The sequence below is a fragment of the Myodes glareolus genome, chromosome 2, assembly GCF_982192425.1.
Source record: "Myodes glareolus chromosome 2, mMyoGla1.1, whole genome shotgun sequence".
NCBI lineage: Eukaryota > Metazoa > Chordata > Mammalia > Rodentia > Cricetidae > Myodes > Myodes glareolus.
The window spans coordinates 98,234,025-98,522,382 of NC_142027.1; the positions used below are offsets into that span (position 1 = coordinate 98,234,025).

General features: G+C 43.1%; 7 protein-coding genes and 1 long non-coding RNA gene across 13 annotated transcripts; 6 read left to right on the plus strand and 2 right to left on the minus strand.

Moving 5' to 3' along the window:
• Window positions 1-28,004: 28,004 nt before the first annotated feature.
• Window positions 28,005-30,112, plus strand: Cldn5 (claudin 5). Its single transcript, XM_048452285.3, has one exon. The coding sequence runs from the start codon at window positions 28,842-28,844 to the stop codon at window positions 29,496-29,498; it is 657 nt and encodes a 218-aa protein (XP_048308242.2). The 5' UTR covers window positions 28,005-28,841; the 3' UTR covers window positions 29,499-30,112.
• A 2,457-nt stretch (window positions 30,113-32,569) lies between these two features.
• On the minus strand, window positions 32,570-67,996 carry Cdc45 (cell division cycle 45). 2 transcript variants are annotated; one of them, XM_048452279.3, is made up of 20 exons: window positions 67,808-67,995; window positions 67,518-67,713; window positions 67,307-67,366; window positions 66,115-66,207; window positions 64,636-64,773; window positions 63,317-63,460; window positions 61,115-61,170; window positions 53,689-53,737; window positions 50,703-50,764; window positions 49,242-49,292; window positions 47,759-47,878; window positions 46,800-46,931; window positions 46,477-46,575; window positions 45,228-45,389; window positions 38,603-38,741; window positions 38,442-38,525; window positions 36,717-36,835; window positions 36,461-36,537; window positions 34,024-34,090; window positions 32,570-32,692 (listed from the first exon to the last, which is right to left on the minus strand). In XM_048452279.3, the coding sequence occupies exons 2-19, from the start codon at window positions 67,566-67,568 to the stop codon at window positions 34,026-34,028; spliced, it is 1,701 nt and encodes a 566-aa protein (XP_048308236.3). In that variant the 5' UTR covers window positions 67,569-67,713; window positions 67,808-67,995; the 3' UTR covers window positions 32,570-32,692; window positions 34,024-34,025. The 2 variants fall into 2 exon arrangements, with proteins under 2 accessions (XP_048308236.3, XP_048308237.3); XM_048452280.3 differs by lacking the exon at window positions 66,115-66,207 and having other exon boundaries at window positions 67,808-67,996.
• Window positions 67,997-68,249: 253 nt separating this feature from the next.
• Window positions 68,250-88,513, plus strand: Ufd1 (ubiquitin recognition factor in ER associated degradation 1). 2 transcript variants are annotated; one of them, XM_048452283.2, is made up of 12 exons: window positions 68,250-68,406; window positions 70,949-71,081; window positions 71,453-71,485; window positions 72,946-73,067; window positions 75,144-75,274; window positions 77,849-77,921; window positions 81,859-81,927; window positions 82,748-82,813; window positions 83,249-83,296; window positions 83,999-84,087; window positions 84,616-84,697; window positions 88,395-88,513. In XM_048452283.2, exons 1-12 carry the CDS (start codon window positions 68,404-68,406, stop codon window positions 88,467-88,469), a joined length of 924 nt encoding a protein of 307 aa, XP_048308240.1. In that variant the 5' UTR covers window positions 68,250-68,403; the 3' UTR covers window positions 88,470-88,513. The 2 variants fall into 2 exon arrangements, with proteins under 2 accessions (XP_048308240.1, XP_048308241.1); XM_048452284.3 differs by having other exon boundaries at window positions 68,284-68,406; window positions 70,949-71,055.
• Window positions 88,514-90,711: 2,198 nt separating this feature from the next.
• Window positions 90,712-94,939, plus strand: C2H22orf39 (chromosome 2 C22orf39 homolog). The gene is made up of 3 exons (XM_048452278.3): window positions 90,712-91,219; window positions 91,297-91,464; window positions 94,077-94,939. Exons 1-3 carry the CDS (start codon window positions 91,196-91,198, stop codon window positions 94,200-94,202), a joined length of 318 nt encoding a protein of 105 aa, XP_048308235.2. The 5' UTR covers window positions 90,712-91,195; the 3' UTR covers window positions 94,203-94,939.
• A 15,703-nt stretch (window positions 94,940-110,642) lies between these two features.
• Mrpl40 (mitochondrial ribosomal protein L40) lies at window positions 110,643-115,115 on the minus strand. 3 transcript variants are annotated; one of them, XM_048452273.3, is made up of 4 exons: window positions 115,073-115,115; window positions 113,736-113,819; window positions 111,969-112,127; window positions 110,643-111,082 (listed from the first exon to the last, which is right to left on the minus strand). In XM_048452273.3, exons 2-4 carry the CDS (start codon window positions 113,738-113,740, stop codon window positions 110,758-110,760), a joined length of 489 nt encoding a protein of 162 aa, XP_048308230.3. In that variant the 5' UTR covers window positions 113,741-113,819; window positions 115,073-115,115; the 3' UTR covers window positions 110,643-110,757. The 3 variants fall into 3 exon arrangements, with proteins under 3 accessions (XP_048308230.3, XP_048308231.3, XP_048308233.3); XM_048452274.3 differs by lacking the exon at window positions 115,073-115,115 and adding an exon at window positions 114,404-114,615; XM_048452276.3 differs by lacking the exon at window positions 115,073-115,115 and adding an exon at window positions 114,181-114,314.
• Window positions 115,116-115,341: 226 nt separating this feature from the next.
• Hira (histone cell cycle regulator) lies at window positions 115,342-208,040 on the plus strand. Of its 2 annotated transcripts, XM_048452270.3 has the most exons (25): window positions 115,342-115,496; window positions 134,884-134,946; window positions 136,705-136,815; window positions 137,954-138,044; window positions 139,793-139,887; window positions 146,487-146,582; window positions 147,806-147,966; window positions 150,930-151,097; window positions 153,698-153,811; window positions 156,722-156,792; window positions 157,295-157,400; window positions 159,877-160,092; window positions 161,404-161,489; window positions 167,635-167,829; window positions 169,603-169,764; window positions 180,191-180,395; window positions 181,266-181,370; window positions 182,351-182,499; window positions 184,438-184,599; window positions 184,913-184,971; window positions 185,336-185,441; window positions 187,025-187,147; window positions 187,662-187,825; window positions 190,174-190,262; window positions 207,170-208,040. In XM_048452270.3, exons 1-25 carry the CDS (start codon window positions 115,460-115,462, stop codon window positions 207,284-207,286), a joined length of 3,051 nt encoding a protein of 1,016 aa, XP_048308227.3. In that variant the 5' UTR covers window positions 115,342-115,459; the 3' UTR covers window positions 207,287-208,040. The 2 variants fall into 2 exon arrangements, with proteins under 2 accessions (XP_048308227.3, XP_048308228.3); XM_048452271.3 differs by lacking the exons at window positions 115,342-115,496; window positions 134,884-134,946; window positions 136,705-136,815 and adding an exon at window positions 136,846-137,024.
• Window positions 208,041-211,139: 3,099 nt separating this feature from the next.
• Window positions 211,140-228,017, plus strand: LOC146895513 (uncharacterized). The gene is made up of 2 exons (XR_015000086.2): window positions 211,140-211,398; window positions 226,819-228,017. It is a non-coding gene; the product is annotated as an uncharacterized LOC146895513 (long non-coding RNA).
• A 28,353-nt stretch (window positions 228,018-256,370) lies between these two features.
• On the plus strand, window positions 256,371-257,315 carry LOC148123077 (putative vomeronasal receptor-like protein 4). The gene has a single exon (XM_087898053.1). The coding sequence runs from the start codon at window positions 256,371-256,373 to the stop codon at window positions 257,313-257,315; it is 945 nt and encodes a 314-aa protein (XP_087754179.1).
• The last annotated feature ends 31,043 nt before the right edge of the window (window positions 257,316-288,358 follow it).

Genomic DNA, 288,358 nt, shown 5'->3' on the forward strand with positions numbered 1-288,358 from the left:
CACATGCTTCCCATGTCTGCAGGTGGGGGAACACCCGTGGCCTTTGACACTGCTTCCCACTTCTGGCCTTCTTACAGCTCCCAAACTGTTCCAGCAGCTGTTCCCAGGCTGTTCAGGCACACACAAGCCCTGTGCAGACTTTTCAGACACCCCCTTTGCAAGGGGCACCCCACTCCCATCTTGTTCTTCAACTTCAAATTAGTGTCAGTAAGATAGTTTGGTGGACAAAACCACATGTCTGGCAAGTTTGTAACCCAAGTTCAAGCCCCAGAACCCACCGGGGAGGAAGAAAACAGACTCTAAAAGTCTCCTGACCTCCACATCCACCTTGACATGCTAATGCCCACATTCACTCACACATCTCATGGTGTGGGAGGTCCTTCTGTGTATGAGTTGCTCTTATTGATTAATGAATAAAGAATCTGCCTTGGCCTGTGATAGAGTAGAGTAGAGTTAGGCGGGGAAAACTAAACTGAATGCTGGGAGAAAGAAGGCAGAGTCAAGGTGAAGCCATGTAGCCCTGCCAGAGACAGATAATGGATCAAACCTTGCCAGTAAGCCACAGTCATGTGGCGATACACAGATTACTAGAAATGGGTTAAATTAAGATGTAAGAGCTAGTTGATAAGAAGCTAGAGCTAATAGGCCAAGTAGTGATTTAATTAATACAGTTTCTGTGTGGTTATTTTGGGGCTGAGCAGCTGGGAACAAATAAGCAGCCTCCTACTACAATGTCATACACACACACACACATTACATACACATCACACAAATTACACTAACACTACATACACATTGCACATATTACACATACAAACACACATTGTATGCATATCACACATATTATACATACTACATGTATCATATACATTATATATAATTCACAATATTAGGCACACATCTTAAACATTACACATATATACTACACACCACACATATTACACAAACACATATATTACATATACTTCACAGTATTACACACATCTCACACATATACACATACTACATACACATCACACACATTATACACACACATTACACACATATCACACACATTACATATATATCACATTACACACATACCATACACACACAACACATACATTACAAGCATTACACATATGCCATATACACCACACACACACAGCACACAGTACATATCAAGCTGAGGAATCTCTTGAGGAAGCATGAGTCACAGCTCCTCCGCCCACGTAGATCTACTCCTTACCTCCATGCTCACCCCAAGCCTCTTTAAGAACTGTTATCCACTGAACTTTTACCCCAGCCCTCCTGGCACTTCACTGCAGCACCCAAAGCAAGTGCATGCAACGAGTCACTCAAGTGGCCATCCGTTTCCTTCAATTTAATAATCTGCAGAGTTCAACGCGCTCGCTGTGCGCCCTCCTCATCTTAACAATGGGAATAAAGAGCTCCAGGGATATGCCGTGCCTGGCCCCGTGCCACTCTGGATCTAGACCTGCCCATTAGAAATCTCATTTCTCCGTGGCACTTAGCATTTGGCAGGGGAAAGTGGGACTTGAAGACAGGGAGTGGTTTCCAAGTGGACCTCGGGCCAGCCAGCTCCAGAGCCCTTGGGGCCCTCGTATTTGGTGGACTGCAACTATTCTCTTTCCACAGCTGAGGCAAGCTGGGCTGCTGTCTTGATGGCAGCTGTATGCCTGGGTGCCTGGATTGACCAACCCGAGTAGCAGCAGGCACCAGCTTACCCACAGGCCTCTGCTCTAGCGCGTGGCCTGACTCGCTGGCACTCTTGCCACAACCTTAGGTTATGGCTTAGCCATGTGGGCCTCAGGTCCCATACAGGATCTCAGGTGAGAGATGCGTGGGCTGAGCCCCCCTCCACCGTCTGTGCAACCCTAAGTCAAGGGGAGGTAGTGCTAGGTAGCAGGGAAACATTTCTGCACCCTGGTAAGCCTCTCCACCGACGCAATAATCCGAACCAGACCAAATCAAATCAAGTTAGAAAAAGCTTAGATTTAAGGAATACCACTGCTCCTGGATGGCTTTCCAGCCCCCCAGAGAGCAGTCGGGGAAGGAAGACTGGAAAAGCACGTGCTTGCTCTCTGGGGCACAGTTTAAATACCCCGTGGGAGTGGTCTTAAGTATCTCTGGGGAGGGGTCATCATTTGGCGGGCTTTCTTGGGGGTGGAGTCTGGACTGAGGCAACTCCCAGGAGAGGGGGCTTGGGGTGGAACTTCACCCGAACATTCCAGACTCTTTGGCTATATGGATGCCAAGGGCTGGGGTGAAGCCTGAACTCAAACATTACAGATTCTTTGGGTATTTGGATGCCAGAGGCTGGGGTGAGGCTTCCACCCAAACAGGCAGGATATTGGGCCAGCTATAGGAGGGTGTCCATTGAGTGCTGAGGGTAAGTGTGTGTGTGTGTGTGTGTCAGTATGCTGACTGTCATGCTGTGGGACAGAGAGGATGGGCTGACATTTGTACCTTTTTACCCCCCTTTTGCTTTTCAAGACAGGGGTTCACTGTGTAGCCCTGGCTTTTCTGGAACTTTGTGGAAGCCCAAAAATGTGAGCCTATTTCCACCTTGTCTGAAGGTCAGAGAGTTTTAGCTTATTCAAAGTTGTTGACAACAAGTGTGGCTACACACCCTGACCTAGGGTGTGGATACTTGGTCTTTTTGACGTAAGATGGCCCATATAGGTAGACCCTCTCCACCCTGACCAAAGGTTGGGATATTCAGGCATTCTTCTGCTCCTTCTTTTGAAATAGGAGGTCTGACCTTGGAGTGGCTACCTTCAGGAAACTTGTTCTAGGGTGGGTTCAACACCCTAGGAAAACAACATAATGCTAATGATTTGATATCTCAAATTATTGAAGCAAGTAACTGTTCTAATTATCCTTTGTATCATGATAAAGGAGTCTTTTGCTTTCTTCCCCTTCTGGCATTGAGGTATAAAAGTGTATGGAAAATTAAACGCAGGCGATTTCAGTATCCACTGGAACGCCCACCCAGTGCTATTCTGTTTCTGTTTTATTGTTTTTATTTGTGTCTTCATATTCTTTACTAACTCTTCTAATTCCCTACCCGGGTAAGTGGTATTTTTATCGAAGCTGATCTCCAACGGAACTTGCTCTAGACCAGGCTGGCCTCAAAGTAAAAGATCCTCATGCCTCTGCCTCACGAGTGCTGGGATTAAAGGTGTGCACAGCCACTGCACCTTGCACCTTTGCACCTTATTGCTCCTCATGATTGGCTTGTTCCCAATTTAGCTTCTTTCAAGTATGCAGCAAAACCATAGCTACTGTGGTAGCTGTTGGGTCCACAGGGGTGGCACAAAGATGGGGACGGACCACTGAGTCTAGTAAACCAGCAGCAAACTTTATTCCAGAAAAAAGAGAAAAGAAAAAAGAAAAACACCACGCGGCACCAAAGCTTGTCAGCTATCTGAGACCAGAACCAGAGATCGAGCTTCTGCAACTGTGGATAACATTTGTAAATGTGTGTAACATTTCCAAACTACCCCCCTTTAACAGCAAGAAGCAGCAAGCATTAGGTATGAACATTTTTTTTTTTGGTATGGTTTTGATGCTTGTTTGGCTTTCTTCTATTTTGTCTTTTTAAAATGTTTATTTATTAAAGTTTGTGTGTGAGCCTGAACACATATGTATGTTCCATGTGCATGCAGTGCCCTCTGAGGTCAGAAGAGACATCACATCTCCTGGAACTGGAGTTCCAGACAGTTGTGAGCCACCATGTGGGTGCTGGGAATTAAATCCAGGTCCTCTGCAAGAGCAGCCAGTGCTCTTAACTGATGAGCCATCTCTCCAGCCTATTTTCCCTTTCTCTCTATCTGGACTGCAGTCCATGGCATGGTACCACCTGTAAGCGTGGTGAGTCTTCTCTTCTCAGTTCAGCCTCTCTGGAAACCCCCTCAGAGACAAGCTCAGAGGTGTGTGTCCCAGGTGACGCTAAACACAGTCAAGCCGACCATGAAGACAAACCATCGCAATAACTAAATAAATCTACCACCAGCTGAAATACTCTCCTACTAAGGACAAGTTTCCACTGCATTTATATTCAGAAAACTTAGAAGTGCACATTTAACCCAGCATGGTTCTTTGGCCTTTGCCTCATCCAGCCTGGGAATGAGAACCGCAGATTCTAGCCCCAGGACATTGCTTCCCTAGTGACAGCTGAGCTCATCATTTCTGGCGTGGCCCTGATGACTTCCACCTGCTTACTCAGAGCACTTTCATTTTCTGAGTCAATCCGTGTGTGGGCAGCGAAGCTGCATGTCTTCCTGTGGACCAGCTACCCAGCCTGCCTTCCCCTTGGTGATGTAATAGGGACCCCTTTCTTGTGACTCGCAGCAAATAGCGGGGCTACCAGCTGAGCCTTCTTGTACTTCTCCTAGGTGGTGAAGGATTGACCCTGGCTTCAAGAACGGGGTCTCTTAGAGGGGACATCCCCTCTGCCAGGAGCCTTCTCCCATGCACGGGCTAAGGGCCTCTGCTTCATCTCTGTCTCTGGCCTGTAGCCGTGGCAAAGCTAAGCAGGTGGGTGCTGTGTGACAGTCCAGGGCATGGGGGACTGGTAAGGGCAGGAGGAGCCCTCAACCTTTGTCCCTGCAGCTGGTTTTCTGGTAGGGCAGGGTGAGATGTCTTTTGAGATGAATAACCTGTTCGGTGCCAAGATCTCAGCTTCTTCTCAGAGCACTCTCTGCTGTGTTGAGTTGGCACTGCTTCACAGCGTCAGGGCAGAGCCCCCTTCTTCCCTCGGCCCTCTTTCCTTTTGACGTCTTACTTGGCTCAGCTGGGACTGTCTTGTCTGCTTCACCGCAAACAGTGGAGAACTCTAAACTCCAGCTTTCATAAAAGCAATGAAGACATTAACAAAAATCCTCAGAATCAACTTTTTGTTACAACTATGGAAATGAATTAAGGTCTTGAGAAAAAGGAGGGAAAAGGTTCAAGAAAGATGGCTGATCCTCAGTAAGTAATAATGAACTCATTTTCTATGTTTCATAAGTTTTGAGGTGCTAGCAGAATAAGTTCTAGAAAGGCTGGAGAGATGGCTCAGCAGCTGAGAGTGCTCACGGCTCTTCAGGGGACCAGGTTCAGGTCCCAGGACCCATGTCAGGTGCCGCATGAACTCCAACTCTGGAGATTCTAGAGTCTCTGGTCTCTGGAGGAACCTGCACTCACATGTGCAATTCTGTACACATGAACCAAAATTCTCAGAGAGCAAAGGTGCTTGCTGTCAAGCCTGATGACCAAAATTTGATTCCTGGGACCCACATGGTGAAGGACAGAACCGACTCTTGCAAAGTGTCCGGACTTCCACATGAACTTAATGGCATGTGTGTGCCCACACAAGTAAACAAATACGTGTGAAGACAAAAGGTAACACAATGTCGAGTACAGTTTGAGTGGAAAGTTCCCCCCTCAAGCTCCCTCCCCTGGGAGTTGTCTCAGTCCAGACACCACCTCCGAGAGAAGACCAGCCAAATGGTGACCCCTCCCCCAGAGAGGTTCAAGACCCCTCCCACAGGGTATTTAAACTGCCCCACAGAGAACAAATACATGGTTTTCAGGTCTTCCTTCCCATCTCCTCTCTGGGAGCTGGAAGGCCACTCAGCAGCACTAGCATCCATTAAAACCTGGGCTTTTTCTAATTTGGTTTAATTTGGTCTGATTTGGATTATTGCATCAGTGAAGAAATTTATCAGGGCATAAAAACCTTTCACAGTTGGGTGTTGTGGTACAAGTGCCTTTGCTTCCAGCACTCTGGAAACAGAGGCAGACAAATCTTTTTGAGTTCAAGGCCAGCCTGATCTTCACAGCAAGTTCCAGGACAGCCAGAACCACACACACACACACACACACACACACACACTTTGTTTTAAAAACAAAACAAACCCCAATATTTTCTAGCACAAACCCCTTAAGACCACAGATGGCTTAGCAAACTCTGCCAGATCCTTAAAGATTTACCATGTAACTTCTCAAATATTTTCAATATAGAGTGAACATTTGCAACCATGTTATGTGAATCCAATGTAAAGTTATGTGAAAGACAAAAACATAAGAAAAATACAGGCCAATATTCCCCTTATGCATAGAAACAAAAGCCTCAACAACTGACCAACAAATCAAACCTACATGAGAGATTTGTCCCAGGAATGAAGAGTTTGTTTAATTTAATTAAGCAATCAACACATTGCATTATTAAAATAAAGAAAAGGGGGGTCTGGAGGGCTGGCGCCGCAGCTAAGAGCACTTGCTGCTCTTGCAGACGACCCAAGTTCAGTTACACCACTGCTTGCAATTCCAGTTTCAGAGGCTGGTCTTTGAGGGCATATGCAACCTAGCACACACACACTCACAAACACACAGAGAGAAAGAGAGATGGGGGGGAGAGAGACAGAGAGAGAGAGAGAGAGATGCTCACGGGTGAGTATAATTAAAAATAAAAACAAGGCTGGATTAGCCAGGCAGTGATGGCACAAACCTTTAATCCCAGCGTTCCGGAGGCAAAGACAGGTCAACCTCTGTGAGTCTAAGGACAACCTGGTCTACAGAGTGAGTTCCTGTCTGAAAAAAAGACAAACAAACAAGCAAAAAAAAAAAAATCCCAAAAAACTCAAGGCTGGGTGCAGTAGTGTATGACTTTAATCCTAGCATTTGAGAGACAGACAATGCAGGTGGATTTCTGTAAATTCAAGGCCAGCCTGGTTTATATAGGCAGTTCTAGGCCAGCTGAAGCTACACAGTAAGATCCTAGCTCAGGTAAATAAATAAATCTTACAATTTTTTTTAAAGACAAGGAACCGTAAAATCATCTATACAAATTTGGAAAAAGTTGACACAGAAACATTTGACAAAATAAAGTTCCCCTTCATGATAAAACATGCAACCAACTAGGAACAGAAGAGAGTGTTCTCAGTCTGGTAAGGGTGCCTAGAAAAGCCCACAGCGAACAGACAGCTGTTCGGGAGCCCCAAGAAAGCTGGAACACCTTCGGAGCTATGTCTACTCTCGGCTAGCCTCCTATTGCGATGAAGAATTCAAACCTGGTTTTTCCCGAATTGCCAAACCCCACATGGCAACCTGTTTAAAGTTGTTTGTTTTGTCTCACTTATGACTGATAATCAAGCACCTCTCCCATTCGTGGTCTTCACTACCCACTCCGTCTCTGGAGAAGGGAGGGACAAATGCCAGGCACCTAAGATCCTGGAAGTCACTGGCTCAGAGTGACTTGGATGGTTTCCGAGGTCCTAGGTCTCTGGGTTAAGCCTACAGGGGTCGAGAAATGGAATCGACCACACTCATAGACTCCACAAAACTGGTATCAAACCAGAACTTTGTAAACACCTAGAAATAAATGGTGCTAAAGCGCAAAGGGAAAGATGTCCTGTGTCCGAGGACTAGATGATTTACTATCAAGATCTTCAGATTAGCTGGGCAGCCGTGGCGCAGGCCTTTAATTCCAGCCCTCAGGAGACAGAGACAGGTGGATCTCTGTGAGTTTAAGGCCAGCCTGATCTAAAAAGTGAGTTCCAGGACAGCCAGGGCTGTTACACAGAGAAACCCTGTCATGAAAGACCAAAAAAACCAACAAAAAACAAAAACAAAAAACAAACAAACAAACAAAAACCCAACATTAAAAAAAAACCCTTCATATTAAACGTAATCCTTATTTACGTTGCATTTGAAAGATTGAAAAGGGTAAGGTTATTCTAAGTTTCATATGGAATTGGGCAGGGCCTTTACTCCCAGATACTCAAGTCAAGGCAGGGGAATCATAAACCTGAGAAGTTACAGAATGAGTTTGAGGTCAGCCTGGGCATGTTAATGAGGCCTTATATCAACATAAAAAGGGCTGTAGATACTGACCTTTCATTCAGCACTTGCCCTTCATGTCCAACCCCAGCACCACATGCACACACACATACACACACACAAAGAACCAACAGAGAAAAACCAAAACAGTTATGCAAACAACCATGTTGAAAGGTTCACTGCTGATCTGATAACTTACTAAAACAGTAACAACAATCAAGATTACTCAATTCTTGTGTGAGCATTAACACAGACTCAAGGCGCAGAACTGAAAACCTAAGATAGGGAACTTTTTGGTTGATTTTGACAAAGCTGATTGGAACATTTAGTGGGGAAATAATAGGTTTTTTTTATTGATGATATTGTGTGCCAAGAAAAAGAGAACATGGATCTTACCCCAGAACATATATAAAAATTAATTCTGCTGTGTGACTCAGCTGTAGAACCCTGTCCTGGCATGCCTTTGATCTTCAGCAAAACAAACAGAACCAAAAGTGGCCTAACTATCTAAATGCAAAAGTTAAACTGCAAAACTCACATTAGAGCAGAGGCGATGTTTCCTCCACGCTGAAGCACCCTCTCCTGGAGCGAGGGAGGAAGGAGAGACTCAGAAACCTCAGAATCCTGGGGAGCGGAGTAGGGTGAAGGCAGAAATTACCTCCAAAATTCACAGTCCCTCCCTTCCCGGGGCTTGGAAGCTGCAAACCCCTGCTGGGGGGCTCTGAGGGACAGCCTGCTGCAGAGCAGGGAGCTGCAGAGATGCAGCTTTCCTGAGTCATCACCTGTACTGGGGTGGGCTTTTGTGTGATGCCACTGCCTTCCAGTCGCTGTGATTCTGTAAGTGACCCGGTAACCTCGCCAAGCCAGATGTGGGAGCGGTGTGCTTCCTGTCTGTAGTTAATTGCCTGTCTGCGGTGAGGAGGGGTTTGTTTGTGTCTCCCTAGGAAAATCACACAGCGGGTGAAAAGTCTTCCCCCCAAACACAAACACAAACTATAAGCTACCAGAGTGGTGTAAGCCTTACAATCCCAGCATTTGGGACGCAGAGGCCAGCATGATCTACACAGTGAGTTCCAGGACAGCCAGGACCCTGTCCTGTCTCAAACAAACAAACCACCCTCAACTAAAACAAAAACTGGAAAACCAGGCATGTAACTCAGACCTGTAATTTGAGTACTTTGGAGACTGAGGCAGGAGAATCACAGCAAGTTCCAAAGCAGCCTGAACTACCAACAAGATCCTGTGCTAGTCACCTTTCCCTACCACAACCCCACCCAAACAGAAACACACACACAGACACACAAACACACACGCAGACAGATGCACACACACACACACACAGAGAGACACACAGACGCACACACAGAGACACACAGACACACACACAGAGACACAGAGACACAGAGACATACACACATGACTAAATTGGACCCCATCAGAGTTTAAAACCTTTCTACATCACAGGACACTGCTGATTAGTGTAGACATCAGTCTTTCCTAGGGAACTCAACGGGGAAGCTTGCAGAAGGCTCTAGGACCCTGATCTGAAGCTAGATTATCTGTATACTCAGAATTGATGTTTGACCCCTCTTCAAACTCCTTCAAAGTGTCTATCCATTATTCTTTAAAGTTATTTTCTGACTGCTCGGTGCTTACCAGCTCTCCATATCTTCACTCAGGTTAAATGGGACTTGGGAAGACAGGGAAGTAAATACATGGGTTCTGTCTGCTCTCGGACTTGGATCCCAGCCCTGGATGGTCTGAACCCTGCCCCACTCCTATCTCTTTGTATTTTGTTTTGTTTGTTTGTTTGCTTGGTTGGCTTTTAGTCGTTTTTCTTTATTTGAGACAGGCTCTCAGTCCATGTTGGCCTCAAATTCCCTCAGAAGCTGAGGCTGGTCTTGAACTTCTGCTTCCACCTCCCAAACTCTGGGATTACAGATTCCTGCATCTGTGTGGGTTCTGTTGTTTTGTTTTTGGTGGAGAGGATCAAACTCAGACCTTGACTGTTCGACTGTTCGCTGCTGAGCGCTGGACAGAATGCAAAAGGGCATATTCTCTTCCTACACAGAGGCAGAAGCCTCTAGGGTTGGTTTGTTTTTTGCTGTTGTTGAGACAGGGTCTCTCTATTATTCAGTCCTGGCTGTCTTGGAACTCAACACTACATAGACCAGATTTACCTTGAACTCAGAGACTTGCCTGCCTTTGCCTCCTGAGTGCTGAGACTAAAAGCATGCACCACCAAGCCTTGTACACATATATACATACATATATCTATACATACATATCTGTATCTATATCTTCCCAACTCTGTTCTATGTTAGTCTATTTCCTATTGTTATAACAACATACCTAGGATAGGGCACTTCAAAATGAAAGGATTCTTTATTTCACAGTTTATAAAGGTGAGAATTCCAACAATTCCAAGGTCAGGTGGCCCCCCCAGACTGAGCCTCTGGTAGGGGCGCCTTTGAAATCACGTGATTGTAGAGAGCACTGGGTTGAGAGCTTGAGCACAAGGTCCTGGAGTGAAGGTGAAATGAGAAGCCATAGAGCGGTTTAGGCTTTAAAGCCTCTCTCTGCCTTGTTCTCAGGTTTCCATGGCAACCGCTTTAAGCCTTTCAAAGGCAAGACCGCCCACTGTTCTGACCACCTTCCCCCTCCCAGGCCCAGCTTTTTAAAGGCCCTATTACATTTTAACACTGCCCACTGCCACTGGGCAGAGTCAGACCATCTCACAGTGCACAGCCTCCAGTGACTTGGTTTCCACTTTCCTCACAGCTCGGAGAGGCCACATCGTTGCAGCAGTCTCTGTAGGGCTTTGGCCCTGTGAGCTCCCTTCCCAGCCTCCACTGCATTGACTCCCGTGCTGTTCATGATGCTGCGCATGCCCAGATGCTCCCCCGCCTGTCTCCACCTCCTTGCCTAGGTGGTTGAGAACTGCTGATTTCTCTTGCTGGTTCCGCAGCTTCCTATGTGGGTGGCCTTGTTCCCTGTCATTTTAGGCTCTAGGGCCTCCTTCACCCCAGGTTTGGCCCAGTTGAGACTGGAATGAGAACAAGTCAGCAAAGCGCGGAGCAGTGGCAGCCTCCTGGGCACCTTGAGGCTTGCTCCACAGAACGTGCTGCGGGTGAGCCTGGCCAGGGTCGCTCGTGCTCTAGAGGCTCCATCTTGGGTGTCTTCGTGTAATGTGGATAGGTGGGTGTGTGCGCCCGGGCCCTGCTGGTCTCCCCACAGCTGAAGGGAGAGAAGGTAGAAGGGAGGCGCACCCCATCCCAGGGTGCCCTCGTTTCCAAGATCAGAACCTGGTGAGGGTTGCAAGCCTGAGAGAGCGGCCTTATGTTCCTGGCACAGTATGGCCTGGTCCTGGATGCCCAGCTCTGGTTTCTGCCTTGTTTGGGCAATGCTGACCCAGGCCAGATCTGGGTGCCAAGTCCTGAGGGCTGGACAAAGGCAGGGAGAGCAGATAGGATCTGAGGTCCAGCTCCTGGGAACTTGAGGGTGCCCGCCCTGTGCTTATACTGACTTCCTGCTTCAGGGATCTCTGTCTGGCAAGTTGGGCGCGGCCACAGACTGAGGGTAGGGAGGTGGGGGGGGGCATCCTCTCTCAACCCTTCTCATGGACTCTGCACACCAGGCACAGAGCAGTGGGAAGCAACAGTGTGTAATGGGGTTAAAAAATAAAAATAAAAAACCTAGATTTCTGGTGTTTGGTGGGAAGGGGCCAAGGATACCAAGTTGATATTTATTTACATAAAGAGTGACAGCTATGACAGACACAGGACGTGGAACAGACAGGACAATAGGAAATACAACACTACACACACTCTCTCACTCTCTCACACACACACACCAATTAATTTAAAAGAAGATGGAGTTGGCCTACCTTTAATCCCAACACTTGGGAAGCAGCAGGTAGGCAGATTTCAGGCGTTTGAGGCTAGCCTGGTCTACATAGGGAGCTCTAGGCCAGTCAGGGCCACATAGTAAGATCCTGTTTAAGAAAAGGAGATGGAAAGGGACATGTGGGGATGAAACACAGGCTATTACAAATGAATTCAAACGCAGCTGTAATTATAAGACGTGAAAGATCACAAAAGGTCAAGTACTCTGGGTCAGAAAAAAAAGACTGCACACTGTAATGACTTTATGCAATGTCTTATTTTATTTTATGTTGCTTAAACAAAATGCCTGAGCACTTTTAATTTATACAGATTTTTTTTTCACTCAAGTTTGAGAAGACCAAGAGTGTAACCTTAGAATGTGCTTGGCCTCTATTGAAGACTTCATGTGGCTTCAGCTTATGATAGGAAGAGACAGGACATGTGGGCACGCGAACTGAAAAAAAAAAGTACAGGGGCAGCCTTGTTTCATGGTGGTAACTAACCCAGTCCCAGGGACCAAAACTTGCTTCTCTGAAGCAACATTGAGCCTTCACAAAGGCCCTGGGTTGGTGCCCTAAAGACTTCTGGCTAGGAGTCACCTCTCAGCCCTGCCATGCAAAACCATGAAGACTCAACAGGTGCACCACTGTGGACAGCTGTGTTCAAACCACAGTATACAGAGGCCCTTCTAAGGCATTGACTACGGCCAAAGGACAGAAAGACACATTATGATGACTTATAAAACAGTGGGAGAGAGAAAGAGAGATGCCATCATGTGACAGGGCTCAGTGGGGATTATTTTACTGGAGAAAGCGGGGAGGGAAGGAGGAAGACCAGCCTCAGAGAACAGGCAGAGAGGCAGAGAGGGGAGAAGGGGCGCCTCATTTGAGGGGATGTAGTTGTGGCCTCATAGCTGATGCTGTCAGGACCCTGAGCAGGTCAGAGTACTTCCTGAGTGCTGGCAAGTGCACCTGGCAGGTGACAGGGAGCAGACCAGCATAATGCCTGAATGATAACGCATACCACAACAAACAAACAACAACACCCTGAGCAGGTCAGAGTACTTCCTGAGTGCTGGCAAGTGTACCTGGCAGGTGACAGGGAGCAGACCAGCATAATGCCTGAATGATAACGCATACCACAACAAACAACAGCATCAAAACCACCAGCTGTGTCAGCTCAAGCAGCAGGCAGCAAGGCCATGGATGTGCAGAGATGCTAACAGCAAATCAAGTTCCTGGAAATTCTAGAGGAGACACAAATGAGAACACACAGAAAGAAAGGGGCTTTCTGTCTGTGGTGTCTGAGTTGTGCTTTCCCTGTTGTTGCTCAGGTTGACTTTGAACTCTTGGGATAAAGTGATTCTCTTGCCTCTACCTGAGAAATTGCTGATACTGTAGGTGTTTGGCCCAAGTCCAGAACCCAGAAATACAACCATGAGCCCGAATCTGATGCAAAAGCATAGAGCCTTTATTGAGAGTTAACTCGGGTCCCTCCTTTCTTCAGCTACGGGAGCAGAGCAGGAAAGACCCCAGTGGTGAGTGGGAGGGGGGTTATAGAGAGGAAGACTTGGGGAATTCCAAGTCTACAGGCTTGTGATTGGCGGCCCCCCATGGGGTGAGAGGAATTTCCAAGTCTACAGGCTTGGGATTGGCTGCCCACTCTGGGCAAAGGCCCAGAAAAGGTTATGGTGCATCTGTAGGTTACTACTTCCCTAGGCTTAAGGTCTATGGGGTCTCTAGACTAGAGGTTACTAATTCCCTACTCAAGGATTGGTCAGTTTTTCCTGCTCAGGGATTGGTTTGTTTTGTGTCAGGGGCAGAGATGGCTCTGATTTCAAGGTCAGACTGTGTTTCTTTCTCTGGTCCATTTTAGCTTTTAGGCTCCAGTTTTCGAGCCAGGGTGAATTTCTTTACCATGGTCTGATTCTAGGGGCAAGGTATGTGTTCTTTTGTCTCTGGCTTCGGACACAGGGTGTTTTTCTCTGGCTTTGGGTTCAGAGATAACGTGTTTCTTTTGTTGGCTCGGGTCCCAAATCCAGGGTGTGTTTCTTTCACTGGCCAGAGTGTTCATGGATTGTGCTAGGGCTACGAATGGATCACAGACCTGCTGGGGCCTGGGTCTCCCAGTAGGCACCTGCCATTGGTCTATGTTAATTTAGGAGTCAGTGGGTATTTTTTACATTAATTTATTCGTTTTATTTTATGGATAAGTGTTTTGTCCACGCGTGTGTATGTACACTATGTATGTACTCAGTGACCGCCAAGGCCGGAAGACGACGGTCTGGGATCCTCTGGAACTGGAGGAATGAACGGTTGTGTCAAGCCTGTGGTGCTGAAAACCTCAGTCTTCTACCAAAGAAACAAACACTTTTAACTGCTTAGCCATCTCTACCTACTTACCCCTATTGCTGTAAATATGCTTTGTTAGGATTTGAATGGGATTGTTGTTCTTGAAACTGTGTGCCTATGTTTATCACCTTTTAGATTTGTAAAGACAGGATGTGCCTACTCGATGTTTGGCCAGACTAGCAGAATGATAAGTGTTGTTCTTGGTTTAAAAGATGTTTTGATGTTAAAGTTGGGAGAAAAAACATATTTGACATAATTGTTTTTGCCAAAGGTTAATGTTGGAGGGTAGGAAAAACATATCTGTTAGTATGGAAAACATGCTTGTTTTGATATGTAAATTAAAGACGCCTGGAGCTCTTTGAGGGGTCACTTGTGTGAAACTCATCTGGTGGTTGAACAGTTCATTTCTTCACACTGACACCCCTTCCTCGTCTCAGGACCTGAACCCAGGCTGCGGCAGGACTGCAGCATGACCCCAACTTTTGTGTCAACTTTGCCAGCAAATGTGAAGACACACAGCCTGGCTTTCTTGGGAAAACACAGTTTTCCAGAACAGAATGAAACTCAAAGAAGAATTTCAAATTGTGATGGTTTTGCAAAATGATACAAATGTGGCCAGTGATTGAAAATCTTTATGCACAGTCTTCCATGCTGCTGAAACAGCTTCGCAAGGAAATTCCGACTTTCAAGAAACCAGTAATTCCAGTCACGTACCGATGGGTTTCAGAAGCCAGAAAAGTAAAGAACACTCTTGCTCCATTTTGAAAAGCTAAAACGAGCTTGGTATGCAAGCCAGGAAGAAAGGGACGAAAGACAAAATGATGCTAAATTTAGCTCACAAATAAAAATGCAAGCTGAATCTAATATGTGCAAGAAAGACAATTCTTCACGGTCAATGTGAGACTGGGCAAGGCATGGTGGCACACCTTTTAATCCCAGCACTCAGGAGGCAGAAGTAGGCAGATCTCTGTGAGTTTGAGGTCCGCCTGATCTACATAGTGAGTACCAGGACAGCCAGAGCTACACAGAGAGACCCTGTCTCAGAAAAGGGTGTGGGGAGCTGTAGAAATGGTTCGGGGTTAAGAACACTTCCTGCTCTTGCAAAGGGCTAGGGCTTGATCCCAGAACCCACACATTTGTTCACACCTGTACCTCTAGTTCTAGAGGGTCTGACTTCCTCTTCTCACTTCTAAGGGCACCAAGTACATGCGTAGTACATACATGCAGGCAAAACACCCACACACATGCATGTTTGAATATCTGCATCAACAAAACAAAAGAGAAAACTACATAAACACTTCAGAGATGCTGGAAATCACCCAGGGAATTCAATAGCCGTTCACATACTGAATAAATTAGCAATGAAAAGAGGAATCTACTAAGAAAGAATGAGGAGCACTTGGGCGATGGGGAATCCAGTGTAGATGCCATCACCCAAGACTATTCCTGACAAGCACACCCAGAAGCACCTTAAAGAAGGGTGGGTTTATTCTGACTGTGGGTTTAGAGGTGTCAATCAATATTCTAGAAATAGAACTGCAAAGCAGCAAACAGAGGGGAGCGGGGCTTCTCTCGATGTAAGATCCTTGGGATCTATCCAAGTTGGATAAACCAGATTGGTCAGTTTTTTGTTTGTTTTTGAGACAAAGTCTCCCTACTGGCCTGAAACTCACAGAGATCTGCCTGCCTCTGCCTCAGGAGGGCTGGGACTAAGGTGCGCACGCCAACTGGCCAGTTTCGGTAGAGCTGTATTTTGTGCTGTGACTGTAGCACGGCACTTAATCACTGACCTCCTTGGGGACATTTATGGTGTTTCCACCTTTGGTCTGTTATAAACATCGCTACTCTGAGGGCTTTGGGGAAGACTCAGTGTTGCTGTCTAAGCATGAGGACCTACTCAGAGCCCAAGAACCCACATAAAAGCTGAGTGTGGTAGTACGTGTCCGTAACCCCAGCACTGAGTGGAAGCGGGGAATCTCTGTGGCCACCAGCTAGCCAGTCTAGCTAAAATGATGAGATTCAGTGAAGGACCCTATCTAAAAAAATAAGGTAGAGGGGCTGGAGAGATGGCTCAGCAACTAAGAGCATTGACTGCTCTTCTAGAGGTCCTGAGTTTGATTCCCAGCAAACACATGGTGGCTCACAACCATCTATAGTGGGATCTGGTGCCCACTTCTGGCCTAAAGTCAATAGAGCACTCATACATAAAATAAATAAGTCTTTAAAAAAAACATGGTAGAGAATGAGAGAGAAAGAAAACCAGTATTAACCTTCATTCTCCATCTGCACATGCGTGCATGCATCTGAGAGAGGATATTTAAAAACTCAAAACCAAAGCTCTCATGAACAATCATGTATATTTTTTGTGGTGACATGGTTTTTATTTTTTTTCTGAGATAAATTTCTAAATGTCCAGTTGCTAGATTATGTGGTAGTTTACACTTAGCTTAAATATTTTAGATTATTATTTTATTTTATGTATTATGAGTGTTTTGCCTTCATGTATGTTTGTGTGCCACATGTGTGCCTGATGCTCAAAGAGATCAGAAGAGGATATTGGATACCCTAGGATTGGCGTTAGGGATGTTTATGAGCTGCTATGTGGGTGCTGGGAACCAAACCCAGGTCCTATGCACAAGCAGTCAGTGCTCTTAACCGCTGAGCCATCTCCACCTTTAGCTTTAGAGGAAACTGATGAACTGCTTCCACAGGTGCTCAGTGCGTTTCACTCTCCCATCACGGTGTGCCTTCTGCTTTCTCTGTATCCTCACAGAACTTGGTGGTGATGTTTTATGTCTTGCTGCATCTTTTCTGTCCCATAAGGACCCTATTTTTCACATGCCTGATGGACAGCGGTGTGGAACCTCCTTTGCCTGTTCATGGCCATTTTCTCTGCAGAGAAGTCCTTCATGTCCTTTGTTGAAGTTCTACTTGGGTTGATTTGGTTTTAAAATGTTGAACTTGAGGCATGGGGCATGTTTGTGCATTCTGAATGAGAGTCCCTCGTTGTGTGTGGTAATGGAACTGTTTCTGTCTGTGTTCCTTTTTTACCTGTTTCTTTCACAAACCAAAGGCTTGTAAATATGTAAATGATATTGTGTATAAATATGTGTGTGTGTGCGTGTGTATATATTCATGTGTGTGTGTGTGTGTATGTATGTATGTATGTAATTGGTTTTTCGAGACAGGGTTTCTCTGTGTAGCTTTAGAGCCTGTTCTGGAACTTGCTCTGTAGACTAGACTGGCCCCCAAGTCACAGAGATCCGCCTGCCTCTGCCTACCTAGTGCTCGGATTAAAGGCGTGCGCTGCCACCGCCTGGCACAAAGGCTAGTTTTTAAGAGCATCAGTTTTGTCATTTTCCCTTTTTATTGAGCAGGCCTTTGATGGTCTTTAACGCCTCCCCCAATTCTCTCTCGTTCTCGTCTAAAAGACACTGGGGTTGCTCCCCATCTCAGCTGTGAGCTGTGGTGAACTCTTGTCAGTGACAGCCATTGAGTTCAGCTCTCGCGTTGCTGAGTTGCTTTGAATGCTTGTTAAAAATGTCAGTTGGCTAAACTCGGGTGGGCCTAGTTCTGGGGTCGCTGTTGTTTCACTGAGCACATGCATCCATCACCCCACAATATTATACCGTCTCTCTGTAAGCCTGAAAATATGGTATTGTGGGTTGAGGGATGACTCAGCGGTAAAGGCACTTTCTGTGCACGTGTGAGGACTTGAGTTAGAATCCCGAACACCAATGTTTTTAAAAAACAAGGCATGTTAGGCATGGTGGCACACACCTTTAGTCCCAGTACTCTGAAGGGAGAAGAAGGAAGATCTCTGAGTTCGAGGCCAGCCTGGTCTGCAGCGTGAATTCCAGGACAGCCAGGGCTACACAGAGAAACCCTGTCTCCGAAAACCAAAACCAAACAAACCGACACACAACGGGAACAACTGTAATCCCAGTGCTACTATGGGCTAATGAGAGAGGGAGGTAGAGACTGAAGAGCTCCTGGGAGCTCATAGACCAGCTAGCCTGGCACAGACAGCAGAACACAGCGAAGACCCGATTTCAAAACAAGGTAGAGGTGTTGCCTCCACCACTCCACTCCGTTTACAGATGTTCCGTGTCCTCCTCCACGGTCTAGCCTAGTCTAACCTTCCCTACCTTCAGTACAGAGGCGCTCCAGGTTTGGGCCAGGATCCTCCCTACCTATCTGCCGTTCTCTAGAACTCCCCCACCTCTATCTACCCACACACTCCCAGCCTGGAACAGGAAGCTCTGCCCAATTGCCTGCATACCACCCAAACTACTTCTAACTTCTAGACCCCACCTCCATCCATGCCTCTCTTCTCTACCACCCTGCCAAACTTAAAACTAACAGAGGAGGACCACATGCCCAGATCTCATTGCAAGGTGACAACAATTTAAAAATCAAGTCCATATTTTCTCTTCAAAAGCAGTAGAAATGGCGGCCAATGAGAATGACCTGGAGGAACTCTAGGACACCGAAGTGAAAAATCAGAACCATCACAAATAAATGGCTTAATGGCGTAACTCAAAATTTGAAAAGAAGAACAGAAACAAGAACAAGGGAACTGGAGAGATGGCTTAGTGGTTAAGAACACTGGCTGCTTTTCCAGGGGACCCAGGATCAATTCCCATCACCCACATGGCAGCTCACAACTGTCTGTAACTCCAGGATCCAACGCCTTCACACTGACATACATGTAGGCAAAGCACCAATAAAATAAACATAACAACAGGCCAGCCTGGTCTACAGAGCAAGTTCCAGGACAGGTTCCATAGCTACAGAGAAACCCTATCTCAAAAAACAAACAAACAAAACAAAACAACAACAACAAAAACCAAAAACCAACAACCAAAAACCAAATCCAAACTCAGCCAAGAGCAAAAATAATAAAATCATGATCGTGATGTCTTCTTGATTCACTGCCCTCGATTAGATGAAGTGTCTCTCTTCATCTCTTCTGATTAATTTTAGCTTGAATTTTATTTTGTCACGTATGAAGATAGCAATACCTGCTTGCTTCCTGATTCCTTTTGATTAGAGTTCTTTGTCCAACCTTTCCTCTAAAGCAGTGCCTGTCTTTACAACTAAAGATGTGCTTCTTGTAAGCAGCAGACAGATGCATTTTGTTTTTACAGGTTTTTCTGCTGCCAGTTTTAAGTTTTAATTCACTGTGGTCAGATATGATACGGGGAATGAAGACCTATCTGTTGGAGAATTTGAGGTTTTAGATGGATTTACAGTTCACAGCAGACTCCTACCAGATGTTCAAAGAGCTACAGTCAATTCTTCTTTAGCCATCAAGAAAAAAAAAACAGAAATAGAAGGAGCATTTCACTTCTATGAAGCCACTATAACACTAATACCTAGCCAGAACCTGGAAACAACCTAAATGCCCCTCGATCGGAGAATGGATAAGAAAAATGTGGTACATTTACACAATGGAGTACTACACAGCAGAAAAAAATGATAGCTTGAATTTTACAGGAAAGTGTATGGAACTAGAAAACATTATTTTGAGTGAGGTAACCCAGAGACAGAAAGACAATTATCACATGTACTCACCCAAAGGTGGTTTTTAAAGAATACTTTTTTTTTTAAATAGGGCAGTAGACCCTAGTCTTCGTACTGAGGTAGACGAGGTTGTTGGGAAGAAATCTGTACAAAATCTTCCAGACTCCTGTGTAGGAAGAGTGAAGAATGAGACATTGGGATGGGTTCTCCTTTTTCAACTTCCTGCGGGCTCCTGACTTCAGCACTGTTCTCAAACACCAGAGCTTGAACCTATGAATCTGGCACTTAGGAGGCAGAAGCAGGCAGATCTCTGCAAGTTTGAGGCCAGCTGGTCTGCATAGTTCCAGGCCAGCCAAAACCCCATAACGAGGCCTTGTTTCCAAAAAAGGAGAGGACAAAGAAATTCTTACTCCAGAATTTGATTATAAACCCTGCTGGCCAAGAGCCAGAAATTTCAGCAAAACTGAAGATAGCTTCCAAAGACAATGCTGATTTTTCTGTAAACATCCATCTTGTTTTCCTCAAACAAGAATCTTTGCATTTGTTTGTTTTGTTTTGTTTTTGATACAAGATTTCTCTGTGTAACAGAGTGTTTTAATAAATACACTACTTATGTGGAGCTGGAAAAAAAAACAACACCAATACCAAAGCAGGTAAAAACACAATAACAAGAAAAGAAAACTACAGGCCAATATCCCTGATGAATCCAGCCTCAAAAACACTGAATAAAACACTTGCAAACAGCTGGGCGGTGGTGGTACACACCTTTAATCCCAGCACTTGGGAGACAGGCAGGCAGATCTCTGTGAGTTCGAGGTCAGAGTGAGTTCCAGGACAGGCTCCAAAGCTACAGAGAAACCCTGTCTCGAAAAACAAAACAAAACAAAACAAAACAAAACAAAAAAACCAAACAAACCAAAAGAAGAAACACTTGCAAACAATGTAGACATACATTTAAAATATTATACAACATGACCAAGTTGGCTTTATCCCTGAAATGCAGGGATGATTCAACATACTCAAGTGAATAAATGCAGTAAACTATATAAATGAACTTAAAGACAAAAATTACATGGTCATCTCAAAAGACGCAGGACAAAATCCAACATGTCTTCATTATAGCAGTCTTGGATAATGTAGGGCTAGAGAGAACATATCTCAAGACAATAAAAGCAACATAGGAGAAACCCACAGTCAATATCATCATAAACAGAGAAAAGATTAAAGCAATCCCACAAAAGTCGGGAATGAGACAGGAATGCCCATGGTTTCTACTTCTTTTCAACACTATGTAGTTGGAGCAATAAGGACAGAGAAAGAAATTAAAGGGATACAAATAGGGAATGAAGAAGTTACACTATCCTTGTTTGCAGATATGTTCCTCTCTATTGGAGATCCCAAAAATTCCACCAGAAAACTTCTAGAAGTGATCCTCAAATGCAGTGTGGCAGGATACAAAATCAACTTGCAGAAATCAATAGCTTCTCTGTTCACCAACATCAAACATCCAGAGAAGGAGATCATGGGCACACTCCTATTCACAACAACCTCAAGAAAATAAGATGCTCAGGAATAAACCTAACCAAGGAAGTGAAGGACCTCTGCAATGAAAACTTTACAACTCTGAAGAAAGGGATAGGGAAAGACACTAGAGAATGGGAAGACATCCCCTGTTCATGGATAGATAGGATTAACGCTGTGAAAATGACCACTCTACCAAAAGCTATTTACAGCTTCAATGAAATCTCAATCAAAATCTTATCTCATTCTTCTCAGAAGTAGAAAAAAACTATTCTAAAATTCATATGAAACAACAAAAGACCAAAGAAAGCCAAAAACAATCCTGAGTCTCCCTGCCCACCCCCACAAATGCAGCAGGGATTAACATTGCAGATCTTAAAAGATATTGTAACAAAAATTAATATGGTTCTGGCACCAAAACAGACATATAGATCAATGGAACAAAAATCAAAGACCCAACTTTGGTCACTTAATGTTTGACGATGAGGCCAAATACATCTCATTGGAAGAAAGAAAGCATCTTCAACAAATGGTTCTGGAAAAACTGGATGTCCCCATAAAGAATGCAATCAGACCCATCTCTATCACCTTGCACAAAAACTAACTCCAAATGGATTAAGGACCTAAACCTGAAGCACTGAAATTGCTAGAAGAAAACGTGGGCAGTAGCCTACATGATACAGGTGCAGGAAATGACTTCCCGGATAGTATTCCGCTTGCCTGAGCAATAAGGCCAAAAACTGAGTAGTGGGATCTCATGAAACTTAAAAGTTTCTGCACAGCTGAAGAAACAGTCAATTAGGCCAGTTCCTGGGATCCCAGAGTGAGCCTGATCAGAGTCCATCCTGGTCAGTATTTAATTAAAGCTTGCTTCAAATTTGGCTCAAAGAAAAAAGAAGAAAGAAAAGAAAAAGAAAGAAACAATCAACCAAGTGAGGACCCAGCAATCATGATAAACTGGGCAGGGAAAAGGCCAGGAGGCCTCAGCCCTCCACAAAGAACTACAGCAACTGAGTGAGCTGGGAGGAGCTGGGCCTCCCTAGGGAAGGGCACTCCAATTTGATGTCCGGTGCCAAAGCACCAGGCCTAAAAACATACATACAAGTATCATTATACGGACTTAAAAGGTTATATTTAGAAACATATATGTATATACAAGTACATATATGCATACAATAACAATTAATAAAAAAAGAAGTTGTGACTTTGAATGAGAGTGGGGAGGAGTATATTGGAGAGTGGAAAGGGAAGGGAGAAATGTAAAACTACTCACTCAAGAACAAACAAACAAAAAAACCAAAGTAAAGTTAGGGTGAGAGTGCCCTCTGATCTCCACGTGTCTGCCAAGACACATTCCTGTGCCCTTTTTGAGTTTTCTATAGGTTTTGGTCGTATCCCTTTCTTTGGTTTCTAAGGGGTTGCTTTAGAATTGTACTGTGTGCTTAACGCAGCAAAGCCTCTTGGAGACAACACTTTGCAGGTGGAATGAGAAAGATTTCATCTCCCCTTTTCCTCATTCCTGACATAACTATGTTCAGGTGTCTCCATCTCTCCGCTTCCTGATGTCTTCATCATGTTCAGGTGTCTTCTACTCCCCCTTCCTGATGTTACTTTGGGTGTCTTCTTCCCTCTTCCTGATGTCACTATGTTCAGGTGTCTTCCACCCCCCTTCCTGATGTCACTGTGTTTGGGTGTCTCCTACTCCCATTCCTAATGTCACTGTGTTTAGCTGTTGTCTCCTCCTTGTAATTGAGACCCACAACAGGCACTGTAATACTTTTGCTTCACTTAGAAAACAAAGTTTAGAAAACAGAAGGGGAGGAAAGTCTATTTGTTCTTTCTTCCTAATAGCTATTTAAGACACAATTGCTGAGGCTGGAGAGATGGTTCGGTGATTAAGAGCACTTAATGTTCTTGTAGAGACATCTGACAACCTTTTGTAGCTCCAGTTCCAAGAGATCCAACACTCTCTCCTGGTCTCCTCAGGTACCAAGCATTCACATGGTGCACAGACATACATGCATGCAAACACCTATACACATAAAACAAAAATAAATAAATATAAAATTAAAAAACCCACAAATGTCCATTTTTTGTATTCAGGGATTATTAGCAGTAAGATGTTTTTATAATTAATTTTCTAGGTTAGCATACAAACAATTGAGTTTCACATTTTTCACCTCTTTTACACTAGTTTTAAACAGACTGTAATGATGTCCTTTAGTGATGCTTCATGCTTCTTGTACTTGCTACTTCTCCAAGTCCTTGGCTGCTTGGCTCTTATGATGTTAAATGAACCTATAAGTTCATCTATTACACTTGGCTCCTAGTTGGTGGCACTATTTGGAGCAATTTAGAACCTTTCAGAGGTGGGGTCACCTAACTGGAGGAAGTGGGGACCCTGGGGACAGGCCTGAGCGTCACAGCCTAGAAGCAGCTTCCATGCACCCTGCAGTCATGCTTTTGCCATCATGATGGGCTGTACGCCCTGAACGTATGAGCCAAATGCACCTCTCCTCCCCCAAGTCAGGTAGCTGGTCATACTGATTAGGAAAATCACGAATACAGTGGGTTTACAGAGTTGAACAAATCTGCAAATTTTCAGCTAGTGTTTCTTCAAGCACATATGATTCATCTCCCTTGACTGTTTTAGAGACTCTAATTACATGTCCACTAATCTGTCCACGGTGCCTGGAGCTCAGCTTCCTCCCCACGCTGACAGCTGGTCCTTGTGTTTTGCACTGGATTCAGCTCCTACTTTTAGGTCTGTATGTTCACTAACTCTATCTTTTGCAAGCTATGCCAGACTTTTGGGGTTTTTTGTTTGTTTGTTTTTGTTTGATACAGGGTCTCACTATATAGTCCAGGCTAGCCTCTAATTTACAATCCTCCTGCCTCAGTCTCTTGAGTGCTGGGATTACAAGTGTGTACTACCACATCCAGTGATTTAATAAACTTTTGAAACGGAGGTTTCCTAATGCTGATTACAGGCAATGAAAAGGTGGCATCAGATAACAACATCGGTAATATGACCTCCTAAATCCAATGAGTAAGGACACTGATAATAGTATTGCTTATAATAGAAATGTGTCACTTGCAGGGACTTGGTATGTAGATTGCTTGTCAAAGGCAAAACGATGATCATGTATCAAAAGATGTCTGGAGGGATGGCTAAGTAATTGGCTGAATGCAGTCAGCTCTCTGGATCTACAATCACAGACTCAACCAACTGTAGATGAAAAAATATGAAGTCAGGTATGGTAGCATATACCTTTTATCCCAGCATTTGGGAAGCAGAGGCAGGTGGATCTCCAGGCCAGCCTGGTCTACATACCAAGTTACTGGACAGCCAGGTTTATAGAGTGAGACTTTGTCTCGACCAAGAAAAAAATTGGCATGTGAAATATATACTTATAATATATGTGTATATTAACATATATAACATATATAACATGTTATAACATATATAACATGAAATAATATGTATTCATGTTATGTATACAAAGAAAATTGTATCGGTACTGAACACTTCTGTACGGTTATGATTCTCTGAGCAAAAGAGTGTACCAATTATTCATACATCATCTGCAATGTTCTAGGTATCTACAGTAACCTAGATATGATTTAAAGTACACAGGGGAATGTCCGCAGACTGAAAGATCACACATTTATACACCAGCTCTGAGCATCTGTGGATCTGGGGAATGAGTCCCTAGGTGGCATCCTAGCATTAGTTCAGTGTCCCTTTGAACCATGACTCGAGCTCCACTAATCCCTTTGGGGTGCTGGTCATTATCATTTGTGACTCTCAGAGCTTCCGAAGAGTTGGCCACATTCACACTCCACCTGCAAGTGTTGGAGACAGATACCACACTGGGCACCAGAAGCATCCCTAATCATGTGGGCGCTTTTTAACAAAGTGGAAGGTGTTTCTAATCTAGTGACAAAGGAGACTCCAGAATGACTTTGTGATTTCAAATAGACACGGATATAAAGTTGTGCGGTGGTGTGTGTGACAAAGGACAGAGGTCACTGCAGTGCTAGACGCTAGAGAGTGGAGGGGAAGGGAGTGGAGGGAGTAGAAGTTGGCTCTGGGTCCTGAGCATCACTGCTACGTCTCTGGGGCTTGGGGAGAGACCAGGCTGGACAGTGTGGAGACTTCATCCAGTGTGGGCTTTGAAGTCTACAGGACTCCAGGACTCTGTCACATAGAGTTCCCTACCCACCCTCACAAAATTCTGCTGCTTATTGAAGATGCTAGAACCACAGCGACCTCTGATGTTGTTGGTAGTTGGCACCTAGCTGGGCTTGAGGTTCAGTGACCTGCGAAGGTCAGCTGAGCCAGTGAGTGACTTCATGCCTGTCTCAGTCTCCCAGAAATAGCACTAGGGGCCTCCAAATTATAAGTCTCTTCTTCAAGTTTGTAAAACTGAGGCAGGGGGCTGCCCTTGTACCCAGGCCACCTTGGGTTTCCAGCCCAATGGTTAGTGACATGGGAGGTCTCAAGTTGCTGCCTTTGGGCCAGTGAGAGTCCAGGCTCTTGGCTTCTGCCAGAAATGGCTCTGAGAAGAATTTAGCAGTTCTGTAAACATCTGCTGGACTAGGGGGAAGCATCCTGGACCAGAAACTGAAAGATAGAAGGAAGCCTGGCTTTTCACTCCCTTTGAAATAAAACCTGTTTGCTAAGAGCTTCCCAAATCCAAGCCTCAGGAACCTGGGGCCTAAATTTAGATTGTCCATGGAAGGTCAACGGATCCCCTCAGGGCAGGGTCAGCCAGCAGCTGCTGGAGATAAACTTTGCTTTTCTGCAGACTCAGGCCTTTCTCTCACACAATTAATGGGATCCTGTGCCACTTCCCCTGGGAAGGCAGAACAATAGCTATCAGGAGCAGGTGGCCTGCCTGGCAATCCCCCTGCGAAAGACTGGGATTCATGTCCCCATATTGTCCCAGACTCCCTGGTCCTGGCTCCCTGCTGCGCTCTAGCCGTACTGACCTTCCCCGACTCCAGGATCAGATCCCTTCGGAGCCTTGTCCTACCTTGAGGGCAATTTATTTAGCTTTATTTTATTGACAAGTGATGGGACTTGCTAAGCAAGTGCTTTTCTCCTGAGCTGCCTTGCCCAGACCCAAGTGCACATGTACACCAGGACGCGGCTGCTCCCTGGAAGCTTCTTCCTGGAATTCTGCTGAGACGTTCTTCTTTGTGGAGCCCTTTGCGGCTTTCCTCCCTACCTGCATGTGCTGTGTGTTCTGGTGGAGACGGTGCCCAGGGCACAACAAATTACCAAGGAAGAAAAGCACTTTTCTTGGGTCTGGGATGGGTCACTTGGACCACCTTCAGCCTCAGAGGAGGCTTGAGGAAGCAAGGTGAGCCCTAACTGCCCCTTTATGGAGTGGTTCTGGTCCCACTGCATGCTGGGGGATATGAAGGATGAGGTTCCACCGCCAACTCCTAGAAATACTGTGAGGCTGTTACCAAAGGTATGTGAACTTGCTGGGACCACGCTGGGTGCCAGGCTGGGGACATTACCAAAATGGTGGAGAGGAGGGCAGGCAAGAAGGGGGGCAGCATATCTTGCTGTTTGCAACCCCAACTAGGTGAAAGCAGCAAGCTGCCTCTTGTCTGGAACAAATGGATGGCCATGATCACTGTGTTGAGACTCGCTACACTGTTAGGAAAGCCAACAGGCTTGGACCTTTAGGACTTGGATATAGGGAGGTGTCCATCAGGTGTATCCATCAGTGCAACCTTGCAGAACAGCAAGGCAGACAGATCGACAGATTGATGGACAGACAGACAGAGAAGTCGTGAGCAAAAGGTAGACCTACAGGAAGATGGATCTGATCAATGTGTGGAGTGTGTGCTCCTAGCCACATGGTCAGTCCAAAGCACTCACAGCCACCTAAGTCTAGGCTGCTCCCAGAATCCAGTTCTTTGTCAATGGGCAATGAGAGCCATAGAGGATTGTAGATGAGGGCCTGCAGGAGTTGCCTTGTTGGGCGGTCTGAATTGTCTTCAGTAGTTGCTCCAGGAAGATGACATGGAGCTCAAAGGGAGGGGACTGGCAAAACGCATTTTCCTGGCCTGGAGCCAGGAAGTAGGATTGAGAAGGGGAGCCTTGGGGTTCACACTCACTGGGCAGTGGAGAGGGTCTGCAAAAAGGCAGGGAAGGGTTTGCAGAAGGTGGAAGGCAGAAAACTGTGTATGGTGGCTGGAGGGAGCCATCCTATCCATCTGGAGAGTTGGCTGGGGACAGGAAGGGTGTGTATGTGAGGTTCTCCCTGCACCAAGGCCTGGCACCTTGTCCTAAGCATCTTTCCATGTGGGGTGAAGCAGGCACTGGGCTGGCTCCATTGACCTCTCACTCAGGGGCATCTCTGGAAGGAAGTTGGGGCCCAGAAGGGAGAGATTTACCAAAATTCCCACATCTGTGACTGTTCTCAACAATGCCATCGTTTCTCTATAGAGGCCCTGAGTTCTTTTGCGCAGAGGAAAATAACAAAACAAAACCCCAAACACAACAACGACAAAAAGCCCATCCGGAGTCTGGGGCTCGTTGGAAACAAAGAGAATGGGGAGGCGAATGCTGGAAAGCGGCTGGTGCCCTAGTTGGGCTGTTGGCTGTGGGGCCGAGTGCCCCCACCTGAGCCTCAGGGACCCAGAGAGTCCAACCCAGTGTACCTTTCAAGAAATGGCTGGGCCATTGTGCAGAAGAATGCCCGGAAATCCCGCGACTCCCTCCTCCAGCGAGGATGGGGCTCTTCCTCCTGGCCAGGAAACTCCAAGTTGGCTTCCGGAGGGTGGCCTGGGGGCTGGGGTGGCAAAGTACCACAGAGGCTTGAAGGACAACAAGGCATAGCCTCTTTATGCCCCTGTGTGTCTCTGCTATGCTGGGATCACAGTCTATGTGCTGGAGGAGACTGGGGACTGAGTGGTGCTGCCTGACGCACTGGACCTCGGAGGACGGAGGCAGGCAGCATCACAGAAGAGAAAGCACAGGCCCTTGCACTTTGTATCAGACCCGAGGCTCCAGGGAAGGAGTGAGTGTAGACAGTGGTTGGGCAGGATCTTGGAAGAAGTTATATATAATATAATTAAGGGAGTGACCTTAATTACACAGGCTTGCCTAGCATCTCTGCTTGGTGTGCAGGGACAAAGAGTCTAGAAGTTTGTTTCACCTGTGCAGAGGAGCTCCGGGAACCTCCATGACAAGCCTTTGCTAGAAGGGGTCGGAATGATCTGGGGTGTAGCGCGTGGAAATGGTTGGTGTAGGCTAGAGGTCATGCAATTAAAGTGGAGAGACGGGGCACGCAGATCACCTGTGAACCAGCCAAGGAGAGCCCCGATTTGGACAGAAACCGGTAGGGTTTCAAACAGCTGCCCTACTGGAAGTGCTGGGGGTCGAATGGGACTTGTCCTGCGCTCTGTGGTTTCAATTGTAACTGCCAAGGGGTCCGCGATTGGCTGTAGGCCGAAGGTCTGCTCATGGATTGGCTGGTCTGGCTCGGGGGCTGCGCCCTGGGGGCAGAGACCGCCCTCCCCAACCCCCAGACTTCAAATAAGAAATCCCCAACAACAGGCACTGAAGAACAGAGCTGGTGTTGGGGATACTCCCTTCTGGTCCATTTCAGGAGACTCCGAAACAGGCATCACAGAACCAGCTAGTTGAGCGCACAGCCCAAGAGTCAAGCGCACCCAGACGCCCCAGACGATCGTTCAATCTTTAGCCATGGGGTCCGCAGCGTTGGAAATTCTGGGTCTGGTGCTGTGCCTGGTAGGTTGGGTGGGCTTGATCCTGGCGTGTGGGCTGCCCATGTGGCAGGTGACTGCCTTCCTGGACCACAACATCGTGACGGCGCAGACGACTTGGAAGGGGCTGTGGATGTCGTGCGTGGTGCAGAGTACAGGACACATGCAGTGCAAGGTGTATGAGTCTGTGCTGGCGCTGAGTGCCGAGGTACAGGCAGCTCGGGCACTCACCGTGGGCGCTGTACTGCTGGCTCTGGTGGCCCTCTTTGTTACCTTGACCGGCGCGCAATGCACCACCTGCGTAGCCCCGGGCCCAGTGAAGGCACGCGTGGCACTCACGGGCGGAGCGCTTTACGCGCTGTGCGGGCTGTTGGCGCTGGTGCCGCTCTGCTGGTTCGCCAACATTGTGGTCCGCGAGTTCTACGATCCGGCAGTGCCGGTGTCTCAGAAGTACGAGTTGGGCGCGGCGCTGTACATCGGATGGGCGGCCTCCGCTCTGCTCATGTGCGGCGGCGGCCTCGTGTGCTGCGGGGCTTGGGTCTGCTCCGGCCGCCCGGAGTTCAGCTTCCCGGTCAAGTACTCGGCACCGCGGCGGCCCGCAGCCAATGGCGAATACGACAAGAAGAACTACGTCTAAGAGCGGGAGGCACGGCGGGGCCCTTCCCGCAGCCAAGCCCGTGATCGGAGGGACCGACGCGGGAAGCCGCACGTGGATGGCAACCACCACTGGTTTGCGCATCGCAGACTCCGAGACAAGTCAGGCTGGGTTCCGGCCAGGCTTTTCCGCGCCCAGAGAGTCCACTGACCGTCACCATCTAGACTCTCTTCAGAACAGACACTTGTGAGGACTTGACCGACCTCATTTTCTTTGCGCAGTTGGCCGCGGCATGGATGCGGCTCTCGGATTTCATCGGTGAAGCAGACACTAAACTGCAGCTGACAGTTTCTATTGAGCAGTTCTGGATGCTGCCTTAATGTCCAGTAGCTCCTACTGACCTGAAAGGGCAGCTGGAGAACCCCAGGCCCGCAGACTGGGCTGCCAGAGGCATGTGCTATAAAGGGCATTTTCCTTGTTAGTGAAGAGGAGCCCATTGAACCAAAGGACTTGGTCTGAACCTCGTCTCACTCCAGTACTCCCCCAACGGGAGCGCCTGTAGGTACCAGAGCCTTAGAGGGGCTGCCCTCCTCGCAGCTTGGGGGTGAGGCGGGGCGGGCAAGAATTTGCTTAGTAAATGGTTTGAACACTGTCAACCGTGTCCTGTCCTCTGTCCAGCTAGCCACTCCCTGTGCCCAGCACCGCTATTCACCCAATCACCCATCAACCTCCTCAAAGTCTCCCACGGAGATTTCTCCAGTCTTCAACTAGGAGATGCAGTTAGACTTGCAAGAAGCTAAGAATGTGGACAGAAAATCCCAGGGCAAGAGCTGGATTCAGGCTGGGATAGATGGGGGAAAGCTGACTCCAGGAGAGGATCCAGCTGGAACCTCACATCATGGAAATGGACTGGATGGTAGGAAATGCTGACGGTAGGAAGCTAGCTAACCAGCAAGACTGGTCCAAAGCGCATTTCCTCCTAGTGCTTGCTCAGTTCCAAGCACCACGAAGTGGCCACAGGCAACTTTACACAGCCGGCACTTCCCTCGTGTGTGTGTGTGTGTGTGTGTGTGTGTGTGTGTGTGTGTGTGTGTGAGCTAGGGTGAATCAAAGATGTCACTGGTCCTCAGTTGACTGCAGTGCTTAACTGTTAAATGGGAGGAGAGGCACTTGCTCAGAGAATCTGGGCCTGACTCCAGCTCTTTGTTCCAGCCACTCTGGTTAGTGCGGCTCTACACAGGGTCTAGTTATGCTGTTGGCAATGCAACTGTGTTGGCAACCACAGGGGATCTGGGGTGTGACTATCCTGGGAGAAAGAGGGTGAGGGGCCAGAATTTGGAAAAAGATCCCAGAAGGGAAAGGCAAGTAAAGCCACCAGAGAGACAGAGAGAAAGACAGAGGAAGGGAGGGAGGGGGAGAGAAAGGAAGTGTGTGTGTGTGTGTGTGCGTGCGCGCGCGCACTCCTGCACAAGCGAACAAACTTATTGTTTCTCCCTATTCGGGTAGTTTTACCTTTTGCTAAAGGATCAGGAACAGGAGTAGATGGAGGAGGAGGAGGCTGCAATGAAGCCCAGCCGTACTAAGCCCTGAGAGCAGGAAGACTTGGCATCTGCCTCCACCCTGGCCTCCACATTCATTACCAAGTCTTTCAGGCCTGGCTGGGTTCAACACTGAGAGGATGGGGATTAATCCTAAGGATATGAGCCTAGAGAGGCTCAGGAGAAATTCTGGAGCTGGGGACAGAGAAGGCAAGGATGGAACTTACGAGGAGGCTGACTTCCCAGTGGCCTGAGCCCCAGTGAGACAGCGTCTGTGGAAACCTCACTGGACCAATTTGAACTTAGCCTAACAGACACATGTGCAGGAGGGAACAAGCACAGTCCCAAGCTTGGGGACACATGATCCTAGAGCTGGCCCTGTGCCTTAGCTGGCCCACTTGGCTGGTGGTGTACTCTTCCCACAGTGGTGTTTACTCAGCACAGAGTATGGGAACAGAGCTGCTCCACCTGAGTTTTCCGGATGGCCAGGGTGGCCGTATGAAAGTAGTCAGCCGGGGGGGGGGGCACTGCTAGCCACCAGCAGTTGGTTGGGAGAGAGGAGCCCGTCCTCACTCAGCTCCCGTTGTAGTCCCTCATTTCCCCAAAGTAGCCTGGCCATTCGGGGCCCCTCTTCTAGACCACTTTGTGGGCTTCTCACCACTGACTTAAAATTACCATCAGTACTTGGAGTAAGAGGGAGATGGCTTAGGCTACATAGTGAGATCCTGTTTCAAAACCAAAACTGAAAAAAAAAATGAGAAGCCTACCCAAACAACTCCTTCTAGGACTGTGTGCTATGCTGCCTTCCTCAGGAGCTCAGATGCCCACAAATGGGTATCTCCTCCTACCATGTTTGCTTCTGTAGTACCTATGTGCCCAGGCAGTAACTAGCCCCTCTTCCCCTTTCCACCTCTCCAGGGACAATGACAGTTGGCTCTACCATTCTAGCTCCACCTTAGCTGAAATGTTCTGTGAGTGGGTGTGAGCAAGGTTGACAGGAGCCTGGGGCAGTGTTTCCCTTCAGGCACTGCTCGGCAGTCAGCCCTCCCTGATCTGAGGCCTTCCCCTATACTTTCCCATTAGCAAAGCAGTGTGTCCCTGCCTACCGGCAGGGTCAAAGCATATGAGCAGGCCCTGCATGCAGGCAGGGAGGGCCAAGGCATATGAGCAGGCCCTGCATGCTGGCAGGATCAAGGCTTGTGGGCATGCCCTGCACGCTGCAGGGTCAAGGCATGTGAGCAGGCCCTGCTTGCCGGCAGGGTCAAGGCATGTGAACAGGCCCTGTATGGTAAGCAGAAGGCCACGGTGGAGGGATGGCTAAGAGTGATAGGACTACAGTCTGGTAGGCAGTGTCCATTCCTTCCTGGCTTTGCTGGGCAGCAGCCGTCGCAGGTACTGAAGGGCCGGCCCAGCCTTTGTCCACTGACTTAGGAAGCCAGGAGAGCAGGTGGGAGAGACCTGGTCCTAGGGCTGAGTAGAGAAGTCTCTGTACTTCCTGCCGGCACAGAGAATGGCAGCATACAGAAACAAGGTTGCCCTGAATCCCAAGAAGGTTCGGAGTAGGCACAAAGGGAATGGAGCAAACATTTTATTTTATTAAAAACCACATAGTCCCACACATCAAATGTATCTTGCAATCTATTAGAGGCCAGGTGATATAAATAAGGAAAAGGAGGTCACTTCTGGAGAAATCAAATTCTGGAAGGTAAAAAAAAAAAAGATTTCACACAATTCATCCTTCCTCCCCATGCATCAAACAGACTGAACCGAGGCCTTCCCATGTGTGCTGGGCTGCTGCTTTCAAGTCACTCCCCGTGGCAGGGTGAAGGGGAGTGGGCAGGTCTACTGAGGTATGTGCTGTCCTCTTACCCCCTATAGAGTCTCAACTGTCCCCATCAGAGTACCCAGACCCTCCTCAGCTGGTAGACCTTGCCTGGAAAGGTCTTGACTTATCCTGCCAGGGCAGCTTCGTGGCTTGAGTACAAGGGCCTCCCTTGCCTGGTCAGTCTCTACTGCTTTTCCCATCACCTAGCAGCCTCTACCCCTTCCCCTGCCAGTTAGAGGCCTGCCGGATGGCCACATACACAGCAGGGCTGCTGGCACAGTGCAGGAGGGAGGTCTGCCTCCACCCAGTCCTGGCATGCATGGGCTGCTCCCCACAGCCCAGCACACATTTGCTACCTGTGGGCTAAGGGTGCTGTTGGCTCCTTTTTGGAGTCAGACTAATTACTTACACAGCCCAAGGTCACTGCTGACTACCTGAAAGTTTGACCAAGGATTTCCTGGTCCAGTCTAGACACCTTCCTTAATATGGTCTTGAATGCTCAGGCTATTCTGATTGAACGAAGTTCCTGAGACTCACGAGGCCACCGTAGTCCCCTACAGCTCAGGCTTTAACAAGGATAGGGCAGCTCCAGACTGAGCTGTTTCTCGTGTCAGAGCCTTGGAAAGGCTGCCTGGTCAAACAGGCTGAGATGGCCACACAGGCACAGGAATCACATAGTTCCTCAAAAAGAAGGGTTATGTGGAAAAATAGTGAGGGCTTCACAAGGAAGCCGTCTTGGGCCACATGCAGTAGGCCTCTCAGGATAGCTGTCCACAGCTGAAGGCTCAAGCAGAGCCAGCATTTCATGGTCTGTGGCCAGGTAGTTGCCAACAGCTTCCTTTCTTACTAAAGACTGAGTGCAGAAAGGCTCAGAGTGCCACTTTTGTAGGCTCCATCCTGGGGCTTGTGGCTGTAAGAAACTGGGTGACCACTGGGGCTTGCACTGGGGCTTGCACTGATGCGCAGCCCCATGGTGTGGGCATTAGAGAGAAAATTTGAGGTTGTTCTGAGGGGTCAAAAGTACTTAATGAAATTAAGCTTTCTCAGAAGTGCTCCATTGTGGCCCTGCTAGAATTCTTAGGACAGACATTCCTGGGAAAAAACTCCAGACCCTGCTCTGATCTGAAACACAAGTAAAAGTCTCTGTTGAAGGAGACAAAGCAGGAGCCGGCTTGAGGCCCAAGGACCGCCCACCCTGGCTTACCCTCAGGACAGCAGAGACACGAGAGCATCCAGGAACTTGCTCCGGTCCTCGGCTTTCAGCTCAATTACTTAAGTAATGAAAGGAAAACATCTTGTGAGCGGGGAGGAGTGAGAAACAAGGCCTCGTACATGAACTCCTCCTCCTCCCTCAGGCAGACAACTCTCCATCGCATTCCACAGCCAGGCCTGGAAGGCTCTGCAGTATTTGAGTTCATCTCTTTCCCACTATACTCCCACTTCAGACCTGCTGGCTGCTCTGGGGAAAGGCCAGAGCCTTGTCCTGCAAGGACTCCCAGGGTATGCAAGGGTCAACAGTGTCAACCAGCAGAGGGGACACAAGGCATGTGACAGCTTTGATACAGACTCGGACAGGGATTGGCATAAATGCCTGTCCCCACAGCAGTGCAGGCCACATCAGACCTGTTTTGTCCTGTGCCTCAGCTTCAGCGTTGTCTTCTGCAGAGGACATAATATCAACTACTTCTGCTCTGAAGGGCAGACAGATTCAGGCAGGCACGATGAAGCGATGCCAGAGCCTGGTTAGGGCTGGTTTGGGACATTGCAGGATGTTCCATGCTGTTGGCCAACTCCTCAGGAGTGCAAAGCCTTGCCTACCAGGCAAGAACTGACCGCACTCCCTACCTAGGCTCTCCAATCTCCAGGAAAAGCCAGGGATCTTTTAACCCAAACCCTCCCTGTGTATAAAGGTGGGCTGTGGTCAACCTGCCCATATCTCAAGCAGAAAGCAGGAGCTAGTGCTCAAGATGGACCAACCCCACAGTGCCACAGCTACAGCTGCCTGGCATAAAGAAGCCTGCCTGAGACAGTGCAGGCAACCTGAATACAGATCAGTATTAGGGAATCAGAGAGTGCTAACGTAATGTCCTTTCTGAAAGACCTGGATAAAATGCTGAGGTAGCTAGGTGGTGGTGGCACAGGCCTTTAATCCCAGCACATGGGAGGCAGAGACCAAGCTCTGTTAGTGTAAGGACAGCCTGGTCTACATACTGAGTTCTAGGGTAGCCAGAGCTACATTAGAGAGACCCTGTCTCAAAACAAACAAACAAACAAAAACCAAACAACTAACCAACCAGACAACGAAACAACAAAACCCCAGAACAAACTGAGAGGTGGGATTGAGTGGGTTGTGTTCTCTAAATTCCTTTGTTGAAACCCCAACTTCCAGTGTCTCAGAATATGACACCTGGAGACAGGACCTTCAAAGAAGTAAATAAGGTGTCCTTCTAAGAGATCAAGGCACAGACACACAGAGGGGTTTCAGAAAGGACAGCTCTGCAGTCAAGAACAGAGGCTACCAGCCACACTGACACCTTGACTTCAGGTACCAGGCACGGCACTGAGAGGAATTAGGCCATGCAAGCCACCCAGGCTACAGTATTTGCAGCCTAGTAAAGCAGTGGCAGTAGTGGGTTGGTAAGCCAAGTCTGTTTGATTTAAAATGTGCCAACAAGGGGCTAGAGGCGGTTCAGCAGTTAAAAACTCTAGTTGTTCTTGCAGAGGATCCAGGCATGCAGGCAAAACACTCATACACATAAAGTAACATAAATAAATCAAAAAATTATCAACAGCACTTGGCAGGCAGAGTCAGGAAGGTCTTTATGAGTTTGAGGCAGCCTCATCTACACAATGAGACCCCCGTCTCAAAAATAAGATAACAAGCTAAGGACAATGGTGCTGTCTTTAGCTCCAGCACTCAGGAGACAGAGGCAGATACAGGTGGATCTCTGAGTCCAAGGCTAGCCCTGTCTACATAGGGAGCTCCAAGATAGCCAGAGCTATATAGAGAACCTGCCTCACAAAACAAAACAAAAACAAACAACAACAAAAACAAAGAATCAATACCCAAACAAACAAAGCAAAGCCAAGGCAACAAAAGCATTCAAGTGAACCGACAAACAGGACAGAGCACTTTGATGGCCCCATACTTGTAATCTCAGCACTTGGAAGGCTGACGCAGGAAAGTATGAGAACAGGGGCAGCTTAGACGATATAGCAGAAATGAAAAAACAAAACTGTGTCTTGTGCTGCTATGTGGTGAAGCCATTCTCTGACTAAACAACACATGAAGTGTGACAAATGTTAAACTGCCCCACAGGCATAGTGCTACGGCCCCAGGTAGGGCTCTTCACGCTGCTGGTCTTGGGTCACACAGGGTGTGCTGTCTCCTTGTCCACATGAGGGAGACTGACGAGTGGCCTCTAGGGTCATCACAGCCTGCCCTTCCGGGGTGGGAAATGATTTGCAGGGCAGGGCAGTAAGGCTGCATTCAGGCTTGTAGCTCCCAAGCTGAGAGCAGCTCACCGAGGACTGTTTTGGTAGGCCGAGAGGGCTGCTGGCTCGGTACCGTCACTACCAGCTTGCCTAAGTCCAGGGCCAGTGCTGAAGGCAAAGTGTGGCCATGGGGCAGAGATACTCACCTGAGAGGTCAAAGTGGTTATGTAGAGTCCGAGAGCTGGTACTTTCTGCTGCCTTCTCAAATGCCCGACCAAAAAAGCTATAGATGGGACAGACACATTAGGAGACAGACCACAGACAACACCCTTCCCAAACCTGTCCCTATGAGTGCCAACAAAGGGCGAATGGCACTCAGGCTCAGCAGAGCTGGTGGGCCAATGCGCTGACACACCCAGGGCCTTCAGCCTTGCTGTCCCAGGGCAAGGAGAAGCTACTCACTTCTTTCTATCTGAGCTGTCAGTCTCTGGGGGGATGCCCACCACGGTCACCGTGCCCTGCTCTATGCTCAGGGGGGCAGCCATGACCAAGGGCAGCAGCTTGCAGCGGCGATTCTTTGTCTATGGAGACAGGGGCACTCTCAGTCACAGCACAGTCATTCTCAGCACTGCAGCGTGGGCCACATCGCTCAGGACCTAAAAACTGATACCATCAGGCTACCCCCTAATGCCTACAGGGTGCAGTCACCAGGGGATGTGCTACAATTCCAACTTGACATTTGGGCTCTTAGCCTCCCAGTTATCTACGGGCCCAACCCTCTCAGCACCCTCGCTAGGCCTTCAGGGACTCAGCCCTGGCTTTCCTTCCATCACCTCTTCCAGGTCTCCAGGAGCCCCTCCCAACACCCCTGTCTTCTGTTCTTCTTCCTCTCAGGGCTTCCTGTTTGAAACTCATTCATTGAACTCACATCTCGTGGGTCCCTCCTGCACACAGTTAGGGTGGAGGTGGTGAGGTCTCTCTCAGTGACACACCGGCAGCTCTAAGGTGACCATCTAGCTGCTTGGCTTATGTAGGACTAAGATATGACCCAGGATGTGAACTAGGCCAGCTGGGGGCTGTTGAGGCAATGTCTGATAACTGACTAGGCCCTGTGAAGTGGCCGCCTTCTACAGACGAGGAAACAGAGGTGCGGGGGTCAGAGTTCTTTCTCACAACTCATGAGGCCGAGATGTGAACAAAGCCAGCAGGACTGCAAACCTCTTGTTTGGTCTAGTTCATCTTGACATTTTAGTCATTCCTAGCAGGTGAAGGGACTGGTTCTAGGACTTCTACGGATACCCAAATCCAAGACTGTCCTATCTCTCATGAAAACACTGTACCGCTGAAATCTATGTGTGCTCTTGCATACACTGCAATCACCTCGAGGCCACTTACACTACTTGTACAATGCCTCCACATCACTTCACTTGCACCAAGTCAGGGCACAATAAACACAAGTTTTGTTTCTTAAAAATTTCTCAAAAGAATTCTTCCCAGGGCTGGGGATGAGCTATCCCGACAGGGCCTCACATACACTAGGAAGGCTCCATCACTGAGCTATAGCCCCAGACTTCATAAGGTAGCTGTGACCACAGACTGGCGAGACTGAGGAGCTGAGGCCAGGAAGACAGCACTAGGTTACTTCAGCACGTCAGCTCCGCTGTCTTACTGGCTGACTCGGCGTTAAGTCTCCTAACCCTCATCCTGAAGCAGAGGAAGACTGACAGCTGAAGTTACCAGGAGCCATCTTCTCTGCTTCCCTACCTAGAAGTCCTCTACTAGCTGGCTTAGCACCTGTCTAAATACCAACTGAGTTAGAATGCGTTCTAAGAAAGGTATAGTGCCACAACTCTACAGAGACATTACTCAAACCTTTGTTGGGAAGCAAATCTATGTGACTGATTCGATCCTTTCCTGATTTGCCACTGATGAACCTAAGTCCCAGTTGCACAGCTTTCTGGGTGTCCCTCCCTATTCATCTGAATGACATGAATAACGAGCGATCATGGCAAAGCTTGTAGGAAGCTGGAAGGTTCCTGGAACTTAGCTGAGTTAAAATATGGCCCCAAATAAGGAGTTTGCCCAGTTCCCACAACTCCAGGCCATCATCTAACATATTAACACATGTACCTGCCCTCTTATACCCACGCTGCTGCCACCTCATCCCCACCCCATCCAACTCCTCACCGAATGCACAAAGGACTTGAGCAGATGTCTGCTGAGCAGACTCAAGGATGCTGGCTTGGAGAACAGTGTAACATCTGGAGTGCCCTGGAGGGGGACGAGAGACGGTCAGAGGAGGTCTCTAGGAGGTGTGGCGTGGCATTGCATGTGTGTGGGAGCCTAACCTCCATGAGTGAGCAGTAGAGAAAAGGGCCCTGGGAGGTGACAAGGTTGGTACAGAGGCAGCTGGCAATGGTCTGCTGGGTAGCTTGCAGATGCTTCTTGGCGAGCTCCAGACCAAGGTACAGCTTGTCCAGATTACTCCTGAAACAGGACAGATAACGGGCTTACATGATGCTTGTTGAGTACCATTGCTAAAATACCAATGTTATATAAACTTTGATTTCTGGTTCAAGAAGGGGTTTACAGATAAGAATTTATCTTCTCAGCCAGGTGGTGGTGGTGACACACACCTTTAATCCCAGCACTCAGAGGGAGAGGCAGGCAAATCTCTGAGTTCAAGACCAGCCTGGTCTGCAGAATGAGTTCCAGGAAAGCCAGGGCTACACAGAGAAACCCTGTTTTAAAAAAACAAAACAACAAACAAACAAACAAACAAACAACAAAAACTATCTTCTTTCTCTCTTGCCATGAAAGGAAGGAACAAAAGTATGTATAGACAGTGCTGAAGTAAGAGATTCAAGATTCTGGGATCAAAGGACAGAAGACTAATGGGTATGGTGGTGCACATTGTGAACTCGCACTCAGGAAAACTAACTCCGAGGCCAGCCTACAAAGCAATATGGAATCTAAGGTTCCCATAGGGAGGACCCAAGAGTGTACCTGGAGGTTCCAATAGTGCTGGCTCAGGCAAGCAGTGAAGGAAGTGTAAAAATTCCCACACGCACCCAACAGAGGGACTTTTATTCTTCTTTCCTAAAAGAGAATGTTCCCCTCTGAATATTTTAAATGAGCCCTTTGGAAAAGTAAGGCTGCCCTTCAAGCAAAACCTCTATGCCAACAAGCTATGTCCAAACACAGGGCTCAGCCAAGATTCCATAGCTTCCTTCCTAAATACAAAACATATCAGATTATTTGAGAAAAACTTATGGTCTTAAAAAGAAAATGATCCCGAAGGAAACAGATGGTCAGAGAATAAATGAAACTAAAACGACTCCATCATGTTCTGAGAGATCTGGGTGACCATAACCTTCCTATAACAAGAACAGGATGCTATGAAAAAAGGCCAGAAACCAGGAGGTGTTGGCAGAAATGAACACTTTGGGAAGAGATAAAACATTTAGTCAAATGCCAAATAACAAAGATAAGAAAAGTTACCTCAAGATTCATAATGAAATAAACCCATGGAAACTATAAAGCAAAAGCATACAACAGGACATCTTTCTGGGAAGACAGAACACGACGAAGAAGCACTGATGCTGGAGGGTCCAGAAACTAAAGAGGCAACTGTGGAGCTGCAGAGCAGGGTTCACGAACTGAAGTGACTTGTCTGCAAACTGAGCACAGTGGGGGAAACAAGCTAGAACAGATCGTGAGAGTATCTGTCAGTGGGGCCGGACTGGTCATTGCAAAGAAACAATAATCGAAATGGGTGTGATGGCACAGACAGCAGCCTCAGCACTTGGGAGGCCAAGAAAGGAGGATCATAAATTTGAGAACAGCCTGAGATATACAAAAAAATAAATAAACAAATAAAAGTTAAAAAACAAGAACAACCAAGAATCAAAAGGACTCCCACTTTTGTTAGCAATGTTAGCTGCTGGAGGACAGGGCACAATGGAGTCTATAGTCAACAGAAAACTACCTTCAATGAAACCAAAGATCATTTGAGGGTACAAAAGGGCATTGCGTGACAAAGGATGCAGGATGCCTACTACTACGTGTGCTCCCTTTCTCTGAAGGTTATCTGAAATTGTGCTCTAGTCATACACAACTGTGGGGAGAGCAGGCAGCAGGCTTCAGCAGCTGCAGGTCCTCCTGGAAAAAGGGAGTAAGAGATGATGTGGGTCTCAGTCAGAAGTACTTACCACACGAGTGTGAAGACTTGAATTTCATCCCCAGCACCCATGTAAAAAGCCAGGTACAGTGGGCATATGCCTATAACTCTAGCACTGGGGAGGCAGAAACAATAAGTCGCTGGGGCTTGTGTGGCTAGCCAGTTGACTGAACTGGTAAGTTGCAGGTTCAGCGAGAGACCCTGTCTCAAAACTAAGGTCAAGTTAATGAAGAAGACACCATGCACACATATACACATACATACACAAAGAGACTACTTATTGGGAGAACTGGGAATAGGAAGGGGCAGAAAATGGACATGAAGAAAGGAAGCAATCAAATTAAATATTCAAACAGGAGCTGGAGAGTTGGCTCATTGGTTATGAGTCCCATCTGATTTTGCAGAGAACCGGAGTTTGACTCCCAGTATCTACGTGGTGGTCCACAGCTGTTTACAAGTCAGTTGTAGGGGATCTTATGCTCTCTTCTGACATTCATAGGCACCAAGCATGCATGTAGTGCGCATATAGATATGTAGACAAAACACTCATACATGTAAAATAAAATTTTAAAAAATTCTAGAAAAAATATACCAAACCAAACAACAAAACAGAGCAACTAGATTATAAAAGCTAACACTTAGGTTCTAAACTTGCAGGAAAACAAAAGAACAAGGGACCACCATAAACTCCAAGATACAAGAAAATGCAAGATGACAGAAAAGCAATCTGTCACCAGCCAGCATCATTGTGGGTGCTTGGTGTCAAGCAATGAAAACTCCAGGCAACTGGATGTTAAATAACAAAACTGAGGGAGTTCTGCCCTATTCAACAGCACGTAAGTGTAACAGGACACAGTAAACTACACAGAGCCATGTGACAAAGCAGGAGAACTTGGTAGAGATTGAAGAGTCAGAGCAGTGTAGATCCAAGAGTCCACCCAGAGCTTCTGACCACACTGCCCTTTGAGAGGACAGTGGACAAGAGAGCAGGAGAGGAATGGTGAGAAAATGAAAGGATAGGGCTGAGTATGTGCTCAGGCAGCACATGCTTAGCATGTGCAAGACCATAGGTGTAACCCCAGCATAAAAAAACAAGAGGAAAGGCACAGACAGATGGCATGCATCAGGATTACTCTGCTGATAGAGGACTGACCTGTACAATCAAGCATGGAAATTCACAAAAAGAAGTCCAGACTGCAAAGGAAGCACAGCTACTGCCATTTGCAGACTATGTGATCTTTCCCATCCAAAAGCTTAAAGAGTCCACAAAAATGTCAGAGTAATGAGTTCAGCAAGGCTACAGACACAGGGTACATGATAAATACACAAAAATTGCTTGTCTCTCTATGTGGCAGCAATTAGAAAACAAAAATGAAATTGAGAAAACATCCAAACATTTATGTCAAAATTACCAAGAGATGAGGCTGATGAAATGACTCAGGAGGTAAGAGGTGCTTGCTGCACCCGTATGGCAACTTGAGCTCGACCCCCAGAACTGGAAGAAGAGAACAGACTCCACAAAGCTATCTTCCACACACATCTCTACCCACCATGCTCATATACACACAATAATAATACTTCAAATTTTTAACAAAGTGAGTATAAAGTTAATCAGGCAGCATTCAGCCAAGTGAAGCAGTGCATGCCTGTAATCCCAGTGGCTGGGAGGCAGAGTCAGGAGGACTAGAAATTTAAGGTCATCCTTAAATCTATCAAGTTCAAGACCTGGGCTTGAAACCGAGGGATCTACAGATTGAAAACAGTAGATCTTGAAATGGAAGCAATGAAAGACTTCTTCAGGGACTGCTGGCTGCTGATCCCAAGGTTAAATTCAAGTTACCTAGAATAGCAAAGATAAACCTTTAAAGAAAAAAAATGGAAGTCATGCTTTCTAGTTTCAAACTCGCTACAAAGTTACAGTAATCGAAACAACGTGGTGTTGGCATAAGGTTAACATTTAGATGATGGAAGAGAACCAACAGTCTAAAATGCATCTTTATGCTTATGGCCAACTTATTTATTTATTTATTTATTTTATTATTATGTATACAACATTCTGTCTGTCTGTATGTCTGCAGGCCAGAAGAGGGCACCAGACCTCATTACAGATGGTTGTGAGCCACCATGTGGTTGCTGGGAATTGAACTCAGGACCTTTGGAAGAGCAGGCAATGCTCTTAACCACTGAGCCATCTCTCCAGCCCCATGGCCAACTAATTTTTAACACAAGTGTTAAAATAATTCAGTGGTAGAAGAAAAAAATTTAAAAAACAAATATTTCTAGGAAAGGTAGGTATCCATATTAACAAAATAAAATAAAGTTGAAGTCATTGAGACGACTTAGTGAGTATAAAGCCCAATGACCTGAGATCAATCCTGGAACCCATACGGTGGAAGGAAAGAACCAAATCCTGCACGTTGTCCTCTGACCTCTGGCACACATACTGTGGCATCCATGTGCACAGATAATAAATAAATGTAGGAATAAAGTTTTAAAAAGAATAAAGTTGTTGTATGCCTTTTTGTGCTAACCACAAAAATTAACCTCCAAAGAGTCATATACCCGGTATAAGAGCTAAAATTATAATACACTGAACAGAAAAAAAAAAGTGAAATTTTTGTGATTTGGATTTAGAAATGGATCCTTAACAACACCCAAAGCACAAGAAGCAAAAGGGAAATCGGATGATCTGGACACCATCAAAATTAATACCTAATTTACAACTGGGAGATTTGAATGGACCGTGGCACTTCAAACAAGCTGCACAAATGGCCCCATCCCCATCAACACATGGAAGGATGCGCTACATCGTTAGCCTCACCCAGACACAAACCACTTCAAAACACAGAACACAAGTGTTGGTAAAGACACAGAGAAACTGCATCCTTCCTACACTGCTGCTGGGACTGAAGCAGGCTGTCATGGAAAACAACCTGGCAGTTCCTCAGGTTAAACCAAGAGCACACACAACCCCACAATTCCACTCCAGCAAAAGACGTGAAAGCACAACTACACACAAACCTGTACAAGATTACAGAAGATCGTCAGAAGGAAGAAAACCCACGTCTATCAGCTAATGAAATGGCACATAAAATGTGGCATATTCATCCAGTGGAATATGATTTACAACAGAGATAAGTCCTTATATAAGCTATAGCATAGACACTATAGCCACTACACTAAGCAAAAGAAGCCAGATGCAAAGAACTACCCATTGCACATCATACAAAAGCTCAGGAGAGCAATTTGCAGAAGCAATTGCTCAGGGCTAGGAGGGCTGGGTATAATGGCTAAGGGGTGCAGAGCTTCTGGGACAATGAAGAAGCTCGAAAACTGCACAGTGTTGGCTGTTGTGCATGCTTTTCTTTGGGGTGTGCTGTAAGTGTGTTTTGCTTTTTTAGGATAGGATCTCACTATATTGCCCAAACTGGCTATTTTTCAACTTTTGAGGTTCCTGCCTCCACCTCCTGAGTTCTGGGATTACAAGTAGGCACCACTACTTATGGTTGCACCATATACTTTTAACAAGAAAAGGTCTAACATCATAAGAACTATATCTTAATAAAACTACTTATTTAGAGAGAAAGAAGAGAAGAGGAGAGGAGAGGAGAGGAGAGGAGAGGAGAGGAGAGGAGAGGAGAGGAGAGGAGAGGAGAGGAGAGGAGAAGAGAAGAGAAGAGAAGAGAAGAGAAGAGAAGAGAAGAGAAGAGAAGAGAAGAGAAGAGAAGAGAAGAGAAGAGAAGAGAAGAGAAGGAGCTGAGGAAACCCAGAAGGCAGGGTCCCATATATTTTTGTCCTTGCACAAAACCAACAGAAACAGCAATTCTATTAAGTTAGAAAAGCAATCTGATTTAGCCTTTTTGTAAAACCTATGGAATTAAATTTATAATATTTACATATACATAAATAGAGTATTATGGTTCAGTCCCCATGAAGTCATTATTAAAAACAGAGAAACATCAAGCTGAATATGGTGGTACACACTTTTAAGCCCAGAACTTGGGAGGCTGAAACAAGCAAATATCTGTGACTTTGAGGCCAGTCTGGTCTATAAAGCTAGTTCTAGGGCTGGAGAGATGGCTCAGAGGTTGAGAGCACTGACTGAACTTCCAGAGGTCCTGAGTTCAATTCCCAGCAACCACATGGTGGCTCACAGCACTCTATAATGAGATCTGGTGCCCTCTTCTGGCCTGCAAGCATTCATGAAAGGAATGTTGTATACATAATAAATAAATCTTTTAAAAAAAAATAAATAACAAAATGAGGAGCGGAATAAGATCACCTTTGACATACAAGTGTACCAGAAAGTCACAACTCCAAAACACCAAAACTATAATGTCCTACTTCAAGATACATTAACAAGCCACAGGAGAATTAGAAGTAAAAGAATGGAAAAACGAAGAATTAGAAGAAAAACAAGAGCGAATAACAATGTCTTTTAACAGAGTCAGAAGGCATACAATCACAAAGGGAATGAAAAGACTCATGGATGCTGGGATTGGTATATACCTTACCAATTCCAGCTCTTGGGAGGGTGGGGCAAAAGGACCATGAATTTGAGGCCAGCCTGGGCTATGCATTAAATGTGATGCTAGCCTGAGCTACAGAGACTTTATTTCAAAAAGGGACCCAAGAAGTGATGAACCTGGAGCAGGGTCGGCAGCTTAGGAACAGTTTGCTCTCCGTGGTTGTAGTAGGAGAGCCATTCTCATGCCCAGGGCATCCTTGTGATTGATCTTCCATGCACTGTGGGACTAGGGCCAAAGGATGGCTGCCCGGATCATGCACATTACCTGGAGAGGCTATCGAGAGCCTGGATGAAGTGGTCTGTCCCTGAGCCATCCTTCTCAGGACTCTCCATCAGAGACATGGTGGCAAAGACTACATCGCTGGCCAGGAATTTATGTTTGAACCCAAAATGAATGCTGAAAGTCTGCACACGCATGTCCTTCATCCTGTCAAGGGAGGAAGCAATGTGACTGTCACTCTCAACTTGTCCAGATCAACAAATCACCCTAAAGCTCCTCACAGGTCCCCAAGAATGTGACCAATGCTTAGAGGATGAGGTAGTCTAAAACACCCAGCCCCTGCAGCCAACTGTCCTGACCTCAGTTCTTGGCTGGCCTAGGGATGAGTAGTACATACCCATCAGGCCTGAGGTATGCGCAGGATTCTTGTCTGTGTCCTAATGTTAGCTGGCCAGGCAGGAGCCCCCAGGCACAGGGCCTCAGTGGTGCCTGACTTCTGATTCCAGTAGTCTGTCTACATCACAGTCCAAGGATTTAAAGACCTTACACATGCCAGGCATGGTGGCGCATTCAGGAGGCAGAGGCAGGTGGATCTCTGTGAGTTTGAGTCTACAAATGAATTCTAAATTCATAGGACTATATGAAGACCCTATCTCAAAAAAAAAAAAAAAAAGAAAAGAAAAGAAAAACTCTAAACATTAAGGGCAGTTTAAAAAAGTGCATGTTAGTTTATTTTTTAAAATAATTTTTGTAAAGTTATTATGTGAATGTGTGTGTCTATGTGTACATATGTCCAAAGAAGCCAGAAGAGGATATAGAATCCCCTGGAGCTGAAGTTACAAATAAATTATGAGCCACTGGTCACGATGCCAGGAACTGGAACTCAGGTCCTCTGAAAGGGCAGTGTGTACTTTAAAAAAAAAAAATATTTACTTTCATTTTATATGCATTTGTGTTTTGCCTGCCTGTATTTTTTTTTTTTTTAATGAGAATGTTGGAAATCCAGGAACTGGAGTAACACACAGTTATGAGCTGCCATGTAGGTGCTGGGAATTGAACCCAGGTCCTCTGAAAGAGTAGTCAGTGTTCTTAACCACTGAGCCATCTCTCCATCTTTTCAGTCCAAGAAGAACTGAATCCAAGAACTCAAAACTTCAGAAACAGTCAAGTTTGAGTTAGTCATAATAGTCTGTACATTCTTGGGGTTAGTTCTTTTTTTTTTTTTTATCAGTATAGGTGTATGGCTAAAGCAGAAGCCCTATGTTTAAGAGGCATAATCCAGAAAAGCATTTACCCAAATTTATTTGCAGATTCTTCAATCATTTCTCGCAAATTCTCCTTCAAGGAGACGTCCATGGACTGAAACTTCTGCTTCACTTGTTTCAGTGGAAGCCTGGAGAGAGCAAGCTGTGTGAATGAGACTCAGACACCAACTCAGACACCAACAGCAGGGAAGAGAGGCTTGCATGGGGTCACGGTGCATGCCCACCAGGGGTGCCCTGACACTGCATTCAGACCACATACTAGGACACGGAGGAGAAACTGTACTTTACATCTAAGTAAGTCACAACAGGGTAGGGACAGGGTAAGAGGCTACAGGTCAGAGAAGTCACTCACCCCATGTCTGCAAGGAATTCCTGGAGTCGCTTCTGCCCATGCACTGACCAGAGCTTGAACCTGGCTGCAGTGTAGTTGGTGTTGTACAGACTTTCGTGGAGGGACCAGTGCTGGTACAGCGCCAGGCGGAGGCTGGGTCCAAAGTCAAGGAGCACATGTGGCACCCACTGCCCACTACCTGCTTGGAGCCATCAGTGGCTTATATCCTTTGGTACGGACCCACCCAGAATTCTTAATGGACAGCCCTGTTTGTGGGAACCTTTTGCTGGGGCCTTTCTGCATATCTATGTTGGGGGCTGCTTGAGAGCAGCAGATATCAGAGCTGCTTGATTCATGTAGGGAGCATCTGAAGTTGAATCATTTCCTCCTTTTGCACCACACACCATTTTCTCTCTTTGACAGACAAGATGCAGAGCTCGACAGCCAGCTACTGTGGTCACAGCCCCATATACCATGAGAAGCAGAGTAAGCAGCCCAGGTTACTATTTTGTTCTGTTGCCACGGTCTGCCTAGCCCAGCCCAGTCCAACTCTCCCAATTCTTTAAAGCCCTTTCCATCCCTTCCTGAACTGGCCCTTCACCAACTACAGCCCCTTGAGTACACACGGACCCTATCACAGGCCTCTCCTCTACAGGAATCAGGCTAACTCTGCAGTCTTGCTGGTGCCTTGCTACTGCTCCACTGGATATTTGGTGTTTCTTGTCCTCATCAGTGCCCCTCCTTCCCAACTCCTGGGGCCCAGGGACTGGGCAAAGCTGTCCACTTTGCTGCAGCTCTCAGTAGCCTCCCAAATGACCCAGACACGGTCTGTGGCCAGCAAATATACCATAAACACACTGCTTATGGGAGGACAGGAGCAGCTCTATCACCATAGTGATGGAGCAGAAAGCACCTACTGAGCAACATGCTAATGGCAGCGAGTGCTGCCTCAGACCCAAGGTGCCCAGCTGCAAAGATACTCATACTCAAAGGAGATCCGGGTGCAGTCTACAGAGAGTGTGTTCTCCTCCGCTTCATTCCGGTGGTTATGCCGGGACACATGGCGTTGCAGGATGCCAACGTCAGTCACATACTTCATTCTGAAAGAAAGTATGGCAGACTGAGCAGCTCTTTCCCAACTCAGGGGCCTCCCCACCAAACAGCTGTTCCTGAATGAGGACTGAGGAAGCTTGTTTAGGTATAAACCAGCCAGCCAGGGATTGACAAGAGAGACAGAAGGGCAGGGTAGCCTCTGGCCAGGCTATCTCCCATCTTTAGGTATTAAGACACCTTTTGTGAGCATCATGGAGGGGGCTGCCATACAAGCAATTAGACCCCCCATAACAATGATCCACACAGAAAGTAGACCAGCACATGTATCACCAGCAAGTGCATACGGGGTAGGCAGACCCCATTGGGATGGGCCACAAATCACGATGGTGACAAGAAGGTCTCATCCTAGGCCACCAGCAGGGGAAGTTCCTAATGATGTATGCACTATCATTTCTAAATGTCACTCACATGCTTTCCCTATGCCATCCTTTTTAAACAAAAAACATTATTTACTTTTAATGTGTCTGTAGGGGTGCCTGCAGCCTCCCAACATGGCTGCCGTGCTGAGAACTGAACTCAAGTCCTCCATAAGAGCAGCAGGCGCTTTTACTGCTGAACCATCTTCCTAACGCCTCCACGCCATCCTTAACAGAGAAGGACTGAGGTATAGCAAGGCCGAAGGCCACCCAAGCAACAGAACTGTGACTCAAGCTTGAGACCTTTAAACTTCCTGGGCTACCTAGAAGGCCTAATACACAGCGGGGGATTCCGAAAATTACACAAGGAAGAAGGTGAGCAGTTGAAGGCAATGCTTAGGGACATTCGTGGGGGTCTCCTGAAGAGGGTTAGAACCGCAGGCCTGGTCTGTTCATTCATGGCCTACTTGGTATCTAGGAGGCTGAACTGCCTACGGGAGGCAGAGAGATATTACTTCCCCAGTTCATAGAGTCCAGCAGAAAGGGAGCCCACCACGCTCACAGAGGACCAGCCCTTCTTAACCCTGCTTACCTTTTGAGAGCAAACCCATACTCCCTGCCAGGACCCCTAGGCCTTCACTTTCTCTTTCCTTACTTCTTCCATGCATCCACGTCTCCCCCGAAACCTCTAGCATGCATGGGCTACTTTTTATTGCCTGCCTCTAGGACATAGCATAATGAAGTCAAACAAGTCCTTCCTCCCATTGTTGGCTCCACCCAGTGGACTTCACAGGGTGATAAAGAGGCCAAGATAGGCCAGAAGTAAAGACAGAGAACTGGTACTGCGTCCAGGAGCCCAGGCAAGGAGAAGAGCCACCCTTCTCCTCCTTCTCCATAAGCTTTTCAATGACTTTGCCTCCCATCTCCTCATGACAAACTCAGGGGCTGCCACATAGCACAGAGCTGTCCCCCAAACTGAGGGCATCCTCCTTACTGAGTGATCTTGTCATGCACCCACTGGTCTGTCAGTCCAACAATGGCCCACCTAGAAGGAAAGCAGAAGATGACGGTCAGCTATAAGCTGCCTGTGCTCGGTAGGCTATGTGCCATGGAGCCAGCTGACCCAAGGGACAACCCAGGCTCAGCATTCCCAGCAGTGTCTTGTTAGCATGGCCTCCCAACTCACTGTGCCCACCCCAGGATTTTTAAACTATCAATCTTCGGGCTTCTTTTCTACTGAAATATTTGACTTTGAAATACTGACATTTTGAAATTGTGCCTTACATCTTAATAAACAGGACATCTTAGACAAGGTTTTTCCTGAGATACTAAATAAAGCATATGGTTAGGCTTCCAGTTCTAGGGCAAAGCTTAGGTGGACATAAAGTATAAATGGGTCAGACAGCAGCCACCAGTGTAAACAAGTGACCTAAAGGACCCATCACGGGTCAGACAAGAAGGCATTAGGCCATCCATCCAGTAAAAGAAGTATCCTCTGTAAGGTACACTGCATAGTCCCAGGCCAAGCCCTCTCCAGTTCTTGTCAAGACTGGTTGCTACTAGCTTAGCAGGAAACTAATTTAGCTTGAATACCAAAGCAGTGTGGCCAACAGGTACCTGTAACTGGTACAGGAGCCCCGCCTCACCTAACCGTAGATCTTTTCATGTTAGACTCAGTACTCAGCACTAGACAACCTGACTGGGGCAGCGGGTGGGCAAGTGGCCAAGAAATGGCACAGAGCGTAAGAATGAGAGTTGAGACCTGGTGAGGCAACAAAGCAGCATCCCTACACCTGAAGAATGGTGGAGCACCCTTGGGCTTAGAGGTGGCCCTGCAAAGTCCTAGGCTGTCCTGGTTCTTTGTAGACCAGTGTAACTATCACAGTGGTGATCAGAGCCGAGGGGCCTTGGTGGACTGCACAGAAAACAAGGACCACAAACAAAGGGCCAAGGAAGTGGAGCCAGGTCAGATTTACATGCTTCTTCTCAGTTATAAAGACCAGATTTTATTTCTAGATGAATGAAGTTGGCAGTGACTGGCAGGCCCATTGGTCTGTGTGTTCAGGCCCTGGTTGCAGTCTCCACAGAGAAATAGCAGGCAGGGACAATTCTGCACTGGATTGTACCAGCGCCAGGGCTGCAAGGATGTCTAATAAGGGCTATCTTACTCAAACCTCAAATTAAAGTACTTCTAGGACAGAAGACTAAGCATTAGGGTGGAGACAAGAGCTGCACTGGAGCCCCACTGCCCCCTGTAAAGTTGTATGAGTTCCCTAGCTTCACACTCAACCCCAAGAAATCTAGGGTTATAAATCACTCCGGGGAGGGGCTGCATCTAACATTCCTGGTGGAAGCAAGGGGCTATCACGTGACACTGACGTTTGCTGGTGACACCACTCCCAACATGGATGTGTATACAGGAATGTGTGTGTGTGTGTGTGTGTGTGCTACATACCACAGCATGTCATTCAGGTCCTTGGACATCATCCATGCCAGATCAAACATCACCATGGCTGACTGCAAGGAAGCAGAAAAGTCTGAAGACAAAAGTCACTGAGTTCACAGAAGGGGCAATACAATGGGGACAGGTCTAAGACAAGGAGCCCAGCCAAGGCCTGCAGATCAGGGTGTTCAGGCTTCTTTCCAGTATGTGAGAAAAAGTCCCCATCAGAGCGAAGGAAGGAAGACCGAGTGATTCCACTGAACATTAGTCTCTGCCATCTACAGTCACTTGTATCTGTGCTTTCATCATGTAGCAAATGAAGAATGGAAAGAAAGTGCCACCCAGCGGGAAGCCCAGGCACAGCACTGTGCAGAGACCTCTGTACACTTATAGGTCATCTCAAGGCTAGAATGAGAACATAGGTCCAGAGGCCCTGTTGCCTGACTGTCCACACTGACTGCACCTGCATCCTTCCTGCTTGGAGGCAGCCTCCAATTCATCCCCAGAGAGGCCAGATGAGGCAGGGCTCTGGTTCTGGTCACCAGGATATTCAAGCAGGGCTTCTGGACTCTCCCTTAAAGTCTTTCAGGGACAGAAGAGGTAAGCAGGCTGAGTGGTGAGAGACTGAAGGTAACGGATGTCTGACCAGCGCACTTAGTGTGAACATATCCTCCAGAGAGAACATTTTCAAGGGAATTGTCCACTTATCTGGAGAAAGGCAGACCTCGTTTCTAAGCTTATCAGTTCCCTCCCTAACCCACGGCAAGGGCTGAGCAGATAGTCAAAGGATGGCAAACCTTGACTACAAATGAGACAAGGGAAATATAATATCAAGAGTCCAAGGTCTAAGAGCCAAATTTGAAAACTGAATACAGAATTTTTAGTGAAAACAAATTTGATTTGTACTGAGCATATATCTCTTTTGTACTATCAAAAAGTAAACAGAAAAATCTTAAGTCAAATTAACATATGCTAAGAACCATATACCTTCTAGAGCTACTGAAGGCCCTAAATTCTGGACAACACTAACAGCCTAGCCACAGGCTTTCCACACTAAATTCTATTTAAAAATCAGATGTGCCACTATAACTCTACAGTTTAATCTTCTTGCACAGATATTAATACAGATTACTTATTTATTTTGAGGTAAGTCTTATTATGTAGCTCTGGATTGCCTGGAACTTGCTAGGTAGATCAGTCAGGCTTTGAACTCAAAGATGTGCCTGCTTCAGACTCCTAAACGCTGGGATTAAAGGCGTGTGCTACTGTGCCATTGTTAAGGCAGTTTAGCATAAACTGAAGTCCCCTAAAATGAGGGAAGCCTCAATTGAGAAAATGCCTCAGTAGGATCCACAAGCCTATAGCGTGTTTTCTTACTTAGGGATTGATGAGAGCCCAGCCCATTGTGGATGGGGCTATCCCTGGTCTGTGTATTCTAAAGCAGGTTGAGCTAACCATGAGGAGCAAACACTCTTCCATGGCCTCTGCAACAGCTCCAGCTTCCAAATTCCTGTTTTGAGTCTTTGCCCTGACTTCCCTCAGCGATGCCCATTCCTCTCCAAGTTTCTTTGGTCATGGTGTTTCATCATAGCAATAGTAACCCTAACTAAAACAGCCACCATACCCAACTTAATCTGTATTTTTAATGATCTGTTTTGCCTGCATGTGTCTGTGCAGCACATGTGTGCCTGGTACCCGCAGAGGACAGGGGAGGGAGGCAGCTATCTGCACCTGGATCCATGGACAGCTGTGAGCTGCCATGAGGTACTGGGAACCAAACCTGGGTCCTCTGTAAGAGTACTTGCTGCTCTTAATTGTTGAGCCGTCTCCCTAGCTCCATTACTTTGTATTTTTGATGATGAACATAAAGAACAGCTGCCGGCAGCTACATGGCAGGAGGGTAGACTACCCGAACAACTGTCTCTGAGAGGAGTGGAGGTGCTCTCTACTTGTAGTGGGCACACCCAGCACTACAAAAACAAGACAAAATAAGCAGCATTTAATGCGTCCAGCTTGCCCAACATTCCAGCTTAGCTGCATCACCCTGTGGAGCATGCTTAGTTCCTCTGGACCTTCTGGTTGACTATGGCTGTGAGGCACAATCTGAGAGCAGCCCAGAAAAGTTCAAAATTCAGAATGTAAACCACTGAGAAAACACTCTTTCTCTCTGAGACAGGGTTTCTCTTTGTAGTCCCAGTTGCCCAGGAATTCACTCTGTAGACCAGGCTGGCCTCAAACTCAGAGATCCGCCTGCCTCCTGAATGCTGGGACTAACGGAATGCATCACCATGCCTGGCTTTACTTTATGAAATAAAATTTTGCTTGATTCAAGAATTAAAAACTAATTGGTAAAGTGTTGGGGGTAGCTCATTGGTGAGTACCTTCCTAGCACAATTGAGTGCTAGGTTTGATCCCTAGCACTACAAAAGTTGAGAGGAAAACCAGCAATTACTATTATTATTTACAAAGGAGGAAGGATTTATCTTGAATTGCAGTTTCAGTCACGACAGTGGGAAGGGCACAGCAAAGCAGAACAGCTCATGTCAAGGCTCCCAGGAAGCAGAAAGAATCCCACTATGGTCTTTGATTGTGGTAGGTACAGTAGTGTATAACTACATTCCCAGGGAGGCAGGAGGATCACTTGAAGCCAGGAGCTCGTGACTACCAGAGCTGTATAAGAGGTCCTTGTCTCAAAAAATTTGATTTCTACTGAGCATGTATCACTTTTGTCCCACCACCAAGTTAGTAAATAAATAGAAACATAAGGTGAACCATCAGACTACACTGGGAAGCTCCCGATCTATTCAGTTTCCAGAGGAGGAGGAGTGGACAGTTCAGAGATGCAGTACCACCAGCCAAAGGTACAAGTTGGGGAGATGCAACTCAAGCCAGGTTCTTCTGGCTGTAAAACCTTTGCAAAACCTTTGCTCTCTTACATTCTAGAACACTGCCCCCTAGAGTCAGAACTCTGCAGTGCGTCAGGTCTATTCCTACTTACCGATGTCCCATAATATTCATACTGCTCGTAATCAAAGAGGATGTCTCTCCTGTAAAACACAAAATGATGTCTGACTAGAGGTGGCAAGACAGGAAGGCAAACATTTTTAAAAGGCTAAAACTTTAGTTAGAAAAAATTTAAATCATAGTACCATTTGTTTCCACTTACTGATTCTTTAGCAGGATATACACACATATATTTTAGGCAGGTCTGGTCTCAGAATCTTGTTTCTGAGAAATTATCTCAAAGCAATTCAAAAGAACAAGAAAGACACACTATTGTGTGAATGAAAAAAGAAATAAAAAAGGAAGGATGGCTGCTCCTAGACAGCCGGAGCAACACGGCACCACCAGAACCCGGCTATTCAGTAACAGCAAGCCCTGGATATTCCAACACAGCTGAAGCACAAGACAACTTTAAAACCAACTTTATAAAGACGATGAAAGTTGTCTGTAAAGAGGAAATTAATAAATCCCTTTTAAAAGACCAAGAAAAAAACAGTTGAAGGAAACAAATAAAACTGTTCAAGACTTGATAACGGAAATAGAAGCAACAAAGAAAATACAAACTGAAGGAATTCTGGAAGAGGAAAACCGGGGTAAGTGAACAAGAACTACAGAATGCAGGACATGGAAGAAGTGAGTCTCAGGCTTTGAAGATACAATAGGAGAAACAGATACATAGGTCAAAGAAAATGTCAAATCTAAAAAATTCCTGAAAGAAAACATCTGAAAATCTGGAACATCATGAAAAGATCAAATCTAAGGATAATAATAATAGAAGTATCCCAGCTCAAAGGACTAGAAATTTTGTTTTTGCTTTTTTTGAGACAGGGTTTCTCTGTGTAACAGCTCTGGCTGTCCTGGAACTTTCTTTGGAGACCAGACTCACAGAGATCTGCCTGCCTTGGCCTTCGGAGTGCTGGGATTAAAGGTATGCACCACCATCAACCTGCTCAGAAAATTTATTTATTTATTTTTAGTTTTTCAAGACAGGGTTTCTCTGTGTAGCCTTGGCTATCCTCGAACTCACAGAGATCTGCCTGCTTCTGCCTCCTGAGCACTGGGATTAAAGGCGTGTGCCAGCACTGCCCAGCCAGAAAATATTTTAAACAAAATAATAGAAGAAAAACTCACTAACTTAAAAATGGAGATGCCTATAAAGATATAAGAAGCATACTGAACACAAAATAGATTGGAAGTCCCCTCACCATATAATAATCAAAACACTAAAAAAGAATATTAAAAACTGTAAGGGAAAAAGACCAAACAACATATAAAGGAAGACAACTTAAAATGACACCTGACTTTTCAATGGCGATCTGAAAGCCAGAAGGGCCTGGACAGATGTCCTGCAGACTCTAAAGTCAAATTTAAACAAATATCAAGCCCCTACAGAAAGTACTAAAAGGAAAACTTCAACCCATGGAGGGTAGCTACACCCATGAGAACACAGGAAATAAATAATCTCACACCAGATAAACCAAAAGGGTGTACACACACACACACACACACACACACTCTATTACCACTACCAACAACAAAATAACAGTAATTAACAATCATTGGCCATTAATATCTCTCAATATCAATAGACTCAATTCCTCAATAAAAAGACAGAGACTAAGAGAACAGATGTGAAAACAGGCTCCATTCCTTCTGCTACATACAAGAAACACACTTCAATGTCAAAGATAGAAATTACCAGAGCAAAAGGTTGAAAAAGATTTTCCAAGCAAATGGACCTAAGAAATAAGGTGGTGAAGCTATCCTAATATCTAACAAAATAGACTTTGAACCAAAATTAATCAACGGAGATGGGGAAGGAGATTTCATACTCATCAAAGGAAAAATCCACCAAGATGATCTTTCTATTCTTAACATCATGCCCTAAATGAAAAGGTACCCGTATCCGTAAAGGAAACACTACTAAAGTTTAAATCACACATCAACCCTCACACATTGACAGTTGGGAGACTTCAATACCCCACTCTCACCAATGGGCAGATCATCCAGACAAAAACTAAACAGAGAAATACTGGAGCTAACAGACGTTATGAACCAAATAGACCTAACAGATATTTAACAAAACATTCCACCCAAACACACACACACACACACACACACACACACACACACACACACACACACACAAATACAGCTTCTTCTCAGCACCTCACAGAACATTCTCCAAAACCGAGCATATACTCAATCACAAAGTCTCAACACATATAAAGAAATTGAACTAATTCCTTGCATATTTCATAGTACCAAATGTCTATATAAAGAAACTGAAGAGATCTCATACTAGTAATTTAAAAGCAAATCTAAAAGATCTAGAACAAAAAGAAGCAAGTCCACCCAAGAGAAGTAGATGGCAGGAAAAAATTAAACTGAGGGCTGAAATCAATAATGTAGAAACAGAGAATGCAAAGAATCAATGAAACAAAGAGTTGAGAAAAATCAACAAGATAATCAAACCCTTATCCAAACTAACTAAAAGATGGAGAGAGAATATTCAAATTAATAAAATCAGAAACAAAAAGAGGGACATAACACCAGATAGAAAGGAAATCCAAAGAATACTCCACAAAGTTGGAAAAATCTAAAGAAATAGATAATTTTTTGATAGATACTACTTACGAAAGTTAAATCAAGATTAGATAAACAATTTAAATAGGCCTACAACCCCTAAGGAAAGACAAGAAATAGAAGCAGCCTTGATAGTCTCCCTATAAAATCCAAGGTCAGACGGTTTTAGCCCAGATCCTACCAGAATCTTTCAAAGATGAGCTAATGCCAATACTCCTCAAATTATTACATGAACAAGAAACAGAAGGAAAATTGCCAAATTCATTTCATGAGGCCACCCTGATGCCCAAACCAGACACAGATTCAACAAAGAAAGAGAATTACAGACCAATTTCCCTCATGAACATAGATGCAAATATACTAAAATACCCAAAAACCAAATCCAAGAAAACATCAAAAAGATCATCCAGCATAAGCAGGTCTTCATCCCAAAGAGGGCTGATTTCAACAAATGAAAATCAGCCAATGCAATCCACCATATAAGCAAAGACATGATCATCTCATTAGATGCTGAAAAAGTCTTTGACAAAACCCAATACCCCTTCATGATAAAAGTCTTGGAGAGATCAGGGACACAACAAACATACCTAAACAAGGCAATTTACAGCCAACATTAAATTAATAGAGACTCAAAGCAATTCCACTAAAATCAGAAACAGAATAAACCTGTCGACTCTTTCCATACGTATTCAATATAATAGATGAAGTTCTAGCTGCAGCAATAAGGCAACTGAAGGAGATCAAGGGAATAGAAATTGGAAAAGAAGAAGTCAAAGTATCTTATTTGCCGATGATATGATAGTATACATAAGATGACCCTAAAAATTCTACCAACAAACTCCTATAGCTGATAAAGACCTTCAGAAGTGGCTGGATACAAGAGTAACTAAATAATCAGCAGCCCTCCTATATACAAATGACAAACGGGCTGAGAAAGAAATCAAGGAAGCAACACCCTGCACAATAGCTATAAATAATATAAAACATCTTGGGGTAACTCTAACCAAGCAAGTAAAAGACTTGTATGACAAGAACTTCAAGACTTTTAAGAAAGAAATTGGAGAGGATATCAGAAGATGGAAACATTTGCCATGCTCATGGGTTGGAGGATTAATATAGTAAATGGCCATCTTACCAGAAGCAAACTACAGATAAAACACAATGCCCATCAAAATTCTTTACAGACCTTAAAAGGACAATACTCAATTTCATATTGAAAACCAAAACCCCAGGATATCTAAAACAATCCTGTACAATCAAAGAACTTCCAGCAGTATCACCATCCATGATTTTAAGCTTTACTACAGAACTATAGTAATTTAAAAAAAAAAAGCATAGTACTGGCATAAAAACAGTCAGGTTGATCAATGGAATCAAATCAAAGACCCAGACATAAATCCACGCATCTATGGACACCCACGAATAATAAAAGTCAGAAATATACAATGCAAAAAAGAAAGCATCTTCAACAAATTGTATTGGTCAAACTGAATGTCTGCCTATAGAAGAATCCAAACAGATAACACCCTGCATAATCTCCAAATGGATCAAAGACCTTAACGTAAAACCAGATACACTGAACCTGATAGAAGAGAAAGTGGGGAACAGTCTTAAATGCATTGGCACGGGAGACAGTTTCCTGAACAGAACACTGACAGTACAGGCACTAAGAATGACAACTAATAAATGGGACCTCATGAAACTGAAAGACAAAGGACACTGTCAATAAGACAAAACCACAGCCTACAGAATGGGAAAAGATTTTCTCCAACTCTACATCCAACAGAGAGCGAATATCCAAAATATATAAAGAACTCAAGAAACTAGACATCAACAAACCAAATAACCTAATTAAAAAATGGGGTACAGATCTAAACAGAGAATTCTCAAGAGGAATCTAAAATTTCTAAGAAACACTAAAAGGAATGTTCAACATCCTTAGCCATCAGGGAAATGGCTATTCAACTTACAATTTGTCGTGCCTGCAAGATGTGCAGAACTTGTGTGAGTACCAACTAATGACTGGCCCAACTCGAGGCCCATAGAGGGAGCCCCCATATGACACTGCCTGGTTAGCCAGGAAACAGAGGTTGGACAGCCCAGAGACCCAGGATAGAACTGCACACAACTGGCCAAAATAACCCCCCAAAACAAAATCAAACAAATGAAATGAAATGATTTCTAGTGATATTTTGCTGTATGCATAGATTGCTGCCTAGCCCAGTTGTCAGAGAGGTTTCATCCAGCACTAAAAGGAGCAGATGCAGAGACCTACAGTCAAACTTGAGGCAGTCATGGGAACCCCGCAGAGGAGGGGGAGGAGTAATTGTAGAAGGCAGAGTGGTAGAGAACACATGAACAGAGTGGTAGAGAACACATGAACAGAGTGGTAGAGAACACATGAACAGGTATCATAGGAGCCACAGAATCCACTAAGTACGGCTCACAGGGACTCAGACTGAAGGGACAATCACGAACCCTATGTGGGACTGGGCGAGGTCCTTTGCATATATGTCATGGCTGTGAAGCTTAGTGTTCTTGTAAGACTCCTCACAGTGAGTGTGGTGGTGGGGGTGGTGGCGTCTGACTCTTCTGCCTGCACTTGGGACCATTTTCTTCCTGTGGGATTGCCTTGTCCAACCTTGATATGAGGATTTGTCTAGTCTTGTAATTTTTTTCTTTCCTTTTTTGGGGGGGCGGGGGGAGTATTGAGACAGGGTTTTTCTGTATAGCCCGGGCTGTCCTGGAACTCGTCTGTAAACCAGGCTGGCCTCCAGTTCACAGAGATCCACCTGCCTCCCAAGTGCTGGGACTAAAGGTGTGTGCCATCCTCACCCTACTTAGTCTTATTGTAATTTGCTATGCCAGGTTCAGTTGATATCTCTGGAAGGCTGGATTTTTTTTTTGAAGGAAAATGAAGGAGTGGATTTGGGGGAGAGGGAAGGTGGGGTGGGACTGGGAGGAGTTAGGGGGGACTGTGCTGGTGATGTAATAAATGAGCGAAGAATTTTAAAAAAGAAAATGAAAAGAAAAGAAAAACACCCAAATGTGAACCTCTGGCCTGTTGCGGGATATTTGTACAGTGTGAAGATGTACTGCTGTGACTGGTGTAACAAAAGCTACATATGCATATATATGTAATAAAAAGATCAGTAGCTAGGCAGGAGATATAGGCGGAACTTCTGAGCACTGAGAGAACTCTTGAAAGAAGAAAGGTGAAGCAAAAAAACAAAAAACAACAAAAAAAGAGCATTCAGGTGCTGAGGGTTCTTCACCACAGAGCCCAGACCCCAGCTTTTCTGTATGTGTGTCTGTCCTTCCTTCATTCCCTTGTCAGCAAAAAAGGGATTACAGCCAGGAATAGTGGCACACGCCCATACTCTCAGCACCTGGGAAGCTGCAGGTAAACTGTAAGCCAAAGCCAGCTTGGGCTATACAGTGAGATCTTGTCCCAACTATTTTAAGGAGAAAGTGCAAAATTAGTTGTGTAGTTTGATAACAAAAAATGCACAAATATAGATAATTCAGAGAAATTCAAAGTGTGTCAGAGAATAATTCAGCAAAGAAAATCCAAACAGCTTAAACTGCAGTCAGCTCATGAACGGTTTTCCACGTTCTATCCTTACACTTCCAGAAATGGCCTGACATTGTCTTCTATAGGAGGGCAGTCTTCTTTCCCATGCTGGTAGGCAGAACCTTCAGCTGGACCAAGAGGATGACAGCTAAGACCTTTAGCAAGCAATTCCTCCTGTACTCAGTTCAAACAGACAGCCACATGTTTACTTCGAGCTAGGATGACCATTCTAGCATTTTCATCTCAAAGCACCTCAGCTTTTTCACACATATAGTAAGAGCAATTATGGTAACTTAGTTTCTGCGCTGTCCTGGAACTTACTCTGTAGACCACTCTGGCCTCAAACTCACAGAGTTCTGCCTGCCTCTGCCTCCTGAGTGCTGGGATTAAAGGTATACACCACCATACCCAGCTCTGTTCATATTTTTTCCATGAAAAGTTTTATACACTTGGCAGGTATGTGCTCTTTTATAAAAATATTTTTATAAATGAAAGAATCTACATCTAAAAAAACATCTTGTGAAAGCATCATTCTTAACAGAAGGGCCTGGATTTAGGAGACTATCCTGTCATTCTAGAAACCCAAGGACAGTACACAGGGTGATTCAAGGTGGTTTTCAGGCAATGGTCACATACTCCAATGTGGCTGCCCCAAGATTCCTATTCTCTCTCTCTCTCTCTCTCTCTCTCTCTCTCTCTCTCTCTCTCTCTCTCTCTCTTTCATTTTCAGACAGGGTTTGTTTGCGTAGCTGGTATAGGAGGTCCTTCTATTTGTTTGTTGCTTTCATTGGTTAACGAATAAAGAAACTGCCTTTATTCGTAGTTTATTTATCTAGTAGTTTATTTATCAAACTACTTGATAGGGCATAACTTAGGTAGGCGGGGGAAGACAGAACTGAATGCTGGGAGGAAAAAATGCAGAGTAGGAGAGAGACACCATGGAGTCATCAGAATCAGACATGCCGAATCTTTCCTGGTAAGCCACTGCCATGTGGTGATACATAGATTAATAGAAGGCCAAGCAGTGATTTAATGAACACGGTTTCTGTGTGGTTATTTCGGGACTAAGCTAGCCAGGTGGCCGGGGACGAACAAGCAGCCCGCATAGCCCTGGCTGTCCTGGGATTAAAGGTGTGCACCACCACCACTCTACGGCCCCAAGATTCCTAACTAAGAGAATGTGGCATTCAGGAAGCGCTAAAGGTACTGAGGCCCATGGACTCTAGGATCCTGAACCACAGAGCTGCTTCATGGGACTCACCTTCTGGCCTCCCACTCTCTTCGTTGCCTCCTCTTTGTGGTTCGTGCCAGAATCTCCTGAAAGAGTGACAAACAAAAGAAAAATGTGGCAGTTTGAATGAGAATGGTTCCCATAGGCTTATAATAGGTCTGGTTTCCAGTTGGAACTGTTTGGGAAGGATTAGAAGGAGGTGTAGCTTTGTATAAGGAGGTGTGCCACCGGGGGTGGGCTAAGGTTTCAAAAGCCTACTCCAATTCCAGTGTGCTCGTCCTGCCTCCTACTTGCAGTTAAGAATGGCAGTTCTCAGCTACTGCTCCAGTGCAATGCCTGCCTGCTGTCATGCTCCTTGTTGTGGTGATGACAGACTAAACCCCCTGCAACCATGAGCTCTAAATTAAATGTTTTCTTTTATAACTTGCCTTGGTCATGGTGCTTTGTCACAGCAATAGAAAAGAATCTAAGACAAAAAGGTTAAGCTTGACAAGGCACATTGAAAGAAGCCCCTTGGCATAGACTCCCTGAGGGAGAACGCAGATTTTGTCCATGATCTGAGTCCGGCCAATACCTGGAAACGTGAAGAGCTGAGGAAGAAGACGGCTGGGTCACTTGGGCTCCAGCACTTGGCAGAAGCCATACAAATACTGAAGAGCATAGGCTATCCTCGCACTATACTTAGCATCTGGCCACTCTGCCTATCTGGCATCCAAAATACCTACCTATTATAGCCAGGAAGATGGAGCTGTGATAGCCCCAGTGCCTGCTAGACGTACCTAAAACCCTCAGACATTATAGAAACTAAGTACGATTCCAAAGGTGGGAGCGCAGGCACGGCAGTGAGGGACCTCTATGTGCCATGGTTTCCATTTTTGGCTCACCCAGACTTGAAGCCCAAGAAGCTGCCAATTTGGGCACACCAACAGGAAGGAGGAGAATAAAGCGCCCAACAAAAGCTGTCTTATTGGGGGTGGGCAGGGCTACATAGTGAGACCATGTCTCAAAAAAAAACAAACCACCCCAAAACCAAAAATCCCCATAAAAAGTAAAAGGAAGCTCACACAGAATAAACTCAAACTTCTGATACACACACATATATACATACACACACACACACACACACACACACACACACACACACCAAACAGCAGACAAAAAAAATTCCTTATGTGTATGGGAAAGCAGAACAAATGACTGGATGTCTTATCAGAAGCCATGAAGGCACAGACATACAGGCTCAGCATTCAGAAGGACAGGAATCAAAGTCTGAGGCTAACCTGGATTATACTGCAAGACCCTGCCTTAAAAATAAACTTAAGTCAGGGGAAGATTATGCTTTCATGAGAAAAAAAACAGCAAGTCTGCCAGAAAGTGAAGGATAGTTAGAAGAAAAACATGAAAGCAGGTCCAAGAGGGCCTCCCGAGACGACCCAAAGCTCTTGGGAAAGGAAGACAGGAGTAAGGAGGTCTGGAGACAGCAGGCCACGTTCGTTTTGAAGGACTCTGACCTGGCTCAGACTGACCATGCCTTGAATGTCACAAATATGGCCAGAAAGGGTTCCATTCATTAAAGCACATTCTTGGAAACACCAGGCCAAGTCTGAAAGGGAAACCCTAAGGTATTCCAGAGGCAAATTCCAATTGTGCCATAAAGATCAGGACGCACACGCTTCTTCAACAGTAATGCTGAACAGAAGAACAAAATGTAGCTGTCCACACTAGAGGGACAGTCACCACCTATCTGCTGTCCTTCAGCTAGTGGAAGCCCGTGTTGGGCAGAGTCCTTCCACTGCACAATTAAATCACAAAAATGCCTTTCCTGGAGTGTTTACACAGAGCTGGCCAAGGAATCACAGACACACTATGCCTTTCTAAAAACCACAATGAGCAATACTGTGGGGGAAGCAGATATTTAGTGTTTCTCCATGGCGATTTTTTTTCCTTGAATATTTGCTACCTTTTTTCTACATAGGTCTAAACTGACCTAAATTTCATTTTCTCTGCCAGTATCCTCCTGTAAGATAAGACACAGCTCAAATAACTCCAGAAATCTGCCTGAGGCCACAGACACGGGGAACAGAAGTCAGAGTTTGTACCCACACCTAGTAACTCCTCCACTCCCCACTGCCTGGTACCCCTAGCTGTGCCCAGGCCCAGAATGCCATACCTGGCTCACACATACCTCTCCTACTGTGCTTCCACCAGAATGCCCATCCAGCCCAGACGTACCTCTTCTAACCGTGAACGCTTCTCAGAAGGCTCTGACCCATCACTGTCACTTCCTGAAAGATCTTCATCCTCTGCTTCATCCCTAAAGATGTCATCATAGGCAGGAACTTCAAGGTCATCCTCTTGTTTAATGAGCAATTTGATCTAGGGCATAAAACAAAAAGCAATCAAATTTTTCTCTCCCTGCCAGAAAATAATTTCTCATGATGCTCATGCAGAATCTCACTCTGGCTTCTAAGCTTTCTGCACATTCAGACAGCACCTGTCTAAGATGAGCTCCAAGCTTCTCTGTGCCACTCAGCAAGGCACTACTGCCGTCCCGCATGGCATGCAGAAATTATGAAACTAAGTTTTGAAAAGCATTTAAAGTCTATTTTAAATCTGGGCAACATTTCTTTCTTATGCTACACATTTAAAAAAAATGTTCCTTTTGATAGAGGGTGTGAAAATATTGCTACGGTTAGCTAACTGGATATGGTTTATCTCCCAAAGGATCCACCAAGCCAGAAGCTTGCTGCCTGTGTAGCATGTTGAGTAGAGCCTGGAAAGTGTTAGGTCAGTCAGAGCTCCTCCTTTACTGACACAGTAACACCATCTCTCGGAAGTGTGTCAGGTCTCGTAGAGGCCTAGTCTCCATGTGCAGGGTGGTTATAAAACTTCCTCAGCTTGCTCTGTTGTTTCCTGTCTAACCATGGAATCTTTCTCACTCTCCCCACACTCCCTCTATTGGGAAACCATTCCCCATAGGGGTCTAACAAGAGCTCAGCGGATGTTTGCACCATGCTCCTGAACACCGAGGACAATAAGCTAAACGTAACTTTTACCTAAGAAGAAGTGCCCAGTCTCAGACATTTTCTTATACAGAAACAAATGGGTCAAGACAGATGTGAACCCCTAAGCCAACACGATTCTCTAACAGCAATTCTAAACTGATTTCTCTTGAAGAGGTTGAACTTCTATGAGGATTTCAGAGTTGAAAGCCACGCGGAAGAAGATCAAGTCACAGAATGCTTAGACAGGTGGTCTGTGCTAGGCTGCATATTTAACAAGGAGAAGTTCAGAATAAGTATAGTAGAGCCATTTTGGGCTAAAATGCTCTGACCCCCCCCCCCCACTTCCAGATGATGTAAGCTCCACGGATGTGCTGTGTACATACCCAAGAGCAGATTAAGATGAGGTTCTTGCATTGAAGATACCCCATAACCGGAGAAATAGGAAGCATACTTTGCAAATAAGATCCTTGCAATGCTGCCACAGCATAAAAAGACCCAGACTGATTAAAGGGGAAACACATACATATAAGGGAAGGCTCTGGGTACCTGAGTGTCATTGTACACATTCACAACGTTGACTGGCCTGTGGGTATCACACACAAAAAATACACTGTCTTCATCAGGTTGAAGGATTTCCAACAGGTCGACATTGGCTCCACAGTTTATGAGGATGAAATAGGAGAACTGAAAGGAGATGGAGACACTGTAAAGGAACTACGCCAAGGAGGCCCCTCCTCCTTCAGCCCTGTCAGTCTCTGCGCTCCTCTGCCAGCACAGACAGCAAGGGCAAGGCCCAGGAGGAGTGGTGCGGCTTGAAAACTGCCCACAGCAGGCTTGGTTATTGTCTTTCCGAGGTCACACTGTAAAATAGGCTCTGGGGCGCTTCTTGCTTCCTGAAGATCATACTGAGGCTTAGCAAACTCAAGACTTGTGTAAAGATTCAAACAGCTAGTGAAGAACAGAGCAAGACTTTCACATATACTGAAGGCTCTCTGAATATTGCCGAACTATACCCTCCTCTGCTGCCTTACCACATTAATAAGATTGTGTGGGTAAGTTTTGCAGGAAATCTTGGGCAGCCCATACTTCATGGCCTCCTAAATATTAAGTCCTTTATCAAATTATCCACTACAGCAAAACCTTCCCTTAGTAACACCCAATTGCCCAATTGCCTCACATCTGAACTAAAACCCTTAAAAGGCCAAGGAAGGGGGACTGCCTAAGAGTTAAGGTCAGCCTGGGCTATCAAGAAAGATCTCGTCTCACAGCACTGAGGGAGAAAACTCAATTGGTGTAGGTACTTCAAATTATAAATAAATCTCTTCCAAGTCATCCTAGAAGTGGCCAGGGACTCCAGAGACCCTCTGACGTGCCCGACCCACTCCCTACCGGTCCCACAATGTCCCATATTTTTGTCTGACCCCAGGTACAGGCAAGGAGTCTTGGTTCTGCCATTTAATTCCAAAGGGAAAAGATGTATTAGGAAACTGGAATGGATTTTCTTGGAGATAACAGAGAGAAGCAGTGTATCCTAGGAGAATAAGTGAGGTCACAGCAGGTGCTGTCCATATCCATACCGTTTTTATTTTTGAGACAGGATCTTGTTATGTAGCGGAGGCTGGCCTCAAATTTTTTTGTTGTTGTTGGTTTTTTTTTGTTTTTTTTGTTTTTTTTTGCAAATGTTGATTCTGGGGCTGGAGAGATGGCTCAGAGGTTAAGAGCACTGGCTGTTCTTCCAGAGGTCCTGAGTTCAATTCCCAGCAACCACATGGTGGCTCACAACCATCTGTAATGAGATCTGGCGGTCTCTTCTAGAAAGTGTATATATAAGTAAATGAAAGAAAAAGGACAGAATCAAGTTTTTTAAAAAAAATGTTGATTCTGTCATCATAATTTGAAGTGTAAAGAAATTGATACTTCAAAACATACTTATCCTACTTTAGAACTAGAAAGAACGACGCTAAGTATTAAGAAACATCAGTCAGGTAGAGAAGCCTAATTATTCTAAAATTCATTATTTCATACCTGCTCTTTATGTTCAAGAAATGCAGTTTCAAGTTCTTGCCACCCAGAAACTGGAACCAGCGTATACTGCACGTGGTCACACTGAAACAGGGCCTGGAGGGCGAGCACGCCGTTAGAACTCTGTCATTCAAATTAACTTAACTTGAGTCACCAGAAGCAAACAAATTAGCTGGGCTGAAATAAAGATCTACATGACATGCTATTGGGTAAAATGTCAGGAGCTTGGCAGTGGTGGCATAAACCTTTAATCTGGCACTCAGGAGGCAGAGGCAGGCAGATCTCTGAGTTCAAGACCAGCCTGGTCTACAGAGCTAGTCCCAAGACAGCCAAGGCTACATGAAGAAACCCTGTCTCAAAAAAGAAAAAAAAAAAAGAAAAAAGAAAGATGGATAGATTTGAGGTTTATGTATGTTTTAAGGGACTGAGAAAATCATTTTTAAAAATAATAAAACTTACAGGCTGCCAGAAGATGGTGAAACACACCTTAAATCCCAGCTCTCAGGAGGCTGAGGCAGGCAGATCTCTGAGTCCAAGGCCAGCCTGGTCTACAGAGTGAGTTCCAGGACAGTCAGGGCTACATAGAGAAACTGTCTTGAAAAAAAAAAAAACAAAAACCAAAAAACCACCACCAACAAAAAAATCATCAGTAGGAAAGGCTGGGGGTCAGGGTGTGAGTGTTCAATATACAGTTCTGTCACATCTGTCGAATTTTGCTAAAGAAAAACACTGAGGGAAAAGGTAATTTTAATTACTGGTGTTCTGAAAAGTTCCTGACCCCCACTCATTGGAAAAGCCACAGTATAGTCAAAGCCCAAACTAATGATCTTCTCTAATAGACTAGGGACTCCAGTTTTTCCAGCACTCATTGTGACGCCACGCCCAGCTATTACAGCCCTCTCTCAAATTCCTTCCATCTTTGAGAGGTCATTTACAGGTTCAAAGACTTCAAAAGTGAAACCCTTTTCATTTTAGTTGATGTAAAACAAAACAAGATACACTACTTGTCTCACCACTTACACTACACTCTCCTAGTCCCAGCATATTTCAGGGGGGCGATTGGGCCCCTCTTTGGGTCACCAGCTCCTCAGCTCCCTCTGGTCCCTCCCCTTCTGTGTCCCACCTCCTGCTGGGGCCAACCCCGTAGCCTCACCTCTCAACCCTGCGCTACCTTCCTAAGGTATTCAAAGCTCACCTGAAGAATCTTGCAAGCACACAAGGCATCCACATCCGAGGCCACAAAGAGAAGGACCCTCTGTTGAAGGAAACGCGGACAGGTAGGTTGAGCACAAGGACCTCAAACTCTGTGGTAACACCCCATCCTCCTGGCCCATTCACGGACACTCGCCCTTATTATCCCTTCCCCTCAGATAGACTTTGGACCAGGATCGTGAAATGGGAGTCACCTGATTGTGGACCAGCTCGTAGAACTCCTTGCGGAAATCGGACACGAACATAGCCACAACAGCCGGATACCCAGGGCTGACGCTGAGACACCGATAGCCCCTGATGTGGTCAAGACTCCCGCCAAATCACGGCTCTCCCGATTGGCCCACGCCAGCAGCCAATAGGTCCTAGCCTTTCCTCCTTTCTGATTGGGTCCTTTTGGGGACAGCCAATGAAGCTCTTTTATTCGCAGTTAGAGAAGTCCCGCCCGCCCCCCCAAAGAAGCATCATCTTGAGTCAGGTTACGAACCTTGTTACTCCCTTTGACGCTAACTTCCAGTTACCCAAAGCTCCCTACGCTAGGCAGACATCTTTACTTCGGGAAGGAATGCCTACCATCTCACCCTGGGGAAAAAATATACTCGTAGGTATAAATAAATTCAGTTACATATCGTTTGAGGACGGCAATTACGTTTTCAATGAACTGGTCGTGTTGGACTGTCGCTATATAGCGTACTTCCGCCCGAATCCATAATGGCTGAAGCCAAAGCCGGAAGCTCTAGCTGCATTCTGGGTATTGTAGTCAACAACAAGACTGGGTCGTACCAAATCTATTCGGAAAGGACTACTATCTAGACATAAATAATTGTTATTCTGTGAAATAAGTTATTAAGTGTTTTAGTGTTTTCTCTGAATACTTTTCAAACTTCAGGCCTCTGTGAATTCCTGATTTTCGCTGCCGACGCCAAGCCGCGGTACCCTCCCTGAGGTCTCCCTTCCGTCACTTCCGGAGAACCTCTCGCGGGCTCTGGGTTTCAGAGCAGCGGCCGCGGCTGTGTAGAGGGAGCTCTGTGTTTCTATTGTAAGGTTCACGAAGAGAAGCGGTGTCACCAAGTGCTGTCAGCCATGGTAAGCTGGTTGGGGATCGGGAGCCGGGTGGGGCCAGTGCTGCCTGCGGCGCTCGGAGGGGAGGGCCTGGACCTGGCAGCGGAGGTGCCGAGTCACCCCGGCCTGCGTCCGGCTCGTTCCGCTGTCCTCCCGAACGAGCGCTTCTGTCCCAAGTGGGAGCCATCGTTACGAGCCGCCTCTTTTCCTCTTAGCTTGTCGGAGTTATGACAAGCTTCTCGGCCGTACTGCAGCCCTTGAGAGTAGAAAGAAACCTGCTACTTTGTGTCCATAGTTCTCCTAAGAGCTCGATAAGCAACAGGTTTCTATGAACTCAAAGTTAACTGGAGAGAGTTACCAGGAGAGGGTGTCGCCAGGGAGGAAAATCCGAAGGACATTAAGCTTTGCCTAAGTTCTGCGGCCTTTATGCAGCGGAGTTGTCTTAGGATATATGTCACATTGTGTTCCTCACGTTGTGATAACAACAGTAGATAATATTTTGGGCGCTTTTTTCTGTCAGTGCACCCTTGTTTAACTCCTGCAGCCCTCTGGGAACGTAGGTAGTTATTATACGAACCGAGAGATCTAAAAGATGCGGAGGTAGTAATCACGAAAGCGAGGCACTGAGATTTGAAGCCACACCCATCTGGCTGCAGTGATGTTTCATTACTACTGTATGTAGTGTTGACTCCATGCCTCTTGTTTGTTCAAAACCAGGAAGTGCTTATTAGATTTTACCCTGAGTGTCACTGCTCTCCAATTTCTAAGTTCACTTATGGAACCAGCACTGAGTACTTGATGTGTTAGGTATCAAAGCTTTAAACATGGACCATAGAAGCAATAAGGAGGAGCAGGTGGTCATGTAACTCTTAAGTGTGTTATTTATGTTTCAGAGAAGCAAGTAGCGTAGATGGGTGGCTTAGGGAAGGAGTTTTGATGAGCGTACCTCGCCCCCCCTTCATTCAGAAGGGGTTTTGTGGATTATGCACCTAAGACTGAGTCACACAGTTCTGATGCTTAAAGAAAAAAAATAAAAGACTGAAAACGTCTGTGCTAGTAGCTGAAGAACCATCTTTTAAGATTTATTGGTGGGGATGTGTGTGCACATGTGGTTGTGCAGTAGAGGTAGGGGGTTATTTGTGTTTGTGTGCTTGGGTGCACGTGGGTGTGGTTCCTCACGTCTTGACTTTGCTTGCTGGTGTGGGAAAATACTTGAGACAGCACAGGATGCATGTGTTCTGTGCTGGGAACATTCTGGAGAAGCACTAACCCTGACTCATGCCCAAGCAAAGGAGGCTTGCTGGAGAAAGAAAGGGGTTGTAGTAAAAAGCTGAATGAGGGCAGGCACACATGGGTGGGCATACATGCAACTGCTTTCCCACCACCCGGAATGCCTTTTTGTTCTCCTGCCCAGTTGACTCTCGTGGCCTGGGGGTCTCTAGTGAGGATCTCCTCCAGAACACTTGTTTAACAACCGTCCATTCTCGGGTGCTCTCTGCCGCCATATCTGCTTCTTGTCTTTAAAACTCCCGGGCATTCATGTTTTTTATTGTTACATTCCTTGTCTTTAACATGAGATTCACCAGGGCAGAGGTGGTATTTGTCTTGTCAGTACCATATATTATGAAAGTGATGTTCTTTAAAACTCAGATCAGAGCCGCACAAATAATAGGCACTCAGTAAAAGAGGTGGTTATTCTGAGTTAAGGGTGTAGGGGAAAGGGCTCCAGACAGAGTTACAAGCCCAGACAGAAACGTGCCAGGTTAGGAGATGGTGGGTGGTCGGTAATGAGTCTCTGTGAGGTGTGTGTAAGGTCTGGCCTTGAACTGAGACTAGGGAGTAGTGGCAGAAAGATGGAAAGGCCTGGTATGACTGAGTCTCACATTTTAGTAAAGTTGCGAGTGTCTACAGATAGTGGAAACTGGATCTGAGGGAAGAGACTGGGGGAGCAAAAAAGGATGAGGTTCGTTGTGCTACCTAGGAAGTCAGGACATTCTGGTTAATGGGAATTTAGTTTATTGTAGTCTTTGGCCACGTTTATCAGCACTGATGACATGACATGTCCAGTATTTGGCCTGAAGAAATGTACCTTTGAGCTAGATACAAGGGCTGCACTTGTAGTTCCGGTTGTGTGGTGTAGCACGGATAATAACCCAAAGATGGAAATTGTGGTTCGACCCCAAAACCAGAAAAGCAAGGCAGCGAAACCACTGGTCTTCAGGCAAGATTTATTTATCAGTATACAAATAATAAACCAGGCTGTGGTGGTGCACACCTTTAATCCCAGGACTCAGGAGGCAGAGGCAGGTGATCTCTGTGAGTTCAAGGCCAACCTGGTCTACAAAAGCTAGTTCCAGGACAGGCCTCAAAGCTATAGAGAAACCCTGTCTTGAAAAACAAAAAACCGAATAGTATACCACTACAATGTGGGAGGCTGAGTCCAGGTCACTGGAGCTCAGGACTTCACAACTAGCCTGGAGAGCATAGGGAGGCCGCACTTTATGATTTTTTTAAGTGCCTTTGTTTGTTTTGATAATAATACCGTTTCTTTCTTTCTTCCTTCTAGTTTTCATTCAACATGTTTGATCACCCGATTCCCCGGGTCTTCCAGAACCGCTTCTCTACGCAGTACCGCTGCTTCTCCGTGTCTATGCTAGCAGGGCCTAATGACAGGTCAGATGTGGAGAAAGGAGGGAAGAGTATGTGCTTGTTTTTATTTTGAATAGTTACCTTTCCTGCCCCAAAGTCTGTGAATGAGCCTTGTACCCTTCCATAACACTTATTTTGCATGTGGGCATCAGATACTCGCATTATAGTAAAAATGTCACTCGTCCTAGGGCATGGGTGGTGGGAGCAGGGTGCTAATTATGTTTGAGTGCCTTTCAGAGCACAAAAGTTATTAACATCAAGTAAGATTGTTTATGAGAAGTCATTATGAAATTCTGATTACCCTAAAACCACTGTTTAAAACTTTTAAAAGATACATCAGAAAATATACATCTTGCCTTGACTTTGTTATATCCCTTTTATTTTTATTTACTTAACATGCCTGAACTATTCTTTTTCACAGTAATTATGCCGCCCTCGGCCCTCGATCAGCTCAGTAAGTATGTTTTAAGTGACTCGACATTTGGGCAGTAGAAGGTGCAGGCATGAGCATAGGCTTTCGTTGTGCACAGGTCGAGATGTGCTGGTAGAGGGACCAAGGCCACAGCACCTTAGACGAGGCAAGGTGTGGTTGAGCTTTTCCATTGCCTGGGCACTATAAGCACCCCTCCGAGAAGGGTATTCCTCTCTTTCTCTCTCTCTTTCCTCCCATCCAGCCTCTCACCCCATTGCCTGACTTGTCTCAAGCACTTGTCTCAATACAAAGGTGCAATGTATAGTGTTTGAGCAGTTCCTATGGTGGTGTAGGCTCCCTCGGTTGTCCCCTAGAAACGGTTGATTTACAAGAGGACCACGAGAAGTAGGTCTTCATCTCTATTCCCAGTAGCTCTCCAAAGCTCCAGACCGCCAGTGTGGCATTGCATCCCAAAGAAACTGGAAGCTGAACTGTCCCTTTCTTCCTATGCAGATAAGGCCTCTTGTGAGAAGAGTCTCAGGCTTCCTTTCTTGGTTATGAATAGTCTTAATTATGGATGCGCTCTTGGCTTTTGGAGCTTGATGGTCCCACTGGAATTCACCCTGTGAAGACTGGTTGTGGGTTGAAGGGATGACTTGCAGAGAATAGGTGACACTTGGCTATGTTTGGGCTTTGTGCTTTGCCCTGCCCAATTATTGACTACGAGCCTTTGGAGTCAGTGTTCCACCTGTCCTGTTTGCTGTCTCCTACCCTCTGTGCAGCCCTAACGGAACTCTTGGGCCACTGCCATATGGAGACATACCGTGTTGTGAATTTGCTGAGCTGGGGCTGCCCAATGGACCTTGATACGTGCTTTGTTCCATGTGTTCTCATCGTAGGCTCTCCCTTCCTGATTCACACTCACACCTGACCCCAGCCATCTTGTGTCATTACTGACCATTCTTTGAACTGGCTGAGTTCTTCTCCATTTCTTTGCTCAGCTGCCCCCTTTCTGGATTGTGTGTTCACTGGCTGACCTGGAAAGCTGGCTCTTCAGGGGCTAGGAAGCCTGTTCCCTGGGCTTTCTCGCTTCCCACTCTTTTGCTTCCCGGGTTCCTGCAGTATCTGCTGGTGCATATCAGTTCCCAGTATCAGCTCTCTAAAAGTCCTTTAAAGGAGCAGATTTTTGTGTAACACATGGTTGGCACTTAAACTGTTAATGGATAGATAAATGAACATGCTACTTTTGTGAACCATGAATTTAGAAAATCATATCTGTGCTGGTGCTGCATGAATTAAGTCACCAAGTTCCTCTAAGGCCACATGGTGTGTTCTTGCAGACAGTGATACCCTTATGACTTAGCAGTAAGAAGATATGGGGACAAGCTCTGAAGTTTAGGATACAAGGCCACAGCACAGGCATTGAGTGAATAAGGTTTCCTTCACAGGAATTGATGGTGGGTGGGATACTTGACTGTATCTTATAACCTCTTTGTTCTTAGGCCGGCTCAACATTACATATCCCATGCTGTTTAAATTGACTAATAAGAATTCAGACCGAATGACACACTGTGGTGTACTGGAGTTCGTTGCTGATGAAGGCATCTGTTACCTCCCCCACTGGGTGAGTTGTGCTGCGAGGGTCTGTAGAGAGTCTTTCCCATGGGAAATTTGTGAGTAGAGACAACTCTTCTGCATATATGTGCATGCCTGAGAGTCCTTCCTTCAAGTAAAAAGGCCCAGAGAGAGGAGAACATGTTCAGCGGTGTGCTATACCATATTGAAAACATCCTGCTTAACTGTGTCGACACAGGTCATTGCAGACCTGGCTGCCTCACCAAGGACATGAGCTGCTCCAGAGCTTTCCCTGGAGCAGGGCCCCTCCGAGAGGCTAGCAGATCTACCTGCATTGAAGGAGGATCCCGAGGTAGCAATCATTCTGTAGGGTGGTGGTGGTGATTTCACACCTCTTTCCTTTCTTTCCCTCGCTTCTGTCCTTTGCCCACTTGACAAGGTCAGCTTTGGGGTCTTCCCAGGGAAGCCTGTATCCTGTTGTAGCAATTGGCCTGATCTATGAAGCTGCACTGGATGGATGAAGAGCAGGGTAGCCACTCTTTCAGTCCTCCTGCAGAGGCCCCTGCGGCTCACCTATTGAAGTGGGAGGTGGAACAACACTGCTCCCTTTAAGTCTCAGACTTGCAGTTGTTGTGGCTGCTTGCCCAAATTCTTTGACAACTTTGGCTCAGGAAACTATCTGAATTCCTTTCTCTGAGATGCCACATGACACCTAGAAAACCTGTGCGGTATAGAGCTGTTCTCCCTTTGTGGGCTGTTCTTCTAGTTCAGGGCATGGGCAGGCATTTGCTTGCTGTCTCCCAGCTTCTACCTCAGATGACAAGGGGGTATGTGCGTGGGTTACCTGGAGCTGCCAAATTTCAGGGAGAACGGGGCTACAGCAAATGCTAGCCTGTCTCCTAGCTGCTGGACCCTCATCTGTTAACTATTTGCCTGCCAGCATTGGGGTACCAAAGCCAGGGCCTGCTGTGCTATCTGCATCAAAGTGCCCACTAATGGACCAGGCAGAGAGTGACGTCTCAGGTCCTTTTGCTTCCTTGTCCTCAAGTCATTTCAGAAGTCTATTTGTTCCCCAGGGCTTGGTCTGACACTTTTTCCTGCTTTGTGCTACATTCCATTTCTGTCATTACCAGCCCTTTAGTACAGTGTGCTGGAGTCTCTGGAGTCTCAGCCTGGGGTGCTGCTCAGCACACCCTGTTCTTCGGTCCTAGGGCTGCAGCTCAGCACAGACTAGTGCCTTCCTATTTGCACCATGGCCCTCTGTCCCTGTTTCTTCCTTTGGAATATTCTCTAAGAGATTTGCATCCCTAAAGACTTAACTTCAGTTAGACTCTCATGGGAGGAACCAGCATTGGGGCCCCTAAAGATAAAAGGAGGTGGCTGTGTCTTAATTACTGTTGAAGTGTTAGGGAAGGCCGGCAGAAATTCACTTTGCAGTTCTTTCAACTCATCTATCTATGTATCCAACTTCTATCCAAAAACAATTTAAAATTAGCAAAAATCCATTCTGGGACCTGCAACCGATCCCTCTTCCCTGACCATGTCTCTCTGCCTCTGACTGAAGACTTGGTGGTACTACAGTGTCCTAGTTTCTTACATGCCAGATTCTCCCATCCTTTGTTCATGTCTGTCTGTCCCCATCCTCAGGTATTATCTGCCTTACTAGGTAGTTCATCAATGCCTGTCTATTAGTGTTTCTATGACCCTCTGTAGAAGCATCTCTGGGACCTTCCGTGACTTTTCATCGTGTGGTCATTATTACTTGGGGCCTTGAATGCTGCTTATGGGATAGCTTTAGAGCTGGGAGGTCAGCATCCCAGGGAATATTGTGTACATGGGTCTGGAAACTGATGACCAAGGTCTAGGTGGCCTTGGCAGAGACAGGTCACAGTGGCTGATGATGCAGCCTCAGTTGAATCCCTTTCTTGGTCTGCTTTCCGTGTGTGTCCCTCACTTATTTTTTCTTGCGTGGCATCATATTACAATTAAATTGCTTGTTTCAAGTCTTCAACCTGGGCTCTTCTCTGCAAGGAAAACTTTGACCTGCTCAGTGTACTGACTGGCAGATGTTAGCTATAGAGGCTTCTTAATTGTTAGGAGTTTCATGCAGATCATTTCTTTTTAGATGATGCAGAATTTGCTGTTGGAAGAAGGGGGCCTGGTTCAGGTGGAGAGTGTCAACCTTCAAGTGGCTACCTACTCTAAGTTCCAGCCTCAGAGCCCGGACTTCCTGGATATTACCAACCCTAAAGCAGTGTATCCTTTTGACATAAGAGTTTCTCTGTCAAGGAGAGAACAACCAAGCAACATGGGAACCACAGGTGTTTCTGATTGAAATTGTGATTGATGGTACCAGCATTGACCACTAGCTAATCCTCTTGATCCTGACCAAACACATCAAGTGCTCTCTGGCCCTTTTTAATCACTTTATAGGCACCTTTTAGTTTTGTGGCTACTTAGACAAAGACCAAGACACACAGTATATCCAGTGGATCGGCAGAGTGGCTTATGAAATGGTTCACAATCACCTATAACCCAAGGAACCTAATGCCCTTCCTTTCCTGGCCTCCTTGAGTCGCTGCATGCACATGTATCCACACAGACATGCCCCAAAGAAATGTTTTTAATCTTTAAAAAATTCCGAAAGCAGTCTCATAAGTCTGCATTATAACATGGGAAAACTCAAAGATCCTAGAAGGTTATAGTGAAGACAAGACCCCTCCTGCACTGACAGAAAAACTTGATAGACTCCAAAGTCTGTCTTAACCACAAACCCTCTGTGGAATCCTTGGCCCAGGTTCAACATGAACTAAGTAATCAAGACCAGTTTGTGCTTAGAGTTAGGACCCATTCACTTGAAGACGATAAAGGTTGGCTGAGTACGTTTTTCTGTGTTTTAACAAAGAAGAGGCCAACATTTATGGTTTTTATTATTTTTTTTTTATGTTCACCTCAGCTTAAACTAGGTATGTGTATTTATAAATGTGACCTGTGTGAGTTAGGGACAACTTTGTGTCAGATGTGCATAGCAAGATTTTGTCTAAAAGAAAAAAATTTCAAACAGCAGTATGGACATGTAGAACATTTACAAACAAGACACCAGAAACTGCTCTTCCTTCCCTCCCCACCAGTTAGCTCTCCACTGTAGAAACAGGCTGTTGTGCCCAGGGTTCATTCCTGGATGCCAATGGGCCTTGGCAGAGACACATTTGTTGAACAGGTCCTGGGCTGGGTGGCCATAGTGAGCCCCTGCTGGCTGAGTCCTAGACAAACGGGCATATTTAATGCTTGTCTCCACGGTGTAGACAGTGGTAGAAGTGACCTGTCCTGCAGGCAGGGACATCTGTGGGAAGAGCTGCTTAATTTGTCCTTCAGAATGACCTACAAATGTTTTGCTGTAAATGCAGGAGGGGGTCTTGTCTTCACTATAACCTTTTAGGATCTTTGAATTTTCCCACTTTATAGTGCAGACTTGTAAGATTGCTTTCAGGGGCTTTTTTTTTTTTCCTGAGTATCCTACTTTATTATGTCTCTACCAGATAAATCAAAATAATGGTTTGAATACACACAGGAGGTATTTAATGTTTCTTATATTCTCTTCTGTTAAGCATTTTGACATTAACGTTATTAAATGGTGTGGACAAACCATCACACATTTGGAGTGCATCATCTACCTGTGGAACTGTACTTGAGAGGCTGACATGAGGATTATGAGTTCAAATGTATACCTAAATAATTACTGACATCCAAGCCAGGCCAAATAACAAACAACAAAATCTAAAGGGAATCTGTGAAAATACAAAAACAAAAATTAGGAACAACAGTCCACCATCCTTTTAAGACAGCCTTACACACTTTCCAATATTTAAAGAAACTCTGGACCACTTAGATGATGAGCATCCCATTCTATATACTACGGCAGAAAAATACCTATCACTAAGTTAAAAAAAAAAGAGGATGGACAGCACCACAGAAGGAATAGGGCCACAAATTAAACTTCACTAAATAGATTGGTCACACATATAGCACACTTTAGTATCTACCTCAAATGGTTCAAAATAGAAACCTCAGTGCGGTGATCTCTACTGTCATTCCTGAATGAACATGGTCGTTTACTTTCTTCAAGGCACGATGAAAAGAAGTGAAACAAAACAATTGTCTTGAACCTGAAAACAACTATGACGTTTAAAGTCTTTACCAAATTGTTTTCATGAGTAGGGTTTTTCTCTTGTATGAGTTCTGCCCTATTTACTACCTTCAAAATGATATAAATAGGCTATAAAATATTTGCAGGGCTAGAGACATGGCTGAGCAGTTAAGAAAAGTTCATTTCTAGAGCTAGGGTCTGGTTTTTGACAACTTTTGTGATTCCTACTATAAGAATCTAACAGTCTAACCTCTCAGGAGTGAGCATACACATTCACATACCCACACAAACACCCATGACATCACATAATTAAAATTAAAACAAAGCTTCAAACAGTTTTTCACTCAAGAAAGATTTTCTCTTGCAAGGTTTCATTCCTGTAACCCCAGTGTTGAGGCATTTGAAGGCTTACTTTCAGAGTTGTTTTGTTTTTCCATCATGAACTGGTTCATGTAGCAGCATGTAGGACTGAAGTCAGAGAGATCAATCCTCAGTTGGTATCATTTGGGAAACTTCAGGAAATGCTGCTCTGCTAGAGGAAATATACCACTTGGGGTAGGCTTTGAGAAATTCCATCCACACACCGTCTGAGATGAATGAACAGCCACAACAACTTCCCACAGACACTTGTGTCCTATTGAAGGTATGCGCTCTGTCATGTTGCCTTGACAGCATGTATGCAGATTAGAAAATGCATTGAGAAACTTTGCCTGTCTGACCACTGGGGATGTGATCGCTATCAACTACAATGAGAAGGTAGGTGAGCCTGGCTACTTTACTCCTAAAAGAATGTTATGTTACTGTGCCTTTTTACCCCAGAGAAAGGGCAATGACAGACCAAAGAGATGATTCCATCTAAGTCTGTTTTGGTGATCCAAAGAGTTTATTGGGGTGAGTTACAGGAACATGAGTGAACTGGGGTGTGGCATGGAAGCTGCATCAGTGGAGTTCTGTAGGTGCTCAGCTGCTAGCTTAGACTTGTTACTATCTCTTACAACTTAAACTAACCCATTTCTATTAATCTATGTATTGCCACATGACTCGTGGCTTTACCTGTCCTCCAACATGTCTTGTTCCCTCTGTGTCTCCTGACAACTCTTCTGACTCTGCCCTTCTTCCCAGAATTCTAGTCTGGCTCTCCTGCCCTGCTGATAGGCCAGTCAGCTCTTTATTAACTGGTGAGAGTAGTACTTATTTACAGTGTACAAAGATTGTTCCCCAGCAGAGTTCCTTGTACAGTTTACAGGCAGCTACTCGCAGGGAGGGGCCTCTTGAGTCTGGGAACTTTCTTCTGGTCTTGGTGGGCGCCAGGAATGCCTGTGGTGCACATACATATATGCAGGCAAAACATTCAGAAACTTAAAATAGAAACAAATGTTTCTTTCCTTTTTTTTTTTTTAATTTGTTTTAAAAAGCCTTTGCTGGCTAAGCCTGGTGGTGCATGCTCGTAATTGTGCCATCTAGGAGGTAGAGTAGGGTTGTGGGTCCAAGGTTTCACAAGACTCCCCACTCTCTCCACAAGAGAATGTTTGAGTCCATCACCATTGAGGCTTCTTTCTAAAAGTGGGGTTTATTGCCTAATTGCTGCCTATTTGATTTTTTTTAGTTTCCTGGGTTCATATTTAGAGTCCTTATTTACTTAGTGTGATGGAAAGACGTGTGTGTCTGTGTGTGTGTGTGTGTGTGTGTGTGTGTGTGTGTTTATAGCCATATATAAAGTAAATCACTGGGCCATCTCTATATGGTAGTTAATTTTGATTGCTATTTAATAGGATTTAGACACACTGTGGAATCAAATCTTCGAGCATGTCCATGAAGGAAGGATTTTAGATAAGGTTGAGATGGGAAAACCCACTCTGTCCCATGGTTTGGGGTCCTAGACTGAGTGGAGATACTGCAGGCTGAGTGCTAGTATCCATTTCTGACTGCGGAAGCAGTGTGACCTTGAGCTGCTTCAGCTGGGAGCCAAAACAGACCTGTTTCCTTTGTTCTTGTCAGCTATTTGTCAGAGCAGTGAGAAAAGTCACGGCTGTGCAGAACCTGTTAAGGACTTATTACATATTAATAAGCTTAATATTTTTATATTTACTCATTATACCTCTGCTTTTAAAATCATCTGTTAATGAGCTGGAGAGGTGGCTCAGTGATTAAGAGCACTTGTTGCTTTTGCAGAGTACCCAGCACCCACAGAGAGGTTCACTACTGCCTATACCCCTGGTTCCGGTGGATCTGACACCCTCTTCTGGCCTTTGGGCACAGGCATGCATCCAGTGCAAATACATACATATATGCAGGCAAAACATTCACAAATAAAATAATCTGTTTTTAAAGCCTTTGCTGGCTCAGCATAGTGGCCAAGCTAGTAATCTAACCATCTAAGAGACTGAGGCAGCAGGGTTCTGGGTTCAAGGTTGATCTAGACTACAAAGTAAGTTACTTCCCTCTCCCTCCACCAAAGGTCTTTTCTATCCTTTTATCGAAGTCAAGCATTTTGCCATGCTGAAAGTAACCAAAGACATGCTAACTGTGTCTGTGTCCTGGTTACACCCTCTGTTGAAAGCAGGCAACACTTTGAGGAGCAGAGCCTGCTGTGGGACAGACTGCGATTGGTGACTTTGGAAGTAGAATTTAGCTGCTTGAGGATAGTGCCTCTTGGGCTTTCTTCTCGTGGAAGCATACATTTTCCTATATGGACCTTCCATTAGCCGCTTCCTGATTTAGGTCTGTTGACTCTGAATACTGCTTATGTTCATCCATGGTTCTCTGCTTCTTAGGTCTCTTAGTCAAGACAACTTAGTAGACGAAATGACAAGCGAGTTCCCACAAAGCTCACGAAGGCATCACTTCCCCACTATCCACAGAGTATGTTGATGGAAGGGTAATACAAGTCTTGCCATCAGGGCTGTCATGGCCGACTGTAGCGATGAGCATGATACTGTGGGTACAGACGGATAGCTGTGGAGCTGTACTAGGACCCGCCTGCAGGGTTCAGTAGTGAACCTCGCCTGGCATAGCTTGGCCTTCCCTGAGACCTGTGCTGAATTCCTTCAAAACACTCTGGTCCCCTCAAACTAGGTCCCCACAACTGTGTCACAGGAACCTGCTCAGCCAGTCCCTCACATGGTGTAACTGTGGGGATTCAGCCGCGTCTTTGATGGTTCCCTTTTATCTTGAGTGTTCAAGTCAGCTAATATTGAGAATTCTTACTTTCTCTTTTCATTCATTTCAGATCATAATATTTTGAGGGTATAAACTTAATAAATGTTATCTTGTGCTTTGTCATTTTTTTTTTTTTTTTTTTTGTTTTTTGTTTTTTGTTTTTCAAGACAGGGTTTCTCTGTGGCTTTGGAGCCTGTCCTGGAACTAGCTCTTGTAGACCAGGCTGGCCTCGAACTCACAAAGATCCGCCTGCCTCTGCCTCCCAAGTGCTGGGATTAAAGGCATGCGCCACCACCGCCCGGCTTCAAATTTTTTTTTAGTAATACTTTTTAAAATAAGCTTCTGTAATTTATAAGCAGCTTCACAGTATTGTTTATAATAAGTGTTAATTACTTTTAATGATGATATTCAAATTATTGATGAAGTTTTTGCACAATAAGGAAGAGTAGGCTAAATAGCATGTAGATTTGAAATGAGATTTAAATGCTCACTTTTAAAAAATCTGTTTTCTTGCCTTTTCTTCCTATTTTAATAATTACTTTGAGTGTGTGGGGGGGGGGTCAGAGGACAATCTCGTGTGTTAGTAGGTCTTGCTGGTACAGGTAGGGTCTCCGTGTCCACGGCTGCCTAGGCCACGCTAGCTAGCCTGTGAACCTCTAGCCATCTTCCTGATAGGGGCATGCTGAGATTACAGATTTCTATGTCACTGTATCCAGCCTATTTGTGTGTTCTGTGGATCCCAACTTAGATCATCAGCCACTGTTTTACCCAGTGAGCCAGCTCTTCAGCCCCTGTCATTTAATTTTATTCATTTGCTTTTGCAGTGCTGGGGATTGAACCTAGGGACTTGCACATACTATTCAAATGCTCTACAGCTAAACTGCAGGGCTGGGGAGATGTAGGTAAAGATGCTGATCCCATGAGCCTGGTGATCTGAGTTTGATCCCTTGAGCCCACATGGTAGGAGGAGAGAACCAACCCCTGTGGGGTGTACTCTGGCCGCCACCTGTTCACTGCGGCCAATGCACGTCCATCTACACTCTAGGTGTCTGTGTAAAACAGCTGAGCTCCATCCACCCTCAGCCCAGATTCTTTCCTTCCCTTTCTTCCTTCCCTCCCTCCCTCCCTCCTTCCCTCCCTCCCTTCTTCCTTCCTTCCTTCCTTCCTTCCTTCCTTCCTTCCTTCCTTCCTTCCTTCCTTCTTTCCTTTCTATGTAAGCAATACAATTCATTTATCTACTGATAGACATTTTCGAAGGATAGACTTAGCATTACTGGAATGGGCATTCTTACACTTTTCTCCTTAAACACTTAGCTAATTCTTCTCTTAGAATAAGTTCCCAGATGTGAATTTCTGGGTCACCCACATCTGGTGATCCCTTTTGATCCAACCGCGTAGCAGCATAATCAGTGCCGGAAGGGATGATGTGGTGTGAAGCTCGTGTCTGGGGAGGCCAGGCAGTGAGCCACAGTAGCGGAGATGTTGCTAGTCCCTGTTACTACCTCAAAACTTCAACTTTCTGTTCTTTCTTCAGATCTATGAGCTGCGGGTTATGGAGACCAAACCTGACAAGGCAGTATCCATTATTGAATGTGACATGAACGTGAGTGACTTTTCCAGATTTTTAAGGTCAGGCCAGGTGGTGGTGGCACATGCCTTTAATCCCAGCACTTGGGAGGCAGAAGCAGGCGGATCTCTGTGAGTTCGAAGCCAGCCTGGTCTACAAGAGCTAGTTCCAGGATAGGCAAGCTACAAAGAAACCCTGTCTCGAAAAACCAAAAAAAAAAAAAAAAAAAAAAAAAAAAAGAGGTCAGGACCCGGGAAGGTATGCAGAAGAGGGGGAGGAGGAAGATGCTGTCATGAGTGTTAGGAGGAGGCCATTCACCTAGTGGTTCCTAGGGAATGGGAGTGACAGTCAGTTAACTACTTAGGTGGCCGGATCCGTGGTCCCCTCAGGCCTGCCAAGAAGTGAATGTTTGATTATTAAGAGCTAAGTGGAAACACATTTTTGACAAGACTCCTGGTTGTCAGGGAAAAAAAGGGGGGTAACACCATCTCCTTTCATTTATGTGATACCCTACGGTGTCAGACTTTAGAAATGGAAGACAGATTAATGATTGCTGTTAACCTGGATCGTTGTAGTACTATTTAGTGTCTTCCCTGTGGTAGTGAATCCACGGACCTCCATGCTGATAGTTCTGGTTAACTAATCATGCATACACAGCTCCCAGTAGCAGCGGTGTCTGTAGTGCTGATGCTCCTGTAGTGATGCTGACCTGTCTAAAGTGCTGCCCTTGGGAAGGCTGGGCAGAATGCACCGGCAGGGCTGTTTCCTAGAACTCTCGAGCTACTGTTGTCTGGTTAGTGAGGGAGACTGAATGTGGCCACTTCTCAGAATTTCACCTTTTGTTTTCAAAGCACAGGTGGATTTTGATGCTCCCTTGGGCTACAAAGAACCAGAAAGGCCAGTGCAGCATGAGGAGTCAATAGTAAGTGGTTTTCTTGAGTTCCTCCTGATTAACCATGTGTGTGATATTTATACCCATGCTTCTTTGTGTTTGTTTTCATTACATTTAAATATGTTGTGTGGGGATTAGGGGCACATGTGTGTGATGCCCCTAAAAGTAGGAGACAACTTTTGGGAGTTGGTTCTCCTTCCACCGTGTGGATATCAAGGATTGAACTTGGGTCTTCAGGCTTGGTGGCAAGTGTTTTACCTGGTGAGCCAACTTGCCTGGCCCTTCCTGTGTTTGTCTGTGAGTGGACTCTACAGGTTACGGCACCTGCTCTTTTCAGGCTTGCGCCTAGGAGTACGGTGTGTTCCGGTTGATGAAGACTGGGGCAGCAGTGGAAACAGGAAGCTCTGGGGAAATTGACCATCCAGTCTGAGAAACTCACTTCCTGTTTTTCTGTCTTCCTGTCAGGAGGGAGAAGCTGACCACAGTGGCTATGCTGGAGAAGTGGGCTTTCGTGTGAGTACCAGGCAATGTGTCTCTGCATCCTGATACCAGGAACTGTTCTCATTGATGCTTTGTGAACATTAGCAGGACGTGAGCTCTGGGTACCCATATGAGCAAACAAATTAGGAACTTGTTCAATCACCAAACCTTTCAGTAGTTGCTTTCTGCTGGAACCTTGACAACTCAATAAGGCTTCCAACTCTTGGTTCTTTCCAAACTTACACCTAATATAGGACTTGGGTATGGTCCCTAGATAGGTGTGGGGGCAGCGTGTCTACCAAAAGTTCAGTTAGTATAATAGATACACACAGTCCTTCCTTTAGGCTCACCAATTGTTAGCATGTCCTGCTTTTAATTAACTGTACCATTTGAAAATTAGCTCAATGTTTGCCAGCCAGTCTCCCTGGTAAACAGGTAGAAGTGGCGCATGTGCAGGCACTGAGGTGCTGGATAGAGTGGGGGAGGTAAGACTAGACATGTGGGGGAAGGGGCCTGGCAGGTGTTTGCCTCAGAGATCTGCCATCACTGCTGCTGCTTCTTTTAGATGGGTTTCCTGCATTTCTTGGAGGGGTTGATAGAGATATCTTAGCTGGCAGCACTTAAGGGGATCTGGACAATGCCGCCAGCTCACACCTACTCTGGGGTCTCTGAGTAGAAGACTCATATTGTTCACTATTGAACTTGAGCATATATCCTCTGGACTTCTTTGTCTAGGCCTTCTCTGGTTCTGGGAATAGACTGGATGGAAAGAAGAAAGGGGTTGAGCCCAGTCCCTCCCCCATCAAGCCTGGAGATATTAAAAGGTAGGTCTGTCCTAGTGTGTCCCTGCTGAATGTTTGCCCTTTTGCAAGAAAGGTCTGACTCAGACCTTTGTGCCAAAGCTCCCAACACAGGAGAGCCCTTTGAGAACGATCCAGTGCTAGAAACAGACCAGCAAGCTACTGGGTAGGCTTAAATTCTTGCTTGCCCTCTGACAGTGGTAGAGCGCGATGGTGTTGGTCTAGGGATTCAAGGTAAACCCTCTTCTGGTAGCTACCAGGTCAGGGATAGGGATGTGTTAGCTGTCTACTATTTGTGTGACCAGAAAGAGAACACTGGGGATGGGTTCCAGTGAAGTCTGAGGCTGGGCCCAGAGCCCACAGTCCTCTGTTTCACACCCAGTGTTTTTACTTTTGGTTCCCTCCTAGAAGGTGCAGAGAGGGTGGAGCAGTGTATACCAGAGAGCTACAAAGAAGGCACTTGCCATCTCTCCCTACCTTCCTTTTGGTTGTCGGAAGCAGATCTTAGTCGTCCTTGGAACTAACCTTTCTCCTTGTTTATTATCTTCACAGAGGGATTCCTAATTACGAATTTAAGCTTGGTAAGATTACTTTCATCAGAAATTCACGTCCATTGGTCAAAAAGGTTGAAGAGGTGAGTTTATTTCATTGGTCATCAGTTTTACTTACTTGTAAAGTGTTTTTGTCATGCAAAATAGGGTGCTTCTGTCATATTTAATCACATTCTTGTGGTCCTGCTGTTCTTAATGGCCTCATAGCTCTGTAGAGCCATTGCAGGTTTACTGGCTGAGGCTTGGCAACCCAAAGGTCAAGAGCTGACTCTAGGTTTGGCCACGACAGATCTAGGGCTCCAGGTGGGTCTCATCTTCTGTTTGCTTGCTGTTTGTTTCAGGATGGTAAGTTGAACCCAGGGTCATACACATGCTGAACTATACCCTTGTTAACTCTGGTTCTTTCCAACCTAGAACTAGAGCTTGCCACTTGAGTAAGTGGCATGACTGTAAGGTAGGGACAGTAGGGCTAAGAGTTCTGCAGAAATGAGCACAGTGAACAGGCCCAGCTGACTTTTTGGCTGGACATGATACCTGGGCGTAGGTGCATGTGCTTGCATGAAATCAAATTGATCAAAATCATCAAGACATCGAAAGTTAACATGAATACAGTCATGGATGTTCAGGCCTCTGCTACAGGCCTAGCACTACCTAACAATGGTGACTAACATGATAGTAGCTCACAGAGTCCTGGTCAGGTGCTGGGTACCTTCTGTGTACATCATGAATAACATCTCATTGCTGGGATATACTTGTGAGCCTGATGTTGTGATTGTGTTTGTACAGATGTATGTGTGCAGAGCCAGATCCCCTGACCACCACACATGGTGTCAGTGTCACTCCATTGAGAAAATGGCCTTCGCAGAGATATCAGGACAGCAGGCCTCTATGACCAGCATGTTCCTGTCACGGGTTGTGGTATGGGGGAGGCTGCCTTAGAAGCAGGAGGCATTACTACACAGAAACTTACTCTAAGGCATTGGGCATCAGTTATAAGTGGCTTGTTCTGCTGCACATTGTATTCTACACAGCAGTTGTATCTGGACTACAGCTACCCAAGGTGTTTCCCAGTGGCAAAGGGTTACCTTGTCTGTCCCCTGTTGATCTATATTCTCTAGTCCATTGTCAGCCTTTGCCACACTTTTTGCATACTCCATATAGGAGGGGCATTCTGCTTGGATTATTCTTGGAAAAAACTTTGTTTCCAGGAATGCCCTGCCTACAGTTCCTTTTTAGGTGACCTTGTTAACCCGTAATTAAAACATCTGGCATTTTGGGTTTTCTTCAAGCCTCTGGAAATCACCTCTCTTATCTAAGCATCATCATGGTTATGAGATTCAGTATTGACTGTATCTTGGATCCATTCCTCTAGGGGTGCTAATCTTACCTTTAAAAGCCTAATTACTGTTTTGCAAATTAGCATTTTCAAAAGTAGAAATTCAATTATTTTTTGTCTAGCTTCTGAATTTGGTATCATCCTATTTATTGCTGAAGTCAGTCTTTGAAAAAAATCAATGAAGGTTTCTCTGGGGCACTGTATAACTTTAGTAAATGACTCAGTTCTCTTTCTGACGTCTTTAGTTCTGTCCCAAGCATTCAAAGCTGCTGCATGGCATAGAGCTAGGGTATGATCATCACATGTAGATTGTCTTTGTACATCAGCATAATTGCCCTCTCCAGGAATTTGGTCTTGGGAAATTTTAATACCTGTAACGCTGCTTCATTGTTCAGTGGTCCAAGACTCATCTTTCCACCAGGTTCTCTACTGTAATTGAGGACCAGGCTTCAGTACTGCTATAACCAAGTCTCTCCAGTTTTGTGTGATAGCTAGTTGACCATAAATTTAGCATGTGCCTCAAAAAAGTGAATACATACCAAATGAGATCATTGCTTCCTTAAACCTCCTCAAATCTAAAACTTGCATGGTTGTCATCATATAAACATCAGATTAACTTAGAAATGTGGTGAGTCACACACAGTAGGTGTGAAGATATGTTTTGAAAATTGCAGATTCCTCTACCATAGGAAACCAAGAGATATTCCTCAACTCTCCAGCAGTTAAAAGCCTGTTGGGGGGAGGGGCACCCTGCTGTTTTTACAATGTTGAAGACAAATCTTGCTGTTTGTAAAAGAATTGATTGGTAGTGGTTTTTTATGGTTGCTTGGTCTGTATATAAAAAGCTTTTTGAAATATGTGCACCTACCTTTTAGTTCAGAATTCCCTGCTAGAAAATAAAAGAGAACAGAGCTGTGGGCAGAGAGTAAGCTTCTTATCTCAATAGTTTAGCGAATCGCCACCCTGGAAGTAAGGAATTTAGATTAGGAAACACGTGCAGAAAAGTGACTGGAAATAACATTTGGGTTGGTGAAATAGTGGACGGTGATTTTTCTCTTGTGGGGTGTTACACTTTTTACATTGAAAATGATTTTGTAAGGCTGGAGAAAGGGCAGTGACACAGAGGACCAGAATTCAGTTCCCAACACCTACATTGTAGCTCAAAACCATCTGTAACTCTAGTCCTAAGGGGAATCTGGTGCCCTCTCTTGGCCTCTATGGGCACTGCATGCATGTTTTACACAGATATGTGTAGGCAAAACACTCATATACATAAAAATTTTAAAATACGGTCCGGACGGTGGTGGCACATGCCTTTAATCCCATCACTAGGGAGGCAGAGGCAGGTGGATCTCTGAGTTCAAGACCAGCCTGGTCTACAGAGTGAGTTCCAAGACAGTCAGGACTGCTAAACAGAGAAACTGTGTTTCAAGAAACCAGAAAAAAAAATTTTTTTTAAATACAAAATGATTATTGTGTAAAAAAAGCTCCCAAACTGGGGCTGGAGAGATGGCTCAGAGGTTAAGAGCATTGCCTGCTCTTCCAAAGGTCCTGAGTTCAATTCCCGGCAACCACATGGTGGCTCACAACCACCTGTAATGAGGTCTGGTGCCCTCTTCTGGCCTGCAGACATACACACAGACAGAATATTGTATACATAATAAATAAATAAATATTAAAAAAAAAAAAGCTCCCAAACTATCATGGTTCATTTTAGAATTTTTCAGAATTTCTATTGCTGTGAAAGTGATAAATGTTGAATGGAAACTATATTTAGAGTTTTAGATTTTGATAATTTCCTGGGCTAATAAATGGTGTGATCCTTCTGAGTGCTGAATATAACAAGGAGCCATAGGTTCCTTTCCCTCTCCATGGCCCAAGGGAAGCCACCAGAACACTGGTGTGGAGTAGTTGAGCTGGGTGTTTGGAAGAGAGATGTAGGAAATGCCTTTTCACCTTAATAACTTCACCTGAAAATGACTTATCAAGACAGCCCCTCCATAAGTTGAGGAGTGGTTGTGCAGCGAATCTAAAAACAAGGTGATAGAGACTCACAGCTGTGATCTGTGGGTTTCTCACTGCCATAAAATCCAGAGAGAGAGAGAGAGAGAGACAGATGATTATGTGAATATGTGCTGTGTATATATGCTCTCTGTGCATGTGCCCTAGGATCCTAGAAGAAAGAATCAAGTCTTTCTTTCTTGATTCTTGAGTTGGAGTTACAGGCAGCCCAACATGGATGCTGGGTATTGAAACTGAATCCTCTGAAAGAGCAATACTCTCTTTTAACCACTGAGCCATCTCTCTAGCCCCTCAAGAAGCATTTCTTATTATGAATAATGAAGCTGGGAAAGTAGATAGAGAACACATGAGTTCATAGAGTAAAGCAAATTGCTTTAAACTTTGAGGAGTTTATAAAAGTGCTATCCTGTTTTTACACCTAGGATGAAGCTGGGGGCAGATTTGTTGCTTTCTCTGGAGAAGGACAGTCACTGCGGAAGAAGGGAAGAAAGCCCTAAGTCCAAAACTGTCAGCTGGAAAATAAAAGATTGTTTGCAACACACTGGCTGATAGTTACTGGCTGTGACAAGTTCAGAGAATGCGCTCTTATTTATGGTTTGTTTAGAGTCCCCTAAGAACTATTAAGCTTGTTCTGGGTACAAAACAGCAGAACTGGAGGGTGTGTGCTTAACCTGGGGAAGAGAAATCGCTCTCAGGTCCCCTAGGACCTTCTCCTCCTCCATGCATTCTGCTCCAGGGCTCTCCCAGGCCGTGCAGAGCAGTTCCCCTTCCTACCTTCATCTTCCTTCCCAGGTCTGTATAGGGCGGTGTCTTCAACAGAGTATGGCTTCTCAGACCAGGAGCTGAGTACCTGACAAAGATGGCCTCTGCCCTATTTACAGTGACTCTTCAGAAGGAATCTCATCCAGACGAATTTACTCTCATTTTGATCTACTGGCTGTCAGGAATTCCATGGTGAAACCAAATGTGAAAATTAGAATGAATAAATGCTGAAGTTATGCCCTCATTGCAATTTTATTTATTACCCAAAGTTCTGATAGTTTATCTGTTTTTCAGGTACTAGGATTGAACAAAAACCTCATGAATATTAAGCATGCCACACACTCTACCACTGAGGTTCACTTATGCCCCATTTTCTTATGTTTTATTGTCTCAGATCTGCACTTTGTATGATGTAAGATCTTTTGACATGCTTATCCAATTATTTAAATTTTTTTCCTTGAGAATAATTCTTATTCGAAAATTAAATAAACTGATTAAAACTTGCCTCTAGCTGTTTGATAAGGTATGTCGTGGATTGGTAGTTTGGACCACTAGTCAGAAGTCACAGGAATGCCCACTTATAACAGCCCCGCACTTCATACTGTCATTAGAAGTGTCAGGGTCCAGCCTCAATGGGTTTGTATGCTGCAGGGTAAGGGCGTGTGGCTTAGAAATATTAGGCAGAAAACAACAAATATAGAAGAAATATACAGAAGCACAGAGCAGAGTCAGAAGGGCAAGCCAGTGAATACTGAATTTGCCTGTGTTTATTTTTCATAGGCTTTATATACCCCAGTCCAAAAGGGAAAGAAGGCAAGACTTCTTTACTGTGATATAAACAAGGAACAAAGTAATTACCTCTTCAATACTGGAAACATCAAGTATCTATATTCTGAGTTAAATATTCTGTTGTTTAGATGGGATGTGCAGTGACCACATCCTGTAGGCAGCCACACCAAGTCAAACTTGTCATAACCTTGAAGGTCAAGGTGGAGTGAAATTACTTCTGTGAGCCTTGACAACACCTCTGATGTTTGTGGAGATGGTAGGGGTGAATAACAGTCCCTGACGCTTGCAGTGGGAATGGTCGGACTAACAAGTCCCCATGGAGGATGCACTTTCCCTGTAATTTGATGGCTCTACAGTGTATCCATTCTCTTAGTGAGAAATAGCCATAAGCACAATTGGCTCCTATCTCTATGGCATATACTTGTCACTGGCCAATGTGGCTTGGGAAGGTAGAAATGCTGTGGTAACCTGCCAGATCTGTCATGGGAACATCTCAGTTTCACTAGCAGTAAGGCAGCCTTCATTTGTGGAATTCTGTTGGCTTACATAAATTTTGTCGGGCTGGAAAGATGGTGCAGTAGTTAAAAAACACTTGTTCTTGCAGAGGATCCAGGTTTGGTTTCCAGCACCCACATGGTTCACAGTCATCTATAATTCCAATTCCAGAGGTCTGTGTACACGTGGTGCACAGTTTATTACACTTAAAGTGAATATATAGTAAAAATGTATGTGACTGCATGTATAGGTGTGTATATGTGGAGGTTAGAGTACATTTCTCAGAGGTCAAACTTAGTTCCTTGGTTCCGTTCACAAGTGAGCCATCTTACCTTATGACTGATGTTAACCTCCAATTAGCTAGCTTTCTCTGCCTGCTCCCCCTCCCCTCCCCTCCCCTCCCCTCCCCTCCCCTCGTCTCGTCTCGTCTCGTCTCGTCTCGTCTCGTCTCGTCTCGTCTCGTCTCGTCTCGTCTCGTCTCGTCTCTTCTCTTCTCTTCTCTTCTCTTCTCTTCTCTTCTCTTCTCTTCTCTTCTCTTCTCTCCCAGAGAAGAATGTTTGTCTGCATGCATGTTTGTCAAGGAGAGGGCATTGGATCCCCTGGAACTGGAGTTTCAGATGCTTGAGAGCTGCCATGCGGGTGCTGGGAATCAAGGGCAGCCAGTGTTAACTGTGAGCCATCTCTCAAGTCCCATAAGTTGACTCTTGTTTTGAGACAGGGTCTCACGATATAACCCTGACTGACCTAGAACTCACAGAGGTACCCGGTTTTGTCTCCAGAGCGCTGGGATTAAAGGTGTGCACCTCTGAGCCTGTGGCCTCTAGAGCTTCTTTCGCCCTTATCCACTCCTCGCCGGCTCCCTCCTCCTTTCCATACACCGAATCAAGCTCATCTATACGCTTCCTGTATGCTCAGGCCAAAATCCGTAGTCTCAGAGTTCAAGTAGTCTCAGAGTTCAAGACTCTGCACTTGCAAAGATAAACTACTTCGAGATTTGAAAACTAAAAACCGGGAGGGTTTCAGACAGTCAGTTACGTGGCTTTGAAGCCAGTCACCCGCTCGACACCAGGTGGTGAGGCCTCTGACAATCGGCCACTCAGAGAAGACGTCCTGTTAGCTGCGAATTTACTTGGAGCTCATTGGTTCATGTCTCTGTCAGTCACACGGAGGCCTGGACATGGCGGTCGCCGGCAGCTGGCAGGTTAGTATGCTGGGCTCCTGGGTTGGGTGGTGTTAGGCTACCGGTTGTGCCCGCGTTCATGCTGTCCCTTCCCACAGCCTCCCCGGCCTTGCGAGGTCTACCGCGCCGAGTGGGAGCTCTGCCGCAGCGCTGGCCACATCCTACATCACTACTACGTCCACGGCGAGCGGCCCGACTGCAGGCAGTGGCTGCGCGACCTGGCCAGCTGCCTCGAGTGGGAGGAGAGTCACAGCCCCCAGGCCCAGGTGCGCTCAGGATGTGGGTGTGTGCACAGATCCTTCGGGGACATCCCTCTTGTGCTTTGCTCCTGAGAAGAACCCCAAACTGCGGCATCGAAGGGACTTTAGACCGTGTCAAGTACAAGGAGGGAGGCAGAAAGAAGGGAGGTATAGAGAGGCTAGGGGAGAGGAAGGACAACTGCCCTGCGTTAGGGTTAGGACAGGACAGAGAAAAAGAGCCAAGGTGCCCGGAGCATGAGGGTGGGCTGGCTGTAAGGGCGTAAGAGTGAACCTGAGAGTACCTAAAAATGTTCAGGCACGTGTGTTTGCAGTTACCTTTGGAGGCCAGCCTGGCTCTGAGAGCGTGGAGAGTACTGTAGAGGACAGAGACCAGTACTGAGGCTGGCCCTTCGCTAGGGAGGTGTGAAGAAACCTCTACTTGTTCCAAATGGCATGCGGAAAAATGGACCAAAGAAAGGCTTCCACTTAATCTAGCTAAGTGAGCCAATGCCTTTTTTTTGGGTCACGACACAAAGGCAGCAGCACTCTGATCGCTGAACCTCCCCGACACCTTCCCTTCGGAGTAGCTCTGGAGTCTCCTCTCCCAGTCATTGTTACTGCTTTTATAGTTTGGGGTAGGGAGCTGGTGAATTTTTTTAAAAAATACTTATTTATTTATTATGTATACAATATTCTGTCTGTAGGTCAGAAGAGGGCACCAGACCTCATTACAGATGGTTGTGAGCCACCATATGATTGCTAGGAATTGAACTCAGGACCTTTGGAAGAGCAGGCAATGCTCTTATCCTCTGAGCCATCTCTCCAGCCCTGAGCTGGTGAATTTTTAACCCTGAGCTTCTTGCTTCGAAATTTCATGAGCTTCCTGCGTCAGTGAGCCTCTCTCTTAACTCCAAACGGGAGTGATTGAAAGCCTAGGAAATAGCTAAGACACGTTAATTAAATCCATTCCTTACATGAATAGTTTAGGGAGCCATTCATTAAACAAGTAGTGGTCTCCTTGAGTGATCTCTGATACAGGGTGGACAAGTGAGCCCTGCCTTCCTGGGACACACTCCCGTCCGGAGTGTGGTATTGCTTTCATGGTCACTGTGATGGGGAAAAAGGGAACGGAAACTCCAGTACACGGCTGGCATAGGAATATCCAGAAACAAGAGGTCCAATGTTGAAGACATTCGTAAACATTTTGAAACAGACAAACCAATGAGGAAAACAAGTGGCTAAAACATTTTTTTGTGTGTGTGCAGAAAACAGAAACCCCCTAGTGAAAGTAAAAAACATGGCAGAAAGCTTGTTTGTAGGGCAAGAAATTGGATACTTACTGTCTGCAGCTATAGATGAGCTTTCATAAATTGGGGTAAAAAGCAAAAATGTTTCTGAATAGAGAAATGGGCAAAGGTCACGGAGAAGCAATTCACCATGACACTCAGCGCACAGAGCAATTATTTATTTACAATTTTAAAGTGCTTTTACTCTTATTTTATGTGTGTTTTGCCTGTATATGTCAGTATTAAGTACATATGCTGCCTGAGGATCCCTGGAACTGGGCTTCAGATGGTTGTGAGCTGCCACATGGGTGCTGGAAATCAAACCCCAGTCCTCTGGAAAACCAACTGGTGATCTTAACTGCTGAGTCATCTTACCAGCCCCTATAAACAAAAATAAGTCTTTGTATATGTTTGTGTATGTCACATGTATGTGTTTGCATGTGCACATGTGCACATATGGCATGCAGAGGCACTCTTGGCATCAGGCATTTTCCCTAGTCACTCTCCACCTTATAAATTGAAGCAGGATCTCTCACTGAGCCTGAACTTCCCTGTCTCCGCCTGCTGAGTGCTGGAATTACAGGCATGCGCCAACGCACTGAGCTTCTGTTTGCTTCTTAAACAATAATGATCTTTGTAGAGACAGGATCTGGTTGTATAGCTCAAGCTGGTTTGAAACTTCAAATCCTTTTGACTATGCCTGCTAACTTCTGTGAATACAAATAGTCACTACCACGCCCAGCTTAAGAGGCCTGCATAGCACCTAAGACCTCACCGGGGTCACCCCTGCCATAATAAGGGGGACCTTTTACTCACACCCTGTGCAGAGTCCAGGAGTAACTTCAGACTGCTGTCTCTTCCTCACTCAGTGTCCGCACTCTACAGACTCACTCCAGACTCTCCAGGTCAGCTGTAGCTGAGGCCTAGGAAATGTTTGTTATCAAGTGGCTGACGTCAGAGTCTGGACATGGTTGTGCGTGCTTATTTGCTTAGGAAATGGAGGCAGCAGTATCAGAAATAGAAGGTCAGACAGAGTGATCATGAGGCCAGCCTGAGCCACTTAAGACCCTGTCTAAAAATCCAAAGGACACAATAAAACTGCTGAATAAGATGATACATTAAGATGACCTGTGCTGCAGAGAAAGAATGGCCTAGAAGTGTGTGTGCTAAAGTGGAACAGTGGTCAAGGTCCGGTTTGTAGAGTCAGCTGAGCTGCAGAGCTGTGTGTGCTCCCATCTGTTCCTCTCTTCAGCAAAGTGCCAAGGAAGAGAGTGGTGTAGGTGCCATGTGATGGTACTAGGGGGTTGGGATCCAGTGGTAAAGCAGGAAGTGACCAGAATCTCATTTGTACAGCGATCCCTCTGTGAGAGTGAGCAGGCCCGGGTCCAGGCTGCTCGGAAGCACACCCTGGTATGGGCCCTGAGGCAGAAGCCCCCTGCAGACTGGAACATCCCTCTACCACTGGAGAAGGACAAGTGATGAGGGACGAGCAACTGTTGCCCTGGACTTGGACTAGCTTCCACCTGACCTGGAACACAGAGGAAGGCATTTCCAGGCCTGACTGCCATTGTCCATCTGTCCCCGGGCGTCTCACCACTGGAACACTCTGAAAGACACCTGTGTCCACAATGGCAGGAAGCCAAGCCCTGTGGCAAGTACCTGTGAGCAGCCTGGCTGGTCCATCTTGTCCATGCCACCACCCCTGAGAACAGCCACGCCAGAGGTGGCAGTCCTAATGTGTGAGACTCTCAGGTATACAGTGGCAGCCCTGCCCTGTGTGGGCACGTGGCACAGTAGTCAGAACAAGGTTGCTAAATGGCTCTGCTGCACATGGCTCTCTTTGACCATGAGAAATGGACCTCGACGGCTTGGGTTTGCTGATTACCGTATTATCCAAGCATGGAGCTCTTACTTGCTCGGCTGCCCTGGAGATACAGTAGAACATGCTTAGTGGCAGGGCAACTTGCCCCTCTGCACCAGCACCTTTTACTGGTTTTTGCAGACTTTTAAAAAGAAATACACATGGTCTTGCAGGAACCACAGAATCTGGGGTCAAGAAATCCAAGTCACTAAAAAAAAAGAAAGAAGTTCAAGTCCAAGGAATATGGGATTTAGGTCTTCTGATTTCTCCTCATCGTTCATGTATTAAAAAGTGTTTCACATGTTCGATTCCAAAAGCAACCTGAAAATTAAAGACACGTTTGTTACACTTTGTACCTGTCCTAGTTAGAGTATCTATTGTTTCGATGAAACACCAAGTTGGGGAGGAAAGGGTTTATTTGGTTTGCACTTTCAGATTGTAGTCCGTCATTGGAGGGACAGGAACTCAAACAGGGCAGGAACCTAGAGGCAGGAGCTGATCCAGAAGCCATGGAGGGGTGCTACTTACTGGTGTGCTCCTCATGGCTTGTTCAACCTGATTTCTTATAGAACTTAGGACTACCAGCCTAGGAATGGCACCATCCACAGTGGACTAGGCCCTCGCCTATAGATCACCAAGAAAATGCCCACTGGGTAGTAGAGGCACATGCCTTTAATCCCAGCACTCAAGAGGCAGAGGCAGCAAATAGATCTCTGTGAGTCTGAGGCCAGCCTGGTCTACATAGTGAGCTTCTGGACAGCCAAGGCTACACAGAGAAACTCTTTCTCAAAAAACAAAACATACAAATGCCCTACAGCTGGAACTTATGGAGGCGTTTTCTCTATTGAAAGAAAGATTTCCACCGGGCGGTGGTGGCTCACGCCTTTAATCCCAACACTTGGGAGGCAGAGGTAGGCAGATCTCTGTGAGTTCGAGGCCGGCCTGGGCTGTTCGAGGACAGACTCCAAAGCTACAGAGAAACCCTGTCTTGAAAAATCAAAAGGAAAAGAAAGATTTCTTTCTTTTTTTAATATTTATTTATTTATTATGTATACAATATTCTGTCTGTGTGTATGCCTGCAGGCCAGAAGAGGGCACCAAACCTCATTACAGATGGTTGTGAGCCACCATGTGGTTGCTGGGAACTGAACTCAGGACCTTTGAAAGAGCAGGCAATGCTCTTAACCTCTGAGTCATCTCTCCAGCCCAAAAGATTTCCTTCTTTCATATAATTCTAGCTCAGTGATTCTCAACCTTCCTAATGCTGTGACCCTTTAATACAGTTCCTCATGTTGTAGTGACCCCCAACCATAAAATTATTTTTGTTACTACTTCATAACTGTAATTTTGCTAGTGTTATCAACCATGACGTAAATGTCTGATATGCAATCCCTGTGAAAGCATGATTTGACCTCCAAAGAAATCTCAAACCACATATGTAAACACATACAAACATGCCATTTTCAGGGGCAGTCACTGTGAGGTGGGGAGTCTTCAGCTTAGCTGCTGCTGTTTCAAAATGAGCATTTCCTGGCAGTGAGGGCCGAGAAGGTGCTAGAAAGTGGCATTCTGCATGTTCTCTCTAGAAGGGCAGTAGTTACCTTGAGCCAGCTCCTATACCAGTTCATAAGGGAGTTCTCGTGCAGGGACACTTCCTGTCACCTGCTCTTTTGTTCCAAGCTGTAAATACCACACCAGCATAGAACTTGCATAGACTTTTCCTGCATTTATGCTGTGTTCATTCATTTTTGTTCTTTTTTCAGTCTTGAGAAACAAAAATAGGACATTATGTAAGGGGGTCTCGGAGTCAGTACAGAATATATCTCAGCACCAAGGAGATTTATTACCCTGGAGGGACAAGTGTGTGTGTGGGAGAGGGGGAGGGGGCTGCCTCTGGATTGAACAAAGACAGACAGTAGGTGTTTCTGCAAGAGTGGTTTGGTTTGGTGGTTTTTTTTTTGTTTTGTTTTTTGAGACAGGGTTTCTCTGTAGCTTTGGAGCCTGTCCTGGAACTAGCTCTTGTAGACCAGGTTGGTCGCAAGAATGGTATTTAAGGAGAAAGGGGGAGTCTGTGCTAGGGTGGGTTGGTATGTCCTGATTGGACAGGTTAGCCAGTGTAGCCGAATAATGAATTTTAATTGCTGGATCTTTGAGTTTTAGTGAGGCATAAGGAAGTGGCCAGATGAGGGAATAGACCTTGTGGCTAGCTTTCGGAATGTAATCTAATGGTTTAGCAAGGGACAGGGAAGGGGAAAAGACAAGACCTCCTGGCCCCATGTCTGTAACGACTGGGCTTGTTAGAAAGCCCTTCACATTGTACATGCTAGATGCATACTCTACCACTGAGCTATGCCAAACAAGATCACAGCTTTGAAACTGATAAAAGTTCCTATGGTACTTTACGGGAAAGACATACACATTAAACATCAGTAGTCTCTGGCTCAGAGGTACGTAACTTGCTTGCAGGCACAAGGACCCAAGTTTGATCTCCAAGCACTGAAGTAAATAAAAAGAGTTCAAACCAGTGTGATGGTGTGCCGTGCTGTGATCCAAGTACGTGGAGGAGGCAGAGGCAGAAGGATCAGGAGTTCAAGACCATCTTTGGCTATATGAGACCTTCTCTGAAAAACAAACAACAATAAAACCAAACAAACAAAAAGCCCCTAAAACAATGGTAAATAATACAACAGAAGTGCACACGATGAAAGTGGAGCCGTGCCTCAAACTCTTTGGACAGATCTCCATAGTTAAAGTGTATTACACAAGCTTCATATAGGGTTTTGTTTTGTTTTGTTTTTGAGACAGGGTCTCACTACATAGCTTTGGTTGTTGTCATGGACCTCACTCTGTAGACCAGGCTGGTCTTGATCTCACAGAGATCTGCCTGCATTTGCCTCCCAAGTGCTGGGCTAAATGTGTGTGGTACTCTGCTTGGCTAGCATAAGTTTTCTTTCTTTTCTTCTTTTTTTTTAGATTTATTTATTTGTATACAATAATCTGCCTCCCTGTATGCCTGCAGGCCAGAAGAGGGTGCCAGATCTCATTACAGATGGTTGTGAGCCCCCATGTAGTTGCTGGGAATTGAACTCCGGACCTCTGGAAGAGCAGCCAATGCTCTTAACCACTGAGCCATCTCTCCAGCCTCTATCACAAGGGTTCTTATCTAAACTGTGGAGAACAAATTGCTATTTTCATGAAGTTGATATACACATAACAGCAACTTGGATAAAAGCCAAAGAAAATACACTAATTTTGAAAAAAAAAACAAAACAAAAAAAACTTGGGGGACTGGAAAGATGACTTAGCCATTAAGAGCACTTGCTGTTCTTCCAGAGGATGCGGGTTCATAACCATTTTAATTCCAGTTTCAGGGAATCCAATACCCTCTTCTGACCTCTGATGCATCAGACATGTAGTAGTACACACACATGCATGCAGGAGAAACACTCACACATAATAAAAACGCTGTATAAGTCTAATAAAAAGTTAAAATATATTCTAGTATTTAATAAAAAATCTTAAAAAGGATACACGTAGAAGTCATGGGACAGGGATATGGGGAGCGGGAGATCCGCTAAGGCGGACCATGGTGAAAACCCCACACAGCTGGGTTGTGATTCTCCAGGGCTACATAGTGAAATGTGTACAATCAGATGCACATATAGGTGAACGCAGATTTCAACTGAGTTGAAATGCTCTGTGGAGTAACAAGGTGAGTTTCTGGATCCTGACACTGTTCTTTAATGTGTTGTTTAAACACATTAGTGACAAACTGAATCACAATAATGTGTCGGTGTTCCATTAAGGAAAAAAAATAAAGACTTACCCTTAGCATTATTAAACCAAGAGCAAGTTCATATTTGAATTGTCTACTTTTTGTTCCTTGTGCCTCTGTCTGTTGTGTGAGTCTGTCCCTGTGTCTGTCTGTTGTTTCTATGTGTCTGTCCCTAACAAAGGGTTTTGCTGTTACTGAACCACACAGAAAGCATCACATGGGGAAGGAATGAGGGATACTTTACAGAAATATTTAAGAGTTTTACAAGGGATTAAGTGACTGACTCCACCTGAACAAGATAACCAACAGAATTACAAAAGTCACCAATACCCGGATATTCATTTTGTAAGATTGTTCTCAACTTCTATTTTCTGGTTTCAGCAAAGGACACACAAGCACTACTCTGGCCAAGGGCATGGAAGGAAGAGTAGATAATTTAAGATAACATCTGGGACAGGTGGAGCACGCCTTTAATCCAAGCACTTGGGAGGCAGAGGCAGACAGCTCTCGGTGAGTTCAAGGCCAGCCTGGTCTACAAGGCCAGTTTCAGGACAGCCAGGACAAACCCTGTCTCAACCGGGTGGGTGCTGCACGCCTTTAATCCCAGCATTCAGGAGGCAGAGGCAAGTGGATCTCTGTGAGTTCAAGGCCAGCCTGATATACAAAGTAAGTTCTAGGACAGGCTCCAAAACCACAGAGAAACCCTGTCTCAAAAAGCCAAAAGAAAGAAAGAAAGAAAGAAAGAAAGGAAGGAAGGAAGGAAGGAAGGAAGGAAGGAAGGAAGGAAGGAAGGAAGGAAAAAGAAAGAACCCTATCTCAGAAAACAAAACAAAACAAACAAACCAACAAAGGTTACAGCTGGGCATTAGTTTAGGTTGTAAAAGTTGATTACATGGGAAATGTAAGGCAAGTAAAGTTGTGACGTTGTTCTCTTAAAGGCAGGTTACCCAATCAGGTTGAGCATACAGTAGGACCGCAGTCTTAAGTCTTAGTAACCTCGGGGTGAATTAACTCTGGATGCGAAGTCCAGAAAAAGTTCCAGTCTCTGAGGGAGTAAGAAGTCTTCGCATCACGGCCGTCTCTCTTTCTCGTTTTACTGAAGAAGCATGACCGTGGGAGGCAGTCACTGATGAAGATGAAGTCGCACACACGGAGCTGTGGTGTCCTGTGGGGGCAGCCTGCTGACAAAGGCGCGGTAGAATTCTGAGGAGTCCTTAAAAGTCCTGTAAAAGAGCACATGTGAAGATTTAATCCTGAAAACCAACTCCCAGTGTTTAGCCATCAGTTATCAAACATGACTTTATGTTTATTTGAAGATAGGAATTACAGTTGCTATGGTTTGCGAAGGCTCCTGCTGCCATAGCAGTGATAACTGTGGCAGCTGTCATAGCTGCCAGAACCATCCAATTAATCCCTTTTAAGAATATGCGTTCCAAGGCATAACTAAGTTATAAAAGCAGAGATTGCCCGTGCCATGGATGAGTCAGGATAACAGGAGTCCAGGCAGGAATCAGTTCAAGAATTAAGGCCAGGAGACAAAATTGCAGTGTAGTGAGAGGAAGCGCAGTACATGGAGAAGAATTGGCAGTGACAGGCAACTTGCATGGGGTTGGAATTCTGGACAGTGCCCCTCTTTTGTTAAAGGACTGTTTTCTTCTGGTACCAGTTTATGGGATGGCTTTGCCAATCCTTCTGGAATCCAGAGGAAGCCTGTGTGAGGAAGCATAGTGTAGAGCCTCAGCTCCAAGTCAGGAAGGACCTTGAGGGAGTTTAGATAAAACTTTAGTTTGGATAAAATTTGTTTTTTTTTCTTTGTTTTGCTTTTTGGGCTTTTTGTTTGTTTCTTGGTTTTTTGTTTGTTTTTGTTGTTTTGGTTTTTTGAGGCAGTTTTTTTTCCCTTTCTTTCTTTCTTTCTTCCTTTCTTTCTTTCTTTCTTTCTTTCTTTTTTTTATAAACCTGACTGTCCTAGAACTCACTATGTACACCAGGCTGCCCCTGTCTCCTGAATACTGGGATTAAAAGCATGTGCCACCACCTCCTGGCTATTTTTATCTAAAGTATAGCTGAGTCTGATGGCACACACCTTTAATACCCACACTGGAGAGGCAGAGGCAGGTGGATCTCTGAGTTCGAAGCCAGTCTGGTCTACAGAGTGAGTTCCACAACAGCCTGGGCTATATAGAGAAACCCTATCTCAAAACAATGACAGCAAAATTGAAATGTAACCTGCTCCTGGGAAGTTACTCCCTAATCCCTCTTTTTTGTTTATGTATTTAAGTAATAAATGAATTTTTTCAATTGTGATTTGTCCTTGGCGGTTAAAGGATAGTCAAGATGTGAATCATGTGTGCTGAAATCCTTGTTACAGAGAAAGCAGTCAGTGTCTCCAAACATCCCAGGACACTCGTGTGTGAGTTGTTGCAAACATAAAGCCTAGAACAGCATCAATATAAGCATAAAGAAGTTTCACATGCTCAAGGGAGATTTGAGATTTTGAGGCTGTGTCTGATTGTTTTAACTGTTTTTGTAAAGCTTTAGTGGCTGGTCAGTTCTTACAATGGTTCCTAAGCACAAGTTGATTTCTGAGAACTCTACTAATTCAAGTAGAGGTTTAACACTGATATGTGAGATTTTGAATTTAATATTGTGTGTCTTCTTTCACATACCTACAACCACTACTAACCTTCACAACCTATAAAACCCTTCTTTTCCTTTCCATTTTGGAAACATCCAGCCAGCTTACCTGGTTTCACAAAGTGCATAATTTTTTTACCTTTCTTTTATCTGGACATATCCATTCATACCTAAATCCCTCTTTACTAGAATTGTTCCATCTTTCTATCCACTTAAACTTTGAAATATTTACTGTTTTCTCCTCTTAATACCATGAGGCATAGGTGCTTGATTTTGAGATTAGTCACTGAAAGACAAGTCCTCCTCCCCTTTAAAAATCATTAGAGCATAAAAAATAATAAATAAGTCATTTTTAAAAGTCAGCAGCCGCCTATAATCTCACCTTTAATTTCAGCACCCAACAGGGAGAGACAAGTGAATCCCTGAGTTCGAGGTCAGCCTGATCTGCAAAGCCAGTTCCAGTTCAGCCAGTACTATAAAGAGAAACCTTGTCTCAAAAAACAAAACAGTAACAACAAAAAAGAAAGGAAAGAAGGAAGAAAAAAAAGAAAGTCAGTAGCAACTGTATGGTAGTTGAGTTTATTTGTCCCCACCAAAGCTTCTTCATGAGCTTTCCAGTCTCAGGATGAAGACTTTTAGGAGGAAAGGCAAGGCCTGATTGTTACATAAACATGAGATGCCTAGTCAGGATCTGTCTTTTTAAAAGTCAGTAAAAGAAACAGGATGGAAGCAATCTCTTTACTATCGGCTGTTTTGTAGCCTGTGACAGAACATTTAAGAAGTTTGTTTGTAAAGGGGGCTGGAGAGATGGCTCAGAGGTTAAGAACACTGACTACTCTTCCAGAGGTCCTGAGTTCAATTCCCAGCAACCACAGGGTGGCTCACAACTATCTGCAATGAGAGAGATCTGGTACCCTCTTCTGGTGTGTGCGCATACACCCAGGCAAAACACTGTATACATAATATATATACAAAAAAAAATTTAAAAAAAAAAGAAGTTTGTAAAGGTCTTGACAAGTGTTTGTTAATGGAAGAATATTCTGAGTATGTCTTAAGATCGGGGATATTTATTTGTTTGCTTATTTATTTACTTTAAGCCTTTGTGGCAGAGTCTGAGCCTGCTGGGAGACTCCATTGATTGTCTATTAACCAACTGAGGTATGGCAGGTAATTGAGCCTCAAGTTTGAAATTTTCTTGTTTAAGAGACCCAGGTAATTAAACTTTCCTTGACAGCTCTCAGATTTGTATCATCAAGTATGTGTCCCTACTTTGCATCCAAAGCCAGAATGTTTTTAAGGTGAAAGGAGACTTTTTGCTGAGGATGGAATGGCCAGGCATCCTCAGTTGAGAAGTATCTGCTGTAGCAGCGGGTGGCAGGGCTGCTGAAGTGTTTGATGAAGATGTGGCCTGGGACAAGGACTTATGCATTCATGGTGTGCCCAGAGATGAAAGTCTTTTAAGTCTTTTCTTTCTTTCTTTCTTTCTTTCTTTCTTTCTTTCTTTCTTTCTTCCTTCCTTCCTTCCTTCCTTCCTTCCTTCCTTCCTTCCTTCCTTCTTTTGGTTTTCGAGACAGGGTTTCTCTGTGTAGCTTGGAGCCTGTCCTGGAACTAACTCTTAGACCAGGCTGTCCTCGAACTCACAGCGATCTGACTGCCTTTGCCTCCTGAGTGCTGGAATTAAAGGCGTGCGCCACCACCACCCAGCATACAAAGCTTATTTCAATGATGTCTTATTTCCAACTGGTTTAGGTAAGGCGCTTAATAGTCCTGCATTCTGATGAGATGTAGGAAACAAAGAATTCTGCATGGTGATAGAGAAGGCAAATGGAAAATTGTACCCTTTCCTTGTGACAGAAGTTGAAGTAAAAATCAAACTGGACTTGATGAAGAGATTCTCACTCACCTTTCTGCGATGGTTTGAATAAGAATGGACCCACAGGCTCATATTTGAATGCTTAGTCATCAGAAGGTGGTACTGCTTGGAAGAGATTTGGAGGTGTGACCTTGTTGGAGGAAATGCATCACTGAGGGTGAGCTTTGAGGTTTCAAAAGGTCAAGCCAGGCCCAGGATCTTTCTCTGCTGCTACCTTCGGATTCATATGTAGAACTCTCAGCTGCTCACCAGCATCATGTCTATCTGTGTGTGCTACTATGCTCCCACCATGACAGTAATGGACTAAACTTCTGAAACTGTAAGTCAGTCCTAAATAAACATTTTCTTTTATAAGAGTTGCATTCGTCATAGTGCCTCCTTAGAACAGTAGAGCACTGACAAGACTGGGGTGTAGACTTCTCTGTTTCCGAGCTGGCAGAAGATAATGTACAAGGGGCAGCGGTGAGTCTGTAGAGGAGGGTCCGTATGTAGCATGAGGGGGCCTGCTGGTTGGGGTTTCTGTCCCATCCGGTACCCCACAACCGGCAAGCCCCAAAGAAAATCACATACAGGGCTCCATAAAGTTATAAACTGATTGGCCCATTAGGTCAGGCTACTTACTAGCTCTTATAACTTATGTTACCCCATTATCCTTATCTACGTTAGCCACATGGCCCAGTACCTTTTCCAGTGGGGCAGCTTACATCTTTCCTCTCCGGTGGTCTGGGTAGAACTGGCCTTTGGGTAAAGAAATGCTCATACCTCAACTACTGACAGAGTTACAGAATATCCGTAAATGGATAAAACAGGACTGTCATATCCTGCCAAGACAGGGTAAGATAGTTTTGAAGTTTCTTGCCTTTGAAAATGGTATGTCAGTTACATCAGGCCTTAGCCAAAGTTGGTTGCTTCAACGCTGCAAACGTGACTTTGGGTGTTTGCCCAGGTAGCCAGTTGTCTCTGTGATTTGTTACATGTTCTGGAAGTTGTTTGATTGCACTTCCTAATTACTCAGGTAACATTATTTCCCTTCTCAGATCTTCGATGGGATTGAAGATTATATAAATGTAGTTACTTTCCTTTCATGACTTGGCCAAGTTATTTGTTATACAAGACTTAAGCTAGTTAGAATAGGATATTTGTATTTATTGTATATAATTTCGTAGGTTTGTACTTATTGTATATAATTTCATAGTAGGCTTAGAACTCTCTTACTTAAACAAAAGGGGGAGATGCTGCGGGAGCTCCTTCCGCTCCTTCAGCCAATTGCTGCTGAGTTACCAGCCCATTGGGGCGTGGTCTCTCTCTCTTTAAAAAAAGCAGCGGGGGGGGGGGGGGCTGGAGAGACGGCTCAGCGGTTAAGAGCACTGCCTGCTCTTCCAAAGGTCCTGAGTTCAATTCCCAGCAACCACATGGTGGCTCACAACCATCTGAAATAAGATCTGATGCCCTCTTCTGGCCTGCAGGTAGACACACAGACAGAATACTGTATACATAATAAATAAATAAATATTTTTTTTTTTTTAAAAAAGCAGCGGTTGTCCTCCTCTCCCTCTCTGGCTTCCAGCTCCGCTTCCGACTCCTAGACTCCTTTCCTGTTCGCGCGGAGGGGCTATTGTCTGGGATGGTAATCTGTAAGTTTTTTCCCCTTTGAATAAATAACCATTCTATTAATCATAATTCCAAACTGGTATGGGATTGTCTGTGACTTACGCCTTCATCCGTGTAACAGACCATGGTAAAAAACGGATGGCAAAGGTCCAGAATGTGAGACGCCGTATGATGACAGCACCCGTGGAGTGTGTTATGCGAGGTAGCATCTGTGACAGCCAAAAAGACTTTTAGCGCTGTTACAATTCTTACTGAGGTTGCAGTTCAGAAAACAGTTTGGGAAAGTTTGCCCTTATTAGAAGAAGAGAATAGGCAAGAGAATCATTTTAAAAATAGCAGGTTTTGTCATAGGTGATGATTTTACCATCATCCATCACCATAAAGCCATTGGTTTGGTGAAGGAGAATTTGGCATTTCTCTTTGACCAGCATAAATTCAGAGTTGGTCATTGGACCTCATCCATTACAACTTTGTGGGAAATGCTGAGACAAAGTTAATGAGGAAAATCTTTTAACATCACGGTTAACGTCAGTTTTGTTTAGTAAGGTGAAATGTAATAGAACAGCTGGCTGGACCATGTACTGTAGTTCTGTAGAACGATAAGGTAACTGTGTAGCCAGCTGTTTGTTGCATCAGAAGGAAAAAGGTGTGTACTTCTAAGTCCTTCTGCTGAAGAGCAGCTCCTCTGGTCACTTAGCCGAAGGAGAGGCCTTCCTTGATTGGACCAAGCTATTGACACATGAATTCCTAGAGAGACTTTTGAAACATAGAGGGCTGTAAGCAGATTGTCTTGGTTGCCATTGCTGTGATAAAGCACTAGGCCAAAAGCAAGTTGGATAGGAAAGGGTTTATTTGGCTTCACTTCTGTATCACTGTTCATCATTGAAGGAAGTCAGGACAGGAACTCAAGCAAGGCTGGAACCTGGAGGCAGGAGCTGATGTAGAGCCACAAAGGAAAACTCCTTATTGACTTACTTCCATGGCTTGTTCAGCCTGCTTTCTTATAGAGCCCAGTACTGGTCCAGGGATGCACCTCCCACAGTGGGCTGGACCCTCCCCCACCAATCACTAGTTAAGAAAATGCACTGGAGGCTTGCCTACGTTCCAGTCTTACACAGGCATTTTTTAAATTGAGGGTCCTGCCCGTCTAATGATTTTAGTTGGTGTCAAGCGATGGAAAGCCATCCAGCACACTGACGATCTGGTCAGAGAAAACCAGAGGTTGCTGAGGCAGGTGGAGGTAAGGGGAGGAGAAGAGAGAAGAAGTGAGTATAGAGTTGACTGGGGTGATGGTGACTAGTCCCACTGCCAGGAGTGCTGCGCCAAAGAGAGCCAGCAGAAGCTGCAGGGAACTACAAAGCATCGAAGGAAGGGAGCAGGAGAAAATATAGGACTCGTGTAAAGAATCGTGTCTAGCCTGGGTGAAAGGAATGCTGGTCCCTTGCTGCTGTAGTTTCTCCCCAGCATATAAAAGACCTTTTTGCAGGTATATCAGGAACAAATGGAGTTGTGGGGTGGGAACTATTGGGAGAACTTACGTGAAACATTTTGTTTGAGTATAGGGGAAGGTCAGGAAGTAAACGTAAGTAAGTATGGGGATAATAAGGAAGAAAGAAGTGATGAAGGGGAGGAGCCAGAGCATGAGGGAACCAGAAGCCCGGAAGTAGGAGATTTGTGGCTGAGTATTTTCTTGTCCCTGTGTTTTTGGTCTGTCTCAAACCAGTCAGTTTATTGGTGTGGAAGTAGCATTGTTCCTGGAGGAGCACACAGGTCCAGTTATTAGCAGGTTAGAGCTAGTCTCAGAGTAGCAGGAAGCAGTCGATAGCAGGTTAGAGCTAGTCTCAGAGTAGCAGGAGGCAGTCGATGAGCACTAGTGAGACAGAGAGGTTAACTGATGCAAAGAAGGCTCCAGTCCAGCTGTTTTGAGTCCTGAAAACAATGCAAGAGAAGGGATGAGTTCAATGGCCCATGGCCTGTTAGTCCCCCTTCCAGAGGTCAGCCAAACTGCTTCAGCCAAACTGCTTTCAGGGATTTGAGGGGGCACCAGTTTCTCCTTAATGGCTTTAAGCTGACAAAATGTAGAAGGGGCAACAGTGTGCCTCAGGGGAGGGTCCATCTAATGGGATACAATGAAACTTAACAGATGGCAAAATTCCAGAATGTAAGTCAGGAAGTAATAACTGTACAACCTTGTGGGGAACATTAAGTGACAAAATTAATGAGGTAAATTCTACACCAAGATTTACATGAGTTAATAAAGTCTGTTGATAAAGTTAACATAAGGTTAAATGTTATTGTACAACTGGCTGGACCATGTACCAGAGTTCTGTAGAAGGATAAGGTAACTGTAATTAGATGTTTGTTACATCAGACTCCTGCATAAGGAACAAGTACCTGGAAGTTCTGTAATAGAAGTCAATTAGAGTCAGCATCTAATTGACAATTTAAAGGAAAAATAGACTCATAGTAAGTCATTTTTACAGGATTGTCTAGCAAAGTTTCAAAATACATCTTGTAGATACTCTGAGTAACTTTCCAAAGTTGTGAGGTTGATGACAGTGTCTGGCTGCCTTCTCTAATCAGGAACATTGGTGGTTGGGGCACAGGATGATATTCTTACAAAACTGTGAGAAGTGCTTTTCTAGAACAAAATATTGTTACGAGGAAGAGAATTATCTGTGAGAGATAGTTGTCCAAATAATGCCTTATATGGTTGAGTAATGTCTGGGTTTTATGTCCTGTCTGGTTCCCACAGTCAAGTCCCAAAGAAATTACACAGAGGTCACATTAGTTATAAATTGATTGACCCATTAGCTCAGACTTCTTATTAACTCTTATAATTTATATAGCCCATTATTCTAGTCTATGGTAACCACATGGCTCGGTACCTTTTTCAGCAGGGCAGTCATATGTTGCTTCTTCTGTGGTGGGCTCACAGATGCAGAAAGAGCTTCCTCCTTCCCGGAATTCTCCTGTTCTCATTGACCCGCCTCTACTTCCTGTCTGGTTGTCCCACCTATAGTTCCTGCCTGGCTACTGGCCAATCAGCGTTTATTTAAAATATAATTGACAGAATACAGACCATTCTTCCACACCAGTTGAGTAATGTCTGAGGACTCTTAAAGAAACATATATTGATCATCTTAATCCTGGTCATACTTTCGTTCTGCATGTTTAGGTGGACAAATCAATCACTTTCTTTTCTGTCAGGGCCAGTTGAAGATTGGTCCTCAGGGGTCACTTGGACTTGGGAGGAGTCTCTGGGTCCTCTAGTCTCTTCTTTTGCTAGTTAGTCCACCTGTGTGAGGATAAGTTGGGCCTCACTTGGTCATGTTTCATTTGTAAGTGTGGAGGAATTTTCTTCTTTGTTAACTCTCCTCTTTACAGACTGGATACTGGCTAGAGTCCACTCAGTGATGTCTTTGAGAGAAAATGTGGCTTTCCATAGTGACAGACTTCTGAGAGTGCCTCACAACTAAGGGAGGACTTAGTTGACCTTGGGAGACAAGGAAAATATTCTCTTTTAATTCCTCTGACCATATCAGGGTACGTATGTGAGTATGTGAGTTGTAAGTATGTATATATGTAAGTATGGTTGCTGAATACCCAGTGGGTCACTTGCACCAGTTTGGTATACAGTGTTTAAGTAAAGCTTGAGTAGAAGCTAACCATTTAAAATAAACCTTGATTAGCCACACTTAGGTCTACTACAGCTCAACTCTGTGGAGCACTCATGGTGATTTTCTTTCTATTAAAAAGAGAGTACTATCTAAATTATGATGCCCTTTATATGACCATGTTTAAATTGGGTTTAAGTCCCTGTAATCTAGAGGGTAGTAAACTTAGAAAACAAAACAGGGGGCTGGAGAGATGACTCAGAGGTTAAGAGCACTGACTGCTTCTCCAGAGGTCCTGAGTAATGGGGTGTATATGGGGTTCTGCAAAGAAGTTATCAAGGCCGTGATGGTATACCACTTAGGAGCTTGGGAGGTGGAAGGAAGAGGAATAGGAACTCAAGGTCTATTTTGGCTACACAGTGTGCTCTTTTTAAAAAGTAAAATGAATAGAATTAACATACAAACAGCAATTCCCTTTCTGTGGATAAACCCAAAAGAATTAGAGCAAGAGAGCTGGAGGCATAGTTAAGTGGTAGAACACTTTCCTGGCATGTTCAAAGCCATTATTTCCTTTTCTCCTTCCTTCCTTCCTTCCTTCCTTCCTTCCTTCCTTCCTTCCTTCCTTCCTTCCTTCCTTCCCCGAGACAGGGTTTTTTGTGTTGTCCTGTCCTGGAACTTGCTTTGTAGGCCAGGCTGGTCTCGAACTCAATGAGATCTGTCTGCCTGTGCTTCCCAAATGCTGGGACTAAAGACATACACCACCACAGCTCCACCAAAGCCATTATTTTCATCTCCAGTACTTTTTCCTCAGAAAGGAATTTAAAGCAAGGTCTTGAAGAGATCTGTACACCTGTGGTGGGAGCAGCTGCGTTCCTGACAGCTAAACCACGGAAGGGACAAGATGAATGGATGAACAGAATCACCCTACAGAAAAACGAAACAAGTGGGGATCAAGGCCAGCCTGAGTTACAACAGTGAGACCTGGTCTCAATCACACATTACCCTGAAAAAATCTAGCAGTGTGTTTGTGTGGTGGCATACATAAAGAGGCAGTTAGTTACTTGGGAGGCTGAGGCAGGAGGATTAGTTGAACCCACTTTGGGAAGTCTTTAAAAAAAAAACAACTGAAAAAATAGAGGCAATATGCTTACAGAAGTGAGGCCAGGCAGAGAGCAACGAGGATTTTATTTAAGTGAAGCACATGAGTTTGAGGAGTCAGCATCATATGACAGAAAGAATGGCAGGGGTTGGGCTGGGAGAATAGAGGAATGGCTAAGTTTCATGATATAGCCCAGGTTAGCCCAAATTTTGAGAACCTCTTGCCTCAGTCTCCCGAGGAACTGGAACTACTGTCATGTGCCATAGTTGGTGGGAGTTCTTTAATAAGTCATTTCCCATTTCATAATGCAAAGTCCTGGAAGTACACAGATAGCATTATACATATACTCTCAATAGGTTGTAAACTATAAATACACAAATATACACTAAATTAGCTAGAACCAGTCAAGAAAGTACATTTTGGAAAAAAAACTTTTTTCTTTGTATGTGATGCTGGGAGTGGAAGCCAGAGCCTCGCATATACTCGACAAACTACTGCTAAATTATCATCAGCCCTCAATAATCTAAGCTCACACTCAAAACAAAAATTTCCCCTTGCTTATTTGCAATACAGCACTTAAGCCAAAGCCTTTCTGCAGTTGCACTGAGTCACTAGGAAAAAATGGCACTATACTGTCACAGGGCTTGTACAAGGCCAAAACCTTCTCATTAAAATTCACATGTTGAAGCCCTAGTTCCTGGTACCTCGGGGTGTCGCGACCATTGTTTGCTGTATAGCCACATGAATAGTGCCTTAATAAGATCATAAAACGAGGATTGAAAGACACCCGTGAAGACAAGGAGGCCGCCCACAAACCAAACGGGCGGCCTCAGGAGAGACTGCAGTGTGGGGAGTTCCAGAAAACGTTTCCACTGTGGAAGCTGCCCACGCCCTGATATTTTGTTGCGGCAGCTGGAACAGAAGACTACATTCACTAGCTCTGCGCTTTGGTTTTGTTTAGCAGACAGGGTCTCAGACTATACCTTAGGCTAGCCTTAATCTCCTGCAGTCTTCCCGTGTCAGTCTTCCCAGTGCTGGATCCCAGGAATAATCCAGATGAATTACAGTAACTGCAACAGTCTCGGCCAAGCCTCCTTCCTTCTGGAGGCCAGAGCAGCTGTCTCTAACATGTTCCTGGTGTGTTCCACTCTCAAAGTCCACCTCCTGACATTAAAACTTAGAGGAACTCTGTAGCTATCCCACAGCAAGGACCAGCTTCTGGCACACCTGCCCAACAGGCACAACCCTGCATAATTTTTACCTCTGGTCCTTTGGGTTATTTTGTGCCTTCTGCAAATAGTTCAGAATACAACTGAAGTTTTTATTTATTTTTAAGGCATGTTTTCCCCACTGGAGGGCCAATGTTGTCTTTCTGTCATTGTTTTACCAGCATCTGAAAACCCCACCAAACTTAGGCAAATCCATTTAGACTGAAACAAAAGACAGAGGTGCTTTTGATTACATTTTATTTAGTATCAGGATGTATCATCTGTGGAAAATAGACTTCAGCTCGGTCAGTCTGACTCCCGGGGCCAGCATCTTCTGAAGATAGCAGTTTTCAGTTTTATTTTTTAAATTCTACTTGTGTGTATACCTTGGTGATGTCATTGTACCTGCCTTCAGGGGCCTGGTAGTTAGAGATTGGTGGCGTGTGATGTGGCCCTTCTTTCTCAAAGGGGAATAGGCTGCAGTCCCGCTTCATGGCCTCGGTGTAGAGCTCTGGAGACTCAAGCTTCAGTTCCTGAAGGGCTTCCTGCTGGGCTTCCAGCAAGGCTGTGATGGTGTCCCTCTCTGCCTCATGCTCCTGCTTCTTGTACAGTGCCCACCTCTTCAGCAGAAGAGCTCTCTGCTCACTCTCCTCGGAAGAATGCTCCTCCTGAAGTCGCTGTCTGTGAAAACACAAGTCCAAACACAAGTCGTGAGGCTGAGCAGTACTGACTCTGCAGCAGAAGGACCCTTGTGACCGCACACGACTTACTGACCCTGCGGCAGAGGGACCCTTGTGACTGCATATGACTTCACTGCCTTACTAGCAGGTACTGTCTCGGCAGAACCACGGCTCAGGAAAATAATAAATTTGGGGGTAAATTAAGAATGTAATGTTAAGGCTGGAGAGATGACTCAGAGGTTAAGAGCATTTTCTGTTCTTAGAGACCAGAATTTCTTTCGCAGCACCAGAATTAAGTAGCTTACAGCTGCTTGTAACTCCAGTTCTAGAGGATCTGCTGCCCTTTTCTGGCCACTAAAGCACCTGCAGTCATATGAACATACAACACACATAAGTACACATGAATAAAAATATATCTTAAAAAAAAAAAAGAACACAGCGTAGGACGTGAAAGCAGCTGTTGTCCACCAGCAGAAAGAGCACACTCTGCGAGAACTATGATGCCACTGTTTCTGCCCCAGGCAAAGCCTCCTTTTGGTGAAACAAAAACCAAAATTCCAGAGACAAGCGTCCATTTGGTCCTAGAAGCCCACAAAGCACCAGCGCTTCCCAACTTTTTCAGGAAAACGTGAGCTAGCTGCTAAACTAGTCACAGTCAACATTCATGGACATAAACAACAGGACCATTGGAGCAAAGTTGATTCAAACTCCCTTGAGTGTCTGTCTCCAAATCCCCCCCCCCCAAAAAACACAATCAAGACGAAAAAGACTCCAACCTGGGCCAAGTCAGCCCTACTCACCTGTTCCCACCAGATCAGAACTTCAGTCAGAACTACTCGAGGGAATTCCTTTGCATTAAGGATGTCAACCCAGATGAGAACCTTTACCTTGATTTATCCAAGAATCTCACAGGGGTGATAAAATCTTCAATGGGAATTAGTTCTTGGGTGGCTTTTTCCAGTTTTCGAATCCTCCTTTTCAAGCGATCCTTTGCTGCTTGGTCCTTTTTAGGGTCTACCTTCTTCTTCTTTCGTAGTGGTTCTGCTCTAGGGGATAGGAAACAAACATTCAATGCTTCCACTTCAACCTCAGGATGGTCATGATGCTGAAGACAGTGCCTCCCATGTGCACCAGATGCTACGAGAAGGAGTTGTCCACAGTCCTGACTCCATGAGCCTAGTGACAGTTTTTAGCCCATTATTTTTGTGAGGACTGTGGGGATCCTACCAACGCTAGGAAGCAGCACAAAACTACAGGTATTTATTAAGGGGAAGTGTTAATTTTTCTTTTAAAGACACATTCCCACATAGCCCTGACTTGCCTTGAACTAGCTATGTCCTCGAACTCTGATCCCACTGGCTCTACTTCCTGACTGCCAGGCTTGTCATTTTCCACCACTCCTGATATTACGGTGCTCAAGATTAAACTGAACAAGAAACTGGGCTACATTCTTAGCTTGGAAGTGTCAGTCCGTGATTCAGGGATACCTTGAAACCGCACGAGAAGTGAACTTACTGAACTAAAATCTACTTACTGAAATTGATTAAAAGCTCATTCACATTTTAAATGAATTTGTGTTTTAAAATATGCTCTAAGAATTAAAGAGAGCTGGAAGGTAGTGGCGCACGCCTTTAATCCCAGCGCTCAGGCAGAGGCAGGTGGATCTCTGTGAGTTCAAGGCCAGTCTGGTCTACTGTTACATAGAGAAACCCTGTCTCTATGTAACCAAAAGAAAAAAAAAAGAATAAAAGAGGATTATGTCTTTATTCACTTCTCAGAATTTGTTACCAATTTCTGGGGTGTTAAGATGACTTAATCACTTAAGTAATTAAGAATACTTGCTGCTCGCTTTTGGTTCCCAACACTCACAAGGTGGCTTATAACCACCATTAATTCCAGCTCCAAGGGGTCTGGTACCTTCTTCCAGCCTTTGTGGGCAACAGACATGCAATGTACACACATACATGCAGACATGACACATTAAAAAAATTCCATGCCCTAAAGCTTTGGCAATTATCTGGTTTGCTTTTAGGAACTCATCTCTAAGACATAATTTGCCACTAGGAATAAACAAATCTGGGGTTGGAGAGATGGCTCAGCAGTTAAGAGTGCTTGCTGCTTTTGAAGACTGGAGCGTGGTTCCCAGCACCCACATCAGGGGCTCACAGATGCCTGTAACTCTAGGGTATCTGTAACCCTGTCTGGCCTCTGAGGGCACCTGAAAACATGTGGGCATACATAGGACTAGTATATACACATAAATAAAAGGAAACTTAAAAAAAACCAGCAAACCTTTTAGCATTAAAATCAACTAAATCAAGTCCCAAGAAAGCATCTAAAGTACCCAGAGGAACTATTTTTATTCTTTGAAACTTCCGCCCATTCAGAATCAGAATGAGCAGGAAAGAGATACAGAAGTTAAGATGTGTCCTTTAACACAAACAAGACTCCTGCTATTATTTAAACTACTTTACTATATGCAGCAATACATATATGCTATTATAGTACAGCGTGTTGAAAGGACACAGGCATCCACCTATATTTAACTATAGACGGATCTGCTAACCAAAGATTGGGCAGTCTTACTTTGTTTTGGTCATATGCACACATGTGTTTCTCACATCCCAAGAGTTAAGGGTCATGTTGAATTTTACCTCATGGGGATGAGTTCCCAAAAGGACAGCAAGGAAGTTCTTTGGTGGGTGTGTCTGGTCTGTGTCTGGCAGATTCCAGGGATCCTGAAGGAAAGAAGGCTATCTGTAAAGATCTGACCGAGGAAAGAGAAGGCACATACACATAACCACAGGGCTCTCCAAAACCTGAAAGGCAATTGTAAGTATTTTTTTTCCCCCAGACAAAAGTCTCCGTAATTCTGGCTATTCTGGAACTTGGGGCAATTCTTTTGCCTAGGCTAATTCACCATATCTAGCTCACTTGTATTAGGCCAGCAAGATCAAAGTGAGGACTTTTCAAAAACTCCGTTTCGCCCCTACTTGCTCCAGCAGGATTTTTTTTTTTTTTAAATAGGGTGCAATATAGCCTGGGTTTTACACGTGCTACGCAGCTGTTGATGACCTTGAATTTCTGAACAAGCTCTACCTTCACAGTCCTGGAATTGCAGGCGTGTGCCGCCACGCCCAAGTTTTTTGTGACGCTCGGTAGGCAAGTAGTCTGTCTACTGAGCTACATTCCCAGCTCGGATTTTCATTCGCAACCAGGAGCGATCAGCTCAGCTCTGAAATAATCTGCGAGCGCCAGAGCAGCGCTAGTGCAGAGTCCGCGCACGCGCCCTGGGCACTTCGCCACCCGTGTCGGCACTCACCAGCTCCGCGGCCGCAGAGCTCGTGCAGCACACAGCATCCCAGCGGTAGCCATAGCTTTTTCACACCACCCGCCGGCGGGCAGCTTCCGGCAGCGCGCTCCTGGGCGGTCCGAACTGTTGTACCGAGTAGGGTCAGACAGGCCGCGGCCCGGAACTCGGCGGTCCGCGATTCGGAGAGGCGGGCCCACCTTGGCCCCGCCCCCGACGCAGCCCCGCCTCTGGCAAGCGCGCCTCTCTTCGCAGCGCCCTGCGGCTGCTGTTCCGCCTTCGGCTGCGGGCTGCTGCTGCTCTACAGGCCTGCAGTGTTGCCCAAGTGTCTCTTGTGCCTATGTGGCTGCTTTCTGCTCCGCCTGCCCTATGTGTTCACGTCTATGCAAACGCCCCAATAAACGCGCCCGTCTCGTCCCTTGTATCTCTCCACCAGGCTAGCTCTTTTCTGCATCCATTCGAGCCCAGGACCGCTGCTGTCTGCCGCTAGCTGCATGCTGGCGCCGGCCCGGATGCAGCTCATGAGAAGCCCAATAGCGCGTGTTGAGGGATGACGGAAGCTAGTTACTAAAGTGGACTCGGAGCCGCGGAGGTAGAGTTAGAGACCTGGACACTACCCTGGCCCCGCATCGTCGGGCGGCATCTCGAACCTCTGCCCAACTCGTCCACACCGAGCCTTACCAGCGACCGCGCCCGTGCCAGACCCAAAGCGGTGTAGCCCAGCGCTCCCCCTGCCTGCCAAAGAGCCGAGGCGGGCCCGTCCGCATAGGGAGCGGTTTCCCGCCGGGGCGATTTGGCAGGTGCGCGCCGTGACTTCCGGCGTTGCCCCGGAGCCGCCGGAGGAGGAGCGGCGCAGGGGATGCGGCTGTGGCGGCGGCGGCGGCGGCCGAGCGCAGGAGGCGGCTGTGGCGGCGGCTGGGGGCGCGGGCCGGCGATGGCGCGGCGGCGCTGAGGGGAAGGGTGGGCGGCGGCCGGAGGGCGGGCGGCGCGGGAGGAAGCGGCGGCGGCTCCATGGCCCAGGCGCGCTGAGGGACACGGTTCTGGCCTCAGCCCGGCGGCGGCCGAACAATGAAGCTCTTGAAGCCAACCTGGGTCAACCACAATGGTGAGTGCGCGCAGGAGTCGTGGGCTGCCGAGCCTGCATCGGGGTGGGGTCTGGAGTTGGCTTGCGGCGTGCGCAAGCCCTGCTCGCCTTGCCCGGACTCCGGTGCCGGGTGCTGGAGCTGCAGAGCGGGCGGGAGCAGACTTTGTCCTCGGCCCCGGGATACCGGCGAGCCCGGGCACGTGCTTTGGGCTGGTTGCGGCCAAGTCCGCCTTCGCCCCAGGCATGGCGCTGAGTCCTGCGCCGCCCACCCCTAGTCTGGAGTGCCAGGCGCCTGGCTTCTGTGAGCCAGCCTGGGTACCGGCCTGGTGCTGCCACCCGGCTTCTCCGTCCAATATGTGCTCAGATGGTTGTAGTGAGTATGAAACTGGGGCGACATCCCCCTTGTGGCCTTTCGGTGGCTTTTTGGAGATATAGACTCTGCATGAGAGACTGACTGCACTACCGCTTCTGAGGCCTGGAGCTGGTGACAGTGCCCCCACTCGGGCTCTTGAGGTCCTGGGAAGGGCCTGGGCGCAGGGTTCTTTGGAGGGCCACGAAGGAACCACATTTAATGCAGGGTCAGGGCTTCAGCGTGACTAAGATCGGGGCCAGTAGTGCACAGGTTGTTCTAGGAGACGAGCGACTTTGGATGTGTGGTAGTGACTTTAAAGAACGGGCTCACACATCCTGGTCAAGGTGGCTGATGCAAAGCAGCCGGTGGCATCGAGCTTTGTGGAGAACTACTTGCCCTGCCTAGCGAAGAAGAGCTAGAGCCCTCCGCCAGCTGTTAGTACTTAGTCTCTGGAAGCATCCGAAGGACGCAGTGGGAAGCGGCCACTCTCTACCTAAAGCGGGAAGAGTCTCCCCGATACTGTCTTGTTCCTCGTTTCTACTTTGTAGTACATCTAGAGGGAGCTACAGTTTTCTTTTTTCTTTTTGTAAAGCAAGAGGAATAGATGCATATTTCTTTTTTAAAAATCCACGTGGTCTTTTCATTTTGCATTTGGTTCGGGAAGCTTTTCACTCCTACAGCCAAACATCTGTTTTGTTTTTTTTTTTTTGGATCACAAGCAAGGAGAGTGGTGCTCTCTGCACTTCACAGTATCATTGTGAAGTTCAACTAAGAACAGAGACATTAAAGTTCTCAGCCTAGAAAGCGCATTAGAGATCTAAGGGATGGGGAGTGGAAAGAATATTACCAAAATACATTGTATGATTTTTTAATTAAAAATATTTATTTATTAATGATAAAAATGTTGAGACTTAAGCAAATTTCTGTTCTTTTAAAATCTAAAAGCACCCTCCCTCTTTCAGTCGCCTCTGTCTTGGAGAGGATGCTGTTGTGAGTCACTACTAAGCCAACCTTTAAAGATGGCAGTAGTAATGAAAGCTGCTTGCTAGCCAGACCCTGAATGGTAGTAGATAGTAAAATCAGTTTCCTTAGAACGAAGGGCCCCACTGCATTGGAGGCGATGCGTGCTTATATTTCCTGTCTTTCTTATTCAGCAGTCTAGTTTCCTGCCTCTCTATACAGCATGAACATACTTTTCTCTGGGACCTGAGAGTTCAGAGAGGGGAGGAAAAGAGAGCTGAAGAGAGCAAAAGATGACAGGGTATCCATTTAGACAAGGTAACTTGAAGAGGTTAAAGACAGAGAGATAAGTGTTGGTCTTCATTTTTGTGGTCCAGTACTAGAGAAACCTCTCACATAGTATCTCACATAATGATTGATGTTTTTGTCACACAACTGTTTTAAGGGCTATCCTATGTATTGTGTGATCCTTACTTACATGTTAGCATCGTCCACCACCATAACTGCCCTTAACCAAAAATATCTGACATTTCTGATGTCTACTTGTTAGCCCAGATCACCTCCACTTGAGATGTTTTGGCCTATGGTTATTAGCATGTTAGTAAATTTTGACATTGTCATTTTTGCAGTGAATTTTGCTTTGCATGTGGATTTAGACACAATTCAAGATAACATCGTTTACTAGTTAAAAGATTCTTTAAATTTACTAATTCTAGGCCTTGGTAAAATCATGTAAAAAAGACATATTTCTTCAGTTTGTACTCAATATAAATGATTGCCCCTAAAGTATGATGTACAATAACAGTATCTGTTGTTTATATTGATGTTATATGCAGTACACTTTCCACGAATACAGTTTTGAGATGTAATCCTATTGACTAGATTTTATTTATTTTGAGACAAGGTAGCCCTGACTATCCTAGAACTCACAGAGATCCTCCTGCCTCTGTTTTTCAAGTGCTGAGATTAAAGGCATGCACTATCATATTTGGCCATATAGTTTACTTTAATCACTGCCAAAATAAGTTTCATTTCTGAGTAAGGTTAAGATTATGTATTGGACTGGGTGGTGGTGGCACACGCCTTTAATCTGGGAGACAGAGGCAGGTAGATCTCCGAGTTTGAGGCCAGCCTTGTCTACAAGAACTAGTTCCAGGACAGGCTCCAAAGCTACAGTGAAACCCTGTCTTGAAAAATCCCCCCCTCTCCCCCCGTTGTGGCACACACCTATAATTATAGTTTTTTGGGGAGGCTGAGGCAGAAAGAGTGAGTTAAAGAAGGGATTATGTCCACATGTGTTTACACTATGTAGATGAGTTGTTCTTGGACAGTCAGGATCAAAGTCCCAAACATCTAGGAGACACAGAGACTACTGAAGAAGGTAAACTGAGGAGGGAAAGAAGATGTGCCTGGGGGATGGGTGGAACTGTGACTTTGTTTTTTGAGAGAGGGATGAAAGATCAGGGGTGACGAGTTGAGAAAGATGTTGAGGCACTGTAGATACCTCAGTGTAGGAAGAATTAATGGTATTTAGCCATTACATGCATGTAATGTAGATTCATATCATTTTTTGAGCTCATTTCTTAAGTGTTCTGGAGAAAGACTCTAGATAAGAGATGGGCAGTGGTGTCTTTTGTGTGTTTGTGTAGGTGCACAGGTATGTGCCAGTGCATATGCTGGCACACATTTGGAGGCTGGGAGAGGATGTCAAGCATGCTGCTTTATCACCACTCTGTTGCTTATATCCCTGAGCAACTCTGAGTTGCTCTGAGTCTAGAGCTACTCTGTCAGCCAGGAAGTCACAGTGATTACCCTTCTTGCCCATCACTCCCAAGCTGGAGTTACAGGTGGATGAGTGGACCTTTTGGGTTTTTAGATGGGTGCTAGGGATTTGAACTTAGGTCCTCATGTTTGTGTAGCAAACTCTTTTTACTCACTGAGCCATTTCCTGAGACCCCCCCCCCCCCGTGGAATTCTCTCGAACATTTACATATTTGTTTGTTTGCTTATTATTTGTATGTTTGTGAGCATGTGCATGCACATGTATGTCGGAGGTCAATGTTGAGTTTCTTCTGCTGCGCTCTCCCTTTTTGAGACAGTGTTTCTTACTGAACTGGAGCTCATCCTTTAGTCTTTAGACTGACTAGCCAGTGCCCCCCCCCATCCCCCCAAGACATTCCTGTCTTTGCCTCCCAAGTGCTGGGATTACTGGTATGGTGTGACACCTGACCTTTTATGTAGGTACCAGTGACAGAAGGTATCAGGTATTTAATGTAGGTATCAGGCCCTTGTGCTGGCATGGCAAGCACCTTACCAACTGAGCCCCTGCTTTCAGCCTCTTAAACATTTATTGAAATAACTGTATATGTGGCTTTTGACTGTAAATCCAGCACCAAGGAGGCAGGATTGCAATGAGTTTGAGACCAGCCTTGGTTTAAGATTGAGATCCTTTCTCGTGTGTGTGTGTGTGTGTAGTGTGTGTGTGTAGTGTTTATTTTTCATTTTAGAATTCTAACCTAATAAGTGGTTGAAAATATACTTTAAACTTTATAAGGAGATTCATAGTTATACAGCTGGGAGGCACACCTGGGTAGTCAGTGGAGGACCTGGTGTTATTGTCCCAATCTTGGGTCTTGTGGGTGTCCATGGAAAAGGTGCATACTGTGTCTGCTTTGACCCCACAAGTTACCCAGATGCTGCTAGTGTAACCTAATTACTTTCAGTATTTGCTTATAGACTTGGAGAGGCCTAGCAAATGACACAGAGCTGGACTAAGCCCTGGGGACCTAAAATGGATGCAAGCACATTTTATGTTTTCAATAAGATCAGCAACATCACCCAGAGGACTGGGTGGGGCTATTAAATAGTGGGAAGGGGGTACTGCTGATCCTCTGGCCTGTTCTCTTCTTTGCTAACAGAACCCCAGGATTCCCTTGTTTTCTGCCCGACTTTTTCTGCAGGACAATCTCTAGGTCAGGGCATGTGTGCTAATGCTCCTAACCTGGTATACCCGTGAGTGCCAAGGACTTTTAAAATTACTACCATGTAATACTTCTAGCTAGCAAGATATTTGCTGGGGGCTTTTGGATCCAACTTCTGCATGACTTCACTGGGTCTGAATGTGGCAGCTAGTTTGTAACCAAAAGGACATGCTCAAACTGAGGATGACGAGGGGAAGATGGAGGTACTTAATTCTTTAAGTTGATAAATTTACATTAATAAACTCAGAGAAGTAGACCTATTCTAGGACTTGTCATGTGAGCTAGTGAAACAGTCTTAAGATTTGGAGTAACTTGCATCAGACAGAAAACATGTAGCAGTACAAACTGACTGAGTTCTGCAGCCTTCTCCAAGATGATAGAAGAGATGAAGGAAATGAGTTGGTAATCCTACCTAGACCAGATCAGGATTCTTCTTTCTACCTTGCCAAGTAATGGTCTTGTGCTGATTCTGACCACCTCTGTCTTCCTGGAGAGCTTGGAAACCATTTTCTTCTTCAGAAGGACAGCTTTCAGACACTAAGTGGCACTTGGAACAAGGAATATTATGCTTGGAGGTCATTGTTCTGTGGCTATTTTTGTAGTCTCTTGGTACCTTGGTACTTCCGACCTAGATTTCATTTGAGTTGCTTGGAGAAACTTCTCTAGCATTTGGTTTTTGAGAATTCTCTAGTCATGGAGGAATCAAAGCTGTTTTCTGGGAGGAGGAGGAGGGAGGACTGTAATGATATTTCACTTGTATTTTAGTAAATAAAGCTTGCCTGAAGATCAGAGAGTAAAACAGCACTGATCAGCCTTACAGACCAGGCAGTGGTGATACACACCTTGAATTTAATCCCAGGAACCACACTAGTTTGCCATAGAAACTGGATGGTAGTGGTACACGCCTTTAATCCCAGCACTAGAGAGGAGTATAAAATGGGCAGAGACAGCTCTCACACACAGTCTCATTCTGAGATTCCTGGAGACAGAATAGCCATTTCAAACTGAGATAGGGGTAAGAGCCAGTGGCTGGCTGCTTTGCTTTTCTGACCTTCAGGTTGAACCCCAGTTTTTGTTTCTGGGTTTTTATTAATCATGCTACAGAGAACCTGCGCTCCAGCTTTGGCCCTGAGTCTTCCCTGTTAACCTGATTGGACCTTCTAGGTTATATGACTTCTTTTGCCCCAGTTACTATTGACTACTGATTTATATGGGTAGAGATAGATACTTTGAGTAAAATAAAATTGAAACCCATTGGAGACTGCCTACAGAGAGTTAGCTCCTGGAAGGCATACACTTTGTCTTGGCTCGTGTTTTATTGCCAAAGCTGCAAGCGGTTCCTGGCATACACTACAGTATTCATCTATTAGTAAACACTTATGTGTGCTGGATCCTGAAAGAAGGGGATGAAAGGTACCTGGTGGGTGGGTGGCCACTACCCTTGACTTACCTCTTGTTTGTCCTAGCTGTGTCTTTTTTTTTTTTTGTTTTGTTTTGTTTTATTTTTGTTTTTGTTTCTCGAGACAGGGTTTCTCTGTGTATCTCTGGCTGTCCTGGAACTCACTTTGTCAACCAGTCTGGCCTCAAATTCACAGAGATCCGCCTGCCTCTGCTTCCCTGAGTGCTGGGATTAAAGGCATGTACCATCACTGCCCGGACTAGCTGTGTTCCTATAGATCAGATTTTATAGATCTTATAGATCTATAGATCAGATGGAGTCTGCTGGGGCTTCCAGTGATAAGGAAACGTTTGTCTAAGCTTCTACCTAAGGAATTGATTTTTGTCAGGGCTTCTTAAATTTTATTTGTTTCTGTATCTGTTTTCGTGTGGGGGAAAGAGAGAGAGAAAGCAAGAGCTCACAGGCACATTGTGGGTGTGGAAGTCAAGGAGAACTCTTCAGAGTCAATTCTCTCCTGCCACCTTGTGGGAGTGAAAGATCAAACTCAGGCCTGTGTCTTTGCCCTCTGAGCCATGGGCCCTGTTAGGATTTATACTATTCCACTTTTTTGGTTTGATTTGATTTTGTTTTTCAAGACAGGGTTTCATAATGTTTTGGAACTTGTTTTGTAGACCAGACTGGACCTGAACTCAGATTTGCCTGTCTCTGCCTCCCAAGTGCTGGAGTTAAACGTATGTGCCATCACACTTGTCAGCTTTTCCACTCTCGACCACTTTTCACCCAAAATTTTTTGTCTGTGTAAGTATATAAAAGAGGCATACAAGTCAATCATATACTGATTAAAAATAAATTTTACTTTAAAACAATTTTTTGATATATAATTTTATCATTTATTGAAGATAAGCAAATCTACATACTGTTGAGATATATGTTTGCCTATTTTTAAATGAAGAATTGAATCAGCTCAGCAGTTGATCCTGTGTGATGTAAAGAATCTTTGACCTTTTTCAGAATTGATAGTTTGATTTTATAATTTTCAGTGCTGAAAACCACTTCCTATATACACATAATGCAAAGTGGCAGAAGTTTCTTTAGGGACATTTTAGGAATTGTTCTAATTCTAAGCCCAAACTAATTAAATGGTTTCTTGTGAAATTGAAATCAGTAATTCAAATAGCAACTTTAAAGTCAAGCATTCTAATACAATTGTCCAAACTAGTATTTTTCTATAAGCCAAAAACATTGTCTGCATAGTAAAAGAATGGTTCCTAACAGAATAATCTTGAATCTGAGCTGTTTCAAGGGTACTGCTTTGTGATCGCATGAATAGTGAGAAGTGTGCATATTGTATGTTTAGAACCGAGACTGCAGTGATGTTGTGCAGGGGAACATAGGCAAGAACTGCCGGAAATACTCAGAACCCTACAGGTTTGATCTTTAGTTTTTGATCATTGTGCTATTGGAAACCTTTTGTTGTTGCTAAATTTTTTTGTGACCCTCACATATAGGGTTCTTATCTATAGTATAAGAACCCTAAAGCTGGGTTATGTTTTATTTTAAGAAGGGAAATGAGTAAATAGAGCAGATAGCAAATGACTGACAGTCACCTCTCCCCTGGCAAAAAGAAGACCCATTTAGGTCAAAACTTGTTCCTAAAATTAACAGCTGCTTGATGTATTAACCAATATAAGACAGACTAAGTTTATAGGGAGACTTCTCTGGGAATCAGCACACTTAGTGAGGAATAGACAAAAGGGACAGTAAGTCTCCTTTAAGGACCAAACATAGACTTTGTTGGAGCAGACGCCAGGTCTATGGCACTTTCCAAAGATCATCCTACAGAGAATATAATAAATCTACCCTTTTGACAAATACCAAGGGCTAACTGTGTGTCAGGGAGTGGGCAAAGAGGTAGAAACAGTAGGAAACTAAACAGCATCCCAGACTGAAGTCATCCATCCAGAGAGCCTGGGATGGGTATCTTGTTCACAGGAAAGAGATGGTATAGGGAGAGGACTTCCAGAGTAGTCGCTTAGCAAGTGATGACTACTGTGTACTAAAAGAAGGGTGGAAAACCATCAGTGTCTGCCTGGCAAGTTTGATGATAACAAGTATGTTGTGTGAAAAATGACAAGGACAACAGCATTGCAGGAAAAGCCAGAGAGCAGAGACATCCTGAGCAAGAGCCATCAACAGGGAGCAGGTAGGTCAGTGTGGAGAGGAACAACAGATAAAGGGACAAAAGCAACACTAAGGAGAGATGTGCATAGGAGAATTCTAGCTTTAAATTCAAGAGATCCTCCTCCTGCCTCCCACATTTCTGGGACTACATATATGTGCTACTGTTACCACCTCGAGTAGGAAGATTATAAATAAAACATGCTTTGAGAAAAGCCTGAGTAAGAGGCTAATATTTGGGCAAATACTTTGCTACAAAAGTTGCCTGCCTGAGAGTTTTGTACATGGGAGGATTATTGGGGAGCACTCTTGGGAATCACACAAGTGTGAATTTGAAAGGTGTTACGAACAGATGGTTACTTGAAATGGAGGCAGAGCGAGAGCCACGGGTGGCTTTGTGAGGAGGAAGTAGCTATACCACAACAGGAGGAAGTGGGAGCTGAGAGACTCTTAGGAAGCTCTTCTGGTGATCCAGGCAAGAGATGTTTATGTTTGATTGAGTTGGTAATGATTCTCATAGTTACAGATGGTTTTTTGCGGGTACGTATGAAGCTGAATTCTCCTAAGTTAGACTATGAGGGATTGGTCTTTGTACTCTTATGTGCATAGTCGCTGAATGGAGTGGACCTTGCTGAGGACAGCACCTATTCAAATAAGTATTGCTGGAAGCTGTCTTGGTGCTAGCACCATACTTTATCTTGTACCCAGTCCTGTAGACAGGAGGCTGCCTCCACAACATGCTTGAGAGAGATGTGGCAAGTGCCCTATGAGGGAAGCACAGTTTAGTTTAGATATACCAGCACTGCCTGGTGTTTTAAAAAGAGTTGATGGCATTGTGGTGTGAGCAGTGTCAAGGCTAAGAACCCCAGAGGTGAGGCCAGAAAATGAATAGTGGGTGCATAGGGGGTGATTTGACTAGGCTCTTGGAAGGGAGGTACTGAGGGTAAACTGGAAGTGTGTGGATTTCTAGGAAGACACTAAGACACCCATCCATCTGTTTACCACAGATAGGGGCACTGATAGACCAGAGAAACAATTTCATACAAGTCCAGGTTGATGAAACAATGCATTTATTGAGGTCGGTTATAGGAGCACAGGGACGAACATGAGAACTGCACCGTTGTTCCATCCTCACTCAGCTTGCTACTTCCTGTATGCTCAAGTGCCTTCCACACAGCTGTGAGACAGGACGGAATTCAAGGGGAATCTCAGGGTAGGATCTGCGACTCTACCCTTCTTTTTTGTGAGAGAATTGTAATAGCTCCATTGCTGCTAACTATAGACCTCATCGCTGACCTTGCCATCACTGACCTGGTCATCACTGCATATTTTTGCTTATTACTTTGCTGTGACTTTAGGGGCAAGGTGTTCTCTCTAGGTTACCACTGAACTCTCTGCTTCCTGATGGTCATGGTCATGCTATGCCCAGAGGGAATAGCTATACCACAACAGGAGGAGGAGGGAGCTGGAAACTCTTAGAAAGATGTATGGTGATTTAGGCAACAGATAATATCTGACTGAGTTGATAATCTTGTAGTCACAGAGTAGTTCATGTGGGCATGTGTACATATATAGAGGTTGAGTGTCCCTAATCCTAAATCCAGGATGCTTCAAATTCAAAGTTTTTTTCAGTGCCACTGTGATGCCACAATGTAGAAATTCCATACCATGGGATGTGATTTAAGATACTGTCTATATGAAATAGAAATGAATCTCCTATTGTGACTTGGATCCAATTCCCAAAAGAACTTATTTTACATATAAAGTTAGACTCTTAGTGGGGCACACCTCTAATACCAGCACCCAGGAGGCAGTCTGATAACTATGAGTTTGTAGCCAGCCTGGTCTGAATAGTGAGTTCTTAGAATCTGAAACAGTTGCAAGTGTTTCAGATAAGGAATACCGCATCTGTATTATATATCATTCATTTTATATAATGTGTTTGCATCTGAATAGTATATAGAGTATTATATAATTGAGAGTCAGTATAACAAATCATATACAGTATGTCTTACTTTAAGGCAAAACCACAGCTTTCAAGAGACTAAGAGAGTTTATTCTGGAGCCACATGAATACCACAGCCTGGGAAGTGGATTGAGGTTATCCCAAATACCATGTTCCAATGTGGCAAAAGTTTGATTAAGTTCTCATAGTAACAGAATAAAGAAAGTTATAAATCAAGACATTTTTCAAATACATTGGTAGAAACATTAAGGAGGTAGTTTTAGCAAAGCATGGGAAGTCCCTGTAAGCCTCAGATGTTTGAGTTGGTGGAAACTGGGAGACTGTATAGTTTAAAATTCTTTACCTAGTCACAAGGATATTAGGTCACTCAGAGATGGGAAATACATGGCTATTAAGGGTAAATATAACACAAGATAACTTTGACTCCCAACTTGTTATACTCTAGCTCTTTAACAGTCAGTTGGCCTTGTAGAATGCTTAACACAGGTGACTTTTCCCCAAGAATTCTAATTCTCAATACATACGTACATACATACATACTTACATACTTACATAAATACATGCATACACCTTCCCTCCAATCCTGGCTGTTGAACCAGGACTTCATGCATGCTAGGCAAGTACTTTACCACAGATAATATTCTTTTTGTTTGTCTTTTTAAGAATGTGCATAGTTATATTTTTTGTTTTAAATAAAGTTTTAAAATCATTATATTTTATATGTATGGGCATTTTTGCCTGATTGTATGTCTACACCATCTTATGTGCCTGATAGTCTCGGAAGCTAGAGGAGGGCATTGGATCCCTTAGGAAGTAATTATACATGGCTGTGAGCCTCCATGTGGGTGATGGGAACTGAAACCCAGGAAAACTGGAAGAGCAGCCAGTCCTTGCAACTGTTGAGCCATCTCTCCAGCACTCCCTTTTGTTTGTATTTTGAGCCAGTCTTGCTTTATAATGTAACTCACGCTGACTTTTTCTTAAGACTCAGCTTTTAGCTTATTTTGGTAAGTATTTAAAAGTAGAATTGCTGGATCATCATAGTTATTCTGTTTCTAATCAGTTCTCATACTTTCATGTGGTGTTGCCATGTTTAACATTTTTGAAATCCCAACAAAGTTTCCATTTCCTCCATATCCTTGCCAATATTTGTCATTTTATAGCTTGCTCAGTAGTAACCTTTGTTATGACTGAAGTGACGTGGTAGGTGCCTTGTTGTGATTGGATTTCAGGATTGCTGAGAATGAGCATCTTTTTGTTCACTGCTTCCTGGCAGTTCATATTTTCATGGGAATAATGTGTATTTAAGTCCCATGTTTATTATTTATTTTTTAAAAGTCGCTTTTAATATTTTTAAATTATGTGTAGGTATGTGTCTGTGCATGAGTGCAGCTATGTATGAATGAAGATCTCCTGCAGTGGATGATTAGGAGCTGCCTGACAGCTGCTGGGAACTGAATTTAGGTTCTCACAAAGAACAGCAAGTGCTCTTAGCCACCAAACCATCTCTTTAGGCCTCTGCTCGGGTTTTGTTTTAAATGTTTTAATTTTTTATTTTTATGTGTATAGGTGTTTTGCCTGCTTGTATGTCTGTGCACCACATGTGTGCCCACAGGAATCAGAAAGTGTCCACCCACAGAAACTAGAAAGTGTCAGATACCTAAAACTAGAGTTGTAGATGGATGTGAGCTGCCATGTGAATGCTGAGAATTGAACCTGGGTCCTCTGGAAGAGCAGCAAATGCTCTTAACTGCTGAGTTACCTTTCCAGCCTTCCTATGTCCATTTTTTTGAGGTTGTTTTTTGTTTGTTTTCAATCTCGTACTAGATGTCATTTACAAATGCTTTCTCCCATGCCTTTTCATGCTATTGGTAATAAGTATCCCTTGATATACATACACTAATTTTTAATGAGGCCCAATTTGTTGTTTTTGTGTATTATTTTATTTTTGTTAAATTTTTGTGTTTAGAGTGTGTATGTATGTTTACCGCAGAGTGCATTGAAGGTCAGAGAACAGCTTACAACATTCATTTCTCTTCTACCATGTGCTCTGTGTGGCTATATCCCTGGGGAGATGTGAAGAAATATCTGTCCAACTCAGATAAGGGATCAACAACAGACCAAAGTGGAGATGCCATCAAAGTTCATCTTGGTAAAGAAGTGAGTTTATTGGTGCTTTTTAAAAGCCCATGATGAAGGTTTCCTTCCAGAAGCAGAAGTGACTGAAAGATAGCAAATTTCCAAAAGCCTGTGCTAGTGAGAGCGACAGCTCCTGAAAGCTGGAACCCAGGGTTAACTCACTGCAGAACTGTAGATAGCTCAGTGTAGCTCACTGCAGTCAATGGTCTGAGAGAGTCTTGTGTTTAATCATCAGTTCTTACTTAGCTGGTCAGTTTCTGGACTTGCTGAAACTTACAAGTTTTTTACTTCCTGAGTTTCAAGGACATACAGTACTCTCACCATTAAATGGTCTACTTGTCAGGACTACAGGTTCACGACATCACACCTAGCTCTCTTGGCTTTTATGGTCTAACAGCTCACTGGGAAGATTAGCCTGAAACATGCTGTGAATGTCCTGGGAATTGGAGTTTGGGTAAGTTTAAGGCTATCCTTTCACTCATTGCATTCTGCCTTAGCAAGTGCCCAATAAAGCTTGGCTCAAAAAAAGTACTGATAAATTCAGAACTACGATAAGCCAGGAGTGGTGGTGAACACCTGTAATTCTAGCACTTAGGATGCGGAAGCAGACCTTCTCTGAGTTCAAGATCATCCAGAGCTACTTAGGGAAACACTTCCCAAAAAACCAACTAACCAACCAAACAAAAAAACTCATAGCAAGTTTAATATCATTTCTTATCAAAACTCTGATAGTGTTTTCTGCTAGGAGAAAAGCCATTTCTAAAAATTCTTTAAAAAGTTTAAGGATTCCCCCTCCCCCCAAGATAGGGTTTCTCTCTCTGTGAAGCCCTGCCTGTCCTGGAACTCACTCTCTGACCAAGGTCACCAGGCTGACCTTGAACTCAGAGCCTGCCTCTGCCTCGGTGTTGGGATTCAAGGCATGTGCCACCATTGCCTGGCTCTAAGGATTTCTTAATAAGCAAAATAACCTTAAAAGGGTGAAGTTGGAGATCTTATACTTTGTGATGGAAATAAAGTGAAGCTATAGCAATGAACACCATATGAGACTGGCGTAAGGACAGACACCAAGAACAATGGAATAAACTAGGGAGCCTAGGAGGATATGGTTAATTGATTTATTAAAATTTATTTTGTTGTTGACACTAGAGTCTGAACCCAGAGTATCACAACCCTGAGCTACTGACTGCTGACCAGCTGGCCTCAAACTCACTCCATCTTCCTCTGCCTCCCAAGTTCAGGCATTAAAGGCATGTGACTCTATGCCTGGCTATTCAGTAGGGTCTTGTGTGGGCTGAAGAGGGGTGATCTGGAAGCAAATCCTTGGAGAAGAAATGGCTTGTGATGGGTATGCAGGTGTGTTCTAGTTCAGGTTGATTTGAGAAAAGATAGTGTTGTCTTGGGGTTTCTATTGCAGTGAAGAGATCATGACTATGGCAACTCTTTTTGTTAAGGTTTATTTTTTTATGTATACAGTGTTCTGCCGGCATATGCCTGCTGGCTAGAAGAGGGCACCAGATTTCATTATACATGGTTGTGAGCCACCATGTGGGTGCTGAGAATGGAATTTGAATTCAGGACCTCTGGGAAGAGCAGCCAGTGCTTTTAACCTCTGAGCCATCTCTCCAGCCTCTCCCCCCTCCCAACATGGCAACTCTTATAAAGGAAAAATATTTAATTGGAGTGACTTACATCTTCAGAGGTTTAGTCTGTTATCATCATGGTGCGACATGGTGGTGTGAAGGCAGACATAGTACCAGAGAAGTAGCTGAGAATTGTACATCTTGATTTGTAGGCAACAGGAGTGAACTGACACTGGGTGTGGCTTGAGTTTATGAGATCTGAAAGGCCACCTCCACAGTGACATACTCCAACAAGGCCACACCTCCTAACAGTGCAACTCCCTATGAGTTTATGGGGCCAGTTACATTCAAACTACCTCACTGCCCAACATTGCTACAGTTAAGGGTTTATGCTAATTTATTTGTTGTCTCTGCCTTTAGGCAAAGACAGACCTGAAGTTGGAGGTAGTTGACAATTTATCTTTATCTTGATGTGCCAGTGCCAAAGGAAAAGTTCTTTAGCCAGCCAAACTGATAAGATCCATTCCCATAGCCCAAAGAGCCCTTCATTAAGGTCCTTCCCATTGAGAAGGTGTAGTGGCTGCTTTCCCAGGCCTGAGAGGTCTAGGCTCTGTGGAGTTGGGAGCCAGCACTTCAGGCAGTGCTGTGTGGGTCCACCTCTATACTTCCTTTAACCTACAGTGCATCATCTATCACTAAGGAAGAAAGACTGGGGTCAGGAAACCAGTCATACTTTTCACTAAAGTGTATCCTGGTCTGGCAAATGTTAAATTATGAAGTGGATGCATCTTAGAAGCATTGTGATAAAGTATCTTGATTTGTCTGTCCACAAAGAGCAGGTGTGTGTAAGCTGAGCATGTCCTCACCACTTGTACAGATTAGAAAGCTGGTGTTTGGGAAAATTAAACAATAAATCAAAGTTGTATAACAGATAGGAGGCAGAACTAAAGAGTCAGTCCAGAGAGGGCCAACATTAAAGTCTAAACCTGTTCCTAGTCTTTATTTCCGTCTTTCTCTGGAGCGCCTTGAAACCCCCCTGTTTTTCCACATAGCATTTGTTGAGCCATGATGTGACCTTGGCATTGCTTCTTTGAAATGTAACTTTTGAATAATGTCTAAGCTCCTGGATGTGTCCTCATCCAGCTGTGCTTACCTCATGAACTCTGGGGCAGTATATCAGGCTGCTTCTTGATTCGATATGTCCTCTGGCAGATCCCACCCTTCTGGTTGACTTGCCTTTAACTGTTGGGATATAATTGTTACTTCTGAAGGAAGTCCCAGGCTAAGTTAAGTGGTGGTTTTTTTTTTTCTTATTCTTTTTTTTAGGACTGTAGCTTTCTATCACTTTCTTTCCCCTGAGGTTTCTAAGATTATCTTTAATTCTGGGAGCTTCCATAGGTAAGAACTATCATACTATGTGTGTTTTTCTGTTAGGCACACTGTGGATATTTTTGGTTTTTTGAGACAGGGTTTCTCTGTGTCTTTGGAGCCTGTCCTGGAACTAGCTCTTGTAGACCAGGCTGGTCTCGAACTCACGGAGATCTGCCTGCCTCTGCCTCTGCCTCCGCCTCCCGAGTGCTGGGATTAAAGGTGTGCACCACCACCGCTCGGCACACACTGTGGATTTTTATTAATGGATTAGGTGAGAAAGCATCTAGGTGATGCTTTAATGTATGCGTTCTGAAGGACATAGGCTATAACTGGTATCTGTGCTGTTGACTTCTTGGGTAGTAAGAATGGTTTGTAGAATGTAAGTAAGTGTTCTGACAAGTTTCCTAAGAGGGCCAACTTGTAATATGATGTTTCACAGACTTACAGGACAGAAAACCATTCTTCCCTGGTGCCTGTCACAAGATATAGAGGGTTTTTTTTCCTACCTTAAGTTGTCTGAAGTCGAAAGGTAGATTGGCATTTTGGATTTATCCCTTGTGTGACATACTACTCTCTAGTCTTACTGACTTAAAACAGCCACTCTAAAAAAATATATTTATTTATTTATTTATTATGTATACAATAATCTGTCTGTGTGTATGTCTGCAGGCCAGAAGAGGGCACCAGACCTCATTACAGATGGTGGTGAGCCACCATGTGGTTGCTGGGAATTGAACTCAGGACGTTAAGGCAATGCTCTTAACCGCCGAGCCATCTCTCCAGCCCCCTAAAACAGCCACTTTTATGATTTGCTTAGGATTCTACAAGTTGACAAGGCTCCTTAGGTTGACATTCCCTCACATTTACTGTGTCTGCTGGAATGAATGGCTTCAGCAACTTGTGACTAGACTGCCTCAGCTTGTTTGTGCTCAGGGTCTTGATGCTCACTATTGTGTGTCCTCATCAATCCACTCTCTTTGGACAACTGAGGCCTCTTTGAAGCATGGTAGTTGAACTAGGAACTGAATTTCTCCAGACAGCAAAAGTTGAGATACTAGACCTTTCTAAGGTTCAGCTTAGCACCAGGCCAGTCCCAACCCTAGGTGAAGGAGGCACAGAGGAGCAGGAGTCCCACGGAGTTGTGTTTTACCAGGACCTGCTGGAGGAGTCCAAGGCCTGAAGGGGTATGTCCAGCACAGCACGTCTAAAGCTCACATTGTGTCATGAGGACACTTTCATGCTCTGGCCCACTCTCGCACCCTTCTTTGCTTCCTTCCTGGCACAACAGTGGTAGATTATGTTGCTTAGCTAGCTACTATATCACAGTATTCGAAGTCTCAGGCTTTAGAGCTGGATGCTGTATTCATTTGTAGTGTAAAATAATAGTGTTAGAGTATTTATCCCAGGAAGTGGTATAAAATTTAGGAAATGCCTGGACTGAGTCCCCTCTAGAATTTTAGGGGCAGATCAGATGTGCCAAAGCATGTTCTGCTAGTGAGGATTGATCTAACTTTGGAGAGACAGCATTCACCAGGTGTGTCCAGCATGGTCCTAGCTCTTCATGCCCAGGAAGCCCCCAGTAGTTGCTATCCTTATCATACTTGGAGAAGTCGTCTGTCCTGAATGCCACAGGACTTCTTGGTGCTGACTTGCTACTGTACCTTGACATTTGGCAGGACTTACTGCCTTGGCTTAGTGCCGAGTGCCACAGCCCTGGAAAAAAGTACCTGCATGACTTGAGGTTAGGCCACGGCTCCAGATGTCTTTCTGGTTTCTTAAGCCTTGAGGGTCTCTTCTTAAGAAGATTGGGTAGGCAAGAAAGCCACTGACTCGGAGTCCCTTCCTTCCTGTCCTTTAGCCTTTGGGTAAGTGTGATGCCAAAGAAGAGCATGGGTGTGCCAGTGTGGCCCTGGGTGGGGTGCATTGACAAGGCACCAAGGTGGAGCCCTTCTGCTCTTCCTCACCTTGCTTTCAGGATGTGCATTCCTTTATGCTACTGTGTAGTTTTTGCATCCTTTTATTTTTCTTATTTTTTTAAAATGTGTGTGTATTTGTGTATATATTATGTATGATTGTATGTATGTTTATATCTGTGTGCTCTCATGTAACACAGTGTGTGTGTGAAGGTCAGAGGACAGCTTTCCCATGTTAGTTCTCCACTATGTGAGTTCTAGGGATTGAATTCAGGTTATCAGGCTTGGTGGGAAACACTTTTACCTGAGCCATCTTGCCTGTCCATGGGTTCATTTCTTGAAGAATAAGACAAAACTAATTAAGATCTGCCGTGTCTGGAATCTGGGGGAAGACTGACTTGCAAGTCCTCTCACCTCCCACCTCTCAGTGCACCCACTGCCAGGTCTGTTCCTTCAGAGTTATTGAGAGTGTGAGCTGTTGGGGTTTATCTCATGAAGTCCAGGAGTAAAAGGATAACCCATGCCAGAAAACAAGGGCCAAGGCTGCTGTGTGCCCAGTTTCCAAGATAATTTTAAAACATTGTGTGTGTGTGTGTGTGTGTGTGCATGTGCATTCATGTGTGCTCCAGAAAGGCACCATGCAGTTGCTTGTCTAGACTTGGCCAATTTGGGTAGAGTTCTGACTCTCAATTAGCCTGGAGATCACTGAAGGGACTTGGGGGCCAGGCGAGGGCTCTCAGTATGATGATGAGGGTCTATTGTGTTAGCTGTTGTTAATTTGAATTCAACATTTGAGACCATGGCGCATGTTGTGTGATTTCTAAACTTTCCAAAGGTTTCTGTTCATATTTGGTACACCTGTTCTGTAGTGGTCTTGCACAGCTGTTTCTTTCACTACCACCTAGTGACCAGTAAAAATAAAAATGTATTTCACTGTGTTGTGGGAGTTCATGCTTGATTTGATGGCATAGATAAGACTCTGGAAGATGATGCCAAAGGGCATGATTAAGGACCCATAATGGTTACTGCCTTTGGGTACCACCATTGTATTTTCCGCACTGGCATGGGATCCCTGATAGGGTTTACGGCTCTTCCTCAGGTGAACACCATGGACTCCCACCTTACTTGCGGAGTCATATAGAACTGATGACTTTCATCCCTTGTCTATAACAGCAATTACTGGTGCTTAGTTGACTGTCACACTTCTAACCTGCTATTCACAGGCTGAATATGTAGTGTGAACTCAGTAGCAACTACTATGTCTCATGCAGCTTTTGTACTTTTGACCTTGGAAGCAGACCAGAGGGATGGACAAATACCCACAAAGCACAAGGTCCTTATATTACCTTTCACAGACTACCTGGTTTTGATTTCTTTGCCTGACTTGGTCCACCCTGCAAGCCATAAACTTCCTCAGCCAGGCTTGAGTTCAGAGAGTTCAGAGTTGAGTTGCTTTAACTCTTTACCCTCAGGAACTGAGCATCCAATTTAACAGAGTATACACTTTTAACAGAGGTCTAGATGGAAATGCTGAGAAGGTGGGCTCTCTGTGTTGTATGACACTACTTCTGGTGGGATGTGAGCAAATGTCTACTTACCCCACATGACCATCCAAAGTAAGGATACCTTCAAAGTCCAACTTGGTGAACCAGTGAGTTTTTTTTGAGTTACTTATAGAAATATGGATGAGGGGTTGTGTACAAGATCATGGAAGACTCAAAGACAGCTACATCTTCAAAAGCCCACCCCTGCATGGGTGACAGCTCTTGAAAGCTGGAAACCTGAAGTGCACCACACAGCCTGCAGGCAGCTCGACATGGGGGAGAGTCTCTCTTCCAGCTTCCTCAGTTGGTCTGAGCCTCCTCTAGGCAGTTCAGCTAGTCTGAAAGTCTTAGTAGGCCTTACTGCTTATAAAAAGTTGGGGAGGAAGGAAGACATTGTGTCTGTTAAGAATTTCCTAAAGTTTTTGCTATTTACTTTCTTAAGTTTTAAGAAATTTCAGTGCAATATAGAATGTTTAATCTCCCTTCAGAACATTCTGAGTCTTAAGAGCTTCCTTCCAAGATTGAGTGCTCTATCTCAGGGAGTTGCTATGCACCACGTGTGTAGTATAGACTTAGAGGAACCAAAAGGGAAGGGAGGGCCCTAGGCTGTAATGAGCCTTTCGGCCGGCAGTCAGAAGGGATGGAGAGTGCCCTTCTTTCCAAGCTGTTGCCAAGTAGAGACCCACATTACAGGGAGATGTCCTCAGGTCTTAGGAACTTGTGACTTGAGCTCTTACTGCAAACAGTTCATAGCTATTATATATTTAGGTCCCTCGGTGATGACGTGCTTAGTCTCTGTTGGTTTCAGCTGTCTAATGTTGCTTAGTGAGTCCTTAGCAGTTTTGACTAACTGAAGCTGTTAGATCTCTTTAACTCGTAGGTAGTTTTATCTGTAGCCTGTAGTCTTGTCCTAGGTGTAAAAGTTAGAAATATCATTTGAGAAATCAATATTTAAAAAATTGAGAATTCGTTGTTGTTTTCCAGTGAACAAAAACCAAGCTAGATGTGCTTCTCTTTGTTTCCAGGCAAGCCGATATTTTCAGTTGATATTCACCCTGATGGGACCAAGTTTGCAACTGGAGGACAAGGTATGTTTGTAGTGTGAACATCACTTCTGTGTTATCATGCTCTTCTGGTGATCCGTGGTTAACTGTAAAGGGACAACTTGTTGTGACTTAGTTTAAAATGCACAATTTGAACAGGTTAAGTCACAAACTTTTTTTTGAGCACGATATAGTGGCACAGGTCTGTGATCTCAGCACTGGGAAAACAGGAAGATATGAATTCTAGGCTAGCCTATACTACAAAGTGAAGTACTACTTTTTTGGGTCTATAAGATGATTTTTGTTTGTTTGTTTGTTTTGTTTTTTGATTTTTCGAGACAGGGTTTCTCTGTAGCTTTGGAGCCTGTCCTGGAGCTAGCTCTTGTAGCCCAGGCTGGCATCGAATTCACAGAGATCCGTCTGCCTCTGCCTCCCGAGTGCTGGGATTAAAGGCGTGTGCCACCACTGCCCAGCCTGTAAGATGATCTTATAAATATTGTGAAGCTCACTTATCATTCTAATTATTATTATTTTTATTAAGTTAAAACTGGAATAAATTTGCGTTCCTACACCCAGGGTTATTCAATATAAATTGGCAAGTGGCCCCCTAGATACAGATGAGCTACAGAGGCAGGGATTCTATTGATGTTCTGTTCAGTTGAAAAGAGGAGTGGGTAGCTAACTGTGCCTTTTCTGGACAAAGGGATTTGACTGTGTTACTGAAAAAGAAAGAAAGACTACCTAGAGCATTTAAAAATATCATTCATAGTATTAGCAGCGTGCTTTATTCAGCATCTATTGTAATATTGAGGTAAGATGGCTCCGTTTGGAGAGACAACAAATACAATTTTTGTGCCAGAAAACAAAGCTTTTATTTATAGTGGTAAGAAGTAGCATTGACTTAGGATTCCTGACCCTGCGCCTCTACATGGCGCTACAGGGTGAGTTCATAGTGTCCATTTTGCCCAGAGATAGGTGCAAGGAAGTTATGGTTGAGGCGGCTTTTTTCTCAGGTCTAGGAGAAATATTTAGGCAATATTTTTACATCATTGACTGAGAGGAGGTTTCAAGCATTTCATAATCACTTCGGAACATCCATTCCAGACATTTTTTTTTTTTTGTGAGTTGTGTTATGGAGATGGAAAACAAATAATTAGTAAAATGTATAGATAGATTTTTCAGCACAGCTGGCATCAACTTAATGACCCTCCTGAATTCCTTCTTTTGGTTGATCTCCATCTATAGGTGACTACAAAGGGCAGATAAGAAGGTAATGAGCCCTTTTTCCTATGTTCAGGGCATATTTCAAATTTGGGTCTCAAAGCATCCAGTCAATTCTGGAAACAGCCACTGGATACAGGCAGCACCTTGAAGGGGAGGGAGACCCTGGTAGGGACTGCGCTTTTCTCCTTTTCCTCAGTGCTCATACACAGACCTGAAAGGGGCATGGGTAGGGACTTTTCTTCCTCTTTATTTTGCAGATGAGGACTCTGCATTCTGGTTAGGAATGAGAACCTCAGAGGCCAGACAGGGGCTCTTTCCCCTGCTAATTTGTAGTTCAGTCAGTATTCATTTCAGGCTGGCCTCAGCTACTATTGAATCCCTTCTCTTTTGGGTCCCTGTAGGTCCTTGTTTTTTCCCCTCAGCTTTTGTATCATTTATTTTAATAATTCAAGATAAGTCTGCTTAGATCTAGTCAAGTATGATTTATAGAAACTAAATGAACATTTTCTATAGTTAATGTAATCAATATCAAATTTCCACTCCTTGCATATTGAACTTGTTTTTGCTCCTTCATTCCAGGGCAGGATTCTGGGAAGGTTGTGATCTGGAATATGTCTCCAGTCCTCCAGGAGGATGACGAGAAGGATGAAAGTATTCCCAAGATGCTTTGCCAGATGGACAATCACTTAGGTATTACAGAGTGGCCCTTTGCAGGCTTTGCGTGTTGGCAGAGTGCCCAAGGGTAGCACATGTGTTTGTAATTAGAGAGATAAGGCCCCGTGCGGCGGTAACTCCCCTCGGCCTGCTGTCTGAAGGCACAGATGTTGGCTGCACACCTGGGTGAGTTATTCAGCAGAAGACTCGGCCCGCCCACAGAACCATCTTTGGACAGTCTGCAGGTACCTCTGGTGATTTCCTGCTCATGAGTCGTTACTGCCTGATTCCATGGGGCTTTGGGACCAGCGACCTGGACACAGTAGAGTCGTTCTGGGGAAGGGACACAAGAGACAACTCACCAGATGTCTCAGAAAGAGTCTTTCTGCCAGGACCCTTTAGACTGGACAATTTCATGTTTTCCTTCCCTGTTGTATGCAACACCTTAGTCCCATTGACAGTTACTAATGTTTGGTTCTTAGTCCCTTCCTCTGCTTTGTGTGTTCTTACCCTCCCTGCAAGCCTCTCAGAGTCACTGGGTCTAGAGCATAAATTGCTCACAGGCCATGCATAGGCTTCAACTTTGTTAGGGTCCACATCATATTCCATATCTCCTGAAGATTGAGCTGTGTGTGCTCCTGGAGGCTCTAACCTAGCAGAAGACTGGGGGGACTTCTGCTGGACTCAGTTTAATTACACACAGAGTTGTCAGTCAGTCTCTGGTACTGACAAATTTGGAAAATCCAAATTTAAAAGGTCTGGCTCTGGATAATTGAGGTTTTTCAGTTATATGTTCTACTCACCAACTTCTTGGAAAGTTCTGGAAAAGGCCTCTTAGCCTTCCTAGTACATGTTTCATTTTGAGAAATGAAACTCATCTCATCCATAGATAACCCTTTGGACATAGTGAAGTTTATTGCTGCTCATAGAAATAAGCCTCCAGCTGTCTGTTTCATTCAGCACAATTCTCAGATTATGCATATTTCCCCTCTAGACTGTTCTGATTTTTTGTTATAACACAAGGTTAATGTTAAATGAATTGTTTCTCTGAGACTCTTATATAGTAGATGCCATAAATAGATTAGGTAGTTTTATAAACTTCTTACAGACTCTGTGTAATACAATTGGACATGCCTATTGGATTTTCATCACCTTATTTTTTTTTTCTTCCCAGCATGTGTGAACTGTGTGCGGTGGTCAAACAGTGGGATGTATTTAGCTTCTGGGGGAGATGACAAACTGATTATGGTGTGGAAGCGGGCTACGTAAGCATCATTTTCCTTTTTCACATTTAATTTTTAGAAGCTTTTTTGCTGGTCTTTATCAAAGTCACCTTTTCCATCCTGGCATAGAAGTCACGACATTATAAGTAGCAAGGAATTTCCATAGGTCAGAAGCAGATGAAGCCTGATGAGTGAATCGGGAAGCTTCTGCCTGCTGGCCTGGTCAGCTATCTTCTTGTAGGAACACAAGATTTAGCTGAGAAGGAAAGGTTAATCTTTACAAAGCTGTTGACATTGTGGCTTCCTTTGTTTAGTTATTCAAATAAAATTTCACATAGAACTGTCACATACAAACATGGCCAAAATCTGATGGAATCGAGGCTGGAAATCCAGAGCCCACTTTCTTTGCTTCATTTTGTGGTAACCTTGCCTTCTGGTACCTCCTGCTCTGCACTCAAAATGAATCAAGGGTAATCTGAGGAAATTTTTTCTTTTTTCCCCGAGCAGAGTGAGTCCTGGTACTGTGTCCGACAATAAACTTTCCATGTGACCTTGGCCACTCAGGCTGTGCCCCAGACCTGGCATCATTTTTCAGCCAGAGTCATGACCATGGCTTTGAGAGCAGAGTCATCCTGTCTTCTTGTGCCCACCTGACTGCCTCATGAGCTCTCTGGGTAAGCGTAGCTTTATAAGGGCAAAGGACATTCACAGAGGCTCTGAGGGTGCCCTATTTCATACTTCAGCTGAAAGGAGTCAGTATCTGTGATGCTTGTGATTTTTCTTCCTTACTTGTTAAGTCAGGGCATTAAAACATTATAAAGTGACTTAAAGATATTATTCTTTTTTTGAGTCAGGCATAGTTTCTCCTACCTGTGGACCCAGCTACTCAGGAGGGATAGGCTTTAACTCAGGAGTTTGAGATTATTCTGGGTAATATAGTGAGTCAGACCTTGTCTTCAAATGAAAATGCAGTTTCTTCCTTCCTTCCTTCCTTCCTTCCTTCCTTCCTTCCTTCCTTCCTTCCTTCCTTCCTTCCTTCCTTCCTTCCTTCCTTTTTTTCCTATTTGAGACAGACTTTCTCTGCCCTGGCTGTCCTGGAACTTACTATGTAGACTAGGCTGCCCTTGAACTCAGAGCTCTGCCTGCCTCTGCCTCCCGAGTGCTGAGATTATTATAGTTATTATTTTTTTAAAGACAGGGTTTCATGTAGCCCAGGTCCTTGGATGACCTTAAATTTTTTATACTACTTTTTCTACATCCTTAGTGCTGAGATTGCTGGTATGCATCGCCACGCCCGGGTATTTATTTATTTATTTTCTTATTTATTTGTGATACCCTATCTTAAATAACCAACATAAATAACATTTAGTATACAATTTTGAAATGTAAAAGATAGAAATCTCTCATAGTCCTTCCTCCTAAAGAAAGCCATAGTTAAGATTTCATTTTATTCTGGTATATATTCCTTTTCTCTATTCCATGTGTAGAATGTATGTTACATGTATTTTTTTACTCTGTGTAATGGTATCATATTGTAGATGATGTCCTGTAGTCTGCTTCTTTTGCTTAGTTTTGAAAAATTTCCTGTTCAAGATTTGCAGTGGCTGAGCAGCATTTTACAAGTGCACGATTGGTTATGTTACCATACCTTCTGTTTAACAGCCTGGTGCCGTTAGCTACTATCTGATTTTGATTTTTATGTTTGCTATGAAAAGCTGTGCTACAGGGAACATCCCTGAACAGCACCTGGAATACTCCATGAGCACATGTCTCATACCTCTTTCACACAGGTACATTGGGCCCAGCACTGTGTTTGGTTCCAGTGGTAAGCTTGCTAATGTGGAGCAATGGCGGTGTGTCTCCATCCTTCGGAGTCATTCAGGTGGTAAGTGGGCTACTTGTTTGGGTGAGTTAGTCCCTAGTAGTTGCCTTAAATAATCATTAGTACCTTTCTGTCCCTTTGCTACTGTTTGGTCCTTAATGTACTATCTGGGATTTCTCTATCACCACTTGTCCCTTAAGGTTTATGCAGTCACTGGCTCTACCTCCTGCCTATATCTACATTTAATTATCAATACACATTCTCATAGGATGTAAGTGATGTGCATAACATAAAGCTCTCAGCTTTCTTTGTTTATTCTGCAGGAGTACCTTCAGTCTTGGATTACTAAGTCCATAAGCACATTTTATTTCTTCTTGAGAAACAAACCTGTAGGTGCCCATTGGAAAGTTCCTTTCTTTTTACATACATAATACATACATACATACATGCATGCATACATACATTAATTTGTGTGTGTGAGCTCATATACCACTGTAAACATGTAGAGGTGAGAGGACAAATTTCCTGAGTTGGTTCTCTTGTTCTACCATGTGAGTTCTGGAGATTAAAGGTTAGGTTGTCAGACTTGATAGCAAATAGCTTTACCCAGTGAGCCATCTTACTGGTCCTATTGGATACTTTTGTAACTTGACTTTGGATATGTTTATGAAATGGTTTAAATAGGCTTAGTTTGGTAAGAGTCACATTTTTGCAGATTTATGTTGAAGAGGAGGAAGATTGGTCTCCAGTCAGCAGATTGGTAACAGTATGAAGCCTGTGCACATTAGGTACTAAATAGCATGATCCACATGTGTACAATTTAGACTTCTTTGAATAAGGCTGTGGTCCAGCCCAGCAGGGACTGTGGGCAGCACAAAAGGCAAGGCTAGGTTGGTTGTGAGTATCAAGATGGAGACCTTTTATTTTATATTTAGTTTTTAAAACCATAGCTGGTCTTCGCAGGTGCAACAGGGAGCAGCACAAGTGAGCTGTGAAACGCGAGCGAGGTGTATTTGACAGCTCTGGGAAAGAGTTTGTTTCAGCGGTTTATGTTAAAGCTGCAGGGGCCTATGTCATTGGGAAGTAGAGCAAAGAATGGGAAACCAGTTTGCAAAAACTGTAGGCGGGCTGTCTAGATCCTGACTAGTGCTGCACAGTCCACAGTGTTCTCTACTGAGACCAGAAGAGCACAGGCTTATGAAAGAGGACATCAGTTCAGTGTGGATGGATGGGTTTGAGGGCTTGGAGAAGAAACACCAAACCAGAACAAACAGCATTGAGTCTTTACTAGCAATATATGCACAGCAAATTCTTGTAACTTTAACTATGAATAAAATTATATTTATTTTTATATTGTGTGTATGGATGTTTTGTGGCATGTTTACCTGTGCACTAAATGTGTGCAGTGCCTCGGGAAACCAGAAGAGGAATGTTGGATCATCTGGAACTAGAGGTAGAGATGATTGTTAGCCACAGTGTGGGTACTGGGAATTAAACTTGGGTCCTTTAGAGTTGCAGCCAGAGTTCTTAACTGCTGACCCATCTCTCTAGCCTGCCCTGCTCCCTCTCTAAAAGATATTACTTTATTTTAAATTATGTTTTCAAATCAGGCATGGCGGTACATGCCTTTAATCTTAGTACTCAGGAGGCAGAGGCAGGCAGATCTCTATGAGTTCAAGGCCAGCTTGATGTACATAATGAATTCCAGGCTAGCGAAGGCTACACAGTGAGACCCTGTCTCAGAAAAACCAAACCAACCAAACAAACAAAATAAATAAAAATAAAAAAGTGTCCATGTGTGGTATGCACATGTGAGTGCAGGTACACTTGGAAGTTAGAAGAAGGCATTAGATTCCCTGGATCTGGACTTACAGGCAGTTGTGAGCTGCCCAGTATGGTTCTGGGAGTTGAACTTGGTCCTCAGAAGAGCTGTATAGTCTCCTAACTATTAAGCCATCTCATTAGCATCTGAAAGGAGAAATGATTTTTTTTTGGTTTTAATTTGTTTCATTTTCTTTTGAGACAGGGCCTCCCTATATAGCCCTGGCTGTCCTAGAACTTACTGTGTAGACTGCTGGGCCTCAGACTCAGAGAGATCTTTTGGTCTCTGCCTCCTGGGTGCTGGCGTGTACTATTAACATGCTGGCTAAATTCATCTCTTAACAGCCAAAGGTTGAACATTAGTGACAGCACATCAGTGAGAGCTAAAGCAGTAACCTTGTATTATAGTTTGATAACAACAACAATGTGTGATCTGCCCTTACCACTTCATAGCATCTTTCAGGGAATCTAGTTGGGCCACACTGGAGCTTGACACAATTACCTAAACGAGTGTTTAAGATTAGGGAGGATGTCAAGTGGTATTTTCATGGGTCCGTAACCTGAGACTCAGGCTGAGCTATAATGTGAGCACTCTCCTGTGCCACCACCTCTGGGTGACATTTACCAGGTAAGTTGGTTGTCTGCCTTCAAGTGTCAGAATTGATACTTTTGTTCACTGGTTCTTAGCAGATCTGGGCAGAAGTGCCCAAGAAGGGGTGTTAGTGAAAAGCAGAGATAAATGAGTAAGAAGGCACTGGGTCTTTGAAAAACAAAAGGTGAAAATAATATACTCGACAGGCTAATGAAGTGAGAAAAAAAAAAAACGGACAGAATTAAACTGGGTGTGGTGGCGCTCGGCTTTAATCCCAGCACTCAGGAGGAAGAGGCAGGCGATCTCTCTGACTTTGAGACCAGCTTGAACTACAGAGTGAGTTCTAGGACCCTGTCTCAGAAACAAACAAACGATATAACAACTTCTGCAAACAAACAAACCAAACTCAATTTCTTAATTGATCCTCTGTGAGAAAATTGGAAACCAATGAACTTCAAAATGGGTTCTGCCTGTGATCTGCTGCAGTGGTTGACGACCTAGGACCTCATACATGTTCTCTCATGCCTACAGAGTGAGTTCCAAGACAGCCAGGGCTACACAGGAAAACCCTGTCTCAAAAAACTAATCAAGCAAGTAACAAACAAAAAGAATGACACTGGAATTTTGATGCTGGCAACACTGAATCTGTAGGCTGCTCTTGGTAATGTTCTACTCCACAAACACGAGAAGTCTGTCCATTCTCTGGTATCTTCGCAGACATCTTTCTTCAGAGATTTAAAGTTTTATTGTAGAGGTTCTTTCTAGCCTTAGGTTTATACTTAGGGTTTTGTTTGTGTGTTTGTGGCGCTGGGAGTGGGATTGTTTTTCAGATTTCTTACCATGTTTACTGTTGTTATATAAGAAGACTCCTGATGTGAGATGTTTAGTTTTGTATACCCTGCCATTTTGCTGAAAGTAATCAGATCTAAGAATTTACTGGTAAAGAATTTAAAATCTCATATATAGAATAATCTGCAAATAAGCATGATTTGACCTATTTAAAAAAAGTGGTGTGTGTGTGTGTGTGTGTGTGAGAGAGAGAGAGAGAGAGAGAGAGAGAGAGAGAGAGAGAGAAAGAGAAAGAGAGAGTATATGTGTAACAATTAAGCAAAGTGTTTACTGAGATAAAGTGAGGATTGATTTGGGATTAACAACAGGGAAACCGTTGTGGTTTTGGCAGTTTTGTTGGTGGCGTTAGGTTAAAGCCTGTTGGAAGTGCTCAAGAAAGACAGAATAGACCTGGATTGAACTAGGCTGACTTGTTGGAAACCAATGAAAACAGGTAAAGGCAGGGTAAACTGGTAGAGGGAATGTGTTTTGGCCTGCAATCTGGACTGTTAAGAGTTGAGAATGAGATGGTATTGCAGACTGGACTTGGGCGCTTGGAATCAAAATCAAGGGTATTTGAGTAATCTGTCTTGGAAATGTTCTTGGCATGACTGTGGGTATGACTGTGGTAGAAGCCAAAGGGTCGGAGGTGTTTAAACAAGCTAGCCCCATGTGTGTGGGAAGAATTGTCCTCTTGGAATTAGTAGAACAATAGTGGGAATAGTGACTAGACATTCCATCATAAGGACTTCAGAGAAAATTATTACAGGTGTAGATTCTCTGAGAAGCCAGACACAGATGTCAGACTGGCCAGTGGATAAATATGTTACAGCTGAGAACATTTACAGTATCAGCAGCTGACACATTGTAAGCTTTGGCTAAATCAGCATTGAAGAGACTACACTGTATTGAAGAACTTTGTGTATCACAGGGACTCATCACTTTTCAAAAGGGAATGGATTCTCTTCGCATGTCCTATAGGAACCATTGAACAGTTTATGAAGTTAATGTAGAGCCTCAATAAATACAACATATACCCAAATAGATAGGAGATAAACACTAGATAATTAAGCCAGGAGAAGATATAAGTGAGTATTCGTCAGCTCTCTAGCCAAGGGGATATTTTTCAAGATTAGTAGAAATAGAAGAAAGTATGATAGATAGTGACAGACTACTTCATTAAGATCCTACAGTATGGGAACTGAATAAATGATGCTGGTGGATAATATATGTGACATTAGTCTGGAAGTTGCTACGGAAATTGTATCTCTTTTCTGGGTTCCATTTGACCACATCAAATATGTATGTAGACCAGACTGTCTTTGAACTTGGAAATCTGCCAGCCTCTGCCTCCTGAATACTGGGGCTAAGGGGGTATACAACCATGCCTGGCTCCTGACAACATCTTTTCTGCTGTAGACTTGGCATTATAGAGAAACACTGGAGCTTATGTGTCTACTCCTATAGAATTCTAAGATCTTGTTTTCTTCATCAAGTGGACACTGAATTCAGTTATGTTAATATCCACTTCTCAGAATGATTTCCCAGTTGACAATCATCTAATTAAGGCTTATATTTAAAAACAGTAATCTATTAAGTTAGAAGGAAAAATGGTCATACTCTGCTGATGAGAGATTTTGAAATAGATGTGTATAGACATGTATTGATGGAAGCTGCTTGTTCGGTCCCGGCTGCCCAGATCATGAAATAATCACACGGAAACTATATTGTTTAAATATAAACAATAATTTGGCTAATAATTTAAGCGTATTGCTAGCTAGCTCTTATATCTAGAATCAACCCATTTTCATTATTTTATATTTTACCACGAGGTTCGTGGCCTACCGACAAGGTTCCAAATGGCAGCTTGCGTCTTTACCCTCTGGTAAAGGTAGCTCCATGATATCTCACAACTCCACCTTCTTTCTCCCAGCATTCAATTTAGTTTTCCCTGCCAAGCTCTACTCGCCCTATCACAGGCCAAGACAATTTCTTCATTAACCAATAAAAGCAACGCATATACAGAAGGACTTCGCACACCATCTCTTCTTTTCTGTTTAAATAAAGAAGGAAGGTTTTAACTTTAACATAATAAAATTACAAATAACAAAACAATGTTCAGTATTGATTTAGGTCTATTTATAGTAAAGAAGACTATGTACTATATACATTATTTTATAGTAATCAAGACTATATATGTACTATAGTATGTTGACTGTAGCGTAAAACAAAGGCAGCTGTGAAGATGTCCTAGGTAGAGTATGAAATGAAGCATGCTGGTATATATGAATTGTGGTCTGTCAAATACAGTGCAATAAGGGAAGTCCCTCAGGCTGTCACTGAAGATTAAAAAGGCTAGAAAAAAATTGCAATAGAAGCTTTTGAATATTTTTCTCCTATCTTAAAACAGTTTCTGCATGGAAAGGATTAGGTGGCAATTAACTGTACCAGGCATTGGTGTTAGAAAACTATGTGAGACCACATTCTTTATAGAAGGACAAGATAAGAATGTCATTGGCACCGACACTGCTGACCGTTGTCAGTGTCTTGAAGTACCTGGTACTGTTCAACTGTAGCTTTTCATATCCTCACAATATTCTTAGGAAGGTAGGATTAAAAACAATCATTATCTTGCAGGTTAAGAAAACTGAGTCACAAAGAGATAAGTGTTACTAACTAAGCTGAACATGAAGTTCCTGCTCATAATCCAGCCTTGGGAGATGCAGAGTGATGAGGAAGTCAAGGGCATGCATCTTTGCCTATGTATCTAGGCCAGCCTGAGCTATGTGAGACCTTATCTCAGTAATCCAGAAGGGAAGGAAGGAAAGGAACAAAAGGAAAGTGAGAATCAACTGTCACTTGGTTCTGTTGGAGCTCATTAGGAAAAGGGTATTCCCTATAGTTTAGTAGTGGGATAGGCCTCCATGATACTCACATAGTCACATGCTCTTGATTTGATTGTGTTGTACAGCATGTTGTCGCATCTTGTGCTAAGAAGATCCTGGAGAAGGCCAGCTATGACTCTAGAAGCAAGTTAGCAAGCCGAAGAGCAGCTTTGAGGCCATAGGAGCAGGAAATGTCAGGTTCCACATGAACTTGAAACCACATGACCTAGAAGTTCTCCTCAGAGCTGTGTCCTCAGTTGCTCTGTAAACAACATAGAGCACTGTGGTCAGTTTAGTGCATGAAATTCAATGCCCACTGAAAAATGTTAAGTAGGATTTTTTTTCCAGATTGGCAAAAAAAAAAAAAAAAAAAAAAAAAAGTTGTTGTCTCAGACTAAGTGTCCCCATGCATGGAAATCCCAGAGTTAGTTGACCTGGCCCACAGAAAAGACTGCTGGTTTTTGGTGAAAGTGCCCACCATCACCCAAGTGCACACCAGGTAAGAGATCTTACCATAGCACCCTGTCTTTTTCCAGATGTGATGGATGTAGCATGGTCTCCCCACGATGCCTGGCTAGCCTCATGCAGCGTGGATAACACCGTCGTCATTTGGAATGCCGTGAAGTTCCCAGGTCTGTCAGTGGTTCCTCTCTACTGGTTAACAGCAGAAAACAGCTGTGGCCAACAGTGCCTGTCTGTGGAGCAGGGTGGGGAATGGATTGTTTGTCTTTTTAATCTTGATTACAGAAAGTTAAATGGTCAAGGATTTGTGTGTCTTGTCAGCCTATTTTGCTTTTTCTTATCAGCTATATTTGTTTACTGTTTAAAAAGAGATTGATGCTAAAGAAAAACTAGCTGAGTAGTAGCTTGAGTGTTTCAGAGTTCATTAAGGTAGCATGTGGACAGTTGGCACTGAGAGATTGCTGGCACTCCACACATGCTGTGTGTACTTTCTACCTCAGCTCAGTGAAACCATCTCTGGGCAACCATCAAGCAGATAGGGGCTACCACAAACTCAGTATTGCAAAGGGTAGCTTTTCTTGTTTCTTGTATTTCAAATTGTGAGACATCGTGCAATTTGTAATTTTGTAATTTATAACTTGTAAAATATTTGTCACAGCTGGGCATGTGGCGCACGTCTTTAATTCCAGCATTTAGGTGGATCTCTGAGTTTGAGACCAACCTGGTCTACAAAGGGAGATCCAGGCAGCCAGAATTACATATCATGGTTCTAGAGCTCATTTTTATCACGTGATAAATACATCATCTTGAGTAGATTGAAATAATTTTAATTCCTTCTGGAAGCTTCTACCAGTATGTATGGGTACACTTGTTTTGGCTTTAGGAGGAACAGTTGTAGAGGGGTCTAGCATTGACTACAGATCTGAATGAGGTACTCTTGGGCACATTGTGTCTTTAGCACTGGCTTCCAGATAGCTAACTCACTTAAAAGATTTGAACCTATAGGCCAGCCACTTCTGGGGACTGTTGAGGAGGCTCACATCAAAATTGCCTGAGGGACCTCCAGGTTATAAATATCTGTACCTGCTGCAGATAAGATATGGAGTCAGAATTGGCAATTAGCCTGCACCCTCATTGCTGATCCTTTGGGGCATGTGTGACCCCCCCCCCTCCCAGTTGTGTTAGCTTATGCTGGCCTTCAGTTTGCTTTTGCTTTTGTGGAGGTGAAATATGGGGCTATTCTGCTTGCATTTAGGGGTGGGGATTGGTCAAGATAGACTACTCAGGTCCCCTCAAGTCCATTCCATGGGCCATCACAACTAATGTTTTCTATATAGTGTTGTTTTTCTTATAGATAACACTTCATATTTTAATTTTTTTTTCTTCTTCACAGAAATTCTCGCAACTCTGAGAGGTCATTCTGGCTTGGTGAAAGGGTTGACTTGGGACCCTGTTGGTAAATACATTGCCTCTCAAGCTGATGATCGAAGCTTGAAGGTATGGAGAACGCTAGACTGGCAGCTAGAGACCAGCATCACCAAGCCCTTTGATGAGGTAACTGGGGATAGTCTAGAGCTTGGCCTCAGCCTCTGCTATACTTCATGAGAGGAACTAGCCATGGTTTAGGCTAAATGGGTGCATACAGCCTATGAGTCTGACCTTCAGTTTTATGTGTTTGGTTATAAAAATCTTTTCCTTTTAAAAAAAGTGCTCAGTGGCCAGCTTTGAAATTAAAAAATATTTTATTATTTTAATTAGTATAAATTTTTTAGGTTTCATTGTGGCATTTTCAGACGTAATTTACTGTTGGTCTTTCTCTTGTCTCTTTCCTGATTCCCATACCCTATTTTGCAACCTTTACTTCTGGTAGCCTCCTTTCTGCTCCCATGTTTTGTGTTTAGTTGAATGTTCCACTTTTGTAACTGCTCTTTTTCCCATCTTGTCCCCTTTCTAGTTTCATGACCTATATTCACACACATGCACGCACTCACACACTCTCTCCTCCCAAGCTAGGATCCATGTCTAAAGAGAGAAGGTGCAATATTTGTCTGAGTCTAGATTACCTTGCTTATTATAATAATTTCCAGATCTATCAATTTTTCTGCAAGTTTCAGAATCTGACTTTTCTGAACAGCTGAATAAAGTTTCTATTTGTAAGTATACCAAATTTTCATTATCCATTCCTTGTTCATGGACATCTGGGTAGCACGTAATGCAGCAATAAACATGGATGTGAAGGCATCTCTGCCGTGTCCAGGAGTGATAAAGCTGGATCATTCAGTGTTGTGGTTTTAATTTTTTTTAGACAGCACTCTATTGATCTCTATAATGGCTACACTACTTGCACCCCTATTAGCACTAAATAAAGGTTCCTTTCCCCTACAACTTATCAGCATTTGTTACTGCCTCTGTCATTGATGATAGACATTCTGAATAGGGTGAGGTGGAATCTCAAAGTAGTTTTAATTTGCATTTCCCCCATGGCTAAGGATAGCAAACACTTTTAAATGTATATATAAAAGTGTTCTTTTGAGATATTTCATTTTATTAACCCATTTATTGGTTGGCAGTTTAAGCTTTTATTTTGGTATTTAGTTTTTGTTGTTCCTTTAAAATATATAATATATATATATTATTTTTTTAAAGTTATCTTTCTACACATGTAGGTTTTGATCATACTCACTTTACTCACTTGTCTTCCGTCTGCTCCCTCTGGAACCTTTCTTTCTAACTTCCTTTTCCTTTATTTTCGTGTCCTTTTTTTTTTTTTAAAATAGAACTTTGAGTTTAATTTGGGTTGTTTGTATAAACATGGCTGTTGGGTTATTTACTGGCTCCTGGGCAGCTTACCAGTGACTATACTCCTGAAGGAAAATGGCTCCCCTTCTCCCAACAGCCCTTTAAAGATCTTTATATATCCTAGATATTAATACACTGTTTAAATAATAGACGGCAAAGATTTTCTTTCGTTCTATAGGCTGTCTTTTTGCTATGCTGGTAGTTTCCTTTGCTGTATCGAAGCCTTTTGATCCCATTGGTTAATTCTTGGGGCTATTTTGTGTTTTGTTAGACTATTGATAGATTTTAAAGCTGAAGAGAACTTTACAGCTGTTCTTGTACTATTGTGTGCCTGATTGATGGGTGAAACCCTTTTTAAAAAATTTTATTAATTTTTATTGAGCTCTACATTTTTCTCTGCTCCCCTCCCTGCCTCTCCTCTCCCCACTTCAACTCTCCCCCAAGGTCCCTGTGCTCCCAGTTTACTCAGGAGATCTTGTCTTTCTACTTCCCATGTAGATTAGATCCATGTATGTCTCTCTTAGGGGCTTCATTGTTGTCTAGGTTCTCTGGGATTGTAATTTGTAGCTGATTTTCTTTGCTTTATGTTTAAAAACCACTTATGAGTGAGTACATGTGATAATTGTCTTTCTGGGTCTGGATTACCTCATTCAAAATGATGTGAAACTCTTTCTTAACTTGGGGAATTTGCATGAGTCACCTTATGGAATGGCCATGCAGAGGAGGCTTTCTTGGTAGGTTATTGGTTGTGATTTTGCTTTGTCTGTTGATATTCCCTCTGTAGGCCAGCTAACTTCTTTGTTGGAAAGAATACAGTTTGTACAGTGTGGAGGGAGATCGAACTGCAGTTGTTTCTGTAGTATTCTACTATCTGTTTGCATTCTGATTTCATGTGAAATCTGAGTTAAAGATGACTGTTATTCATTAGACATTAAGTATCTTTTGTATGTAAAGCAGTACTGTCAATAGGCAAATTAAATTGGATTGTGATGTTGTTTCTCCTCTTGATGCTTATTGCCCATGGGAAAGACAGACATTCATGTGAATTGTACATGTGGTGAAGATAGTGTCCAGACTACAGTGATAGCCTAGGGACTTATGTCAGATAAGTCTTCATAAAGCCTGGGACACAGGAGTGAGTATTTGCAGAGATAATTGTTTACTGACCATGGTTAGTTGCAGTAAGAAACATAAAATCACATATTTAGCGCCCTCTGAACCAACATCAGCTGGTGGACTAGGTCTAGGAGTAAGATCATATTTCACCTTCCTTGCCCTACCTTTCTTGTTCACAGCTGCCTGGTGTAGTGGATGTGGCTCTCACACCTAGAATTTCTAGATGTCTTGACTGCCAGCCATGGATGTCTGTGAGCTGAATTCCTAGACTGGCTGGTTGTAGGAGGTCTGGCAGTGCTATGTAGCCTCTGCTGCAGCCGTCCTGCACAGAGGGGTAAGGACGTACTCCCACTGCACTGGGTTCTGCTCTGCTACTCTGGGACCCTGGTCTTGAAGGCTGATACAGGCTGATCTTGACTTTTGACTTTGGACCTAGTTTATGTCTTTCGTGGGAGTGTTCTTATCTTTCCCATGGGCAATAAGCATCAAGGCAGAAGTTTGGTGTATATCCCATGAACATACATTTGTAAATCACACACTTTATCCTTGAGGCCAGAGTTTTTCTTGAGCTTCTTTTAAGCTCAGATTTTCTTTTTTTACAGTGTGGAGGAACAACCCATGTACTCCGGCTTAGTTGGTCACCTGATGGCCATTACTTGGTATCTGCCCATGCCATGAATAACTCTGGCCCCACTGCTCAGATCATTGAACGAGAGGGCTGGAAGACCAACATGGACTTTGTGGGGCACCGGAAAGCTGTGACTGTTGTGGTGAGTGTCCCTCACCTCAGAAATCCTAGTACCATCCCGAACTGTCTACCGCAGTGACCTGCATGTGCCTTCTGAGCTCAGGGAGTGCCAACTTCTCCAAGGAGTTTCTCTAGTACTGTCTCATGTAGATTGAGTGATGGGCCCTGGGAGGCAGTGCATTATGGTACATCTTTCATTTTAATCATGTTTGCATATTTATGACTATTTTTATAAAATGGGAGATGTATGTAGGATTGTTTTATATTTGCCAGAGTCGAAAATGACAGATTTCTTCTGGATCAATCTTAGGAATATTGTAGTTCAGCACTAGCCTTTTTTTCCGTCTGCCCGTAGGTGCTCCCTTACCCAGTTCCTGTGAACAAGGTGCATTATGGGCACTCTTGAAATGGTGTGCTTCTTACGCCCAGCAGTAGTAGATACATAGTTGACTGCCTATGCTGAGAGTACTGGTGTGTGCATCCAGTCTTTGTTGTTTTATTGTGTTGGAGCACAGGTCTTTGTGCAGGCTAGGCAAGTGCTCTATCACTAAGTTATAGTTAAGCCTATATATGTGGAGAGCCATTGCTCATCCTTATGCTTGAGTGAATATCCTCCACACTGGGTGACTCTAATTAGAATGTCTTGAGAGTGCCCAAGACAGGCTATTAAGGAGTTACAAATAACCTCTTAGAACCTGGATTCTATTTTTTGTTTTGTTTTTTGTTTTTTGTTTTAATGTAGAGTAACCAAATAAAAGAGATTGTTGGTTAGTTTGATACCAGTGAAGGATCGTCCAGAATGGACTCTTGATTACATGGATTCTGTTGTTGTTGCTACCCTGCCAACACATACACACACGCACACACACACACACACACGGTTTTTTATGTAGACCTGACTGTTCTGGAATTCGCTTTGTAGACCAGTCTGGCCTTTGAATTCACAGATATCCACCTGCCTCTACCTCTTGAGAGCTGGGACTAAAGGTGTGTACCAACACTTCTCCCTTGATTAAATGTTTTTTAAATTGATTATAAATAAGTATAATATATTGTACCTTAAATTTTTTAAAGAATAAAATAACATGCAGCTTTTTAGATTTGTTTTGTGTTGGAAGTCCATGTTGTATTTTGTTTGAGACTAGAGCTTTCTTGGTAAATATTTGAAATTACTGATCATATTTAGTCCAATGGTTTTGTGTCAATCTCTTATGTGGTCCTCAACAGCTCTGTAAGAACATGGTACTTGCCTTACCAGGACCCACAAAACTTTGCAAGACCATATAGTCTAATCAGTGGTTAAGAAAGTCAAACCCAGAGCACACACATTCCATCTTGTCCTGTATCTGTTCTTCTAGTCATTCCTGCTGCCCTCAGGAGGGAAAACCTCTTTTTGCCTTATGATACCAGACTCCCAGAAGCCATCCTTTGCAATTCTAAGAGCTCTACTCTCTTAATCCATGAAGTGGCACAGCACTCATTTTGTGTTCCCAGTCTTTCTTAAGGCATCAACTCTCCAGGCCAACAAGCAGTTAAGGAGGTCATTGTCTGTCAGCCAGATAAATACAGCTAGGGGAGAAGGAATTAAGAGAACCTCCTTCCAGTCCTCCCTTAAAAGATACAGTGAGAGGCTAGAGACATGGCTCTAGCTATGAATGAGTTCAGCTCCTAGTATCTATGTGGTAGCTCACAGTCATCTGTAACTCTAGTTCCAGTGGTCTGACACCCTCTCCTGGCCTCCACAGGCACTGCAAGTTGTGGTGCACCAGCATACATGCCAAACACTCATACCAAAAAAAAAAAAAAAAACCCAAAAAAACCCAAAAAACAACCAAAAAACAAAAAGGCGGAGGGGGGTGAGATGCAGTGAGCTGGCCATGGTGTCTCAAGTCCCCTGGCTTCTCAAGTCCAAGACTGACTCTGCCAGGTGAAGATGAATTGAGGTCGGTTCCGGTAGTTCTTATTCCCTTGACCTATATGTAGTCTTCATAAATAGAGTATTTGGTAGTCCTGACTTCAAATATTCATTTTACCATTCTGTGCGTTTATTTTCTGACCTTGAGCTTTCATTTGCATCATCAGCAAAATACCTTATTGTAGCTTTCAAGATGAAATTATACATGCTCAGTGCCCCAACTTGGGGGTCTCTGTGAGGTACTCGTATCTGTGGGCTGGGAATTTGGTGTGTGTTATGTTTGGTGTTCTAGTTAGCTTTCTGCTGCTCTAATAATACCACAACCTAAAACAGCTTGGGTAGGACAGGATTGCATATCCTGATTATAGTCCGTCATTGGGGGAAGTCAGGCAGGAACCACAGAGGAATTCTGCTTCCTGGGCTGCTTTCTCTGGCTTGCTCAGCTTGTTCTTTTTATCCAACTCAGGACCACCTGCCCAGATGTGGCACTGCCCACAAAGGGTTGGGTCCTCCCACATTAATTATCAATCAAGAAAATGCCCCACAGACACACCCAAAGGTCAGTCTAATGGAAGCAATTCCTCAATAGAGATTCCTTCCCAGAAGAGTTTAGTTTGTGTCAAGTTGACAAAAACTACCCCGTACCTTAAGCGTAGGGATATCTTCGTACTTGATTATTTATTTTAGCCTTGGTTGTTTGACTTTAGAAATTCAACCCAAAAATTTTCAAAAAGAAGCAGAAGAATGGGAGTTCTACAAAGCCCAGCTGCCCATACTGCTGCTGTGCTGTTGGCAGCAAGGACCGCTCACTCTCTGTCTGGGTAAGTGCCTGAGCTTTGGTTGCAGGGCAAGGTTGTGGACTGAGAAGATGGTTAGTCTGGAGGACTTCAAGGAAAGAGAGACTCACTGTTTTTGACGTTGCTCAGTGTATTCCTCACCTATACCTGGGTCAGCTCCTTTTCAGAAACATGCATGCTCTCCTTCTGTTTAGAAAGAAGCACTGAAACTGGGTCTGGACCTGGCCAGGAGTGGTCACCCTTCCTCTGTCTAGATTTCCTTCAGCTGTCAGTGTCGTAACTGGCATGTGGTATTTGCTTTCTGCTAAGAAGGTCTTTGTGTCTACATGTAACATGAAGTGTCTGCACCTGAAAGATACGGTTAAATGAATTTTTACATACTCTGGTATCACTACCACCTTGAATACTTCCTGTCCCTGCCTTTAGTAATAGACTCTCAAATGAATGAGTTTGGCCTGTTCTTAGACTTAATGGAAATGCAGTTGCTCAGTGTATACTTTGCTTGTTTGTTTGGTTCCTTCTTTCATTTAGTGTAGTGGGTTTTGAAATTTCTATGTGTTATATTGAATAATAGTTTTTCTTATTATTATTGTATAGGATTTAGTTGTATGATCATAACATGAACTGTTTATGTGTTTTCCTGTGGACAGATATTAAGGTTGTTTTAGTTGAGATGAGGTCTTTCTGTGAGGCCCAGGTTGGCCTTGAGTTCTTCCTGCCATCCTGGCCTGACATTAGTTGGCACCTCCGTTTACTTGTTCATTTGGCTGAGACTGTATGTCTTGTTCTCCTTGCTAGACAGTAGCAAATAGCAGCAGCACTTGGAGGAAGGTGCTCTCTTAGTCCTCCTTGGACCTAACTCAGTGTGGTCCATTGTGCAGATTCTTAGCATATTTTCAGTAATGGGTTGAGAGTGAACTGTGTCAGTTTTCCAAGTCAGGGCTTTGAAAGGTTAAATTCCTTATCACCAGAGGCTGATATTCTGTGTCCCGAGACGATTCCACATTCACTGTAGACTGTGGTCATAAACACTAGGTACATGCCAGCACACTGAAGGCCCCCCCATACAAATTCAAAAGAATTAAATTAAAACTGTTTCTTCTAAAGAAGAAATTATGTATTTGGAAGTTACCCTCTGGCTACATGCATTACAGTTTGTTCAGAGAAATATGCTGCTGAAGAGACCCAGGTAGCATTCACTGTACACCCACTCTGGATCTTTGCTCACAGTGAGTTCTTGGCATGCTCTTCTGGTGTCCCTCCTCTCTCAGACCATAAAGGGAATGGCTTAAGTCTGATAGGCTTCTACAGTCAGGTACGTGTACATGCTCCAGATTTTCATGGGAAATGGAAACAGTTGGTGTTTTCTGGAAGTAGAATTATGATGGATCCAGGTAGTTCGGATTCAGTTTTCCCTTCCACTCTCAGGTTGCTGTATCTCCTCCTTGCCCACACAACAGGCTGCAGGTGCGAGGCTGAGTAGGTCAGCCTCTCCCAACCTACCATGGCACAAGAGAGTCCATCCATCCTCAGATGAACAGATGTATTCTTTTTTTTATTTTTTTAAAGATTTTATTTATTTATTATGTACATAGTATTCTGCTTGCATGTCTGCCTGTAGACCAGAAGAGGGAACCAGATCTCATTATGGATGATTGTGAGCCCCCATATGGTTGCTGGAAAGTGAACTTAGGACCTCTGGGAAGAGCAGCCAGTGCTCTTAACCACTAAGCCATCTCTCCAGCCCGAACAAATGTATTCTTACCAGATCCGCAGGACTTGGGTCTGGGCCTGTGTTCAGAGTAGTCAGGCACTGGTATGAAAGATGGTACTGGTTATAACGTTAGAATGGGTAACTAGTGAGCCCACCTACTGAGTATTATATAACCACCTATAAAAGATTTCACAGAATATTCACTTACATATTCATGGTATGGAACATAAAGATATCCTCAGACATATGCTTTATTTTGAAGACTAATATATTTACAAGTTCATCAGTTTTTTAAAAAAGAGATTTATCTTTATTTTATATGCATGAGTTTTTTGAATAATATATATATGTATACCATGTTTGTGCTTGGTTGCCTGTGAAGGCCAGAAGAAGGTGTCCATCTCCTGGAACTGAAATTATACTTGTTAGTTCCCATGTGGGTGATGAGAAATGAGCTGTATGCTCTGTAAGACATTAATTTGCTTAAACCACTGAGCCATTTCTCCAGATCCCTTCTCCCATTTTTCCTTTGTATTTGTATGTGCACACGCACACGCGTGCGCACACACACACACACACACACACACACACACACACTTGCTTATATGTGTGCATGTTTGAATACATGAGCACATGTGTACCATGGCCAGAAGCTGTTGGATCTCCTGGAGCTGGAGTTAAAGGTGGTCGTATACCTTTACGATGTGGGTGCTAGAACTGAACTTAGGTTCTTTGGAAGAGCAGAAAGCTCTTGACTCTTACTAAGCCATCTCTCGCCCCTCACTAAGTTCTATGTTTGTACTAATAACAATTTTTATTGGTGTGTTTGTGAGCTATCTGACACACAGCCTGGATGATTTATGTAACTGTTTATGGGAACTTTGGGGAATGCGGACCAGAGCTTAGTGCCCAGAGAAGGTGAGCTGGGTTCTTTCTGAGGTCATCTCATCCTGCTCTGTAGATCCTCTGCTTTTGCTGTTGCTGAATGAATGTACAAAGCTGTCTGTCCCCTTGACAGACTGTAGCATCTCTGGTGTGTAAATTTCTGGTAGGTCATCGTTTCCCCAGCTTGGGGTTTTGGCAGTGGTGTTTGGATTGAGTTGAATACGCCATGTATGTTAGTGGAAGTGACTGAAGCTTCTTACACATAAAGATGGCTTAGCTGAGTGTGTGAGCTGCTTCTCAGTGATTTCATTAATTTTGACTTTTTCTCCTCATAGCTTACGTGTTTGAAACGGCCTCTGGTTGTCATCCATGAGCTGTTTGACAAATCCATCATGGATATTTCATGGTAAGGTGGATTATTACTACATGCCCTGGATACTATAGAATGAAACCTCTTGGGTAGTTTAGTGCCAGGTGACTTGTTCACTTTGGTCACCAGTGCAGACCCCAAGGTTCTGTTTGTACTGTTCTCAGGCAGCAGCAGCTCTGTCCTGCTGCAGGGAGAGAATCACCACCCGTAGGGTTTCTCATAGGGAAATGCTGCTTGGACAAACTAGTATTCCCGCAGATTTATAGCAGATATGCTTCTCAGGAGTTATAAAACAGGAATTGAAATGTTTGGAAAACTTGGTAAGCATTTCTTTGCTGGTTCCTGGCCCTAAAGGGCACCAAAAGCTGTGATTGTTGTCCTTTTTGCCTGTCCTTAAGCTCAGGCCGCAGAAGGGAGCCTTAGAGTTCTAACATTCATTAGAGTATTCTCTGAGCATCCTGATGGTCCAGTCATGTGGTGTGGATGGCCATCTCAGGCTCATAGTCCCACCTAGGGTGCTGACAGCTGTTTCTTTCAGGACTCTGAACGGGTTGGGTATCCTGGTATGTTCCATGGACGGCTCTGTGGCATTCCTTGATTTCTCCCAGGATGAACTTGGAGACCCCCTGAGTGAGGAGGAAAAGGTAGGTTTGTGGCCTATGAGCTGCCACAGTAACTCTGAGAACTTTTTAATTGGGTTCTCTTCTTATGCAAGACAGATACATTAAGTATTCTAACATGTTTACTTTTTATACGCTATGTAATCCTTTTTGAAAAAATTGGATTCATAATAAGTCAATAGAAACAAGTATTAGAACAACAAATAAGCTGGGTATCTTTGCCTAAGCTGAGATAGGTAGTATCCATAAAGAGGCTTTCACTCTGGGAGAGAGTTTAAGTCACTTCCGTGGGTTCTTGTTTATGTCATCCTATTGTTTTATGCTGGCATACCAGCAGTTATGTGACCAGTTAGTACTGGTCATTCTTAGCATCTATGCCAGGCTCTGGACCAAATATGGGCATTGCATCTCCTTTAAACCACATACAATTGCTGGGTGAAGTGGCATGCATCTTTAATTCCAAAGAGACTGAAGAGAGTTTGGGGCCAGCCTGGGCTACACAATGAGACTGGTTTAAAATGAATAAATTAACAAAGCAGATCAAACATCTGCAAAGTGAGGATCGAACCCAGGGCCTCACACTTCATGAACAAACGCTCTACCCACTGAACCCTATGCTTATTGATTTATGTTTTAAGGTATTCTTGAGGCCTACCAATGGAGAACCACTTTTTTTAAAAATGTTTAAAAAAAAGAGATAAAGTTGGGTAGAAAAATTGCAAAGACATTCTTTGCACCTACAGACCAAATCTAGTTATTGAAAAGTAGGAACTGGAATAAGCCAGTGATTCCACAGATCTGTTTGTTATTGCTTCTTAACACTGTGTTTAACTTATGCCCTTTTTTTCCTAGTTTGTATTTTTTCCTTCTTTCTTCCTTCAGTTTCTTCTCTGCAACCATTTTCTTCCTAGATGCTATAATAAAGGACTAGTTATTTTATAAAAATAATGCTTTTAAAGCAGGTCTATCTGTTTCATGGGAGAGTAAACAAGAGACAGCCTAAGAAGATAGCATGGCTCCTTGTCAGTACCATTCTGTCCTTAGTATAAGAGTGGATGGATGTGTGAACTAGGCCTGCAGCCTGTGAGTTAGGCCCCTTCAGCTATGCCTCTCCTCAGAGCATGGGGCCTCCCTGTACTTCTGTATGGGCTTTGGGAAAGGCTCTGCTTTACCTGCTGTAGACACAGAAACTGTTCTTTCTACCGACAGACTTTTGCCAACCGTTAATGGGGTATTAAATCCATTTGTCTGAATGGAGCTCTGTGGAAGCCCAGAGCAGGTCAGCAGCTATCCTCTTAGTGATGCTGTTGCTGGGGGTAAGCTACTCTTAATCTACTGTGCGACACCACCACCCTCAACTGAGATCTAAATCCCTTGGGGTGGAGCTCTACCTTATGCACTATGCCTGGAATGGGGGGCAGCCTGTCAGTTGTTGTTGTTGTTTTTTTTTTAAAGAAGAAATAAGTTTCTGAGTGATCTCGAATCTTCATTCTGCCTTGTCCCTGTCATCAAGGACCCTTGGATCCTTCAGTGGCCTCTTGGAGAGTCACTTGAGAGCATATGGAAGAATCCTGTGTATCTTTTCATTTCCCAGGTCATTGGCAGTGACCCTGTGTTTAAGGAACTCTTGAAAAATCTTGGCCTAATTTTGGCTTGAGATTACAGAGGTTGCATTTGGGAGAGTGAACAAGAGACAGGATAGTAGAGGGGGAAGCTTCCTGGGACTACCCAGAGCATACTGGAATTAATCTCAAAGTCCCTATTGTAGAAAGCTGCCTACTAACTAGACATTATCTGATATGGGCCAGATACCCAATAATTCTAGTCTCTATTTTCTAGGGACTAGACAGGCATTTGCACATCTTTTTTTTCTCGGCATGTTTTTATGAAAACTGTTTACTATGATGTTCTGGGATGCTGCCCCTCCTCTCCCGAGGTTCCTGTCTGGCTCCTTATGGCATAGGATTAACAAGGGCCTGGGGCTGGGAGGAGATCCTGCTCAGAAGGACCATGGTGGGGGAGTTCAGAAGCTTCCGGTGCTCTTGAGATACAGTGTTAGTTGCATGGGGACCTCCTGCCATGGTGGCTGACATCCACAAGAGCAGAGAGAGCAGGCTGGTTTTGTAACTGTACTTAGGATTCTTGGTGTGATATAACAATCTCAGTTACCAATTTGGGCATCTGCATTTCAGTTGAGACAGTATCATTGCCATTTGTTTTACACTAGTCAATATAAAAGGTGATTTCTTGTCAGTATCTCACTATCTTTCCATCTATAGATGCATAGGTGGCTGTAAACATCTTGTGAGAGATGAGAGGTTTTGACAGATATATTTAGTCAGTGACAGGCAGTTGAGTGGGAACTGATGGTGAACTGGCCTCCTGGGCCATTCTTCTCTTAGAACCAGGAGAGTCAGCACTGTAGTACACCTGCTGGTGGGCAACTGCAGTCATGGCAATACTCATACCCATGTATTAACTCTCTCCTTGCTTCCTACAGAGCCGCATTCACCAGTCCACCTATGGCAAGAGCCTGGCAATCATGACTGAGGCCCAGCTTTCCACGGCTGTTATTGAGAACCCTGAAATGCTCAAGTACCAGCGGAGACAGCAACAGCAGCAGTTGGACCAGAAGAATGCCACGGCTAGGGAGACAAGCTCAGCATCCTCAGTCACGGGTGTGGTCAATGGGGAAAGTCTGGAAGATATCAGGAAGGTGAGGGTGTGGCCTAGTGACATTAAAGACGTTAGTTCATGCATAGAGACAGGGCAAAGGGAATGAACAGATGGAACATGGCACGTGAGGTCTGGACAGGGTACAAAGATAGGACTGGGGCATGAGTGGTAGTGAAGACGGTATGTGGTGAGTCTGGGACTGAACCAATAGCCTGCTGGGATCCACATTAATAATGGCTTGAAATACCTTCATCAGAGGTCTCTACCCCAGGGAGCCGTAGAAGATGTTTTTCTTTGTAGGAACTGCAAAACATCTCTCTAGGAAAGTAGATGCTGAGAAATTAAATTACTTGCCCTCAGAGTTGTGTGGGTACCCTTCTGGAAGCCTGTATTTCACTGGTGAACAAGGATAATAGGACAGAGGAGGGTAAGAGACATGGAACTTGCTGAAAAATTAAGTCATGTCCAGGAGCTTGTGGAGGTCACCAACCTCTCCCAGGGGATTTTGATGGACTGTGTGGTTGGGAGCCACAGTTACAAACCTTTCATGAAGGAAGGCAGCTGTGATAAAAGTCGACATGGATGCCGGCATGGTGGGCAGGAGATCACTGCAAATTTGAACCCAGCCTGGGCTGTATAATGTGTTCTAGTTCACAGAGTGGTACAGAGCGACATATTTATTTATTTTTATCCTTAGTAAATAAAGTTGGTTTGCAAGACACCACTTTGTGATAAGAGTGTGGCTCTTATCACAGGTTCAAACCTCTAATATCTAATGACTGTTGGATGTCATGTACTTAAGAACCCAAATTTGGTCACGTCTGGTACTGATGGCAGGGAAGAAGGCTCTTAGAAGAAGGAACTTTCTGTCCTTGCTTCTTCACTGTGCTGAAAATCAAGCACGTGCCTTGCTAAACATGCCTGTGCTTGAGAGCTGCTCAACTTTCTTCGTGCCAAGGCTGTAGAAAGGAGAATTAGAATACATTTCCTTAGAAGCCCTTATTTTCTCATCTGATAGTGAAGTATACATGATATATGCATGAAGCACAAATACTTCTCGATGACAATATAAATAGTCAAATTTAGGAGCAGAGAGGAGAAGAGTGGGTACCAGAGCCTTATAGCACAAATGCGCACCATGTCTCAGTCCTAGAGTTCTGTTGTGTAGCATGGATTCTGCAGCTGCCAGTACTATGTAGTTCATATTTATTTCCTAAAAGAGCTAAGTGTTTTCATCATAAAGGGAAAAGAGAAAACAGCTTTATTTTTGATATTTAATATTTTATTTTTGATATGAGAGACATGGTTAGTTGAATTTTTTGTATTCACCTATTTGACTCTACTTTTCCAGAATCTTTTGAAGAAACAAGTGGAAACACGGACAGCAGATGGTCGGAGGAGAATCACACCTCTCTGCATAGCACAGCTGGACACTGGGTACTCACTCATTCACCAAGCTTTCTGTGACCTTGTATGGGGTGGTCTTCTCTTCTTTTGTCAATTAGCCAGTTAGGGTCTTGGAAGACTCTGGGGCCAATATGGAAGTGGGAGAGAGTCAGGTCCTGCTGCCACAGGCTCAAAGCCCTGTGATCCCCATAGAGCTCCCCATATGCTCTGGACACATGCGGAAGGGTAGGGACTGAGTGGTCCAAGGGCAGGCTGTCTCCATTTGCTGTCTACTCTGCTTTACAGCTGACAAGGCACTGCAGGACAAGAAAGGAAGCTATGCTTTATTCCTTTTATAACTGTTCTTCCCATATTATGAAAGACATATAGTTGGAAAATTAGAAAGATAGTAAAAAGTTCAAAGAAGAGGATAATATCATTCTCCAGCTTCAGTTATCATCTTGATATCTGTATTTCCAGTCTTTCCCCACTTGTTACTGTATCTTGACCTCTCATCCACTGAATAAATGGTCCTCTGAAGCATTGCTTGCTGATTATCCAGATTCCTGTTGTCTGAATGCACCACCAGTTAACCAACCAGCTCCTTTGTTGTGAACTTGTAGTTTGTGTCCAGTTTTTGTGACTGTTAATCTTTGAACACACATGTCAACTGTCCTCTTGGGTAATTCCTGAAGTAGAACTGGTGGACAGAGGGCAGGACTCTGAGGTACATCGATTGCTTTGGGGAGGCAGGGGCGATAATGTGCGGTCAGGCTTGTGTTTGTACTGATTGGTCTCTAGAAATGACATATGCTGAATCAAAGGATGCTAAGTCCTTTGATGAAAGTGGTAGACCCATGTCAGCTGTCTCTCTGGGTTCTGCTCAGGGCATCAGGAAGTCTTTCACAGAGACTATATAATAGTTTCTTTTACATTTTTAAAAATTTTATGTGCATTGATGTTTTGTCTGCATTCATGTCTACCTGAGGGTGTTAGATCCCCTGGAACTGGAATTATAGACAGTTGTGAGCTGCCATGTGGGTGCTGGGAATTGGACCTGGTTCCTCTGGAAGAACAGCCAGTTTTTAACCATTGAGCCATTTCCCTTGACGCTAGAGGCTTCATTTGTTGTGCTAACCCTAACTCTCAGGCTAGGTGTACCAGCTACCTGTCCAGAACCTGCTCTCTTGATTCATTGCAGAGTGGTGATTTGATCTTCACTATCTCCACACCCCTTTATAGGGGTGAGGCCGTCTGCCTAACGTTCATTAGAATCAAGTGTGGAAATGTGCTGTGAATGCTGCAGGCCTGTGGTGGGGAAAGAGGTGATGGCGGTGCACTTTGATTTGTGGATCTTTCCATGCCTTACACAAAAGGTTTGCAATAATGAAGAGGCAGAGGAAATAGGGTCTTTCTGGCTGACCTTGAGTCAGCTTTCTATTACTAGGCACTTAGTTCTGGTATCAGAACTTGATTATTTTTGTTAGGGCTTACTACCTTTTTGATTCCTATGTCAAAACAAATAGAAATACAGCAAATTATTGGTGCTGGTGGCACACACCTTTAATCCAGCACTTGGGAGGCAGAGGCAGGTGAATCTCTGTGAGTTTGAGGCCAGCCTGATCTACAAAGTGAGTTCCAGAAAAGCTAGGACTGTTACACAGAGAAACTCTGACTAGAAAAACAAAAAACAAACAAAAACCAAAGAGTCAAAAGGATGAGAGACTTCACTAAACTCTGAAAAATAAGTTTATATATGTATATATAAATATAAAAAAAATTTCCAAAATTTGAAATATTTGTAGAAAAGAAGTTGTGTTCACCCTCCTTAAAGCCACCAGATTAGGAAGACTTTACAGGGGAATTGTAATAGCATGTTGTATATTCTAGTACATAGATAAACGGAAACTTAGATCCAAATGTAGCATAAATAGCAATTTACCATAGTATATAACATAGTCCCAACTATTCAGGAGACTGAGGCAGGAGAACACTTGATCTCAGACTTGGGCAGCATAGACTTGGTCACCACAAAGAACTTAATTTCAGGCACTGTAGTTTCTGGATGTCAGTGCCAAATCTTAAATAACAGAGTAATGAGGAGAGTCTTGAGATGCTAACTAATATCAGGGCTGGGTGTAGTGGTGCATACCTTTGATTCCAGCACATTGAGAGGCAGAGGAAGGCAGAAATCTGTGAGTTTTACACTTGTCTTATCCACATAGGGAGTTCCAGGCCATCCAGGTCAGCATACCAATCTCAGAAAAACAAAAACAAATCTAACAATATGATCAAATAAGGCTTATTTTAGGTAAGTAAGAATGTTCAAAATTGTTGGAAATAGTCAAGTCTCAGCATCAACTGACTGAAACAAACAAATGGAATAATCACTTCCATAGCTGTTTGAAGGGGCATTTTGATAAAATTCATCATTGTTCTGACTTCAGATTTGATGAAATTAAAGTAGATAGAAGCTTCATAAACTGTTAAGCAGTCATCTTTCATATCACATTTAGAAATGAATGTCTTTTTACTCCCCTGATTATAATTTAGCATTCATTTTGAGGCTTTTTGTAGTTGGTCAACACTGAGTTCCAAAGGAGAACATGAAGCGTGTTGTTATTTAAGGATGATATTATCTAGAGAAATATCCCTGGGAATACTGTGGGTAACAAAAGAAAGCAATAAAGCACATTGTGCTTCTGCATGTCACTTATTGCGGTGTTTAGGAAGTAGAGGCAGGAGGATTATATGTTTGGCAATCTGGACTGCATAGTAGGACTCAGTCCTGAAGAAACTCCATGAGTGAAAGCATGTATGTTTGAGAGTATGAGCCCTGATGGGTACAACTGAGACAAGAAGCAGTTCCTTTCGAAGGTATAAAGGGAAAAATTGCATTCACAAAGGATCCCCCCCCCACTTTTTTTAAAGACAGCATCTTATTGTGTTGCCCAAGCCAGTCTTGAACTTGGAGGTACAAATAACCTTTTAACCTTACCCTCCTGAATATCAGGGCTTATAGATGTACACTACCAGGTCCAGCTAAGAACGTAAATCTGAAGAAAAATTTGAGGATTTTATTTAGTGGGTTGGGGAGATGCTCAGTGGATAAAGTACTTGCTGCATATGTATGAGGACCTGAGTTCCTATCCCCAGCATCCGAGTAACATCCAGGTGTGTGTGTGTGTCTTACTGGCTGGCCATTCTAACTAAGTTGGTGAGCTCCTGGTATAGTGAGAAAGATGGTGTCTAAAAATGAAAAAGATGGAGAGTGATGGACAAGATATCTGACATGGACCTTTACCCTGCATGTGTGCAGACACATGCTCTTCTCTCAGAATTCTGAGAGACCTAAAGAAAACTCAAAGTAAAACTGGAAAGATATGCTTAGATGACTCAACATCAAAACTGCCAGTTATTCCTAAACAAGTTTAATATGAATCAAGAGAAATAGCCATAGTTTTCAGAATTATAAAGGTTATTCTGAAGTTATAGGGAGAAATAGTAATGTTAGAGATATTTCAGAAGGAAAAAAAAGGGGTTGATTAGGGAAAACTAACTCTACCAGGAATTTTTTTTTTTTTTTTGAATTTTAAACCAGGGAGATACTGACGTGTGAGTAGGCAGACCAATGTAATATAATACAATTTCTAGAAAAAGCCCAAATATTCAAGGAAGTTTGCGTGTGGGTGTTGGTGTGCATGTGCAAGTGTTTGTACATGTGTGTGGAGGCAGAAGCTGTCATAGGGTGTCTTCCTCAGTTGCTCCCTACTGTATTTTTTGAGCTAGGATTTCTCCCTGAACATGGAGCTTACTAATGCAGCTAGACTGGCAGCAGTCATCAAATGTTCTGTCTTTGCCTCCAGCACTGGGATTGCAGGCGCATGGCATGGTGCTTGACTTTTTATGTGGTTGTTGGAGATCACAACTCAGGTTCCCATGGTTTTGTGGGAAGTAGTTTACCAACTGAGTTATCTCACTACCCACTTCAAGGGAATTAAAAACAAAACAAAACAACAACAACAAAATACCAGGGTCTCACTATGTAGCCCTGGTTGGCCTGGAACTCATCATGTAGACCAGGCTGGTTTTGAACTCACTGAGATACCCCTCCTTCTGCCTCGTGAGTGCTGGGATTAAAGGTGTGTATCACCATGCCTACCTTAAAGGGAGTGTTAAAGCCAGTGTCTCAATTAGTGATGAAGCATTGGTCAGTGAAGTAAATGAAATCCAGGATGGTTTGTTACTATAGAAACCACATTGAATCCCACCCCTTCAGCAATCTAAGAGTAGAAATGTCTACAGCTTAGCAGGTTTTTTTTTTTGCTTGTTTTAGTGTTTCTTTTCTTTTCTTTTCTTTTCTTTTCTTTTCTTTTCTTTTGTCACTTAAAACATTTGTTTTGAAAGACAAGGTCTCACTATGCAGCCTTGACTGGCCTGGAATTTGATACATAGACCAGGCTGTCTTCAGACTCATAGAGATCCACCTTTCTTTGCCTCAAGATTGGTGATGTTAAAGGTGTGTGCTACCATGCCTGGCCTTAAAATTTTGTAATTTTATAAGAGTCCATAAAGAAATACTTTTATAATATCAGAGGTTGAAGTTGTTTTCCACAAATTACATTAGGTTTAAAACACACCAAAATGACATTGTTTTAGCCAGACTATAATCTTTTTTTTTTAATTTGTTTATTTATTATGTATACAATATTCTGTTAATGTGTATGCCTGCAGGCCAGAAGAAGGCACCAAACCCCATTACAGATGGTTGTGAGCCACCATGTGGTTGCTGGGAATTGAACTCAGGACCTTTGGAAGAGCAGGCAATGCTCTTAACCTCTGAGCCATCTCTCCAGCCCCCAGACTATAATCTTAAACTAACAAAAAAACTTATTCTCATTTGTTTCCTTCTTCCAAGTCAGATGTTTCTATCTGAAAAATTTTATCGTTATATCAAGATAACTGTAGTAAAATGCTAATTATTCATCAGATTGACAGATAGCAAGAAATTGATAAAACTGTAAGTGGGGGGTCTTGCAGGGCAGGCCTGTAATTCTGGCTACTGAAGAGGCCTGTCTAGGCTACAGAGTGAGTTCATTGCTAGTCTAGGTAACTTACTGACACTTTTTATCAAAATGAAAACATCATGGCTCAGTGTTATTACAGTTGCTTTGCATGTGTAAGGCTCTGGATTCTATCCCTGTATCACAAAACCAACCAACAAATAAACATAACCACTACCACTAGCATGACAACCCCCCCCCCCAAAAAAAAAAAAAAACAAGCACTTGTTAAGTTATGGGGAAACAGGTACTCACTCTCCTAAGTGGTTTGTGACTTAACCACTAAAGAGAGAGCTTTAGAAATGCTTCTTAAAACCACGTGTAAACATTACATTTGCTAATCTCACTACGTTTTTCTGACTATATCCCACATTACACAGCGATTTAATTCCATATCTTTGGGCAGCTACTATGAGCTCTGTATATGTACTACACAGTGTTTTTTAGTCATGATCATAATCCATTGGAGAGAGTCCAGGCACTTGGCAGATGAGCACTTGAGGCACAGTGGAAGTGACTGAAGTGCACAAGTGTGTGAGCTTGTAATTGGCCAGAGAGTTACCCTGGATAGTCTACTCCAGGTTCCTCAGCCTCAACACTTATATCATATCTCCTGTTGGGGCAGTATGTCTCAGAAGCAGGGAGGCAAACCTGCTTCTCAGTAGAGGCTATGTTAAGTAACTTACGTGCCCACTCAGTAGGGAAGCCTATAGCCCCTCAAACAAAAGGGAGGCTGCTGTAGGTACTATAGGTGCAGTGTAGGCTCAGTACCATCCAAAAGTTGCAGATAGCAGCCTGGTTATCTTTTTTGCAGTCTTATGTGTATTACTACTTTACTTTAGAGTCAATTAAACAGTATATTAAGGGTTTCATTTTTTTAAAACTCTTCTTTTTGGAAACAGGGTTTCTCTCTGTATAGAGCTGCCTGTCTTGGAACTCACTCTGTAGATCAGGCCTCTTTGTAGACCAGGCTGGCCTTGAACTCACAGAGATCCACCTGCCTCTGCCTTCATTTTTAAAATTTGACTTTCCATGTTACCCATGCCTCAAGACCCAGATAAGTGTTATTTAGAAGTTATATAATTTAAGATATGACATTTCTGTGCTGATTGACTTTTCCTTGTTAATGACAGGGACTTCTCCACGGCATTCTTTAACAGCATCCCACTCTCCAGCTCCCTAGCAGGCACCATGCTCTCCTCTCCTAGCAGTCAGCAGCTACTGCCACTGGACTCCAGTACCCCCTCCTTCGGCGCCTCAAAGCCTTGCACAGAGCCAGTGGCAGCCACTGGTGCCAGGCCTACAGGCGAGTCTGTCAGTAAGGACAGGTTAGTAGATACCAATGATCAGTCATGTCCTTGGGGAAAGTTCAGGTTTGGGACATGGTTCCAGGAATAAAAATTGTATTTTATTCTTAGTTCATGGCCACTTCACTAGGAAAGGGAAGAAATGCTTGGTTTCAGATGAGTGTCTTGGATGGGAGGATTTGTTTAATTTAATCCTTGAAGCTATGTGGACTTGACAGAGAAGCTGGCTGAAGGTAAAGCTATAGAGGTTTAGGGACATACCAGTGAATACTGCCCATAACAGGATCCTACTTTTTGACAGATCTAGACTGGAGATAGCCTGACATTTCTGGCTTTGAGTTCCACAGTTCACCACTGCCAGGGTGATCCTGTGAGCATGTAGATTCCCCATCATACTTAGAATCAGATTTATCCACTGTCCATTTCTTCACTGCCCACTATATCTAGTCAGAACTGGAGGAACATGGGTAAGAATCCAGAGTGAATATTGGCCACATTCCCACTCTGGGCTATACACTGTAAGGACCAGGTATATACAGGGCATTGATTGGCAGGTGCTTACCCTCCAGAGAGAACTCAGGGTCATTTTGCAGAAAGGGCTGCTTGTTCATTGGGGGGTTTAGCAAGCAGCTTTCATTGAGATTTTTCAGAAAGTGTTTTTCCCAGAGCCCATACAAGACAATCGGAGAAGGCTGGTAGCCAGGACAATGACACAAACAGTACTCCAAGTCCCTTAGATGGGTTAGAAAAGATGGGTGGCAGGGGGAGAAAGAAGGCTGGTTCCTATTCTGAACTAGTTAGACTGGGCTTTTCTCAGAGGGGAGACAGAAGACTTTGTGACTTACATTTTAAGTAGTTCCATTTAAGTAGTTACATTTAACTACATTAAATTAACATTTAACTACATTTAAGTAGTTAAGAAGATAGTTCCAATAGGTAGTGGGGCCCAAATTTAAACAGCACCTACTACTTATATTTGATAAAGGAGAATGCTTCTCTGTCAGTGGAGCGAATTTTGGGTTACTGCTTTCTGGGCTCTGGGAAGATGGCACCAAGCAACAATTGTTACTGCCCATAGGAAACGATGTGTACATCAGCGAGGAGATAGTACAGCACAGCACGGTATCTAGGAAGCAAAGCAAAGGGTGTCTGGAAAGGACAGGTGCCACTAGGGCTGAGCAGTGTTTTGTGGGTTGGAACCAGAGATCATGGAGTAGGGAAACAGTATCATCGGGGATGGCTGCCGGCATCTGGTATGAGAATGGGGCAGATGGAAGTAGAGTAACCTTCTTAAGGTAAGCCAAAGCCCAGTAGCTTTGCTCAGGAATTGGGAGAGGGTTGGAGCAGGAGGAAGGCTGGACAAACCGTTCCACAGTGAGCAATGGGTGGGGCCGCTTAGGACGTAGGGGACTAGACTGAAGATTAAAGGCGGGATTAGGCCAGGACTTCAAGTCCCCAATGAGGGCTTTGCTCCCTCGAGGCCCTGTTGAAGTCGCAAAGTTAGCAGTTGAGTCGCTTGGGGTGGACATGCTGTACTCAGGCTGTGGAGACCCAGTATTTAGTCCAACTCCAAAAACTGTCAGTATGACACAAAAGGGAAAAGGGAAAATGTGAATGTGTTTGCCCTTGAACTTTTCAGATAGACTTATAGAATTTTAATGCATGAATATTAAAAAAAAGTAGATTATATTTTGAGGCCTCTTGTATTTGTAGAAAGAAGTTTGATGCTTATGCTTCTTTAGATAGGCTCCTTTGTCACCTGTGTTTGATGACCCTCCCATCTTTATTTCCCAGTGTGAATGCTACCTCTACTCCTGCTGCATTGTCACCCTCCATGTTAACAACCCCATCCAAGATTGAACCCATGAAAGCATTTGACTCCCGATTCACAGAGCGGTCCAAAGCCACACCAGGTGCTCCTTCCTTGACCAGTGTGATTCCAACAGCTGTTGAAAGGTACGTGGTAGATGTTGTCCTTCCCCAGATCTTCCACCATGCATCCTGGCTTGTGTAGGAGAGCAAGACTCCAGACACCTCTGTGAGTGAAAGAAGTGAGTGACTGCTAAAAGTGGGGAGGTGACTGGAAGGGGCTGTTGGGAGGAGACTGTGGCCTAAGGATAGCAAAGGGAGGAGACATAAGAACCAGGCATTCTAGCCTGCTGAATGGATCCCAGAGTTTGCTGAGAAGGAGAACATAAATGTGCTTGGAGAAATAGAAGGCTTGGATACAGTTACACTGAGGAGGTCAAGGGCTTCTGCTCAGAAAGTGAAATGTAAGACACAAGGGGTTTAAATGAAGTCTTTGTAGGACATATGGCCTTTTAAGTTCTGCAGACTTGGTATAGCTTGTCTGTTTCTTCTATCTTCCTAACATACATCAGCCAAAATGCATAGGCTGTGATTTTTTTTTGTTTGTTTGCTTTTTAATTTCTTAGAGTTGTGGAAGTGTGTCCTGAGGTAGCTGGAGCAAGCCTCTGTCACTGGCACTGAGTTTGACTGCCTACAGAGAAGAACTCACTGCATGTCCTAGTGAGTTAGAATAAAAGAAGTAGTCATGGACTAGGCTACCTTCTTTCAGTGAGTCATAGCAGTTGTCCACTTGTGGATATGTTACCTACAGTTAAGTGTAGGGACGTTGGCCAGAGGCTATTGCGATGTCCACTTAACCAATAGATGTCCAGTAAGATTGACATTTGTATGAGATCTGTTCTTGAAGTTGGCTGTCTGAAACTACAGTGGGCTGTTCCTGAGATGTTCCTGTTTAATAACTGCTTGTGTGCTTCTGGTTTGCTCTTGGAGTATAATCCCAAGAGGTCAGCACATGTTTGCTGCTTTGTTAAGTTGTTGAATCTAGTATTCCAATCTGATGTAATCATTTTTGAATTCACATGTAAACATTTTCATGTCATCTTTTTATTTACTAATTTCTTTATCTAGCCATAAAGAGAAACCTTGCAACTAGGCACTTTGAGATGCTAGATCAGCACTTATAAGGCAGAGGCAGGAGAACTGCTGCAAGTTTGAAGCCAACCTGGTCTACATAGCAAATACTAGGCCAGCCAGTGCCATATAGGACCCCTGTCTCAAAACAAGCAAACAAACAAACCCAAATCTCTAAAATATGTGATTATTCACAGCACCCAGGACCTAAAATCTGTTGAGTGATCAAAAATCTAGAGCAGTGAACTGTACCACACTGTGAATGCTTAGTGATAGACTAGCAAAGGACCTTGAGTTTTGATGGCCACATCAGTTCAAGATAAATAGGTGTTGCCACTGAGTCACTAATATAAAGTCAAGTTGCTTAGAAAAGTGCAGCTCTGACTGGGTGGTGTTAATGCATTCCTTTAATCCCAGCACTCAGGAGGCAGAGACAAGCCTGGTCTATAGAGCTAGTTCCAGGACAGCCAGGACTGTTACACAGAGATACCCTGTCTCTAAACGCGCGTGTGTCCCCCCCCCCCCAAAAGAAAAAAGCAGTGCCACTGTGAGTTGAGTCCTAGAAAAAACCCAACTGGTGTTTCAGGAACATGCAGAGAAGTTGGATTGTCTGAACTAGTCCCAGGTTAGGTACCCATGTGTCATCAGCTAGGAATCACCAACCCAGGAAATGAACACAAAAGAGGATTTTGCTCTGTTAACATCTAGAGGCACTTGGCAAAGATGTAAATATGGAGTTACTTTTCTGTTTTGCCACCAATAAACTATACCTGGATGGACTTGGATCTGAAGTAATAAAAAACACGAGAGGAAGCAGTGCAGCTTGGCCTGGGGGTGGGAGAGAGAAGAGGGACCTTAGGGAGGAGGGAGAGAGAATCTATCATCTAGAAATGTAAAGAACACAAAGTTTAGGATTTGACAGATCTGATCATAGAATTGTTAGGAGGGGGTTATAAAATAAATACACTTAAAGTCTTTAAAATATGTTATTAATATTTTATATATAAAACTGGGTCAATATGGATCAAAGAACTATATGTAAGAGCTAAAATTATAAAACTCTTTAAAAGAAAACAAATATATGTATAGTTAGACAACTATTTCTTAGATTTGCTGCTAAAGACAGACAACTAAAAACAGATTACTAAAAAGTCCTTGAAATTTAAAGCTTATGCTTCCTAGAGGACACACGGGCCTCACAGGAAATCCCTCAAGGGATATTTGGTGGGGCGGTTGTTGAGGAGGAGGTCACAGGCCTATGGGGGTCCTGAAATCTGTTTGGAAAATGGAGAGGATTTGAACTGAATGAATTGAATGCTGATTAGAGAGAAGAGCAGAACTCTATAGACAGGAGGCCTTGTGTTCCTTGTGAGGTTTTTCAAGGTTGCCTTCCTGGTTCTAATGGACAGTCACCATTTCCTTCAGCAGAGGACCAACTTGAGTTGGCAGTTTTACTGAAGACCAGGTCTCTTCTCAGTAGCTGTGTCCCAAGTTCTCAGGAGACTTTCTAGCTGTTTAGATACAGTGTGATCTACCTTCTCCATTTGTGGATGACTTTCAGCATCCACTTTTTCTCAGTACTTTGGCCAATTGTCTCTTACTGCCCACTACAGAAAGAAGCATCTTTGATCAAGGCTGGCAACAGCACTAATCTATGAATATAGACATAAAGATTTGAAGAAAGTTTGATAGGCACATCATCCATTTAGCATAACAACTCTGTAGTGTCTTGAGGAAGGTCTGTGCTCTCTAGCCACAGGCTTTTGTTGAAAGTTATAGCACGTCCTGTAGAGTGGGCCTCAGTTCCACTGTTTGGTACCACCATAACAGGTTTGCCACTGTTGTGCCCATGGGCGGATCTTGCTTAAGTATTTAGTATGCACGTACGGCCCACAGCTGAGTAAGATTGTTGATGACAGTTCTGTCCCGTCAGCTATGGTAGCACCTCCTGGCTTTTGAGGACTAGCTAGCAAGGAAGAAGGGCCCATTACTGTTCAGCTCCATTTTTCCATGTCTTCAGGGCATGTTGTGTCTTCCTCCCTCCCTCCCTCCCTCCCTCCCTCCCTCCCTCCCTCCCTCCCTCCCTCCCTCCCTCCCTTCCTTCCTTCCTTCCGTCTTCCTCCTCTTCCTTTCTTCCTCTTTCTCCCTTCTCCTTTTTTCCTCCCTCCCTCCCTCCCTGAACTCAGAGATCCTCCTGCCTCTGCCTCCTGAGTGCTGGGATTAAAGATGTGCACCATCATGGCCCAGCCTTTCACTAATTTTCAGAGTGTCTGTACCAGTTTCTACTCATATTAACAGTGAATAAGGGTTTCTTTTTCCCACATTTTCACCACTGTTTTATTTTATTATTTGTTTTCTTGATATCTGTTCTGACTGGGGTGAGGTAGAGTCTCAAAGTAGTTTAATAAATTATTTTATTATGATGATTTATTTATTTAGTGTAGTATGTATGTATATATGGGCATGTGTATGCCACTTTATGCATGTAAAGTTCAGGGATAGTTTTTCTCCTACAGTGTGAGTTCCCAGGATTGCACTCAGGACATCAGTTTTGAGGTGCTTTTATTTGTTGAGCCAAATTGTCAGCCTCTTGTCTAGTAGAATTCTGCAATGCATTTCTCTGTGCCTGGACTTTCATTATTTGGCAGATTTATTTTTATTACTGTTTCAGTCTCATTGCTTATTATTGATCTGTTTAAATCATTTATCTCATCTTGACTTATGCATCTACAAATTCATCTATTTCTATTTATTTTCCACTTTAGCAGACGATACATTTTTAAGGTATGTGCTAGTGCCCTTTGGAGTTCATTGTTATCTGTTGTCATGACTCCCTGTTTGTCTCACTCTCACTAACTTGGGCTTGTCAGTCTTGTTTTTCTTTTCAAAGAACCAACTCTTTTTGCTTTTGTTTTTTTGTATTTTCTTTTCATTACTTGCTACTCTGATGAGCTTAATCATTTTTTTTTTATGTCTGCTGATTTGTTTGGGGTTTTGCTTATACTCGTTGTTTTTCCCGAGGCCCTAAGGCACATCATTATTTAATTTATAAGGTTTCTTTTATTATTTTTTTTTAAATGTAGACACTTGTCACTATACATTTCTAAGAAATACTTTAATTTGCATCACATAGGTTTTGTTATGTTGTGTTTTCATTTAAATCTATGCATTTTTTTAATGGACCCATTTGTCACTTTATAGTGTTTTGTTAATTTTGATGACTGTATATTTCTATAGTTCCTTTTATAATTAATTTCTAGCTGTATTTGCTTGTGGTCAGATCAGGATAACAGTGGTTGTTTCTGTTTTCTTATATTTACCATAGCTTAGTTCTGTCCCAACACATGAGCTGTTGTTCTATGGGTGTCCAACTTGTTGCTGTTGCTGTTGCTGTGACAAGTACTCCAAGGAAACAACTTAGGGAGCAAGTTCATTTGGCTTACAATTCTAGGGTGCAGTCCGTTAGAGAGGTCAAAGCAGGGATCAAGTCAGCTACCCTTGAGAGAAAAACAAAACGAAACCAAAGCACTTTCTCAAAAAGAGAAGAGTAGTTCACGGTGTGGCAGGTAGAAAGCAAGACACTTCAAAGATGGTTCCACACCCTGCCCACCTTCTTGGATTTTTTGTCCTGAGTTTTTTGCAGTTTGAATATGTTATGTCTAGGTATAGATATTTGTAATTTAATATTCTCTAAACAACCTGGATCTATAGTTGGCTGTCTGTCCTTGGGTTTGGAACGTTTTACTGATATCATTCTCAGCTGTTGTCATTATCATTCATTACAACATTATCTTTTTGACATTAGTATGTTAATGATACCTCTTTAAAACTTTATAATTTGGTAATTCTAGAAGTTCTGTCATATCTGAATTTGACTCTAATTTTTTGAGACAGGATCTTTTTGTATGTCTCTGGTAGACCTGGAACTTGCTATATAGCCCAGCCTGGTCTTGAACTTACCAAGATCCACTTGTCTCTGTTTCCTAGGTGCTGGGGTCAAAGGTGTGCTACCATGCCTGGATTTTATTTTATTTTTTCTTATTGAAGCTGTCTTTTGTTTTGGAATTTATCTTTGTCTTTTTGGGTTTTGTTTGTTTGTTGTTTTTGTTGTTAGGTTTCATTTATTTTTATTATGATTTATATTTTTTATTGCATAGGTTGTGTTTTTTGTTTCCTATAGCTAGGTGTTAGAAGTATCATTTTGTATGGCAACTTTGTTCTGTCTACTCAGTTATCTTTGAATGTTCCCCAAAACAGCTCTCTCAATTGTAATCTTCTATAGCAGCTTGTTGTGGTGGTGCAGTATTGATGCTGTCATGGTGATGTCTAGGGCTTTAGGAAGGCATTCTTTTCTGCTGCTTTAAAGAAGAAAAAGGTAGAAACAGGAAAAGCCAAGTCTTATCGAAAATAAACACACACACACACACACACATCAAAACAAACAAAGAGACAGATTTCCCAGTTGGAGATCCAGAGCTGGAATCTAAGTTTGTCTAGAAAATCAGACTTTTTGCTTTTTGTATGTTTAGTGGTATGATGGGTTCCTTTTCTTCCCCAGAATTGACTGGTTTGGGCTCTTCTGTGGGATAGAGTAGTCCAGACAAATTAAGGAAAGCTGTTTGCTTCTAGACATAGGAACTGTACCTCCTACCCCAAGATTCGAAAGTCTTTCCAAAGAGCTCCCTCTGTTGAAGAAAAAGTCCACCAAGATTTTATCTTAGAGAAGGTTCAAGAATTTGATCTTCTGAAATGGCTAAGCAGAAAGTACATGAACCTATCTAAAGCCTTTTGTCCCAGTTTGCCTACTAAGGAGCTTCCTGACTTCTGGTTCCCGAGTGTCAAGAAAGCCGTTCTAGAATCTGATGATTGATTTTGTTCCTTTTGTGGTTGGACCAGAATCCCTAGGCTTTATCCCATGGCCTTATCTATCCTCTTTTAAAATAATTCCTTTGCAGGACTAGAGGGGCCGGGGAGGCTTTTGTATTTGGTTGCTTGCTTGCCCTACCCACAGTGAGCAAGACCCTGGTAGTTTTCCTGAGGGCAGGTTATTGTTTTGGAGAATGGAAGGGTCATTTTTTAAAATGGTTGCTTTCCCCTAAGTCATTGAGTATTTTCACCTTTTTGACTGAAAATCTAGACGGGTCCTTGGAAATAAAAATAATGAATGTGTAGCTTCTGTCACTAGTCTCCAACAGTTTTAACTTGAGCTTGCCCACACTCAGTGTCTAGTATGTAACCGGCATCTTTGCCTTTGGATGGGTCTAGGAAGAGCTGCTGCTTCTCAGTTTGTCAGCTCTCTTACTGTTATTGAACATCAGCTTGTTATGCCCATGTCACTAGACCTTCAGTGAGACCACCAAGGAGCTGGTTTCTAATGCAAACACACCAGGGTCTTTATTGACAAGCTTGAGCCTGGTCCTCTGCCCAGCATCCCAACACAGTGGATGGAGGGAAGCAGCCCCAAACTCTGGGGAGGGTGAGTTTTTGTAAACAGAAACAGTATTTCTGTTTCCCAGCTGCCCAAACCTGAATAATCACACAGAAACTATGTTAATTACAACACTGTTTGGCTGATGGTTCAGACATATTTCCAACTAGCTCTTACATCTTAAATTAACCCATTTATTTTAGTCTATGTATTGCCATGTGGCCATGGCATTAACTTATTTTCTACATGTCTTGTTTCCTTGGTGACTGGCTGGTGTCTGACATGATTCTGCCTTTTTTCCTCTATATTTCTGCTTGGATTTCCCTCCTGGCTTTACTCTGCTAAGCCATTGGCTAAAACAGCTTTATTCATTAGCCAATAAAAACAACACATATACAGAAGGACAACCCACATCAAGTTTTTAAAGGAAAGAGAAACCGTAAACATGTCTTGATGGTTCAGGATTAGGTCGGGGGTATAGGGCAAGGTGATTTTTCTTTTTTTAATTTCTTTCCTTTTTTAAAAAAACATAAAAAAGAAAACAAACTATCTTTTTTTCATTTTACATACCAATCCCAGTTCCAACTTCCTTCCCTCCTCACTTTCTCTCCATCTACCACCCACCCCATCCCCACAATCCACTCCTCAGAGAGGGTAAGGAACATTGCTTTGTGGAAAATCCAAGGCCTTCTCTACTATATCTAGGCTGAGCAAGGTATCCATTGAAAGAGAATAGGTTCCCCAAAAGCCAATATAAGCAGTAGGGATACATCCTGGTGCCACTGCTAGTAGCCCTTCAGTCTGCCCCAGCCATACAACTGTCAACCACATTCAGAGGGACTAATTTGGACCAATGCTGATTCCTTCCCTGCCTGACTGGAGTTAGTGAGCTCTGATTAGCTCAGATAAACTGTTTCAGTGGGAGTCCCCATCATGGTCTTGACCTTTTTGCTCATATTCTCATTCTTCCCACTCTTCAACTGGTCTTTGGGAGCTCAGCCCAGTGCTCTGCTGTGGGTCTCTGCCTCTGTTTCCATCAGTTGCTGGATGAAAGTTCTATGGTGATATATAAGATATTCATCAATCTGAGTACAGGGCAAGGCCAGTTCGGGCACCCTCTCCTCTATTGCTTAGGGTCTTAGTTGGGGTCATCCTTATAAATTCCTTGGAATTTCTCTAGTGCCAGTTTTCTTGCTAGTCCCCATAATGGCTCTCTCAATCAAAATATCTCTTTCCTTGCTCTCATCTCTGTCCTTCCTCCATCTCAACTATCCTGTTCCTTCTAGTGCTCTTCCTCCCTCCCCTTCTCTTCTTCTCTTCCCTTTTCACCCTCCCTCCTTTCCCCACCCCATGCTCCCAATTTTGTCAGGCCATCTTGTCTATTTCTTCTTCCCAGGTAGATCTATGTATGTTTTTCTTAGGATTCACCTTGCTACTTAGCTTCTCTAGGATCATGAACTATAAGGCTCAATATTCTTTGCTTTACAGCTTATGAGTGAGTACATACCATGTTCATTTTTTTTTTTTTTGGGTCTGGGTTACCTCACTCAGTGGTTTTTTCTAGTTCCATCCATTTGCATGCAAATTTCAAGATTTTTTTTTAATCACTGAGTAGTACTCTAATATGTAAATGTGTCACATTTTCTTTATCTATTCTTTGGTTGAGGAGCAGTCTAGGTTTTTTCCAGATTGTGACTATTACAAATAATGTTGCTATGAATGTAGTTGAACAAATGTTGTAATATGATTGAGCATCTTTTGGGTATATGCTCAAGAGTGGTATTGCTGGGTCCTGAGTTAGGATGACGTATGGTCCCCTCCATCTGGGTTCCAGTGACTCCAGATGGTGTCTCTTAACGTACATCCAATCCCTCAGTCAGAACCCGATGGTTTCAATGAGAACACTGGATTCATAGAGGGCCCTGAGCTTGGGCCAGACTTCCTTGTGTGCCCACTGAACCTCTCGCATAGCATCAAGGAGGTTTGGTCATCCAATTCTGCCAGTAATTATGCCTGGAGATTGGGAATGATGGGAGGTGGTGTGACAAACATGATGTTGAATGGGGTAAGCTCCCTATGGTGGGAAATTCCTGACCCTATACAGGGCAAAGGGTAGGAGAACCACCCAGTCCATGCCAGTTTCTAAGGTCAATTTAGTTAGGGTCTCATTTAGAGTTCTGTTCATCCTTTCTACCTTTCCTGAACTCTGGGGTCTGTGTGCACAAATGTAACTTCCAGTCACTCCCTAGAAATGTGGCTAAACTCTGACTTACATGGAACACAAATACTGTCTGACTCTATTGTGGTTGGAAAGCCATACCTGGTCAGGATGTCTTCAAGTAACTTCTTTGCCGCCACCTGTGCCGTTTCATATTTGATGGGGAAAACCTCTGTCCACCATGAAAAAGTATCTACAAATACTAGCAAATACCCATAACCATACTTGCCAGGTGAAGAGGAACTGCAAAAGCTGCTGACAGTCATCCCAAGTGGGTTGGTGGGTGAAAAGAATTGTCTCAAAGAGGCTAATTAGTCTCAGGGTTCTCTGAGAAGGGTGCATTTTCGGTTCTCCAACTGTTAAAATTACTAGTAGCAAAGGGCCAATAGTGATGTGGCTGATTCCTATCTTGGTCTGGGGGTCCCGCCACCCTGTGGGGACAGATCATGGTCCCCAGCTCAGGCTGCCCCTGTGGATCCAAAGGGGTGGTCTCACGTCTAAAGCAGCTGGGACTGGTGGAGGAGAGGCCAGCTGAATTGTCAGCGGAGCTGGCTGTGGAATTAACTGCACCGGGGTCAGGGGTATAGGGAAGAGGGGGGAAAATCTCCTCTGGGTTGCTTCCTTGGAAGATTTCCAGATTGGGAGCCAAAGGGGCTTGGCAGGTGGGTCTTCTTCAGCAACAGCCAAAACCTTAACCTACCTGGGCAAGAAAGGTTTAATTCAGGAGTGTGGCGGGGGGTCTTCTACCAGATTTTTCCAGGCAACTATGTAGGTCACTTGGTTGGGGTACCCCATCCATGGCCTGAAGACAATTTCCTCTACTGTTCCTATGAAGTTCTGGTCAAATGTTAATCTTGGAGGACCAGCCAACATTGAAAGTTGGCCATTCCGACCTGCAAAAGTGACAAGTTTAGACTTTTTAATCAGGACTAAGAAGTTGTGAACATTGACATCCTTGTAATTAATCAAGAGTAAGTCTAGGGGAGAAGAAGTAATCTATCCCATAGTGTCCATCACAGTTAGGAACACAAGTACAAACAAACTCAGACAACATAGGAGATTGAGGGCACAGGAAAAAAGTTTGCCCTAACGAGACTGAAAGCAAAGTGACAAATAGGAAGACGGCTGTAGTCACTTTATGGGAGTAACCCACTTCTGCGCCCAAACACTGTCCAAACCTGGGCCTCTCCTTCCTCAGTTAAACCAATGTAGGGCTCTCTGTCCCCACTACTGGGGTCGGGAGCATCTTCCAGCGCAACTGTGATCAAGGTTTTTCTAGCATGTCTGCTCTAATTGCTGTCGATCACAATTACGGATTCAGTGTGCCACAAGAAGCGAAAGTAAGGAAAGTGAGTGCAGACAGATAAAGAACAAAGACTCACCAGCTGGGTTGTGGGGCTCCTGGACAATGCACCAAACTGTTGTTAAGCTCTTTGTTGGAGTAGAAACTAGAGTTCTCCTCTACAGTGTTTATTAGCTTTTGTGAAAAGTAAATTTTTAAAGAAAAGTATGGGGTTTAGAGAGATGACTCAAAGTTAAGAGCTCTGTTGCTGTCACACAGGATCTGGGCTCAATTCCTAGCACTCACACAGTGGCTTTTAACCGTGTATGACTGCAGTTCCAGGGTGTCTGGTGCCCTCTTCTGACCTCTGGAGAGCATCAGTCACACACACATGGTACATTGATATACATGCAGGCAAAACACTCATACATATAAAACAAAATAAATAAAATCTAAAAAAGCATTACAGAACAAATGGCTTTGTAGACAGGATTACAGATGTCTTTGTTTTCAGGTTAAAAGAGCAGAACCTTGTGAAAGATATGAGACCTCGGGACCTCCTGGAGAGCAGTAGTGACAGTGACGAGAAGGTCCACCTGGCTAAGCCTTCCTCACTATCCAAGCGGAAACTTGAGCTTGAGGTAGAGACGGTGGAAAAAAAGAAGAAAGGTCGCCCTCGAAAGGATTCGCGTCTCCTGCCCATGTCTCTCTCTGTCCAGGTGAGGCCTATGAACTGTGTTGCCTGCCCCACCCTGCTCCTTGGGAGGCCCTTGCATGTGGAGGGGTATCTTGTTAGTGTGGGATGCTTAGACATTCATTGTATCTTGTAGGCCATGTTCCTTCAGACCTGCCTGCCACCCATCTAGACCTTGAGCAGGCCTGTTAAAACTTTTCCTGGGAGACAAAAAAAGAAATGTCTGTTTACTTCAGATAGGTGCCAACAGATCAAAAGAAATAATTCCATCCAAGTCCTGCTGGGGTTAATTAAAGAGCATGGACAAGTAGTATAGGTGATTCAGAAGCAGTGACGTGGTTGAGAAGTCCACCCTAGCATAGGTGACACGTATATAAGCTGTATTACTGGAGTCCTGTCTTCAGTCTAGTTTTTGCCCTCTTACTCTAACCCATTCCTTAGGATCATGTGCAGCCTGGTGGTGGGAGGGTGTGGTGTCTGGAACATAAGATGAGGGTCTAGTAACACCTTCCCCAGCTTCACTGAAGGAATGTTAGCAGCTCCATTACTGGTACTGTAGACCCAGCTATCACTGTATTGTTTTGCTTATTTCATTGCCATGACGTGGGGCCAACATATTCTGTAGGTCACCACAGCAGTCTCTGCTCCATGATGGCGAGATGATACTCAGAGGAGATAGCTACACCACAACTGGTCCCCTGATGTCAGCCCCCTCATCTGTCAGGTGGGGATCCTTGTAGCATTCCCTTGTGCTTTCTGTCTTCCAGAGTAGGTGGACATGCCTTGGGAGCAGGCCCAGCCTCACTTTAGGTTCTTATTTCTGGGAGACTTACTTTCCCTAATGCTACCCCTGTAGTGTTGAGGTGGGGCTCAGGTATATTTCTGGCTCTTTTAGTCTCCAGCTGCCCTGTCTGCAGAGAAGGAGGCCATGTGTCTGTCTGCACCAGCACTTGCACTGAAGCTGCCAATTCCAGGCCCGCAGAGAGCGTTCACCCTCCAGGTGAGGACCTGCCCCACCACTCCTTCACAAGCACACACACACAGTCTCTCTCCTCTAATATAAGCCCTATCTCGTCACTCCTTGGGTACTACTCTAGTAGCTCTCCATCCCCTTTTAGAGGGATACTAGCTGACTAGGGTGGGCTGCTAGCGCCCTATCCCTACCCTCATGCCTCTTCCTCTCTCTAGTTTTGCTTTTAAGTCTCAATTGCCAGGGCTGCCCTTACCCTCAAATCTGGACACCAACTCCTTCAAGTCCTGATTTACATCTCTTCTGAGAAGCCTTTTGTGTCTCTTCCATCATTCTTGACAGCTTCGGGGCACATGGGTTTGTGGTTTGTTTAGTCTCACTGTCTTGAACTGCTTCTGAGTACCACATGGAATCCTCTTTATTTCTGGTGTCAGTAAAGAGAATTCAGTTCCTTGCTTATGACCACATACATTCCAGTTCACTTACTTGTATGGCTGGCCATTCATGCAAACCTGTCAGCTGTTTTGCCTTGGTTTCTATATAGAAACCCAGTTTAGATATATATCAGATCTACAGATATGTATAAGGCTGAACCAAGGCATTAATTAAACTAGATCATGATGTGTGTTATGTAATGTCATAGTTTTGCGTAGGGAAGTTAATATGGAGAATATATTGGGATTATCAGATATTGCAGTCTTTGGTAATCCTTCAAATTGTAGGCTTACTCCCAAATTCATTTCTGTGTGACTGTAGTCTTTACAGTATATTCTTGGGCAAGTTATACCCCTGTGAGATAACGTGGTAACTTTCTTTCCCTGTCCCTCCTTACCCTAGTCCCTCGTCCCCCTTAGTCCCAGGTTACTCTCTTTGGTGGCCAGTCAGCTAGTCGGGTTCTTTGTTGTCTTTGTCCTGCCTCAGAGCTCTGGTTGCCGCACAGTCCCTGAGTGCCCCGCATGTCCAGGCCCACTGTTAACTGAAAAGACATGTGTTTGTTTTCCTTCATCTAGGTGAGCTCTGACCCCTCCATGTACATCGAGGTGGAAAATGAAGCAACTGCTGTTGGGGGGATAAGACTGAGTCGCCTGAAGTGCAACCGAGAAGGGAAAGAGTGGGAGACGGTGCTTACCAGCCGTGTCCTCACTGCTGCTGGCAGCTGGTAAGGGCAGTGATGGACAGCACTGGCACAGTTATAGAATATGACCCACGAGAAGAGGATGGCTCCTATGGCTCCTATAGAGACTTCCACTGGGCCTTCTGAATGCATTAATTCTCCATCTCATCCCTGTAGAACCCAAAACTGTCAGTGTTAGTGTCCTCCACTTCATACTCTCACAAGGCAGACTCTGAGCCTGGGGTTTATTACCCTGTCTAGCAAGACCCTATCTGAGGTCTGCCTGCCTCTCCCTGACCTAGCCTGGACAGGCAGTTTTCCCTGGGCCCTGGATTTTCATCCAAGGTCCTGAGGGTGTGGTAGACTGATGGTGTTGCAATTCCTGGCTCTGCTGGCTGGAACCTGTACTGCACTGGAGGAGGGATTGTCTTAGTTCATTGCCGTCACCCAGTACCTTTTACAGCAGCACAAGAGTCCCATCCTTCTTGTCTCATTCTGAGAAGACGACCAGCTCTTTCTAAGGTGCATACCAGGCTCTCTTGTTTACAAATGTCTGTTTTCACAAGTTTGAATACAAGAAAACTTTGAACAGTACCCAGTAGCAGGGAGGGAGTTCTCATTATGATGTGGCTATGTTCTGTCTGATCAGCTCTCATGATGAGGAACCAGTCAGGACCATGTAGCAGATGCTTCTACTAGGACTTTACAACAGTAATCACACAGAAAATCATTTCAATTAGATCCTTGGTTGTCTGTCTTGAGGTCATGTGTGAATGCTGCCACCTAGCTGTAGGTCTTAAGATTCCCTTGAACAAGTGAGTTTCAAGTGTTAGGTTCTGAAGAATCCCAGAATTCTGTTCTTGGGGTTTTCCTTTAGCATGAACTCACTGAGTTCTATGTCCTGGCTTCTTGTGTGTTTGGTACTGCTGTGGGCACCAATTGTATGCCTCTGGTCCCAAGGCAAGTGGCATGTCCCAGCAGGGGCCTAAGGATGTCAGCACAGACTTTTCTGTAGCAATAGCTGCAGGAACCAGGCCTTTTTTACAGTCTTAACATGCAGGTTCACAAAGATCCCCGCCAGTGCTGCAGCCCATGTCACAACTTCATTGCTGGGAGCTGGCTAAAGGAAGGCCCCAATCATAAGAGATGATCAGACGGCACCTAGTCACATCATCAAAAGAACTCCCTCCCTGCTGTTGTTCAAAGGTTTCTCAGTTGTAAATAAACATGTCTTGCTTGCCTTCCCTCCTTAAAATACAGTAACATCTCATTATGGAAAAGAGGGGTGTATTCTTCTGGGTTAAATTGTCCATACTGATGTCTAACCCATGTGCCCTGGCTCGTTGGGTTAGACATAATGAAAGCAGATCCAAATATTTTGCTAGAATGTGAGCTATAGTAACCCCTGAACCAATACTTGGGTGGCAGAGGCCTCCTTGAGGACCACATCTCCATCAGGGCTGCTGTTGTGAAGCACTCATTGCTCATAGAGTGACGCACCTCTCATCAACACCTCTCATCAGAACAAGTGTCTCCTTGTCCTGACAGCCCAGACTCTGTAGCAGCTGGTACTAGTAAGCCCACCTTCCTCCAGCCTGTCCCCAGGTCCTTGTCTGGACCCCCCTGGCTAGTTGTAGCCAGGAGACTGTCACCTGGGTACTCTGGTCTTATCTGAAGAATTAGACACATTTTTGGGGTGACCATCAGGTACAGTAGCTGTGTGAAGCACCTCACTCCTTGGTCAGTATCAGTATTAGTATCTTTTTAGGTGAAGAGGGGGAAAACAGAATTCCCTTTGTAAGAGCCCAAGCAGGCTGCCTGCCCAGTTGTCGTGCCCTAGTCCTTACATAGCACTTTCCTTGTCATTCCAATAGCAGCACCTGCTCAGTGCAGATATATTAGGTCTGCTGGGCCTTGGTAGAAGGAAAACTCTGCATCATTCACCTGGCCCCTGTGACGCCTTCCTCTCCTCTTCCCTTGCAGTGATGTGGTATGTGTTGCCTGTGAAAAGAGGATGCTATCGGTGTTCTCTACCTGTGGTCGCCGTCTTCTCCCTCCCATCCTTCTTCCATCTCCAATCTCTACTTTGCACTGCACGGGCCCCTACGTCATGGCACTCACTGCTGCAGCCACACTGTCTGTCTGGTGAGAGTAAAACAAAGTCTGGGGCCTCTAGGCTATGCAGGGTTCTGGTGGGGAAGCAACAGAGAAAGTGGCCAGTGAGCTCAAGGGCAGTTAGCAGTGTTCTCTGGTAATGAAGTGTCTTTTCAGCCGAGGTGACTACACTCCTATTTCTCTCAGGATGAGTGTGGGTCTTGGGACTGGTCCAGTGGCTCTATGAAGCTTCTCTTAGATTTGGGCAGAATGGCCTGGGAATCTATGCGGGGATGAGGGTATTGAGCAGCAAAGACATTCTGATACCTTTGACTTGGGTGTAAACTGTTCCCTGTCTCTTTAGGGATGTTCACAGGCAGGTGGTTGTGGTGAAAGAAGAGTCTCTACACTCCATCTTGTCAGGTAATCCCTATGGTGGGCACCCCTCTTTCCCTGGGGCAGAGTCCTAGGTCTGATGCAGATGTGGACTGTGGCCTTTTAGTCTATGTAGAGAGCCAGACTTAGGGCCCAACCTGAGACTTTAGTGAGACAGGGCTAAACTTATGTAGTAGGGAGACATGCTTTCGGGACAGAAGATTAAATGAGTCCCTAAAATGGGTGGTTATCAGAATGGCTTGGCTAAAGCATCAAGGAGCAGTATATAGATTATATATGAGCAGTTCAGAGGCTTAGTGTTGGGATTGTGGGAGCCAGGGCTCAGATTTCTCCATTGGTAACTATATATTTATGCTTACTGATTAGAACTTAATCCTGTGATATCTTCCAGGAAGTGATATGACGGTGTCACAGATCTTGCTAACGCAGCATGGAATCCCAGTGATGAACTTGTCTGATGGGAAAGCATACTGCTTTAATCCATCACTCTCCACGTGGTAAGAAGCTGCCCCTCTGTCCTATTCCCTGGGAGGGTATCTACACTGGATATCAGGGCATAGGCCCTGGGTCCTAGTCGTTAGTCCTGGTTGGCTTTACTTCTTTTGAACTTTCACCGACACCCATATATGCACTACTATTCCTGTAGGATATTATGAATCTGGGCTTCCTTCCCTTCAGAGTCTAGGTAAGGGCACACTGGCCTTCTATATTATTTCCTGGAGGCAGTTTTATCAGAATAGATACTGAAAAATATTTGTGGCTCTTGTTAGACTGTTCTCCCTTACCGTCAACAACCTGGGGATATCAACTCCATGGTTGCCTTATTAATAGTTAGCTTTGTGGGCTTAACTACATCAAATGATCTTTGAGATATAGTGAGAAGGTCAGGCTACTGTGATTTCTATATTTCCTTTGACTAGTTTGGAATTTGGAGTCACTTTCTGTATTTGTAAAATCTTTGTACACATTAGAGATTTAAAAAAATTGTGTGTATATGTCCACGTGTGCATGTGTGTTATGTGTACTTGCATGTGTAGGGATGGGTATGTATATAGGTGTATGCACATATGTTCATGTAAAGGACAGAAAGTTGATGTCTGATGTCTTCTTCTATTGTTCTCCACCTTCTTTACTGAGGCAGGGACTCTCATTGAACCAGAGTGCTGCCTTCTAGATCCTTTTTCTGTTTATTTGTCTGTGTATCTATCTCAATATTTTGTTTGTTTATTTATCGAAACAGGGTTTCTCTGTGTAGCTTTGACTGTCTTGGAACTTGCTCTGCAGACCAGGCTGATCTTGAACTCACAGAGATCTGCCTGCCTCTGCTTCCCGAGTTCTGGGATTAAAGGCGTGCGCCACCATCACCAGGCCTAGCTCCTTTTCTGTCAAGAGTAGCCACACTGAGATTACAATTTTCAGTTAAAAAAACAAAAACAAAAACCCAAATCTCTGCTACGTCCTTTCTCAATTTGCAAATACTTGTGTATTATGTGATTATTGTCGTGATGCAAAAAAATTGATCATTTAAGAACAGGCAAGCCAGGCATGGTGGTATATGCATGTAGCAGTGGTATTTGCTTAGGATGTTGAGACAGGAGGATCCCAAGTTTTGACTTTTCAAAAATTCAGAAGAAGGAAAAGACATACCAGCTGTTTGTTTTGGCCCTGAGAAAGTGGGAGAACCACCTTGTCAGAAGAGTCAGAGAGACAGAGAAGCTGGAGGCCTGGCATTGCCCAGCAGATGGAGCAGGACCAGATCATACAGGGCCATGGACAGCTACAGCATTGTGTGAACCAGGCATTCAGAATACATTTCATACAGGAGTCCGTTAGACATCAAGAACCAAGACTGTGTAGTTAAAATGTTAAGTGAGACTCCTCTCATCAGCCTTGCCTTAAAATGAGAATTTATTAGACTCATGACTAGAAACCCTGCCAGTGATGGGCACCTGTCTTGGAGAACTGTGACTCCCAGTCTCCACTGGTGAACTGCCAGTGTGGTGGGCAGGTCTTGCTCTGCTCCCCTGTTCTTTTTGTCTTCTTGTTTTCTTGACATTTTCTCCTTTCTTTGCTTTCTCAGGAACCTGGTTTCTGACAAGCAAGATTCACTGGCCCAGTGTGCAGACTTCAGGAACAGCCTGCCATCCCAGGATGCCATGCTGTGTTCAGGACCGTTAGCCATAATTCAGGGCCGTACTTCCAAGTATGTGAGCTGAGAATCTTGGCTACTGCAACAGTGCTGTACTGGGAGGGAACTGGGTCTGGTCACTGATTTTGTTCTGTGTCCTAATTGCTGTTCATTCAGTGCAAAATGGGTTTTTATTTTTACCTATGTCAGGTATGTGTCAGGAATGGCCCCATCACTTTAAAGGCTCAGGTGACAAATCTATAAGGGTCCTAAGGGGCATAGATACCCATCTGGTACAGCGTTTGGGAATGGGTAGACCTGTAATTTTGGGGACCCAAACAGCAGGTACTGGGCAGGTTGCTTCTGGAATTTCATGCTGCCTAACTTGTGATGAGGGGTAGGGAGGTTGGTAGGAATCGACACCTGTTAATAGATTGGTTAGCTGATGAATGGGAGGCTTTGGATAGTTTGTTTGCCCTCTTTCCACCCTTCCATCTTCTCTCTGGTACACCAGGACACATGGGAACAGCCTCCTGATACCCATGTAGTACACCCTGTCTTATTGTGCCTGCCTTGCTGGTCTCTGCAGCTCTGGAAGGCAAGCTGCCCGGCTCTTCTCTGTGCCTCATGTGGTACAGCAAGAAACTACATTGGCCTACCTAGAGAACCAGGTTGCTGCGGCACTTACCCTGCAGTCAAGCCATGAGTACCGCCACTGGCTCCTCCTCTATGCTCGGTACCTTGTGAATGAAGGTAAGGTCATTCCAAAGAAGGTTGTCTGTTAACTGTATTTTTCTCCCTTCTCTGAGCCCTTTATGCTAGAAGATCCTACATGCCCCCTAGTGTCTTTCCTGGCCCCTCCAGGCCATACCCACCCCACCATGGTTCTCAGAGTGCCTGTACCTTCAGCAGCATCCCCCACAGAGAGCAATGTGTGTTGGAAAAGGACAGTGCAGTGACCTTCAGCCACCTTTCATCCCTTGGTGGGCAATTCCTATCCTGTCTTATCAGCTTTCTTTTCCCTGGCTTCCAGTGTGTGGCACAGACTGACTTCTCCAAGGCTCTACTGTGACTCACACAGTCCAGCTCTGCTTCCAGAGTTCCTCCACAGCTTTGCCGTCCTTTCCTTTGTCAGTTGTAGGAATCTAGCAGAGTCCCTGGATCAAGGGAAAGCATTGGAACAGAATAGTTGCTTTTCATTGTATCTAAGGTAAACATCAGGATGAATAGTTCTTTTCTAGAAGTGCTTTGACCTTGAAGAAATTTTGGTGGAAATAAGTGATTGTTTTCTGTGATTTATAGAGTTGTTTTTCTGAAGCGGTTTCACAGCCATTGCATGACTAGTCACAAGATGCTTCTGGAACACCTGGAGCTCTTGAATTATTGGATACTGCAAACAGTACACTTTTAAGTACTAAAGTAGCAGGGTCTGATGCTTTTTTTGAGAAAATCATATAGATTAGACAGGGACTTTGGTATGAGGAACTTGTTTACTCACACAAATAACAGTGTAACCATCAGTAAATATTTCTTTGAATGACTGTTCAAGGTTCAGTCCATTAAAGGGTGGACCTTCCTGTTGCCACACAGGCCTAAAATCCGTCTTGGAGTGACCTTTTTCTTTGATCATGTCACACAGCACAGAGTACTCAGCATTTGTCCTTCATTACCTTGTCCATTTTGTTACGATTTAAAGAAAAGAAAGCTAAGTATCTAAAAGACAGAAAAATATACCAGTTGTCTGCAAATGTAACCTGTAGAGTTAGCATCTCGTGCTTAACTGATTCAGTTTGAAGGTGTATGTTTGTTAGTAAACCTTATTGTAACATGAGGGGCCGGCTTGTTGGGGTTTCTGTCCCGCCCAGTACCCCAGCAAGCCAGCAAGTCCCAAGGAAAATCACACACAAGACTCCATAAGATTATAAACTGATTGGCTCATTAGGTCAGGCTTCTTGTTAACTCTTATAACTTATATTAACCCATAATTTTCATCTATGTTAGCCATAATGGCTCCGTACCTTTTTCAGCTGGGCAGGTTACATGCTGTCTCTTCGGTGGTCTGCGCAGGAATGGCTGAGAGAGAGCTTCTGCTTCCAGAATACTCCCAGTCTCTTTGCTCCACCCCTACTTCCTGTCTGGCTTTCCCACCTATACTGCCTGCCTGGCCAATCAGCGTTTTATTAAAATATGATTGACAGAATACAGATAATTCTCCCGCACCACCTTATAGTCACAGTAGACATTACTGTTGGGCCTACTTTCCTCTCTGACTCTTTCTGTGCTTAGTATGTGCTCACTGGCCTTCCTAAACATGTTGACCTCCCAGGTCTTTATACCTGGGTTATGTCAGCCACATGTTAGGTCGTGTACCCTGCTCCTGAGAAATGGTTTGCTCCTTCCAGGGTGTTGAGAGCAGAACTCATTCTTATATATCATGGAGGCTCTGCCTCCTCTGGGATCTTCACTTCTTGGAGAGTACATGAGGACCCAATCTTTCCTCTTGTTTTTTTGGCTGTGAGAGGAGGAACCGTCTGTAAACCGTGTGAGACACTATTTACCTCTTGAATTTCTCAGATTCTCACTTCATCCTTTTCATTCTCTCCAGTCCCTGTGGCTTCAGCTGTCTAAGCACTGCCTAAAGCTCTGCCTCCTTCTGGTAGCACCACCCTCACTGTGGTGTCTATGGCCCTTGACGTCGCCATGTTCAGTTGTCATTCTGAGGTCGGCTTCCTAATCCACTCCCTCCCTTTTGAAGTTGCTTACTAATTGTGATCTCTTCACACCATTGCCAAGTGGCTCCTGTTAACTCACTCCCCTTCACCAGTTCCCATGTTCCCCACAACTTTTCATCACTGAGCTACCCGTGTCTTACTTCTTTGGGCCCAGCAGACAGCAAGGGTGATGCGTGTCTTGTCCAGGGACTGATGGATGAGTAAGAAACTTCTAGGCCCCAAACAGCAAGAGAAGACATGTTTTGCTCATAGTATAAATATAATATTTTTTCATTCGTTCTGGTGTGTATAACAACTTAGCATATTCTTGATTTTCATTTCCTTTAATAATGTGTTCCTATTTTTGTTGTTTTGTTTTCCTGTGTTTAGGGTTTGAATACCGACTCCGAGAAATATGCAAGGATTTGCTGGGTCCAGTTCACTGCTCCACTGGAAGCCAGTGGGAGTCAACAGTAGTGGTAGGTGCTTCTTTCATTCTTGCCACAAGAAGTATACTGCATTTCACAAAGGTAAAATTTTGAAAATAAGACAGAATGCTTTGAGAGTGCTTCCCATGAGGCATCCAGCTGCTTACTTTAGCCACATTATCAGTAGGATACTAGCATACTGGCACTGCACATCTGGGCAGGAGTTCACTAATCATCACTCCTGTGCTGAGGGAAGTGACCTACCAGCACTCTTGGTGTGGTAATAATGAAGGATCATGTCAGGCCTGGTGGCACATGCCCTTGATCCCAGTACTTGAGAGACAGAGGCACGCAGATCTCTGAGTTCAAGGCCAGCCTGATCTGCATAGAGTTCAGGCCAGAACAGCTATGACTACATAGTGAGACCTACTTTTTTTTTTTTTTTTTTTTTTTAAAAATCGTGCCCTGTCTTCGTGAGGACCAATGTCTCTAGTAAGGGAGCACACTTAAGAGGAAAGATTAACAAGCTACTCTGAGCTTGCCAGAGGAGTGGCAAGAATGTAGAGAAGGACATGAAACCCATGGATGAGGAGAAGTAGCCTGCAGACCTGGACCAAACATTCTGGTGGAGGTAATGAGGAAGGCAGTAAAGGCTTGCTGCCCACATGAGGTACATTGGCAGACACACAGGAAGCGAGAAGGTGGTGTGGAATGATGGGAAGACCCATGTAGAAAGTAGTCCTTTAGGCTCTCCCAAAGACCCAGGAGTCAATAAGAAGTTGTATTAGTGTGATGGGCATGGAAGGGGCAAGGAGACAAATTCTGTATGTATTTAGTAGTAGAACCAACAAGACTTGGTAGGTAGATGAGTTGTGTGGAAGGAAAGGGGATAATGAAATTTTCACCTTCATAGTTTTTGGCCCGATAAAGGTATATGGGAATGTCATTGAGTGAGTTGGAAAAGGAACCAGTGGTCAAAGATAGGAGAAGCTAAGGATCCAAGAATTAGCTCACAGCTAGCACCTGCTCTGACCAGGTACATTCTGGTATGATACAGCCTCAGTGTACAAGGCTGACCTAGTTCCCTTATTGTAGAGAGGGACAGACTTACATGTACAATATCTTAGGTGTTGGAAACAAAGAAAGATACGTGGATAAATGGATATGGAGCTATTTTGTACTGAGTGATTTAAACGGCCTAACTTCCTGAGTAGAGGAAACCAGAAAGTCATGCACATGTTTGACAGAAAGAGGTCCAGGCACAGGGAAGAACAGATGCAAAGGTCCTAAGGTCGTACGGAGTACTTAGAGTGTTAAGGAACAGCTCTGCAGAGTGCCAATCAGAAGGCCCAAAGGAAATGAGATGGCAAAGCTTGAAATGTCAGTCATCATAGGCTTTGAAGATGTTGCTATGTACAGTGACTGATTCTGTATTCTATTTGTTACTTTCACTGCACTACTTTCAGTTGGGTAATGAAATTCTGGGTTCAGAATCTTCCTCCTTAATGGCCCTGTTGATGTTTTTCCTAAGACTTTAGCATTGAGTGCTGTTGCTAGAAGATCTGGTATAATCTGATTTACATGGTTTTGCTTTTGGGATCCTGCCTTGAGGGTTTTTTTTTTTTTTTTTTTGGTGTCCAAAAGTATACATGGTTGTATAAAGATTTATTATTGGTTGGTTTTTATCACCACAGTAGAAAAGTAACTAACACAGTGGCTATTATGATGGGATTGCTTCTCTGTATGTTATTGGTATGATATCTATGTGTTAATTTTCTATCCTACCACTTTGTTGAAAGAAGTTATCAGGTCTAAGATGTTTTGGGTGGAGTCTTTGGAATTTTCTTTTGGCTGCCAACCAGCTCTCAAATAAAGACATGGAGACTTACTATTATTTATGAATACTTTACTTTATCTTAGGCTTGTCCCACTAGCTCTTTTAACTTAATTTAACCTGTTTCTATTTATCTACATTTTGCCTTGGGGCTTTTACCTTTCTTTCATTCTGTATGTCCTATTTTGTTGATTTCTCCGTATCTGTCTGGTGCCTGGCATCTCCCTGGCATCTTTTTCTTCTTCCCCCTTGAACTTAATTTTCTCCCCCTCTTTATTTTCTCGCCCAGAAGTCCCTACCTATACATCCTCCCTCACTATTGGCCAGTCAACTTTTCTTTTCAGACCAATAAGATGGCTTAGGTAAGCAAGGCAAAACAGCAACACATCTTTACATAGTTAAACAAATACAACACATCTTTACATAGTTAAACAAATACAACACATCTTTACATAGTTAAACAAATACAACACATCTTTACATAGTTAAACAAATACAACACATCTTTACATAGTTAAACAAATACAACACATCTTTACATAGTTAAACAAATACAACACATCTTTACATAGTTAAACAAATACAACACATCTTTACATAGTTAAACAAATACAACACATCTTTACATAGTTAAACAAATACAACACATCTTTACATAGTTAAACAAATATTCTGCCACAGTCTGTTGTAGTCAGGCTTTCTTTTCTGTTACCAGCCCAAATAATGCCTCACTGGCGTCTCCCAGATGCCTAGATTCATCTCCAGTCCCTGTCTTTCCTTGGAAGTCCCTCTTGTCTTTCCTGCCTAGCTGTTGTCTGTTCAGCTTTTTATTACACCAATCACAGTAACATATCTTCGTACAATGTACAAATAGTTCACAGTAGTCTCTTATGTATAGAATCATGTCATATGCAATAAGGATACTTTGACAACTTGTCCTATTTGTATCCCTTTTATTTCCTTCTCTTGACTTGTTGGTTTAGACTTCAGGTACTATGTTGAGTAACAGTGAAGAGAGTAGACACTCTTGTTCTTTATCACACTAGGAATTTTTTGAGGCAAAAGTCATGTAAGGAATTGCACAGCATCCTTAGCCATCAGAGAAATGCAAATCAAAACAACTCTGATATACCATTCTACACCTGTAAGAATGGGTAAGATTAAAAACACTAATAACACCTTATTCTGGAGAGGATGTAGAGTAAGGGGAACACTTCTCCATTGCTGGTGGGAGTGCAAACTTGTTCAGCCACTCTGGAAATCAGTATGGCAGTTTCTCAGAAAATTGGGAAACAACCTACCTCAAGACCAAGCAATACCACTTTGGGCATATACCCAAAGGATGCACACTCATACCACAAGCATATTTGTTCAACTATGTTTATAGAAGCATTATTTGTAATAGCCAGAACCTGGAAAAAACCTAGATGTTCCTCAACCAAAAATTAGATATAGAAAATGTGGTACATTTACACAATAGAGTATTAGTCAACAGTAAAAAAAACAAAAAAAACCAAAAAACAAAACAAAACAAACAAACAAACAAACAAAAGAACCTGGAGAAATCTCACACTAGCAACTTAAATAGCACCTGAAAGCTCTAGAACAGAAACAAGCCTCACCCTGACCAGATCCAGTCAGGCCATAGCACCCTACCCAGGGTCAAGTAATACCTTGACGTGGATCCCTGCAGTGTTCGCGCCAATTTGCACCCGCCAGTAGGGGGAGACATCCCATTATAGGCCTTGTGATGTTTTGCGGGTTTTCACAATTTCACATAGTAAGTAGTCATTGCTCTATTAGCTTATTAGAACTATACCATGGGTGGGGGGGAAATCAGAAACATTTATTTATATCTTAAACAATTATTTATATATATATATTTTTTAGACCCTCAAGCTTATGAACTTTTATATCCTCAGACCTTAAAACAGAAAGAAATCAGAGAAACATCATCCTTTATAGTAGCCACAAATAAAATAAAATACCTTGGGGTAACTCTAACCAAATAAGTGTAAGTGAAAGACCTCCTCCCCTCCCCCTGCCTGAGACAGGGTTTCTCTGTAGCCTTGGCAGTTCTGGAACTTGCTCTGTAGACTAGGCTGGTCTTGAACTCACAGCTATCTGCCACTGAACAAGCGCAGGGATTAAAGGCGCCACAGTCTGGCTGGAAGACCTGTATTTTAAGAACTATTTTTTCCTGTTATTTTATTTTTATTTTTATTGAGCTCTACATTTTTCTCTGCTCCCCTCTCTCCCCCTCCCCACCCTTTCAACCCTCCCACAAGGTCCCCATGCTCCCAATTTACTCAGGAGATCTTGTCTTTTTCTACTTCCTGTGCAGATTAGATCTATGTATGTCTCTCTTAGTGTCCTCATTGTTGTCTAAATTCTCTGGGATTATGATTTGTGAGCTGGTTTTCTTTGTTTTATGTTTAAAAACCAACTTATGAGTGAGTATATGTGAAATTGAAGAAGACACCAGAAAGTGGAAAGATCTCCCATGCTCTTGGGTAGGTAGAATTAACATAGTAAAAATGGCAATCTTACCAAAAACAATCTACAGATTAAATGCAGTGCCCATTAAAATCCCAGCAAAATTTTTCACAGACCTCGAAAGAACAGTACTCAACTTCATATGGAAAAGCAAAAAAATCCAGGCTAGCCAAAACAATTCTGTACAATAAAAGAACTTCTGGAGGCATCACAATCTCTGACTTCAAACTCTGCTACAGAGCTACAGTACTGAAAACAGCCTGGTATTGGAATAAGAACAGACAGGAGGATCAATGGAACTGAATTGAAGACCCAGATATTAAGAATTAGTTTAAGCGTAGTCCTTTTCTTTCAGATTTTTCAACTTAATGAAATAGATTTTTAAAATATGTCTTTATTTTCTGAATTTTATTGCTTTCTGTTGTTTGCCTATCTTTTGATTTTCAGATTAGTTAATTTAGGTCGAGTTTTTTCCTGTGGGTTTCTTCTCTCTCTCTCTTTTTTTTGTCCCATTGTCCTGTGGGTTAGAGACCCAGTGATCACTCATCATGACTAAAATCCTGAGAGTCTTTATTAAGCTGGCTGACTGCTGGTGACTGCCTGGAGAGAAAAAAATCCTCGCAGAGAGGCCTTGAATGCATTTTACAGGGAGCATTAAAGGCAAAGAACACAGAAACTGCATCCTGGTTGGTGGTTGCAGGCAGAAGTAAAGTATACCTTGGTATCCAGAGGCAGCAATACCCAAGGGCACCGAGAACTGTTGAACATGTCTCTTAGCCTTTGGGGTTGGGATCTGAAGGATGGCAGCAATCCTACTCTGAGACAGGCTCCTTTTTCCTCCCCTCAGCTGGCTCTGAGATAGGTAGCTTCTGATGTACAAAGTTGGGTTTTCTTAGCTGACCACTCCATAACCCATGGTCGCCCAGTGACCCTTAAACAATTTCTTTCATTTTCAGAGCTAGGAGGAAGTCATCTACATATTGTTAAGAGATCAAACTGGGAAAGCTTATGGACAAGCAGGAGGTCAGCACTTACTGTCTCATCAAACATGGTTGGAGAATTTTTAAATCCTTAGGGCAGCCTGGTCCAGTTAAGTTGCCAGCTGTAACCTCCCTCTGCATCTGTCTATTCAAAGCAAAGATGGGTTGACTCATCTGCCAATGGGAGGTAAAAAATGCATCTTTAGGTCCAAGATAGTGTACACTTGTTTCTCTGGAGGAATCAGACTCATGAGAGTGGATAGGTTTGGGGCCTGATGGTCTCAACCCTCTTATTCACGTCCCTCAGATCTTGGATGGGTCTGTCATGAGAGGTCCCAGGTTTCTTCATAGACAAGAGAAGTGTTTTCCAGGGTGACTGCCAGGGCAGTTCTGTTTCTCTAAGCCAGTCAATATGGACTACAATGCTCCTTTTGCTTCCTTGGTCATTATTTAATCTGGATAATGTTAGCTGGACTGATTAGTTGGACAACTATTGGAATTTGATGTTTGGCCAGTGAATTGGGGGTGTTGGTTTCTGCCTATTCCCCCAGGAATCTTTTGTTGTAAATCTGAGAGGTAACCCAATTCAATCTTTTGATTGGGGCAAGACTTTCAGCTAGGATATATTTTTCTGACTGAGGATAAGACCAAAAATTTTCAGTTCCTCTAGGAACTGGGACCTATTCACAACTTAAAATCCCTCTAACTTCTGTAACTTCTTTCTAATATCTGGCTAGGTGACAGGCAATGTTGAGCACCTGCCCATTCTCCAGTGCATCTGGGTCTAAGGGTGTATAGGTATGGTAAGGCTCTGGGAGGTGCTTTAGGTATGCAGCAGGATGCTTTGAGGTACCCTGTATGACCTCACTTCCCCTCTACAGGTCTATGGGCTTTCTTAGTGCTATTTGTAGCCTAGCCAGGAAAGTCTGGCTGTAGGTGTCTAGTGGTTCGTTACCTTGGTCTGTGTTAGGATCTCAATGTGGTAAGTGTTATCAGCCAGAGAATCCCCAGTCTGGAGCCAAGGCTGCATTCTTTGCTTCTAGCCTCACGTGGTCCCCTTTTTTCTGATGTGAACAGGATGGCCAGTAACTATTGACAGTCATCCTAGGTGGGCTGGCGGGAATAGAAAACAATCTCTAGGAGAGAGCTTGCAGTTTCTCAGAGAAAGGGAGGTTCTAGGACTTCAGCTCTGCAGGTCATTGGCTGGGAAGGGAACATATATCATCAATGGGAATGGGGGCTTCTTGCTTGGCTCCTTCTTCTCAAAAGGAGTCTGGGGATTTGGCAGAGGGGAGGAATGACAGAAACCGCTAGGGTCTGGGTCACGTCAGAGGAGTTCAGGGAATCAGGGATGGTTAATTGAGACATCTGCTGTATTCTGGTAGGAGGCATGATTGGAACCCTTGGGTATGCAGGAGAGACATAAACTTGGGAGGAACCCTTTGTAGAGGGAAAAGAAGAGTAAAAGGCCACTGGGCCCAGGCCCATAATGGGGGTCATCGTTCTTCATCCAGGGACAAAGGGTGGGGAAGTTCTTCATTCTGGGTCACTGAATAAAAATTTTGGTGCTTTTTCCTCTTGGGGCTTAGCTACTAAAATCCTGATACCAGCTTTAAGGGTGTCTACAGCCATGGAGGAAGCTGTTGCTAGAGACTTAACCAAAGATCTATGTAGGGAAACTGATCAGGGTGGCCAGAACTTCCTGTGATCATCAGCCATGCTGCTTAGGCCTTTTGGCTATCATATATTCCTGCAGATGGCTGTCAAAAGAGGGTCACTCTAGCTCACAAAGGGTCTGGAACACTTTGTATGCACCCTGAAAATAGTGGAGGAAACAGTCCAAAGATGTGAGCTGGTCAGAAGCAGAGCTGCCCATAGTTTCTCTTTCTGGATCTCAATTCCCAATGATAAGTACCAGACCCATCAGAAGAGACAAAGACAAACAAGACATGAACAGACAATAATATGGAGACAAATTAGGGGTGGCACTCATGCATCTGAACAGACCTGGGGAATGTGGTGACAGTTCACACAGATCCTGGACATTGACCAGTGGCTGTACTGACCTCTCCTATGTGTCCAAACAGAAGACACCTTAAGCAGACTAACCTGGAAGTGACAAATCAGGTGACTCACTGAAGGGTATTTAGACAGGGACGTTGGAAGGTCTGGGTTGCTGTGAACAAGTTCTCTCAACCGTGACCTGTGCCAAGGCCTTGGCGTTGGTCAAACTGGTGAGCATCTTGAAAGGATTTTTTTGTGGGATAGAGACCCAAAGACCATTTATCATGACCAGAGTCGGAATTGAGTCTATAGTAAGATGGCAACTGCCTAGAGAGAAACATTTCTCACAAAGTAGCCTCAAATACATTTCACAGGGGGCTTTTAAAGGCAAAGGAAAACTACATCCTGGTTGGCAGTTGCAGGAAAAAGTAAAGCAGGCGGTGTAACAGAAGCCAAAAGCATGCAGCTAACTGGGGCATTTCAACCCTGAGTATTTATAACAGGGCTGGGTGCTTTCCCACTGGGTGTTACATGGTGGAGATAGAAAGGAGTGGTGGTGGTGTCAGTTTGAAGCTAAACCACAGATGGCCCAAGCTGAGGGAAGATGGGGGGCCTTTGCCCAGTCACTGTTGTTACAAATTTGTCTCATGGTTTGCCAGTTTTGTTAAATCTTTGAAAGAACCAGCTCTTGTTGATTCTTTGGATTATATCTTTCATTTTTGTTTTCTTAATTTCAGCCCTGGTTGTGGTCATCTCTTTCTGTTTACTGTTTTTGTCTTTGGTTTGTCCTTGTTTTCTAAGGTCCAAAGAAACATCATTAAGGTATTACTTTGAAGTTTCTTAAAAAATTTTTTGATGCGCTAAATGTATTTAACACATAGAATGAATATGTGAATATTAAAATAACATCTACCCCCATTGCATTGTTGGGGTCTACATACAACCCAGGAAACTCTCTTGATGTCTCCAGAGCTCTGTGGAAACTAAATCTTGAGCAGGAAGAGGTAAATTCACTGTGTCAGTATAAGGAAGTTTGCACTGATGCAGAGAGATATCTCAGAGACCCCAAATACTGTGCAGAGAAAGCTAGAGACATTCTGAACTCTTGAGGACAAGGTAGGCATTGACTCATCTTCACCATAGAGTCCCATGGGGGTTTCTCTGGTTGCTTGGGGGGTCCTGGAGAGAGTCTTAAAGGACCCCACTAGGACTGAGTCCTTTCTGAGAGGCAGGCTCACCTGGTGAAAATCTGATTTCCAAGGGGCCTTTGTTTTGAGGGGGCCACATTGAGTGACACACATTGAGTGACATGTGATCCTGAAACACTGCCAGTCAGTGCTCTAGGTGTGATCAAGAGACTCTGGACAGTCACCCCCTGATGTGGATGGTCTGGGACCCTGAGGTCCATTGGTCATGCCTATAAAGCTGGGCATCCTGGCCTTTGAGCTCTGACTCTCCTCCCTGCTCTGGCTGGGTGGCAAATTTAGGAATTTATAAACTTTTTTCTTAGGGCTACCTTTATTATGTCTCCTAAGTTCTGGTCTGCTTGTCTTCTTTTACATTTTGATTTCTTCCTTGACTCAATTATCATTTAGTAGTGTATTGTTTGGTTTATATAAGTCTGTGTGCTTTCAGTGGTTTCTATTGCCGTTGATATCTAGCTTTATTCTTCCATGGCCAGTGAGAATGTAGGATCTTATTTCAGTTTTCTTGTATTTGTTGAGACTTGTTTTATGTCCTAATATGTGGTCTATTTTGGAGAAAATACTATGGCTGCAAAGAATAATAGGCATTCTTTCGTGTTGGAGTGAAGTGTTCTGTATGTATCTGTTAGGTTCATTTGGTTGATGATGTTATTTATCTCCACTACTTCTCTGTCTAGTTCTTGTCTGGATGGCCTATTTGTTGTGGAGAGTGAGTTTACAACCAGTAGTATGTCCTTTATGAAATTGGGTGCCTCTCTCTGTGTTGTTTGGTGTGTATGTGTTTAGAATTGTAATACCCTCTTCTTGGATTGTGTCTCTTAAGTATGTAGTGATCTCTCTCATCTTTTCTGGTTAGCTTTGGTTTTGCAGTTCATTATATCAGATATTAGAACAGCTACACCTGCTTGTTTCTTAGTTGTGTTTGATTAGAGCACAACTTTGTAACCTCTTTACTCCAAAGTGATATCTGTCATTGATGGTGAGGTGTGTGTCTTTGAGGCAGCAAAAAGTTAGATCCTGTTTTCTTATCCAATAAGTTAGTCTCTTTATATTAGGAAATTGAGGCCATTAATATTCAGAGTTATTATTGAAAGATTTGTATTAATTCCTTTCATTTTGTTGTTTTCTTAGACTTCTTTTGATTAGCTCATCATTTCATCATCACCATCATTTATGCCCCGGCAATGCTTACGCATGCATGGACAGCCTGTTTATAGCGGTTCTGCAGTTGTTCCTATCCTGGGTAGTCCTAGATGCTTGTGTTATTGTCATACCCCAGGTTCCACAGTCTTCCTTTATGCTGTCTATCCAGAGTTTTTTGGGCCTTCCTCTTCATCTTGTCTCATGCACTCCTCCAAACAGTGCTATCTTCGGGTATCTGCCTTCATTCATTCTCATAACATGGCCAAAGTATCTTAATCACTCTTGCCGTATCCTGTAGTTCACTCCTTCTGTAGATGGAGATGTTTCTTAAAATCATGGTTGCACAGCCTATCTCTTCATGTGATACCTAGAATCCTCCTGAGTCATGCCATCTCAAACATGTTCAGCCGCTGTTCTGAGGAGTGTTTCGTTGTCCAGGTTTCAGAGTTGTAAAGAAGACAGCTCAAGACAGGTGTCTCATATACTTGTGATTTTGTTGTTGTCATTATGTCTCTTGCTGACCAAACCTTTCCTAGTGCCTGAATACAACCCTCGCTGTCCCTATCCGCCTCTTGACCTCTAAAATAGTTACCTCTTTTGAGCTGAGGTTTTCTCCCAGATAGACAAAGTTGACAGTTTGCTTGAGGTTCTGATTCTTTATTATAGTGTTAGACTCCTTGTGCACCCTTCTCATATGTTGTATCTCAGTCTCCTCTATGTTTACTTTCATACCAAGGTTTTCACTGACTTCCACCACTCTATTTACCATGGCCTACAGCTCATTTGGACTTTCAGCAAGTAGTGCTGTATCGTCGGTGAAACAAAATTCTATCTACACGCCTTTCTCCTCATCCTCCAGGGCTGTTGCTATTATTAATTCTAGGACTGCTCAAGTTACAGGGGCATTAATTTGTTGTGCCACAGCAGTAAGATCTTCTCCATTCTCCCGCAAAGGATCAAGGGCAGAACTGAGGAAATCTTATCCTATCAGAAGCCCAGTGCAGATTCAGAGCTAACAGGAGCACAATTGATTAGATCTTCACTTTGAGGCAACTGGCAGAAAAATATGAAGAATGTGAAAAAGATGTTTTTGTCTGTTACGCCGACTTTAAGAAGGCATTAGATAGCATTTGGAGGAAAGGACTTTGGGAAACATTCCTTTCAGCTGATTTTATTATAGAGTTTTCAATATTAGTAGGTAGTTTTGCTGGGTAAAGTAGTGTGTATTGGCATTTGTGGTATTTCAGAACTTGGAATCTTCTGGCTTTAAATGTTTTCTTTTGGAGGTATTATTCTGATGGGTCATCAGTGACTTGAACTTTTCTCTCTTGTGGCTTTTAATGCTCATTTTTTATTTTATGTTTTAGTGTTTTATCTATAATATGTCGTGGAAACTTCCTTTTCTGGTCTTTTCTGTTTGGATTTCTGTAGGCTTTTGTATCTGCAATTGCTACCCTTCCTCATCTTGTGAGACTCACACACCTTGATGGTTCTCTCTTCTGCTGCCCTTTGGTGTATCTCCATGCCTGGTTTTCCTCCCTTGAGTAAGCTCTGGCCAACTGGTTATTAGAGACAAGAGATCTTAGGAGGTAGGGTGCAGTCAGGAGAGCTCTTAGGTCTAGAGGCTGAGGGCCTACCTGGGGTGCTGAGAAGTGAGGTCCCAGGGGAACAAGTGGCTCACAGGGGAGGAGGAAGCAGTCCTAGTCTGAGGGGTGGTTGATGGAAGATCTACAAGTAGCCAGGTCTCCTGTCAGCACTTGGAGGTGATATCACAGAGGAACCCTTGGACCTGTGGAGTGAGGCAGAGTGGTGGATGGTTTGTAAGATGGAAAGGGCATGAGAGGGAGGTCCTAGAGCTGTTGTGCAGACCTGTGAGGTGGATTGGAGTGGAGCCTACCTAATTAATGGTGTGGGGAAAGCAAGACACCTAAATTATTTTTTAGATTATTTTATGTGTATGGGTATTTTGCCTACATGTATGTGTACTACATGTGTGTCTGCAGAGGTCAGAAGAAGGTATTGGATCCACTAGAACTGGAATTATAGATGGATGTCAGTGCTGGGAATTGAATCTGGATCCTCTGCAAGACCAACAAGCGCTCTTAAAAAAGATTTTTTTATTTATATGTTTTATGTATATGGTGCTTTGTCTGCATGTAGCATGTATGTCTGCACACCAGAAGAGGGAATGAAACTATAGGTATAAATGGTTGTTATTTGCCATGTGGATGCTGGGAATTGAGTTCTGGACTTCTGGGAAAGCAGCCAGGCTCTTAACTGCTGCATGGTCTCTCCAGCCCCAAGAATCTGTTAAATACTCTCATATTCTTCTGATCTCATGACATATGTTATAAACTACAGACTGTGGTTTCATTATCTTCTTTACAAAGCAGGTCTTTTTGATGTTTTAGATTGTTTTAACCTGTAATTTTTTAACCCTTTGGAATATGTAGAATGTTGAGCATTTGCCTTTTTTTGGTCTCATTTGAATAGCCAAGTTTTTCAGTAGCACTGAATAGCTCCCTCCTTTTTTCTCCCACTGTATCTCCTTTATGATTTATTTTGCTTATCAAAGTGTGGATCTGATTACAGGATCTATTTATGTTTCCATTGCTTCAATTTTAAGTTCCTCTGTAGGAATAGTGATTAACTTTCTGATTTCATCCTTGATCTTAGTTCTTTCTTTTCTTCTGCTGATTTAGGGTTTGCTTTATTCTTGTTTTCCAGTGCATTGTTTGGTTTGTTTGCCTAAGATTTCACTGAGTTTTCCAAGTGGGCACTTAGAGATAGAAATGTCCCTCTTAGGATTGCCTTCATTGTATCCCATAAATTTTGGTAAGTTGTGTGTTCATTTTTATTCATTCATAGAATTTAAAAAATTCTTTCTTGAATTAGCCCATCCATCATTCAAATGTGCTGTTCAAACTTTGTCAGCCTGTGTTTTCTGTAATTTCTCTTCCTATTAATTTGTGGTCTTACTCAATTTTGATAAGAATACAAAGAATTCTTTGATTTTTTTTTTCTTTCTGTTTTGTTGAGATTTATTTGCTTTGTATCCTGATGTTGTAGAAAAAGTTCCATGGGCTGCAGAGAATGAGAATTCTTTAGTGTAAGTGAAATGTAAGTGACTTGGTCCATTTAATCTGTGGAACCATTTAATTCTACTCCTCTATTTTTTTTTTCTTTCTTGTTGACCTGTCAAAAGGTGGGAGTAAGAGTCCCTGGCTGTCACTGCTTTGGGGTCGCTCTGTGACTTTATACTTAGTGTATGTGCTGTGAAACTGAGTCAGCCTGTGTTTGATGGGTATTAATTTAGAGCTGGAATATTCTTTTGGTGGATTGCTCCTTTGATCAGTACGAATGGACCCCTCTTACCTCTGACTAGATGAAGTCTATTTTGTAGCATATTAAACTATCACACTTGCTTACTTTTGTTGTTTTTATTGTTGGGTTGTTTTGCTACCATTTGCTTGGAAAACCTTAAGGTGGTGGTGTCTGTCATTGTTGGTGAGGTATGTTTCTCAGAAGAAGCAGAAGGAAGGTTCTTCTCTTCACTCCTTCCCTCCCTCCTTTCTTCCTTTTCTGAGACAGTTTTTCTATGTAGACCAGACTGGCCTCAAACTCAGAGATCGCCTGCCTTTGCCTTCTGAGTGCTAGGATTAAAGGTGTGTGTCGTTCCCCGCCAGGATCTTGTTTTATAATCCAGGCTTCTAGTCCTTATCTTTTTGTTGGGAAATTCCAGCCATTGATATTTAGGATATTCAGTTATTACTGAAAGATGGATGTTGATGCTTATCATTTGATTGTTTACATACTCTGTGTGTGTGTGTGTGTGTGTGTGCGCGCGCGAGCGCGCATGTATGCACCTGCTTCTTGATTTGGTTTCCTTTTAAAATTTAGTTTTGCTTATTTTTTCCTCTGTATCCTCTTGTGTGTGTTTATTTTTTTCCTCAGTCGAAAGTATTCCTTTCAGGATCCTCTATAAGGCTGAATTGGTGGTTATAAAATTGCTTCTGCCTACTTCTTAAAAAAAAGATTTATTTTAATATGCGTGTGTGTGTGTGCGTGTGCGTGTGCATGCATGCTATATGCATTCTGTGCATGTGTAGATGCCTGTGGAGGCCAGACCAGAGTGTGGTATCTTCTGGACCTGGAGCTACAGATGCCACCCAATGTGGGTACTGAGAACTGAATTTGGTTGCTCTGAAAGAACAGCCACCTGAGCCATCTGTCCAGCCCTCCTTTAACCTGCTTTCATTGTGAAGAGTTTTTCTTTCTTTTTTTAGATTTCATTTTGCCTCCCAACAGCAGTTCTCCCTCTCACCCGTCCTCTTGCACCCCTTCTCCTCCTCTCAGCCCCCTCCCCCATACACTCCTTCTAATGGGTAAGGGCTTCCATGGGGAATCAACAAAGTTCCCACATATTAAACTGGGACAGTACCAAGCTCCTCTCCTCTGTGCTAAGGCTGAGCATGGCTTCCCACCATAGGTTATGGGCTCTAACAAACTAGCTTGTGCACCCAGGGATAGATCCTGGTTCTATTATGCCTGGGGCCTCTCAGATAGTCCAAGCTTCACCACTGTCTCCCACATATAGAGGGCCTTGTTTGGTCCCATGGAGTCTCCACAGCTGTCAGTTGAGAGCTCATGAGTTTCCACAAGCTTGGTCTAGCTGTTTCTGTGATTTCTCCATTATGAACTTGACCTCCCCTGCTCATATATTCCATCCTCTCTCTCTTCGACTGGATTCCCAGAGCTTGTCCTGGTTCTTGGTTGTGGATTTCTGGATCTGGTTCCATCAGTTAACTGGATGAAGGCTTTATGATGATAGTTGGAATATTCACCAATTTGGTTACAGGGGAAGGACAGTTCGGGTACCCTGGAGAGTTTTTATTCCATTTTAACAGATAGTTTTGAAGGTATATTAGGCTGGCTTCTCAATTGTGCTTTTTTAGAACTTGAGAAGCACATCTCTCTAAGCCTGCTTGGCTTTTAAGGTTTCCATCGAGAAGTGAGTGATTACTGTGGCCTGGCTTTCTGTGTGATTTGGCCCTTCTCTCTTGGAGCTTGAGGTACTTTCTTTGTGCCCTGTGCATTTAGCATTTTGACTGTTTACTTGGTGTTCTGTGAGTTAATCTGAATGGTGCTTTACTTAAATTTGGGAAATTTTCTTCTTTGATTTCATTGCAAATATTTCCTGTTCTTTGGCATGGAATTCTTCTCTTTTTTGTATACTCAAGATCCACAAATTTTGCTTTCTCTTACTATCCCAAAGATCTTGTCATTATCATTAAATATGCTTTTTATTTATTTATTTTTTTTGAGACAGGATCTCATTATGTATTTCAGGCTGTCTTTTAGCTCATTGAAATCCTTCTCCTGTTTCCACTTCCTGGGGTTAAAGGCGTGAACCACCACACTGGGCAGAGGCAGTGGCCGTAGTGATTGTTGCAGTTGCTGCTGCTTCCTCCTCCTCCCCTCCTCAGCTTTCTTCGTTTCCCTCCCTCCCTTCCCCTCTTCCTCCCTTTTCCCTTCCCTTTTTCCTTCCTTCCTTCCTTCCTTCCTTCCTTCCTTCCTTCCTTCCTTCCTTCCTTCCTTCCTTTTTAAAATGGTCTCTCTGTGTAGCTCTGGGCCCAGAGCATGCAGTTCTCCTACCCCCACCTTCCAGATGCTGAGATTATAGACATCACCATCCAGACTTTAGCTGTTATCTTTATTATGCTTTTCTGCCAGTATTTTGTGTTTTCTACATGGAACAAGAAATCAAATCATTTTAAAGAAGCATTTTCTATTTTCCAGTTCCATGCCTTCCTCACGTATCTTACTGTTTTTGCTACAATTTTGAAATCTTTTAATATAGTAAATTATACATTTTAAATTATTTAACTCCCCTTTTCTGGATAAACTCAATTTGGTTATAGTTTCGTTAGGAAAGATTGTTAATTATTTATAAGGGATTTGTGCATGCAGTTTCATGGTGACATCCATTGGTGTTTGATTTAAGGCTAGCCTAGGTTATTTGCAAAGTAGATGAAGTTAGGGCTCTTCGTTTTTTTCCCCTCTAAGTTTGTATAAGATTGGAAAATGCTGATCTTTGGATGTTCGTTAGAGGGCATTTCACAAACCTGGTATTTCTGACGCGTTCTTTGGTAAGAGTTTCTTTCCAAGTGAAGCATGTTAAGAACAAGTTGTTACCTCAGCACTGTGTTAACTAGTGGCTCTTACCATCTTTAACTCTTGGTGTCCATGATTCTGTGTGTTATTTTCCTGGGCAGGCTGCTGTGGATGGAACCTGGACTCTTGTCCAGGTTTTCCATTGACCCAGATCCCTGATCATAAGAATATCATAGAACACACTCACATTTTAAGTAGAATTTTGAGTGTTTTTGAAATCTAGATTATAGAGTTGAGGATGTAACTCTGGTGTGATGATAAATCCCAGTGCATGGGTGGCAGAGACAAGGTGACAAGATGTTTAAGGTCGTTCTTGGCAACATTCAGAGTGTAAGGCTAGCTTGGTTGGATGGACCCTGTTTCAAACATAAAATCTAGAATACGATATGGGATTGTTTTTACATGTACATGCTGGTGATTGAACCTGGGACCCCACAAACTCTGGTGTGTCCTTCACCTGCCCTCAGCCATTACTCATACACTTTTGACCCTCTGCCCTGTCAGCTGGGGCAGTTACCTCCCTGATCTGACCTGGCCTCTGGCAGCTCCTATTCTTTGCCTAAATTCTGGGCCTTCTCTGCCCTTGGCAAATGCCTCCTGCCAGGCTGGTTTCCATTTGATATTATTGTTTAGATTTACTCTTTGGCCTGTGCAACAGAGAGCCTACTTAGTGATGACGACTGCATGTGGCGAGCAGGAGCCAAGGGAGGAGATACAGAAAGAATATCAGAAACCACCACTGTCCCTAAATGCATTATTAACCCAGGGTTGCCCTGCAGTACCTGGAGTAGGAGAACATCTGTCTGAGGGGCATCTTAGAAGCCCTCAATCCTGGTATGCCACCTGCCTGACCCTAAAAGGTTAAATTTCAAGACCCCTGCCCAGGAAGTGAAAGTTTAGTGGGAACTATCAACAAATGTAGGGCAGGTGGGCACAGAGCCTGGTCTTTCCTGCTGCCTGTGCCACCATGTCTCTTCCTGCCACCCTTTCCTCATACACACTCATCTGATCCCACCTTTTAGCTTTCTGGGTTTATCAGCTATGGAGTCTCTGCCAATCCAGGGAAGGTACCATGTCTGGACCCCCCGACACTTCCCTCAGCTGTTATTCTTGTGTCTACAGGGTCTGCGGAAGAGGGAGCTGCTGAAGGAACTGTTGCCAGTCATTGGGCAGAATCTTCGATTCCAACGCCTCTTTACTGAGTGCCAGGAACAGCTGGACATCTTGAGAGACAAGTAGCCTGCCCTGGCCATCCCCAGCTTCGTCAGGGGCAGGGCTGCACTCTTGCTTCTGGCACGTGCCAGGGCTAGCCCCCACCTGCCAGGGCGGTAGTGGAACGAGAGAACTTGGCGGAAGGTGTATTGTGCTGCACCAGCACAAGCCCAGTTCCCTGGGTGGACATACTCTATGTCCCAGGCCTGGGATGACTCCAAAAGGGGGCAGCTTGTCCCTCCAATACAGGCCCAGCTGTGGACCTGGGGTTGGTACTGGGGCTCTGCCTTGCTGCCCAGGGTCAGCGGCAATCTCCTGAGCCTGTGTCCAGCTCGGCCCCAAGGTAGACATTGGCTCCTGACCAGGCAGATGCTGTGCTGCTTCTGCTCTGACGAGTGAGCCGTTTGTGAGAGCATGAGCTTGGGAGCCTTAGGGCTATGCAGTCAGCAGATGGACCCGAAGCCTGTGTAAAGCAAAGCTGTTCTGACACATGGACTATTTTTGTACTAGAATTTGCTAACTTGGAATATGAAGTTTCTTTTGGTTGATCAGGATATCCCTATAAGTTACTTGGACATTGGTCACTTGTAGGAAATTTAAACTCTAATTATGACAGCTACACTGAAAAATAATTGTACTGAAATTAACTTGTCTATCTTCATTTGGTTTAATTTTTAAATGTTTGTAAAAAGAGACACTTTGTGTGTTGGGGGGATGGGACAAAGGGGAGGGCAATTTCTTTTCTAAGTGTAAAATAAATGAACATGCATTGGATACCAAACCATTTGCCTTTCTTGCCTTTTTCTTCTCATGTCCTATCAGCCCTCACCATCTTTCTCCTCCTGTGGCAGTGCCAAGGTTGGAGCCTGAAAGGAGAGAGGACCGTGTCATGTGGTCCCTCTCTGTACCCCATGTCGAAGTTCATCTTTGGTGTGTGGAAACCAGCTATCTGGTCTTCCAGCACCTCAGGCTAGCTTCGGGCTGACAAACAGGCATTATGACCCTTGGTGTCTCAGCTGTTCCTTATGAAAGATACAAACATGAGGATACTGAATTATCAGAAGCCTGAGTCACGTGGGTAAAGTCCTGGCAACTAGGACTTTGAAGGAAACTTTAGCAATTATTTCTCTTTCTCTCTCTTAACTCTCTTGCTTGTGGATGTGTACGCCATGGTGCTTCTGGAGGTCAGAAGACAACTTTGGGTGTTCTTCACTGTGTGAGTTCTGGGGATTGAACACAGGGCACCAGGCTTGCTGGCAGGTACCTTGCCAAAGTCTAGCAAGTCTATTTTAACCACCACTGCTTGCAGTAGGTGGAGGCCAGGGACTGCTGTTTTCAGTCAAGAAGGAATAACACAGACCAAATTTACTCTCCTGCCTGAGATAAGCAATGAGCCAGTCAAAATTCATTAGTCAATGGTTTCAAGACACTGGGTATGAGAAAAGGATGGCGGCTGGAGTGTTCAGCTGATAGTGCAAGGCCATGAGTTTGATTTTAAGCATCACATACACAAAAGATGGAAAATGCTGAGCCCCACAGTGCCGAGCTTCCATGGAGAGAGTAAAGGAAGTGGAACACAGGGCTGCCTGAATTGAGGAATAGAGCGGAGAGAACAGGCAGCTTGTTAATGGAACAGGATACCAGACGTAAAGAGCTCCTTGGAGAGCAGGAGAGTTCAGGGATCCCGTGAGCATCCAGCTTAATACTGCCCAGAACATGCATGGTGGAAGCTCCCACATGGGAAGACCTCTGGGCCAAGTTTGAGATTTCCGGTTCATTGTTTTGATGTCAAGACAGCATAACTATCACAAACATTTCTTATGGTACCTTTTAAGAAGTGCATGTGGGACTGGAGAGATGGCTTGGTGGCTAGGAACACTCATTGCTCTTGCAGAGGACCTGAGTTCAGTTTCCAACTTCCATATTGGACAGCTCACAAGCACTGGTTACTCCAGTTCCAGGGGAGCTAATGCCCTCTTCTGGTTTACACAGGCACACCCCATGCCATATGTATATGCCTACACTCACATATATACACAAAATTTAAAAATGAAATTAAATAATTTTCTTTTGTTTTTCAAGACAGGGTTTCTCTGTGTAGCCTTGACTGTCCTGGAACTTGCTCTTTAGTTCAAGGCTGACCTTGAACTCACAAGAGATCTGCCTGTCTCTGCCTCCTAAGTACTAGAATTAAAGGTGTGTGCTTTAAGAAGAACCTGCATGGCTGTTTCTTGTTTTCTGTTTTTTTTCTTTTGAAAAATGAAAATAAAACTGAAGATTATATTTAAGATATGTAATTTGAAGTCGGTAATTTGATGGTCTTTAGTGCCATCATGCTTATGTGCATACATAGTCAGTCATTGTTGGAGCATTTTCATTGCCTCAAAAAGAAAATTGAAAGTTGGACATAGCCATTCACACCAATAATTTTAGCACCTAAGAGACTGAGGCTGACGGATTGCCACAGGTTTCAGGACAGTCTGGGCTACACAAATGAGATCCTTTCTAAAAACTGTAGACTGGCATATAACTCACTTGGTAGTGTTTGGATAGGATGCACAAAGCAATGAGTTCAGCCCCCAGTGCCATTTAAACCAAGTGTGGTGGCCCAATCTGTCCTCCCAGTATTCAGGAGGTGGAGGCAGAATCAGAGGTTCAAGAACATCTTTAGCTATATAGGAAGTTTCAGGCTGGCTAGAGTATTAGACACTTTAAAAAAATTAAATGCAGATGGGATGGTAAGAGAAGGAATATTGGGAGGGATAGCTAACACTAAAGAATGTTTGAGGAGTCATATGGGAATCTACTATAATAGAAACTTCTTAAATACATGGAAGAAATTTAAATGGAATTACCGAGTAATGGAGAAGACAAAGCCCTAACTAGATGTCTCTTGCCACCAAGTGAAACCTCCAGTGCCAGGAATGGATTAAGAATAATTAAGTTGTTGGCCAGTGGGGCCACATCGAAACTGCCACACAACCCAGGTTATTGCCAGAGCTATTGGTTGGTCTCCACAAATTGATGGTAAGGTTCTACTGCTGAAGAAAACACCTATATATCTCATTGAGTATGGGGAAGTTGAGCTGGTAGCTAACTAGAGCCTCCATCCATTTTTACTAGTGTTCGTGGTACTGGTAGGTACTCGGTATGCTACAAGAAGAGAAAGGTAAATACCGACTCTGATGCAAAACCTTTGATCTAGAATGATGACCTGCCAGCATGATACACTGGTGGTACAAATGTTTTGGAAGTAACCAACCACTATCTGATTTTATTTAAGGCCCCCTCCATGAGATGAAAAACATCCCTGATACTGTTAGGGTGCCAATAACCGGAAACTAGAAAGGTCATGGACCTAGGGGAAAACCAAATGCTATTTTTATCTAAGGAATGTTGCAGTAGAATGGCTTTTAATGACATTCTGCTATAACCATAGATCCATGTCTCACTCAGCCATCATCAGAGAAGCTTCCTTCTGTAGAAGATGAGAACAAATGCAGAGATCCACACTAGAAAATGTGCAGAGAGTGAGAGACCTTGAAGTAATCTATCCTAAACGTGGGAGTCCACGTGTGACTCAGTTTCCATTTGGAGTCAATTCTGACTTAAAGAAGTCATTTGAGTTCAAGCTTGCCTGCTCTGCCTGCGTCCTTGGGGGCTGTGAGACAGTTCTGATTAAACCCATGGAAAAGAGTATTTTTGCCCATGAGAAAAAACCACACTCTCCAGTAGAAAGAATTCTGCTGATGCCAGACCTCAGAAACATTGAGACAGAAACTGAAAGTGCTTACTCAATGGTCTTGTGGTTAGATACCGACGGACTGTGCTGTGCTTTGTTCTGCTTTTGTATATAAGCAGACTCTGAAATAAACTTGGGACGGGTTGGTATTCACCTCCAGTCCTTCTGGATCTATACTGTTTTCTGTCTCAGTTTTTTACAGTCTGCCATTTCCTCAACCTCATGCCCCCTTCCAGGTACCCTATGCGACTTTGTTGGAACAGGCTCCAACATGTGCACCTAATGTGAGGCTGGACACGGTGGGTTTTCACGATGGACCTCATGGGTTGAAAGAGTACACTCTTTAAAGTGGATCTGCTGTGAGCTTCTCTGGGAGCCACGTGTTGTAAATATAAAGGTAAGTAAATGAGCAATGCAAATGTGTCAGTTGCACAGTCTAAAAATAAATAAAAAGTAACGAGTTTAAATGTTAATATAATTATGGGCCAAGAAAATAGTAAACGGTTATTTATACATTAAATTAAAGATATTTTAAAAGTCAGAGGTGCCAACGTAGGACATCAAAAACTGTGTAAACTTTTAAAATTTGTACATTTAATTATAGATATTTTAAAGGTTAGGGGTACTAAAGACGGGCAACAGAAATTGTTTAGTTTTTGAAATGTGTAAAGGGTGTATGCCCCTGGTTCCCTGCAGAAGGGGCCGTGAGTCTAGAGATTTAAAAGGTGTAAATGAATGAGTCTGTGTTTTGTGTGTTACTATATTGCTGTTCTGTTTTATGTGTTCATAAACACATAAAACTTAAACTTAAACTTACCACTGAAAAACTTAAGTGGTACCAGTACCTAATGCACGAAACAATCCCACACCAGTTTGGATTCAAAGGGGTATTTATTTTAGGGGTAACTTACAGAACACCGTCAGTCAGGAAAGGAGTCTAGTTGGAGCAAGAGCCGGAACCAAGAGAGCCAGCAGAGGGCTGCCACTCTTTTTTAAAGAAAAATAGACCATGCCCCAGTGGGCTGGTATTTCAGCGGCTATTGGCTGAAGGAACAGAAGGTGCTCCTGCAGCACCTCCCCCTTTTGTTTAAGTAAGAGAGTTGTAAACCTACTACAAAATTGTATACAATAAGAACAAATATCCTATCCTAACTAGCTTAAGTCTTGTATAATAAATAACTTGGCCAAGTCATGAGAGAAAAGTAGCTACAATTATCTAGTCTTCAACCCCATCGAAGATCTGAGAAGGGAAATAATGTTACCTGAATAATTAGGAAGTGCAATCAAACAACTTCCAAAACATGCAACAAATCACAGAGACAACCGGCTATCTGGGAAATCACCCAAAGTCATGCTTGCAGTGTTGAAACAACCAACTTTGACTAAGGCCTAGAATAACTGACAGATTATTTTTTAAAGGCAAAAGGTTTTTCAAAATCATCTTACCCTGTCTTGGTAAGATTTGACAGCTCTGCTCATCCATTTCCGGATACTACGCATTTTGTCAGTAGTTGAGGTATGGGCAGTTCCTTGCCCAGAGGCCAGTTTTGCCAAGAAGACAAACTCCAAGTGGAGTGTCTTTGGTGCTCAACAATCTCTTGGGAATAGATTGGTGTTGCCAGGAGTGATTGTGTCTCACTACCACAGAACTCTAAGATTAAATTAAATACCATTTTCTATAGCTTTTGAAAAGGTTGAAGATTATTTATACAGAATATAATCTCTATGTATCTAAAGAACCTGATTAGTCTAAGTATAAATATGACAGACATAGATGACTATCAATCTACAAGTCTTAATACCTATCTAACTTAAAGACTAAGAGAATAAACAACTGTGCAATAAATGAGGACAATGACCTCCAAATGTAAACAATGTATATCAATCCATAAACAATATATAAGTATCTTAATCAGAGGTAGAAATGTATACTGCAATATGGTAAATATATATTAATACAATATATATCAATACATAAAAATGTTTTAAACAGAGGTAGAAGCATGCATGCATACAATATTCAATATAATTTAACTTTGTATCCATATACAAAAATCTATGCCAATGTAATTATCTATAAACAGTAACTCACAAATACCAATCTATTATCCCATTATCCAATTTTCCTTTTTTTTTTTTCAAAAAGATCCCTGAGCTTATAAAATTCTGCCCCCAACCCTTAACCATATACTAATTATAATCAACCCCTAAATAATGTCCCTAAACCCGAGGACAAACTTTGCTGGGAGAGGGGATGTCTTCCTCTAGAATTACTTCCAGCTGTCATAGGCGACGTTCTTTCTGGAGGATCCTGTGAAATTAAAATGATGGTTAAATTTCAAAATCAATGTCTTTTAAAATTGCAAATAGTCTCTGAGTATTTTGTGGAGGTCTGGCCAGAATGTTGTAGAAGATGTGCACCATTTTGGCTAACCAAGTTGGAACCGTCTGTGCAGCTGATACCCAAAACAGGACTTGTAGTAGCACTATCAGTATCATGACATCATATCAACCGAGTGGAGTTGTTGTTATGGGGGCCCCCATCTTCTTCCTGAAAACTTCAAATGCCACTGTAGGAAAAACTCATTGTTCATTGTGGAAAACTTAAACAATTATATAGACATATACAGACACACATATATTCAATGAAAGGTTTGATAGATATATTCAATGAAAAGTTTGATAGATATGAAGAAAAAGATGTTTTCTAAACTCATATTTCCTTCTGTCCCATATCGTGGCTCTTGACATGAGACAGAAACTCCAGAAACTCTGGGTTTTTCTCCTAACAACAGGCTTGGAATTAGAGAGGGACTGAGCCAGAGTCCAACTCCAAAACCAGCTCTATAAATTTAAAGATATAATTTAGTATGTCTTAAATATTTATACTTACAGAACCTATTCAATTTTCTTAATACTCCCTGGGTAGTTATATTTCCATCTGTCAATATTCAAACATCCAGGGTCCCTTGAATTTTTTCAAAGATGAGTGTTTTCCTGTGGAGATAAGAACAGAACCCTGCCCCCATTCTATATGTTTTTCTTACTACCTGTATGATTATCATCATTGTGGATGAGCTGTCATTTCTCCTATCCAAGAGGTTTCTTCTCTTCAAATCGAACCTTTATTCATTTTGATGATATCCACAATTTTTCTTTTCTCGAGAAAACAAGAGCAAAACCGCTTCCCCAACATAGCACATCTCCTGGCTTCCACTGAGAGGTCAGCACATCCTTGAAATAAACTGGTTGATTTAGTTCAGCAGACTTTTCCATTATCCAGTGTCTTTCTGCCACTGTTGTTCCTTTCTCATTAGCGTTAAGAAAATTCAAGGTTAATAAGGCATTATGTAATCTATCTCTGGGGGCATTTTCATTTTCCACCCCTTTCTGTTTATTTAACATATCCTTTATAGTTCGATTTGATCTTTCTATGACTGCTTGACCTGTAGGATTGTATGGTATACCTGTAACATGCTTAATATTATAATAAGCAAAAAACTGTTTCATTTTCCTAGAGACATAAGCTGGACCATTATCTGTTTTTATTTGTGCAGGTATACCCATGATGGCCATAACTTCTAATCAATATGTGATTACTGAGTCAGCTTTTTCTGAGCTTAAAGCAGTTGCCCACTGAAAGCCTGAATAAGTGTCAATGGTGTGATGTACATATTTTAATTTTCCAAATTCTACAAAGTGGAACACATCCATCTGCCAGATTTCATTCCTTTAAGTACCTTTCAGGTTAGTCCCTGCAGGTAGTGGTGTTTGGTTATATAAAGAGCAAGTAGGACATCTTTTTACAATCTCCTTAGCTTGTTGCCATATAATGGACAACTTTTTCTTTAAACCTTTGCTATCAATGTCATGCTTTTTATGAAATTCTGAGGCCTACAACACACTTCTAATCAATAATTGATCAATTTCTGCATTACCTTGTGCTAGAGGACCTAGCAGGACCCTCATGTTACAAAATGGTGCCCACGTGGATAACTGTATCCACAGAAAGCCAGAGAAAGCTTGGGAAAGACTAGAATAAAGCATTTTGGTTTTTAGCCATAGCAGGAAAACAGCTGCGCTGTTTTAAAATGCCAGCTCTCTGGGCCATCCTGCCAGAGAAAACTCTGACTCTTTCAAGCAGGCGGTCCTGACTATGGAGCTTTTGAATGTTGTTTATGGACACACTGTTGCAGTTTGCTTCCTGGCAAGGACCTTGAAACGCCATAGAGTTGTGGCAAAAAATGTGGCTACAACTGGTACCTCCACCATGAGGGTGGAATTTCATAAAGCTAAGGAATGGGCTGGATCTAGTCTTCAAAGCCACAGCTTTAATCTTATCCATATTCCTTAGCAAATTAAAGACCCACGTGGTCAGAAAAAGAGATATACAGTAAAGAGAGATTCAGAGAGGAAGAAAACCTCTAAATTGTTTACAGTGTGTTAAAAATATATACAGGCTAAAGGTTAAAGTTCTCAAAGTAAAAAAAAAAAAAAGAAAGAGAGGAGAGTAGCTGGTTGTGGTGGCGCACGCAGGTAGGATTTGCATGGGAGGCAGAGACAGACCGATCTCTGTGAGTTCAAGGATAGCCTGGTTTACAGAGGGAGTTCCAGGACAAAGATACACAGAGAACCTGTTTCAAAAAGCCAAAAGTTAAAAGTAAAAATAAAAGAAATAGAGGTTAAAATAAAGCCACGTAAAGATGGAAAATACACAGAGAATCTTGATACTATATGCTATTATGCTCTCTTTAAATTGTTTGAATGCTGAGGAAGGAGCAACAGCTGCCAAAAGATATTTGCTTATAAACGCTATAGAATTAATCCAAGATAGGTATTTTGAAAATACCTTGACTTCAAAATTGAAGTCAAAAGGTATGTTACTTTGGAGAAGAGATTTTGCTTTTGTTTCCATAGAAAATGAGAGGCTCTGGATTTATTCAGAGTTAAGAAAAATCAGCTTTGATCAAGGAAGACCACCTGAGAAATCTCCGACAAGAATAGATGGCCCAGATGTCTAAGTTCCACATCCAGAACAGATTCAAGACTGCTGCCTGAGATGATCAAGACTCACAGGATACTCCAGTCAGGACTTGATGATAATTCTAAATTTTCTTTAGGTCCCCATAAGATTATCAACAACCCCAACCAGCCAGAAGTAGCCTGGAATACTATGCCCACATTTCCAACAAATGTACTATGGATATTTTCCTTTTTTTTTTTTTTTTTTTTAGAGGGGGAAGTGGTGCGGGAAAATTGTCTGTATTCTGTCAATCATGTTTTAAATAAACACTGATTAGCCAGGCAGTAAGTATACATGGGTCAACCAGACAGGAAGTAGAGGCAGGGCGATGAGAACAGGAGTATTCTGGGAAACAGGAAGCTTCCTCTGCTTTTCTTCCCAGACCACCAAAGAAGCAAGATGTGAGCTGCCCTGCTGAGAAAGGTACCGAGCCATGTGGCTAACTTAGATAAGAATAATGGGTTAATATAAGCTACAAGAGCTAATAAGTAGCCTAAGCTAATGGGCCAATCAGTTTTATAACTTATGCAGTGCTGCGGGAGTATCTTCCGCTGCTTCAGCCAATAGTCACTGAAGCACGAGCCCACGGTGCTGTGGGAGGGCCTTCCGCTTCGTTAGCCAATAGCCGCTGAAATACCAGCCCACTGGGGCGTGGTATATTTCTCTTTTGAAAAGAGTCACAGATCTCGGCTCGGGCCTCTTGGTTCCAGCGCTTGGTCCCAGCTCCTGCTCCCGGCTCCTGCTCCAGCGACTAGGCTCCCTTCCTGACGGTTTATGGTGTATGTAAGTTTTACCCCCCAAAATAAATAACCCCTTAAAGCATAACTGGTGTGGGATTGATTCGCCATTATTTGGTGCCCAGCATTTGGTTTAAGAACCACCCTACCACCCACCACCCCACCCCCTCACCCCCAGCTCGGCCTCTGGCTTGGCTACCTGCTGCCAGCTGGGCTTGGCCAGCTGGGCTTGGCATGAGCCCTCCCTCAGCCATAACCTCCACGCCTTCCAGGATACACAGGTCTGGACAGTTTCTGCCGACCTACTTTGCCCTGTTCTGCACGAATTTTTAAATTTTTCCTTGCAACGTGAGTCAAAGAGCTCACAGCGCAAGCTCCCATTGAAGTTCCAGCAAGCTGTTTGAAACCCCTGCCATCCGCCATAACTGATTGGGAGTGCTGCAAGCAGCTTGACCCTTAATCCCAGCACAGGGACACGGGGCCCAAAGCACTAGGCCTCTTTAGCAACAGTGCAGTGGCTGTGTCACGACCCTCTGCATCGGGTTGAACAGAGCGGCAGGGCAGGAGAGCCCGGCCAGGGTAGGCCAGGCTGCCTTGTTTATTGGCCACTAGAAACTCTCTGACCTTTTGTGATCTGTGAATTTAACTTCTGGATTTGAGTGTATATATTCTAGAGTTTACTTCCTGATTCGACACCATTGCCACGTGGATTCAGGTGTGCCCCACCTCCTACTGGCAGGCAACGGTCATTACAGGTAAGATTTTTCTTTTCGGTTGAAAATAAATACATACATACAAGTACAATTTCTTTTGATTGAAAATGTCAGAAAATATTACTATCCAAAAGTTCAATGGTTTTTTTAATTGCGCTATGGAGGATATTCTGAAGGATGTCTCTGATATTCCTCTTACTTTGTTATTCCTGGGATCTGTCGCTTTTCTGGTGTTTGGCTATTTTATAAGAAAGATACAGTCCTTACAGACTGAATCTACAATGCTGAGGGTGGAGATTAAAATCTTAAGAACAATTCAGACTGATACCAACCTCCTCAAAAAAGAGTTTGGAGTTCTCAAGGAGGAGACTAGATCTTTGTCTGATATGACTCGGTCGACTGACCAAAATATCAAGAAGGTACAGTCTGATATTGCTTCTTTAGAAGGGAGCTTCACTGCTCTGGAGGAGGGGACAACCAAAATGACTCGTAATCTCCAGTCCATGACTGTAAGTGCTGAAACATTAGCTGAGAGGATTATAACCATTGAATGTGAAAATCGGACTTTATCAAAAGGGTATGATAGATTAATTGACAGGATTTCCATACAAGAAGGCACAGTACATGCCATGAGGATTGTGTCCAAGGAGGAAATGGTGTCTCTGACAGACAAGCTCCATGCCTTCGAATCGTTAATGAAGGCTTTGGAGCATAATACTGGACAGGAGATTCAGGACTTACAGAAGGCAATGGTGAGCAGATTTAATAAGATTGAGGAAATCATAGACTCTGATGAACAGGAGCAAAAGGTAGAAAGGCAACATTCACCTCAAAAAACTCTCAGTCTACATAGAGTTATACCGGCCTTTCCAGTAATAGCATCAGAAAAGATAACCGGCTCCAAAAACCCTAAGGTCATTAAAGAACATACATGGGAGCCTATGCGTATGAATGATCTGAAAGAATTTAAACAAGCAATTGTGAATTATGGACTACATTCATCCTTTGTTAGGGAGATGTTAAAATCCTGGGTTCTGAGCAGCAGGGCCACCCCTCAAGATTGGAACCAGCTCATGTCAGCTGTGCTAGAGAACAGACCTTTATGGCATTTCAAATGCCTATTCAAACAAGAGGCCAGACTTTTACAACAACAAGAATCAGCGAAAGGAATTGAGGTTTCTCTAGATCAAATTCTAGGGGAAGGACTTTACTCTGATCCTCAGGAACAAGCTCTTTATGTTGAAAACATTTTATCCATATGTGCTACAGCAGCTCTAAGGGCCTGGGACAGGGTTCAAGACTCAGGTCAGAGAGTAGAATCGTATATCAGGGTCAAACAGGGTCAGAGAGAACCCTTTAGTGACTTTTTACAAAGACTAACTAAGGCTATACAAATAGGGATACCTGATCCAGAAGCAAGAAATATAGTAATTGAGTCTTTGGCTTATGAGAATGCCAATGTAGAATGCAAAAGGATCCTGGGGCCTTTAAAGCTCAGATCAGCGCCTTTGGATGAATGGGTTTTACATACAATGAATGTTGATGCATTTGATTATGGCAATGAAACATGGGTGCAAGAAGCAATTTCCAAAGGTAAAAGGAGACATCAGATTACAAAATGCTTTCATTGTGGCAAAATGAAAAGGGACTGTAGACAATGGAATTCCAGGAATAATGCCTCTTCTAGGAATAACAGGAATAGGAGGACTCAGCCTTCAGGTTTATGTAGGAGATGTGGAAAGGGCAGGCATTGGACGAATGGGTGTAGGTCAACAAGAGATAAACAGGGCAACCCGTTGCCATCGGGAAACTCAATAGGGGGCCTCTCGAAGGCCCCCATGGCAAATGTGGTCCAGTCATTTCCGATCACTGCAGAGAACATGCCTCTTCAGGGAAATTAGAATGCCCCATGCCTGCTGCTAAAAGCAATAACGGCCTGAAGGATGAGTTAAATGTGGTGAATGAATCAAGAAATCTAAGAGGACAAAGTAAACGAATATTCTGGCAGACTTCTATAAATGAACAAAGACCACAGCTAAGAGTGTGTGTAAATAGCAAATTTATTACTGGCTTACTGGACACAGGTGAGGATGTAAGTATCATTACTCCAGAATCTTGGCATCCGCATTGGCCTCTTCAGGAGGTAGATATTCAGTTCTTAGGAATTGGAACCCTATCTCGAGTAAGACAAAGCACGAGATGGGTCAATTGTATAGGTCCAGATGGACAAATAGGAAAACTAAGGCCATATGTAGCAAATATTGCAGTGAATTTATGGGGCCGTGACCTATTGCAGCAATGGAATACCCAAATTAACATTCCTGCTGCTTCTAGAGCCTATATTTCTAAGGACAATATTACAAGATATTACAGATGGCGGACACCAGCCATTAGAGCTATACAAGAACACAACACAATTGATGGCCCTTCAGAGGTACCAACAGCCATGCCTCTACAATGGTTGACTGAGAAACCAATATGGACTAAACAGTGGCCTTTAGCTGAGGAAAAGTTACAGGCTTTAGAACAGCTGGTACAAGAGCAATTAGATGCTGGACATATAGAAGAATCTACCAGCCCTTGGAACTCTCCTGTATTTGTGGTTAAGAAAAAATCTGGTAAATGGAGAATGGTGACAGATCTTAGAGCTATCAACAATGTTATTCAACCTATGGGCCCCCTGCAATCTGGAATTCCTCTGCCCTCCCTGTTACCAAAGGGATGGCCTCTTATAGTTATTGATCTGAAAGATTGTTTCGTCACTATACCATTACAAGAAAAAGATAGAGAAAAGTTTGCCTTCACAGTGCCTACCTATAATAACTCTCAGCCTGCAAGGAGGTACCAGTGGACCATCCTCCCACAGGGAATGTTAAACTCTCCCACCCTGTGCCAATATTTTGTAAGCCAACCATTGAAAATTATATGCAAACAATTTCCTAAGTCCATAATATACCACTATATGGATGATATCCTGATATCTGATCAAAACAAAGACACCTTAGAAAGGCTGTTTGAAGAAGTAAAACTAGTATTACCTAAATGGGGATTGCAAATTGCTCCTGAAAAAATTCAGAGAGGAGATTCTGTTAATTATTTAGGTTATAAAATAGGTTTACAAAGAATTAAGACTCAAAAGGCACAAATCAGGAGAGACTGGTTACGAACTCTTAACAACTTTCAAAGATTATTAGGAGACATTTCCAGTCTACGACCAGCTGTTGGGATAACACCTGATCTAATAATTCATTTAAACAAAACCTTAGATGGTGACAAAGATTTGAATAGTCCCAGAGAGTTAACAGCTGAAGCAGAAAAGGAACTGACGATGGATGAGGAAAAATTACAGGAGTCACATGTAGATAGGGTGGATCCAAATCTTAGTTGCATTCTAGTCATATTGCCTTCCAGAATTTCTCCTACGGGAATTTTAATGCAGAGGGAAGATACTATTTTAGAATGGATCTTTTTATCACACAAACCAAGTAAAAAATTAAAAACTTATGTGGAAAAAGTCTCTGAATTGATTATAAAAGGAAAATTGAGACTTCGTCAATTAGCAGGTATAGACCTAGCAGAAATTATTGTGCCTTTCACTGCTGATGAGATAAAAAAGTTGTGGGAAGACAATGAACCATGGCAAAGAGCTTGTGCTAATTTTTTTTGGGAGAAATCAATAACAATTACCCAAAAAGCAAGAGACTTAACTTTATAAAGAGAACTTCTTGGATCCTCCCTCGCATTGTCCGTGATGCTCCAATAACCGGAGCCCGTACATTTTATACCGATGCTAATAAATCAGGGAAAGCAGATTACAAATCAGAAGAATTGAGTAAAGTGGAACAAAGTCCTTATGATTCTGTCCAGAAGGCAGAATTATATGCCATCCTTATAGTGTTTAGGGATTTTAAAGAACCTCTTAATACAATTACTGACTCACAATATGCAGAAAGAGTTATTTTGCATATTGAAACTGCTGAATTTATACCTGATGATACAGAACTGACCTCATTGTTTATCCAGGTACAAGACATGATCAGAAACAGGCTCTGCCATATGTATATAACACATATCCGATCCCATACGGGTTTGCCAGGTCCTCTAGCACAAGGTAATGCAGATATTGATCAATTATTGATTGGTAGTGTGCTGCAGGCATCTGAATTTCACAAAAAACATCATGTCAATAGCAAAGGCTTGAAAAAAGAGTTTTCTATTACATGGCAACAAGCTAAGGAGATTGTAAAGAAATGCCCTACTTGCTCTTTTTATAACCAAACACCATTGCCTGCAGGGACAAATCCAAAGGGTATTAAAAGGAATGAAATTTGGCAGATGGATGTGTTTCATTTTCCAGAATTTGGCAAATTAAAATATGTACATCACACCATTGACACGTACTCAGGTTTCCAATGGGCAACTGCTTTAAGCTCAGAAAAAGCTGATTCAGTAATCACTCATTTATTAGAAGTTATGGCCATCATGGGTATACCTACACAGATAAAGATAGATAATGGTTCAGCTTATGTTTCTAGGAAAATGACACGATTTTTTGCTTATTATAATATTAAGCATGTTACAGGTATACCATACAATCCTACAGGTCAAGCAGTTATAGAAAGATCAAATCGAACTATAAAAGATATGTTGAACAAACAGAAAGGGGTGGAAAATACCCCCAGGAATAGGTTACATAATGCTTTATTAACCTTGAATTTTCTCAATGCTAATGAGAAGGGGACAACGGCTGCAGAAAGACATTGGATATTGGAAAAGTCTTCTGAATTAAATCAACCAATTTATTTCAAGGATGTGCTGACCTCACAGTGGAAGCCAGGAGATGTGCTGTGTTGGGGAAGGGGTTTTGCTCTTGTTTCCACAGGAGAAGAAAAATTGTGGATACCATCAAAATTAATAAAGGTTAGATCTGAAGAGAAGAAACCTCTTGGAACGGAGAAATGACAGCATCTACAATGATGATGACCATACAGGTGGTAAGAAAAACATAAAATGGGGGTAGGGTTCTGTTCTTGTCTCCACAGGGAAATGCTCGTCTTTGAAAAATTCAAAGGACCCTGGATGTTTGAATACTGACAGATGGAAAACTAACTACCCAATATGGATTATCAAGAAAACTGAATAGGTTCTGTGAGTATGAAGCTCTGGAATATACTAAATCATATTTTTGAATTTATAGAGCTGGTTTTGGAGTTGGACTCTTGGCTCGGTCCCTCTCTAATTCCAAGCCTGTTGTTAGGAGAAAAACCCAGAGTTTCTGGAGTTTCTGTCTTATGTCAAGAGCCATGATATGAGACAGAAAGAAATATGAGTTTAGAAAACATCTTTGCTTTTCTTCATATCTATCATACTTTTCATTGAATATGTCTATCATATCTTTCATTGAATATGTTTGTATATGTCTATATAATTAATGTTGAAGTTTTCCACAATGAACAATGAGTTCTTTCTGCACTGACATTTGAAGTTTCCAGGAAGAAGATGGGACCCCCATAACAAGAAAACAACAACTCCACTTGGTTGATATGACGTCATGATACTGATAGTGCTACTACAAGTCCTGTTTCGGTTATCAGCTGCATAGATGATTCCAACTTGGTTAGCTGAAATGGTGCACATCTTGTTCAACATTCTGGCCAGACCTCCACAAAATACTCAGAGACTGTTTTCAATTTTAAAAGACATTGACCTTGAAATTTAACCATCATTTTAGTTTCACAGGATCCTCCAGAAAGAACCATATCCCCATGACAGCTGGAAGTAATTCTAGAGGATGATGTCCCCTCTCTCAGCAAAGTTTGTCCTCAGGTTTAGGAACAATATTTAGGGATTGATTATAATTAGTATACAGTTGAGAGTTGGGAAAGGAATTTTATAAGCTCGGGGATCTTTTGGAAAAAAAAGGGGGGATAATTGGATAGATAATAATGGTACTTGTGAGTTATTGTTTATAGATAATTACATCGGCATATATTGAATATTGTATGTATGCATGCTTCTACCTGTTTAAAACATTTTTTATGTATTGATATATGTATACCATATTGCAGTGTACATTTCTACCTCTGATTAAGATACTCATATATTGTTTATGTATTGATATTTATTGTTTACATTTGGAGGTCATTGTCCTCATTTATTGCACAGTTGTTTATTCTCTTAGTCTTTAAGTTAGATACATGTTAAGAATTGTAGATCAATAGTCATCTATGTCTGTCATATTTATTGTTAGACTAATCAGGTTCTAAAGTACATAGAGATTATATATAAATAGTCTTCAACCTCTTCGAAGAGCTGTAGAAAATGGCATTTAATTTAATCTTAGAGTTCTGTGTAGTGAGACACAATCACTCCTGGCAACACCGACCTATTCCCGAGAGATTGTTGAGCACCAAAGACACTCCACTTGGAGCTTGTCTTCTTGACAAAACTGGCCTCTGGGTAAGGAACTGCCCATACCTCAACTACTGACAAATACACGGTATCCAGAAATGGATAAACAGAACTGTCAAATCTTACCAAGACAGGGTAAGACGGTTTTGAAAAATCTCTTGCCTGTTAAAATCTGGAAATGGATAAAATCCGGAAATGGATAAACAGAACTGTTAAATCTTGCCAAGACAGGGTAAGATGGTTTTGAGAAATCTCTTGCCTGTTAAAAGTAATCTGTCAGTTATTCTAGGCCTTAGTCAAAGTTGGTTGCTTCAACGCTGCAAACAGGTCTTTGGTGATTGCCCAGGTAGCCAGTTGTCTCTGTGATTTGTTGCATGTTTTGGAAGTTCTTTGATTGCACTTCCTAATTACTCAGGTAACATTATTTCCCTTCTCGGATCTTCTATGGGGTTGAAGACTAGATAAATGTAACTACTTTCCTCTCATGACTTGGCCAAGTTATTTATTATACAAGACTTTAGCTAGTTAGAATAGGATATTTGTGCTTATTGTATATAATTGTGTAGGTTTGTACTTACTGTATATAATTTCGTAGTAGGCTTAGAACTCTCTTACTTAAACAAAAGGGGGAGGTGCTACGTGAGTATCTTCCGCTGCTTCAGCCAATAGTCGCTGAAGCACGAGCCCACGGTGCTGTGGGAGGGCCTTCCGCTCCATCAGCCAATAGCCGCTGAAATACCAGCCCACTGGGGCATGGTATATTTCTCTTTTAAAAAGAGCCACAGATCTCGGCTCGGGCCTCTTGGTTCCGGAGCTTGGTCCCGGCTCCTGCTCCCGGCTCCTGCTCCAGCGACTAGGCTCCCTTCCTGACGGTTTATGGTGTATGTAAGTTTTACCCCCCAAAATAAATAACCCCTTAAAGCATAACTGGTGTGGGATTGATTTGCCGTTAATGCAGACCTCTGTGTGATTTTTCTTTGGATTGCTGGTTGTGGGGTACCAGGCAGGACAGAAACCCTAACTAGCAGGCCTTCATGTTACAATAGAGAAAAAAGGCAGAGTCAGTGAGAAGCCATGAAGCTGCTGGAGGAGACAGACATGCTGGAACCTTGCTGGTAAGCCACAGCCACATGGTGATACATAGATTAATAGAAATGGGTTAATTTAAAATGTAAGAGCTAAACAATAAGAAGCTTGAGCTAATAGGCCAAGCAGTGATTTAATTAATACATTTTCTGTGTGATTATTTGCATGTGGGCAGCCAGGAATGGGTGAGCAGCCTCCAAAACAAATGGCAAATTGTGTGTGTGGGGGCTGCTTGTTTGTTTCCTCACCGCCTGGACTCCTAAAATAATCACACTGACACTATATTAATTACAAGACTGTTTGGCCAATAGCTTAAGTGTATTTCTAGCTAGCTCTGCTCTTACATCTTAAATTAACCCATTTCTATCATTTTATATTTTACCGTGAGGCTCTTGGCCTACTGGCAAGGTTAGTGGCTTGTGTCTTTCTCCTCTGGTGGCTACATGGTGTCTCATTGACTCTGCCTTCTTTCTCTTTGTATATCTCTTTTAGCCTGGCTATATTCTTTTAAGCCATTGGCTGAAAGCAGCTTCTTTATTAACTAATAAAAGCAACACATATACAGAAGGACTTCCCACACCATGTCATTATTGTCTTATTTTGGTCTATTGACCTTTGATATCCTAGAGGAGAGGAGGCAAGCAGCATCTGTCTCTAGCTCCCTGTGCATTTTTATTGGACCAGTTCCCTGAAGATACATATAAAGTTGTAAAAGTCCAGAGGTGATATAAATAATGCTGAATTTAAAGGAAAACTGTAAAATATGTATGAGATTTGACCATGTTGTGCTAATTCTGGTTGGTTTCTCCATTAAAAAGGCTGCTAATTTTTCACTTCAGAATATTTATGTTATAAATAGGATTATGCTCTTTAAAGGTGAAAGTAGGACCGGGACCTAAATACAAGTTAATAATTAATGATATTGCAACCCTCTGGGTTACAGGGTTCTGTATGATTGGCCTCCTGTGAAAGGACAAGGCTTCTTAGTTACTCAGACTTTCATAGAGAAGTCCAAACATGTTTCTCAAAAACTGTCAAAACAAAACAAAAAAACTGTCAAAATCACATCTGTGATCTGTAAATGAAAACTGCAGTCTAACTGCTCCTATAATGATTATAAATAGGACAAAATGCTTATGAGTATATGTAAATTCTGAGGGTCTAAAAAATATAAAGGCCTGAGGACATCAATACAGGTTGTAAAGATCTAAAGGCATAAAAGCTTGGATTACATGGGTCTGAGAAGATATTCTAAAAAATATAGATACAATTTATAAGGATAAAAATGGTTTAATAGGTATATAAAAATATTACAGGATTTATTTCACTTTCCATAATATTATTATGTTAGGATTTCAAAAAGTTTAGAGTTTAACATTAATAGAGTTCTGCAAGCTAAAAGAGGAATGACTGCTTATTATTTGGGTCACAAGCTTAAGTTTAAAAATTTTTTTTTGGTTGTCTTCTGTATATAGGGTTATATGCTGTTTAACCCAAATCTGTAGCTTTTACTAGGGTTCAAGGAGTTGAGTCTGTTTGTGCTATTTTACAGATAGCTGTTATCCTGCCCTTTCTACAATATGGATTTTAGTACAGAATGGTAATGCTAACATATTTAAAACTTTTATTATTTTATAAAATGGAGATTTATACAAACTTCAGAAAATTGAGAGAATTATAAAACTTGAATCTACTTCTCACAAGTCAAAAGGATTGTGGTATTTTTTTTTCTCTTTCCTGGTCTTGGGACTCTTTCTTTTCTTCAATTACTGAGACAATGAGTCTACAAGTTTCAAATGAGTGCATAAATTTTAACTTCTGTTCCTAGTTTGTATCTGTCTCAACAGGTTTCCACTTGGCTTACAAATTCATCCAAGCATCAGATGCTGACAACAACTTACTTCAAATAACTAAGAACATTGAACTTGCTGAAAGCTCGCATGGACCAATCCAGCCAATGGTGGAAATGAAGCTCCTTCATGCAGTGTGCAGGACAGAGATATACTGATCCTCATGTTGCTGTTGATAATCCAGAAAAGCCAGAGTGAGACCCATTGGGCCTGTGTTTATAACCTGCAGTTTGGGAAGGAAAAGAAATTGTGGCCACAGTCAGCAGTACACATATTTTTAGATCAACCTGCCACACAAGGGTTCCTCATTGCTCGAAAATTTTCTCTTGTTGGATATGGGAAAGGAATTCCTGTAAGTTTTGCAAAGAATATTGCTTTGGAAGGATGTCTTGGAGTGTTTCCCAAACTAATAATCAGACATGATAAACATGTATGTATTATACCAAGTTATTGCTTCCTCAAGGTAATTGGGTAAATGATCCTTCAACCGCCCCCCTCATTGATTTTTCTTCTTGCACAAAGGAGTTGTGAGAGTCTAATCAAAGTTTGTTGTGGAGATGATGTATTAGCATTATCCTGTTAAACTACATCATTTTAAGGAAATCACAGTACATTCTTGACTGAATTCAAGATGATTATTGTGACCTTTTCCCTTTGTCAACAGCAGAATCTTGGGACCCACGACTATCTGCTGGAATTTGCTATTCCGGTATGAAATTTTCACAGGCTTGTGTTTGGAAACTTGCTGCTGCCATGGGAACAGTGGTGGGACAATCCAGTTCTTCAAAACCTGTTTGCCCCCTCAAAGGAACTGTCTTGGCTTGTGTAAAAATGCCTTATGTTCTTAAAACTCTCTATGATTGGTTTTCTGTTTAATGTATTATGTCCTGATTGTATTTTGACTAATTGTTATTTCTCAAGTGGATGACCATACCCATGTATTAGAGTTAAAACAACCTTCTTTTGTAATGTTGCCTGTGCATGCAAATGATCCGTGGGTTAATGACCAAGGATTACAAGTAACTGAAAAAATCAAGAAAACTTTAAGTAGAAAGAAACATGCTGCTGGATTAGTTATAGTAGGATTTCAGTTCTTGTTGTTATGCTGACTACTACTGCTGTTGCTTTAGTGGCTTTGTCTCAGACTATTTCAAATGCAGGGTTCGTTAATAAATTATCTAACCATGTTTCTGTGATATTGGAGACACAAAGAGATAAGGATGGGAAAATGAAACATAACTTAAATATTTTGTATGATATGGTACAATCTTTGGAAGATGAGCTTCAGAGTCTAAAAACCAGAGTACAGTTGAAATAGTATGATAATTATGAAAGATTTTGTGTTACATCTTCTGTGTATAATGAAAGTGCTATTGGATGGGAAAGAGTTAATACACATCATAAGGGGATTTGTCATGATTCTAATGAAGCCTTAGAATAGGCTAAAATACATCAAGAGATTATGAACATGAAAAAGGCCGTTCAATCGTGGTCAGCATTTACTTCTCTTCTTAACAGTATTGCAATTATCAGAGCTTGCGTTCTTTAGGGCATAATTTGTTTACCTACAGTTTTCAAGCTGATTTTAAACTCACTGCAGAAAGTGGGAGTAAAACTTCACACACTTCCCTAAACTTATACCAGAGGCTGGCTGTCAAAGCTGGGTGAGTTTCCTTTGCCTCCGTTCAATCTAAGACAAAATATGAATGATGAAATTCATGCTCCCATGATGGGTAAGACTGGAAAAAGAAACCCTTAAAACAGATGCAGTCACCTGAGGGACTCTGAGGGGTCTTAAAAAATAAAATAAAAAAGGGGAAATAATGTGTACGAGCTCACATGTAACTCAGCTTGCATCTGGAGTCAATTTTAACTTAAGTCTTTTGAGTTCAAGCTTGCCTGCTCTGCCTGCAACCTTGAGGGCTCTGAGACAGCTCTGATTAAGCCCAGGGAAAAAGCATTTTAACCATGAGAAAAGAACATACTATGTAGTAGAAAGAGTACTGCTGATGCCAGACCTCAGAAACATTGAGGTAGAAATTGGAAGTGCTGGAATATTCCATTTACCCCACAACCTCTCCAGCATAAGTTGTCATCAGTGTTTTTGATCTTGGCCATTCTTACAGGTGTAAGATGGAATCTCAGAGTTGTTTTGGTTCCATTTCTCTGATGACCAAGGGTGGTGAACATTCCTTAAGTGTCTTTCAGCCATTTTAGATTCCTGTGTTGAGAGTTCTCTGTTTAGGTCTGTACTCCATTTTTTTTATTGGATTATTTGTACTTTTGGTAACAATTTCTTGAGTTCTTTGTATATTTTGGAGATCAGACCTCTGTCTGATGTGGGGTTAGTAAAGATCTTTTCCCATTCTGTAGGCTGTTGTTTTGGTGGGAATGCAAGCTGGTACAACCCCTTTGGATATCAGTGTGGCTATTTCTCAGAAAATTAGGAAACAACCTTCCTCAAGATCCAGTAATACCACCTTTGGGTATATATCCAAAGGATGCTCAAGCGTGCCACAAAGACATGTGCTTAACTATGTTCATAGCAGCATTGTTTGTCATAGCCAGAACTTGGAAACAACCTAAATGTCCTTCGACCAAAGAATGGATAAGGAAAATGTGGTGCATTTACACAATAGAGTACCACACAGCAGAAAAAATAATGACACCTTGAATTTTGTAGGCAAATGAATGGAGCTAGAAGACATCATTTTGAGTGAGGTAACCCAGACACAGAAAGACAATTATCATATGTACTCACTCATAAACGCTTTTTAAATATAAATAAAAGAAAACCAGTCCAGAAATCTCAATCCCAGAGAACCTAGACAACAATGAGGACCCTAAGAGAGATATACATTTATCTAATCTACATGGTGGTGTGGGAGAATTGTCTGTATTCTGTCAATCATATTTTAAATAAATGCTGATTGGCCAGGCAGGAAGTATAGGTGGGAAAACCAGACAGGAAGTAGAGGTGGACAAAGAGTACAGGAATATTCTGGGAAGCAGGAAGCTCCCTCCACCACTCCTGCCCAGATCACCGAAGAAGCAACATGTGAGCTGACAGCTGAAAAAGGTACCAAGCCATATGGCTAACATAGATCAGAATAATGGGTTAAGATAAGTCATAAGAACTAATAAGTAGCCTGACCCAATGGGCCAATCAGCTTTATAACTTATAGAGATCTCTGTGTGATTGATTTTCTCTGGGACTTGCCGGTTGTGGGGTACTGGGTGGGAACAGATACCCCAACAAGGCAGCCCTCACTACACATGGGAAGTAGAAAAAGACAAGATCTCTTGAGTAAATTGGGAGCATGAGGACCTTGGGAGAGGGTTGAAGGGGGAGTGAGAGGCAGGGAGGGGAACAAAGAAAAATATAGAGCTCAATAAAAATAATAAAAAATAAAAGTTACTATCTACAAAAAAAAGAAAAGAAATTGAAAGTGGTTACTCAAGGACAGGAATGGTCTTGTGGTTAGATACTAACTGTGCTGTACTTTGTTCTGCCTTTGTATATAAGCAGCTTCTGATATAAATTCAGGGATTGTTGGTATTCATCTCCAGTCCTCCTGAATCTATCCTGTTTTCTGTCTCAGTTTCTTACAACCTGCCATTTCTTCAATCTCATGCCCCCTTCCAGGTACTGCACCCGACTTTGTTGGAGCAGGCTCTGACATCTAAATGAGAGATCTCCACCAAATCCTCCTCTCAGGGCTCATGGAACAATGCAGAAGACAAGGCAGAAAGATTATAAGAGCCATTGGGAATGGAGGACACCAAGGAAACAGTGTTTTCAATCCACAACAGGACTGCCACACAAATGAACATCTAGAGGCTGTAGAAGCATGCTTAGGGCCGTTACAAGTCCAAGCCACATAGGGTCCCAGGATCGAGATGGGGACGTGGACATCATCTCACATTCCTAACCAAGAAGCTATCTCCACTTGATAACCACAGGGAATGAAAAATGATCTTTTTCCAGGGGAGTCTCACAGGGTGTATAAACCACACTTCAGGGCAGGGCTCATGCCCAGCAGCAGAGGGCCAACAGAACATGAACTCAAAGGAGGTATTTTTAGAGATTCATTGTTATATATTGTTTGTTTGGGAAATTTTGTTTTGAATTTCACTTGTTTTTTGTAGTTTCAGATTTTCAGGTTTTTTAGTTTTTGTGGTTTTTTTGTCTATATTGGAAATGAATTTTTTCCTTGCATAATTTATCCTGATAATGGCTTCCCCTCCTGTTCTGCCCAGCTTCTTCCCACCTCCTCTCCCATCCAGATCTACTCCTTTTCTTTCTCTCATTTGAAAACAATGGGGCTTGTACATGACGATAAAAATAAAATAAAATGAGAGCTAGTATATTGGAATTGGACAAAACCAGCAGAAGGAAAACAACCCAAGAGAAGGCACAATAAACAGAGACCTACTTGTTTTCACACTCAGGGATTTAATAAAAACACCAATCTTGAAGTTACAATATAAGCAAAGCATCTGGTGCAGACCTGCGCAGGTCTGTGCATGCTGCCCTGGTCTCGTGAGTTCACACGAGCTTTGCACAGTGGTTGTAGAGGGCCTTGCTCTTCTGGTATCCTCTATCTCCTTGGTCTCCCCTGTTCCACCTGCCTCCTTTTCCATGGGGTTCCCTGAGCCCTGAGGGGAAGGATTTGATGGAGAAATTCATTTAAGGGCAGAGTGTTCCAAGGTGTCTCATTCTTTGCATGATGTCTGACTGTGGGTCTCTGTATTTGTTGCCATCTGCGGCAGGAGGAAGCTTCTCTGGTGATGACTGAGCAAGGCACTGGTATGAGTATTGCAGAATCTCATTAAGAGTCATTTTATTGCTGTTTTTTCTTTAGAATAGTAGTATTTTGTTTTGCCCTATGCTCCTGGGCTGTCTAGTGTCAGCTCCTATGGCTCAGCCAGACAGTGTCAGGTATAGGTCCCACCTCGTAGAGTGGGACTTATGTCAAATCAGATGTTAGTTGGTTACTCTCTTGCTCTGTATCACTATTCCAGTAACATAACATCACAGGCAGGATACTATTGTCAATCCAAGAGTTTGTGGCTGGGTTGCTGTTTGCCTTTCTCTTTTGATAGCATGCAAAGTGCCTTCCTGTACCAAACATGCTAGAACTTGTGTGTGAAGACTATGTAGGAACCAGCTCGACTTCTCCATGTTCAAAGAGTTGTATAGGCTTTGTCTTCAGCAATATGGTTTTGCTATCAGTTTGTGAAGCATGACCTACAGTCTTGGCAGCAGTCTGTGTTGTTTGGGGGTTCTCAAGAGCCCCCTTTGGTCAACAGCTCAATTAGATATAAACCAATTCTAGTACTGGAAGCTTTGTTTGTAATGTCTTCTTCCATCCTTTTACCTTGAAGTGATGTCTATCCTTGATGTTAAGGTGTGGTTTTTTGGATATATATCAGAAAAATAAATCCTGTTTGCACATCCATTCTGTTAGCCTGTCTCTTCTTATTGGGGAATTGAGACACTGATGTTGAGAGGTCTCCATGAGCAGTGTTTATTGATTCCTGTTATTTTGTTGTTGTTGTGTGTGTGTTTGCCTCTTTTGTCTGTGCTAATTTATTCCTTGTGTTTTTTTGGATGTGAATTACCTCTTTAAGTTGAAAATTTCCTTCTAGTGTCTTCTCTAGGACTGGATTTTGTAGTTGGTTTCTTTCTTTTTTGTACTCATTGGTCTTTGGGAGACTGCCACACAGTTCCCAAATACACAGAGACATATTCTTACTTATGAATACTTGGCCTTAGAATGGCTTATATTTAGGCAGCTTTTCTTAAATTATCTCATCTACCTTTTGCCTCTGGACTTTTGCTGTTCTCCATTCTATATACCTCTCTTTCCTTCTTACCTCGTGTCTGGTTGTGTGTCTGGGTGACTGGCTCCTAGCATCCTACTCTCTTAGATTAACATTTTCTTTGACCTAGGTATCTATTCCTTCTATTGTGTCTTCAATGTCTGAGATTTTCTCTTCCATATATTTTATTCTGTTGTTGAGGCTTGCCTCTGAGGTTCCTGCTCGAGTTCCTAAGTTTTCATTCCCAGATTTCCCTCAATATGGGTTTTATTTATTGATTCTATTTCTACTTTCAGGTCTAGAACTGTTCATTTCCTTCCACTGTTTTTATTTATTTATTTATTTTTACATAGGTTCGTTAAAAGGATTAATTCATCTCCTCTGTAAGGACTTCCATCACATCTATAAAGGCTATTCTAAGGTCTTTTCCTTAGGCTCCAGCTACGCTGCAGTGCTGAGGGCTTGCCGTGGGAGGGTTGGTTGTTGTGCGTCAGTGGAGACATAGTGTTCCTGCGGCTGTGCATTGTTTTTACACTTACTTTTAGGCATCCAGGGTTGGGAAGATTGTAGTTCTGGGTGCCAATATCTGGTCTTGTCTTCGTTCAATGGGTGTTCTGTCCCTTGGTTTCTGTTTTCTTCTCTGGTTCTGAATAGAGTGTGGTGACTATTTCCTGGTAGGAAATTCTTCTGGGATCCTAAAAGGTGTGGCTGCTGGGGTTTCTAGGTATTGGGAGCCGACCACTTAGGGATGGGAGTATGTTGGGGCCCACTGAGGAGGACCATAGAAGGGAGGAAAGCAGGTTGCTCCACTAGGATCTACTTAGTCCCCTGGGACTGGGGTCAGAGAGTGAGAAGAGGTAACAGCATTGATTAAATATATTTTTGTCTTTCATCATTACTTTGTTTTTAAAATTTTAAGTTTTATTATGAATAAAATGACTTCCTGTGTATCTTCCACACTTTCATTATCCATTTGTCAGTTGAAGAGCATTTAGCTGTTTCCATTTCCTAGTTATTGTGAATAGAGCAGCAGTGAACATGGTTGTGCAGGCGTCTGTGGAGTATGATGTCGAGTCCTTTGGGCATCTGCCAAGGAGTGGTATAGCTGGGTCATAACGCCAGATTTATTTTTAGCTTGTTGAGAAATTTCAATACCAAAATCCAGAGTGGCTGCAACAGTTTTCAATTCCACCAACATTTATTCTTTTTCCTCACATTCTTGACAGAACTTGTTATTAGCACCTAGATCTGCAATCACCCCAAACCCAGATTCCTACATGCTAGCATAAGAATACATTAACAATTAGGGCAATATGTCTTCACTAAAGCCTAGCTATCCTATAAAAGCAGGCCCTAAATATTCCAATACAGCTGAAACATAAGACAAAGACCTTAAAACTAACTATATGAAGATGATAGAGGTCCTTTAAGAGGAGATGAATAAATCCCTTAAAGAAAGACAGGAAAACACAAACAACTGGAGGAAATGAATAATTCCCTCAAAGAAAGCCAAGAAGAAACAAACAGTTGAAGGAAATGAATAAAACTACTCAAGACCTGAAAATGAAAATAGAAACAATAAAAATCACAAAATGAGGATTTTCTGGAAATGGAAAATTGAAGAATGCAAACAGGAACTATAGAGGCAAGCTTTTGCGTTAATGCAATTGCTAAGGATGATGAACATTTTTTTGAAATATTTTTTAGCCATTTTTACTTCTTTATTTGAAAACTCTCTGTTCATATATATAGTCCATTTTTGAATAATTTGTTTTTTTCCACCTAATTTTTGAGTTCTTTATATATTCTGGAAATTAATCCTTTGTCGGATTTATAGCTGACAAAATTCTCTCCCACTCTGTGTGCTTTCTATTCACTCAACTATTCCTTCAGCTGTGTGTGAGCTTTCTAGTTTTTACGAGTTTATATTTATCAGTTGTTGGCCTTAGTTCTTAGGCAAATGGAGTTCTCTTCAGACAACTCTTCCCTACAACTCTGGTATGTAGAGCTCCATCCATGCTTTCTTAAAGTATGGAATGATAATCTCTCCAAAAATTCTCTTCTTGCTCAGGATTGATTTGGGTATCTGTGTTCTTGGTGGTCCAAATGAATTTTATGATAGTTTTTTTCCCATTTCTGTGAAGAGTCAGAGATTTTGATTAGTTTTGCATCAAATTTGTTAATAGCTCTTGGTATAATGGTGTTTGGCACCCTATTAATTCTAGCAATCCATGAGAATGTAAAATCTTTCCATTTTCCAGTATCTTTCTCAATATCTTTCCTCAGAAATGTAAAGTTTTTTGTTGTAGAAGTCTTTCATCTACTTGGTTAGGTTTATTCCCTGATTCTTTTTTGTCTTTGATGCTATTGTACAAGAGAGTGTTCTCCTGATGTCTTCTTCAGTGCTTGTTATTAGTGTACAAAAAGGCTATTGATTTTATTTTTTGAGCTGATTTTGTATCTGATACTTTGATGAAATTGTTGATTAGTACTAGAAGTTTTCTGGTAGAATTTTTGGATCTTTATGTATAATATCTCATCTGCAAATAGGGATAATTGACCTCATTTCTTACTTAGAAAACTTTAAGTTTTCTTCTCTTGTTTTATTGCTCCAGCTAGTGCTTAAATTACTATATTGGAAAAGGGTAGGGATGATAGGTATCTTTGTCTCTTTCCTGAAGCCAGGTTTTTTATCCATTAGGATGATGCTAACTATGTTTTGGTCTTGTGTAGCTGTTATTATGTTGAAGTATGCTCCTTCCAGTTCTACTCTCTCTAGGATTTTTCTTATGATGGCATGGTAGATTTTGTCAAAGGGTTTTCCTACATCTATTGAAATCATCACATGATTTTTGTCTTTAAGTTTACTTTTGTGATTTATTACACTTATTGACTTGTGCATGTTGAATTATCCTTGCATTTCTAGGAAAAAAAAAGCTTATGGTGGTGAATAATCTTTTGATGCATGCCTATATTTGACTTGGAAGTGCTCCTTCTAATTTTGTTTATTTGAGTAATGCAAGTAGTATTTGCTGTAGATCTATGAAAGTCTGGCAGAATTATGTGTGTACCTATCTGAGCCTGGCCTTTTTGTTGTTTTCGTTGTTATAAGGCTTTTTATTACTGTTTCAATGTCCTCACTATAGGGACTTTTTAGGTTAGTGTTTTCTTCTTGGTTTAACTTTGGTGATTTGTATGAATTTATAAATTCTCTCATTTATTTTAGTTTTTTAACTTAATGTGTACAGGTTGTAAGTATTATGACATTCCAAGCAAATGGGTTATGCAAATAATAGGTTATAAATATTATAAGCTTTCCTTGATAATATTCTGATTTTTTGCTCTTTGTTGTAATTTTTCCCTGTAATTTCTGGTTCTCTTAATTTGGATTCTTTCTCTCTTTAGGTTAGTTGGGTCAATGGTCTGTTAATATTGTTTATATTCTCAAAGAACCAGCTCTTAGGATTATTGATTTCTTGTATTATTTTTATTAATGTATGCTTTTACTTTTATTATTTCATGAAGTCTACTGTAGTTGAGTTTATTTTGTTTTTATTTCCTCTCCCAATCCTTGAGTTGTTTCAGGAAGTCATTTATTTGTGCTCATTTTGAATTTTAATGTAGACAATTGGAGCTATAAGTTCCCCTGAAAGATTGTTTTTACTGTGTCCCACAGGTTTTTTTTTTTTTGCTTTCATTTTTATTTAGTTCCAGGAATATTTTAATCTCTCCTCTGACCCATTAACTACTAATTAATGGGTGTTCAGTCTCCATAAGTGGAAGCATTCACTAGATATTTGTTTGCTGTCAGTCTTAAGTTTTATTGTATCGTGTTCAGATAGAATGCATGGAGTTATTTCAATTTTTATGGAAATTTTCAAGTTTTATTTTGTGTCACAGGATGTGGTCAACTTAAAGACACCTATATGGGTTCCTTAGTGGAGTGTTGGTGCAATATTTTGAAGATATTTGTCAAGTTCATTTGACATATGATGTCATTTAATTCTGACTTTTTTCTACTTATCTTTTTGTTCAGTTGACCTGTCTGTTAGAGAAAGTGGGACATTAAAATCACTTACTATTATTGAGTTGAAGTTAATATGTGTCTATTTCTAGTAGTAAGTTTTTAAAATAAAATTTGGTGCACCCAAGTTTTATGTATATATGTTTAAGAATGTAGTGTTGTGGAGGAGTGTTCCCCTTACTCCACATCCTCTTCAACATAAGCTATCATTGATATTTTAAGATCAAAAGATCTTAGCCATTTTTACAGGTGTAAGATGGTATCTCAGAGTTGTTTTGATTTGCATTTCCCTGATGGCTAAGGATGCTGAACATTTCCTTAAGTGTCTTTTGGCCGTTTGAGATTCTTCTGTTTATATATGTACTCCATTTTTAATTGTATTATTTGGAATTTTGAAATCTAATTTCCTGAGTTCTTTATATATTTTGGAGGTCAGTCCTCTGTCTGATGTAGGGTTGATGAAGATATTTTCCCATTCAGTAGGCTGTCTTTTTGTTTTATTGATTGTGTCCTTTGCTTTACAGAAGCTTCTCAGTTTCAGGAGGTCCCATTTATTTATTGTTGCTTTCAGTGTCTGTGCTACTGGTGTTTTATCTAGGAAGTGGTCTCCTGTGCTCATACATTAAAGCAACTCCTCACTTTCTCTTCTATCAGGTTAAATGTAACTGAATTTATATGAAGGTCTTTAATCTATTTGGACTTGAGTTTTGTGCATGGGGATTGATACAAATCTATTTGTATTCTTCTACATGTTGACATCCAGTTATGCCAGCACCATTTGTTGAAGATGCTTTCTTTTTTCTATTGTGTAATTTTAGTTTATTTGTCAAAAATCAGTTGTTCATAGGTGTGTGGATTAATACCCAGGTCTCCAATTTGATTCCGTTGGTTGACCTGTCTGCTTTTATGCCAGTACCAGGCTGTTTTCATTACTGTAGCTCTATAACAGAGCTTATGTCAGGAATGGTGAGGCCTCCAGAAGTTCCTTTATTGTACAGGATTGTTTTGGCTATCCTGGCTTTTTTGTTTTTCCATATAAAGTTGAATATTAATTTTTCAAGATTTGTGAAGAATTGTATTGGGAACTTGGTGGATGATTGCATTGAAATCTACAGATTGCTGGAAATCAGTATGGCAGTTTCTCAGAGAATTGGGAATCTACCTACCTCAGGACTCAGCTATACCACTCTTGGGTATATACCCAAAAGATGCTCAATCATACTACAAGGACATCTGTTGAACTATGTTCATAGCAGCATTATTTGTTTTTTTTTAGTAATTTTATTAAATTATAAAAGTTTCCATTTACGCCCCTCTTCCCAACACCCTCCCACTCCCCCCCCTTCCTCTCCTCCTCCCTCTTTGTCCCTAAGGTCAGTCAGGGTTTCAAGCCCTGTGGGAAGTTCAAGATCGTCCCCCCTCCCTCCAGGTCCAGGAAGGTGAGTATCCAAACAGACTGGATCCCAAAAATCCAGTATATGCAGAGGAAACTAGTCCCAGTGACATTGTCAATGGCTTCTCAGAAAGACTCCGGGCCAGCCACATTCAGAAAATCCGGCGACATTCAGAGAATCTGGTTGGATCACGTGCTCGTTCAGTCGCAGTCCAACTGCCCTTGGTAAACTCTCATTAGATCCGACCCCTTGTATCCGTGGGTGATAGCATCCCTCGCAGTCCTTCGTCATTTTCTCCGTCCTTCTGCTCCTCATTTGGACCTTGGGGGGCTCAGTCCGGTAGCAGCATTATTTGTAATAGGTAGAACATGAAAACAGTCTAGATGCCCCTCAACCAAAGAATGGATAAAGAAAATGTGGTACATTTATCCAATGGAGTACTACTCAGTGGTAAAAAGCAATGACACCTTGAAATTTGCATGCAAATGGATGGAACTAGAAAAAAACCATCCTGGATGAATTAACCCAGACACAGAAAGAGGACTGTGGTATATACTCACTCATAAGTGAATACTAGCTGTAGAGTAAAGGATAATGAGCCTATATTCCATGGCCACAGAGAAGCTAAGTAATAAGAAGAGCCCTAAGAGAAACATACATAGACATCCCTGGGAAGGACAAATAGACAAAATCTCCTGAGAAAATGGGGAGCATGCGTGTGGAGGGAGGAGGGAGGGTAGAAAGGGAAATAGGAAGGGAGTATGGGAGGGGGAGGAGACCTTGAGGAAATGGCATAGTCAACATGGGGCAAGGACCAAGACAGAGAGCAAAGACAGAGATATCTTTTTAAATATAATTTATTTATTAAAAATTTCCACCTCTTCCCCGCCTCCCTTTCCCCCCCCCCCCACCTCTCCCTCCTTCTCTAGTCTTAAGAGTAGTCAGGGTTCCCTGCCCCCTCCATCCAGGTCTATAAAGGTGAGCATCCAAACAAACCAGGCTCCCACAAAGTCAGTCCATGCAGTAGAATCAAATCCCAGTGCCATTGTCCTTGGCTTCTCAGTCAGCCTTCATTGCCAGCCACGTTCAGAGTGTCCATTTTGATCACATGCTCCATCACTCCCAGTCCAGCTGGCCTTGGTGAGCTCCCATTAGATCAGTCCCACCGTCTCAATGGGTGGACGCACCCCTCGTGGTCCTGACTTCCTTGCTTATGGTCTCCCTCCTTCTGTTCCTCATTTGGACCTTGGGAGCTAAGTCCAGTGCTCCAATGTGGGTCTCTGTCTCTATCTCCATCTATCGCCAGATGAAGGTTCTATGGTGATATGCAAGATATTCATCAGTATGACTATGGAACAAGGCCAGTTCAGGCACCCTCTCCTCTGCTGCCCAGGGAACAATCTGAGGACCTCTCTTTGGACCTGGGAACCCCTCTAGAATCAAGTCTCTTGCAAACCCTAAAATGGCTCCCTTAGTTGAGATATATACTTCCTTGCTTTCATATGCAACCTTCCTCCATTCCACCCATCCCATTCTCCCAAGCTCTCGTGAATCCTCCCCTTCTCCCTTCTCTCTACCCATCTCCCCTTACATCTACCCCCACCCCTCCGTGCACCCAAGTTTGCCTGGCAATCTAAGACAGAGATATCTTGATTGAGGGAATTATTATGGGGCTAGCAAGAAACCTGGCACTAGAGAAATTCCCAGGAATCCACAAGGATGACACCAGCTAAGACCCTAAACAATAGTGGAGAGGGTGCCTGAACTGGCCTTGTCCTGTAGTCAGATTGATGACTATCTTAAATGTCATCATAGAATCTTCATCCAGCGACTGATAGAAACAGAGGTAGAGACCAACAGTGGAGCACTGCACTGAGCTCTCAAAATCCACTAAAAATCAAATAGTGAGAGATATGAGAATATGAGCAAAGATGTCAAGACCATGATGGGGACACCCACTGAAACATTGAGCTAATGGGAGCTCATTAACTCTGGCCGGATAGGGAAGAAACCAGCATAGAACCAAACTAGACCTTCAGAATGTGGGTGACAGTTGTATGGCTGGGGCAGACTGCGAGGGCACTGGCAGTGCACCAGGATTTATCCCTACTGCTTGTATTGGCTTTTTTGGAACCTACTCTCTTTGAAGGGATACCTTGCTCAGTGTAGATATAATAGAGAGGGCTTGGTCCTTCCTCAAAGCAAAGTGCCTTACCCTCTCTGAGGAGTGGATAGGGGAGGGAAGGGGTGGAGGGAAGGAGAGTACAGGAGGAGGCGAGGAAGTTGAAACTGGGGTTGGCATGTAAAATAGAAAAATAGGGCCTCTCTCCCCCCCCTCACCTCTGGAGACACAAGATCTCCCCAGAGCTGCTCCCTTGCACGCTGGGCCTGGACTGTGGGCTCAGTCCGGCAGGGGCAGCTCCGGTGCTTTGAGAGCCTGCCTGAGGAAAGGCAAGCCCTGTCTCAGCTCAATCACATTCCTGGCCAGCAAGAGAGAGTGAACTTCTAGAAGACTTCCATTGGAGGAGGGGTGAGTTTTCCCCTGGCCAGAGGGCTTCCTCTAGGAGGAATTCAGCCTTTCCCCGCAGCCCTCGACAATCTGGTCACCAGGCAGAGGCGACTCCTCCCTGTGGAGCTCTCCCGAATCCCGTCCCAGCCTTTATCCAGGTACACCTTCCTCTCTTCCCCCCTTCCCTCTGGGGCCACAAGATCTCCCCAGAGCAACTCCCTTGCTCGCTGGGCCTGGGTTGTGAGTACAATCTGGTAGTAGGGAGTGCCTGTGTTTCAATAGACTGCCTGAGGAAAGGTAGGCCTTCTGTCAGTGAATTCCCTGCCCAACAAGGGAACCTGACCTGGTACTAGAAGATCCAGTAGAGAGCATTTGAAGGAAGAGATGGGCAGACGCCAAGGCAAGAACTCCTCCAACAATCTAAAAGGCAACATGAAAACACCAGAACCCAATGACCCTACAATAGAAGGACTTGAACCTCTTAATTCAGAGGAAGCGGGAAAAAATGCCATTATGAAAGCAATAGAGTCCCTTAAACAGGATATGAATAACTCCCTTAAAGAACTGGATGAGAAGTATAACAAAAAGATTGAAGAAATGAGTAAAGAAATGGATGAAAAATATAAAAAAAAACATCGAAGAAATGAGTAAATCCATGAATGATATATTGGGAAACCAAGAAAAAACAATCAAACAGGTAATGGAAACAGTTCAAGAATTGAAAACTGAAATGGAGACAATGAAGAAAACACAAAACGAGGGCCAGCTGGATATGGAAAATCTAGGTAAACGAACAGAGACTACAGAATCAAGCATAACCAATAGGATACAAGAGATGGAAGAACGAATCTCAGAGTCTGAAGATACCATAGAGAAAATAAATGCTCTGATCAAAGAAAACAGCAAATCCAATAAATTCTCATCACAAAACATTCAAGAAATCTGGGACACAATAAAAAAAATCAAATCTAAGAATAATAGGGATTGAAGAAGGAGAAGAACTGCAGATCAAAGGACCAGAAAATATATTCAACAAAATTATAGAAGAAAACTTTCCCAATCTAAAGAATGATATTCCTATGAAGGTTCAAGAAGCATACAGAACACTGAATAGGCTTGATCAAAAAAAAACATCCCCTCGCCATATAATAATCAAAACACAAAACATACAGATTAAAGAAAGAATATTAAGAGCTGCAAAGGAAAAAGGGCAAGTAACTTATAAAGGTAAACCTATCAGACTCACACCGGACTTCTCTATGGAAACCATGAAAGCCAGAAGGTCCTGGATAGAGGTACTGCAGAAACTAAGAGACCATGGATGCAAGCCCAGACTAATATACCCAGCCAAGCTATCATTCACAATCAATGGAGAAAACAAAATATTCCAGGATAAGAACAAATTTAAACAATTCGCAGCCACAAACCCAGCCTTACAGAAAGTATTAGAAGGAAAATTGCAACCAAAGGAGTCCAACATTGCCAGCAATGCTTACAATAACTCAGACATCTAGCGACCCTTCACGAGCTTAACTCAAAGAAGGGACACATACAAACTCTATTAATCAAACAAACAAAAAATAATAATAACCGGAGTCAACAACCACTGGTCATTAATATCACTTAATATTAATGGACTCAATTCACCTATAAAAAGGCACAGACTAAGAGACTGGATACGAAAACAGGATCCAACATTCTGCTGTTTACAAGAAACACACCTCAACTACAAAGACAGACATTTACTCAGAGTAAAGGGTTGGGAAAAGGTTTTTCAAGCAAATGGACCTAAGAAACAAGCAGGCGTGGCCATTCTAATCTCCAACAAAATTGACTTCAAACTAAAATCAATCAGAAGAGATGGAGATGGACATTTTATACTCATAACAGGAACAATTCATCAGGAGGAAGTCTCAATCCTGAATATCTACGCCCCTAATACAAAGCCTCCTACTTATGTAAAAGAAACACTTCTAGAACTCAAGGCAGTCATCAAACCACACACACTAATAGTAGGAGACTTCAACACTCCTCTCTCACCAATGGACAGGTCAATCAGACAGAAACCTAACAGAGAATTAAGAGAATTATTGGAGGTATTGAATCAAATGGACTTAACAGACATCTATAGAACACTCCACCCAAATAGGAAAGAATATACCTTCTTCTCTGCAGCTCATGGAACCTTCTCGAAAATTGACCACATACTGGGTAACAAAGCAAACTTCCACAGATACAAAAAAATATTAGTAACCACCTGTGTCTTGTCAGACCACCATGGATTAAAGTTAGAATTCAAGAACAGTGCTACCCCCAGGAAGCCAACAAATTCATGGAAGTTGAACAGTCAACTACTGAATCACCCATGGGTCAAGGAAGAAATAAAGAAAGAAATTAAAGTCTTCCTTGAATTTAATGAAAATAAAGACACAACATACTAAAACCTATGGGACACTATGAAAGCAGTGCTAAGAGGAAAGTTCATAGCACTAAGTGCCCAATTAAAGAAAACGGAGAAAGCACACATTGGAGACTTAACAGCACACTTGAAAGCTCTAGAAAAAAAAAGAAGCTGATTCACCCAGGAGGAGTAGAAGACTGGAAATAATCAAACTGAGGGCTGAAATCAACAAAATAGAAACACAGAAAACAATCCAAAGAATCAATGAATCAAAAAGCTGGTTCTTGGAGAAAATCAACAAGATCGACAAACCCCTATCCAAATTAATCAAACGGCAGAGAGAGCACATGCAAATTAATAAGATCAGAAATGAAAAGGGGGACATAACCACAGACACAGAGGAAATTCAGAGAATCATTAGATCTTACTACGAAAATTTATATGCCACAAAGTTGGAAAATGTAAAAGAAATGGTCATTTTGTTAGATAAGTACCATATACCAAAGTTGAACCAAGAACAGGCGAACAATCTAAATAGACCTGTCAGTCGTGAAGAATTAGAAGCTGTTATTAAAAATCTCCCTACCAAAAAAAGCCCAGGACCAGATGGTTTCAATGCAGAATTCTACCGGAACTTCCAGGAAGAGCTAATACCTATACTCCTTAATGTATTTCACAATATAGAAACAGAAGAATCACTGCCAAACTCTTTTTATGAAGCTACAGTTACCCTGATACCAAAACCACACAAAGACACAACCAGGAAAGAGAATTATAGACCAATATCACTCATGAACATTGACGCAAAAATACTCAATAAAATACTGGCAAACCGAATCCAAGAATACATTAGAAAAATTATCCATTATGATCAAGTGGGTTTCATCCCAGAGATGCAGGGCTGGTTCAACATACACAAATCTATCAATGTAATCCATCATATAAATAAACTGAAAGAGAAAACCATATGATCATTTCATTGGATGCTGAAAAAGCATTTGACAAAATTCAACACCCATTTATGATAAAGGTGTTGGAGAGACTGGGGATACAAGGATCATACCTAAATATAATAAAAGCAATATACAGCAAACCGTCAGCTAACATCAAATTGAATGGAGAGAAACTCAAAGCCTTTCCACTAAAATCAGGAACACGACAAGGCTGTCCACTCTCACCATTCCTCTTCAATATAGTGCTTGAAGTTCTAGCAATAGCAATAAGACAACATAAGGGGATCAAGGGGATTCGAATTGGAAAAGATGAAGTTAAACTTTCGTTATTTGCAGACGATATGATAGTGTACATCAGCGACCCCAAAAACTCTACCAAAGAACTCCTACAGCTGATAAACACCTTTAGTAATGTGGCAGGATACAAGATCAACTCCAAAAAATCGGTAGCCCTCCTATACACAAAGGATAAGAAGCAGAGAGGGAAATCAGAGAAACATCACCTTTCATGATAGCCACAAATAGCATAAAATATCTTGGGGTAACTCTAACCAAGGAAGTGAAAGACCTATTTGACAAGAACTTTAAGACTTTGAAGAAAGACATTGAGGAGGATACCAGAAAATGGAAAGACCTTCCCTGCTCTTGGATAGGGAGAATCAACATAGTAAAAATGGCAATTCTACCAAAAGCAATCTATAGATTCAATGCAATTCCCATCAAAATCCCATCAAACTTCTTTACAGACCTTGAGAGAATAATAATCAAGTTTATATGGCAAAACAAAAAACCCAGGATAGCCAAAACAATCTTATACAATAAAGGAACCTCTGGAGGCATTACCATCCCTGACTTCAAACTGTATTACAGAGCAACAGTATTGAAAACAGCTTGGTATTGGCATAACAACAGAGAAGTCGACCTATGGAATCGAATAGAAGACCCGGGTATTAACCCACAAACTTATGAACACCTGATTTTTGACAAGGGAGCTAAAGCTATACAATGGAAGAAAGATAGCATCTTTAACAAATGGTGCTGGCATAACTGGATGTCAACCTGTAGAAGAATGAAAATAGATCCATATCTATCACCATGCACAAAACTCAGGTCCAAATGGATAAAAGACATCAACATTAATCCGACCACTTTGAACCTGATAGAAGAGAAAGTGGGAAGTAGTCTACAAGATATAGGCACAGGAGATCACTTCCTAAGCAGAACCCCAGGAGCGCAGACAATAAGAGAAACAATAAATAAATGGGACCTACTGAAACTGAGAAGCTTCTGTAAAGCAAAGGACACTGTCAGTAAGACAAAAAGGCTACCTTCTGACTGGGAAAAGATCTTCACAAACCCTGCAACAGATAAAGGTCTGATCTCCAAAATATACAAAGAACTCAAGAAACTAGACACTAAAACTCTAATTAACCCAATTAAAAAATGGGGTACTGAACTGAACAGAGAATTCACAACAGATGAACTTCGAAGGGCTAAAAAGCACTTAAGGTCATGCTCAACCTCCTTAGCGATCAGGGAAATGCAAATCAAAACAACTTTGAGATATCATCTTACACCTGTCAGAATAGCCGAACTCAAAAACACCAATGATAGCCTATGCTGGAGAGGATGTGGAGTGAGGGGAACACTCATCCATTGTTGGTGGGAATGCAAACTTGTGCAGCCACTGTGGAAATTAGTGTGGCGGTTTCTCAGGAAACTGGGAGTCAACCTCCCTCAGGACCCAGCAATTCCACTCTTGGGAATATACCCTAGAGATTCCCTAACATACTACAAAAGCATTTGTTCTACTATGTTCATAGCAGCACTATTTGTATTAGCCAGAACCTGGAAACAACCTAGGTGCCCCTCAATAGAAGAATGGTTAAAAAAGGTGTGGAACATATACACATTAGAGTTTTACTCAGCGGTAAAAAACAATGACATCTTGAATTTTGCATGCAAATGGATGGAAATAGAAAACGCTTTACTGAGTGAGGTAAGCCAGACCCAAAAAGAGGAACATGGTATGTATTCACTCATAAGTGGATTCTAACCATAATTAAAGGTCTTTGAGCCTATTATTCGTGATCCTAGAGAAGCTAAATAAGAAGATGAACCTGATGAAGATTATTTAGCTATCCGCCAGGAGGTAGGAAATAGACAAGAGTCCCAGGTAACCTCGGGTGCATGGGGGGGTGGGAGGGTTGTCAGAAAGGGAGAGGGTTAGAGAGAAGGGTGTAGGGGAGGATTGGGGAAAGATCGGGGGACTAGGATGGGGGGGAGGGAGGAAGGATGGATATGGGATCAGGCAAGTATATACCTCAACTAAGGGAATCATTTTAGGGTTTACAAGAGACTTGATTATAAAGGGGATCCCCGGTCCAAGGAGAGATCCCCAGATGGTTCTCTGGACAGAGGAGAGGGTGCCTGAACCGGCCTTGGCCCACAACCATACTGATGAATATTTTGCATGTCACCATAGAACCCTCATCTGGCGATGGATGGAGATGGAGGCGGAGAACCACGTTGGAACACGGGACCTAGCTCCCTAGGTTCAAATAAGAGGCAGAAGGAAAGAGAACGTGAGCAAAGAAGGCAAGGGCAGAGGAAACCTTCATCTGACGTTGGATGGCGATACAGATGGAGACCCATATTGGAACACTGAACTGAGCACTCCACGGTCCAAATGAGGAACAGAAAGATGAAGAAAATAAAAAAAGTAACCAGGACTGCGAGGGATGCGAGTACCCACTGATACAAGGGAACTGATATAATGAGAGTTCACCAAGGCCTGTTGGACTGGGTCTGAACGAGGTCGTGATCCAACCAGATTCTCTGAATGTGGCTGGCCCGGAGCCTTTTTGAAAAGCCATTGACAATGACACTGGGACTTGCTTCCTCTGCATATACTGGATTTTGGCGCTCCAGTCTGTTTGGACTCTCACCTTTCCTGGACCTGGAGGGAGGGTGGAGGAACTTGAACGTCCCACAGGGCAGGAAACCCTGACTGCTCTAGGGAATGGAAAGGGAGGAGGAGAGGGAGTGGGGGGAGTGGGAGGGTGTTGGGAGGAGGGGCTGAAATGGAAACTTTTATAATTTAATAAAAAAAGAAAGATAATGAAGAAGTCAACAACATGAAAAAAGAACTCAGGAAGGAAACTGAGGTTTTAAACCAATCAAATATAAGCAGTAGAGATGAAAACCTAAGTCAATTAAGTAAAAAAAAAAAAGAGCAGAAGAATCAATATTGGACTCAGGTAAACATAGCAAAAACATAAGGACAGGAGACCAAAGCTAAAGTGATATCACATTCAAAGTGCAATAAACTAGCCCAACCCAATATCCAAAGACTCTGGATAGCATAAAGACTGGACCTAAAATTCTAAGGGATAAAAGATTTAAGGATTAAATAAAATCTGAGAATCTACTTGATGAAGACCCAGAGAAGTTAGATAAAATAGAGGTCAAGGAGACATGCATAGATCTCTCTGGGAAGGGTAATAGATTTTGTGAGTGGACTGGTGCTGGGTAGGATGAGACAGAGAGAGAATATGGGAAGAGACTATTGGAATAGAGGGACATTTAGGGGATGATGTGGAAAATTAGTGCAGTAGGAACTTACTTGAAATTATGAGGGTGAATCTAGTGAAGACTCCTAGTAATGGAGTCTGAACCAACCATCTTCTGTAACTAGGCTAGGACAGCAGGAGAGCATGACCCACAGAATCAACTGTGAAGGGAACATTGGGGCTCACAGAGACTGAAGTGTAATCATGGAGCCTGTATAAACCTGTCAAATATCTGATGGTGGGGTACTACTGAGTTGCCTCATCCCGCCTTGCTATGCCTGTTTATGTCTAGGTTATTGAATCTTATTATGCAGTGTTTGGTTGATGTTATTGGGAAGCCTGCTCTTTTATTAAGGAAAGCAGAGCAAAGGTGAGGTAAGGGTCTGAAAAGAGGAAAGGGAAGAGAGGCTAGGTTTGGGATGTATTATATGAGAGAAGAATAGATATTTTAAAAAAGAAAATTAATATTTGGGAAATAAGTCGAGTTTTCTACATATTTAGTGCCTTCTGGAGAATACTACTACTATATTAATATGAAATAATGGGTTGGATACTAGGAGCGTTGAATCAGAGGGAAAAGGTTTTCATTAAATACTTCTGTATTTTTTAAACTTTGGTTTGCTTTATTAAAATTTTAGTAATGAAAAATAGTGTTTCTCAAATATAAAAAAGTTTGTCAAATTTTGGTAAAGAAGTGGATATACAAACATAGGAGGCACTACAAAACTTAAACAAACATGGCCAGAGATTAAAAAGTCCCACAACCTACTCTGGTCAAGAAATCAAAACCACAAAATGAAAAAAAAATATGAAAAATCATAAAAGAAAGCACTAACTTACCTGTGAGGGAAAATACAACAGGATAATGGGAGCTACTCCATTAGCAGCCCTAAAAACCAGGGTGTCATAAAACAATTTTTAGTCCTGAAAGTTGAGTAAGTATCAAATCAACATTATTACATATAGAAAAGCTACCATTAAAGTTGATGGAGAAGTAAAAATATTTTAAGATAAGCAGAAAATAAAGCTATTCTCTGAAAAAAAAAAGAAAAATAGGAAAAAATAAAAAAAAGAATTTTTTTGTTTAAATAAAATAAAAAAATAAAATGAATGTAATGTCTTATTGATTAACTATTATCTTGATTGGAATGTAGTGTCCTTCTTTATCTCCTTTGATTTGTCCTAGTTTGAAATATTTTTTTTTTTATTAGATATGAGGCTAGCAATGCCTGACTGCTTCCAGGTCCTAATTGCTTGGAATATTTCATCCTTTCACTGTGAGAAGGTGCTCAGCCTTTAGATCTGAGTTTCTTTTAACAACAGCATGATATATTTTGTTTCTTAATCCATTTAACTAATCTAAATATTTTGATTGGGAATTCAAGGTCACTAATATTTAAAGCTATTGTTGAAAAGTGTGTACTGATTTCAGGCATTTTGTTGTTGTTTGTGCACCTAGACAGTTTGTGTTTCAGCAATTATAGCTTCGTTTTCTTTCCACAGTCTCTTGGTTATATTTATTCTTCTCTTCATTTCAAATTATTGCTTCCAGCATTCTCTGCTGGGATGGCTTGTTGCATATGAATTCATTTAACCTTTTGGATATGAGAAGTTTCTTCTATTGTTCTCAACTACAGTAGGTAGTTTTTCTGGGTATAGTAGTCTAGGTTGGCATTGTGTTTTAGAATTTGAAGTACACTGCTTCAGGTTCTTCTGGCTTCCAAAGTTTTCTTTGAAAGCAATCAGTTGTTATTCTGACGAGGTTTTCCTTTACTTGTGGCTTATGTTTTTTTTCTCCCAAAGTTTTAATACTCTTTTTTATGCTATGTATATTTAGTGTTATAAATATGACACAACCCAAGGAGTTTGTTTTTTCTTTTTCATCTTGACTATTTGGTATTCTGTGTATGGGTGTGTCTTTCTTTAATTTGGGAGAAGCTTTCTTCCATAATTTTTTGAAGAACTAGTCTCTGCCATTGACCTCAACTACTTCTCCCTCAGTTATGCTTCCAATTTAAATCTGTGATATTTTCATAAAGTCCAAAAATTCCTCTGTACTCCTTCTAGTATTTTAATTTTTTTCATATTTTCTTGTAAGACCTAGTTCCTCCACTTTGTAGCATGATATTATATTCTCTACTTGTAAAGTGTTTCCTGGAGTTCTGTTACTGGGATATTGAGTATTCAATTCCATCTTCATTTCAACCTTAGCTCTCTTCAATGTTTGGTTTTCAAATTTTGGATTGCTTTTTTTTTTATTTCATTCAGTCTTATATGTGTGTTTTCTTGGACATTGTTTGGTCTTTTAGTCTCTTTAATTCTCTTTATTTGTGTCTTTTTAAAATTTATTTATTAATTTGATTTAGTTTATGATAGTACTTTTAAAGATCTGTTTCCTGGGGTTTTAACTAAGTAATTCTCACTGGAGAACATTTCTCGAGGACAGGTGTGTTTGGGGCAGAGACATTCTGTTTGACCTTTCATATTGTTAGTGTTTTTGTGAAGAGATTGAGTTATATATACTTTTTTGTTGTTTGTGTGTCTGATGTGGACACAGGAAACTGGGGCAGGAGCAGGGCTCCTCAGACTGTCCTGGGGTGTGGGGTATGGTACTCTGGTTCCACTCTGAAGATTGTGCTGAGAGCAGGGTTATGACTGTGAACTCAACCAGCTGGGATAGACTTCAGGCCAGGATCAACATGGAGGCAGGGTATGACATGGTAAGATCTCTAGGACAACAGTGAAAACATATATTTCATTTCTAACAGATATTTAAACCATCTTTCTAATATTATGGACAGGGTATTAATGTTAGCTACCAGGGCCTAACTTTTATTTAAGGTCAGAATTAATTAAGTCCATGGTATTTAGTCAGTTGATGAATTTTAGCTAGGGGTAAATTTAATTTAGAATCTGTACTCAGTGATACAAAATCCAGCTCCTTGTGCATTTTTTATATTTACATAATTAATTTTAGTTAATTTTGGATTTTCGAGTACCCTTTCATAGCATGTGGGTATTTTATCTATATGTGTATGGATCTAATTCTCTTTATATACACCATTTAGGGAGACAGATAAAAAGAGAAAGGAGGCCACCACAAAAAGTTTGCATATAATTTAATGTGTATTTAATAATAGCTTATATATATATAACAGAATAATTCATTTGGATTTTATATGTATATACATATGAGCATATTTTGAAATAGTTCTTCCATTATTCTTATTTTAAACCTTCATGGTTTTTATAGCATTTATTGAGAAATAATTTTTGTACCTGTCTTGTACAAGCTTGAACATACATTTTTCTGCTGCTGGCCATGGTGCAGACACACTTGTCCCTGTCTGTTGTCTTTTCTATTTGTGAAAACAGTATGGTATGTTGTTAGGTTTCTGGTTTCTGTCTGTTCCCTTCTCATTTTAAGGATACTATGATGATGCAAGTCACAGTTAGTGTTTTTGTATGATACATTAGCAGTCATTCACATCATCACTTCACATCCTGTAAGGGCTGAGGGCCTTGTTTCATCTCATAACACAGGACTGACAGAGTTCAAGTGTGTTTTGCTATATTTGAGTGTGATCAGTGCTGCTTGCCTTGTGGTTGAACTTGGTTTTCCCAGCATGCTGGAAATCATAAGCCTGATTTAATTCATGTGCTCAGAGCACTTTTCTATGCATGCTTAATTTGTCCAACAGTACTTTGTTCTCTATGGAGGCTCCCAAGGCACAGAATAAGTGCAGAGGCTCCCAGGAATGTCCCAAAGCCATTGAGATCACTGGGTGTCTGACACAGTGTCATCCTTTTGTCAGAGACAGACTCTTAGCTGTAATTTGCTCCTGTGGATGAGACTGGGATTATGCAGAGTACTCAGACAGATGTGACTGGGAAAATGAGTTCCCACAGGGAAGAGGTGACATCCCAGCTGGTCCATCTATGTTGTTTTTTTACAAACTAGATAAGTTGAGTTTTCCCATTGGTAGCACCTTCCTCTTCATTCCCAAGGCCAGTGCTGTCCTGGTGAAGAGCAGGACTTGACTAGCAGTGCAGTGGGAGAGGAGAGGATGGTGCACCCTCTATATAACCCTATCTGGGGCCTCCCTTCACTTCATTCACAGAAAGTTCTCAGGCTGCCTAGTGCTTATTTCTCTACTTCATTTGCAGTAAGTGCTTCAGGCTTAAGACCTGGGGAGAGGCTGGGAGCAGTAGGATGGTTTCCACTAAAGCAAGAGAGCTGTGTCTGTCCAGGACATGGTCTGTGTGCTCACTGAATCCTAAGTAAGTGCGATTCACAAATAGAACAATTTCACAAAAGGTGAAAACCATACATTTGCAGTTTTGATAAGGGCTTTTGTTTTTATATCTTTCTGAAGTATTAGATTGGATTTATATCTTGGCTTTTTGAGGATACCTTCTCAGTTTGTTGTAGGACAATTAATAAAATCCCAGAGACAGATATTGGGGTTCAATCTAAAGGTCAGCAAAGTAAAACTATCAGCTACTGGCTGTTACCTCTACCTCAGTCCAAAATTGTCGTTTTGGACCGAGGTGGAAGTCAGTGTCAGTGGCTGGCTGTTTTGCTTTTCTGACCTTCAGGTTGAACCCCAGTATCAGTCTCTGAGTTTTTTAGTCATGCTACAGTTTGTCTTTTTGTCTGTGTCCATTTGCAATTCTTCTAGTAGAATTCCCCACGTCTGAAGGAATTCACTGTGCAGTACTCATATTTTGACAGTCAGGAGATACTTAAAATCATTTCAATAGAAAGTACATCTGCACATTCATTGAGTGTATTATGTAATCCTTTCATATGTTAAGGCTATGTTATTGCATCATTGCAAAAGTAAAGTGTTCTATTTCTATACAATAATTAGATGTTGACCTGTGGCCAAATTAATCATTTTATTTTACTACGTAATGATTATCAAAGTAACTTTTGGTGACCATTAAATTATCTCTAAGTAAGATATTTTGCTATTAGTTTTTGTGAAGTTCAAATATTTTTAAAGAATTTTAAATGAAACTTACAATACTGATCAGAATATTTATTTAGGTAAGGATTATAGAAGTGCAATAAATATCATTTTCAACCTTTAGACAAGATTACATATGTTTGAGAAAACATAATATAGAAATATTTAGAACTTGATTTTTTTCCACCCCAAATATCAATCTAGGTCCATTTATTAAACATTTATTCACTGAATTGTAAGTTAAGTTCCTGCTTAGTTTCTGAGTTATTATGAGATTATTGACAATTTCTGAACTCAGTAGAAGAAGATTTTTAATATCTATGTGTCTTTAAAATGGAAGGCAGAGAAGGTTTTGTAAAAGTGGAACAAAATGCTGTCACAGGATTGTCCATTTGATCAGGAATTTGATAATCAATACTCCTTTAAGTTTTAAATGTTGCAGATTGTTGTTTGCCTTAAATTGTTAATGTGGAAAGTCTGTATTTTGTGCACTTAGAAGGATAATGCATGAAGTCAGGCTTCCCTCGGCAGGAACCTGCAATGTGAAGGCTTTAGCGCTCCTTTCCCTCAAGTCAAGCATCTGACACAGGCCCTGGAGTCTCCTGTTGTCTCCATGGGGATGGACAGGATGTGTGTCCTGGTTCGTGAGACCACAGTGTCATGCCCTATTGGTTTTCTGGTGTCCTGAGATTGTAAGGCTTCGAGAGAGCATTTTTTAGAGAGACTCCTACTTCACAACACAGCTTCATTCAGGATCCTGTGCCTGGTTTCTGTGTTCTGTCTCTACACTGGTGCTTCTGACACCTACCTGTTTTCTCAGAACTAGAGTTCAGAGTGGTCAGTCACAAACACTGTTTTCAGCAGCTCTGTGCCTTGTAGACTTGCCTACAGGCTAATTCTATGGAGACATATTCTCGATTAAGATTTCTTTTTCCCCAGATGATGTTGACATAAAAACTTTCTGGTATAGATAGTTTTGCTAGTCTTTTTAATAGTTATGCTCCCTACTTTATCCATATGAATACTATGTGTTTATATATGTATGTACACATATGCACACACATACACCTTAGGTTTAAATTAAATTTACACAAATTTTATGGGAAATCCAGAATTAGGAAGGTGAACTTGATATGCCTTACGCATTTCCTGAGATTCGTGGATTTTCATCCTGAGTTCAGCAATCTATGCTTGTTTCTTTTTTACAGTGAATACTAATTGGTGTGTCCATATCTTGATTTTCTTAGCATATTAAAGGAGACCCAATTTTCTTTTCTTTATGACCAACCTATAGGTGGCTTCTCTGAAATTGCTTCTAACCCATTGTTCACAGGTCATGTCTGTATTATTCTAAATTCTAAGATGCTTCAATGTTGAGAGCAGAACACAAAGTGAACTTGAAAATTCAGATAATCAGCACACATAAATATGCCTTTAGATGAACATTCATGTTGTTTAAAATGATCAGTTATTAGATCCTGTGGGTGTAGATAAATTTCTAAGAGGAACCATAAAATGATTGTATGGTAGCTGCTGTCTCTGCTCCATGGTAACCATGGTCTTTTCTTGCCCAAGTTCAGCAGCCAGGACAGTGTGAACTTTATAGAGGATGCCGTCTGATGATCCAGCAGTTCAAGTCTTTCCAACACCATTTACAGAAGGATGCATGACTGGAAGAGGTGAGCTGAAGATCTTGGAATGACAAAGAAACATTATTTTATCCCAGTTTAGTGGAGGCTTGTAACATATTATATAAATGTGCCTATGCCTGTGTATAATTATATATAATCAATTGTCCAATTTTTGTTCTAAAGTTTAATTAGGATAATTTAAGAAAATAGTTTGTCCTGAATCCAAGCAATATAGTGCAATATGGTGCCTGCCATTCTTTTCAGTAGCAGTGTCCAAGGCACTTAGACATTACTGCTAAATGTCTAAGTTCTAGCAGAAATATAGTGCTAAACTACGTCATCTCTATTTACTGAAGCTGAAGGTGTTTCAAGGGCAATAAAAGGGATTGCTGTATTAAGTGGAACCTCAAGAAAGGCTTCTAGGAAATCACTTTGATGTGTATTAATGATGGTCATAAACTGCACATATGACGGTGATTTTTGGATCTCAGCATAACACTTGACACTCTGAATCTGACAGAAGAGAAAACAGGTAACACAGTTGTTCTTTTGATGATTGTCTATTGTCTTTGAGTCATTTCTACTCCTGTAAGGAACCCCTTACCTGTATGCCTGTAATTAAACACAATAAAATTTATTGGTTCATCATGTTGGATTTTGGAGAAATCAACCACTTAATGATCGGATTTAAGGCCCAATTTACAAAATGAAATTGTTGTGTAACAATACAAGGGAGACATGAACAATTGTCTAATCACTCTAGACAGTAAACCAATGGCAGATACCACCGTAGTTCACCTTATATCACCAAAAACTGGGAACCTGGAGCTCACTGCGTGTCCTGCATACAGCTCACAGGTAGGAAAATGCCCTTTCCAGGCTGTTCAGGTAGCCTCACCCTCTTTAAGGAAGGTCACCATATCTGAGTGTGTATCTCAGCAGTCCTTACTGCTTCTATATGCTTGGGGAGGGAAGGAATGGGAGAGTTTGACCAGTTTTAGAAAGATCCTGAGGCTATTTTGAGTTGTTTACTTCCTGTGCTTGAGTTTTCTTACAAGAAGGAATGCTTCATCTCCCCTTAGAACATCCTGTTGTTTCTCCTCTCTGTAAAAATCCTGTCTTAAGATACCAGTTGTTTTATGTCTCCTTCAACATCCAGTATTTAAGGAGCTTCCCTCCAAGATGGAAGATTTTAATCTCTGAGGAAACTGCTGTAGGACAGAAATCACACTCAGCATCATTTCAGGCTGGACAGAACTGCTGTTGTTCTGATAAATGCTATCCTGCTAGTGTTAAATGGGTTTCTGATGACTTGTCATTACACCCATGGGTTAATTCATCTCTCAACTCTTCTATATTAAGTAGATGGTGTTTAACACAGAGACTCACACAAGATCAATGTCTTGAGAGTGAGGGAATAAGGAATTCTCATCCCTAAAAGGTACATTTGAATCACTCACTCCTCTCCATGCACGCAGAAGTGACTATGGGAGAGGGCACAGAAAGAGTGCAAGAGCCGAGCTATTGGAGGATTAGAAGAAAACAGAGCCTTCTGCACACAGCCAGGAGGCCACACAGTTTAAACTCACAGTTATGACAGCAGACACAACACCTGTACAAATTTAAACCAACCAAATCCCAGAATGCAGAGGGGAGGTGGGCAGGAAGGACCATCCCTAGCAGAGGGGTTACAGGCAATTGATAGCTGTGGAGAGAGCAAGGGCCAGTTTTCTTAGGAGCGTAGTCACTTATAAGTCACCGTGCTCCAGTGAAAGCTGAACGTCCAAGAGTATATGGGCAACACAAATTGAGCTTGGTGTGGAAGCTGCAGAGATGGCTTAGAAGTTAAGAGCACTGACTATTCTTCCAGAGAACCTGGGTTCAAATCCCAGCACCCACATAGAGACTCAGAGCCACTTGTAACTCCAGTTACAGAGGATCCTATATAACCTTTTGGATTCTGTTGGCATCAGGCACACAAGTAGTACATGGAAATAAATGCAGGCAAAGCATTCAAATCTAGAAATAAAATAAAATTTTAAATTGAACTTTATGGGTTTAAAGGAGGACACAAATTTGGGCACACAGGGAAGATGGGTGGTGAAGCAGGATTTGTAAGGGGAGAATATAATAAAACATATTGTATAAAGTTCTCAAAAATTGTTAATTATTTTAAAGAAATCTTAATGATGACACTGTGTCTTTCTTCCTTCCTTTCTCAACCCACATCTCTTTCTTTCTACATACAGAATATTTGCCCTCTATCATGAAGATAAATGAAATGTACATTCATGTCATCATTAAGAACATTTGTTATTCCCAAATTGGCATTGGAATCTCAGCCAACATCTTCCTTCTTTTGTTCCATGTCTTCATGGTCCTTCAAGACTGCAGAGCTAAGCCCACAGAGCTGATCACATGTCACTTGGCCCTTGTTCATACTGTGATGCTGCTCATTGTATTAGATTTTTGGTCTCCGGACATGTTTGAGTCACTGAATTTACAGAATGACTTCACATGCAAGGCATTGTTTTACCTGCACAGGGTGATGAGAGGCCTCTCCATCTGTATCACCTGCTTCCTGAGTGTGCTACAGGCCACCATCATCAGCCCAAGCACTGACTGGGTGGTTAAAACCAAACACACACTTACAAATTACATCAAGTATATTTTCTTGTTTTTCTGGTTCCTCAATTTGTCTTTCAGCAGTGATGTCATCTTGTTCACTGTTGCTTATTCCAACACAAGCCAGACAAATCCACTTGTGGTCAGTGAATACTGCTCCATATCTCCAACTACATCCATCATGAGGGGACTGTTTTTCATTTTGACATTTTCCAGGGATGTCTTCTTTGTGGGTCTCATGATGTTCTCTAGTGCATACATGGTGTTTCTGTTGTTCCGGCATCATAGGCGATCACTGCATCTCCACAGAAGCAGCCTCTCTGTAAGACACTCCCCAGAGCAAAGAGCCACCTGGACCATCCTGGCTCTGGTGAGTGTCTTTGTGGTCACATACTGGATGAACCTCATCATTTCATCCTGCTCAACATTGCTCTGGAGTTATGACCCCGTCCTTCTGAGTCTTCAGAAACTTGTACTCAATGCCTATGCTAGTGTGTGTCCAGTGATCCAAATGACTTTCCAAAAGAGAATACACGATATAGTGAGATTCATGTACTGGAAATACAGTCACTTTATAACAAGATAATGTTTGTCTTTCTGAGTCTGGGTTACCTCGGTCAGGTTTTTTTTCTAGGTTCATTCATTTGCCATCCTGTGATTGACAGCATCAGATGTAGAGATTCACAACAAAACACAAGGCTGAGTTCTGGGAATCCAGTCCAGAGAGGGAGGATGGAATATATGAGAAAGGAGTCAGGATCATAGAGAGAACGTCTACAGAGACAGCTGAACTGAGATTTTTGGAACACATGAGCTCTAGACTGACAGCAGTGGAGCCTCCAAGAGACCAAACTAGGCCCCTGCATGTGGGAGACAGTCGTGTAGTGTGGTCTATCTGAGGAACCCCTGAAAGTAGGACCAGGATCTATCCCTGGAGAATGAGCTAGTTTATCTGAGCCCATTCTCTATGGTGGGATGCCATGCTCAGCCTTAATGCGGGGTGTGTGTGTCTTGGTCCTCCCTCAACTTAATGGGCCATGCTTTGTTGACTCCCCCCAGGATCCCTTACCCTTTGGGAAGAGTGCATATGGTCTGGGCTTGGGGGAGTTGAGGAGGTCAGGAGAAGGTGTGGGAAGAAGAAATGTGGTTGGAATATAAAATAAAATTAAAAAAAATAAAAAATGATAAAAACCACAAATATTGCTGCTATGAACATAGTTGAGCAAATGTCTTTGTGGTATGGCTGTGTTTCCTTTGACTATATGTCCAGCAGTAGTAATGCTAGGTCTTGAAGTAGATTGATTCTCAGTCTTCTGAGAAAGCACCATAATGATTTCCAAAGTGGTTGTACAAACTTGCACTCCCACCAGAAATGAAGGAGTGCCCCCCTTACTCCACATCCTCTCCCATGTAAGCTGTCATCAGTGTTTTGGATAGCAATTCTGACAGGTGTAAGATGGTATTTATTTATTTATTTATTTAAAATTTCCACCTCTTCTTCACCTCCCTTTTCTTTCCCCCTCCCCACCTCCCCCTCCTTCTCTAGTCCTAAGAGCAGTCAGGGTTCCCTGCCCCGTGGGGAGTCCAAAGTCCTCCCCCCTCCATCCAGGTCTATAAAGGTGAGTATCTAAACAAACCAGGCTCCCACAAAGTCAGTTCATGCAGTAGAATCAAAACCCAGTGCCATTGTCCTTGGCTTCTCAGTCAGTCTTCATTGCCAGCCACGTTCAGAGTGTCCATTTTGATCACATGCTCCATCACTCCCAGTCCAGCTGGCCTTGGTGAGCTCCCATTAGATCAGTCCCACCATCTCAGTGGGTGGATGCACCCCTCGTGGTCCTGACTTCCTTGCTCATGGTCTCCCTCCTTCTGCTCCTTATTTGAACCTTGGGAGCTACGTCCAGTGCTCTAATGTGGATCTCTGTCTCTCTCTCCATCCATCGCCAGGTGAAGGTTCTATGGTGATATGCAAAATGTTCATCAGTGTGGTTATGGGACAAGGCCAGTTCAGGCACCCTCTCCTCTGCTGCCCAAGGAACAATCTGAGGACCTCTCCTTGGACCTGGGAACCCCTCTAGAATCAAGTCTCTTGCAAACCCTAAAATGGCTCCCTTAGTTGAGATATATACTTCCTTGCTTTCATATGCAACCTTCCTCCATTCCACCCATCCCATTTCCCCAAGCTCTCGTGAATCCTCCCCTTCTCCCTTCTCTCTACCCATCTCCCCTTACATCCACCCCCACACCTCCATGAACCCAAGTTTTGCCTGGCAGTCTTGTCTACTTCCAATATCTAGGAGAATAACTATATGATTTTCTTTGGGTTCACCTTCTTAGTTAGATTCTCTTGGATCCCTAATTATAGTCCTTTAATTATGTCCTTTAATTATGGATAGAATCCACTTATGAGTGAGTACATACCATATTCCTCTTTTTGGGTCTGGGTTACCTCACTCAGTAAAGCGTTTTCTATTTCCATCCTTTTGCATGCAAAATTCAAGATGTCATTGCTTTTTACCGCTGAGTAAAACTCCAATGTGTATATGTTCCACACCTTCTTTAACCATTCTTCTATTGAGGGGCACCTAGGTTGTTTCCAGGTTCTGGCTATTACAAATAGTGCTGCTATGAACATAGCTGAACAAATGCTTTTGTAGTATGTTAGGGCATCTCTTGGGTATATTCCCAAGAGTGGAATTGCTGGGTCCTGAGGGAGGTTGACTCCCAGTTTCCTGAGAAACCACCACACTGATTTCCACAGTGGCTGCACAAGTTTGCATTCCCACCAACAATGGATGAGTGTTCCCCTCACCCCACGTCCTCTCCAGCATAGGCTATCATTGGTGTTTTTGATTTTTAACTATTCTGACAGGTGTAAGATGGTATCTCAAAGTGGTTTTGATTTGCATTTCCCTGATCGCTAAGGAGGTTGAGCATGACCTTAAGTGTCTTCTGGCCATTCGAACTTCTTCTGTTTAGAATTCTCTGTTCAGTTCAGTACCCCATTTTTTTAATTGGGTTAATTAGAGTTTTAGTGTCTAGTTTCTTGAGTTCTTTGTATATTTTGGAGATCAGACCTTTGTCTGATGAGGGGTTGGTGAAGATCTTCTCCCAATCAGTAGGTTGCCTTTTTTGTCTTAATGACAGTGTCCTTTGCTTTACAGAAGCTTCTCGGTTTCAGGAGGTCCCATTTATTCATTGTTGCTCTTATTGTCTGTGCTACTAGGGTTCTACCTAGGAAGTGGTCTCCTGTGCCCATGTGTTGCAGACTACTTCCCACTTTCTCTTCTATCAGTTTCATTGTGGTCAGATTAATATTGATGTCTTTAATCCATTTGGACCTGAGTTTTGTGCATGGTGATAGATATGGATCTATTTTCATTCTTCTACAGGTTGAATTCTAGTTATGCCAGCACCATTTGTTAAAGATGCTTCATTTCTTCCATTGTATAGTTTTAGCTCCTTTGTCAAAAATCAGGTGTTCATAGATTTGTGGATTAAGATCTGGAGGGTTGCACTTCCATGATGACTGAGGAGGTTGAGCATTTCTTTAAATGTCTTTTTGCCATTTGAGATTCTTCTGTTGAGAATTTTCTGTTTAGATCTGTACCCCATTTTTAAATTGGATTATTTGGTATTTTGATGTCTAGTTTCTTTAGTTCTTTATATATTTAGGAAATCATTCCTCTGTTGGGCGTAGGGTTGGTGAAGACCTTTTCCCATTCTGTAGTCTGCATTTTATCTTACTCACCATGTCCTTTGCCTTACAGAAGCTTTCAGTTCCAGGAGGTCCTATTTATTGATTGCTGTTCTCAGTGTCTGTGCTACTGGTGTTTCATCTAGGAAGTGATATCCTGTGCCCATGTGTTCAAAGCTACTTCCTGATTTCTCTTCATTTAGGTTCCATGTAACTAGATTTATGCTAAGGTCTTTGATTCATGTGAACTTGAGTACTGTGCATGGCAATAGTACATTCTTTTACATGTTGAAATCCAGTTATGCCAGCACCATTTGTTGAAGATGTTTCTTTTTTCCATTGTACAATTTTGTCTTCTTTGTCACAAATCAGATTTTCATAGGCATGTGCATTGATATCATGGTTTCCGCATGATCTGTCCCTGGCACATGAGCTAGCTTTTTGGAGCCCATTGCCTATGGTAGATGCCGTTGTCAGCCTTAATGCAGGGGGGAAGCAAATGGTCCTGCCCCATCTGAATGTACCAGACCTTGTTGGCTCCTCATGGGATCCCTTACTCATTGGGATAAGAGGATGGGGAGTGGGCTGGAGGAGACGGGGGGGGGCAGGGGAAGGGGTGGGGGGGAGAACTGTGATTGGAATGTAAAATAAAGAGAAAGGAAGAAAAAGAAGAAAAGAAAATGTGAAAATAAAAATAATATCAGGGTCTTTGATTCTATTTTTTTTATTGATTTTTTTGTTGGTTGAGCGCTATATTTTTCTCTCCTCCACTCCCTGCCTCTCACCTCCCCTTCAACCTTATTACTGGGTCTTGAGGAAGGTTGTTTCCTAATTTTCTGAGAAATCGCCATACTGACATCCAAAGGGGTTGTACCAGCTTGCATTCCCACCAACAATTCAGGAGTGTTCCCTTTACCCCACAACCTCTGCAGCATAAGTTGTCATCAGTGTTTTTGATCTTGACCATTCTTACAAGTGTAGGATGGAGTCTCAGAGTTGTTTTGATTTGCATTTCTCTGATGACTAAGGATGTTGAATGTTTCCTTAATTGTCTTTCAGTCATTTTAGATTCCTCTGTTGAGAGTTCTCTGTTTAGGTCTGTACTCCATTTTTTAATTGGATTATTTGCTCTTTGATAACAAATTTCTTGATTTCTTTGTATATTTTGGAGATCAGACCTCTGTCTGATGTGGGGTTAGTGAAGATTTTTCCCCATTCTGTTTTGTCTTGTTGTCCATGTCCTTTGCTTTATAAAAGCTTTTCAGTTTCAGGAGGTCTCATTTATTAATTGTTTCTCTCAGTGTCTGTGCTACTGGGGTTATATTTAGAAAGTGGTCTCCTGTGCCAGTGTGTTCAAAGCTACTTCCCACTGTTTCTTCTATAAGGTTCAGTGTGGCTGGCTTTATGTTGAGGTCTTTGATCTATTTAGACTTGAGTTTTGTGCATGATGATAGATATGGGTCTATTTTTATTCTTCTACATGTTAATATTCAGTTATTCCAGCATCATTTGGTAAATATGCTTTTTTTCCTATTTAATATTTTTTGCTTCTTTGTCAAAAAGCAGGTATTTGAAGGTGTGTGGATTAATACCTGGGTCTTTGATTTGGTTCCATTGGTCTTTCTGTCTGTTTTTATGCCAATACCAGACTGTTTTCATTACTGCATCTCTGTTGTAATGTTTGAAGTCAGGGAGTGTGATGCCTCCAGAAATTCTGTAATTCCCTTGGCTTGTATTTTCTTTATTGTCTCTATTTCAGTTTTCAAGTCTTTAACAGTTTCATAAGTCTGATTTCTTTTTCAAAGATTTTCTTTAAGGAATTTTCTGATGTCTTCCAATTTTTCTTTGTCTTTTCCTCTATTTCTTTGAGGGAATTTCTCATTTTCTTTTTAAGAGTTTCAAACATTCTCCTTAAGTTATTCTTTTAGGTCATTTTCTTCTGCTTCATTTTTGTTTGTTCAAGTCTTGCTGTTGTAAGATCTTTAGGTTTTACTGGTGTCATGCTGCTCTATGTGGTGTTGCATGCATTTTTACCTATCTACTAATCTTTTCTCTAATAGGTGCGGTTGGGGCTGTCTTTGATTCTGTTGATTAATCTTCTAGATGCCAGTGAATCCAGATGGTTGTTCCTCATGGTACAGTCACTGCCATGGTTCTAGTTACACCGTTGGTCACTCCATGTTCCTGGAGGTCACTCAGCGCTCCTGGACTTTGCTCTACTCCCTTGGAGTTTGCTGTCTCAGGGCTGCTCTAGCCTAGGTTTTCAGCTCAGACCTGTTTCTGTAAATGTCCCTGATATGGATCTATCCTGCAGAGGTCCCTAATTTGGGGTTCTCCCTGTAAGGGACTCTGGTTCCAATCTGCTCTCTCGGAGTTTCCATGCTTGGGTGTACCCAGACCCGCAGAGGACCTGGCTCATGCTTACTCCCTCAGAAGTCTCAGACTCATGATTAGACTGGCAGAGGTTTCTGGTTCCTGCCTATTCCCTTTGACATCCCCGACCATTGCCCAGACCCACAGAGGTCCTGGCTCAGGCCTACTCCATCTGATCACCCAAACTCATGCCTGGACTCAACAGGGGTCCTGGCTTAGGTCTACACCATTGAAGGTCCCATATTCATGTCCGTACCCTTAGCGGTCTCTGTCTCTGGCTCACTCGCTTAGCCATTGCCCCCCTGTACCTGTTACTGTGGAGTTCGCTGTCTCAGGTCTGCCCTGGCCCAGGTCACTGGCTTAGTCCTGGTCTGCAAATGTCCCTGGACTGAATCTACTCCTGCTTCTGTGGAGCTTGTTTTCTCAGGCCCACTCTGGCCTAGGTCCTTTGATTCGATTTATCCACATCTGTTTCATGCCAGTACCAAGCTTTATTATTATTATTATTATTATAGCTGTAAAGTAGAAATTGATGTCAGGGAGGGTGATGTCTCTGAAAGTTCCTTTATTGTGCAGTATTATTTTGGCTATCCTGGGTTTTTTGTTTTTCCAAAAGAAGTTGAATATTGTTCTATTGCAGTCTGTAAATAATTGTGTTGGGATTTTGATGGGGTTTGTACAGAATTTGTAGGTTGCTTTTGGTAACATTGCCATTTTTACTATGTAGTAAAAATGTTCAAGAGCATGGGAGATCTTTCAATTTACTGATGTCATCTTTAATTTCTTTCTTTAAAGATTTAAAGGTCTTGTCAGACAGGTCTTAACCTGTTTGGTTAATGTTACCCCAAGATATTTTATTTGAGACTATTATTAAGGGTGATTTTTCTCTGATTTCTTTCTCAGTCCATTTATCATTTGTGTATAGAAGGGCTATAGGTTTTTTTGGGTAAAACTTGTATCCTGTCACATTTATCAGCTGTAAGAGTTCCCTGGTAGAGTATTTGGGGTCACTTATGTATGCTATCCAATCATCTGAAATAGCAAAAGTTTGACTCCTCCCGAGTATTTTGATTGTTTTCAGACAGGGTTTCTCTGCACCTTTGGAACTTGTCCTGGAATTCACTCTGTAGACCAGGCTGGCCTTGAACTCACAGAGATATGCTTGTCTACTTTCTGAGTGCTGGGATTAAAGTTGCCAGCCATCAGGGCCTGGCTCATTGAGTACTTTTGCATAAATGTTAATGAGGGAGATTAGTATGTAATACTCTTTCTTTTTTTTTTAAATATTTATTTATTTACTTATTATGTATACAATAGTCTCTCTGTATGTAATGCCTGCAGGCCAGAAGAGGGCACCAGATCTCATTACAGATGGTTGTGAGCCACCATGTGGTTGCTGGGAATTGAACTCAGTACCTTTGGAAGAGCAGGCAAGGCTCTTAACCGCTGAGCCATCTCTCCAGCCCCTGTAATACTCTTTCTTTGTTACATTTTTCTGTGGTCTGGCTTTCAGCATAACTGTAGCTTCATAAAAGAAGTTTGACAATGTTCCTTCTGTTTCTATTGTGTGGAATATTTTGAGGGGTATTGGTACTAGTTTTTCTTTGCAATTCTGCTAGAATTCTGCACTGAACCTATTTGGTCCTGGGCTCTTTTGTTGGGAGACTTTAATGACTGCTTCTACTTCATTAGGCGTTATTAGTCTGCTTAAATTGTTTATTTGCTCTTGATTTAATTTTGGTATATGGCACCTATCCAGGAAAATGTCAATTTCTTTTAAATTTTCCATTTTTGTGGCATACATGTTTTTGAAGGATGACCTGATGATTCTTGGATTTCCTCAGTGTCTCTTGTTGTGTTCCTATATCGTTTCTGATTTTGTTCATTTGGATATTCTCTCTCTGCCTTTTGACTGGTTTGGATAAGGATTTGTCCATTCTTTTTATTTCCTCAAAGAACCAGCTTTTTGTTTCTTTGATTCTTTATATTATTCACTTTCTCTTTCATTGATTTCAGTCTTCAGTTTGATTATTTCCTGTCATCTACTCATCCTGGGTGAGCTTGCTTCTTTTTGCTCTAGATGTTTCAGGTGTACTGTTATGCCACTAGTGTGAGATTTCTCCATATTCTTTATGTATGTACTTAGTACTATGAGCTTTCCTCTTAGCACTGTTTTCATAGTTTCCCATAAATTTGGATATGTTGTGCATTAATTTTTATTGTATTCTGGGAAGTCGTTAGTTTCTTTCTTTATTTCTTCTTTGACCTAGTAATATTTTAGTTGAGCATTATCCAGTTTCCATGAGTTTGCAAACTTTTTGTAGTTTGTTTTTATTGATTTTTATCTTTACATTATGGTGATATGATAAGATCCAGATGGTCATTCCAACTTTTATGTATCTGTTCAGAGCAGAATAATTACCATAATCTGATTTCCTATCCAAAGTAAAATAGACAGCTCTTAACTAGCTATAGACATTCCAAATATCTTTTTGAAAACAAATAATCCCAAGAAAACACAAAGTAAACTTCTTTGATGTTACCCTAAACTGCAATCCATTCAGCTTTGAGCAGTCTGTAAAACCTGGTGGTCCAGCAAGCTTTGTGCCTGTCTGGACTAGAGTGATGTGCTGCTGAAAAAGGCTTCAAGTTCAGTACTCTGTTTCTATAGAATTTCATTTCTGAGAAAAAGTTTCTTTTATACTTAAACCAGTACTTACACAATAAATGTTATGTGTAGTATGTATTTTCAGGTAGATTAAATTCCTCTTAGCTTTAAAATAGCAATGGATTTCCACTTCCAAGTGCCTTTTGATACTAAGGCTTCATTCCCAATCTTTGCATACTACATTACAAACTGCTCAAATTCTTGCTTCAGTGGCAAAGCTGAGAGATACTTAGACCATAGTATCCAGACTAAGCAGGTATGAGATGTGTTTATCACCTACAAAGTTAGAAAAGAGATCCCGCTGAATATGAAATGAGATAAATTTTGAGATGCTGTTCTCTATTGCTATTGGACCAATGAGCTATATAAATAAGATGTAACAGTTTAATACACAGGATGTGATTATAGCAATGAACCTCAGTCTGTCGCTCCAGTATTACTCTCAGCAAATGTCATTCTATTGTTTCGGGATTGCTTTTTGTAAGGTTCTTGAGGCCACGAAGTAGAACAAACAGTTGGTGGATTTCACAGGCTCCTTTCACTAGGGCTTAAAAATGTTGTCCTCACTGAATGAGACATTCTAGTGACTGGCCTATTTTTATTGGAAAAAATTGCTCTATTTTTGTTGTTGTTACTATTCTTATGGATTGCATTCATATTTAAACCATTTTGATTGCTAACCAGAATACCTCTATTCTTGGAAGATGTAAAATATTTTAAACAAAACCCTGTATTTCTTTAATAAAATATGGTCAAGTGTGGTCAAAGATATACCTGTCGTTCTCTGAAAAAGAGCATTCTTAAAATGGAAAAAAGCAAGTAGAACAATGGTAGACTAATAATATCACATGTTTTTCATTCTCATTAGTGTCAGGTCTTCCAAACAGAGCATTCATTGTAGTTATCCCAAATGTAGATTTTGTTGTGTTTTTAATGCATCACTTTATGCTTGCTTTTGTGGTTCTGAATCGTTTTCTCATGACTTCTTCTATAGTTTTGTATGTTTTTGTTTCATTGTCTCTATTTCAGTTTTCAAGTCTTGAATAGCGTGTTTGATTTTTCTTTGTTTTCTTTAGGGGATTTGTTGATGCCTTCCAGTTTTTGTTTGTCTTTTTCTCCATTTCAGCGAAGGAATTTCTCATTTCTTCTTTAAGCATCTGAAACATTCTCCTGAAGTTATTTTTTAGGTCATTTTCTTCTGCTTCATTGATACTTGGTTGTTTAAGTCTTGTTGTAGTCACTAGATTTTACTGGTATCATGTTGTTCTCTGTTGTGTTGCCTGTGTTCTTACCTTGTCTACTCATCTTTTCCTTTAATTTGTGTGGTTGGGGCTGTCTGTGACTCTGGTGATTAATCCTTCAGGTGCCAGTGGATCCAAGGATCAGATGGTTGTTCCTAATGTTGTAGTCAGTGCTTTGGTTCCAGTTACTCCATTGGTCACTCTGTGGTCCTGGAGGTTACTAGAAGCTCCTGGGGTTTGTACCACTCCTGTGGAGTTTGCTCTTGTGGAGTTCTTTGCTGTCCCAGGCCTGTTCTGCTAGGTCTGTGGCTAAGTCCTGCTCTGGTCCATATCTCTGGCTCAGTACTGCCCCTGTGGAGTTCAGCCTTTCCAGGTCTGCACCAGCCCAGGTCAATGGCTCAGTCCTGCTCCTGTGGGGTTCACTCACTCAGGACTTCTCTGGCCTAGGTTGCTGGCTCAGACCTGCTTCTGTAAGTGTCCTTGATCTGGATCTGCTCCTGCAGAAGTCCCTGGCTGCGGGTTGGTCCTGCAAAGGTCTCTGGTTCTGATCTATTCCCATGGAGGTCCCAGACCCATGTGTACCTAAACCTATAGAGGACCTGACTCAGGCCTACTACCTTGGAGGTCCCAGACCAATGCTCAGATGTGCAGAGATCCTGACTCAGGCCCACTTCGACAGAAGTCACAGACTTATGCCTGGTCCTGCAGAGGTCTCTGGTTTCTGCCTACTCCCTTGGAGGTCCCAGACTTATGGCCAGACCCACAGAGGTCCTGGCTCAGGCCTAGTTCCTTGGAGATCCCATACTCACACTTGGATCAGCAGGGGTCCTGGCTCAGGTATACTCCCTTGAAGATCCCAGATTCATTCCTAGACCTGCAGAGGTCTCTCTGGCCCTGGTCCACTCATTCAGTGGTTGCTCTCCTATACTTGCTCTAGTGGAGTTCGCTGTCTCAGGTCTACTCCAGCCCAGGTTGCTGGCTCAGTCCTGCTCTCCACAAACTGATTCTGAATTAGTTGTACCACCACGGCAGGCTTGGCTTTTCCAACAGCTCCAACTCCCAAGAGTTTCTATTCAGTGATTTGGAGCCGGACTCTCTCTGCTCCTCCGTGCCTCGGCTCCCACTATCACCTTTGGGCCCATGTGTATCCTTCAGGTCCTGAAATTCTGAGGGAGCAGGCCCAGGCCTAGCCACCAAGGCTTTCCTCAGCCACCCCAGCTTCTGCCAATTCTTTCTTCTATGAGTTACCTTGGTCTTATCACAGCAATAGAAAAATAACTAACACTGAAGTTGGTACCAGAGAGTGGGGGTATTAACAGTTGCTGACAGACCTAAGCTTGTAATTTTAGTTTGGTTTGGTCTGGTTGTTTATTTGTTGTTTTCCTTTTTTACGTGAAAGAATTTGGGACTTTTGAAAAGTGGTCAAATGCTGTATGTAGTGCTTAATGGGCCAAACTAGCATAGAGAACAAAGATGGTAATTCCAAGAACTAAATACACATCCACTGCTGTGGGATTCTAAATGGATTTGGTCACTTGGAAATCACTGAGGAGAATCCTCGATAAACAGCAAGAACAAAATATCTACCAGATGACCCAGCTATACTACTCCATGGCATATGCCTAAAGAACTCAACCATCCACTCTGCAGATGCTTTCTCAGACATGCTCATTGCTGCCCTATTCATAGGGCTAGGAAATGACAGCAACCAAGGGTCCTACAACTGACAAATGGATATGAAAATGTGATACATGTGTTCTATGGAATACTACTCAGCTATAAAGAAAACTGGCATCATACACTTTGCAGGTAAATGGATGGAACTAGAAAAGATCCAATTCACTGTGGTAACCAAGACACAGAAAGAAATACATTACGTGTTTTTTCTTATTGGAGGCTCCTAGGTCCAAATTTTCACATGTGAGTACATATTCTGTTAAATAAAATGGAGCTAATTACCAGGATCGGGTAGTTGTCTCCTTCACAAGAATGTGGTTGGGGAGTCAAAGAGAGGGTAATGTCAGGATAAGAATGACCATAAAGGAAACACTGAAAGGATTGCTGATTAGAGAGGGAGAGGGAGGTAAATAAAGAGAGGAGGGCAAAGGAAAATAGAGTATTAGATATCTGATAGCAGAAATGTGAAACATGGGGCTTCTTAGAGAAGGCAAGAAGAGGAGACGGAGAAAGGTTGGTTAATCAATTATTAAGAATGTTTCAAATATCCACAAAGAATCACACTATTAACTATTTACCTAAACACACACACACACACACACACACACACACACACACACACACACAAATATACATGTTAATCAGTATATATAGAAATAGTGTTAATGAGATTTTATCATATGCAAAGGCAATGCTCCCCTAGAACCAAAGGCCACCCAACTAAGGCGCGAGTGCCAGATATGAGAAGCCCTCTTTTGAGTTGTTGGTCAGAGCTCTGAAGAGACTCTCAGAACATACAGCCTAATGATGCTGTCCTTTGTTTCTGCCCAGAGTGGTAATTCCCTATTGGTGAAGACACCAAACACTTCAGAAAAACATCCCTGAGACCTGTTAACTGAACTGACCTGAACATTCCCTTTCTGCAGTCTAACTTCCATGGTCCCAGATGAAGTCATGCAGGCTTCAAGGGAAGATGACAACCTACACAATCTTAATCCAGCTTGATACCTATGAACCCACAACAATAGCCAGCAAGGTATGATAACCCTAAAGATGCACTATTGACAAACATACCTTAGTGCTAGCCACCAGCTCTCCAATTGATTTTAAGACCCATACATCAAAAGGAATACCATGCCTTGTAGGGGAAAACTACCTAACTACTCAATCCTAGAGAAATTATGGTTATTAAAGGAGAATGTACAGCCACTAAATGAAAATATTCTATAACAACAATCTATAAATATGCTTTTATACTCACTGATAAGTATAGTCATCACACTTCATCAATGAACTTCCCTTTGCAACAGATGGAGACCACTACACAAACTACAATCAATCAAAGACAGGGTTGTGTAGTCCACACTCCCACACCCCAGTGAAAGTTGAGTAAGAGGAGGTGAAAAGATTGTAAGGGCCAGAGAATCAGGGAATTTGCTGTGAGTTTGTGCCTCCAAGTAAAATCAGAAGCATTTCCCAAGTGTCTCACCAACATGTATGGACTAGCTAAAACACAAGGTCTCAAACCTAAATCAAAACACCTCAACCAAAGAATGTTGAGTATAGGAGAAAGAGTCTACCTCAAGAGGAGCAAACACTTATTATTGGCTGCCCAAAACCAGTGGTCAAACCTAAAAACATGCATACAAGAAAGTTTATATAGTCTGACCAGGTTGTGTTTATGTACATAGGAATATATATGTATATAAATGAATGTGTGTAAGAGTGAGAAAAGAGGCCATGGTTTGAAAGAGAACCAGGCAGAATACATGGGAGGGATTGGGGCGAATAAAGGGTAAGGGCATATGATGTAAGTATAATCTCAAGAAATATTTTTTTAAAAAATCACAAGGTTAGAAAGTTCTGAAATCTATGAACCAGGAAACCCTAATAAAAGGGGTAAAATTCTAGATATATCTGGGTCAGAGAAATTAAACCACAAATAGATCCAAAACGTAAAGAGACCTTTAGAAAAAATTTGAGAACTGATCAACTGATGATATAAGCCTTCCTTTAAATTCCATCTTATAGAAAATAGCGCATATCTACTTCCTTCCCAAGCAGCTTAGAGGTGTTGTAATTGAGAAATTTTATTTATTTTAATTGTGAAAAATATGGTGTCTCCCTTTATAAGTAGACTGGTAGCATGGACATTATCTGTGGTAATAGAGTTGGTTGCTCATTCCTGGACGCTTAATATGGTTAAGTCCTAAAACATTAGATTCCAAAATTACCCACAAAAATAAATGAATACTAAAACTTGAAAGATATGAAAACTTACTACACCCTTTAAAACTTCTGCACAGCAGCAGCGTGGGGCTCATGGAGACCAGCAGGGCTGTAGCTTGAATGACTCATCTCTACCTCTAAGGAACTTGGCCACCACAGAACATATTCTGTCTCAGAGAAGCTCACCACAAATGCAAAGCAACTCTGCATCCAAACAGAAATCAAACAAGAACGCGCTCTCATCTGCAGGATTCAGGATCCTGCATGGCCCCCAGTAGTGAGCACCACTCCCCTGGCATGCCATGGCAAGAGTGGACACACAGGAAGGGATACAGGTTACTGATACCAGGCTGTCTGTCCCACTAGAGCGCTCTACAAGGAACCAGAGACAAGGACGGCAGCAGGGTACTGCAGTAGAACTTGTGCTTTATTGTGGGAGATGTGAGGAACATTGGTGGCCAGCAGAAGCTGGGCTTTGTTGCTGGTTCTGACCACACAGCCCTTGACCTCCATACATAAATAGGGACAGACTCTACAAAGGCGATCCCTCCAGCTCCGGAAGAGGAACCTATTGTATAAGGGGCCTCATGCCCAGCTTGGCACTGAATCCATCCCAGAGGTGCTGGTCACGGACATCTCCATGCTGACCAGGCAGCTTCCGTGCAGGCTGATGAGGCTTCTGTCATCCTAGCACTCGTCCCCGTCCTCCTGCTCTGAGGAGTCCACGAGGCTGCTCAGCTTGTCCGCAGATTGCCCTGTCTGGAGGAGGTCTGCTTTGGAAGCTGCCCTGTCCAGGTCCACTTTATACATGGGGTCCCCATCTAGGGAAGCAGGTAGTGTTCACTGAACACAGTCAGCTTGTCCACAGCCAGCTGCGGAAACCAGATGAAGTTGAGCAGGGATACAAAGAATGTGTCCCATCATCGATGGACAGGACCTTCTGTGCACACCTTGTGAAGACCACCTGTGCACCTTTCTTGTTTGTCAAACAGAAAAACAGTTGTACACAGCCTGGGCCATGAATTCACCCACTCGCTTCAGAAGGATTGTGTAGTGAAGTACCTGTCTGTCATGTTGGTACAGCCCTTGCCCTCAGTGAAGGGCAGGAAGTAATACTGAGACTTACAGTAGTATTGCAGACCCCACAGCATGAGGGGCTGGTGGAACCTAGGATTGCCCACTTTCTCCGATCCTCCACTGGACCACTTCAGAGCTCTGGCCACCAACACTACTTGCTCTTGTGAATTTATATCCATCAAACTGAACACTGTAGCTGGCTCTACAGTTCTCTAACAGTTCATCAACTATATTCACCGTTACTTTCTCTGGGTATTTGATGACCAGCACGGTCAGGTCAGCCTGCACTGCTCTGCTGGCCATGACCGAAGAAAAGAAATACTCCTGAGTACTTGAGATCTCAGGATTCTGAATGAATGTTTATGGACATGTGTCTGAAGAAGAGCCTCCGGTCCATCTCGTGTGCCTCGTGATAGTTGCTCTTCTGGATGCTTGTGGTGGGGGGCATCTTTCTGGGTAATCAACACCAATACCATGGGCCTCTGCACTGTTCAGAACTGGTGCTGTGGCAGGCAATGTTGGCGGAGCCTCCTTGCTCTCTTCCCTGTGGACACTACATGCCCTCTACCAGAACTGATTTGTTTCTTAGCAGAAGCTACTATTGATGGTGACTTGCCCATCTGCCTGTATCACTGTGGGAAACACTATTTTCCCAGATAAAACAGCAGTGCTGAGTCTCATTCTTCATCTATAGTTCAGAGATGTGCAAATTTGCAATATTTTTTGAGGCTTCTCTGGATCCAGAGAATATAATGGAGATTCTAGGCCCCAGTGACTTGTTTGAGTCTCTGTAGCAGCACAGGTAAACCCTGGGAGGGCTCCCCTGCATCTGCTGGTCCCAGTAAATGTTGTTGTCGCCAATGCCGATGTCACTCCTCAGGGTGCAGGTGAGTCTGGCTCTTGGTCCAAGAGGCACAGAGAAGGAGGGTGTTTCTGTCAATATAGCCCGAGAAAAGGAACCTGCCAAAGCAGAAACCACAGTGAACAGCAGAGTTGAGGTACAGCATTTTGGGGATTTGAACCAGAAGGGACTGACTGAGTTTAGGAGTTCTCCGCACTCTTGGGCCTGTCCGTACCTGTACGTTGAGATGGAAAAATGAAGATGAGGGGAGTCCAAGCCATGGCACACACAGCACACCTTCTTCTTAGACCAGGGTCTTCTGTCTGGGCTGTCTCTTTATCTCATCATCTGGACCTCACAGAAGAAGAGGTGCTAGTCAAGCAAATGAGTTCTCATTAACTCCTCCTAGTGGCTGATTCAGTGTGGGCTCCTGAAAGAGCAAGCCAGGTGAAGTGAATTACTTTCTCCCATGGAATATAAAGTAGATGGTAAAACACCCAGGTCTGTGTGCAAAGACCTCTTTCAGATTCACAGGAGAGCAAGCTGCTGCTGATTCCTCACAAATTGGAGGACTCAGCCAGCCATTGGGCCCCATGTCTGTTAGGGTTACCGCATGTGGGCACCTGTCCTGCAGAAACTCCAGAGAGAGACTCAGCACACTCCTGGGAGTCCCAGAGCAGCCGTCACTTCCACAGTTGTTCACTATATCAGAGCTGCGGTGGGTTTCAGACTTACATTTCAGACCCATGAAAGGAAAACTACAGGGAGCATGGCCATGTGTCCTAGTGGAGCCATCGCTGATGCATTTCCTGATGAATGTGAATGGGGACAGCACACGGGCAGTCAACACAGGAGAGCTTGGGACCCACCCAGGAGCTGAGGGTGAAAAACCCTGAACAAAGACAAATGAGTCTGACCATATGAACAATTCCATGTAGGGGACACCACTGCCTTTAACGGGTCAAGGATGAGTAGATCTGTCTTTATTTTAGAGGAGGAGGCACTTGTTCAGGATGCTGTGTGTGAAAGGGGGTTCATGTAGTGAAGCAGGCCTTGATAAAAGTCACAGGAGACAACTCAGCATAGCCTAGAATGCAGATCAAATACCAACACAGGGTCTGCAGCTGGCAGGCAGAGTGCAGAACCAGGCAGTATGCCAAGGCGTCATGTGTGGCTTTCAGGCAAACATGTCAATGTGTTCAAGAGATATGTAACCAAAATGCTGCCTATTGTTTCTTCTGACATTAGACACCCTACTCTGATAGATGTTATGGGCTGAACTTGCACAGAAGGGGCCTTGAAGAATGCATCTGCCTGAGGCTGATACAGTCCAACAGCTGAGAACCAGGGAAAGGCTGAAATGGGGCAGATTGGAGGTGCAGCAGTGATGCAGTAAACAGGAGTTGCTAAAGGAGGTGATGGTGCAGGGTACAAGATGGGTCGTAGACCGTGACTTAGGAAATGAAGCAGGTCCTAGGGCCTGCTTAGAGGTTAGTTATATATTAACCACATGAGACATGATAATGTGGAAACGGAAGTCTATTCAGGCATAGAGTTTTCCAGAATCATTTTGTTGGTAAAATGCACCAAGCAAAGCTGATATTTCTATATTTAAGAGAACAATGCCTACTCCATGGGATTCCCTTTAAACAATAGGTTCAATGGGAAGTACTTGGATTAGTAAACCAATCATAGCCTTGATGTCTGTTCTATTTGCATTTTATGGTCATTTAGAATCATTGAATGTGAACAAATGAAAGATAATGTAAGCAGAAGCTGTGTCCAAAGGCAGCAGTATAGACAAAAACTGTTGCAGGTGTGGAGACGGATCAAGACCCAGGAGGCTGAGTATCCTGCACTGCTTCTCTTGTCTCTGTCATCTTGAGAAACTCACCTGTGCCAAAATCGAATGTAATACCCAGGTCTACCATCAGGCCACAACCCAAAGGTATGTGCAGTGCCTGTATTACCTGATGCCTAGTTAGATTCATAGAATGAGCTGGAGTCTGTTAGAAGTGGTCTTGAGAACACAAAGAAAGAGACCACCACTCCCACTAAAGCATCTTAGCAAGCAACTTCTAATCAGGAGAGTAGATGCTCACAGAAGTGGCAGAGCAAGCATACCTGGAGAGTAAGCTGTACTTTTTATCCCTTTTAACACTATTATCCATGACCAAAGGAAGGAAAGTGGTTGTTTGCAAGATCTGAGGTCTAACTTCACAGTGTATGCACAGTTGGCTAGTGTGGAAAAGAATTATGAACAGTGAAGAAGGCAGAGGGGAGAAAAATGTATACTGAATGAATATAGATATTTCATTTTTTTTAATCAAGGAAAGGAAATTGGTTCCATCTGTCTGGAAGAACATGTCTAACACTTGAAGAGAATGGGACATGTAGAATGGGACATCCGGGAATGGAGGAAGAAAGTTTGTAAGGCACAGGGGTGTTCAGAGTTGACGGAAAGACAGGATTTGTTTCATAGTATTTGACAAGAAGAATGATCATTTAGTATTTCTTACAGGATTGGTTATTATTGACTCATAGGGGTATCCAAGGAGATATGAGGAATAGATATCTGACTTTTTCGCACCATTGTACACTAGAGACAATGGAACTGATTTCCATGATCAGGGTGCAGGCAATGTTAGCCAAGAAGCAGAGGGCAGGATGGACTAACAGACAGTAGATGAAATGCTATGATAAATTGTAGTAGTGATCTGTGCTTAGGACGCAGATTTGGTCAGGGTGACAGCCGAGCTCTTAGGCCTGTCGCTGCCCTGCAGTGAGAAAGAAGCAGTTCAAGACCAAAGATCTCCTCAGGGAGTCTAGGTTGCCCCAGGCCTCCTTTCCCATCCCTGTAGAGAAGTGGCTCTTCCTTTGTGTATGTTTCTTCTGAGACTGCCAAGACTCTTGTGAGCCCTGCTGCTGAAGCTCAGCTTCCATGGTAACCTGAGGAGAAACTAGGTAAGCTTTCAGTTTTGGGGAGTCCTAGCAGTAATCACTAGCTATGGCTGACTCCTTTCACCGTGGGCTCTGACAGGACAGAAGGACAGCACTGCTGAGTCTCCTCAGTGAGCACAGGGTGAGCTCTAACAGGGTCATCAGTCAGCACAGCACACAGCCCTCAGAATCCAGCTGGATTCTACTAGATCATATCCTTTGATCTTCTGAAAAGATTGCCACATCCAGAAGAAATCTTTAACACTCTTACAAAAATAAAAGGAAATAATACATTGTTAACTCTCCCAGAGGGAATGGTATCAGATTATTTCATGGGTATGTGATCTACCATGAAGATATATGTTGTGTGGGGTTCTTCACAGCATTCATTATTAAGGGAACAGATTCCAGTACCTATTAAATGAATTTACTGCACTACAGGCTCGACTTTTTGTCTATACAATAGTCTGTCCCATACTTGATCAGACACTCATTTATGAGATTCCTGCACTCACTTCCAGTGTCTGTATGTTTTGCTAGTCGCTGGACAAATTTCAAATCCATTATTCTTCTCCTACACCACGGTACCCAATTCCCACCACTTTGTTTCAGCCAGCGACACCAGAGACACTATGTCCCTGGACACACTTACCATGCTGAGCAGGAAATCAGGTAGGTGAACTTCAATCTCCTTCCCATCCTCCAATCCCAGTTCCCCAGTCTTATTCTCATTTTCGGAGCAGGCCAACTGTTCTGAACTCTCTTTTTTTTCTGTCCCCATTCCTTGGAAAGTAAACAAATCCTCTCTCAACCTTCTCTTCATCCCATCCCTTTGTCTTGGTCACCTTCACTGGAGACAGTCTGTCACTGCAGCACTTCTGGCCATGCTGATCATGGAAGCAAATAGTCAATCTTTCCTCTCCTTTCTGTCCTTCATTTTCAAACACACAGTCACATCCCTAACCCTGGACTAGATTATGTGCTGGATAGGGATGTGAATTCATCCTCTTTCTCCAGCTCCCTGGTACTTTAGAGATCAATATGGCTGACCTAACTATACTCCCTCTTTGTGTATCTTCTGAGACACTTGCCAATCTAGCTCATCCTATTCTTTCCTGCAAGCTCCCAATACTTAGAAACACTGTCCACCTGGAACCACCAGTGGCCACACCTGGAAGAGACTCAGAGCATTCTCTATATATAGGCAACCCACAGCCACTACACCCCCTCCACAAATCCTGTGAGGGCACCAGAAACTAAAGAAGGAAAAACCTACCCAACAGACAGGCAAGACCAGATATCAACTACTGGAAGTGAAATTCTTCTAAGCCCAGATGCCTGGATGTCAGCATGAGGACAGAATCAAAACAGCGCCAACAGTGTGTCTCCACTAGAGCTCATCAATAGAACTTCAGTAGTTCCTGAGCAAGGCAATACAGCTGACGCACAGAATAAGAACTTCAAAATAGCTATTATGAAAATGGTCAAGGACCTTAGGAGGACATGAATGAATGTGTTAATGAAATATTTGGAACACAAACAATGGATTTGAATGAAGAAAACAGGACAAGGGTGTAAAAAAATCAATAGAGACAAGTGGAACCAAGGGAGAACTGGAAACAGAAGTGTAAGGGACTGGAACAAGAATCCTAGAGGTAAGACTTACTGACAGAATATAAGAGAGGAAAGCAAAAATCTCAGACATTGAAGTCAAGATAAAAGGAAATGGATTTCCCAGTCAATGAAAATGTTAAATCTAATAAAATTTCAAGCACAAGGCAGCAGAAAAATTGGGAGATTATGTAAAAGCCAAATAAGGTCAAAGACACAGGAACTATTTCCAATAACATCATAGAAGAAAACTTCCCTAACCTGAAGATTGAGCTTCCTATCAAGGTTAAAGAAGCTTAGAGCACTCCAAACAGACTTGATCATTGAACAAATCATACTTGGCACAATATAATCAAAACAATAAAACAAAGAATGTTCAAAGGTATAATAAAAAACATCAAGTAATGCTACATCCACGGCTGTCTCGCCAGTGTAGCAGAAATGCTGACTGAAGGGGCAGGTGTTGCCGGAGGATTGGGATCTGTGCTCCTCGGAGCTGAGTTCCAGGCTGTCCCTTGGCAATCAGTTGTGGTGTAATGCCACCTGAGTTGCCATTTGTACTGACTCGACCTGGCTGTCCTTGGAAGCCATATGTGTGTCCTTTTCTTTGTCTTTGTGTTCCTTGTGATCTTTGCATATTGCTAACAGATCAGACTATTCCAGGCAGTTGCGGATACAAACAAGACTGTTGAGGACATTTTTGAAGTTTTACCCCATTATTCATTAAAGCCTTTAAGGAAATAGCCAGTTCTGGAAATAGGGAAGTCATCGTTAAAATAATTTCTTAATGATGTGGAGCAAAAGGAGTTGCTCTTATCAGGAGAAACCTTAGAAGCCTTCTGTAGGAAAACAGTTGCAGCAACACTAGATGTTTGCCTGAGAAATACGTGCAGGGGGCCTATGAAATCTTTATTATGGCCAGAATAACCTAGGCTAATTACAACATCTGACCCTGAGGGTCGGGGAGGGAAGAAAGTTGAGATTTATGGTATGAGACTAGTTTCAGACAAGTTTGAGATCATGTCTTTAAAATTTCCTCGCAGAAAGTTTTCCCAGGAAGATAGTGGCCTTCTCCTCTCACACCCCAAGATATTCTGAGCACAAGGTCACTTAGCCCAGCCAGCCGCCTGGTACAGACTGGGCGAAAGTCCTTGTGCCCAAGTCAAAACATTTTCAAAGATTCTTTTTGTAAACTGTTTTATGCTTTTTTTATAAATGATCTAATGATGTATGCCTTTGCCAAGTTCTTTGTTTGTAAAAATATAAAAGCCTCGCACTGAAAAAGTAAAATCGCAGCAGCATTTTCAAAATACATTGAGGGTGTCTGCCTGTCAATTTCCTCCACTGTATCCTGAAATCTCCTGTCCTTCGTCCTGTTCCCCCACGGTCTGAGTGGCTCCCCTGAGCCGGTCTGTAGCAAAGTAACATAATGGCAGGAATTATTAGAATAAAAAGATGACTGATTATACTAATAATAACTATCATTATGACTAGGGTGAGTAAGGCACCATATAGGACTTGGTCAAGATTCCATTTATATGATGTAGCCAATGAAGTGGATTCTGGACAATTGATAAGCTGTCACAAAGAACCAGACACCCATTGACCTGGACAGGACCATCATCCTCTGCAGAGAAGAGCGCTCAATTGGGATGGTTGGTGTACATCAAGACCACGATACAGAAACTCATCATCTACCACAAGGAGATGCACATTGCACACAAACTCACTACACCTGGCTGATCTCAAGATTAGACCCCTGAAAACCTTGTCAGCTGGCTTGCCCCTGGTGACCCAGGAAGATGCTCCCTATATGTATGGTGGGCAGGAGAAGATTGCAGGCAGCTCGCTCAACAAGGCTGCACACAATACCACTGGCCATCATCTGCAGCTCCTTGGCAATCAGGTTTCCTTCTAAACTAAAGTCTGTTGATGGCCCTGGGCCCAAAGATGTTCCAAGTTTGTTGTTTGTTTTCTGGACAGTGATGTTCCCCAGTCCTATTAAGTACTGTTTACCTATTTCCAGTACAAACACCTATCTTGCTGTTTACTCAAAGTCAAGGAATCCCCCATGGGGACAACAAATTTATCTGTCTGATTAATCATTAGATGGGACAACAGCACCTTGGGGGATGAAAGATGAAGGCTGTGAACATAAGCAGATGTGACCAGATCAATCCTAGACTCAGTCAAGCAGAAAGAGGAAGAGGCTCCTGAAAAGATGTGGCTTCTCTTCTCTGCAGCCACACCCTCTCTGAGCACCTCAGGACGAGAGCAGATTTCTCAGACAGCATTCATCTGCTCAGCTTGGAGCAAGCTGGAACCCATGAGGAAGATAGGGTCTTCTCAGGGTACCCAAGCATCACTCACTCCTAATATCCTCTTCAGGGGAATTTTGTTCCTCTCCTTCTTGCTTGTGAACCCTGTCACCACCCACACATTCATCCCTTACTTTTCTGCTGCCAGAATGGAATTTCCTCTGGAGAAATCACCTCCTCCCCTTCCAGATCCAAGCCCTTTCTTCTGCCCTCTCTCACTGCTTTTTATCCCTTGACATGTCCCACTTGCCCCACTCTTCCTTCCACCCTCCTCTTCCTGTGCCTCCTTACCACCTAAGAGAAAAGTGTGCAAGCACTTCTTTACATGTGCTCATTGATTCTGCTGATGGAAATGAGGGGAGAAGAAATGGGGACCCAGAGTCATCTGGGACACTTAACTTTTCTCATGTGGACTTGGAGCGGGATGGATGCCTCGTCATTGCCCATGATGATGTGACTGGCTTCTCTGTCCAGCTACTTCTTCTGGGGACAAATGAAGTTCACCCTTGCACCCAGTAGGAGATGAGGGATACAGAGCTCACGCCCTGGTGGCTGGAGCTTTCTAACAGGTAGAGGTTTGGGGCACACCTCCTTTCATGTTCTGGCCTGGCTTGCTCCAGAAGCTGTTATGCCCCAACCAGGCTGAACACAGACCGGGGTTTAGGAACCCCGGGTCAGGGCCGCATCTTCAGCCCTTGAAAAGAGAGAAACAAAGGACTGTTTTAGTGATATTGACATAGAAAGACTTAGCAAAAAGCTGATCTGAGGAACCAGAGCTCTCCACAGACTTCTTCCCTTCCTAAACTGTTGTCCCGTTGAAAACCATCCTAACTCCTGTCTCCCAGCATCCCCAAGCCCCGCCAGCAACTTCTGCTGTCTGCTTCTGTCTCATCTACGCTAGTCTTTTCATGAGTAGAATACAGTGTGAAACTCCTTTTGGGGTTCCAGACACCTCAATGTTTGGGTCCTGTAAATGGCTGAAGCCTTCCCATGGCAAAGTGCCTTCAAAAAGACAGCTCAAAACATATGTGGAATAGCTGGCCTCAGCCAGTCCATATACTTAAAACTACATTTTTCATTCTTTGATATTCATTACCTGGATGTTGTATCTTTAGTCCTTGGCATGCAGAGGCAGCAGAAAAACCTTCGAAAAAGGTTTCTGTTGTCCTCCATCTTAGGATCCTGCTGTGTTTCCTCAGATGTTTTATTTTCAGCATTTTCTGCTTCCATGTGTGTGTTGAAAGCCTTCATATCAGCACCCTGTGGGGCAGAAATCGCAGGTGAGTTAAGATCTGATGTATAAATCAGGGGAGCTGGACTTAGAGAAACCCTTGCTAGTGTTTTCATTTACCTCCTGTCCGTTATTTGCTTTGGTTTCTGTCATGAATGTTGGCAGAGCCAGCTCACTCCATCTCCTCTGCAAAGGAAACCTAGGGAGGGTAAGATGAAATCCACGCCTCCTGGAGTAGCAGACCTGGGGATGATATTGGCTTTTCCTTCTGTATATATGATTTCTCTTGTACAACAAGTCATTTTTTGCCAAGGTGTCATGCAATCTGTTTGGCACAGTTGTTTCCAGATTCTCCTCAACCAGAATGTGAGTGAGGGAACAGGTGGTATTCACTAACGTAGAAATGGAGTACTCCGATGCTAATTCCCTGGATGGTAGGAAACTGTGATCATTGATATTGATGGAGGAGAGTTCACCCACCACGTCCTCCACCTTTTCTGGTGGGGAATGGCTCTGCCACAGGATGCTAGAAAGAAAAAAAATGCAAAATCAGCACTAGGAGACAAAGTTATGACTATCAGTTTGTACATCAAGAAATCAAAAGTCTCACAAGCATGCTACTGTTGCATCTTGGTGGTCAAAGATGCAAAAACAAACAAAGCACAACATTCCAACCACAAAACTGTTATGAGAAAGTGTAAGAAAGGACAGAGCTGGAGATAACTTTGCAGTTGAATCAAAGAGCAGGTTCTTTGAAAGAATGAACAAATCTGACAACCCTTGATATGAACCCCCCCAAAGGAAGACACATATTATAGAAATGTGAGAGAGGAAAGAGATGACTAAGATCCATGGGAACTCTAAGACCTACAAAATAAATCTTGCACTCCAAAGTGTTGACAATCCTCAAAGAAAGAGAATGCTAAATTCACAAAGTGGACACAAACAGAGATATAACAGATTACCAAATATACACCACCAGCTGCCTTCCCACTGCTCCACCTCAATATGATGATGAATTCAGGATCTTATGAAATGTGCCAAGATCTATATGAGTACAAGATTGAAAGATAATAAGGCTCTCCCTATCAGGACAGCACAGGACCAAAGACTGTATGAAGGATCATACCTGCTTTCTTTAAATACAATGGAGATCAATGATCCTCAAGCTGCTTCACCAGAGACAATAAACATCGTTCTAAACATTCTAAGATGACAGTAGTATCCTGATGCCAAAACAATGCATACACACACACACACACTTGTACATTTGTGTTGCATACACACACACGTTGACACAAACACACTAATACATACACTCACAAAATGCATAATATAATGTTCTTTATGCCCATTATCTGAAATGAGATTCCTGTGCAACACTGTTTAAGAATCCATAGAAGACATCTCATGTTATTCCACAAAGAATGATATGTTGTAGTTTTCTGACATACACATAGACACAGCTTCAGGTGTACTGTGCAAGTTCCAGAGATATCCTCAGCCTAACTAGAGCCGTGGATGTGTTTGTGGATTCTTAAAAGGGGAGTACATTAAGCACATTCCAGGGATTTTTGCAATATAACACAGCAGATGAAAATGATCCTTGTTCACTATATGTATGGATACAAGTCTCAAGGCATATACTATTCATGTTTGAGGTTGGAAATAAAACAAAAAACCCCAAAAGAAATAGTACAACATGGCCAAAAAAATTATAGAAAAAGGATCAAATTTAGAAAAAAAGTCAAATGGGCACAAGCAGAAATCAATGTCTCAGACACCAGCAATGATTCTGTGAATTAGAAGATGGTGTAGAACATGAATCTCTTGACAACAGAAAGGAAAACTCCCAATGTTAAGGTCTGTGAGACTGGGAAATCCCAAATGTGTCAGGCCCAATGTTAGATCCAAATGTTCTCCATCCAGCAAGACTTTCTCTGCAGCTTCAGAACAAAGCCCAGGACACTGAAATCCTTTAGGAACAAATTCCTTTCATTTCTCACAAAGAACAAATGATGTCACTGCCAAAGTCGGACCAGTAACAGCAAGGAGTAACCCAAGGTAGTTTCTCTGTCTAATAACAGGGGCTGCATTATTTTTATCACGGCAGGGAACATTTTGTTATCAGAAAGCAACTTAAGGGACAAAAGGACTCCCTTGTCTCATGCCCTCTGAGTACAGGGGATGCATGGCAGATGAAGGAGCAGGGGAAGTTGGCCTGGGGACGATGAGGCTGAAGCAGCTGGTTCCATGGCTTTGGCAGGCCCTTGCTGCATCCAGTCACCTAATTCCTCCTGCTGCTCTCCAGTGCTTTAAGGTTTTCTGTCTTCCCAAACCAATCAGCACTCCATACTAGAGACCAAGCATTCAGGCACATATGGAAGTGTTAGGCCTTTCACATTAAACCTTGAGGACATTTTCCCCCAGTCTTGGGTGAGAATCATAGTCAGAAGAAGGACAGAATCAGAAACTCTGAGTTGACCTAGACTAGTGACTTGGGTCTGGACTACTTGAGGTCGAAACTGCTTCAGTGGCCGTATCACTGTGCCTATAATTCTCTAAGAATTCTCTAGGATAGACATCACCACTTCTGCACACCAGATATTCAATTTTCTTCTTAAACCCATTTGGATGGATCTAAAAGGTGGTAGGTCGCTTTGAACATAGCAGTGCGGTGGGTTGTCCCTAATTGAGATGGTTTGGTTTTGTTTTGTGGTGGATGGGACTTGGCTATTCAGGAAGGTCTTCAAGAGAATAGGTGACATTTGGGGCTTAAAAAAGCTTGGAGGATGTAATGAAACTGAGAGTGTTCAAAGTGCACACCATTGGGAAACTTACTTTCTGCAATTATCTCCTACTAGCTAAGACTTAAAATCAGAAGAGAATATTTTAAAAAATGTCAAAGAATCATGCTCATTTAAGAGAAAAAGTTAAGGGTGGTTAAAAACAAGAAACTAATTTGAAAGCACAAATTAATTGAAACACCATTCAAAAGATACAGATCAAAACCAACAATCCAGGAAAGAAACACAAACTCTTTTAGTCAAATCAGATCAACATGTCTGTTTTCAAGTGATCAATAATAACCATGTGAATGTGACCCAAATTCTGAGTCCAAATTTTCTGAGGCCAACAAGGAAACACCTTCTCTGCAATGTAAGGCAAGACTCAGACTGGCCAGTGCCTTCAATGTGCAGAGTCTGCAAGACCTCACAGTGTGTCCAGTGAAGTCATTGCAAGGACGCAATCATGCTCTTCTGGACCAAAAGAATTTTTCCTCCTGTGTCTCCCAGAACTGCATTCATTTCTTCCTGACCTGACCCAATCCTTGAGAAGAAGCAATAAGTTCCATGAGTCCTACACTCATACACTGGCTCACAATGCACAGGAAAGGCATGAATGGAGACTTGGGAAGGTCGATCTCAAGCATGCTTGCAGGGCTTTCTGAGTTCGATTGCCTGTGTTGACTCAATTTTTTCTTTTGGGTTCTACTACAAGGTTGTTTCACAACCTCCCCAGATAGCACCCCCCTGTAGTGACCAGGAATTCAGCGATAATGAGACGGTGTTAGACTTCTATTTTTAGAACTTTTAGGAGAACATTTTGACTATAAAGCAAACAGCAGCAACACCAAGAATGCACTCTGAGCTTTCTGCTGACCTAAGTGAGAGATGTGTTATTCACTGAAGAGTGAACACATGGGCTTCATCAATATTGCTCTCGCCTAGACCCTCAAATTCTGTAGCGTCTCTGACTGCTGCAGACCTCCTAGTTTCTATACTCGTGATACTCAGTCCCTTTTTTATTAAACTCTCCATTGTGGAAATCATAGGGATGGTGCCCTGTCCTGGACACGATGATGCCATTAGAAAATGTGTTGTCCCTCAAAATTCCCAGCCATATGTTGTCTCACGAGTGGCACGGCGGCAGGTGAAGAGTCTTACAATGATAAGGGAATTGATACGACCAGGGAAATTCTGTAGGATGTAACAAAGCTGGTGAGTAGTTGAATGCTTTAATTTTTCAGCTAATATGTACTGACAACTGCTTTAAAGTTTAGAAATAAACCAATGTACAAAATGGCAAAGACAAATACATAGACAGTAGAAAATGCTTGGTAATAAAGAGAGAAAAATGGAAGCAAATGTAGAAAGTAAAAAAAAGAAAGGAAAGGGAAGGAAAAAAAGAAAAATCTACTCTGTGGTACCAGAACTTGCCATAAGATTCTTCTTTCCTAAACTGTTGTCCCTTTCATAAAGTCTCCTCCCTCCTGTCTCTCTGCATTCCAGCCGAGGCCAGCTCCCTGTTCCATCTGCTTTTGTCTCCACTACCCCAGTCTCTTCATGAGCAGGAATCAGTGTGAAAAATTCTTCTAGGTTGCCAGATACCTAAACGTTCATTTCCTATAAATGGCTGAAGCCTGCCTGTGGCAAAGTGCCTTCCAAAGAACATATCAAATACAAATGCTAATTTTGTGGTCCAAGTGCATCATTTTCTTGGAACTCTATTTCCCAGTCCTTGTTATCCCTCACCTGGATGTTGTATATTCCCTGCTTCGGGTAGGGAGGCAGCAAGAAAATCTTTCAAAGAGCTTCTTGAGCTTCCCCCTCACACCTTTAGAGCCCCTTCTAGCGTGTTTGTTGGCAGCTATGGGTGTTTTCTGGAGCTGCTCATCTGGACATTCAGATGGTACCTCCTCCCTTATAATGTCCTCTACGAATTCATATTCATTTTCATGCTGGGAAGGGGATGGAGGAGACCCAGCATAAACGATGTCCTGTGTCTTCATGCTGGTGATGTCAGAACTGGTGGTTTTGTTCTGTGTGATGTTAGGAACATCTCCCTCAAGAGCTTTTTCATTGTTGATGTTCTCCACGATCTGTAACACATCAAAATTTGTGTTAGTAAAAGTGATGTCCTCCACCCTAGCCTCCTCCTGTGGCCCCTCCGATGTTTTATTTGCAGCATTTTCTGCTTCCTTGTGTGTCTTTACTGATTTCATGTCAGCACCCTGTGAGGCAGAATTCGCAGGTGAGTTAAGATCTGATGTATAAATCAGGGGAGCTGGACTTAGAGAAACCCTTGCTAGTGTTTTCATTTACCTCCTGTCCGTTATTTGCTTTGGTTTCTGTCATGAATGTTGGCAGAGCCAGCTCACTCCATCTCCTCTGCAAAGGAAACCTAGGGAGGGTAAGATGAAATCCACGCCTCCTGGAGTAGCAGACCTGGGGATGATATTGGCTTTTCCTTCTGTATATATGATTTCTCTTGTACAACAAGTCATTTTTTGCCAAGGTGTCATGCAATCTGTTTGGCACAGTTGTTTCCAGATTCTCCTCAACCAGAATGTGAGTGAGGGAACAGGTGGTATTCACTAACGTAGAAATGGAGTACTCCGATGCTAATTCCCTGGATGGTAGGAAACTGTGATCATTGATATTGATGGAGGAGAGTTCATCCACCACGTCCTCCACCTTTTCTGGTGGGGAATGGCTCTGCCACAGGATGCTAGAAAGAAAAAAAATGCAAAATCAGCACTAGGAGACAAAGTTATGACTATCAGTTTGTACATCAAGAAATCAAAAGTCTCACAAGCATGCTACTGTTGCATCTTGGTGGTCAAAGATGCAAAAACAAACAAAGCACAACATTCCAACCACAAAACTGTTATGAGAAAGTGTAAGAAAGGACAGAGCTGGAGATAACTTTGCAGTTGAATCAAAGAGCAGGTTCTTTGAAAGAATGAACAAATCTGACAACCCTTGATATGAACCCCCCCAAAGGAAGACACATATTATAGAAATGTGAGAGAGGAAAGAGATGACTAAGATCCATGGGAACTCTAAGACCTACAAAATAAATCTTGCACTCCAAAGTGTTGACAATCCTCAAAGAAAGAGAATGCTAAATTCACAAAGTGGACACAAACAGAGATATAACAGATTACCAAATATACACCACCAGCTGCCTTCCCACTGCTCCACCTCAATATGATGATGAATTCAGGATCTTATGAAATGTGCCAAGATCTATATGAGTACAAGATTGAAAGATAATAAGGCTCTCCCTATCAGGACAGCACAGGACCAAAGACTGTATGAAGGATCATACCTGCTTTCTTTAAATACAATGGAGATCAATGATCCTCAAGCTGCTTCACCAGAGACAATAAACATCGTTCTAAACATTCTAAGATGACAGTAGTATCCTGATGCCAAAACAATGCATACACACACACACACACTTGTACATTTGTGTTGCATACACACACACGTTGACACAAACACACTAATACATACACTCACAAAATGCATAATATAATGTTCTTTATGCCCATTATCTGAAATGAGATTCCTGTGCAACACTGTTTAAGAATCCATAGAAGATATCTCATGTTATTCCACAAAGAATGATATGTTGTAGTTTTCTGACATACACATAGACACAGCTTCAGATGTACTGTGCAAGTTCCAGAGATATCCTCAGCCTAACTAGAGCCGTGGATGTGTTTGTGGATTCTTAAAAGGGGAGTACATTAAGCACATTCCAGGGATTTTTGCAATATAACACAGCAGATGAAAATGATCCTTGTTCACTATATGTATGGATACAAGTCTCAAGGCATATACTATTCATGTTTAAGGTTGGAAATAAAACAAAAAAAAACCCAAAAGTAATAGTACCACATGGCCAAATAATTATAGACAAAGGATCAAATTTAGAAAAAAAGTCAAATGGGCACAAGCAGAAATCAATATCTCAGACACCAGCAATGATTCTGTGAATTAGAAGATGGTGTAGAACATGAATCTCTTGACAACAGAAAGGAAAACTCCCAATGTCAAGGTCTGTGAGACTGGGAAATCCCAAATGTATCAGGCCCAATGTTAGATCCAAATGCTCTCCATCCAACATGACTTTCTCTGCAGCTTCAGAACAAAGCCCAGGACACTGAAATCCTTCAGGAACAAATTCCTTTCATTTCTCACAAAGAACAAATGATGTCACTGCCAAAGTCGGACCAGTAACAGCAAGGAGTCACCCAAGATAGTTTCTCTGTCTAATAACAGGGGCTGCATTATTTTTATCATGGCAGGGAACATTTTGTTATCAGAAAGCAACTTAAGGGACAAAAGGACTCCCTTGTCTCATGCCCTCTGAGTACAGGGGATGCATGGCAGATGAAGGAGCAGGGGAAGTTGGCCTGGGGACGATGAGGCTGAAGCAGCTGGTTCCATGGCTTTGGCAGGCCCTTGCTGCATCCAGTCACCTAATTCCTCCTGCTGCTCTCCAGTGCTTTAAGGTTTTCTGTCTTCCCAAACCAATCAGCACTCCATACTAGAGACCAAGCATTCAGGCACATATGGAAGTGTTAGGCCTTTCACATTAAACCTTGAGGACATTTTCCCCCAGTCTTGGGTGAGAATCATAGTCAGAAGAAGGACAGAATCAGAAACTCTGAGTTGACCTAGACTAGTGACTTGGGTCTGGACTACTTGAGGTCGAAACTGCTTCAGTGGCCGTATCACTGTGCCTATAATTCTCTAAGAATTCTCTAGGATAGACATCACCACTTCTGCACACCAGATATTCAATTTTCTTCTTAAACCCATTTGGATGGATCTAAAAGGTGGTAGGTCGCTTTGAACATAGCAGTGCGGTGGGTTGTCCCTAATTGAGATGGTTTGGTTTTGTTTTGTGGTGGATGGGACTTGGCTATTCA

Excerpts from the sequence above, each read along its gene's own strand:
- Cldn5 (XM_048452285.3), top strand. The coding sequence starts at position 28,842 with ATGGGGTCCGCAGCGTTGGAAATTCTGGGTCTGGTGCTGTGCCTGGTA.
- Cdc45 (XM_048452279.3), bottom strand. The coding sequence starts at position 67,568 with ATGTTCGTGTCCGATTTCCGCAAGGAGTTCTACGAGCTGGTCCACAAT. Across the intron at positions 61,171-63,316 it reads AGCGTTCACGGTTAGAAGAG|GAGATTCTGGCACGAACCAC; the intron begins GTACGTCTGGGC and ends TCACTCTTTCAG. Across the intron at positions 46,576-46,799 it reads GAATTCCTTGCAGACATGGG|GCTTCCACTGAAACAAGTGA; the intron begins GTGAGTGACTTC and ends TGCTCTCTCCAG.
- Ufd1 (XM_048452283.2), top strand. Across the intron at positions 77,922-81,858 it reads CTATCAACTACAATGAGAAG|ATCTATGAGCTGCGGGTTAT; the intron begins GTAGGTGAGCCT and ends TTCTTTCTTCAG. Across the intron at positions 83,297-83,998 it reads CTGGAGAAGTGGGCTTTCGT|GCCTTCTCTGGTTCTGGGAA; the intron begins GTGAGTACCAGG and ends TTCTTTGTCTAG.
- C2H22orf39 (XM_048452278.3), top strand. The coding sequence starts at position 91,196 with ATGGCGGTCGCCGGCAGCTGGCAG. Across the intron at positions 91,220-91,296 it reads CGGTCGCCGGCAGCTGGCAG|CCTCCCCGGCCTTGCGAGGT; the intron begins GTTAGTATGCTG and ends CCCTTCCCACAG. Across the intron at positions 91,465-94,076 it reads GTCACAGCCCCCAGGCCCAG|CGATCCCTCTGTGAGAGTGA; the intron begins GTGCGCTCAGGA and ends TCATTTGTACAG.
- Mrpl40 (XM_048452274.3), bottom strand. The coding sequence starts at position 114,456 with ATGGCTACCGCTGGGATGCTGTGTGCTGCACGAGCTCTGCGGCCGCGG. Across the intron at positions 113,820-114,403 it reads GCTCTGCGGCCGCGGAGCTG|GATCCCTGGAATCTGCCAGA; the intron begins GTGAGTGCCGAC and ends TCTTTCCTTCAG. Across the intron at positions 112,128-113,735 it reads TGGGAACTCATCCCCATGAG|AGCAGAACCACTACGAAAGA; the intron begins GTAAAATTCAAC and ends CCTATCCCCTAG.
- Hira (XM_048452270.3), top strand. The coding sequence starts at position 115,460 with ATGAAGCTCTTGAAGCCAACCTGGGTCAACCACAATG. Across the intron at positions 138,045-139,792 it reads ATGGTGTGGAAGCGGGCTAC|GTACATTGGGCCCAGCACTG; the intron begins GTAAGCATCATT and ends TCTTTCACACAG. Across the intron at positions 151,098-153,697 it reads GGAAAGCTGTGACTGTTGTG|AAATTCAACCCAAAAATTTT; the intron begins GTGAGTGTCCCT and ends GTTTGACTTTAG.
- LOC148123077 (XM_087898053.1), top strand. The coding sequence starts at position 256,371 with ATGAAGATAAATGAAATGTACATTCATGTCATCATTAAGAACATTTGT.